General features: G+C 42.9%; 10 protein-coding genes and 1 long non-coding RNA gene across 16 annotated transcripts; 3 read left to right on the forward strand and 8 right to left on the reverse strand.

Moving 5' to 3' along the window:
• Positions 1 to 2133: 2133 nt before the first annotated feature.
• Positions 2134 to 37508, reverse strand: LOC132971985 (hemicentin-1-like). The gene is made up of 12 exons (XM_061034815.1): positions 37268 to 37508; positions 18817 to 18887; positions 16464 to 16622; positions 16247 to 16369; positions 14998 to 15169; positions 14145 to 14259; positions 9840 to 9952; positions 9440 to 9703; positions 9186 to 9330; positions 7848 to 7969; positions 6437 to 6706; positions 2134 to 2321 (listed from the first exon to the last, which is right to left on the reverse strand). The coding sequence occupies exons 1-12, from the start codon at positions 37506 to 37508 to the stop codon at positions 2134 to 2136; spliced, it is 1983 nt and encodes a 660-aa protein (XP_060890798.1).
• A 1958-nt stretch (positions 37509 to 39466) lies between these two features.
• Positions 39467 to 42459, reverse strand: LOC132968315 (proproteinase E-like). The gene is made up of 8 exons (XM_061034195.1): positions 42309 to 42459; positions 41515 to 41603; positions 41270 to 41367; positions 41053 to 41178; positions 40443 to 40579; positions 40007 to 40149; positions 39760 to 39912; positions 39467 to 39522 (listed from the first exon to the last, which is right to left on the reverse strand). Exons 1-8 carry the CDS (start codon positions 42343 to 42345, stop codon positions 39505 to 39507), a joined length of 801 nt encoding a protein of 266 aa, XP_060890178.1. The 5' UTR covers positions 42346 to 42459; the 3' UTR covers positions 39467 to 39504.
• Positions 42460 to 43207: 748 nt separating this feature from the next.
• LOC132972124 (uncharacterized) lies at positions 43208 to 43880 on the reverse strand. Its single transcript, XR_009672872.1, has 2 exons — positions 43740 to 43880; positions 43208 to 43469 (listed from the first exon to the last, which is right to left on the reverse strand). It is a non-coding gene; the product is annotated as an uncharacterized LOC132972124 (long non-coding RNA).
• Positions 43881 to 49057: 5177 nt separating this feature from the next.
• Positions 49058 to 79947, reverse strand: LOC132968389 (1-phosphatidylinositol 4,5-bisphosphate phosphodiesterase gamma-1-like). Of its 4 annotated transcripts, none has more exons than XM_061034204.1 (32): positions 79238 to 79947; positions 68145 to 68294; positions 67850 to 67943; positions 64989 to 65036; positions 62642 to 62726; positions 62465 to 62545; positions 61891 to 61925; positions 61586 to 61658; positions 61404 to 61499; positions 61206 to 61324; positions 60861 to 60946; positions 60168 to 60288; positions 59897 to 60065; positions 58856 to 58975; positions 58667 to 58774; positions 58383 to 58567; positions 56198 to 56398; positions 55990 to 56109; positions 55698 to 55881; positions 54739 to 54816; positions 54438 to 54541; positions 53439 to 53535; positions 53264 to 53330; positions 52677 to 52843; positions 52428 to 52524; positions 52125 to 52349; positions 51871 to 52016; positions 51678 to 51792; positions 51425 to 51586; positions 50467 to 50555; positions 50074 to 50258; positions 49058 to 49930 (listed from the first exon to the last, which is right to left on the reverse strand). In XM_061034204.1, the coding sequence occupies exons 1-32, from the start codon at positions 79506 to 79508 to the stop codon at positions 49870 to 49872; spliced, it is 3939 nt and encodes a 1312-aa protein (XP_060890187.1). In that variant the 5' UTR covers positions 79509 to 79947; the 3' UTR covers positions 49058 to 49869. The 4 variants fall into 4 exon arrangements, with proteins under 4 accessions (XP_060890187.1, XP_060890184.1, XP_060890186.1 ...); XM_061034201.1 differs by having other exon boundaries at positions 53264 to 53336; positions 53436 to 53535; XM_061034203.1 differs by having other exon boundaries at positions 58383 to 58570.
• A 1861-nt stretch (positions 79948 to 81808) lies between these two features.
• naprt (nicotinate phosphoribosyltransferase) lies at positions 81809 to 91739 on the reverse strand. Of its 2 annotated transcripts, none has more exons than XM_061034206.1 (13): positions 91360 to 91739; positions 89094 to 89221; positions 88919 to 89001; positions 88060 to 88190; positions 87801 to 87916; positions 87259 to 87455; positions 86266 to 86403; positions 86044 to 86128; positions 85717 to 85797; positions 85525 to 85627; positions 84617 to 84774; positions 83362 to 83469; positions 81809 to 83219 (listed from the first exon to the last, which is right to left on the reverse strand). In XM_061034206.1, exons 1-13 carry the CDS (start codon positions 91604 to 91606, stop codon positions 83133 to 83135), a joined length of 1662 nt encoding a protein of 553 aa, XP_060890189.1. In that variant the 5' UTR covers positions 91607 to 91739; the 3' UTR covers positions 81809 to 83132. The 2 variants fall into 2 exon arrangements, with proteins under 2 accessions (XP_060890189.1, XP_060890188.1); XM_061034205.1 differs by having other exon boundaries at positions 86266 to 86406; positions 91360 to 91737.
• A 373-nt stretch (positions 91740 to 92112) lies between these two features.
• c3h8orf82 (chromosome 3 C8orf82 homolog) lies at positions 92113 to 95710 on the reverse strand. The gene is made up of 4 exons (XM_061034209.1): positions 95384 to 95710; positions 94896 to 94944; positions 93505 to 93986; positions 92113 to 92855 (listed from the first exon to the last, which is right to left on the reverse strand). The coding sequence occupies exons 1-3, from the start codon at positions 95546 to 95548 to the stop codon at positions 93523 to 93525; spliced, it is 678 nt and encodes a 225-aa protein (XP_060890192.1). The 5' UTR covers positions 95549 to 95710; the 3' UTR covers positions 92113 to 92855; positions 93505 to 93522.
• Positions 95711 to 97853: 2143 nt separating this feature from the next.
• si:ch211-191a24.4 (uncharacterized protein LOC100150331 homolog) lies at positions 97854 to 103297 on the forward strand. The gene is made up of 5 exons (XM_061034197.1): positions 97854 to 98058; positions 98541 to 98685; positions 99168 to 99297; positions 99865 to 99986; positions 100684 to 103297. The coding sequence occupies exons 3-5, from the start codon at positions 99197 to 99199 to the stop codon at positions 101340 to 101342; spliced, it is 882 nt and encodes a 293-aa protein (XP_060890180.1). The 5' UTR covers positions 97854 to 98058; positions 98541 to 98685; positions 99168 to 99196; the 3' UTR covers positions 101343 to 103297.
• A 1626-nt stretch (positions 103298 to 104923) lies between these two features.
• LOC132968331 (PH domain leucine-rich repeat protein phosphatase 1-like) lies at positions 104924 to 129304 on the reverse strand. The gene is made up of 17 exons (XM_061034196.1): positions 127369 to 129304; positions 121648 to 121844; positions 121161 to 121286; positions 120884 to 121032; positions 115767 to 115913; positions 115018 to 115245; positions 114582 to 114784; positions 114437 to 114497; positions 114256 to 114351; positions 112875 to 113030; positions 112537 to 112737; positions 111035 to 111197; positions 109436 to 109566; positions 109215 to 109331; positions 108752 to 108946; positions 108315 to 108552; positions 104924 to 107763 (listed from the first exon to the last, which is right to left on the reverse strand). The coding sequence occupies exons 1-17, from the start codon at positions 128981 to 128983 to the stop codon at positions 106591 to 106593; spliced, it is 5196 nt and encodes a 1731-aa protein (XP_060890179.1). The 5' UTR covers positions 128984 to 129304; the 3' UTR covers positions 104924 to 106590.
• A 7001-nt stretch (positions 129305 to 136305) lies between these two features.
• Positions 136306 to 183588, forward strand: tns3.2 (tensin 3, tandem duplicate 2). Of its 2 annotated transcripts, XM_061034198.1 has the most exons (26): positions 136306 to 136483; positions 137558 to 137608; positions 137693 to 137815; positions 137912 to 137976; positions 139744 to 139827; positions 140067 to 140179; positions 140807 to 140867; positions 140957 to 141032; positions 141758 to 141887; positions 142137 to 142202; positions 143690 to 143797; positions 149230 to 150117; positions 157090 to 157247; positions 158853 to 158961; positions 159071 to 159139; positions 176055 to 176211; positions 177465 to 177922; positions 178139 to 178222; positions 178352 to 178483; positions 178722 to 178817; positions 179996 to 180073; positions 181158 to 181235; positions 181468 to 181636; positions 181860 to 181928; positions 182060 to 182089; positions 182774 to 183588. In XM_061034198.1, the coding sequence occupies exons 1-26, from the start codon at positions 136334 to 136336 to the stop codon at positions 182913 to 182915; spliced, it is 3744 nt and encodes a 1247-aa protein (XP_060890181.1). In that variant the 5' UTR covers positions 136306 to 136333; the 3' UTR covers positions 182916 to 183588. The 2 variants fall into 2 exon arrangements, with proteins under 2 accessions (XP_060890181.1, XP_060890182.1); XM_061034199.1 differs by lacking the exon at positions 136306 to 136483 and having other exon boundaries at positions 139749 to 139827.
• A 46596-nt stretch (positions 183589 to 230184) lies between these two features.
• On the forward strand, positions 230185 to 252624 carry igfbp3 (insulin-like growth factor binding protein 3). The gene is made up of 4 exons (XM_061034207.1): positions 230185 to 230723; positions 235447 to 235697; positions 238657 to 238776; positions 248583 to 252624. Exons 1-4 carry the CDS (start codon positions 230360 to 230362, stop codon positions 248706 to 248708), a joined length of 861 nt encoding a protein of 286 aa, XP_060890190.1. The 5' UTR covers positions 230185 to 230359; the 3' UTR covers positions 248709 to 252624.
• Positions 252625 to 253153: 529 nt separating this feature from the next.
• igfbp1a (insulin-like growth factor binding protein 1a) lies at positions 253154 to 255850 on the reverse strand. The gene is made up of 4 exons (XM_061034208.1): positions 255292 to 255850; positions 254956 to 255131; positions 254589 to 254717; positions 253154 to 254320 (listed from the first exon to the last, which is right to left on the reverse strand). The coding sequence occupies exons 1-4, from the start codon at positions 255674 to 255676 to the stop codon at positions 254210 to 254212; spliced, it is 801 nt and encodes a 266-aa protein (XP_060890191.1). The 5' UTR covers positions 255677 to 255850; the 3' UTR covers positions 253154 to 254209.
• Positions 255851 to 268702: the final 12852 nt, after the last annotated feature.

Raw genomic sequence — 268702 nt, forward strand, 5'->3', positions numbered from 1 at the left:
TTGTGCATGCTGTGCTATTGCTGATGTTGTGTGTATATTTTGTGCTCAGTTAAACAGATATATATTCACACACCCAAGTAGTATGCCTTTTGGCAAAGGCATATTTAATTAACCGCACCAAAGAAGTATTTGTGTCATTAACCAGTATGAAGTAGGTTTTACAACAATGTTGACTTTTGTGTTTTTTGTCTTTTTTTATTCTGAGTTCATTATACTGTACTGGGATGCCTCTTTTCAAAGTTAAATGTACCCTTTTACTCTCACCTCCTACATCCAAAGTGATCTTTCCTGATGAGGTGCCAGCAGCATTGACAGCTACACAGGTGTAATCTCCAGCGTCAGCATCCTGAGTCTCCTTGATTATCAGTGTACCTCCTAACATATCAACAGCCAAGAGGGATGATGAATGCAGTCGGACGTCCCCTAAAAAATGACAAATAATGCAGCTGTTGAGTGTTGTCAACTTGGTTTAGAAATTTATTTTGGTCCCCATGAACACATATTGGTTAAATGTAAAAACTGCTCAATCCTTTGACGAGAAAAAACATGTTTTCATCAAGAATATGAAAACATGTTTTTTTGGTTGTACTTTGTGTTGCGTCTTAGTTGTTACCTTTGTACCACCAGATCTCCGGTTGTGGGATTCCAGACGCAGAACAGGCCATCACTGTGGTTTCACCAACACTAATGAGAATATCGCTCAAAGCAACTGTCACCACAGGGGATTCTAGAAAAAGGAATATTGTTGAACAATAGACGGAATATCACTATTATATAGACAGCAAACTTAAGTGCAATACATACTTTTTCATTTAGATGGATGTAGTCTCAGTGACATCACCCATTGTTTTTCAAAAAGCTTATTGAAGCCCAAAAATGGCTTTCCCCACGTTAGGAATGCTACCTCAACCTAACGTTTGATCAATTTCAACAGGCAAAGATGTGGAGCGGAGGCGGGCCTTAAGCGTAATGGCAAAAAGCTATAATGTGCCTATTTGTCAGTCAGATAACCTAAGCCGATAATTTAACAGGTTTATGCATAACTCTTTCCATATAATAAGAGGGTTAATTCTTTGTTTTTTTAGGTGAAGCTAATGGGGAAGGTACCTCAGAACTGCATTTGTTTAAATTGCCACCCAGTGGCGACTCCACTGGTTACGAAAATAAGTCCTATCTTATTAAACCAGTTTGTAAAGTGAACTTTCCTTTGAGTCTATTTGTGACCTCTGTTAAAATTTCCTGTGAGATTTTATTTTCAATAATCATTTTGAAGTCTGTTTCAATAAAAGAGGATTAACAGTCCCATTGGGAGCAGAAATGTCAATAGAAGAGGATATGCTTAAGGGTATTGCTTACTGGGATTTGCCAGTCACTACCATCCAACAAAGGTACAAATCAAAACATATTAACCTTGGCTTCAAAATGTGGTCATATCTGGCTTTGAATAAAAAGTGTGTAAGGTCAAACCTGCCGCCATTTCTTGGGACAGTCAGAAGTGACCTTATATCTGTTACAGCAAATTATGAACTTGAGGCTTTAAAGGTGTGCAATAAAACGAATGGATGACATCACAGTGGCAACATCAATATAGTCTATGGTTTACTCCAGCTGCTGGCCTTTTTGCAGATGTTCCAGTTTTCTCCCACAGTTTAAGGAGTAGGTTAAGTAATCTGCAACTCTAACTCTAACTCATATGTGTAAATGTACATCTGAAAAGTTTCTGTTGTTATGTGTGTTCCTGGTGATGACAGGTGACCTGTCATGGGTATAACCAAGCTACCCCAAATGTTTGCCAAGATTTGCTTGTGGCCTGCTCTTCTCTAAATGATAACCATGAAGCCAAAGGATGGCTGCATGTGTATCGAGCACTCACCAGTGTAACTGAGGATTGAAGTCATGGTGTCTGTCCCAGCCTGGTTACTGGCAATGCAGCCATACACTCCTCCATCCTTTTTCTCCATGTTTCTTATAACCAGTGTGCCATCAGGAGTCATTCTATGTCTAAGTACAGAAAATATACAATTCAGTATTTTTTATGGAGAGCTGTTACTGTTATAGTTAGTCAAAAAATACAAATCAAGTTAAACACATGTAGCTTTATTTCCAGCGTTGGAAACCGTATTTCAGAAAAAATTAGAAGAGTCCCCCAAACTGTTTACGTATAAGGAGATTAATTGACCTTTTGGATGCCATGATGAAGATGTCATTGTGAGTCCAAACCAGACGTGGTGGAGGATAGCCACTGGCCGAACATCTGATCCTCACTTCATCTCCTGTTGTAAAGGTTTGGTTTCGTGGCTCTACTGAAACCTTGGGCACCTCTAGAGGAAAAGAGAAGCCATGAAAAAATCAGTTAATATTCAAATAGAGGCACTTGGTTCCCATATTAGAATGATAGCATAGGTTAAATGTATTCAGTCAGCACATTTTGAGTCAAGCTTGAGTCAAGTTTGTGAAAGTTAAAATCAAAGCAACAGTAAAATAAAATAAAATTGTTCCAACAGGAGAGCAGAAACTTTTAGTGTCACTGCGGACTGGAGGAGTGAGAGAAGTTACTAAAACTAATTCTGTTTCACAGCATTTCATTCACCATCATTTCCTCTTTATTGGTAAAACAATGGGGGTTATTGAACCCAGGCGCAGAGAAGTTATGAAACCTTTTTTTATTCAATGGATTCATGATGTGTAACTGAATCCTTCAAGCACGTGTTTTCTCTTTTCTCTTTCCACTGCTTGAACTATCTCCAGTGTCTTAGACCTTGCCAATGTGCAGAAAACAGAGTGTGGGAACTTCTGAATAAAGAGATGGAACACTTTTTCTGTCTTTTTTAGACGACATAGAGGGATTCATTTAGAGGTGTATATATTTTATTGTATGACAAGAAGTCATACTTAAATTATTAGTGTAAAAACTACTGAGAATAATACACTGATTTTGCCATTATTGTAGGCATGACTTATAGTTTTTATTTTCTGTAGTTTTTACAGCTGTCAGTTATGTCTCACTGTCAGTATGTTGTTTTTTTGTCTCTTTGTTTGTCTCTATTCGTCTCACTCTGTCTGCCCCTCTATCCCACTTTCTGAGCCCATCAAGTTGAAGCAGATGGCTGCCCACCAATCAGTCTGGTTTTGCTCGAGGTGTCTCTCTGTAAAAAGAAAGATTTCTCCTTGTACCAAGTGCTACCTCATTAGTGGATTAATTTACAGTCTCAGAGCCTGATTCACTAAGAATGGATTAAAGCCACTAATAGATTAAAAAAGGGCACCATTTGCTCTAGCTATCTGCTCCCCATCAAGCTCTAATTCAGGAATCATGTAGCGCTAAAGATATTGAGGCTTGCCCCATGTAGTTTGCTGTTGTTGGGTCTGATGGGGGGGGAAGAGCTAGGAGGGAAGACGAACTTTGTCAGGAGTTATTTTGATGCCAGAATAGAAACATTTTAAATGACTTAAAACAAATCTTCCTCTCTGAATGGAGAAAGCAAGCGCAACTCAGAAAGCTCAAGACAGTTTTGAGTAGCTGACAGCCCCATACTGATGAAATCCCTGATTCTATCAATGATAGTAGTGTCAAAGTAATATTTATATACTTTGTAAACAGATTATTAATTCTTAAGTCAGCAGCAACAGGTGTGGTCTAAACCTGATCTATATGTAAAGAGTCATACTAAACTTTTGTTGTAATTTGAAGCCATAGAAATTAAAGTTGTCATTCCTTGCGACCTTAAACATCCAAAACAGACAGTGTCTTTTGGATGTTTGATGGAAGCCTGAAGTCACAAGTTCAAAGGTTCACACGCCAGTACAGTAGGTGTGAAGGAATGTATTGACTTATGACTCATTCTTCCACTTCAATCATCAGTGATGCCACGTTTTGAAGGAAATACAGCTCATTTACCAGACACTTATAATTTACAGGCAATAATTTTGATGTATTACAACCCTGACTTGAACAAATTGAAATTCCACCAACTTTCCACCTCGATCCTCACCTTAGTGGCGCCTAAGGCCACACTGTGCTGAATGTATGACCCGGATAGGTCATGTAGGGCCCCTTGCTGTGTTTATAGCCAAGCCAGGTTCTCTCTAATCGTGCTTCTTCCAGGTTGCAAGGTTACCCTACTCTGAGGGGGGCAGGGACACTCCGGATTTAAGTAACAAAGAGTTCTATAGAGGGTAGACACATTCCTCTCCCTGGACTCAACAGTAGCCGACACGTGTCAGGAAAAAGTTTGTCTTCAGTCATCCCTTCATCACCTGCTCGGCATTCACTCCCAATCATTATGCATCCTGCTTCTAAATTCAACTTCTTCTTCTGTGTCTCTTTTTTCCAGAGTCTCTCTACATTCATCTCTAAATCAGATTACATCCACATAATGACTGCTGATTTTACGTGTGCATTTAGTATTTTTACACATGCAATGCATTCTGCATTAAAACTGTAGGGTTGGTTGGGTAACAACAAAAGGACTGCAGAGTCATTGCCGGTAATGCCTCTGTTCTCTACCGTCTGACTCTCAAACAAACAAACTCAGGATTTGAATTTTTCTATTTTTTGTATTCTGTTCTCACAATAATTAAAAAGTAAAAAATTAGATTTAATTTCTGTTACAGATTCATAACCACAAGGGCTTCTGTGCTGATACCTCATTGGTTTGACTCTCTTAAAGCTTCTGTGAGGAACTTCCATTTGACAGTAGCACCTCTCTTACTGATCTTTTCCTGTTTATCTGTAAGAAAGTTTTTTCTGATCTTCCTTTTTTTGGGGGGGGGGGGGGGGGGGGGGGGGGCTTCTTGCCTTTATTCGATAAGACAATTGATAGAGTTGGTAACCAGGAAGAGAGAGAGTGGGGTATGTATCATGCATTTAGAAATATTGTCCTCAGAACTCTCTGTTGCACGGTCTCATTGGTCAAAAGGAAAGACATTAAGTTCTTGGTCTGAATGTCTCTCAGTTGTAGAATCTGTAGCCAGCAGAAGGGAAGGTTAATTGGGGGTGGAGTGGGGGTATGGTCTGCCACCATGGAGGTAAACGAGGGCTTGGCATTTAGTTGTGTATACTGTATGTTTGTTTGTTTTGTTTGTATACAAACAAACAACTCACACACATGCAAAAAGTTAAGTTGTGTATTTATTTTGACTCGGTTGATAGTTGATACTAGGATTATGATCAACACTCTTCAGAATGTTTATGTATGTAAACACGCTGTCAACTCAATAAAAAGTTGTTCATAAAAAAAGAAGAAATAATAATACTTTATGCAAATGACAATGTTAGCTTTTGAAGGTCGTATAAAGGCCTCACTATTAATTTCAGTCTGCTTTATAACACTCAAATCTCCTCACAGGAGATTCACAAATGCCAAGTTGTAAAAACACGTGCATGTACTGTGCAGTATATTGACTTTTAAAATGTGATTATAGTTGATTTTATATCGAGAAATGGTCAGAAAATATCTGTTTTCTAATGTTGTTCACTTGACCCACTTCAAAGTGAGACTAATAACTAGGATGACCACGGGGGTGTTTAGGAAACCCCTCAGGGCTTGCTGACAGCTGTTTTTTACACAGAGATTTAGCAGTTCTGAAGCACAAAAAAAGAAAAGCAGTCAGACATTTGTTCAAGGAAAGAAGAAGATAAAAAGAAACATGTGAAAAGATGATGTGAAAAAGGACACGCAGGTGAAGGAAATGTAAAAAGAGAAAAATACCCAGTGAGAAAAGGAAAAAGTTGAAGGAACAACTGTGTAACTAATCACTCAGTGAGACGAGCCAAATGACAGAGCTGCCCTCCAAACCTGTCTGCAGCTTTTCAAGCTGTCACTGGGGTTTACCTTGCAGACACCACTCCAAGTTAAATTCACAGCAAGCTTTGCAGTGATTCAAATTTAGGTCAAGTTAAACAGTCAGCTTAATGTGACGTGGAACGATTTGTTTTTTGCTTTAAAAAAAGAAAAAACCTGGCAGGAATCGAGGAATTTAGTCTTTAGAATTTAGAGGAAAGTACGTAGCATATGGCCTTTGAATTAACTTCTTCAGGGACGGTTTGTTGGATTACAAAGTAAACACTGGATATTCATTTGGACCGATTGAATTATGTCAGAAATGTCCTCGCTGCTCTCACTTCATTCATCCCAGTTCTACTTTGCTGAAATCTTCACTTAAACCAGGTTTTAGCAGCTGTATTACATTGCCATTTCCTGGCCTGGTGCAGTCCAAAGTTCAGTGGTTTCATACAGATAGCCAGTGATACTCCATCTTTACAACAAAGTGTTCCTGATTCAGTGTCAATTAAGTGTTAGGAACAAGACTATGAGAGCTGTCCACGGATGGAAAACTCTGTGTAGTTCAGCCTGAGTAATTCAACCAAGTTGCTTCAGATTTTTTGCTTAAGTGTATTTCAACATGAGCAACGATATAAAAACACACTCATCACCTTGCACTGTCAGGTAGATCCGCTCTGCCATCACCCCTCCTTCGTTTATAGCGATGCACTCGTACCAACCCGCGTGATCTGGGCTCACCGAGGACACTTGAAGGGAGAGGTTCGTCAACACGTTCACCCGTGGATCCAGACGGGCATCGTGACCTCCTCTCAGCCAGGTGAGGTTAAAGCTGACGGTGCTGACTACGCGGCAGGTGAGGACGGCGCGGGAGCCAGGAGACGCAGTTACATTCCCCTCCACTGTGATGGCTGGAGGTGGCTCTGCAGGAGGAGGGAAAAACGATGTTAGCAGCTGGATTAACAGAAAGAAAGCTCAAAAGTTTAAAACAAGTCGGTGCTGTCTAGCTGCAGATGATGTAGAGACTTGTATTCCAGTCAGGAGTAACAATGTTCCTAAGAATACTAATTATTTTTACTCAAATGTATTTAAAGCTCCTGTGAGGTCTTTTTAGCTAGTCATGAAACACACGGAAATGAATACTGAATAATTGAAAAAGGTGCACTCTTGACAATTTGGGATTTTTTTTTTTTATAGGGCCAATAGTGAGACTAGGTATAAAACATTGTACTTACACACAGATTTCATCTGGTTCAACTATAACATCCTTAAGGTAAAAAAAGAATCATCACCAAATTACTGATTACCTCTAGTATGAATATCTGTGAGATGTTTTGTAACATTTATTATTTGTGGGACCAGACTTGATTTCAAGAATGTTTTTTTGTAACTGTGTACCTATAGTATATCACAGTATAGGCACCTTACTAGTCACTCTAACTTTCTTGGTGCACAGCAAGATACTTATTTATGACCTTCCATGTATTCTCATCTTACATCATAGTTACGGTACGTTGCTTGTCAAACCAAGCACACAGCCCATAGAGCGTAAACCTCATGACATGATGGCTGTGAGGCATGGATTACAATCTCCTGTTAGGCTCAAATTTTCCATAAAGCCCCATGTACTCTGTCATAATGCAGGCTCTCTGCATGGCATCTCCAGTCGTACTCCTTGGATCCTATAAAATAGAACCCATAGTAAATGGCCCTTGGATTCCAACTGTATGCCCATAAGTAGTGTAAGCGTGAGCATTGGTGTGTGAGGGGGTGTGTACATGAAATGCCTTTAAGCTTTATCCCTCTGACCTGTCCTGGCTCCTTACACAAAGTGATAGGGGGAGGTTACCAACAGACCTTTAGCATTTCTGTAAATATACAGCATTGTATTGAGTCTATGTAGCGAGTCTGGCTTCCTTTTGCTTCAGGTAATATTTTTAACCAAATCCATTCATGATTTGTGATGACAGAAGATCTATTAATGGACCATTTAGTGTATCTGCTTGTTATTATGATTATGATCACCCTATGTCAGAGTGAATGAGTGTTGGTATATGTGCTTACCTGATACATCCAGGAAGGTGCGAGTCCTTCCTGTCCCAGCACTGCTGATAGCAATACACTCGTAGTAGCCCTCGTCCTTAAGAGTGACCTGGGGTATTTCCCATGTGGCATTGTCAGACTCACTAGAATCAAAAAAGAGGAACATGTAACACCGTTATCTTCAATATCTGTTGTGAATAATGGTGAATCCACTTCCACTTCCACTTTACACAACCCTTTAAGAGCTGTATATCCTGTTTGTGTTTGTCCATCAGCAGAGAGAAAAGAGGCCAAACCATTCATTGTCTCACAATTAAACAATCTAGGTCATCTGAGCTCAGTTTCAGTTTCAACATGATGGATTATTTTCCCCAAACCCTGGTAAGGTAAGAGAAGGTCAACCAACAAATCTGCTGACCAAAACCAATTCTGACTAAATACATGTTGCTGAAATAACCTTCTGGCATGATTAAAAAGGTATCTCAGACTTTGATGTAACAATCTGGGTAAAGTCATAAAAATGTGCTGATATTTTATCTTTTGACAGGTTGGAGATGGAAAACAGATTAAACGACTTTTTGCAGAATAATATGCCAAAAATATATGTATATTGGCAGTTACTACATTTTGGGAGCGGTAAACACTTTACTTCATGTCCTCTTGATATCTGACCTCAGTCCCATTTTTACCAAAGTGGTAAGTCCATGGAGGTACTTTTTAAAGGATTTAAAGGTTATCCAGCTCAATGGTCTTTCTTTACACCAAGGTCCAAAGGTCTGTTAAAATCAGGACAATTAGACTGCTGTTGTTTGTTGCAGGGACCTTTTTGGGGGGGGTTCAATATTTTCCCTGGGAATTTATTTAGACCCGGTTCCTGCAGTGGAAACTAGGGATATTTCTAGGAGACTAATTTCCTAATTGGTTAAACTGAATTTTTAATTCTGACTAACCGATTTTACTAGAGCAAGTACAATACTGCCAGACATGCTGCTCCTACGAGATGCTATCTGTTCACTGTGCTTGTTTAGCAGGCCCATTAGGTGGAGATGCAGCCACTCAGTGTCTACAGCCAGGGCTAGTGGTGGGTGCTGTTGCAGTTTCAGCCAAACATTTGACCGGCATCGGAGTGTTAACATATAGAAATATTAATAGTTTGTTTAACTGACTAGTAATTCTGGTGCCGACTGGTGAGGATGATGATGTTTAACCATCACTTAACGTAGACATCCCTAGTGGAAACATTTCTCTGTTCTGAAAGAGTTTTCCTTCTGTGGATTAACGCTTTATGAAAAAGAAGCTGTTGTACATTTGACTGAAGTTGTCCCTGAATAAAGACATGTTCTCCACTGCCTTATTTACCTGAAGAGTTGGTCCACCCCAAGCCTCCCCCCATCCCTGCTGAAGCGCAAAGTAAAAGGGATCAGGCTCTCTATCTGGCAAATGACAGCCCCTCTTTGGAGGTAGTATCCATGAGTTGTGGCTGGCATCTGCACCTTAGGGGCATCTGAAAGACAGATAAAGGAAAACAGAGAACAAAGTTAACACTTAAGATGTTAATCAATCCAAAAAAAACAAGCAATATAGATAAATATTGATTAAAAAGCATCACTGACCAGGTTTAATGCTGGAGAAGGAGACACTGGAGACTCTCTGGAACATGAAACCATCCAGGTCGTATCCTGTCACCCTCAGGAAGAAGGCCTCATTGGGTGGGATGAACTCTGTGATGTTCCAGAGGCCGTAAGGCTGTCGATCAGGGTAGTAGCGAATTGGCAAAGTTTTGATCACTACACCTGTGATTGACATGAGGTCTAGCCTGTCAGCTCGAGCAGGAGGTTTAAGCCCAGTGGTGTTCAGCAGAATGTGGGTGGGAATGCCTGGAAAGTTGTCACACCATATATTTTATACTTCTCTTCTCAAAAGCTAAAGATGTAAGTGAACACAACAGGTGAAAGGAAAACACAGACAACAGCTGTGGTGTTTTTACAACCGGGTAAGGTTGTCCTCACTGACCTTGAACTGGTCGGCTGGAGGTCTTTTTGAAGTCCAGAGTGGGTTTTCTGGAAAACCCGGCTCGGAAGTCAATGGTGCTGAGGCCTGAGATACGAACTGAGTGTCTTCCTTCACTAGAGGTCTGCATGACAGAAAGGGGACACGTAGATTTACAGATGTTTGTCTACAAGTAATGGTTAGTGCATGTGTGCTTCTTCTTTTATCGCCATGTGAAGACTTTGTCTTGAAATACTGTGCAATATTAATTATTCATATGAAACAAGCACTTTTCACAGTCACATCTTTATTATTTGAATTGTTTTGTCAATTTCCTCTGTTGACACTCAATGGTGTCTGATTGTATAAACTCAAGGAAACAAAGAGCGGTCCCATCAAAGGCAGTGCTAAGTGGACTAAATGACAGACACAGCACTGGGACTGTTGTGTAACAGCCCTTTGTGTGCCAGCCACCCCGTGCGTGTAAAGACAAGTCACTTGAAGTAAGTCAAGGCTGAATATCTTACACTCCACAATCCAGAGATGACCAATTCAGTCTGACATTCAAACTTTAATCAAAAAAAGACAACCACTATAATCCAAAAGTGGCTAATTGCTCATTTTGTCTTCACCACCAGGAGGTCTTTTGAAGCTGTGACAGATGCACAGACGGAGTAATTACAATGAAATATAGGTTGTTGAGAAGTGGAAACTCCTCACCTTAGGTTAGACACCTTGGATGTGTTGCAGACATTGACTCATGAGGCAGAGTGAGGCATGCAAACCTAAACTGTCATTTGCGATTGCCTGAAATGAAAGAGCGTGTGTGGGTTTACTGCCTTCCAAAATTACTGAGTTGTACCTGATATTGACTTCAATTCACTGTGAACAGAACAGCAAACCAAACAGGAGCCAGCAGACAAAAAATAGAGCTAAAAACAAAGAGGTAGCAGCATGACAAAGGAGATCTGGCACAACCTTAAATGCTAATGCTTACCATCATAAAAAAAAAACAATACATGCCTTGGTCATCAAGCCCTGCCCTAACAGCAGCCATGGAAATATCCTGGGTCTTTAGTGTGGTTGCAAATGAGGCCATAATAATGGGAGAGGTCCTTTAAAGGTCATGCTATTACCAAAGACAAGAGCAGTCCCTGTCATTAGAGCGTCACATTTCCCATTTTAACACCCCGCTGCACAGATTGACCAGCACAGGGTCTCAGACACACCCACACCCTAACCCTAACCCTCACACACCAGGAATCAGCTCTTTTGACTGTGTAGAATAATGAAGGGACAGAGGTTTGGCTCTAAACAGTTCTGCCCTTAAAACAGAGATTGTACAAAGGTTAATTGTTTTGTTGGAATAATTGCTGTATTTTTAAGTTCTATTAGAGACCTAAACAAATGTACCTACAGGCAAAAGTGTATTTGATTGTATTATATCACATCGCGTGGCGTCATCTTGTGCTCTACAGTATCTCATTGTATAATAGTATAGTATTGTATCATATCATTGTAGTTTCTTTGTTCATTGTTTATGCAAGACAGAATAATAACATAAAATCAATCAATAATCATGTACTGTATTTTCTATTGTGTCTTGTGTCTTGCACTAATTTATGACATCTAAAACTGTGGGTGAAACTTTGGAAGTTGAGGTGATGGTGTGATGTACCCACCTTGTAGACTCCACTGCCAAATCCAATTAAAGGAAGATTTAAAAGGATCAAATTCCTCTTCACACACAGTCTATTGCCTGGGCCTAACACTCGGGTTTCACAGGCCATTACCATTTCTGAAAACCAGCATGGAAGAACAGTGAAATCCCCGCTAAACTATTTCCCCACATTTCTGCAGATTGTCCTGGGAAACACAGCTACAGATGATAGGGAGGTATTTTTAGTCTGATAAAGTACTGTGTGGGAGACTGAGGTTGGAAAAGTTGATGTCCAAGAAGAGAAATGGGAAAAACGAGATGTATTGGGACCAGGAGAGAGAACAGAAAAACAGAATATGCTCTTTCTGGGAGAGATAATGTTAGTTAATATATCAAGAGAATAATGCATTAGGTAACAGAAAAGAAGATATGTGAAGTGAAGAAAAGAGATTAATGAAGAAAGATGAGACAGGAGGCGGAAACAAGGCAAACAGGATGGAATTACGGTGAGGGGATACAGTTTTTTATCTGTTTTAAATCCTTCATCACTTCAATGAGCACTGTCCATGGAGGAGGTCACTATATTAGCTGTATGTGGATTAAGATGTAAAAAAGTTGAAATTTAACAGAAAAAACAAGTGTTGCTGATCTATTCATCTTTGGGCAGCTTCTTATCCTGAAGTTTCGTGTATAAAGTGATCCCAATAAATTAACCAAAAGCTGTAACACATCATTCTAGTGTTTTATTGTTTCCCTTATACACAACAAAAGAAAGCCAGCAATCCAACGGACAGAAATGTTGGTAAATTGCTACTTTTTTTTGTGTAAACGGGGAAAAGGATCCTTACACTTGAGTTTAGTGACAGACCACAGCATGAGATTAACCTGTGGGTTAAGTGCAGTCACAGCTGGAGAGACCTTCTTTCGTCTTGTACAATAAGTCAATACCAATTCAAAAAAAACAAAAATTAAGTACTTGAATATAACGTCCAAGTCCTGATTTATTTTTTGCATCGGTCTCTTGAAAAATAAAAATAGGCCAAAGAAATTGTTCATACAGTGATCTATGGATCTCATCATACATACTGAGAAGGCATTCGAAGACATGAAAAACACATTTTTAATCACTATCTCATGAAGCAGGAGGTATAACTCTAGCCTTGTGAAGAGAGAATTTCCGCACACTGCTCTTGCTCAGTTTCACCATTTATTAGTAAATGACACAATGTTTTGGCCTTAAGGACCTTTGTTAAGTGTGCTCTGACAAAGGTCCAGTGAGAGCACACATGAAAAAGGTCCAGAGGGATTGAAATGTTGGGTAATTTCCCTAATAAATGGTGATCCTGAGCAAGAGCAGTGTGCATCATTTTCCCTACTCAACATGCAAAAATGAAAGAAGAAAAGGCACAACCATGAATCAGTTTTAACATTCTGCATGGTGACATGGTACGGATTACTCAGCATCAAAAACCGCCACAAAAGGCAGAGCATTGTTAAACTGTGTGTCAGAATCACAGGATCGTCCCTTTCTGACCTTTCTTATTTATATAAAACAAAGTGTCTTAAGAAAGCACAGTCAACCTTGGCAGATCAAAGTCATCCTTTGTCCAAGGATTTTAAGTTGCTGCCGTCAGGCCGCAGATTCAGCCTGCCAGCATGCAGGACAAAGAGGTTGAGAAACTCATTTGTTCCTGCTGCCATCACCTTTTTAAACCACTAACTGTGTTGCGTCTGTTTCTTAACTATTGTATTTATTTACTGTCCTTTCTATGTTGTTTGCTCATTTCGGGCTGTATGTATGTGTGTGTTTTACTGCTGACTGCAAAACAAATTGCCCTCTCGCAGGGATAATAAAGACAACCTTGAACCTTGAACCTTGAACCTTGAACCCTCCAATTTTGCCAGAGCAACTAATGGAAAATCTCTAAGGCAAATATGCAAACAACTCAGCATATATGTATCCCCATCTGTAAGTGCAATTTCGGGGAAGGAAACACACAGATGACACAGTTTTCCATCCAATCTCTTCTCCTGGAAATCAAACGGGCGCTAACACATAACACAGCTATGCAGAGAAGAGGGAAAGTGTCCCAGCAGGAGCCTTCACTGAACACAGAGGCCATCGAGGCCCCTTTAACAAATCACTCAGGTAAAAATGCTTGTCATTTCCCAGCATCTGGCATTGACAGTGCACGCAGTCAAATGTGTGACCTCTTTTGAATAACCTCGACAACAGGGTTCCAACAGTTTCCACCCTGCAAGGGGAACAAAACAGCACAGGGGTGCCCCCTGTACTTTTTGTGTTGACAGCAGTGGCCTTGAACATACTTCATCTTCATTTACCAGGACTGTCTAAAAAAATCATCTTAATGCTCAAATGTGTCTTTTTGATCATGCTTTTGTTCCCTTTAAGATGCTTCCACCAGACGCCATGCATGTTAAACTGATTAGACATCACTGTTAAGTCAACATGCTGATATATTACTGCAGTAATTCATCTTAAAGACCATACTCAAGGACACAACTCCCTCCTGGTGTGTTAGTTGTGACCTAATTCCAAGGTTGTACGACTGAACTACACGCCGTAAGTCTTTTAAAAAGACAGCTCTGCTCTGACAATTGTGTGGAGAAGCCTGTAATTTTACTCACATTCCCAATTAAAGTATGACTTGTTTACCTTGATAGACCACATCCCAGGCTGTGGATCCTTGATGTTGACAACCTTGGCAGAGTTGGGAATGTGTAGGAGCTCAGTCAGGCCATCACTCTTCCCCACCACTTTCCCTGTAGGCCAAACATGAACACAGAGACAATTACTCAACTTTTCTGCAGCTTTGACTTGTTCTGTATTATTGCGGAGTCTTGAGTTAAAAATCTTAGTTTTTTGTGTTTAGGTACCTGATGTTACCATCATGTCTTAAGATAATGCTTTAATAACCTCTAAAGACACAGAGGCTCCTCTGCAGGTGTCTTTTCACTATTATCATTACAAAGAAATAACCATTATCTTCTTCCTTTACTCTCAATTTTCTTTCCTGTGACAAATGGCCAAAAACACAACTCCCTGATATTCAATCATAATTATTAACATTTAAAAAAAAACAATTTTCAGGATATAAGTATCATTAATACATGTTTGGTTTGTTTATCAGTGAATCAACATAAATGATGCAAAAGCAGCTACACTAGCAGAGCAGTTTCTCCTGTCACAACAGGGGTGAGGGCTTTTTTTTTTTTTTTTTTTTACAGAGTTCAAATTCTTCCAAAGATGCTCAGATGGGTTGAGGCTTTGTGTCTTTGTCAACCACCACATATGATTCAAATGATTTCCTCTTATCAAACTTATCAAAAATGCATGTGCATCTGTTGTTTCTCCTTTCTATGTTTTCCTTTTTTTTTTTATAGATTCTTTTTCACATTTCACAGTTCATACATGTGCTAAAACCATATCAGATTAGAAAATAAAAAAATCCTGGAATCCTGTCGACAATCCGGTTTATTGTGTGCGAACACTTTTCATACCCTGGGGGTTTTTTATCTCGATGTTAGGCGCCAGGCCACTGAGCGCCACGGTGACTTCTTTCAGGCTGGGGTCAAAGGGCATCTGCCAGGTGTTGCTGACCCCAGCGAAGTGATCCGTGGACAGCAGGTGGACCTTGGACGATTGCACCGCCTCCTCCACCCATTTCAGGACCTACAGCGATTGGAGGGAGATTTGAAGGATGCAGGTCATGATTTTTTGCATATACTGTATTTTTTTTAAATATATATATTTTTAATTAAAAATAATCTTGTTATGTAAATCCAATAATTTTGGAACTTTATTAAACTATAAACAAAAATTACACAAATACGGACACACACACGCTTTCAACCCCGCTCACAAGGTCAACCGCACTACATGTTCAAAGCTTTAACCTGGAAGTTTCTTACATGTTCCAGTGTACCGCCCCCCTTCTTTCCCCTTTATCCAGAGAAAAACTTAACAGCTACTGTTTGAGACCCAGACCATGGGGCAATTTTACTCTGTCTTATCAAAGAAGCAGGCATTTACTATGTAAAGAAATATGATTCAATATGTCTGGGAGTAAAGCGGGTTTAAAAGACAGTTAGAAATCATAAGATTCATGCCAAAAAAAGTAACATTTCATGATTTGTCTTTCATCTGTCTGTTCCTTAAAGCCACAACATCAGTGACTTTGTCAATTTGAACAGATTCTTTCAAAGTAAGCTCTGAAACAGGATAGACCACACGCACGAAGAGAAAATTATGTTCCAGAATTATTCAGGTTTTTTTTTTCATAATCTAGAATTCCCTGCTCTACAAGAAATAACTGTTACCCACAACTTTCAGGTTGAGAGATGACCTACTGTACCACTAAAACACAGCCGCCTCAGCATGCTATTCAAACTTCAGGCTTTGACTTAAGTTCTAGTCCAGCTCTGCTGATTTACTTCTTGGAAAGGTTAAAAAGAGTTTAGGTATGCACAATCAATTAAATGTTTCCTGTAAATCTAATCCGGAGTCCAGACGTATGCATGGGCACAGCAAAAGACAAGAGAGGCTGTAAAACCTTCTTCTGTTATTTAATTTACACAGTGTAGAGGCAGAATTTGGCCAAGATGAAATGGTTTTGAATACGGTATGACCAAATGATGTTTTTTTCAAAGGAGAACCTTTTTCTTTTAACTATGAAACCTTAAAACTTCATCCAAAAAAGCAAACAGCTCTAAAGACCGGATCCAAATTTCCAGTTACAGATTCTCTTACCTCGTTGACCTGTTTCTTGTCTAGATGGAAGACCTGCCCAGAGCTGGTGGAAGCGATCTCCTCATAAGCCTTGTAGCCAATATGAGTCCGGTCATCACAGTCCCCAGTCAGCACAAACACCACCTACACACAAACACACACATAGATAAATACAACTGTGATCACTTTACCTTTAAGCCAGTACACAGTATGCTGTATGTTGTAGTAATGTCCAAACCTGTGACTGCTTCTGCTGAATGAGCTGCAGGACTTCATTGGTCAGCTTATAATCTTTGGATCGGGCATCTGTGAAGACATATATAAAGGAACCCGGCAGGGAAATCTCCAAGGCAATCTTGATGGCACCAATGCTCATCTCTGGACAGTCCCCACCTCCCTGACAAATAGGAGGATATCATCAGCATACAGTGTTAATATATGTATTGTTGTGGGGCATTGTGGAGAAAAGCAAACAAGATATGCACACCAAGAAGCTCCTGTTTCAAAGATTTATTGATAAGTAATTGTGTGGCATTATGAGCCTCCAACACAGTTCTTTAATTTCTCCAACTATTATACTTGTTTTAGTATGCAGTCATATGTAATATATAGTCATTCATTATATCAAGCATTGAAGTCTAATGCTTTTCTTTGAAGAGCTCTTGATATTCCCATTTTTTCAGACGTTGGAAATTAGTGCATTCAATCGTTTATTGTTGAGGTCTTAAGTGGTGAAATCATCATAAAATCACCATTTTCACCTCTTTGTGAAAACATATAATCAAATAAATGTCTTAATGACAGTGTAAACTAAAATTTTATTATATATAGATTTTAGAGATGTACCTATCAAGTTGCCACTAAGTTTAGGTAATACATAACGGATAGACATGGATAAATTAGAAATTTAAACTAGAAGGCATTTTTGTAAAGCTCCCAACAATACATATAATTGGTAAAAAAAAAAAAACATCATATATCTCTTATTTATTCAATTTGTCAATCAATTTGCTCACTTTCATTATGGCCATAATGACAGCCTTTCCAAACGGCAGTACATAAATCACACCGCCAAGAGGTTTATCAGTGGTATCTAATGAACTATGTTTATTTAATGATTTGCGTTGATAAAGCCCATCCAAGAGCAACAAACAGAGTTGCATGGCAGTATTTGTTGTTATGTTCAATCTGTCTTATTCTGTTCTTATTTGTGTTACACAATTATCTCTGTCTCTCTGTCTTCTTGGAGGGGTCAAAGAGGAGTGTATTCTGGAGCAGTGGTTCTCAACTGTTCTCAAAAATCCCTTTTAAAAGATGTTTGTTTTGTTTCATCTCTTTGTTCTGTCATACTGTATGTGCTTTACCGTCTGAGGTCCAAACGACACCATTTTTCATAAAACAAATCTCTGAAGTGTGGGTCGCAATTTCTTATTAAGGAGTTGGTGGTGGGTCCTGAGGATAGACCAGTTGAGATCCCCTGCTCTTAAACATTCCCACAGTAACATTTTGGCTGTCTGCAGGGTTCAATATTATGCAAGGATGCATCGCCCCTTGATTAACATCTGGAATGGAATGACCTATGATTTTATGCCAGGGGGTGCGGAAGGTGAACAGACAGGAATCATCTGTCTTTCATGAGCCCCAGAGTCTAACCTATGGCCAAAAAATATACTCCCCCGTGCATGAGATTGACCCTAAAAAATGAGCCTGATAAACCCTTTGTGCACTTTCATTACTGAGGCTTAAACAGACGAAGTGTTCCGAACATCCTGACCATTAAAAACATCTTCTCTCATGTCAAAAGAATTTCAATTTCAAGAAATATAAATTGCAAAGAGCATCTCTTCCATTCTTTCATGCCAAAACCTCTTAAGAGGTTGTTGCAGGTGAAGCAGTGAACGGAGGAAAAACAGACTCAGGAATGACGCAGTGAGTGAGAAGAAAGTGGATCTCTCCGTTTCTACACACCACCAGCTTGCACATCAGATTAACATTGGCACATGTCAAAGATGCAAAAATCTTTTTTCTCTAAAAGAACTCTGAATGCCTTGTCTCTATCTGTGTCTTTGCCATCATTTGACATGAGGAGAAGAAGCAGTTTTTGCTCAAGAATTACATACCAGGATTTCTGCACAACTTCCTTTCTCTTTCCAAGCAATTACACAAACATCTGAACTTGGCAGGACTGTGTTTAGCTTTCTAGCCATAGTATGTTATTGTTTATACATTTGTGTTTAATGGAGCAGGAAGGAAAATAAACATGGGATGAGTAAGAGGTTTTAGTTTTGATAAAGCAAGATCAACATATGTCCAATGTCTGGAGTTTTAAGTGTGCTGGTTACTTATGGAAGTTGATTATCCAATAAAATGAGAACAGTATTCCCAACTGTATCGTAAAAATACAGAAAATAAATTATAGTTTGAAAAGTTTTTTCATCATCCAACCATGACAGACCAAACAGGCTAACAAGATGTCTGTAGGTACCAGTCTGCTTTTATCAAGGCCAGATGCCCTTATGCTGACTGCTAAAGCATCCACGCTGCTGCTGCTGCTGTTTCCATGGTTTGATTAATGTGATCTCTGAACTCACCTGGACATAGAGCTCTCTCAGCTCATACTGGAACTTCTTGGGGTCTGTTGTGATTGTTATGGGCCCAATCTCTGTGAAGAAACAACAGAAAGAGGCTCAGTGATTAAAAAGGCCAAAGGCTGAATTAGTATCAAATAAAAAACTTCAAGCATTTTTGTTTCCCAAAGTCTTCTCTTTAGGCAAAATATTAGTATTGGCAGATATGTACGGATGTCCTGATTAAAATGTCATATTATGACACTGCAGTGCAAAAAAACATTTCAGTAAAGGAGAAACATCTAACTAAAAGAAGAAGAAATGGAAGGAGGACAGCTGCACATACTGATTGATGACAAAAGGAAAACATAAAAGGAATGGCAAATGAGATTTGAATTATTGCCATAAGATGTTGTTATAAGGACAGATTACTGTAGATATGATGAGGTTGCAAATTCAGACCTTTCTGAACCAAATAATAAACCAAAATACAGCCGGACTGTGCAAGACCTTGTTTAGATGAGACAAGGAAAAGCATAACATTCTCACATTTAAGAAGAAGCTTGAAGTTTAAGAAGTTTTTATTGATAATTGTAAGAAGATTCAAAAAAAGTTTCTGGCTATTACCGGTAGTTTGTTGAGAAATTAAGTTCTAGTCACTGACAGTTGCCGGTAACTTTGCTATGGTATTAATAAGAGATATCATGAACACTTCCAGTGTTCAAGACAACAATTTTGCCTCTGTATAACCTAGAACTAGATTATCTGTGAAATAAGTCTGTAAATCTGACTATGATAAAAACTATCTTTAATGTCAACGGGTTAAATCAATCCGGGAATTTCAGCTGCCCTTCCTTCACTTCCCTGCTAGCTCACCACCTTTATGTGGACACAATTGAGCTTCATCAGGGAGGGAGTGCAGCTCTGTGCAGAGATAGCTTCTCTCCACCTTCAGATTCAAAACAAGAGCAGACTGCATGGAGCAGGACACCCTTTTTTTTGGAGTGTTTATGCCTCAATATCATAAGCGCTGTGTGCTTTGTGATTTAGACCTTGAGACAGAGGACTCCCCATTAGAGCCCATATTAAAATGTCAGTTTGTATTCATTTAAATAAACATGCTTATAACATGGCACTATTAATCAAATAAATCGTGTTGCTAACCTTAAATAGTTGACTTTTTCTACTTGTTCTCATCATTTAGAATAGAATAGGAAACATAGATAAAGATCAAGACAAGCAAGATGGTATGGAGAGGCTTCATAACTCCTCTTCAAAACCAATGGTTGATATCCCTGAGAGTACATCCATGTTTTATACAGTTTATGGCTTTGGCCTAAGTGAAACCACATTTTGTCGCACCATAGAAGAAGACGTCCACTGCTGCACAGTGACAACATGCACTGTATTCTGTACCTCCAGCAGTGTTGGTAGTCAGTTACTGCGGTTTCTTAGCTCACTTTGTTCTATCCCTTAATGAGCTGCTAAGCCCCTTTTTGAGACAAATTGTGTGACTTTAGCCACTGCAGCTGTGCTGTGGAATGAGACGGATGAGGGGGCTGCAAAAAGCACACACACATATACACACATATGCAGACACTGCAGATCTGCACATGCAAGCAGATTGAAAAACAAGGTTTGCCTTGTTGAAGAGAGTGCAATTTCAAAGGATCCCTGACTTTTGAAAAAGGATACACATTGAACTGTTTGACAGGGGTCTTTCACTTTGTCTAGATGCCAGAGCAAAATGAAACATTTGGTTTAGTGGCCTGCTGAGATCACTCAAACATACTTCTGTCTTCTGTCTCAAGTGCTTTCTTATATTTAAACATTTAAGAATGATAAAAAAGACAACTTTACAGTGCATGCCATGAATAATCATACGTTTTTTTTTCCTTTCTTATATTTTATTTCAAAAGCACTCCACTGGCACGATCAATTTCTATAAGAACATGTGCAAAGAGGCAAGGAGTCTTTTTCCAAATGACCCAGATTTTGGCACCCTTCTAAATCTTCAAGGTGGAGCGCAGGAACATATTCTGCGATCTGAAACACTTTTGAAAACGAACATGGAAATGTATCTGGCCGCTTTGAACGGAACATGGATCTCAAGCCAGAGTTTTCAAAGATGGAAAAGATGACCTCTCTTCTTCTGGGAGAAGTTCCCAATGCTGTTGTTAGTATTCTTTAGACACTTTTTGCGACGGTTCATCCAACCACAACAACCGTCTTTGCCACAGCACTTTAGAAAACACTCAAGAAACCAGTTCTTAACTTGTGTAATGATCTTTGACATCGACATATCAAGATACAGAGAGTACTGACGGTCATTTTTATTTTTAGAAACCAGAGTATGAGTGCTGCTTTTAAGAATACAGTCTTAGACTCACAAACATTAATGCCGGATGCGTACCTGCAGTCCATATAACTGCTGGGGGTCGAGTGCCTTGCACAAGAGCATCTCATGATTTGTGTTCTTGAGCATTCCATTTTTGATTTACAAAAACAACTTTGCCCTGCAGGAATGGAGAGCCAAAACAAGTCCTAACCGAGTCCTTACACAAAATTCTAATACTTTTTTGAGGAAATTATAGGTTCTATAATTTTAAAAAAATGTAAGAGAGGAAAACAATAATGCCGTCTTCCTCATTTGTTCTTGCTGCCACACAGGAAATAGTTGTAATGCTTTCTCTGTGATGAAAAGGGCCATGTAAGTGGCATGAACACGGCCAAGTGAGTGAACTCAGAGTGAAAGAATGCTCTAAAGTCTGACAAGAAGCAACAACAAAGGGGAGAAAATGCCCAAAACAAACACAATCAAAATGACGATCTGCATCTTATCCTGTCTTTGAATCAGTTGTTTAAGTTGTTGGCACAATCAAGACAAATGATTCCAGCTTGCAGCTTCATATTCTTACCGCATTCATCCGTAATGCCGCCTGTTAAAGTATGCATCTGCAAATCACGTGCAAGCTTAAGCAGTCGCAGAAGGTCTAATCGGATGGAACAGACTGGGCAACTGTCCAATGGCCAACTCTGGTTCACCTCCACTGACATTAGGGCTTAAAGCAATTTGCTGGGAATCGCTTGTGTATGTGGAGTGAGCTTCTCTTTCCTCACAACATCAGCACCAAGGAATTTCAAGGCAAATGCATGGAAAGGTCACAGACGTCCATGTCTTCAAACCAAATAACACTCTCACACAATTTTGGCAGCAGTACTTCGAACAAAAGCAATTCATCTGCATGAAAGACAAGTGTAAGACACAGTGTCCTTCAATGACGATATTTTCCTGACCATGATATTCTGTGGCAGTTTGGGAAAGTTTGGTCTTTACATGTTTCCGTTTGATGCCTTAATGACCTTCTGCCACAGTGGGGAGAGTTTATCACTTTAGCCATTTAAGACACTTGTTTTCAATGTTTCATACCTGAAGGCAAAGACCAGGATGTTCCTAACTCACAATTACTCATCTGGCTTATAAAAGCCTAATCACAAAGCTCCAGAAAATGAGTGCTGTGACAAAACAAAGCAAGAGCGACCGGAAGGACCCCGATAACTTGAACCTGCTGTTCATCAGTGCCAGCAGCAGAGCAGTCACAAATGGAGATGTTCTTTTCCTTTTTGCAGGCACAAGTTCATTCATGGTTCAACATTTATGAGTTAATGTCCCCACAAGTTTTTCAAACTCTAATATAAGAAGCTACAATAGCTGCATGCCACCAAGTACTTTGGAATAGTACCCTGGAAAGCCATACCATACCTGTACCTGCAGTATTAACCTATAGGTTTAGAGAGATGTTTCCACTGCAAACAGTACTCTCAAATGTAAACAGAGTTGTTCCAGAATTACAGCTAGGGATGGGAATTGAAGTGTAACTCGTGTTAAAATTCATGATGCATGGCCTACAGTAAAGAAAATATCACGATAAACCAATTTTGTGAAAGCTGATATGTAATAAGTAAGACAATCATATAATGATCAACAATCATGATTTCTGATTAACTGAAGGAATGCCCCTCAAAACCTCAAGTGCAGGATTAATGTTTTTATTCACTATAATCTGAGGCAGTTTCATCCTTTAACTCTTTTTCACAGCTGTCTGACATTAACCCACTGTCAACTTCTTCTTTGGGCAGTTCACTTTCACTCATGTTACCATCATTCATGTCAAAAGCTGCAATGTGAGAAGTTACGTCAAACTTCACCTTCAAATAACTTTAATTATTCGTTAGGAACTTCAATTGTGTAAAAGCATGAAGTGATGATGTTGTAAGTCAAATTTCCTAATCTGTTTATACATTTTTTTTACATTAAAAATATGGATCTTTGGCACCAGCCTTATTCCATAATTACATCACACTAGTCGGGACAACATTATATTGCCTTATTGATATTTTGTCCCATTCACCACCTTACTAACATGGCTTCAAATCTCACACAGCACAGTACACAACAGAACATCTGGACCTTTTTTGATCGTCTACAGAGAAACATTTTCAAATAAGAATTTGCCTCGAGTGTTAAGATTCTTTTCTTTTTTTTAAAGATATTTATTTTGGGGCTTTTTAGATTCGTAAATCAGGGAGACGGAGAGTGGGGAATGACATGCAGGAAAGCAGCCACAGGACCTCGAACCTTGGCCACCTGCTTGGAAGACTACAGCCTTCATACATGGGCCGCACACACTAACCACTGCGCCACCAGCACCCCGAGTGTAAAGATTCTTTATCTCACTATTTTATAATGGCAGTCTTGTACATTGCATGAAATGTCACTTTTTTGGAGTGCAGGGTTTCTATATCCTAATGCTGGGTACCTCAGCAGAGTGGTTTTTTCTTACAAAACAAGCTGGGAACCCGTCAAGTATCACTGACCAATGTATACCCTCTTGTATTTATGGCTCATTTTGGGGCTTCTGTTTTAGCAAATGGTTTCTGAAAAAAAAGTCTTGTTTTTCCATTCAAAGTTGAAGTAGGGATCAATAAAGAATTAAAGCGTTGTCTGATGAAGGATTATGGGTTAGTAACTTTGATTAAAGCTGATGCATTGCTCTCCTTATCCAACAAAACCCAACAGGTTACACAGCATATGCTGTAGCTGTTACTGCACTTAAGCAACAGAGGCTGTAAACACACACTGCTTTCTGTCATTCTGCTGACTCAGGGTAAAAAATCTGCCAGAAGGAGTGTGGCTGTCATCCTGACCCATAATTCATTTAATCACCCCCACTGAGCAAACACATGTAAATCAGCACACAGTGCAATTAGTGAGCCTTGGAGAGGGAAGTGTCCAACACGTAACATACTGAGTGAGAAAGAGCAGACATGGTTCTGTTGAAGTTGTTGCACTGTAATGCATACAGCATCGAAAGCAAACAAATGTAAACAACTAAAGGGTCTGTAATTACCTTGGTATGAGAGTGCACATAAAAACACAATGCCCTCTACTTAATTATTACACATCTTTCTTTCAATCTTGCCTATTTGTCCTTTTCTTTAATTACTTGTGAACTCTTTACACGATCCTTAATTGTTGTGTTTTCGTCCTATTTTTCTCTTGTCTTTAAATTCATATTTTTAGCCCCATAACAAATCCTTATTTAAAGATCCATCTCTTCTTTTTTTCAGAGTTCACATGTGTGTATTAAGAATGGGTGGAGTGGGGAGGAAGTGGTCAGAAGCTCTCATGGGATAATAATCTCCACTTTTGCCTCTTTAACTGTCAACATAAAAAGATAATTCTCTGGTTGATGAAAACTGACTCTATTCCAAATCATTTATTTCGCCTTTTCCCTTGAATTGGATTTTATGCTTGTCAATCACCCTGCTACTAAAGCTATGCCCATTCTCACCTCTCTTTTCCTGCCCTTCATATGCCCCTCTGTTTCTTAACATTTTCTTTCTGTCCTATATAACAGTGCCTCCTCTTTTCTTCCCTTCCCTGCTCTTTTAAACTTCTTTTAAACCATCTTTCACCCTGTCTGAATCCCCAGCTGCCATCCGATGACTGAGGTTTAGCCCCGAGCGACGGAGCTGACGACAGGCTTGATTTGAAACCACCACAAACTGAACTTGTGATGGAAACTTCTCCACACCACCAACAAAGAGAGAGAAAGAGAGGGAGCAGGACCACCAAGCAGCTAAACCCTGCTACCCGCCACAATTGGAAGTGTCTCAGGATCTCCATTAATGTTGCTCATGAATTCAAACGAAAACGTGAATAACTATAGTGTGACCAAAGTGATGCACACACCACACACAGGCATGTAATCCCTCCCAGATGCACGGCCTGATGGAAAGCATGTTCCAGATACTGACGACAGCCCCCAGTCATCCATGTGATGTGATAACTGGTGCTGGAGGCAGGACCCAGAAGAGAAGGCAACCCCAGGGTTTGTCTGAATTAAGTGGTAAAGGGAAAAAGGACTTGGACTTGTCTAGCATCTTTCTACTCTTCTGACCGCTCAAAGCTCCTTCACACTACATGTCACATCCACCCATTCACATGGTATTCACACACTGATGGAAGAGGCTGCTACGTATAGTGCCAAACTGTCCAACAGTACCGTTCTGTTCACACCCTGTTGGCTACGCAGCGGGTTCAGTGTCCTAAATGATTAAGTATGTGCAGTGCATACGAGAACGAGTGTGTGCTAGTTTATAACTGTCATTTATGAGAATGTGTGGTTCTGTGGTGCGGTCATTTATGCAATGAAAGCAACATGGTCTCCTTGCAATGGAAATAGAAATCTCCTGCCTGGGTTTGTATGTTTCATTATGGACTATAGCATTAAAGTAATTATGTAATTCTTTGTTCTTCGTTTTATTTGGTAATAATTGAATAATAGTAAGGGAAATATAGGATGTGGATTAATGTCCTTTATTCCACTGGAAGTTCAAACTACATGTTATATTGTATGAAATGATATTCCACTGAAACTGGATAGTTCTGTCCTTTGCTCAATCAAACATCCCTTTGAATCTCCTCAGCAGCAGTTAGCAACGACAATGATCTGAGGAAAAAACTGTTGTGGTCAATCAAAGATTCCTAAAGATGCAAAAAATCTGTCATCACGGGCCGTCTGTTTGCTGTTATCACTCGTGGTTTTCATAAATCATATCTAGAAGTCATAAATGCACAATAGGCAGTAAAAGTAAAGGAATTGACGGATGTTTTCCACTTGTTACCACAGATGTTCCATCTGTTCGTGGATCGAGGAAGGGGGATCAGGGGAAGTGATCATTGCGGACCAGACGCAAACGTCTTTTATGATGATCAAAACATTATCACATGTCTGCAGTTAAAAACTTTTAATCCAATTATCACCACATTCTCTATTTATGACCGAATATGTTGTATGCCATTGGGGATTTCTACTCAGAAAAAACATAAAAGAAAGAGTTCAATGTAATATATCTGTGTGGTTAGGTGACCGCATTGACTTGAGGACAAGAGGAATGCAGACAAATATGAAAGGAGAGGATGGTCATATAAACTGCATTATTTTTGGTTCTAAACACGGTACTATTTGATTTGTGTTCTTCATGTGTTCATGAAGAACACAAATCAATCGTTTCTGCCTCATGCCTGCAGGCAACAAGAGAGATGTTTAGGAATATTTTTGCATGCTTTTGCAAAAAAAGCAAGTGTTGTAATACAGTATTTATCCAGGCCATGTACTAAAGCTTGCACTGAGCAAGAAAACATTGCTTAAATATAACTTTAGATTGTGTACATGATCTAGACAGGGTTAACAATACATACATCCATTTAAGTTAGTTTACCTTAAATTTGGCCAAATTCTTAATTGTTGATAGCTTTATAGCTTATGGTTAAGTTTTGGCTACCAGTACATCACATACACATCAAAAATTGACTCGTTATTGCCTCTCTAAAGGTTACTACTCTACTGTCATACAAGGTTTATCGAAGTAAAAAACACTTTAATCCTGTTGATGGTTTTAAAACATGGTAAACCAAGTCTAGTTGGTTGCGAATCATTCAAATATTTAAATACTTAAATGTCTGAAATCATGATGTACTTGGAATTGAATTTTTCCCCTACTGCCAGAATCTGGTTTGTTTTAAGAGTTGTGGCCATAGTTCACAGAAATAGTTACAGTATCAGCTGTGTAATCGCCAAACTTTCTAAATAGTTGCTAAGGGCACTACTTTTTATCGACTCCTAAACTTTTTTTGTTTTCTATCATTATTGACAGACAGCCGGGCTTCTGGGTCGGGCTGGATGAAACTGAAAAGCAAACAGCTTGTGGTCATAAATGGTGTCGACACCTTTGCATGGTTCCAATAATTGATTTAAAGAAAAAGGACCCCAACACAGATTATGTTATGGTGTGCATCTCTCTCACCCATAATGCATCACAGCAAAGCGCTAAGACTGATGCTTACTTTATTACCATGACAACATATACAACATGAGAGGGAGGTCTGGAGAAGTGGATGAAAAAGACAAAGCTGTGGATTAAAGAGGCATCAGGTATCGTTGTCTCTCTTAAGTTTCTAAACACCTCCCTTTAAAAGGGCAGAAACTGGAACCACTGAAAGAAAACAGAGGATGTTGTGGCGTTTCTACATATGGTAACCATTGTTGAAATAAAGGCCAAAGCCTGAGACTTGATTGAGGTTGCTTCTCTGATTAATGTCAGAAATAAAAGTGAACTTTACAATTGAATGTGGCTTTATAATTGCATATATTTGTCTCACAACAATTAAGTACAGGCCTTGAGAATAAATGGTTCCAACCTCAATATTTCAACCACAGCGCAAGTTCAGGACTAAGTATTTTACAAGTGATGGGGTAGTCCAAGAGTGCTCAAAAGTGCCTCGGTGGTGCTTTCTGCTAAGAGTGCCTCTTTTGTTTTATTGGGGAAATTCTAAGTGTGCCTGCTGAAGCAGACAGATTATATCAGATGCAGCAGATCTGCACAACCGACCACACACAGATACACACTCACATGTACGAGACAGTGATTTTAAACCAGCAGGTCGCAGCACACAAACGATTCATCAGAACTGCCTATGTGTGTTGTTTAAATTTAAGATCTTGATTGATTGAGTTGGAATATTTGTGTGGTCAGCCTATTTGGACATAAAGTATTTAACCTTTTGAGATTTCAATACAGTTAGCCACAAGCTTAACATGTGTTTATCATGGGTTTGAAAAAAAAAAACCCAGCTTGATGGAAACAAGCACAGGTGTTAATGGATGAAATGTGTTGGGGTGAATCCAGTTAAACACAATGTTTATTGTTTAATGGTGAGCCCCAGGATTTCCAGAACATAGAATGTGTGCTATGGCAAAGAATATGTTGACAAACTCCGGTCTTTGGTGGTCTTCAAGATAAATTACTTCCCCCAAAACATAACCCACAGAGGCAGGGGGAAGAGGGCACTGACAGCCTGACCTTGAGCCTTGCAGCCTGTAATTAAGATTCTCAAAACACTTGTCTGGTTCAGACACATTTAAAAACCACATAGGCCTCCATGCCAAACAAAATTCCTCGATTTTTAGTTGTTTAACCCTCCTATTACCATTTGCTTCTTACTTTATGCCCTTTCTTCTACTGCAGACACATGGATATGTCAACAGTCGTTCAGACTTTCAGCAAATACTTAAGCTCTACATAAGGAGAAGAGAGAAAGAAGAATCAGTGTGGAAAGACAGACACAATATTTCCTTGCTTACCCATATAGCAATTTTGTTCAGAGCAGCTATGCTCAATGACGAGACTGCCAAAAAGCCAAATAGTGTACATTAAATTCAATCTTTAAGTATCCAACAGAACAACCAAACGGTTGGGATTAACTTTTTCCACAGCAACCCATGAGCTCATCTGTTTTTTTGAAAACAGGCTGTCACTGGAAAACTTGCAGCTCTTGCATAGCTGTAAACCTGTGGCCCTGAGATGAAAACATCATTAAAATTTTACAAGGAAGTAATGCCTTTCCCAACCAGGAAGACAGAATTAAAATAAGTCAACAGTAATTGACCTTTTGGCAACAATGCTGTCATATTATCACCTTACAAAGTAAAGTAGCTTTGGTTAAAGTGTTAGCGCACAGATGCCATAGCAGCAGTTACTAAACAACATCAGTATTCATTTCAAAATGGCTATTTTCACTCTCCTTTTACCTAACTACTGAGATAAAGAAAAATGTGCCTCTTTAGCACCAAAATATTTCAGATTTTGGCTTAGGTCGCACTCACATTAGGCAATCCATACCGCGCCCAAGCATGTTTGACCGCCAAAGTCCAGTTTATTAAACTACTCGGCCCTGGCTGGCACGGTTGGACGAGGTGTGCTTACGTTACAATGTTACAATTCACTTAGCAGACGCTTTTATCCAAAGCGACGTACATCACCATTCATACACAGTAGCAGCTGGAGCAATGCAGGGTTAAGTGTCTTGCCCAAGGTCACATCGGACATGTTGCTCAGCTGGGGATCAAACCCTCAACCTTTCGGTAGATAGGCGACGACTCTACCAACTGAGCCCCAGCCGCCCCAGCTGCCCCAGTGCTTAGTCACGGTAAGGTTGCTAATGCAAGAGCACAAGCACTAGCATGGTTACGCAATGTGGACATGACGTATAGCCTAGTCGATGCGACCATTCCTCTCAACAATCATTTTAAACAATAGCGACAAAGGGTTTACATTGGTGCAATGCAGAGGTTTGGTCGGCATGTGCATTTGTCCCAAACTGTCACGGTAAGAACGTAACAGTTCGGTGCTACGGTAATGCGACGAATAGGTTTGAGTGACTGAAAGAAAAAAAGGTGGTTACAGATGGCAGTATCCACTCCAATCTAGGTGGTGGTAATGCATTCAAAACGCCTTGCCACCTGCCTTTAAAGAACACTCAAAGAAGACGACACACCTAAAATAAACGCAAGTGAAAGAAGGGTGAATGGAAAGTGCAGACGACACAGAGGAGCTTGAAGACCCGCCAGCTACATTTAATTCTGCTGAGTGGGAAGATATTGGGTTCCCTGTGGACTACAACAGTGATGGAGTAGAGATTGGTCTTGACAGTTGTGGGGTATGTGTGTGGAAAAACGTTGAACATGCTACTGCATATAAGACAGCAATCACCCAGATGTGCCAAATCACCAGAGCGAGGCAAAAGGGAATCGTCCAACAACTTATCCCCGCCCTTTGTAAAAAACCTCTAGATGTGAAAGCAGAGAGGGACAAAGAATTTACTGAAGATATTAGAAAATACATTTCAACAGCTATGCGCCCATTTGCAGTAGTAGAGGATCCAACTTCAAGTATTTATTGAAAGTGCTTGAGCCTCAGTAATGTCCCCTCCAATGCACACATAAGCCAGTAGGTGGTCCCTACCCTTTACAAGATAACTATCTCAGGTAGGTCTTAATAACGTTGGATGGAATAAATTGTAATTTGCACTACTTTTAAAACTACAACTACTTTGAAATAATGTTAAAATAAATGAAAAGAAACATAGCACAATGCATTTGAGACTTTTTGTTGCTTTATTCTTGACGTACCGCACTCGTATCAAACCGTGACTCCAAAAGCGAGGTATGTACCCATCCATGACTCCTGTGTACAGTTGCACCCCTACTATCCAGTATTACAACTTGATGACTAATGTACCGGAGGTAACCGTGCTCAGGCCTGGCTGGGCCTGGAGCAATGTAAATTAAGACTTAAAGGTAGCCAACTAACAGTAAACTAAAAAGACATTTTTCCAGAAAAACGTCTTGTATTGGTCAGTAGTTGAAGGATTTAAAAAAAGGTGTCCAAAAAAGGGACAATAAAAATGAGCACAAAAATAAGAGAAAGGCTTTACCCCTGCTTTGCTTCTGTACAGCACAACCAACCCTGTGCTTCATATCGTGATGATGACCTAACTCAAAAGATGAGTCCTCTATCTATTTCTATGGGTAGAAGCCCGTCACCTCTGAACTGGTGGTTTATGAACAAATATCAACCTTTACACACAAAACAAGCAGCTAAGCTTCTGAAAACCCAACATGTGTTTCAACTAAAATATCCATCAACATCTTAAACTGCACCTCACATATTTGGATGTAGATGTAATGTGTTCGAATTTAGTCTTCCAGCTGCCAAAAGTATGATTTTAAACAATTAAATCTAATGAATCTTTGATTCTAAAAAAGTATTCTAGTAAAAAAACATTTCCTCATTAATGTCTAGACGTCAATCTGTTAAGTCTAAATTGACTTTAAAATGAGGAAAGCCTTCCTAAAGGTGCTACAGTTAAAGTCCTGAAGTTTGGCTTATTATTATGAGTAATAAAGCAACAAAATTGCTGACTGGCAAATACTAACATACAACATAGTGTATGTCTGACGTTGGTATAGTTGGCAATGAACAGCTGGAAACAATCCACTCCAATTCCAGGGCAGTGAGTTTGAAAGAGCAGTTTGGGAGCCAAACTTTTCTTGTAAGGGTATAAAAATGGGTCAGTATGTTACTCGCAACTATATCTAAGATTTCTGTCTGTGGCTGTGAGTTTTTGTCAAAATGCTATGTTGCTCAAGCAGTATCGAGCCATAACACTGTAGCCACAGCTACCACAACAAACTGGGATAACACGATTCGCTGTGAACACAGTGAGCTGCTCCTCACCAACAAAAAGAGGCAGCTGTTATCAAGATCACCTGACTCGCCTCGGGGGCTCAGTTCTGCTCGATAAATTAACATGGAGTAACTAGCTGCTTATGCTGTGGACACATGGTAAAAGTTAAGGTAAACATATCTGCCTCAAAAGAGGTAAAACACATCTTAGCAAACACAGGACAAGTTCTTTAAACATACTAAGCCAAAATGTATTGGTTAAGTGAAGACAGTTTCTTTTTACTTGCCAAGCCTAAAATAACACGTAAATGACTCAAATAGTGCAGATATAATAAATGTGAACTGAACTGTAGGGCTTACACTATTACTACCAATTAGCCTTATTTAAAATGAATCCTCGAGGCATATTCAAGTCTCGTATCGTAAAAAGAGCTGGTCACATAATCAGCTTCTTCGGACTAGGGACATAAAAGGATAAAGTTGGGATGTGCGCGATAAGTATATATAAGTCATTATTAACATTTTTCATCAATTCAGGCCTGCAATCCTGGTCAAATGTTGTATCTAAGCAGCCAACCACCACTAGCTTGGGCTGTAGCTCCTGTTAATGGCCACTGCCATAATGCTCTACTGCCTGGATGTACACCAGCCCAGCGTATGGATGCTACCTTGGAAGTATTTTGATGTAGAAAATGGAAATAGAATTGTTTGTAGGCTGTGTCAGGTTAAACTGGCATAACCACTTGATCAGAGCAATGCGTAACCAGCACAAATGAACATGAGCTACACTCTACAAACCAATTTGACATTGTTTTCCAGCAGATGCTGTGATCCTGTGTTTAACATGGTTGAATAAATTGTCCCCAATTTTGTCTGTTTTCTGAGTGTTGTCTTAACTTTCGTCTTGTGTTTCATCGACAGTGAAAATGAGTCACTAGGAACATCCCGAGTTTGTTGCATTAACTCTTCCTTTCTTTGCTTTTAAGACTCTACTTACTTACTTACTTACTTACATGAATATGAATGTCTTTACCCTAAAGCTATGTGTCATCTAAGTTTCCCAAAAAATTTTTTTTACTGGTCCACTGCAGCAATGTTAATGTGTCCCCTCAGTTACCTTAAAGGTGGAGAGGCACGCAAACAAGCCCCCAAAAGGTCAAGGGGATATTGTTGAGCGCCCAGACAGTGATGTCAAAGAGCCCCTGGGGCCACAACCACGGCATTGGAGCACTGAGGGCCCCAGGATGAGGCTTGGAATTCAAAAGAGGCTGGAAAACAAATCCAAAGCCCAGAGGGAAACAAACCTAACAAGGTAGAGAGTACACAGTTCCGTTTGACAAATGCCCTTTGGATGGATCATCTGTGTCAAATAGATTAATGTCAACCACTGCATCCACAGGTCAACTACCAGCAACCTTTCTAAACATCAGCAACATCCTTCAGGTATGTGCTGCCTTCCAAGATGAGAGGGATAACCTCTGAGCACCAATTTCAAAGCTAAATGAACTTGAAACTATTGCAACCTCAGGGCACTTCAGAAGGTCCGTGTACAGTTCCAAAAATTAAAGGCTGTTTTAATATTCCAGGGCAGGTCAATGAGAACATGAAACACAAAGAAACTCAGTGTAGTCTGCCACACTCCTCTCTCCTCCTCTAATTCTCCCAAAAAAAACTCCACCTCTCTCTTTTGGCATTCCTGCTTAATAGCATCATTATTGACTCCGTCCAGCTAAACGCAGGCTCCTTGTAATCTCACACGGGTGGGGCGGTTCAGACAAAAAAAAACTGCTGCTCTGCAAAGAAGGACACAAAGGGAGTAAAGGGGTAGGTGGAAAAGGACGCCGAACACCAACAAAGGGATTTCCAAGATGAGTGCCTTTGATCATACAGAGGAGGTAGAAGCTATCCCGTCATCTTCTCTTATCACTCCACGCCCACACCTTTGCTCCATCTCCTTCTAACTAAAGTTGACTCAGAAAGGGTAGTAATGCAGGCCATCAACCGAGCGTAACCAATCTACAGAGCACATAGCCGGAACAAACCGCTACTTACCAATTAAAAAGAAGCAGAAGAAATCAGGAATCATTTTGGAATGTCTGAATCTGAGTTAGGACTTCTTTAGTCAGAAGCAAAGTCTTACTGTTTGACTTGGACCATCGCTTGTTCCTTTCCTGAACACATCATCCAGTGTGGTCAGAAAGAAATATAAAGAAGATCTAGGTTTTTGTGCTTCAGCTTTGTTCTCCAGGACTCTGATTTTATATTACTTTTGCTGACTTTAAAATGTTCAGTGTGTTTCGATAAAATACCCTTTCATAATATAAAACAGCGTCTGAAACCTCAAACTCCTTTCAATAGCGCTATTGGGTGGCTCCATCTGAGAATATTATTAACCAAACCCCAAACGAAAATCCAGAAGGGCACATACAATTCATGCAGGGATTGAAGTATAACAGATTTGAACTCTAAAAGCTCTCTTTTAACTGTTATCATGACCACCTTCGTGACTTCTTGCATTGGCAAAGGTTGCAACACTGAGAAGGCCTTTATGGATGTAGAGCACCAAAGTGTGTGCCATTATTTTACCCTTGGATATTTCATGCCTGCGCCGTCTCTACGACGGCATTTTCAAACCACTTTGGGATTACAGTCTCAACAGACAACACGATCAACCAGCTGGCAGCTCGTCCAATATCAATGTTACAGTAACACAGTCCTACACCTTCAAATCTAATGACTTGATTGACTTAGATTTGAAGGTGAACGACTGTGTTAACATTGATATTGGAAGAACTGTCTTGGACTTGTGCCCTTGAATGATCAACCACATTAAGCCATTTCAAAGGAACACCAAGATAGCCATGCATGAAAAAGAATCTGGATGGATGGATGGATGGATGGATGGATGGATAGATAGATAAATAGATAGATAGATAGATAGATAAATAGATAGATAGATAGATAGATAGATAGATAGATAGATAGATAGAGCTACAGTACTAGGGGCCCCCACTAACCCGAGGCCCTGGGCTCTGACCCACCTCATCCTCAGCTAATTAAACACTCAAACAAGCATGTATAAGAGGACAGACACACACACACACACATCCTCTCACAGCAAGGTATTATTTACAAGGACACGTCTGTGTGTGTTTGGACGTCAGTACAGCCATGACCAACGTAGACTTGTAGACTTCACTGGACACAAGTTTGTAGACACGTCTGCACGGATCTTCTTCATGTTACTTGTCTGTACATTTTAATAGAGCCTTTATTTCACATATTGCAGATTTGTTTAATTGTTGTTAATTTAAAAGCTCCCCAATGTGACACTAATGATGTGGTAAATGCGAGAAAAAAAAATGTTGGCCTACAGTAGGACTTGTGGGAGAGCACTGTGAAACAACCTTTATTTGGCTGTAAAATCTCAAATAAATGTTCCAAGAAGTGAGTGTGCTTACAATACACCCTTGATTTCTCAGCGTAAGACAGGATTCTTTAATGAAAGATAAGTCATCTTTCACTGGATTTTTGCAACAGAAGAAACAATCATTTCAACAGTTCTTGGTGTTGCTTTACGGTGGGCTCTCTCATTAAGCGACAAAAGTAACCTGGGTATGAAGTGATAACTAAACAAGCCAGACAAAATTCAGCCGTTCCACTGATTCATTGGAGTGTTTTCAGGTGGTAGGACTAAACACACAACCCGAGCCGCAGTAAAATGACTTGTGAAGTATCCTCTTGCTTTCTCTCTTTCTTTCGCTCCCTGCAGGATGGAGGAAAGAGGGGAGGGGGGGGGGGGGCTTCCTGACTGATCTTCCCACACAAGCCTGACCCCAATATCCAGGCATCCTCACTGACACTCTTGCTTCTCACACACACACACAAACACAGGCCTGGAGAAACACAGATACACAAACACACTCACTCTCTAATGTTTACCGTGTCAGATTGCCGTGTAAATAAAGGGGGGAAGCTCCGGAGTCTGATTTAAAGGGAGCCAAATCAAACAGGAGGGACTGCGTTATCGCACTGGGTAGGATGTAAAGCGGCGAAAGTGGATCCGTGTCTGAATGAAACAAACCCGTTGAAAAAAAGTTGTTATAAAAACAAAGCTGGTTCTCTCTGAGGATCTGGGATATTGTTGGAAAAGGGGGGAAAAAAGTGAGACAACAGAGACAGCAGCAGAAAAAGCGTTTAGGGGAAATGTTCGGCAACCCCTGCTTGCAGTGTGCTTTGCTAATCATTCCTCTATGTCCCTGAGGGTTTGGGAGAACACATTCTGACATCCTCGTAAACATTTCAAGAAGAAAACCAACGTCATTCGGTGGTGAGGGACAAACACAAAGACAGCCCGCAGAGAGAATTCAAAACAGAATTTATGAACTGAGTTGTTGCACCTTCAGTGTAAGAGGAGAATGGTATGACTTCCTATAAAACGTCAGTAACATTGCTGTTAAAGTAAGGCACATACTGAAATATCATTATTCTTTTACCAATGATGTTTTGTCCGAGATTCAAGCTTGTACCATCTGCTAATGATTTAACAGTAATGGGTTCATTGTTGTGTATTTTGGGCATATTTTTTCAGTGACTGTAATTATTATTCTAGGCACAAAGCTGCAGCTTGAATCTACGATGGAGGAACTGGGCTTCATAAGAATGTGTGATATGCTGAAGTTCAGCAGAGGAGGACAAACATCTGGAATAGGAATCTGGCTCTTCACCACACAGATCACCTCTGATCATTCATCTCCTCCTTTCTCTCGCTCAGATCTCTTGGATCAGTTTGTTTGTGCAGTTGCTAAGTGTATTCAACTCAAAGTGGGCAAGTTTGAAACATATGTATTTGCGATGAGGGCGCATATAAAAATAAATAAATAAAATTATGAAAGGATACATTGAAAATACTAAAACTGGGAGTCTATGGTGAAAAAAAAAAAGCTTTATCCTCGAATGCCTAAATTTGGTGGATCCGACACTTTTCTCTGTCCACTAAATGTCAAGCACCATCTGGGATGTCACCTTCTTTTTTTGGTTGATGGGGCTCTTTTTTCCATAAGTCCCACTTTAAAATCAGCAAACAAACTCCGCTGGCATGACATGACAGCAGACTTTGATTGGGTTTTTTTTTTGTAAGCAGATAAGTGACCTCCCCTCCCTTTTTAAAAACAGTAATTAGAGGAACTTTAAAACTCTTTCACGACGTTTTTTCCATTGCCGAAACTTTCAGACTTTAAATGCCATCTCCAATGAAGCTGTTGTTATGATGGTTAACATGAATTTTACAGCACGTGATATAACACATTGAATGCATCATCCCTATTGTTTGGGTTTGAATTCTCATACTGCCATTGTATTGCCAGGAACAAGTTTAACTAAATGCATATAACCCTGATTATTTAACATAGATTCTGTGTTACACGTCTGTGTGCCTGCACCTCTGACCTAAAAGCCAAGGTTACTGTTACATGGCCCAATGATTGACGAGGCATTAGCAGGTCAGAATGAGAGAGCACCTAGGGGTGATGATAATCATCAAGCTGCATTGCAAACCTAAAGCCCCACACTAACCGTGGCGGAATGCTAATGATAGTGACCGCCAGGCTGAACATCTGTGTGCGGAGTCAGAAACCCCCAGAGTCCCCTCCTCTGGAGGTGTGAGGAACATTAGGCATTCAAAGGGCGGACTGTGAGCAAACTATCACATTTCTCACTTTTCTGTTTGCCTTTGTTGTCGCAACAGAGAGTAAACAGCAAATAATCTTGAGAGTAGTGCATCAGAAAAACAAGAAAAGGTGACCTGTCAAGAGTTAAAAAAATAAAATAAAATAAAAAATTACGAAAGCAAACTGAAACTGTCATGTTGAAATGGCATTACCTGGGTCATGGAAGGGGACCAGAGCAAAGTTATACAAAGTTTTCTTCGGTCTGTTCAAGGATGTTTCCAGAATCTTGGACGCGCCCTCGATGACCTGCACGAGGTCGTCGTACATGGAGCCGGTCACATCAAAGACGAATGCCAGGGTAGAAGCGCCCTCCGGGATGTCCTCCTGTGTGGCCCCGGTCCCCGTGACCTGACCGGCTGTGTACGCCACTGACAGCGCGAGGGACAGCCACATCAATCTGCTGCCCATTTCAGAGCCAAGACTCTTCTCAAACAAAAGTTCTTGGCTGTTTGGTTCTCTCCAGTTGCAACCTCAGGCTGAATCTCGAGTTAAAGGTAGAGTCATCTGGCTCTTAAAAATTAACTGGGAACAATTCACAAAGAGTAAAACATCAGGGAAATGAAGGTCAATAAAGAAAACCTCTCGTTTTCGTGCAAGTCTTTGGGTTCCTCGCAGCCTCTCACTTCTCTGTGAACGCAAACTCTGCGGTCTCAGCAGCTGCAGCAGCGCCTGTTGTCTGCAGAGTCAGGAGTCCTTGTTCAGCTCTGTCATACAAAGACCACCTCTCAGCTGGGCAGAGAGTGTCCTGGGCGCAAACTACCCCATGCAGGTTAGCAGCGCTGTGATTGGACGGAATGTTTTGGGTGAGGGACCATGGGTTGCGTACATTAGGCTATTATCGCTTACTCATCTTGCACAACGGCGATACACAAAGAGCTCCAGGGTGGTCATGTTTCCCATAATTAAAAATCTACGTTGAAGAATCCACAGGCTTACTGGCTATGAATTGATTGGCATGCACGTAGGCCTAACGCAATCTCGCTGCTCCAATTCATTACCAAATGAGTCCAAACAGATCATGTTTACATTTATAGGAGAGTAAGTAATATCAAACTACTCTGAACAAGTATATGCAGAAACAGAAACGAAGACGATATATTAATAGTTGAACTTAGCCTATATGAAACAAGCTGATGTGAGACCAGGACAGTGAGGTCTTCAATGATTCTGAGCTCTCTGTTGCCACCTAGCGGTCGAAGTGTGATTCCACATTCAACTGAATTTAAATGTATTGGCGAAACAAATGAAAACACAGCAAAGCACCATCACAGTAAATAAACTATGATAAAGAGAAAAGGGACATATCAGGAGGTTAAAATGCCTTTGGGGCTCAGAAGTTTATCAGTTTGTAGATAGGCCTGCATATACTTTTTAAAACATTAACAATTTAGTCAAATTATTATGCAATCCATACATTTAGTTTTATACCAGTTCAAAATAACTAGTAAATTTAGATAGTTTTCTCGAGATCTTGGGTTATTTATTTCTCTCTCGTGTTAAAAACGCTGGTATTCAAGTGGTAACGAGTTATCACAAGGTATTACCTCTGTATCGTGGGAAAACCAGCTCCAAATGCTGCTTTTATTTACTCAATTATTTCACACAATCAAGGGATATATTTCACATGTGTGTATCTCTGTGTTTGTGTGCGTTTGTGTATCACTTTGTGCTCATGATGTGTTGCCATATTACAGTAATGCAACACCTGGAGGATGAGGATGAGTTTAATTGGTTCAGTTTTCCCGGCCTTTCTGTCCATGCCGAGCTGCGTGCTGGAGAATAAACCATCACATGCAGCCACATTTGACTAATTATACGTCTCTCACTCTTTATCTTTATGATATATATAGGTCACTATGAATGTTACCTCCTCCTCCTCCTCCTCCTCCGTCCCTTCAGTCACGTCTGCTCATCGACTGCAGGAGCTAACACTGACCTCTGGTGGTCACACAGCACTGGAAAAAAGATACAGCGGACCTCCACAAATTTTATATAGTGCAAAAGATATTGCTACGTTGATTATTGGATTACTGTCTAAAGCCTAGAGTTTGAACTTTTTTTTAGACCTCACCAAGAGCCAGGAGGGGGGGGGGTCTCAATCACAAAGTAGCTACACCTTCAACCATCTCAGAGTTTATGGTCTATTGTCTCTGAATCATGATATAAAGGAAGAGACTAAGTCAGTCATTAAGACCACTAGTAAAGTGTTTAGTGAGGTAAGAAGTCATTGGGCTTAGAGACTTTTATATAAACAGATTTGCAAACAGTGGAGGCGCCACCGGAAGAACAGTTTTGGTCGGTGTTGTTTGCAAAATATAAATCTGTAACTGAGAGACGACTGAGACAATCTACAGCTGATTAGATGACTTTATTGGCATTAAATATGTCTTCAGTACTGCATCAAAGTCTGAAAGAAAAACATTTGAGATAGTGAGATACTCCCAGTAATCGTGTTTGCAGGAGATAAATATACACACAAACACACAGCACACAGTCCTGTGCAAATAAAAAGTAGACATGTAAATGTTGACTTGCTGATTAATTATGTGATTAGAGTTAAGAAGGGAACATAATTAGTTGTTTCCAACCTTTCTCAGACATGTAACTTGTTTTTTGTTTTTTTTTCTCTCTGACAGAAACTCACGTCACTGATCCATTGGGTGAAGGAGGAGGTGCGAGTGAACACAGTGGGCTTCTGCAGGGTGTTGCATCCCATGGAGGAGACGAAGCTGGTCACCCCCTGCACGTACCACCTGCCGTCACCCCCCCTGCAGTTCAGAGGGCCTCCTGAATCCCCCTGCAGAGACACACAGGAGAGGGAGAGGCACTGATGCAGTGATTCAGTTTTTCATCACGTTGTGTTGATCAGGTTCAGGACAGTTGGTTCATACGTGGCAGCCTGAGCGGATGTCTCCACCAGCACAGATCATGGTGGGTTTCACGTAGCTCCCCCACCAGCCACCGCTGCTGCAGACGCTGTGACCCACCACGGGGAGGATAGCCTGCTGGAGCTTAGAGGCGATGGGACCCCCACCTGCAAGAAGGGTAGAAATCAAAAACCTGGGTCATGTCTACCAATGTCTGAAAGGGACTAATTAGTTTACATAAAATTATATATTTAAGAGACCTTCACCTGGTTGCATGCTGCCTGTGTCCCTGAATCAGAATCCTGTACTTACCTGTCTGCCTAATACACCTGTCTGTAAGCCTTCTATCTCCTATATAACTGAGATTGACATACTTACACTGCACTGATCATGTATTTATACAGTCACATTTTAGTGTTTTTTTTTAATTGTAATGTGTTGTCACATTAAAAGCACTCACTGTAGAGTCTTCCCCAGCCGGTGATGTAGCAGGGGTCGTTGTGAGGAGCGACCTCTCCGCTCTCTGGCACACAGGACGGCTGCACCTTGTCGTTCAGAACGACAGGCGAGGACAGTTTGATCATCGCGATGTCATTACTGTAACATGGAAAATGATGCCAAAGCTTAGAGGAGCGTTGCATGCAAAGGCAGAACTCAGTTTTGTTTCAGAACATTTTGGTATTGGGTTCACAGAGAATGCTTCCATGTGTTGGGGGCCATCAGTTGTGTCACTGGGGCATTTTATCTTTCACAGAAAAGATAAAACGGTTTGGTAACATTGACTGACAACAACGTGTGTCCCTCCTTCTACTAATGTGAAGCCAAAATAACCCCCGCAACGAGCCCTGGCATATTGCACTGTAGCAAAAACGAGTGCAGATTGGAGCTGGCTGGTGGAACTGAAGCCGCACGCCCTCCATTAACTGAAGAATACATTAAACTTAAGATTCAAAGATCTCTCAGCTGGGTGCATTCCACAGATCTTATAACAAACTCAATAACTTTCTTTGGGAAAGCCCACCGTCCAAATATCCTTCCAGTGCACATCTTTGAAGATTGAAACTCCTTACCCACAGGACAGGCAGTTATCATTCCATTTGGGGTGAACCACGATCTTCTCCACACTCCTGATCTGCTCGTAGCTCTCCTCCCTGGTGAGGTCGAACTCGCCCAGCACCACACGATAAGTACGGGGTCTGAAATACACACAGACACACACACACAGAGTTTAGATCAAACCTTTGAATAAAACCATACCAGAATGAGAGTAAAATATCTGTGACAAACCCGATGCAGTGGCCGGCAGTCATGACCCAGTTGGGGGCGAGCAGAGTTCCTCCACAGGTGTGACGGTAGGTGGAGCCGCTCAGATACTGCAGAGAGATCTGAGATGGACAGACAGGCAGGAAGACAGACAGACAGACAGACAGACAGGCAGAGTGTAGATTTATAAATGTTGTTACTATGTTAAAACTGCATCGTCTCCATCATCTGAAATAAATTCAGTTCAACCCTGGTGATTGTTGACTCACCTGCCAGGGCCAGCTGTAGGGTCGAGCATCCTCGCCGTTCACAACGCGGCTCACAGACGGCTCGTAGGTGGGTGTGCCGCACCCGTGAGCTGGGACACACAAAGAACTGCAGGTTACAAAGACTGATACTGAAAGACGTCTACAGGGCCATCAATCAGAATCAGAAATACTGAAATAAATCAATAACATTTACATTGTTCATAATCTGTCACTCACTTTTTTTGTTTAATGACAGAGGTGATAAAGTGTCGGGTTCAAACTTTCTATTCAAACAGCAAAACCACTCATTCTGTGTTTGAATAAATTCACGTACTCATTTGTAGAGACCAATTCACTGACATAAGATCACTTGTTTTAGAAAGAAAAAGCTAGGGTTGGAGATGGAGGTGAGATTTATTTTTGAGCTTTATTTTTCTCAGGATGAGATAATACACATTATTTGTTACGACCTTGGCGGCAACCTCAGCTTTCCCTGGCCTTGATTTATAAATATTTATGGTCTTGGTCTGGTCTCGGTCTCGCCCTGCCTTGGTCTTGGTCTTGGACTTGACTCGATCTCAGAGCACTCTGGTCTCAGTTATGTCTTGGTCGCACTTTGAGTGATCTTGACTACAACACTACTTGTCTGTAGGTTGATTTTTGAGTTTAGGTCTAAAACATCCTGAACAGCTGCTTACAGTTGACACACTTTGTCTTTCATGAGATGCAGGTTTAAGAAGAACACAGACTAACTCCGGACAAACAGAGACAGAGAGGCCTCCCTTTTTTGAATAAATCAGGTAGATGAGACTCACCGTAGGCAACGAACAGCAGGACAAGAGCCACTTTCATGATGTTTGATCAGAGTACACAGTCTGAGTGTGTGTCTGGTGGGTTTTATATCTCAGACTCCTGAGCAGTATTCAGATACAAACACACACAGTCCAGTGTGTGACCTGAGAATCTGCTCTCACTCTACATCTGCTTCACTTTGTCCTCACACGACCTCCAGAGCCCGGACAAATCAGGAAACACTCAGAAGAACAACAACACTGCTCTCTCTTCATACATACTTCAATCTTCTATACCAGAGGTTCTCAAACTTTTCACAGAGAAAACGAAAACATTTGGCTCTCCAAGTACCACCGTTACTGCCTATTTAATTACATATACAGTTTACACAGGCAGCCATTTTATTCCTGATATGCATATTATTTATTATTGACCGCACACCACACACTGCGGCCTGGGCTCATCCTCTGTGCCACTCCAAAAACAATCCAAACTGGATGTGACTCGAGTCGTATTTCTGTACTGTTCTGCGTTGTGCTTTCTGCTAACGTCGCCTCTCGCACTTATGCTGGATTCACAGTTTTCAGACTTCAGTTCCTGCTGTGCTGCTCAATGCATCCGCCGCACTTTTTTCAATATTTCCCCGTTTGGAGCCGCATGAATGTAAACCGTCATATTCGCTTCCCCCGCTTGCAATCACAGCTTCGATTGTCAAAAAAGTCAGAGACCCCAGGAGTACCACAAGAGGGATCCTGTGTACCACCAGTGGTCCTCGTACCTCAGTTTGATAATGAACGTTCTGTACTATATGAGTGTGTGCATCACTTTGTTTTCATTTTAACTGCTTTGATAGATATATCAGACTACTGACATTCATTTCTTGACGTTGAGGTTTATGACACTGGAGAAACACGACCACACATCAGGAATAATTGCTTTATTTTTGAACAGTCAGAAGAATACCTAAAGTTGAAAATCGCCTCTTGTGATGTCTAATAAGTGATTAGATGTGATTTTAAATACTTTTAGACGGTGTCAGAGTTAAAGTATGGTCTGGTATTTTTCCCAGGAGTCTGTGCCCTTGACATTTCTGTCAGGGAAATCTGCTCAGCAGGTGCAGGTGGAAAGAACGGAGGCGTGCCAAGACCTGGTCCAGGGTGTCAGGAGGAGCCAAAACACAGAGCCTGCGAGGAGGAAACAGGATTAATGTACAGTAGATGTGCGGATACACATGTGCTTAAAGCATCTAACTGTTCTTCTTCAGATGTTGAAATCAGTAGGTTGAAACCTTCAGAAATCCTTCAGGGTGAACTCATACTGTACCACCTGTGTTCCCTCAAGGGACACTCACAACTAACACACTCGTCAAAAACATGGGGACTATATTCAATAGCACAGCGCATGCTCAGACCTAACACTATCTCCTAACGCAGCTTCCCCCCCCCCTTCCTTACCTGATGTGATAGTTCTGATCCTCTCGTCCATTCTCACAGCCCGCTCCCAAACACACACCTTCTTCTTCCAGTAACCTCTGACAGTAGAGAACATCTGCCTTCACGCCCAACATCTAAAAAATTATATCAAAACACCTTTTAAAGAACTGGTTCCCAACCTTTGTCCTTTGCCCTAACCCTTAAAACCTGAAGAAGAAGTGTGTGTGATGAAGCAGCCTGATGTTTTTAGGTGAGGAAACATGTATTTTATTACACAGTTAAATCTGCAGACCTTTGTATGAACTATCTGAATGGGTCATTATTTAAGTCAATATGTCCAAATCTGACAATTACAACTTTAGAGCAGACAAAGCCTCGCGCCCCCCTGAGATGTTTGGCGCCCCCCTGAGATGTTTAGGTCGCCCAAACGTCAGGATGGGAACCAACTGTTAATAATGTAAATGTACAGTACTGTGCAAAAGTTTTAGGCAGGTATGAAAAAATGCTGTAAACTAAGAATGCTTTCAAAAATGGAAGTGTTAATAGTTTATTTTCATCAATTAACAAAATGCAGTCAATGAACAGAAGAGAAATATAAATCAAATCAATATTTGGTGTGACCACCCTTTGCCTTCAAGACAGCATCAATTCTTCTAGGTACACTTGCACACAGTTTTTGAAGGAACTCGGCTGGTAGGTTGTTCCAAACATCTTGGAGAACTAACCACAGACCTTCTGTGGATGTAAGCTTCCTCAAATCCTTCTGTCTCTTCATGTAATCCCAGACACACTCGATGATGTTGAGATCAGGGCTCTGTGGGGGCCTGCCATCACTTCCAGGACTTCTTGTTCTTCTTTACGCTGAAGATAGTTCTTAATGACCTTGGCTGTATGTTTGGGGTCGTTGTCCTGCTGCAGAATAAATTTGGGGCCAATTATACGCCTCCCTGATGGTATTGCATGATGGGTAAGTATCTGCCTGTATTTCTCAGCATTGAGGATACCATTAATCTAATCTGCCCTACAAAGGCAAAAGACCTTAACTCATAGAACTGAGAAAAATTACTTTAAAGTCTTTTTGTTGTCCAGCCAAATGAGTTGCAGGCAGAATATTGGAAATGTGGCAATTCTTTGTCTTTTTAATGAGGTTATTAATGTTCCTAAAATTTTTTAGCTCAAACATGACCTTTGACCCTAATTTGGAAGTTAAGGTACTCTGCCTTTGCATTGCCTGTACAATAATAACGGGGTCATGCCAAGGAAAAAGGCAGTAACTTCCATTTGATACTGTATTTCACTTGGTTGCATGGTTAAAATAACACAACCAACACTATTTCTTTGCTACACTTTAGTCAAGCTACTATGTGTGTCAGAAGTGCTTGATGACAGACATTAAAATAACACCTTATCTCCACTGCAGTAAAACAGTAACTTCACTTTGATCCGCAGCAAAACAAAGGCTGAACTCAGTTTGAGCATTCCGGAATGCTGCAGTACAAATGCAAAGACCCTTTTGAGTGAAGTTACTGGACTCTGCCTCGGTTTCTCGAGGGCTTTTGGAAGTTAAGGCAAATACAACCTACTATTTTCTAAAAAAAAAAAACCCCACAATTGACACAAGATATCTGTCCACATAATAAAGCACATCTGTAATGTTCCAAAAATGACAAAAATTGAAGTTACTGCCTTTTGCCTTTGTAGGGCAGAAGTCACCTCTCGACATAATCATGAAGGAGCTTCTGGATTGATTTCAGTTACAAATGAATACACCTCACAGTAGAGCCATGTGCGGCAGTTAAATTAAGGCCGCACTCACTAATAAACACATTTATATAATTGCTGCAGATATGTCCCTGCACAGCTGAATCTGTCCTCCTGCTCATTATTTGTTAACAGAGATCTCTGAAAACTTCTGAGACACACTTTTGCCCTTGAAGATCACACGCTGCTTGTTTTAATGACACCAAAGAAAACAAAATCTGCCACATGTTCCTCAGTTTTCTTCCTTACATAGCAATCGAAGTAAGCTATAATTGAAATACTGCTCGGATTAGTCCAGGTGTATTTGTCTGCACCTGTGACTCACCTGTCTGATCTCCTGTGTGACGCACGCAGCCAGACTCTGAAGCTTTGAGGGCTCCCTGATCCCGAGCACCCTAGGGTTCACCTGCTGCATAGAAGTCTCAGCCGCTCTCCTGTCTGACCTGATGAGCTCTGACTGACAGGATCAACACACACACACACACACACACACACACACACACACACATACGCCTACACACAGCTTCATGTTGTTATAAAACCTGAATGATGAGTTCAGAAGTCTGCAGGTGGGAAGTGCGACAGCAGGGGGGAGATGCAGACAAAGTGACTACAAGAATTAAACAGAAAATGTGCTGTGAAGAGACATTAGAAAAAAAGGAATAGACTTACTCTACATAATAAAACACCACCAATATCAAAAAAAGTCTTGCATTTAATTTTCATTTTAAAAAGTAAAGAGGAGCAAACACTTACATCTGTGGGTGACCCCGGAGTTTAATATTTGACAATTTGTTTAATAAAGTCTCATTTCACTGCAGGGGCTTTTTCAGACTTAGTTAACTGGGGTGGCCCATCTGGGACACTGATTTATGCAGGGGTTGACCTCCACAATGTTTCGAATTTGGACTGCAGTACCCATTTTAAACACTAGGTGTCAGAGTTACATATTGCTCCTTTTAAAGCTTTTTATTCACAGGATTCAAATCAACATCACAGGCAGAAAAAGATGAAAGAGCTTTTATTCAATGTAAACTTGAGCAGTATTTGTAATGCAGAATAATAATACTGGACAGTAAGCATAGATACAGAAAGAAATAAAAACATGAGTCAAATTTCTAATAACACACAAACAATGGCTTTAAGCCAAAACGTTGCATAGAAAGACGTCCCTGCTGTAGCGTAGGGAGAGAGAGGTCTGTGTCTCTGGGGACTTTTGAAGGAACACAAAATACATTTCTCTCTTCAAACAGAGTCCAGAATCATACCTCTTGTGATTTGTTTTCAGCTATGGACCATGTTAGATAAATAAAAAGTTATATACAATGAGAACTCAGAGAGGAGCATTGATAGGACGGTGAAGTAGCCACAGGGTTTTATCAGACACAAAGACATGCATTGGGGTCGGATCGATGCTGCTAAACCAGCTCAGCCCAAATCTGTTTATTAGCTCCAGATGATGGGCTCTGATCCGGGTTGTTGGGTTCAGATGAGAGGCTGAGAGCTCCGAGCGGGAGTGTAAAAAAATAGTATTTTACTAGTGCTCAGTGATAGCCCTTGTATGTAGTGTGCGGCTGCGTTTCATTACTCGTTCAACCTTCTCTCGTTGTCTTTCCTTCGGTACTGATATGATAAAAAGCGCGTTTGGATTTGTCTGAAACACTGAAGTGAACTTGAGGAGATCCACTCTCAAAGGAGCAGAGAAGAGCATTCTGACAAACAGAAAACATAATGGTAGCGGTCGCATGCAGACAGTCTTTGCACCGTGCAGCAGTCACAGGATACAAAAACGTCACTCCCCCCTCCTATTGGCTTGAGCTGAATTCTCCTGATAATATCCTGCTGCGTTCTCGCGTCAGCTTATCCGGACTTGCTGCAGGAGAAACTCAGCATAAAGTCTGAGTGAATAATTCGGCTGTTTGCGTTCACACATACAGCTCCTCCTGGAAATATCAGGAGATTTCTGCAAGTGTGAAATCATTATCAAAGGGCAATAAGTCAATAACAAAAGGGTCTCCTGATGTCAATGTTACCTAAAAAGCTTTGCTGATAATCCTTTGGCGCAATAACATACACCCATGGTTTGCCAAGGGATAATAATGCAGGAATGTATGCTTCAGCAGAGCTCTTAGATGTCTTACTGTGCACACCTTAAAGACCATTATCAGGCTTACAATGTCCCAACAGATGACGTCATCACAGGAAGACCAGCGTTGTTAACTTCTGCCTACGTTGAGGTTTTGGTTTAGAGGAAACTTTGAATCTTTGTTTGTTTTCACTGTGCTTTGCAGTCAGGAGAGCAGACAGACCTGTCACATGTTCACATCTCTTTAGGTTCATTCTCCGTAAGCAGATAGATTCCTCTTGTTTTTTTTTTTAAAACTAATTTTACACCCACAAAGAATGTGCAAACATGTCAAATTCATCTCAAATATAATCAATTCATTAAAAAATAAACATTTATGTAAATATCTGCAGAGGAGGCCTTCCAGGTGGGCTGCAGTTATTTCAGATGATTTGAAAAAAGCAGCAGTTTGGGCTGAAGGCTGACAAAGGTAAGTGTGTGCCGTATCAGTGACCCTCCTGTCCTCTCTAAGTGTCGTCTGTGTAACCTTGACTGTTACCTCACACCAAAGGCTAAGAGGAAGAGAATGAGGTGAAGAAGAACTCCTAATGAAACGCAGCACACATGTTCTTCGAGTGTGACAAACACACCTGAGCCCTGAGAGGAATGTGTTGTTCTTCTTCCCCTCTCCCCTGCTCGATCCCTTTGTGTCTCTTTTGAAGGTAGTACAGAAATATTTAGAGCCCTTTTTCTGAAGTATTAATCGATTTCTCTGTGCAGTTTGCTAAGGAAACGTTAGATGCAGTTCATCCAGTTTGTGCTCTCCCAGAAAGAAGAGGAGCCCATGACATGAAGTTCAGCTCCCCAAAAGTCTTTGTCTTGATTAATTAGGAAAAACAGACATCAGTTTTTTTAGGATCCATTTCAAACCCATTTCATGAGTAGTGGTCCGAGCTAAACGAGTGACTTCCTCCTCCTGTAGTTTGTGAGTAGTTCTCCCTTTAAGGTCCACAGTTCCAGTTGTAGAGAAAGCAGTCTCTAATCATTGGAGTAATTATACTCCACAAAGACATCATCAAAGGCACACACATGATTTGTATTTTTGCTACATGTGCCCGCTGCTCCCTTTTTCAAAAGATTTTAATTCCTCCACGAGTTTAACCTGAGTTTTCCTCTCCCTTATATCCTTTTTAAAACTAAAAACCAAAACACAGGAAGAGTGAACCTGATGAGCTTCAAACGTAATTTCAAAACACATCTGTTGTTTTCAGATCAGTTTTTGAATATCATACTTTAACGTCTTTGCTTAAGACGTTGGCGTTCCCAACGGTATCAAGAAGCAAGCCGATAACATCGGCTGATATTAGCATATCCAGTGACTTCGGGTGACATTTAAGTATCATTGTATCACACTAGCAGTTCTCTTTCTGGCTGTCACCAGCAGAGGGCGCTACATGGATTACAACAATCATCATCACTCTCCAGAGTGTCAATTGGTGATGCACGTACATGCTAAGTTACTTTCCAGTTGAGTGAGCGTCTTGTCTTTATTATAAATCTTTTCCAAAAGTGTTTGATAACTGCATTTGAGGGATTAACGTAATTAAATGAGTACATCTATTTCTATCTATCTCTACGGATCGAACATAAATCTAAGAAAGATATCGGCTGATATATATAAATATCAATATCGGTATCGGCCCGTAAAAATCCCATATCGGTCTGACTCTAGTAAATATCTTACTAAAATCAGGAGACAAAAAGTTGTGGACAGATGTCATCGTCTATCTGATAATACCAGATTCAGATATCTTTATACTTTGATTTTTTGTTGTGGTTATGGTTAACCGCCAACACACCTATGCTAACTAGCAGACTACAGAGAGGGGTTCATTTATTTAATCAATAATCACAAATAACTTTTTGTTTGTAGGACTGAGATTGTAAAATCAGACACGTTTAATCACACAACAGAAAGAAAAGCTGCTAATCCTTTTTTACAACTTTTAACTCTCCTGTCTGCAATTGTGTTAGTGAAGCTCGTCTCCGGTTTACTCTTCATGTGTTTCAGCCTTCAGTTTATGATTGTTTTATAGCTTAGTTTTGCGAGGTTTTATTTTAAGTCCATGAGATGATTTTTTTTTTTGCTCTACTGTTTCTCCAATGCCTTTGAATCTCACATTTTTAGCACATGCTTTTTCTTCCAGTTATAAATGGATGGCACCTCGCTGCTGTAGGGAGCCTGACATGTTCACAGGCTGTTGTGCTGCACAGCTCCAGGCACCATTTGTGTTGCAGTTTAGCGCCCTCTTGTGGACGTGAGGATTAGCTGCGCTTTGCTGCCACCTGCTGCCTCAGCTTCTCCCTCCTCTTCTTCTCCACCAACCTGGAAAAAAGTAAAAATATGTTAGTGTGTGAAGGATTGAGTGAATGTGTTTTTTAAAATGTATTTTATATTTTATATTTAAAACTTTAGGTTATTTGGTATTTTATTAATTTCCTGAGTGTGTGTGCTGTAAAGTCTGTCACCTGCGGTTTCGAGCCTCCACCAGCTCACTCAGCTGATCCTGAGCCGCTCTGAGCTCCTCCAGACTCTGCTGGTAGCTCAGATCTCCTGAGCCTGACCTCTCCAGGAGGGACACCTGGTTCGACAGCTCGCTGGTCCGATCCCGCAGCCGCTGGATGGACATGTACAGATTCTCATCGTCCTCCTCCTGCAGCCAGAGTGAGGGTCACACAACAGCCAGGCAAGAGTTTGTCAATTAAAACAAAAAGAGTTACAGTGATGTGCAAAAACTCTTAAAGCCACCATTACTATACAATATTGTATTAACTAAATAATACAGTAATATCACAATAATGAAAAGGGATTGATCGGATCCATGATACTCGGCTGTATGTAAGAGAAAGAGAGAAGGACACCTTTGCATTCACAATCTCGATATGGACCAGGAGTGAGGCTAACTCCAGCTCTTCACTGTAGCTGTTTTTCAGAGGGATGCTCCGATAGCCTGGCAACAAGACAAAAAACATAAAAACATCAACAAACAGAACATACGAAATAAAAAAAGCTGCATGCATTTAGAAAGGAAGGCAAGTTCATTCATAAAGCACATATCAGCAACAAGGTGATTCAAAAAGCTTCACACAAGACATCAAAAATAATAACTCTTTTGAAAGCTTTTAATCTGTAGTTTCAGAATGTGTGATCCAAAATGTATTATTTACGTGTCAAAACCTCATTAGCTACAAGAAACATGAGTCATCAGCACAGTTATGAGAAATTGGCTGGATGTATAGACTTGTTGATGTACAATATAAAAAGCATGGGCCCAACACTGTACCTAGGGGAACCCCACATTTGACCTTCAGCAGTTTTGAATGATCTGAACATGTTGATACCTATTGTTGTAGTAACTGATAATCCCAGTGAGTGCTCTTACTCTTATGTCTTATGTTTTATTATCAACAGTTCAGGGTCTATTGTGTCAAAGGTTTTATTGTAGCTCAACAAGAACTCCCACAGCATATTCTTTTTGTTGCTTTGGGATCTCTTCTACAAATTGCAGTTGAAGTAGTCCTGGTTTTCCTGAATCCATATTTTTGGTCATACAGTATATCTTGTAATTTGTTACTCTTTAAGTGAGGTCACTTAGTTTAATGGTTTACCCCATGGACAGCAGAACCGGTGTGGCCAGAAGGGTCTCGGACATGTTTACACAATTAATAGAGCACTGCTGCCTTATGAGAACGGTTTTCTAAATGAATGTAAACAGAGCTTTCTCACATGTCTAGCTATCACTCACAGAAAAATTGAGACATCCGAATAGTGCTACACACATTAAGCCTTTATCGACTGATTCTGTAATTCCATATTCACCTGTTCGCAGCAGGCGGACCGGGTAGGTGGCCTGTGCTAAGAAGTTTGGATCACTGAACATGTCCTCCTCGTAGACGGTGAAGCGCAGGAAGGAGAAGGTGGGGTTGTGGATGTCGAACACAAACTGCCTCTGCACCCACACAGGATTCAGACCGTTATCAGCTGAGAGGAAGAGGAGGGAGAGAGACAGTTAGTGCACAGACAGGATGGATGTGAATCAAGGAGTTTCTGTTTCACTGCTTTGCCTTCTTACCTACAACGTCTGTCTTACACTTGCAGCTGTCGTTGTCAGCTCCACAGATCTCCACCTCCACGAAGGGACAGACGATGCTGCGTCCATTTTTAGGCAGATGTCGAGCTCCCAGCACCTTAGAGAGAAAGTCTGAATTTAATACGACTCTCTGAGGGCTGTTTCTTTTTTTTGTTCTCGGTGTGATTATCCTGACCTGTAACTGGATGGTGATCGGCTCCACGTGTAAGGTGTCCTTGTCGAACGGGTCAAAGGCGTCGTCCCTCATGAGGTCAGGCTGGGGAACATAGCCGCTGCTGCCTCCGAGCATGAACAAGGCCTGGTTCAGCTGCATGGGTTTATCTGGACACCACACACAGTCGCACAGTTTTTTTTCATTCTTTCACTTTGATTAATTTGGATCTTTATCAGCGCTTCAACTGCAGGTACTTTCCCGACGCCAACACTGACCAGGGGTCTGGAAGTTGAGTGCGACCAGCTGGGAGCCACACAGCCACATGGGCAGCGGGTCGTAGTTGGACGAGTCCAGTCTCTGTCCTCGGGGATAAACTCTGGAGAGCTGCCGCCGGTTGTACTGCAGGAAGCGTTTCCCTCTGCTGCGCGTCGCAAACTTCTCCGCCTTTGTCTCTGGGAAAGAGGACATGTCCCGATAACACGCCCTCTCTGTCCCGATCTCTGGAACAGCAGAAAAATCAAAATATTACACTCATTGATTTACTCAGGAAGCGAAGAAGAGAGCTTTTGAATCATTACTGTCTTCATTGAAGGGGACTGGTCTGCAGTAGACCACCAGCTCAGACAGCTCCACCGCGATCTTCTTCCTCCTCTCCATTTGCTTCTCCTCCTGCATCTGTTGGCATGAAGAAAAGACAAAAATACTGTTAGAATAAGGAATGTCACAACAGCAGAATTTCACATTTCAAACCACTGGCTATTCTGTGGTGATGTCATCAGGCAAATGATCTCACTATATTCAGTTTTCATGAGGTTTCTTGTACTGACCCGAGCATCAGCGTTCTGTGTCGCCTCTCTGATCTTGCTAACCCACATGGTTAAGTCCTCCTGACTGTCGGCCGCCACGTCCAGCGTCTGGACCGGGTGAGAGGACGGCTGCTGGGAGTGAATCGTGAACACGTAGGGCCGTGAATTCTTCCCATCTTTGTGCACCACTGGATGATGAAGATAGAGGAAGAAGGAGATGAAAAGCAACCCAAAGGTTTATGTGAGAGAGCATTAAAGGTCATATATTCTCCTCCTTTTCAACAAGTACAAATAAGTCTCAGAGCTCCCAAAAAACATGTCTGTGTATTTGATCATGCCTATAAACCCCTCTATTTCTGATTGTTTTATACATGAGTTCCTCTATGCTATGGTTATCCTTCAGCTTCTGTATTTCTATATCAGCAGCTTTTCGATAATATGTACAGTAAATATATAGTAAAATAATATTGAACCTTAAATCCTCAGGCTCCAGATTTCCATGCTGAACAAGGTTAAAAACATAATAATTTGGTAATAAAATCTGATACAACTACGTGTGACTCATCACCTCTGATTGGCGCAGGAACCAGTTTGTTTATGGGACTTACCTACATGACAGGTGGGCACATCGATGAAGCCCTTTAGAAATGTCCCAAGAGGACTATTCTCTGTGGACTGACACGCCAGCATGATGGAAAAAAAAGACAAAAAAGATTAACTAAGATTGGAAAAGCAAGTTGACTGTTGGACATTGTGCTCCAAACATGAATCAGAAGAACTCACTACTTCGTCCAGTTCTTTGGTGGGAGAACTGGGAACCTCCTCCACGTAGTTTGCAGGAAACCACAGCTGCTTCTTTCCGCCATAATCTCCTCTCCACCTAAAGGCAACACACCAATTTATATCTCACATAATGCTAGTTGTTCAAGTATGGTGTCCCTCAAGGCAGCGTCTTAGGGCCACTCATTTTTATATATTTATTAATTACATGACGGTTTTGTAACACAAAGCCAATGACTCCACTGTATGTTTATTCAGACACAGTCTGTATTTTTAAGAATAGACTTAAAACTTTCCTTTTTTAAAAATCTTATAGTTAGGTGGTAGCTTATAGCTGGTGTAGACCAGCTCCTAGTTATGCTGCTATAGGCTTAGACTACCGGGGGAACTGGCACCTTGAGCCTCTCTCTCTCTCTCTCTCTCTCTGTCCTCTCTCTCTCTCTCTCTCTCTCTCTCTCTCTCACTGTGCATATACAGTACATCATATTACTGCATGTATCTATCTGTAAATCTCAGTCACTAACCACCTATTTTCCTGGGAGCTCCCCCATCTCTCCCCCTATCCCTTTCCAAGCCCGGCGCAGTCTAGGCCTGTGAAGGCTGTTTTGAAGATTTCTGCCTTTTAATAAGGCAGTTTTTTCTTACCACTGTAACTTTTGCTGCTTTGCTGAAGTGCTCATGGTGGATAGGCTGGGTCTTTGTAATATAGCAATAAGTAAGGTCTTTTACCTGCTTTTTGTAACATAACAATGAGTATGATCTTTTTACCTGCTCTTTTGTAATGTTAAAAGACAAAGAGTAAGGTCTTTTACCTGCTTTTTGTAAAGTGTCTCGAGATAACACTTGTTATGAGTTGACGCTATACAAATAAAAATTGATTGATGGATTGATTGATTCTTTTACTGTAAATTCTTGGTTCATTGGATGTACTGTTGCTTTATTACAATGTAAACTACATACATAGACACATAGAAAGTCATGTGCACTCTGAGATCGACTCACCAGCCGCCCTCCTGCTTGTCCACGTTGAGGATGAGCGCCTGTTTGGGGAAACAGAGCTCGTCTTCCCTCTGAGCTCGATAGTCATACAGAGCTTTGACCGTACACTGAAACACAGAGTGGCAAGGAAAACTATCAGACTTTTTGTTATTGCAATGATGTTTTTAGATACAACCACTGAGAAGAGCCAAAGTCACTGGAGACGTGCCTCTATCCATATTAGCTCTAAAATTTGTAATTGGATATGGAAATCATTACTGAATATTTTGAGAATGATAACCTAAAAAAGTGTAGACTCACTCACCCGTGCTGATGGCATCTTATTTGCCTCCACATAGAAATGAGGCGTGCGGACCTCGTACAGCGCCCCATAGTCGAGCTCCTGACAACAGATCATCACATTACTGACTGCTGTGTTTATTTGTGTGAGTTAACTCCTGAGTTTTACGTTAAGCATGTAAATGTGAGATACTTTATGAAGATGGGTGACTCTTTAGGTGATACAACAGTCTTAAACAAAACCAAAAGTGTGGTTAGTAATAACTTTTAAAAATAATTCTCTACCTGCTGCATGAATAGACCGACTGTTTATTTTACTGATAAATAAATTCCCTCAAATGTATCAACATCAAGTTTAAAAATTGATGATGACCTACATGCATCATTATGGACATTTTATCCATTTGGGCAAATGTTTCCTCTTTAACTGGCCATCGTTTTTGTAATAAAGTCTCTCTCTTGAAAAATTTTGGTATGGGTTAACCTTTTAATAAATCAATAGAACACTGTGAACATTTTTATCAAATATTGAATAATTATCAGGAATGTAACCCTTTAAATGCCAGTTTGATTACATGATTCTGGCATTTAAAGGTTTAAAATCCTGACAATTGTTCAATATTTGATAGTTTTGAGCAGGGCTGAAGTTGTTTAAGAGATGTATGCAGAAAAAAGTAGAAAAAAAAATCTGTTCTATTTTTATAGCAGTTTTTGGAAATGGAAATGTTTGTCCTTAATGACTTAAGAGTGTAGTAAATTAAACAGATGCCTGAGGAGAAGTTTCCTTTGCCATTGGAGCATCAGGATAGACAGTTTTTATATTCTATGGGCCAGACGGTTAATCAAAAAAACATCAATAATAGTTGAACCTTGAACCAAAAGAAGGAGCAGAAATTGAGTCTGCAACCAATGACTGGATCATCAGATGAATCTGAGCCGACTCAGGTGAACTCAAAACATTTGATGCTCTTTATAACTTCTTACCGCAGTGCCCATCCGGTCCAGCGTGTCCTCGTTGATGGGGTAGCGGAGCCTCATCTTGCGGTACAGCGGGTGTTTCTCATAGTAGTTCACGAGGTCGACCAGACTCTCAAACTCCGCTGAACTTCCCAGCATGAAGAGACGGCCCTCCAGCTGAATCCGACAGTGTTTGATTTTACCCTCCGCCCTGCACAAAGTCAAAGGGGGAGGAAGAATTAGCCCCAGAGAACTGAGGGGGTGGTAGATGTAGTTGTTGGGCTTGTCCCTTTGTGTATGAAGATGGTTTTTGTTTTACCTGAAGGAGATGGCGTAGGAGTTGTGTTCGCTGCGTTTTCGCACCAGGAAAGCTCCGTCTCTGGGAACACGCATCAGCATGTGTTCAGCCTGAACCCGGGACAGACTGGAGTGGAACCACCTGGAATTTATCACATTTGACATTAAATTGTTGTTTTTTTAGCCATTCTCTTTCACACCATTCATTTCCGTGGTCAGGGATCACTCACTCTCTGCTCTCGTGTGCGTTGGGCTGAGGCACAGGGCTGACCAGCCTCATCTCAAACTCGTTGCAGCGCAGAGGCGTGTCTCTGTAGTGGCAGATGAGGCGGTAGAGGCTTTCAAACACCAGGTTGTCTGTCAGGTAGAAGCGGGTGGAGCCAGACTCCTGGCGTGAGTGGATCCTGCAGTGCTGGACTCGACCGGAGCGCCTGGAGGACGAGGAGGAGGAGGAGAAACAGGAGTGAGTTAGTGATTTAGAAAAAGTATCTTATCAAAAGCTTCCAGATTAGGGATGGGGTCATCTTAATGCTTGAGTACTTGTGTTACCTTTTGGAAAAAGTCGGATACAGACCTCCCTGTGGTACGCTGTGTCTGTAGGACAGCGGGCTTTAAATTTCAGTTCTGAATGAAATCACAAGTGACGCTAACATCTGACTGCTTCGTCAGAGCTGTCTACAAGTCTGTTGTCAGAGACACTTTCCTGTTCTGCACAATTCTGATGCATCAGTCGTAGCTGTTGTTAGCCGTCTCCTTCTACAAAACTTAATGGGATCAGATCTCCAGTCATTTTATTATTAGCTTAGGTTAGGGCTAGGGTTAGGGGTTATCTGGTCATAAGGCTAATCTTCTCTTCTCTGATATCATCACAACAACGTGTGCTAACAGGGTTAGCAAAGATGTGATTGTGACTGGCTGTTGTCTGTCTCTGCTGGTTTCTCCTCGTGCTTTAACCTCATGTGGTTAAACACTGAACTCCTCTCCCCCTCTGATGCCTGTTCCTGGGAGCTCCTCCTGCTTTTTTTTACCAGCTAATTAGAAGCGGGTCTGTGACTTTTGATCTGTTTTAACGTTTAACTTTTAAAAACACAGAGACAATTTGACGTGCTTTTACCACGCTTCGATTACTTTAACAGCCTCTTGACCTCCCTGATCCATTAATCTGCAGATCGATTCCAGATGGTAGAGAACTCAGCTGCCAGGCTTTTTTTATAACCAGGACCAGAAGGCACGACCACATCACACCTGTTTCAGCGTCTCTGCATGTTTAAGAATCGATTTGAAGATTTTACTGATTACTTTTAAAGCTCTCCATGGCCTTTCTCCCAAACTAAGAGGGACAGGGCATTTTCTATGAGGGCTCCTAAACTGTGGAACGATTTACCCCAAGGATATCGGGTCAGCTGAGTCAGTCATCTGGTTTAAATCTCTTCTTAAGACACACTTTTACCAGCGACCCTTTCCTGATTTTACGATCATTTTCATTTTGACTTGTACGTTTTAAAACTCCTTGAAATAATTTCATCTTTTACATTTCTTTCCAATTAATCTTATGCCTTCAAATGTTTATTTCTTCATTTTTGTTTTATTAAGGGCATCCTTGTAAAGCACTTTGTAACTATGACTTTGAAAAGTGCTCTTTATATAAAGGTTATTATTATATTATTTGTTAGGTAAAACCTTTTGTATGTAACCTGTTGGCGAGTTCGTCTGTTTGCTGTCCTGTGAGGTGTCCCATTACACATAAAATGTGTTGGTAACACTAAAAATTAGGTCACAATATTCATTAACTGGCTGCTTATTAGCATGCTAACTAGTAGCATGCTGTCTGCTTCTTAGTCATTATTAAATGCTTATGGGAACCTTATTCTACATGACCATAGTCTATACCTAACAGGTCATTAATTAAGAGTTTACCCTCATAATTCCTGCTTATTGATAGTAAGTTAGGAAGTTGTTGAACATGATTTATTAACATCAGTATGGCCATGGTTCTGCAGTGGTGCAGTGGTTAGCGCTGTTGCCACACAGTGAGAATCCTCGCTGGAAAGGTGCCTGTGTGGAGTTTGCATGTTCTCCCGGTGCATGCGTGGGTCACTCCCACAGTCCAAAGACATTAAGTTAATTGGTGACTCTCCATTGCATGGAATTGCACTTAATAATGACTAATAAGCAGACAGTATGTTACTAGTTAGCATGCTAACAAACATCAAGTTAATGGTGAATATTGTGACCTACATTTAAAGTGTTAACAATTTGTTAAATGTTTTGTGAGCACGTGCTTTAGGACCACAGATGAAGTTTAGCTATCAAGCTAACTCAGGCATGTGTACATTAGTGGTTTCTGCTGACATGTCGATAAATGTGCACTGTCCTGATTCCATAAATAAGGATCTCTCCCGTGGTGTTACCAACCAGAACGAGAGGGTGTAGTCTCCAACAAACGTCTCGCTCTCCCTGACCAGGAAGGTGCCGTCTTTGGCTCCGCCCTCGCAGTACTCCTGCAGGAGCTTCTCAGCCACCTGCCGACCATCACGGCCTCCGCCCAGCTTCCCGTGGAACCAGCGCTCTGCACAGTGCTGCTCGTTGTTGTTGCACTCCTGCTGAATAACCGAGAGGAAAACCGCTTCAGCATCTTAACTTGATATATACCTTCCTTCTTTTTTTCAATTTTTTTAAACTTAAAATCCACGCTCTACCTCTTTGCCTTCATCGTCCTCCTCTTCGTCGGCCGTCTGGTAGTGAGACGTCTCCTCTGAATAGTAAATCTTATTACTGGTCAGGACAAAATAGTGAGGGGTCCATGTCTGGAAAGGGCACAAACACACTATTTAGACTACATGTTACATCTACAAATACCTCACAAAAAGTACTTCAGAGTCACACACGTGGTCGATGGGGTCCTCGAGGTAAAGGATGCTGTTCTTCAGGGAGTTGCTGATGTCGTTTTCGGAGTAGCTGGCTGATGTCACCTCTTCGTAAAGCGTGCCTTCCACCAGCTTCTTGTGCTGTGACACAAAGGTAAAAGATGAAACTGAAAGATCCCTAAAGCCTGGCTCACACTGCAGGATAATCGGGCCGATTTGAGCTCCGATTCTTCCTTCCCGACAATCGCAGGGTCGCTCCCGACTCAAGGCTGCTCGGACCCGATTATCTGCTCAGATTATCTTGTAGTGTGGGGGGTACAAAGATCCAATCTTAACGTCCCCGATCTGCCCGGCGATCGTCGGGGACGCCTCGATTTACTTCAAACATGTTTGATATTTAGAATTTAAAATCTTGACGATTACGTCATGAAAGAGTCCGGCAGAAGTTGTGTGTGACTACAATATAACAACGAGAGTCAAGGGAGGACTGTTGTCATGGTGACCAGTGGCTGGACGCAACCCAGTGTTTTTTTTTTAGGTTTCAGTACAGATCATCAGTGCAGCACTTTTCTGAAACTTGTATCCATATATCTACGATTGTTTTAAATTTCCTATTTCTTACAACAACTTCCACTCCCTTCCTCTTTCACCAACAGCCGTCCGTTGGAGTTTTCAAATGAAACTTTATTAACAATTGTCAACGCTCCGTCCCGATTTCAATCATACAGTGTGAGCTCTCCGGCCGTGCCCGATAATCGGGTCGTACAGTGTGAGCACATAAATCCCAAGGTCTGGTAGAGCGTCGTAAACGATTCAGTCGTTCAGTGTGAGCTGACATGCCACCCCGACTTTTATACAATCGGGGAAAAATCGCACAGTGTGAGCCAGGCTTTAGATCTACACTCATGAAAGTTTGATATTTTTACTTTTATTTTCACTCCTCACTCCCCCCAGAGACACAGGCAGAGGTGGGAGTAACACAGGCCAATCACTCTTTTATGACAGACTCAGTCTGCTAACTTTCAGTCACTTACTTCCTCCATAACTTCCAGTAGATCCTACCTTGATGAGGATCTTCCTGCGGAGCTGGTAGGGTGACGGCAGCTCCTCTGCGTTGTTATCGACGGGCTTGGTGAGCAGCAGATCGCCGAACACTTTCTTAAAGTGCGTGGCCATGTTCCTCTGCTGGACCACACTGCAGTGGTCCTCGATGGACAGGATCACAGGGTATCTGCAGGAACAGGAGGCAGGTGAAGGTCTTCCTTAAAACTGCGATCTTATTACATTTTTAACGTATGAAAAGTGTCAGCGACGTCGATCTTAACCCACTTACTCGGACGTGACGAAGGCGTGTTCTTTGATGGTGTGCAGAACATCCAGGAATTTAATCTTTGATGTTAACGTGTGGCCATGGTAGATGATCGGCAGGTCGTCAGGTCCGTCCCAGCAGTCCACTAAAATCAGAAACAAATAAATTAGGTCTTCTGTTTTGGATTTTGGAGATGAAGTAGAAATGCTAGTATTTCATGAAAAAAGGCATTTATTTCTATGAAGCTTAAATTTTTTCATGTCAGTTTGAATCATCACAAAAAGTTCCCTGTTTTCGACTAGTAAACCTTCTAATAGTTTAGGGCGCTACCCACACGTTTAGCTGTGTTGCACATTCCACGAATTCACGAACCTTACAAGTTATACCTTGTTGTAAAGGTGACTAATCAGGCTTTCCAACGATATAAAATACAACACCAATTAGTATTATTAAAGGGGTGAAATAAGTGACCGAAATAACATTTCCAAACTTTTTTTGAGGAGTTTATATGTATATGAAGTTCATGAAAGGTATTTCTGAATTTTGCATAAAATGGCTGATTAAAAAATAGCAAAGTCTGAGCTGGCCTGTGCTTAAAGCAGTCCAATCACCTTCAGGACATAAAGTGTTTCAGTGAGTTTGTAATTGAATGCCCCATGATACACACAGTCCAGTATATGAAGTCTTTAAGCAGAGGATATAGGGTTTGATAGTTACGCTCGATGCAGCGGCAGCCCATCCTCAGGCAGCGGGCGTACGCTTCCAGAGACGACTCGCTGGAAAACTGGTCACCTGTCAGGTAGCTGAGACAACAAGGACATGGAAGTAAGTAAAAAACGTGATAAGAGGATGAGTGTGATCAAATCAACCACAGAGGAATTTTGATTGATTACAGCGCACTTAGAAGAAGAAGGGAAACATGGGTCTGTAGAGAGGTGTTTACAATGTCGACAATGTTTGCTATGAGGCGACTCAGCATTAACCTGTGCTTACGATAGAAGCTCTGTAATGAAGGAAATAAGAATCATTTAAAATCAATGAAGAGTGTTGCTTTAGACCTACGTATTGTGTGAGGAGGAGATCCAGTACTGAGAAAGCGGTCTCTTCATGTCATCGGCAACAACAGGAGAGAGTCGAGGATCACACACAGAATTCTCTTTAGAGAACAGGAACGTCAGGAACTAGAAATAGAAAGCAACATGGTTAGGCTGTGAGGTGGGGAAACATCTCCAGTTTTAGTGTTTCTCTGAAATATTTCACCTCGTCGAGTTGCAGCGTGGGCTCAGGCTGCGGGCCGCCCCTCATGTACCCCATGAGGAACTCTCTGACACGACCGAGGTCACATGCCCAGGAGTCCTGAGGAGAGACGGGGTGAAAGAAAAAGTGAGCACAAAACAGATTCATGGAGCAGTTTTCACACCCTGGACGTGTTCAGTGGATACCTTCTGGTCCATCTGTAGAAACTTCTGGAAGTCGTAGAGGGAGATCTGACAGAGCTCTGGTCGGTCAACATTCCTACAAACACGACAGATTTCAAGATGTTAGACAGCGGGAGAGAAAGTGGAAGGAATATGTCCAAATTAAAGACACACAGATGTCAGAAACAATCAGCATATCTGTAAGATCCATCGTAGGGACAGTATGTTGTTAAAGGGAGGTGCAGAGGAGGAGGGATGAGAGTGTGGGGACGTGAGGAATCTGGAGAGGACACTGAGGAAGAGGAGGAGGTGAAGGTGGAGGGACTCACCGAAGAGGGAAGGAGAGCTCCAGCTGTTCAATAATCTGAGGACAAAAGGGGGAGGAGCCAGGCGACAGCCAGGTGGGAGGAGCCATGTGAAGCATTAACAGTAAAGGACAAAGTGAACGTGGGGTCTGAGTGCAAAAGTGCTCAATTTTGTTGTGTGTTACTTTGATTTGTTCTCTTAGCTACATTTAAGAGGACTTTGACAATGGCACTGACTTCACAGCGTACACAAAAATTAAAAAAGTAACTTAAAACTGTTGGCAAAAAAACATAACAAGGTAAGACAAAACACATAAAGAAAAGACAGGAAATGATACACCTAGACGAATCAAGACAAGATGCAACAAAACAGGACACTACCATTAAGACACAATACAACAAGACATAAGACATGACATGAGAAGACAAAACTAGTTATATTTCATTTGTTTCTATTCAAATATTGATATTTGGCACTAGAGATTTGTTACCTCAGGATATATTGCCTTATTAATATTTAAATGTAAAGTGTGTTGTAACACTTGTACTGGTGTGTGATCTGTGTGTGTGTGTTTGAGGAGCCAAAACTGACACTCACACTCTTCTGTGCGTCAAACATCAGAGTTCTGTAGAGCTGTGCAAAGTTGGGGTATGACAGATCGCTCCTGGCCTCCACCTCCTGTTTGAAGACGGAGATGATGTGAGTCAGTGTGATACAAAAAAAACAAAACGTATCACATGAGAACAACATATCAGACTTATAATCAGCTCTGACCTGCAGCTTGTCTTTGAGAAAGCGCATGTTGGGGACTCTGTAGTTGATCTGAGGCAGCAACGTTTTCACATCCTTCACTGTGATGCTGAAAAAGAAACACAAGAGGGCAACATTTTTTTCACCAGGAGATGGCGCCGTATGGTTTAAAGAGCTAAATGTGAATGCAACAGGATTCTATATCACCAGGCAGAAAGTGAGCGGTCCTGTGAAGATTTTGTTATTACTGTTAAAGATCAGAAGCGATGGCAAGAAGGAGACATGGGGTTTAAGATTTAAACACCTTAAACTCTACTCATTCATCCATTTTTAGCAGGTTCTAAGGTGAAGAGTAAGAAATCTGCCTGCCCCATTTTTCAGAAAATGTGTGCTCAAACATGCCATTTGGAGAGTTTCCCTTCATGACCTCACAAAGGGCAGTAGCCCCTCCCCCTTAAACTATACAACATGGAGCAAGAAAGACCAAGCCCCCGCTGACTAAGCAGCAGGAGAAGCTTTGAGTTTAGCGTCTTGCTCAAGAATACATCTGACATGTGGCTGCAGAAGCTGGGGATTGAACCCCCGACGTTTTGGTTGAGAGATAACCAACCATACCACTGAGCCACAGCATCCTCTTGCTCATTTAGTCAGGATCAGGTAATCTGGGTCACTTCAGTCCAAGTTTTTCAAAGAAACTGGATAGAATGAACTTTATCCAGATATAGACTTTGGATAAGCAGTGATCTAAATGGGAGTTGGTTATGCTTACTTTGTCCACAGGGGGCGCCAAAATAAACAAAACGAAACGGCTCTAATAGCTTTTTCCACAGCCTTAATGTCCACCTCTTCTTCTATGTCAATGTAGTGATTCAGAAAGTTGTGAGTACAACATTTTTTTTTTAAATGTCCAAAAACTCAACATCAGTTCAAAAATGTTCAGTTTGACCGGCTTAAAAGTTCGATTAATTTTTGCTCCTGTAATCGACTGAATGCAGCCACCGTCTGGGATCACAATAATCCTGATACTTATTCTCAAATTTATCCTGATCCTACTCAAAAGTTCTGAACAGTACAAACTATTTTAAAGAGGACATATTATCCCCCTTCTCCACCTTTTCAAACAGTCCCCTGTGGTCTAAATTAAACATCTGTGCTGTGCTTTGGTCAAAATATAACATGAATCAAGCACCAGAGGAGGTTTGTGACCCTGTATAAACCAGCTCTCTCAGAACGCTCAGAACGTGTGTGTGTCTCTTTAAATGCAATGAGCCCCCGCTGAGTTTTCCCAGTAGACATCACTCCTCTGTAGCAAGAATTGAAACGGTGGACGTGCGCAAAAGTTTTGCTCTAGGCTGTGGGTGGAGATACCAGAGGGGGAGGGGAGTTGTTTTTTTTTTTTACCAGAATCCCACTGTGACATCACAAGGAGAGCGCATTTGAAACGGAGCATTTTTCTCTGTGTTGTAAGACTTATGCAGACCACAAACAAAGGACTGGATGGGTTTATTTCACATTTTGTGGGTCAGTAGACACTCAGGTTACCCAAATATATGTTCAAAAACACTGTACAAGTGGATTTTTCATAATATGTCCCCTTTAATGTTTAATCTGCATGATTGCTGACATTGGATTAGCTGATTTAAACTGTTTCTTGATCCTCTTTGTTGATTTTCTTTAAAACTTTAAAACAAATCTGCGGAGGTTTAATCATTGAAACAGCATATCTGCACACCAGTTTATCATGTCTTCACTTGTGTATCTTTTCCTTTCTTCCAGGAAAAACAGCACATGGACAATCACTTTCACTGAGTAACAAAACACATGCACGCAAACATCATCCGTCAGTGAGAGGACGAGGAAGGAAGCGAGGAAAGCAGGTAGAAAGAGAAAAGAAATCGAGGCCGGTGCTTTGATTTAAAGTGAATCTTTCGGGGTCAGTGACCGACGTTAGTGCCCGCTCTGATCGTCTCTCCGCCCACTTCCCTCTGTCTGGCTACTGTAACTGTTACTATTTTCACAGGAGACAGGAAGCTGCCCTCTCCCAGCCCAACGCATCACTTCCTGCCGCTTATCAGGCGATGGCAGGCTGTTTGTCCTGGAGCGGCTTCCACCCAAACAGAAGCCTGGACGTATTAATGCCTGCACGGCAGCGAGGAGACAGAGAGTGTGTGTGTGATACGTGGAGTCAGGCTGTGGAGGTTAAGGTCAGGCCAGATCCCTGAAGGAGCTGTGACAACGCTCTTTGATGACATCTGGGTCTGGTTTCACCTCAACGCTCCACCTGATGTGACCGACTGGCCAATAAGCATCCGTCGCAGGCTGCAGTAAAAGCTACGATTGGGTGTTGACGTGTTTGTTGCGATTGACCCACCTGCCCTCGTGGCTCCTGTCCATAACTTCAAACTGTTTCCTCAGCCACCTACATAGAGACACAAAACAGGAAAACAAGAACACAAGAACATCTCATTCACACAGTCCATTTAAAATTGTTCAAAAATATCGTGATTAACAAATATAAACTAATCTTTGTCGTCATTGTATCTCTTATTTTTACCTTGTTTCTAATCCAAACCTCAAAAGACAAAGTCAACTTTATTTCCAATTTTGCCGTAAGTACTGGACATCATACAATATTTTTTTTTTTAAGTTGGGAGAAATGTTGGAGACACACACACTTAACAAACAAGTATATATATGTTAGTGAAACACGAACCTATAAATAGTAGAAACAGAGTTCAACATATTTTTGCAGTGGTCTCTTAATTTTTTCCAAAGATGAATGTCTTAAAGATTAGGTATAAGAAGCTTAAAGGTCCAATCAGTAAAATGTGTAGTGACTGAAATGATAAAGTGACCTTACTATATGATCAGACATTAAGGAAACATGCTATGTTGAAGTGCTGGCTTCTCTGACAACAATGCAGCAGCCAGTATGTCCTCCTTCTAACTTTAGATTCTGGTCCTGAATGAAAGGTAGGCGGTTTTAAGGCACCCCCGAACGGCCGTTTTGGACGCCCCTCGGTTTGCCAGATATGAGACCAGTTATCAGGTCAAACCAACAGGTGTTGCAGCGATGGAAGCGGGCAAGAGAACTGGTTCAGACAGAAGTGATTGTACCGACCTAAAAAGCCTCTGCATGTTTCTAATAAGCTCCACGAGCAGAAACGTGCTCAAACAAGGTTCAATATTAGAGATGCTTTAGAAAAATGGAGAGAGGTTAGAATGCAGAAAGGTTTACAGACCGATGCAGAGCTGGATAAACACTGAAGCTTCAGTGTCCACCACATGGCAACCTGCGTGAGCATGGGCTCTCTCCAATGTTTTGAATTTGGACTGCAGTACCCATTTTTTTAGGTGTCAGAGTTACATATTGCTCCTTTAAGTTTCAGCCTACACATTTTAGTATCTGTTTTTATTTCTTGTGTTATTCAATCCCTAAATGTTATATATTTGTAATGTAAAATAGTATTTTAGCCAGTAATTTGTAAATACAGACGTGAAAAAACGACTTCTTCTCTGAGTGACTCGCCCACTGACAGCTGAGATTCACTGCAGGAAACTCTGGACAACTTTCCGAGTTTAATAAAAACCTAAACGCTTAGTAGAGTAAACAAAGGGCTTTAATAACTAACAGGTCATAAAGCTATTGAAGCTAATGCTCTGTGGACTCTAACAACGCCTTGTACCAACATGAATACAGCTATGGCCTTTAACAGTCAGAAGCTCAGCACCAGATGTAACAGGATGTCAGATATCTACCGTCAGGGTTAACCGCCACGGATAGAAAACGTTATCAAATGTAAAAACTAAAATGCAGAATGGCTGCAGTGCTTCATGTTTACTTCCTGTAGTAACTGTGGGCGAGTCTATACTAACAGTTTGAACTGGGGCCTTTCTGTATTCCTCAGAAATGGTGAAAAAAAAATCCCGTTCATCTGATGAATCTACTCTTTAAACAGTTTACACGACGGTCATAAACAGACAAAATTAGCTTTTTCATTTCCTCTGACCATTCCCAAACATCGAGCGCTCACATTATGTCAACAACAAAACCTCCTCTACACATCCTCACAGCCTCGCTGTGTTCGCCTGCTCACACCACGCACGCCACAGCGGCGCTCACACTTTTCATCTGGAGTAAACATTTCCAACCCAAAACAAATATTTGTCTTTCCTCCGTCCAGAAGCTAACCCTTTAGCGTCCAGGTTTATTCTTACAGTGAAGCCACCAGACATCATCACTGTAGTCAATACAAGAGGTGCAGTTTTTTATAAACGCACAATAAGATGAAAACTCAAACATGTCGACTCCAACCAAACTGATCATTTCAGTGATGACTCCTGACCTCGTGGGGGTTATTGTTGTATTGATTGAGAGCCCCCTGGTGGCAGAATCTACATACTGTATCTTTAATTTCGGTTCATCAAGAACTAAAGTAATTGTTTGAGTATGGTTCCAGGAGATTTTTTTTTAATTTTCTTCAGAGCCTATTTGATTATAAGCCATGATGTCATAACCATCCACTGTAGCCTGACCAGGAGCTACCTGTGTGAAACGATTGTTTATGCTCCTGTAGGAGACACAAGTTTGTATGATATCAACCTCGTTTATAAAAAAAACACATTACACATTATATCGGGGGAAAGAACTACACTACCCATGACCATAGAGTGTCACAGTTAAGTGACCGTGGCAATGTTTCCCGCCCCCACGGCACCGAGTGTGGACGGATAGTTTAGCTAGCAGGCTAGCTAGTGAATGAGCCACACAAAATGTACTAATAACCTAGTTATGCCGCAGTATAAACACGATAACAACAACTACAGTTACATTTAAGAAGAAGAGGTATCATTCGCAATGGATTGTGGGATGTGTAGTTCCTTGAGTCCGGACGGAAGTTATGTACACAGACTTGTACTCTTTGTCTTTTTCACAGTTTTTTATTGCCTTTTTGGAGCCGAATCAAATGTCAGTACAGTCATGAGTATTGGTGTAGCTGGTTGCCATGGTTACAGGCGTCAATCTCTTGATGTAAGGATTTTGTGAAATGTCAATGGAGGATTTGAACGGGGAAATTTGTAACCAGAGCTGCTGAAAAGTGGGCGGTCACTGTTGAGCTCTATTCAAGCTCTCATGGGAAGTTGTTGTTGTTATTTTTGACTGATTTGATTCACTAAACTCATGCATGGATCATTGGACCGTCACACACACACACACTGCAGCACGCACACCTGTCAGTCTGTTGAGGAGCGGGCGCTCGCTGAGTGTCGATCATGAGCCAGTTAAGACCAGAGATCCACATGTTGACCTCCTCCTCACTGAAGGCTGCACACACAGAGACAGGAGACATGAGGAAGAGGAAGGAGAACACATGTTTGACTTTGGCGACTCCCAATCCTGCAAGCTTTTGAAAGCGAGAAAGGAGATCTGATAAAGCAAGGACACATCACTGTAAAGAGTCATACAGGGCCGAGCAGACACAGTGCTGCGATGTGATGTGATCACATCGAGTAAGCACACACTGACCAGCCACACTGAGCGTCCTGAGGCGAAACTCCACACCGTACAGCACGATGAAGCAGTGGGCGGAGTCCAGTTTACGGGCCTCCTCAGGGTAGCGCTCGAAATCCCTGGAGCCCTTCCCCAACCGCAGCTCCCGGATCTCTCGTATGTCGACTAAGAGGGGGAGGAGGGAGGGAGGGAGACAAGGAGAGAGAGGGAGGAAGGAAGGATAATGTTGCATGAACACAAATATGCACGACCATAAATCACAGTTTGGCACGTTGTACGTTTCCCTGCCAATTACACAGAAATCTGCTGCCGGAAAGCTCGACAAATGTTCTGTGTGTGTGTGTGTGTGTGTGTGTGTGTGTGTGTGTGTGTGTGTGTGTGTGTGTGTTTGGTGTGTGGGTGTGTGTGTGTGTTTTCAGAGAGCCCAAAAACAGACACACAAACATTTCAGCTGTCGGTGGCAGGATGCTTGAAAAGCCTGCAGAGGTTTTTCTGGAAGCAGCAGTCGAGTAGACAGTCTCTCTTTCTAACATTTGCTTCACATTAAAGAGAAAGATTTCCTACATGGTAAATGGACTTCAGCTTGTTTAGCACTTTCTAGTTTTCTGACTACTCAAAGTGCTTTTACACTGCAGGTCACACCTACACATTCACACACTGATGACAAAGGATGCTGAGTAAAGAGTCCATTCACACACATTCATACGCTGCTGATAAAGCAGTGGGAGCAACTCGGGGTTAAGTGTCTTGCTCAACGACACATTGGACATGTAGCTGCAGGAGCTGGGGATCAAACCCAAGACCTCCCGGTTGAGAGACGACCGACTCTACCAACTGAGCCACACACTCTCTCCACTGTCCTATCTCTACATTAAAGGCAAAACAAGCCAAAAAATAAAACTCTAAAACCTGCACTTCTTTTGTCCACATATTTCTCACTTTTAAAAAGTGATCCGTGTACAGATTCACAGATTCACAGTTGTTGCAGCAGTAGGGTTAACAGTGTGGCTGAGAGCGGGCCGGCAGACCACAGAGGATGATGTAAACTCTGGACTCTGCCTCCACACTTGCAGCAGTTGACACACCCACAGAGAAAAGCCCGGCTTATTGACATAGCAGATGTCTTGTGCAAACACACATAAATATACCTCATGGATGCCAAACACAGGTCTTCTATAAGACACACACACACACACACACACACACACACACACACACACACACACACACACACACACACACACTTACATGAAAGTCACTCTCACTACATTCAACCACAGAGAAACTTTGGTCATATTAAAACACAGATACAGTAGGCTAAAGAGAGAGACTATCAGGACTGTTATCTGCCCAACAGGTGGACAACAGAGGACGCAGAATAAAGTTCGCTCCAGACTCATTCCTGTCTTTATCGGGCCAAAGCAAACCTCAGCAGGTTATATATAAACCTGAATCAAACCGCCCAGGAGATCCAGAAATGTGGTTTTTATCTGAGCGTCCTGCGTGAGGAGATGACAGGGAGCACGTTTGGCATGAGATTAATGGAGAGGTCGATTATGCTCAGATGGAAATGTGTCCATACTGTGCTTGGGGGGGGGGGCTGGAACGAGCTAGAGCAGAAGAATTCTTACCCACAGATGACCTCAGTTTTCAGTTTGAAAAGGAAACTCTCTGCAGACACAGCACGATAACTTCTGTCCTCAGTGAAGACAGCCTCGAGTATCCATGTTTTAATTTATCTTTAAGTGGGACCATTGGTACTAAAACAAACATCACGCTTTGATGAAGACGACCTGAAACCAATCATCGAGACCTATCAGGCAAAGGTCTGCAAAGATAATCAAACGTTACAAGTAGCTCCATTAGCAACTTGTCAACAAAGAGAGAAAGACACATCGCTACTCTCTCCCAAATATGGTCCTCCTCATTATGCACATCTCTGCACAACCCTTAGCCATAGTGATCTCAATCTGAGTCTGGACCCTCAGAATGGATTTCAAAGCGTTGGAAGGTGACATAAAACAAAAACTTCACATCCGGGGCGACTCAGGTGCATATCAGTCATAATAACAGTGATTATGATTTTTGCCGTAATCGAGCAGCCCTACAGCGACGTAAAAAAAAGAAGCTTTGTGTCTGAATATCTCATTTTCTTTTTTTTGGTAACTCATCCGTTTTGATTACCTTTAAACACTTTAAACACTTAAACATGCAGTAAGTGAAAAATAAATAAGTGAAATACATCCATCCATTATCTATAATGCTTTTTCCATCGCAGGGGGTGCAAGACAATCCCAGCTGTCATTGGACAAGAGGACTGGCCAATCACAGGGCTGTCATATAGAGACAGACAACCAGCCACACTCACGTTCGCACCTACGGGTGATTTTAGAGTCACCAGTTAGCCTAACGAGGATGAGTAAAATATATATTAATATATAAATATAATATATATTTTAAACCGTCTGTGTTTTTCAGGTAGTGGTGATGAACCATCTGCAGAGTCCCTTTGCACCTTTAAGAAAAAGCTAAAGACCCAGCTCTATACATATGACCTTAATGATGATGATGATGATGATGATGATGATGATGATGGTTTTGTTTGAAGATGATTATATTGAGGATGGTTTTGATGCTGATTAGAGCTCTCAAGAACAGCTGTCATTGTTGCCTTTGCCTGGTCACTTCCTGTCAGCACCTGTGTGTCTGATCAGACTTAAAGCTGTTTGTTTGGACTTCCTGACGTTGTCTCCTCCTCTCTAGATCTTTGCTTGTGTTGTTCTTACTCTCTGATGTACGTCGCTTTGGATAAAATAATCTGATAAATGAATTGTAGATTTCTAGATTTCTTGTGGCCAAATTTAACAACGAACACTATGAAACATTTATCACACATGACAAAACCTGTGATGAAAACGAGCGTAACATAGCAGCACAGGGATCGTTTGATCTTGATCATCTTGTTTTTCATGATCGCTAGAAGACAAAATTCTACTTTAAACTAAAACGTGATTGATTGCTCAGCCCTACCTGACTGCTCACATGCGTATTTCCGCCGTAAACTACCTCCAATAAAGATTTTTGCTTCTGTTGGTACAGAGTCATTTACAGTAGGAGTTGACTCATTTTCCTCCCATACTATTCATAAAAATATGGCAGAAGCTGGTATTTGTTTTCCTCTGCTCTTTCCCTTTATTACTTCCTGCCATTTAGTCTGGACGTTGGACAATGAGGCAAACACATGCTCAGCTCTGCTCGCTTAACGTCACACTCCGCTCACTGGGACTGCGTTAACACACACACACACTATTCTGGTTCACTCAACACACACAGTGATAGATAAGGAGAGAACACACACACACACAAATCCACAGCACCAGCCCTCCCACTGCGGCCTCAGATCCTTGTCCAGGCTGTAAACAGGATTTTGATAAAGACGAACACACACTTTTCTTTGAAAACTACACTGATGTAAACGTTGATGAAAGTAGCAGGACAGAGAGTGGAGAAGAAAAGTACAGTGTGCCAACTGGAGATACATCAGAGTGTCCGATACTTTCAGCAGTCTAATAGAAATAAAGCAGAAAAATAAAACACACTTTGAAGTGTTCATTAAAGGACGGTGCATCATAAGAGAAGCTGTTCCCAGTGCTGGACGGGCATTGCTCAGGCTGGTTTCAGAGTTCCTGAACGCACCGCGAGCTGTGTGCACTGCTGACCTGAAACCACCAGCCGTTGATAATTGCAGTGCAGTTCCAGTGAAACAAACTGTTCCTGGTACAGCTGCTGGTGACATCACTCCCTATACCAGATGGCAGAAGTCTACATGGTGATTATAAAACTCAAGGGAGCAAACAACGAAAGACAGGAGCGAATAATCAACCAGAATGCACGTCATATATTTCATGAATCTAAAGAAAGATGGGATGCTGATGATAAAGTTGCTTTTAAGTCGATCCAGAGTCTGATGGACGGTACCATGAACGAGGATTAGGGCTTTACATGAATTAGAGGCGGTTTAACTTTAAGGACCTGTACAGGTTTACATTTATAGTCTGTAGGAGTATTCAAAGTAAAGTATAGTAAAGTATAAAGTTTTATACCTTAAGGTCAGGACAGTGGTTGCTCTTAAAATGAATCAGCGATACCATGTGATGCATTTGTAATCAAAGTGAAGAGCTAAAAGTGGAGAAGGAATTTAGCAAACGATTGCTGATTTAATTATTACAACATAAGAGCAACATTGGATGGAGAAAGGGATGGATGGAGGAATGGGTGGAGGATTGAATGGGTGGATAGAGGAATGGATGGCTGGATGGCTGGATGAACTTTCTTGGCAGCAATCTCATACAGCAGCATTTCTATTATCTGCTCACATATTATTAAAATATTTCCGTAGCTATGTGCCTACAAAAATATATCTGTGCTAAATGAAAAGACTAGAAAAGTAGCTAAAAGATAGGGGGTAGATGTAAATAAAAATTGTTGGTCAGTAAATGAATAAAAGACAGTTTAAGTGTGATGACTGAATAATTAAATAATTAATCTACAGTGACTGAATACTTCACTACATGGGGTTAAACATGGAGTTAAAATCCTGCCATGCACAACTTGCTCAAACGTTTGCAACACGAGTTATTCTAAAATTAGATGTTTTCTTTCTTACAGCCAAGTTACACCACACTGTGGTTTACTCAAATGCTCCTTATTGGAGCGAACCACCCTTAATGTCTCAGGCATGTCACGTCTCATTTGGGGTCCATGTTTTGAGCTTCCTGCAGAAGATGCTGGAGTTTTTGTTTTCCTGCAACCAGCCAGTCCTTCAATCAGAGACAGGAAGGGAGACACTCCCTGATAACCCCGCACTTCCTGTGCCTCAGGGTTTAATACCTACACTGTTTTCCAAAGCACTCATCTCAAAGACAAACACTGAGTCCAAGTGTGTGTGTGTGTGTGTGTGTGTGTGTGTGTGTGGGTGTGTGTGTGTGTGTGTGTGTGTGTGTGTTAGGGGAGAAACTTAATTTCAAAACAAACATTAGAAAAAAAAGGTATCATGCAACCAAAACAAAGGAAGGAAAGGCAGGAGAGACGGGGGAGGTGAGGGGAGGCAGAGTGAAGGGGTCATTTAGATAAATAGGAGCTAAATTTCTGAGAACAAAAAGCATCAGATGGATGACCTCGAAACCCAAAAAGAAAGTGAAAGAAAACAGACGGAGAAAGTGAAGCTGGGGGGGTCAGGGAAAAAGTGAAAAAGGAGAAGCATGTGAAGATGGGTGCGTGGGGTGGGGGGGGTGGGGGGGGGGGGGGGGGAGGAGATCGGGAAAGGACAGCTGGAGGAGGGAAAAGGAGACGAGAGGCAGGAGGAGGAGGAGGAGGAGGAGGAGGGAAAAGGAGGAGGAGGAGGAGGAGGGAAAAGGAGACGAGAGGCAGGAGGAGGAGGGAAAAGAGCGGGTAGCTGAGAGATAGAGCGGTGGGAGATAAAGTGAAGGGGAGACCCGCTGAGTTCCTGGAATGTGCGGGTTGGTTTGTCCAGTGGGAGGTTGTTTGTAGAGGGCCGTTTGTGGCTTATGAAAGCGTATGTGTTTGTGTGAAAGGAGAGGTTTTCATCAGTGTGTGGGATTCTGGAGATCTGGTCTGATTGAGCGGTGTAGGAGTTCTCCGTGGTTTTCCGTGCACGCTCAGACTCAGCTTGGATTAGCACATGCGGTTTATGATTATGGATAAATAATTGACAAGGCACCCTGAGCAAGAAACAACTCCTACATGTGTGCAGCGGCCATTAGTCACTCAGCCGTCGTAGAATGACTGGGGGGGGGGGGGTGGGGGGGGGAGAGGAGACTGTACTGGGGCTAGAGCTTCAACCTTAAAGAAATATGTCTATGAAAGGACACAAGGAAATGAAGAAAACATCTGCACATGTCTTTAACAACTGCTAAAGTGTGCTGCAAATATAGAAACACTTAAACAATTCAGAACTTAATCCACAGACAGAAAACCAGGTAAAAAATCAAGGAGCTTCCTGCAAACACGAAAACAGCTTGCACATGTGCAAATAAAAAGCACTGGAATAACAGATACAGGCTGCTACTACAAAAGTCGCACTGCGAGGCATTGCAGTTCAACAGAGCGGCTACCGGGACAAGGGTAGTATATAAGGGTAGTAAATAATAAATAAAGTGTCAGGTGTTTACTATCTTTTGCGGAACAGAAACTTTAAGGACTATAACCACGAGAAAGGTTCTGATGCTAACGAGAAGATATTGCATGCACAGAAATTACGCACGAGAAAGTTTCTTGTGATCACTAGAAAGTATTGCATGCACCAGAGTTTGTCCCACTGAGTGTTTCTTCCATCCTGTTTCATCGGATGAACTACTGGTAAAGTTGTCTTTTGTTCTTTTCAGTGAGCTGGATATACTTTATTATGAGATCAGACATTTCTGCATGAGAATGGCTTAGTTTCTCGTGCGCATCAAAGAGTTTTTTTTTTTCATTCTTTGTCCACAATAAAAACAACAAACCTTCTAAAAACCTTTTTTTTTTTTTTCCTTTCTGTATAACTATCACAACTTATTTATGAATTTATTTTCCTCTTACCATCAAATTTAATCTTTTTTTTATTACTATTATTATTATTGTCTTTAGCCACCATTTCATTATGACCTATTTATTGATTTATTTCCTCTCCCCCCCTTATATTCATATCATATTCATCATCATAAATTCTCATCACAGCCACTCTCATTTTTCATGCATTTCTTTTTATTTTATTTATTTATTTTCTCTTTCTCTTTCCCCAATCCAGATGATTGTCGTCTCCCCTGTCTCCTACATACTTTTGTTCTTGTCATATCCCTCACTTGTCTTGTATTGTTCTGCATCACCTAATAAAAAAGGAAAATTAATTAATTAATTAAAAAAATAAAAAATAAATAATAAAAAAAATAAAAACGTGCAGCAAAGTTAAAAAAACGCTACAGGTACAGAAATGCAAAATCGCCATTCAAACACAAGAATTGTCTGCAGCTACTTCAACTCTGAAAAAACAGATTGAAGCCTTGTTCACGCTTAAAGGGAACTCCTGAGATTTTCAATTTAAGCTGCATGTGTGAAAGCAAACAGCTGGATTTTTCACTCTGACTTTATCCGGAGATTCTCCTGCCGGCCCTCCTAGTATATTTTCCACATGAAGTCCGAATGAGCAGATGAGAGAACACAGCAGGTTATAATCAGGAGAATTCACCTGGAGCACGTGGGAGGGGGTGGTGACGTTTATTCCCTGTGATCGCTGCATGACCGTTGTGATCCAAGCAGGTGATTAAACTGCTGCATTTTGAATGGATATGATGAATGCATTTCTCAACTACATGGTTTTAGGTGTTGTCCAGTGGTTCTCTGTCTTTCCTTTTTGCATATATGTTTTTTGAGATACAGCAAAGAGAATCAACTTCAGCCACCAGACTCCTCAGTAAACCTATTTCCATCTCTTTGTGGAGGAGATTTTCCTTTTTTCTTTTTTTTTACTGCAAGCTACCATAAAGCCGGAGAGTTAGAATAACACATGGCAGACAGAAGGAAACCCTATCGTGCCAGTTGTGAATGCCATAAGTTCTCCTGGTGCTAACAGACACTGTAACAAATCCTCCCCCAGGCCACAAAATCCAGGACGCAGACAATAACCTCCACACCCAGACAGGCTGAGCTGTGCTCCAACAGGCCGCTGCTTCAGGTGAAACACTTTGACTCACCTATCTATACAAAAGCCAGTCAGCCAGTCAGTCAGTCAGTCAGTCAGTCAGTCAGTCAGTCAGACAGACAGAGAGCCAGTCAGCCAGTCAGTCAGTCAGTCAGGCAGGCAGTCAGTCAGCCAGCCAGTCAGTCAGTCAGTCAGTCAGTCAGTCAGTCAGTCAAACAGTCAGCCAGCCAGCCAGCCAGCCAGTCAGTCAGTCAGTCAATCAGTCAGTCGGCCAGTCAGTCAGTCAGTCAGTCAGTCAGTCAGTCAGTCAGTCAGTCAGTCAGCTAGCCAGTCAGTCAGTCAGTCAGTCAGTCAGTCAGTCAGTCAGTCAGCTAGCCAGTCAGTCAGTCAGTCAGTCGGCCAGTCAGTCAGTCAGTCAGTCAGCCAGCCAGCCAGTCAGACAGACAGTCAGTCAGTCAGACAGACAGTCAGTCAGTCAGTCAGTCAGACAGACAGTCAGTCAGTCAGTCAGACAGTCAGTCAGTCAGTCAGTCAGTCGTTCAGCCCTTCAGTGATGTACACCATGCAGTGACTCTCTTTCTTACACCTCTAGTTGAAAGAGGGATAAAAGCCCTTGTTCACCTTCATGGTGAGACGAGACCCCTCAGTCATCACCCACTGTGGGTTCAATTCCACAATGACAACCTGCTATGTGCCTGTATCAGTCAGTCAGTCAGTCAGTCAGTCAGTCAGTCAGTCAGTCAGTCATCACCCACTGTGGGCTCCATTCCACAATGACAACCTGCTATGTATCAAAGTGTTTATAGTGGATGTTACTTTGCAACACTCGTCCCTAGAAGCGCTTTGTGTAAATAAAAGATTCAAACAGTTCAAACAGAATGTGTAAACTCGGCACAGAAAAACACAATGAGACATTTAGCTGTGATAGAGCTACAAACAATTCAACATGAGTGCAGACTGTTGCTGAAGTAACCAGGTGTTGAAGCTCATGTTTACTCATATTCATTTTCATGTTTATATATTTTGCATTCTTTGGTTATGAATCCCAATTATATAGGTGCGTATGAAATTGTTTATTATTCTCTGCCGACTGACATGATTGTCTGACATCTGAATGAGTAATCTGAAGGTGTGGCAGAGCCCTTTAATTTAGCTCAGGTGTGGAGACTGGATGTGATTTTTCAACCGCACCGCACCGCTATAAACTTTACGCACAGTTTCGGAGACCTTTTGTTTGAAGTTAGAGTTAAGGAATGTATGTGCTGCTCTAAATAAATGGCTCATCGTGATCAAAATCAGAGTGCGCGTTGTCTTACTGACCGCTCTTAACACCGGGGTTTGGTGGCTCTTTTAAAAGTGGTGATGTTTGCAGTAAGCTTCAGGTGATCAGGTAGAAAATCTCCTTTCACAGAGAAATCTGTTTGAGCAAAATGAAACTTGAAGCTGCTCTGCTGCAGCCCTGTCCTCTCTTAATACACAGGTGTGTTTGTATTTGGTTCTCGTTGGTCTATCACATCGGAGTTTTACTTCCTCTCTGGAGCAGACGGTTGGACGCAGCTCTGATCACAGAATCAAACCGTACTGATGGTCTGCTGAGCTGTGACGCTCTGCTACACGTGCTGCACAGTGTGAGAGCAACATAATCACTGAAGCCACAGCCTACTCTACTGGAAGAACTAAATCTAAATCAGCCCACGCATTTTTTTCCGCATTCTGTGACCTGAAGAGGTTAAAAAAACGCTCATACAGATTTATCAGTAATAGGTTTATGTTGGCCAACAGATTTACTGATCGTGTTCTCGTTGAAGTTGGAGAATTCAGTAGAAAGTTATTTTAGAGCTATTTTTAACACAAACATTTCTAAACTTGGGTCACCAGATATTTCTTTAACATCTCCGTGTGGTTACACGACTTAACCATACAGCAGACGATCTAATGATGATAACACAGTTACTGAGATGGACACACACACACACACACACACACACACACACACACACACACACACACACACACACACACACACACACAGAAGAAGAAAAAGAAAGTGTCCCTGGTGTTGACTTTCTGTATTTGTCAGCATGTTGTCAGAAACTTCAGACTCAGCTGTCATTTCAGAATCTTCTGACACAGAATATCTGACCCGCACTCAATCTGAGTTTATTTTTCCTCACTTTCTCTTTTGTCTGAAGTATCCTGAGATCAGTAACAGCCTGTTTGTGTCTCTGTTTCTTTGCAGTCAATCGATGTATTTGTGTTCCTTGTGTAACCTTGTAGTACATTCCTGCTCTTTATTGCACTGCTTTTAACTTGTTTTGCATCGTATTGTATTGGGTTTTTTTTTGCACTCTTTTTTTGTCTGTGGTTGTTGCTGCGTCTTTTAGATTCCTTAGTGTGTCTGCAGCAGTCCCTTTATATCCGTGCGCAGTGATTTTGTGTCTCTGATGTTGACTTGTATTAGCGGTTGCTGTTTTGCATCCCTGTGTAGTAGTTGTGTCACATCCAGGTTTGTTAATGTCTCTTTTTTGGGGGGGAATCTTTCGGTTTCTCACGATTCGATTCGATTTCGATTCTTGGGATAACAATTCGATTCAAAAACGATTCTTGATTCACGATTCATGAGTCTATTTGTGAATTAGTAAATACTTACAGCATCTACTCCAGTCATCTGTGAGACTGGCTGAATTTCTTGCTGTGCTCCATTTGAAATTCTACTGAGCTAAAGACCTTTCCTTAGCTCTTAGCAGGGAGTGACTGATTAGCCAAAAAAAAATATTTTTGGAAGTTGTGAATCTATTTAAAATCTCAGAAGATAAGAATCTCGATTTTTACATAAATCAATTTCTTTCCCCCGCCTCTACTTTTTGAGGTTGCTTTTGTCAGTCTGCTGAGGGTCAATCCGGGTCTTCCAGAAGTTTCTTTTTGGTCATTGGATTTTCTTTTAATGATTGTCTTGGGTCTTCTCGTGGCACTTTTACAACTACTTCTAGTCATTTTGCCATAAAGCAGAATTGTCAAGTTCAAAAGGGTAACCTAGGTACTTATTTCACTTTGCAAATTAAAGAGACAGTCAAAAGTTTCTGTCAAATGCTTCCTGCCACCACAGATCCACTGTCAATCCTCTGCACAGACAGTAATGAAATACTTAGAAACATACCATGCAAACACAAATTATACAAAGCTATATTACGCAACTGACATATGCTGCTGTTCTGATTGAAAACGTTGTATTAAAGTTGGTGTATTTCAGTATGTTGTAGCCTCAGTTTGATATGCAGCTGTTGCAGATTTTAGTTGGTTCGCTGACCCTCAGATTCAAAGATCAGGATTTCCCTATCTCTAAATAGAAATGTGATCTGTGTGTTTAGAGCACTGTGCATGTATGCCCACTCAGATATCGGTCTGAACTCACCCTCTCCTTCTATCTTGTCCGGGTTTCGGCTCCACACTATCTGTCGCATGTCCTGCCTGATCTGGAAGGTTCTCCTCTCGGGCTTCTGAGACTTCTTCTGATAGAAGACGGTCATCACCGTCCCCATCTCCAGGCTGTGGAGGATGCGGGGACCGGCCTCTGTCCAGTCCAGCAACCTGGAGGCTGTGACAGGACCAGCAGCCCCCAAGGCACCACCAGTGGCGTCTTCGGCACAGCCATTGATGCAGCCACTGAACCTGGCTGCACACATCTTCACTGCATAGCTACGAGGAGGACGCCGTGAGGGAATCTGTCCTGCTTTCTGGGTTTGTCTGCTTGTCGTGTTGTCACTTACTGAACGCGCCAGTAATCCAGCCTGTCCAAAGTTGAGGAAATCCTAAACCGTGCCACTCTTGGCAAGTTAAGGTTTTAAGTGCCAGTATGATCAAACCGAATCCACATCAAAACACGAGCTAGAAGACACCTCTCAGAGCTGAAACACCGAAAGATCTGAGATGTGGATTATCCTCTGGTCCTCCGGAGGGGGAGTGGATCCCTGTGTTATCCTTTCCAGATGCTTCTGGCAGCACACCATGCGAAATCCACCCGGAGTGAGCTCTCATCACCGCTGGACTCAGGTTTCCACCCTCCTGCTAGTCCACGACAGCAAAGGCAACCCGGCTCGGACGACTCCGCGAGCTTTTTGGAGAAGTGTGAAAACGGCTAAAGACGCCGGGTTATGTAATGACAAGTCGGGACTAATAGTACCCGGAGGTGGGCGCAGCAGGGTGGCGGAGAAGAGGGCAGGTAGTCTGTGGCGGATTCACGGAGACGGTGGAGCACGGAGAACCGGCGAGAACTGTGTGCGCTCCCATCCGCCGAAAGCGTTCTGCTCTCCGGTCACACACTCCTCCTCCCTCTCCTCCTCCTCCTCCTCCTCCCCGAGCACATTACACCACTAACAGGATACATTATAATCCGTACAGAGGCGTGCGGGGTTGTGGTGGAGACTGCCCCAGTTTCTCCTCACAGCTCCTCGCCCCGGATCTCCCCGGTCTCCCTCCCTCTCTCTCCCTCTCTCTCTCTCTCTCTCTCTCTCTCTCTCTGTGCCTGCGCGTCACCCCTCAGCTCCAACGCCAGAGGTCTTGAGAGGAAATTAAGGCTAGCAGACCGGAAAAGCTTGATAAGATTTTTTTTTCTTCCTCTCTGACTTGAAGTATCTGAGGGAGGATGAGGAGGGTGGAGAGAGAGAGAGAGAGAGAGAGAGAGAGAGAGAGAGAGGTAGCAGCAGAGGAGAGAGGCAGACAAGGAGAGGAGGCGGAGAGCAGAGCGACCTCCGCGGGTCTCCAGGAGAGCTGCAGCTGACGAGAGGAGGTGAGATTTGTTTTTTTCCTCTTTCTCCAAAGCAGAAACAGAAACTGACCTTTAACTCTGCGGGTGATGATTCGGGTCCAGAGGTCAAGTGGGGTTCAGGTAGCAGAGGTCACTGGCATGTCACCTGCAGCAGTAAATCCTTCATTCAAAGCAGCAGGGATTTACTGCTGCTTTGTTTCTTCCTCTCCTGGAAGGATTTGTTTTTTGTTAGTTTCTTGACAAAAAACAAAACTTTTAAAGTTATGTGAGTGAGTGAGTATTCTTTATTCAGCCATCAAAGCCTATAATACAATCAATAAACATTTTAAACAATATAGACTATAGGGCCCGACTGATATGAGATTTTTGGGGCCGATATTGAAATTTGAGAGAGAAAAAAATCCAAAACCGATACATCTGCGGATATCTTTCTTATATCTATCTTCAGTCTGTAGAGAGAGATATAGGCTAGATAACACATTTATTGCGTTAATGCTCAATGCTTGTTTTGTGCACAAGCAGAACTTCACGTCTGCTCGGAGGCTATGAAATGGAAAACACATCAGCTGAAGGCTCAGAGTGTGAGATTCACCTCCAGGGCCGACCGCCTCAGAGAGATACCGATGACATCACAGCCCCTCCGCGTCTAATCGGCTCCATATGTGCGCCTTACTACAACCACCACCGCTACCACTGGTCAGCAGGCAGCCAATCAGACGCAGAGGAAGCACTTCACACATGTCCTGCAGCAGGAAAGTAGAGGCAAGGGGAGAGAGGAGAAATATACTTTCTCATGTCACTGTTTAGTCTAAATATAAAATATCACACACAGGAGAACTTTGCACTGCCAGGTAGGCGTTTGTAATATGAAATATGTCCCGTGAAGGAGCCCTTTAATTACACTAAATGAACCTGGAACAGCAATAAACTAGTAATACAGCACATCATGTGACACCAGTGTGGGAGTTGGGGATAGACGTATTCAAAGACACTGATATTTATTTGTGGAAAAGAAGGTCACACCTGGTGAATGAATAGTGGCAGCAATGATTCATATTACTGATCAATTATTACTCAAAGGTCTACTTAGTAATAAGCAAGTAATAATTTAGCATTTGTCAAAGGGAGTGCTTTCCATTTGCTCGTGACGTCTGTCAGACGTTATAAAGACACAAAAAAGCCAAAAAATAAACCTTTAAAAGAAAAAAACACTAACAGTCTAATTAACATGTTTATTAAATTTTATTTGGAAAAAATCGCTCTCCAATTTCAAGAGTCACCTTTTCCTGTCAACAGTGGTGTTAACCTTTTGTTTACAGCATTTACAATCATGACGTTCTTATGGTTAGATTGTTGTTAGTATACATTAGAGTATTAAAGGTCACATAACCTCCTCCTCTTCAACCAGTGTAAATACATCTCAGAGCTCCCTAAAACATGTGTGAAGTGTCTTGTTCTAAATCCACTTTGATCCTGTATTTGATCACGCCTATAAACTCCTCTATTTCAGCCCTGCTCAGAACAGGCTGTTTCTGTGTCTGTACCTTTAAATGTAAATGAGCTGTGTCTGACCACGCCCCCTCTCTGGAAGGCCTTGGGTGTACTCGGTCTTTCTCGCTCCATGTCCTATTGTTTACGGTGAGACGGCAGACACAGAGGGCAGAACAAACACCTAGCTGTGGGAGTGTCACCCACCTGGGGGAGGGGCTACTGCCCTTTGTGATGTCATGAAGGGAAAATCTCCAAACGGCCTGTTTGAGCACACATTTTCTGAAAAGTGGGGCAGGCAAAAGACGGAGAGGATGGACTTTTCTCATCATTGGGGGGTTTGTAGACTGACTAGGGACACATGTTAGTGTTAGAGGAACATGGTGAAGTGTATTCTGCACAATATGTGACCCTTAAAACTACAGTTACAGATAATTAGCGGTTTAAAATTCTGTTGTGTTTTCAGCCAATCTTGTTTTTTCTCAATCACTCAAAACAAACAAAAGTAGAGAAAACAAATAAGGTTGGTTCCATTTAATAACTTCTTTAGATTTCCACATCGTTGATATAGCGAGCGTGACTGACTGTTCATCAGTTTAAAATGTTGGGCAGTGTCTTTTGTCGAGCCATCAAAAACCAGAGTTTCCAGCAGAATGAAGTCCATGATGATGAGGTTAGGAAAAGGTGTTTTCTCTTGAGTGACCCCACTGGGTTCCTTGTAGATTTCTGTGTTTTTAAACCCTCTTCATGTATGGACATTAGCTCTGAACACAAGATACAGGATGGTGGGACGGACACTGTTAACACTGTTATCACATTTCATTTCTTTATTGTATGCTGTTTTTTTTTTTTTTTTTTTTTTTTAATCCATCGCTGTTTTTAAAATGTTGATTGTTGTACAGTGTCCTTGCGTGTCTTGAAAGGCGCTTATAAATAAAATGTATTATTATTATTATTATTATTATTATCACTACAAACTACAAACAGACTTTGTGTTTGAGGCACTTTGGAAAAGGTTCAAGTTAAAAAGAGAAACAGCTTTGTAGAATGATGTTTAGTTGGCTAAGAGAAAGTTGCTGTTGTTGGTACTTCCTCTTCGAATCTCTGTGACCAGGTTGTGTAGCTGCTTTGATAGCGCCACCTGTTGGGAAAGAAGAGACAAATAAAATCTCACATAACGTTACAAAAGTGCAGCTGCTGTAATGAAGCTGTATGGAGTTCGGGTTTTTTGTTTTTTTGTTTTTTTAGGATGCAGGTTTTGTGCTTGTGTGAGTGAAACTCACTGTGTAAGAGTCGGGCTTCTGCAGCTTCTTGTGTCGAGGGTGCAGAGTCTGGAGGGAGCTCTGGACCTTTGCTCTAGTTTCTGCAGCACTGCACGGAGGGTGTGTGACCTAGAAAGGGAGGGAGCCACATTAGGAAATGTTAAACTCCCACAATATTGTCTTGATTTGAAGAGTGCAATGCCTTAAAGTGAACCCTTTTCACACATACGGAAATCTCCTGAAAAACTCCCGAGATTTGGCTACCCGGAGGGGCTTTAGGCTATGTGTGAACGCAAACAGCCGCATTTTTCGCGCAGACATTACCCGGAGTTTCTTCGGCCAGACCTCAAGTATTTTATCCGCAGAAAGTCAGAGTGAGCTGATGTGAGAACGCAGCAGCATATACTCCGGAGATTTAAATTCGAGCCAATGGGACCCGAGTGACGTTTATATACAGTGACTGCCTAAAGTGTCTGCACGTGACCACTACGATCTCCGTGCACGTAATTAAACGGCTGCATTATGTTTTCTGTTCGTCAGTATGTTGTTCTCCTCTCTTTTGTGGACGTTGTCATTCCATTGGATTACACATAGCATTGATATGAAGGCAAATATTCTCATTATAACGTCGTGTAGTGGACTCTGTTGCTTCGGCAGTCTCATCAAGTGTTATTCTTAATGATTTGTTAGGCTCCATGAAAGGTTTGTTTTGGCTAAAATTCAAATAAAAGTTGTCATTAAGTACTTTAGATCATGCTCACTGGATACACTTCGCTTACAAATGCAATCCAGTGCCTTCGAGATGCCCTCTTATACCCTCCAAAAAGCAAAGAAACCCTGTCACATTATATCTCTCAACAAGATGCAGCTCTTCAAATGTGCATATTTACTACATTACTACACAATACCATCAAAACACTCCCACAAAAAACCCTTGAAGCTGCTGTTTTCAGATGTTGTTATAGGTATAAAACTAGAGAAAGAGAGACTCTGAATACAAATGAAGACTTAATGCACATGTTCTCCCCATGAAAACCAAATGACTCCTCAAGTGTCTCATTTATCAGGTCCAGAAGATGTACACTTTATCAAGACTTGACGTCTATTTCTAGACTTTCTCTAGATCGCTCTCTCTAGACTTTTTAGACTCTGTTTGGATGTTAAACCACATTTATGGTTGTGATGGATCAAGAAGGCATATATAATGGATGGATGATGCCAAGGAAAAGGTGTCAAAATGAGTCTTTATGTTTGAATAGTCATGATCCATCCTCACCTGTCCCTTTGAGTACGCCTCCTGACGCAGACACGTGACCTGAGCTGGAGTGACTGAGACGGAGGACTTATCACAGGCCAGAGGGTAACAGCTCAGAGGAACTCCAGCCTCTGGAGGAGACTCCACAGCCAGACTCACCAGGTCCAGGAACGGATGGCCTGTAGGGAAGAAAAGAAAAACATGTTTTACATTCCTTAACTTTTTCTCTCAAAAGCCTCCTGTGGACAAGTGTTGAGAATTAGCAAGTGTGCTAAAACACTTGAACAACACATCCGCTTCGTCCAATGTGATTGTGATCCAGCCATCCATTTTCCTCGTATATCCGAGGTTGGGTCGCTGTGACAGCAGGTGCAGTAAGTCAACCCGGACTTTCCTCTCCCCAGCAAATTTTTTCCAGCTCCTCCTTGGGGATCCCAAGTGTTCCCAGGCCAGACGGGATATAAAATCCCTCCAGCATATTCTGGGTCTGCACCGGGGTCGCCTCCCAATTTGGCATGCCTGGAAAACCTCCAAAGGGAGGCGTCCAGGAGGCATCCTTAACAGATGCCCAAACCACCTCAACTGGCTCCTTTCAATGTGAAGGAGCAGCGGCTCTACTCCGAGCTCCTCACCCTCTCTCTCAGGCTGAGCCCAGACACCCTCTGGAGGAAACTCATTTCGGCCTCTTGTATCCGCGATCTTATTCTTGTGATTGTGACGTCCATGGCGAATGAAAAAAAAAAATCTATCTATCTCCCTTTGTTTGGCATGTCGCTAGCACAACAACCTGCAAGGATAGTGACAACATTGCATCTCCTCCTTTTGATCCAGCCCAAGTCACTTCTGGTTCCAAAAAAAAAAACACAGCAAAGCAAGAACAATTTGTGCGTTGACCTGGTTTGCAGCAGGGGATAAAGATGGATTCTCACCCTCAGCGTCTATGAGCCTGTAGACAGATTTCCTCCCTGGGACGGTGCTTTTCTCTGGGTCCTCGCTGATCTTCATCCTGGGATTCCCCCTCACCTCCACCAGCTGTGTCACAGAGACAAATGTTCTCCATGAAAATGTTGAAAAATAACTGGTAGAAGACATAAGTTTGAGATCTGCATTGAACACTTCACCTTATACACACATCCCAGTGAGGGCTGTTTGGTGCAGGTGACTAAATGTGTTCCAACACCGACCACGCTGATCTCATTCTCCTGAAATGATCACATACAGAATATTCAGAGGTAAACGCTTTGAGGGCACACAACATCGACCAAGAGTAGAGCTGTCTATTGAAAGAGTCTTAAATTTAGATTTGATACAAGTCAAGATCAAACTAGATCCATACCTGTTTAAATTAGTCATTTTTTAAAAACCGTGGGTACATCTTGATACTATCGTTCATTAAATTGGTTGCCGCTTGGTTTATCCAAACTATTGGTCATGTTCAGTGAATTCACCTTCTTATTGAGCTCAGCCATGCTTTCCTCTGAGATGTTATTGGTCCCAACGATGGTGAGTGAATCAAAGGCGGGGATTGAGAAACTGCAAAGATGAAGAAAAAAAAGATTCAGAGTGAACAAATATACAATCAGTCGTCATGAGGAGTATGATATATTCTCATTGTACAGTTTTAATGTCAAAGTGATGCACACACACACACAGCATGGCACCTCACTCACTGCTCGCTGCAGAGTCTGAAGACACGACGGACATCCACCGACTGCCTGCAGAGGTCGCCGCTGTCCAGACGAACGCCGACAGGCTGGTAGCCCAGCTCACACAGAGCCAAGGCCACGGCACAGAAGTTCAACAGACCACTGCTGAGATGAGACACAGACACCGGGATGAGTCAGTAGATCACCTACTAAATGATGATTCTCAAGTATTTTACAAATGATTCTAAACAGATGAATTATTGAAAACATTTTAGACAACAAAGTACTTTGTTTTTCTCTGTAACAAAACATTGCAGAGAGCTGTCTCCCCCCGCCCCCTCCTCTAGAGTTGATGCTCACGCAGGTCACCATGTGGTGGACACTGAAGCTTCAGTGTTTAGCCAGCTCTGCATCGGTCTGTAAACCTTTCTGGGTTCTAACCTCTCTCCATTTTTCAAAAAGCATCTCCAATATTGATCCTAGTTTGAGCACGTTTCTGCTCATGGAGCTTATTAGAAACATGCAGAGGCTTTTTAGGTCGGTACAATCACTTCTATCTGAACCAGTTCTCTTGCCCGCTTCCATTGCTGCAACACCTGTTGGTTTGACCTGATAACTGCTCTCATATCTGGAAAACCGAGGGGCGTCCAAAACGGCCGTGTTGGGGGTGATTTTAAACTGCCTACCTTCTCTGGTCCAAACAAATCCAGAGCATTCAGGACCAGAATCTAAAGTTAGAAGGAGGACATACTGGCTGCTGCATTGTTGTCAGAGAAGCCAGCACTTCAACATAGCATGTTTCCTTAATGTCTGATCATATAGTAAGCTCACTTTATCATTTCAGTCACTAAATATCTTACAGATTGGACCTTTAAATGACCTATAATACAACCAATGCAGAAAAAGGATTCTACAGAAATTCAACCTTTTTATTGTGATATTTTCTAGAAGACCTCATCCTTTTTCTTGGTTTAGCTCTACCTTAAAGCAGCCACGTGTCATCACATCAATATTTACCAGCCGACACTGTAGCTGTCGATCACAGGGAGGAAGTTCTGAGGGTAGGCGATGGCGTAGGACAAAAACGCAGCCAACTCGCCCTCACGGATCTTCCCAGGCTGCGCTTCCAGAAGCTCGCACACACGACTCAACCAGCCCTTCGTCAGTGAGATGATGTCCACCGGATCGGGATCCCCGTTCACTGCCACAAGAGTCTGAGCAGAAACATACAGACATGTGACTGTGATTTCATCTCAGTTTTTTCAGTATAAAAGATCTGATCAGAGGAGACAGGAACAGGAACTCTTTCAAAATGACAGTAAAGTTTTCTATCACTGTGGTCCTTCGCGCTGTCAAATCCACTGTTAACAACAAGCCTCCTGACTTTTCTCTCAAGTCTGTCCCAAACTTTGGTACACTTGGCACCCCAACCAGAAGGGTAGCAAAAAGCAGGACGGTCCGGATCAGTTATTTTGGTTCCTTCCCAACTTTTGACGGTGAAAACGTCTGTGTACAGAACAGATCCGGACCGCTTGGTGGAAACGGGGTTGTTTACTCACTTGTGGCCAGACCTCCTCCAGGGAGGTGAAAGAGGTGACATATGAGTGCGCCATGGTCCCTGCAACAGGGATCCCAAACAGGAAACCAGCCTGAACGTTACTGGTTAGATCAAACCCTGCAGGACAGATGATCAGAGTCAGTCTTTTTGTCGACATTATTAGATCAGCTGGTTTCATTATTTATAAATGTGCAAAAAAAACCTGAAAGGAATGAAGTGAAAAGCTCAACAGGAATATTTGAGGGACAGACAGAATTCACCTCCGATGTATGTGTACCGTGAGGCGGTCAGACCTCCATCTGGTCCCTGAGCCCTCCTGAGGCCCATCTCAAGCAGCTTCCTCTCGGGGCCGGCTGCCAGGCGGAAGCGGGCTGCGTTACTGCACACCAGACTGAAGAGAGAGAGAGAGAGATAGAGAGATAGAGAGAAGAAGGCAGGACAAGAAACAGACAGCTGTATGTCTTTTTTACCAGAACCAAACTTTTATACAGGGTTATAAATGCAAAGCTCCGGCTGGCTGAGTTTGACACCAATGTGAAATAGAACTTTTACATGGCTGCACCAGTTTCTCCTCAATTTTACAAAACTTTGATGACCTTGAAAGTAGCTGGAGAGCTGCATGTGTTGATCTCTTCTACTGAAAAAGTTTACAACCATTGTACCTAAAAGTTAAAATGACACACTCGTCCCTGCAATGGAGACACAGAGATCTTCTAAAGGTTCATTAATCCTGCTGATTTACTGCTCTGGTGTTGAAAGATGTACAGTATGGTGGAGACTCCCTCTGCTGGGGTGGACTAGTACCTACTTTGGACAAGTATAAATTAGTCCCACCTGTGTATGTTTTGAGCGTCTGCTCGAAACTATTTTGGAGGGCTGTTCTTATTTTTGTTCTTCTTCTAAATGTTCCTCATCCTTGGGGAAACATTCTTGCAGTGTTAAAGTGGCTACAGTGAAGACCATCAACCAATTTTTATTTGCATAGCGCCAAATCTTATCTCAAGACATTTTTCTCAAAGAGCAGGTCTAGACTGTATTGTTGACAAAGACCCAGCAGAAACCTCGAGCAGAACCAGACTCATGTTTTTTTTGCCTACATGTGTTTGTGTGGGTCGTTACCTGGCGTAGTTCACCAGACACAGTAAACTGGTCTCCAGCAGCTGAACCACAGCCAGCGGTCCCGACACCTCCATCAGAGGCACCTGCAGACATATGACACATGTAGCACAGGTTAGTCCTCCTGACCCCTCGGGTATGTGACCTTTGACCTCCACCCTGACGCCCCTCTGCTCACCCTGGCGAACACCACAGTGCCCTCCGGGACAGAGCGGAGAGTGACAGCCGAGCAGTCCAGCTCCCGCAGGAACTTGAAGAATGCGGGGTCTGTCACCGGGGGCAGCACGGAGCGCAGGAACTCAACATCTGGATTGGGGGGGGGGAACAAAATAAAACAACAGCTGAAACAATGTCAGCGAGAGCAACGGCAGAGGGCATCCTTCATGCTACACACACATGTGGTCTTACACAAGCAGCACATGTCCATGTGTCCCCTCCCCTCACATGTTCTGTCACCACACACACACACACACACGCTTACTAAATGAGACAGAGCTAAATCTAATAAACCCCATGTGCTGCTCATCTGATGCAGTGGCTACAAACAGACTTCAGAGATGTGAAATGTAGACTTTTAGTTTGTGACTCTCTGATCGCAGCGTCGCACAGAAACTCAACATTTTGCTGTTTAGACTTTAAACTACTTTTAAACTTTGCCCTACTGATGGTAGCCTATTTAGATATTACAGACAAGGAAAACGTGCTGATTCATCCATCCATTATCTGTACCGCTTTTCCCAATCAGGGTTGCTGGACCGATCCCAGCTGTAATTGGGCGAGAGGCGGGGTACACCCTGGACTGTTCATCAGTCAATCAAAGGGCAGACACATAGAGACAGACAACCAGCCAAACTCACAGTCACACCGGGCACTTGCATGCATGTCTTTGGACTTTGGGAGGAAGCCAGAGTACCCGGAGAGAATGCACATGGGAGAACATGCAAACTCCACACAGAGAGGCTCCTGTCCAACTGGGATTTGAACCAGGAACCTCCTCACTGTGAGGCTACAGGTTTCCGTTAAGTGCTTTTCTTTCTATGTCGTTTAAAAGATAAAAATCAAAGTTATGTTCCTCAGTGATATACTCCCAAGACTTTACATGCAGGTAATACGAGCAGTAACTGAAACATGAATCATTGTACTGTACCGCATGTAAAGCTGTTAAAATTAGCTCCCGCTCCACCAGTCAGCCAATCACTTCATACATTCAACCGTCGTATAATATCGGAGACGCTGCCATGTCTTTACAAGTTACTCAGATGTGAAGCACAGTATTATAACAGTTCTATTTCACAGAAAACAATGCATCAATGGCACCTGATTCTACATTAATGAATCGGTCATAACATGAGATTAGAATGACGTTTACTAGACAGCAGGGCTTCTACTTGCAGAGGTGTGTCCAGCGGGGTGGAATGGGGCCCCCCTTTAAAATCGTATTGGCCACCCCAGGTGTCACCCCAAAAAATGCCCAAACCACGATCAGCTGTTTGCCGTGTCAGAGGCGGGACTTGTGTTAAAATGAACTATTCAGGTTGTGTTACTAACATGTCAGCGTAGCACGTTTCCTTTTGTGAGTACCTTCAATTCAGGGACGCTGGAAGTCGATGTTTCAGTTGGGGGTGCTTAGAGAAGTGTTACAGTTATTCTCTCTGCTGCACAAATGTTGTGAGTTTACGTCTTTAAACGCACAGTATGTAAATTCCTCCACCAGGGCGTTCTCAATCAAAACAATAACAAAAGATGATGTGGAGGCTGAAAGGGAAATATGGGAGGTGTCTATTATACACCCCTGCTGATATGGTATGTTGCCATCTCTTGTGTTATTTTCTTTTTTAAATGCCACCCCTGCATAAGTCAGTGCCCCAGATGGGCCACCCCAGTAGAAAAAAGTATGGACACGCCCCTTTCTCCTTGTAACGTGCCCCTGTAATATCTTTTTCAAACATGTGTAAAAAGCTTCTTGTTTATAGCTCCCATAGGTCATGTTTTTTAAAAACCACTCGGTAAAGTAAAACATCTGATGTTGTTTCTTTAGATACATTTTGGTGTGACTCTGTATTACCTGCGTCACACTGAATGAGCGCCTGCAGCTATTTGCACTCAAAAAAAGTTTTAATTAACTTTCTTGACAGGCATGTGCGCCATGTTTCCAAATGTCCTGTTCCTGACTACACACAAGAGATTACAGATCACTCTTGTGTGCTAAAGTTCACAGCTAAACGTCAGGCTTCACTGAAATACTTTCTCTCATTGAGACCCTCACACGGTCACGAATTGCGCAACCACACTGGTATGCGTAAAAGGAGTTGGGAGGGGAAGGGACGCAAAGTCATGCTGACCTGATAATAATAATAAAACACAGTCATTCATTAAATCTGTTGACATGCTGATTTGTAAATAATAATAAAAAAGACGCATAAAGTTTGTGATTCCTTCCTCACCTTCGTCTGTGAATCTGAAGCTGCGCAGGAACAGCATGCAGTCGTGCAGCCCGGCGAACAGCGAGAAGCCGCCGCCGAACGGGTTGTCCCTGAAGAAAAGCTCGAACACGGCGGGCTCCTGGTGCCGGCCGGCCCGCCAGTACGCGTACGCCATGGTGAACTGGTACAGGTCCGTGAGCAGCGGAGGGACCCGCTCCCGGACAGACCGCTCCATAGCCCCGCATGTGTTGCTGCTCGGCGCTGCCATGTTATTCAAGCGCTGGTTCCAGGTTCACTGATGCCGAGATCTCTGGGACTTGCAGTTCTCTGAAGTCCCCGCTGGCTCCTTCACCTACAGAAGGCAACAACAACAGAGCAGGGGGACTCTACGAATACGCTACGCAGACAGGCAGGCAGGCAGGGCAAGACACGACGAGCTGAAAACATCCTGCACTTCCAGTTTCAGAGGGCACGATCAAATAGTTTATCAGGTGACATTTAAATTAATTTAGAGCTACAATAATTTTCAGATACTGTTACCTTCTCCAGAGGAAGTCGCCCTGTGATGTCCTGAAAGAGGATCAATGGTACAGAAGTGTTCAAAACGTAACTGTGTGAAAGGCACAGATAAAGCATGTCACTTTAAATCACAGCAACCAGTCGAATCGTTTCCAGAAGTTTATCACTCAACCTTTTCTGCAAGATGACCACAACACCATGCAAATGATGGGACAAGAAATTATACACAGCTTCAAATATAAATACTTAAAGGGGAATATTAAATGCACTTTTTATTTGCATATCAGCACATGACATGGACATGGGTAACACCTGCAGGAGGTCAAGTTTAACCATTTCTTGTCCAAAACTCCAGCACAAACAAGAGAAAGATAATCATCTACAATGTCCAGTTTTATTCAATGAGGCTCTCACTGTGAACAATAAGTCGTAGCTTCTCAGATATTTCTCATGAGTTTGTTTTGTTTCAATAAAACACATTTAAACTGCAAAGAAACTCTTCTTGTGTTGTTAGGTTCAAATATTTTTTCTCTAAATATTATTCCATGAACTTATTTAAGTGTGTAGTTCCAATGTGAGCACACCAGTATACATATTCTCCATATTTAGTTATGATAGGGGCGGCTGTAGCTCAGTGGGTCTTCAAAGCGTGTCCACCCTGTCACCCAAATATGGTCACTTCCTCTTCAAAAAAAAAAAGGATGCAGAACTCAGGGGTTGAGAAGGTAGGTTCAAAAAGCAATTGGTAACATCACGGTGGCTACAGGAAGGCTGTGGCTCAGTAGTAGAGTCGGTCGTCTCTTAACTGGAAGGTCGGGGGTTCGATCCCCAGTTCCTGCAGCTACATGTCCGATGTATCCTTTGGCAAGACACTTAACCCCAAGTTTCTCCCGTTGCTTCATCAGTGGCGTATGAATGTGTGTGAATGGATGAGTTACTTCTGATGGACACTTTACAAAGCAGCCTCTACCATCAGTGTGTGGATGCGTTGGTGTGACCTGCGGCGTAAAAGCACTTTGAGTATTCAGAAGACTAGAAAAGAAAGCTCAAGTCCATTTAGCATTCAAGTAGCACAGCTCAAAAAAATTAGCAAAAAGAGACATGATTTAAAAATATATTAGTATTTATATATTAAGTTTGTATGACTCAACGTGCCAACTTATCACTCGCCGCTTTTTTCTGCTAAAGCTGCCATCGTTACCTTCATATGTTCAGGATGAGGATGTTAAGATTCAGCATGCATGTGATCTTAAACATGAACACACAGCGCCTCAGAGTCTGAACACCTGCAGGCTCGCCAGCATTGAGGTCATGCTGATGAATATAAAAAGGTATAGATTTGATTCAATGGAAAGAAAAGAAACCCATCTACAGCATGTTTATCTTTTAGACTTGTGTCCTTATCTTTGCTTTCTTCTGCCGACCTCTCCGAGACCAAAATTAAAATGACAATCCAGAGAATCTAAAGAGAAATGATGAGGATCACATGTAGATGTTGCTTTGTTGTTTAAAGTGTCTTAAAGAAGATTGGAAACATCTACAGTAGCCAGTGAAACTGAACACCCTGGACCTTTGGGACAGGCTTTAAACAGCAACAATCATGATGTCACTGTTGAGTCTTCATCTTTTCCTCAGTTCTAAATTCACCTCAGAGCAGGTCTGTCATTATCCCAGCTCTCCTTGTTCTCCATCTGCAGTGGGGAGACTTGCTGCGAGCTCATTGCTCAGCTCGTGCTTCTGTCCTCCCCACAGGAAGTGAGTGGGCTGTTCTGATTGGCCCTGCTTTGAGTCATAAACAAAAAACGGGCTGAGCTCAATGGCCAGCGCCGACCTGACCAGACCGACGCCCCCTCCACGCTCCAAACAGGGGTGGTAAAGTCGCCCGCTCGCAGGATGCATGTAAAGAGCTTCAGGGCGGAACGGCGCGGTCAGCTTCTCCGCCCCGCCGCAGTACGAGAGCAGCTCCTGGTCGGGACTCTGCAGGAGGTGTGTGAAAACCACGGGACGGTCGTCACAGCGCAAGAAGTTCCTCTCCCTGCCGCACAGGGACAGGAAGGGAAAGTCCTCCTCGTAACGACCGCTCCCATTGGAACGCAGCCGACTGAAGAAGAATACCAGGAACTTTTTATCTGGTGAGAATAAGAAGGGATGATAAAATGTTAAAACACATTTATCATGTTGTGGAAAACGTGCACGATCACTAGTCAGAACCTACTTTGGGAAACATTACCACAATATCGTATGATCGGGGGAAAAAAAAAAACCTTTGTCCCCTTGGCTTCTGAAGCTCTCACCAAACTCGCACGTTGACTTTTATTTTGGTTGCTATGGTTACTGTTTATGTCTTCCTCCTTGTATTTACATGTATCCAAAGGCCAACTGTGCAAAGCTGTGACGACAAATTACCCCCTGGGGGACAATAAAGAATTGTATTATTATATTGTATTATTTATCCTGAGAATCTGTCTCTTCTCTGTTTATTTCTCATCATCAACAAATTCCCAACAAAAAAAAGTCCAGTCTTTACGATGTCGTGATTATTTGTAGGATATCCCAAGAAATTCACAAATTAATTTATATTTTATCGTAATAAAACAAAGCTGACTTGATGTTTTGAAATATTAAATTAATAAACATACGCAATGAAATGGGACTAAAGGTCAATGTTAGAACCAACATGGCGGTTTATATTTTGCCATTATATTTTCCTGTCTGTGTGTGTGTTTGTGTGTGTTTAAAGCCAATATTCCAGGTGATAACAGACAGTTGACTGAAAGAGAGCAAACAGTTTTTCAGCCTGTTGGAGTTAAAGTGATCTTGTGTTTATTATTTTGTTTGTGGACGCACTGGGATGTTGTTTTTGCTGTTAAATGAACAGATTGTCTCTTCTGGCTCTTTCATGAGCTGGAGGTTATTTTAGTTCCAGGTAAAGATTCTTGATCCGGGCAGAGTTAAGAGTTGTTACATGCTTACATTTCTAGTGTTCAATAATCACGTCGTGTTGCGTTGTGTGTTTGTGTGTTGTGTTGTGTTTTTACCTTTGAAGCAGGTGACAAAGTTCTTCACTTTAGTGTCATCGAGGAAAAGCTGAAAGTGAGGCGCACACCAACATGTCATGTCAGGAGGGTATTTGAATTCTTATCCAAATATGAAACAAATAACAAAGGTGAACATGAAAAACAGGCAGAAAATAAATATTTATAACTAAGAGTGGAAAGAAGTAACCTGCAGAAGAAAATGTCAGACACTAAGTGATTTAATAAACATGTCTGAAAAGGAGTGTGAAGAAGTGAAAACGTATTAAAGCCCACCCACTCTCCATTAAAGATCGATTCAGCTTGCTTTCTTTTAAAAAATATAATTATTAATTAAGATTATTATATCATGTGAAAATAAAAGTTTATATATTTAGCTTAATAAAAATTTATGTTACAATACAATTTATGTTATAAAATATGATTTTTAAAATATGAATGTATGAAAATATAACTTTAGATTACACACATTTCAGATGAAATGCCCTCACCTGTCCCTGGTGGTCGATGTAGTAGAAGTATTCCCGGATCCGTGGCTCTGGGCTCTGGCCCTGGATGTATGAAGCGGTGGTTCTGGACGCGGTGTAGCCGGAGGGCAGGCAGCGCAGAGCGGTCACAGCTCTGCAGCTGAGAGCCGCGGTCCGGAGAAACAACATGGCCGAGCAGCGGCACGGAGAACAATGTTCCTGAATAAAGACTGGAACAGAAGGACAGACTAGTGTGTAGCGGGGAGCCTCTACCGTAATACAAAACTACTAACCGGACAGTAACTTTGGGCTCATGTTATTTGTTTACATCAGGGAAGGAACCGGAAGAAGTTGACAGTTGCAGCGCCGTCGGGTTTAAGTGCTGCCGCCTGGTGGACACTGACGGTATGATTCACAACACTGACATTACAAAAACATGACAGTAGGCCTACAACAATTCAATAAACTGCATAAAAGGTCTGAGTGTTCCTCTGTTTGCATTCCAGAAAATCATCACCATTAATGAGGAAGTTTCAATATATACTGAAATTTATTTTGGGGAGATTTTGAAATACTCTATTAATCCCTGAAGGAAATTCTGTTTTACACTCTGTTATGGAGAGACATGCTTCTCACACACATGCACAAACAGGACCTGTGGACATGCATTAATGGAGAGATGTCAGAGTGGGGATGCTACACAGGGAGCGGACCATAGCAGTTGTGGGTTCGGTGCCATAGTTTCAATACAGAACATGAAACTGATGTGCTGCACAGAGATGTTAATTTCATGTCCATGCACATTTGTTGGTGCTGTTGTTTTTTAATGCACATCTTTTGCACATTAATTTGTAATTTTGTGTGTCTGTTATTTTATCCTTAAATTTGGTATTTTTGTATTATATTTTTTAAAATCTTATTATACTTTGCTTGCACCATGGTTCAGAGAAAAAGGTTGGAAAAAAATTGACAATAAAGATGACTTTGATGGCAAAAGTATAACATCTCAATCTGGACTTGCTGTTGGCCGACTTGTTCCAGGTAGTAGCTGGTTGCCTAGAAGGTCATAGACCTTAGGGCTTGGCAATTGAACGAGTTATAATTTAGATTTTGGGTTCCCACGATCAAGAAAACAAGAGAATCTAAATTAAACGATTACTGTGCTGCATGTCGTGTTGTTCAAAGTGTTTGTTGTTATATTTTGGCCACAGGATTACATCAAGACTGACAGATTACATCAAGGCTGACAGACAGACAGACAGGCTAACAGACAGACAGACAGACAGGCTGACTGACAGACAGCCTGTGCTGCATGTGGTGTTGTGCATGTTTTGTCCTTATAAGGTTGTGTCATGTGTGTTAAATGTTTCAAAGTGTTCGTTGTTATATTTTGGCCACAGGATTACATCAAGACTACCCCAAAAACATAGTACATTTATTTGTTATTATTATATATTATTGTTGTAAATAATATCAATCAAAAATAATTGTAACTAGGATTCTGGATAATTGAGCAGCCCTAACAGACCTTCAGCTTATCTTAATGTATTGCTGTAAAGAATTTGAGCAGCCTACATATTGTATGAAAACGAGGAATGTGTGACAGTGAATCCCAAACAGTGTTGAGGGAACACAACGAGGCTTTTCAGTGAGCTGCATGTTAATATCTTGGCTGATAATAGAGGCACATAAACATCTACATTCCTCTGCTATAACACAGCAACAGACAGACAGACAGACAGACAGGCTGACAGACAGACAGACAGGCTGACAGACAGACAGACAGACAGACAGACAGGCTGACAGACAGACAGACAGACAGACAGGCTGACAGACAGGCTGACAGACAGACAGGCTGACAGACAGACAGACAGGCTGACAGACAGACAGACAGACAGGCTGATAGACAGCCAGCCAGACAGACAGACAGGCTGACAGATAGGCAGGCGGACAGACAGCCAGACAGACAGGAAGGCTGACAGACAGACAGGCTGACTGACAGACAGACAGGCTGACAGACAGACAGACGGGCTGACAGACAGACAGGCTCACAGACTGACAGACAGACAGGCTGACAGACAGACAGACAGGCTGACAGACAGACAGACGGGCTGGCTGACAGACAGACTGACAGACAGGCTCACAGACAGACAGACAGGCTGACAGACAGAAAGACAGACAGGCTGACAGACAGACAGACAGACAGGCTGACAGACAGACAGACCGACAGACAGGCTGACAGACAGACAGACAGACAGACAAACAGGCTGACAGACAGACAGACAGACAGACAGTCCTCTGGGTCTGCTCGTCTTGAAAGGTCAACACCCCCTTAAACAACAAGAGTATAAAGAGGCTTCTTTGGCCTCACAGATGAGAATAACATGTAGTTATCCGGGTCCGGATCCGGGAATACTTCTACTACAACAAGAATAACAACACACAAAGCGTCTGATTCAGACGAGCTGGTAATGACTTGAACTTCATCCAGAAACATAAAAACTCTTTAGGAAACACCTGAAGCTCCAGCTGTGACCCACATCCACCTGAACGCGTCTCTTCCGCCTTCCTCCTCCTTCAGGTAGGGTGGAGCTGTTTGCACCTGGACTCTGCAACACAACAAAGTGGAGAGCGATTCGAGGATTCAATAATGGCCTTATAGACAAACTTTGGTAGTTTTCATCGATTTTATATTCACGGTAAGCTCATCTTTGACTCTTTACGGTCGAAACGACACTGCGCATGTCATAAAAACGATAGCAAGACAAACGTTTTTGGCTAAAGTTAGCTTCTTTCACCTGCTTGTAAACCTATGGCTACTCTTTTTGACTCTTACAAGCTGTTTAAAAACTGCTCCAAGCTTTCGTGACACAACGTTTAGAAAGCATATTTGTTGAAAAAAAGGCCCTTTTAGTTTGATTTTCATCATAAAATACTCTAAGAAGTTTGATATTTGAACTCAATTCTACTTTTAACGTTTTGACGTTCTGACGTAATCTTACGTCAACGGCAGGTATTCACCTCTAGGAAGCCCAGTTTGTCTCTCTGTTATTTAAACATTAATGTTAAAATTAAATTAGATAATGTGCGTTATTTTAAGATTCTGTATCAAATTATAGTTTCTAGATTGATTGGGACAATTTTTATATTTCGTTCAAAGGACGTTTTTTTGTGTGTCTAGGGTGACGTAAAGTGACGTAAGGTGACGTTATGAGCCAGCCGCCCCGTTCAAACCGGGGTTTGAACGGGGCGGGGGATTCGATTCGAGGATTCAATAATGGCCTTATAGACAAACTTTGGTAGTTTTCATCGATTTTATATTCACGGTAAGCTCATCTTTGACTCTTTACGGTCGAAACGACACTGCGCATGTCATAAAAACGATAGCAAGACAAACGTTTTTGGCTAAAGTTAGCTTCTTTCACCTGCTTGTAAACCTATGGCTACTCTTTTTGACTCTTACAAGCTGTTTAAAAACTGCTCCAAGCTTTCGTGACACAACGTTTAGAAAGCATATTTGTTGAAAAAAAGGCCCTTTTAGTTTGATTTTCATCATAAAATACTCTAAGAAGTTTGATATTTGAACTCAATTCTACTTTTAACGTTTTGACGTTCTGACGTAATCTTACGTCAACGGCAGGTATTCACCTCTAGGAAGCCCAGTTTGTCTCTCTGTTATTTAAACATTAATGTTAAAATTAAATTAGATAATGTGCGTTATTTTAAGATTCTGTATCAAATTATAGTTTCTAGATTGATTGGGACAATTTTTATATTTCGTTCAAAGGACGTTTTTTTGTGTGTCTAGGGTGACGTAAAGTGACGTAAGGTGACGTTATGAGCCAGCCGCCCCGTTCAAACCGGGTACACCGGGAGAGAAACGGAGACCACCGAAACTACCGGGACTCACACGGTGACAGACCTTCATCATCCGACAGGTTTGTAGTTAATGTAGGCTCTTAATACTGGAATTTTTATTTTATTTTATTTTTTAATGAGTTTAGTCAACTGGTGGTTGTTTGGAATAATAATAATAAAAACAGGACCACTAATGTACAGTGTATTATTTTAATTTTAACAGCCTGACACAGTCCTTAGGGGTTTATGTGAAGGACAAAGTAACTCTAAGTCAATGTTTGTGATTAACCATCTTAATTGTTTATGTCTCTGTTTATTTTTCACCCTTCTATCCCTCTCCTTCAAGGGACTCTTTTGTCATCGATTTTTCTTTTTGAACTGCTTCAATATTTATGCATCAGATTAAACAATGGCATGGGGGTTTCACCATTTTTTTTTTAGCAATGTAATACCCCCCCATAACAAACAAACAAACACCAGAATAACCAATAACTATTCCTATATGCTGATGTGCATGAAATAAAACAACATTTGAAACGATTACTTGCGACAGTAGCTCCATACATGCTTTTAAACAGCCCAAAATAAGATTTAACTGTTTTTATTTAACTTCCCACGTGTCATGCATTATGTTTTTTGTGTTCCAGGTCTTCCTCTCGACCCCCGTACTACCCAAGAGAAGCTGACTCCCCTCCAAAGCATCATGGTCGGGACGTCCCTCGAGTGGAGCACCATGACTCCCAATGCACAAACATTTGCTCCCGGAGAGGTGAGTCCTGATCGGAGTAAAATAATCAAACGACATCTCTTCCTGTATGAGCAGCTGAGTCACAGTTTCAGTCTCACTGCAGCTTAGTTCTTCCTTCTGTGAATACTGGACGGACCGGTTCTCTGGGGGCTACACGCCTCCTTTCTCACAGTCTGGCAGGGCAACACGGCCTTTTGATAAATGAGCCATGTTGAGGTTTAATCTAATGTACCTATAGCTGTAAAATGGGTCATACTCTAAACGTTAATAACATGGCATGATGTGTAGAGCTCAACGTGTTGGTCAGAACACAAAAAAAACAACACTTTTCATGTTCAGGTAATCATTTGAGTAATTTATCGAGCATAAGAGCCTGTGCATGTTTTATTTTCAGCCTCAGATCTCAGGATTTCTTGTTTTTTTTTCAGTTTCATCGCATTTCTTATGTAATATATTTGGGTTTTGTTGTGAGGTTAGACAAAACACAACATTAAGAAACACGACCATGGGCTCTGGTAACTTGTGATAAACATCCTAGCTGTTGTTTAACATTTTGTGACTCTAAATTAATATATTTAAGGCAGGGCGGTCAAAGGATTACATCGTCAATCGTGCGATTACATTTGGATTCAGGTCAAAGATTCAGTCATGCTTCCTCAGACTTTCATCCTGTTTAACATTGTTTTTCCAAACTTGCTTCACGTGTCGACCCCCGTAGGCATAGTGCTGATCTGTGCTGTTCTGACCAACGCCCTGGTGCTGATCTGCGTGGTTGCGGCTCAGATGGTGACATCAGGCTTGTCCGCCATGGGCGGGCTCGGTGGCTTCGACATCAACTCCAACTTCAACCTGCAGGGCACGGAGCTGCAGAAGGCACGAGATCTGGACATGCAGTACAGCCAGATGAGGGCGCCGGGCATCTACGGCGGCATTGCCTTCAGCCTGACGTTTGGCGTCCTCTCCTTGCTGTTTGTGGTCGCCGGGAACAAACCGGCCCATGTGATGTCCAAAAAGCTTCTGTATGGATCTCTGGTGTTTCAGGCGGTGGGTGCGGTGATGTATGTGGTGGCTGTGGGGCTCTACCTGCACTTCATCATCAGGGTAAACTCTACAGACGTTTGTCAGCAGCGCGAGAGGCTGTACTCACGCAGCGGCTACACCTGGATGAACTGTGATGTAAGCGGGGCGGACGCAGCCGTGGCGCTGTTCGGACTCATCACCGCCATCCTGTACACCGCCGGCACGGTGTTCACCGTCCAGACGATCAGAGGAGTGAAGCGTTATCTGCAGGAGCGGAAACGCAGAGAGGCGGAGAAGCAGCAAGCCAGAGCCAACCCTCAGAGAGCGCCACTGAGGGCGGAAACCACCGCCGTGTGAGGGGCCTTAAAGCGCACAACCAGAGAGCCTGTATGACAAAAAACACGAGAGTGTTCACCAGCTGTCTCTGGACCTGACGGATGTCGTCTGGTATCATGAAGCCAGCTCATTTGAAACGATTACGCACGGCTAACCTGCTCGGATTCTGTTCAGAGCATCGTGAGCAGAAGTTTACAACAATGTGAATATAAAGTAATCAAGTGAAGTTTTACATTACTTTAATCTCTAACTCTAATCCATAAGAGAAGCCTTTGTTTTTACTGTAGCATAGAGGGTAGGTGCATTTAGATATATGATTTATTTGTTAAAGTCACTCAGGATGGAACGCATCCTAATCAGGTGCCTTTTATTTTAAAGCAGCTGGGACAAAATTCTACCTGTCCGTTGGACGTCTGAAACAGGCAGATCATCAAGCTTTTATATATAGTATATGCAATCCTGAAAATTTCAGGACAGTCTGCCCCGTGAAATCTTCCTGACTTGCTTGGAGGAGGAAGGACATGCCATGACACAGAAAGGGTGGACGAAGAAACGGCACCCAAAGCTATAATTAAAGATTTTACCTTGATATCAGTCCTGAATGTAATTGGACGTATTCACAGTACCAACAAATCTGGGGTTAAGGACATTCATGAGAGCAGAACAGAGTATGAAGTCGTGTGATGTAAACTTCATCACAGGGAATTTCCTGAACACTTCCTGCTACATTCCCACATGGACTCACCCTGACTTCATGCAGACCTCTTACTGGGGGTGTGCAGGTCAGACAAACTGCAGGTAAAGTCTGGGTGAAACAATCAACTGTTTGAGTTCACATGTACGAGTGCAAAAAACAAAACTGATAGGAGACCCTGAGATTGAACCAGAACCCTCTGGAGGGGTTAAATGTCTCATCCTGCCAGTGTACACTTTATTATATACCAGATGTCTCAACCTCATAAAATTCTAACAGGATTCTTTGATTGCATTTCCACCCATTTTTTGTTTTCCTGCATGCAGTCAAAGCGTGCTCGAGTGTGATCGTTTGATATCACTTGAACTAAAAACAGACCAAACACACTTCCAGTATCAACAGATTCTCTAACAGGCAGAATCTGTTTAAAGACACAAGGACACTGTAGAGGCAATCTAATAACCACAAAGGGCCACTGGAGGAAACTTGAAAGAATTTCCCAAAAAAATAATGTCAGTTGTAGAATACGTTTTAGAGATGCACCAATCCACTTTTTCAGTTCCTATCCGATTCCGATACTGATTCCGATATTTTTATTATCATAACTAATAGTTTTATGTGTGAGGCTGGCTTCACATACTAACAGGAAGCAGCAACAACTGTCAGGTTTTTCAAATTCAACCTTTTAAACTGAAGTATAAGAATTTGACTTTTTTAACATACAGAAGGAGCGTTTCAATCTGGTCTGATCGTCGTCATGGAGATGATTATGTGGACACTTCTTTACAGTTCAGTCTGAACGTCTTCAGAGTGAGACTGTGCGAGCTGAGGATGTTTAAAGAGCCCAACCATTGATTTTGATCTGTGACGTTGAGTTAGGGTTCCTGATTCCCTGTTCACCTATGACTCCTTTACTCGCTGCCTGTGGCTGTGGTTACCGTCTATGCTCGGGTGTGCAGGTGACGTAGCAGCGGAACGGAAGCAATGTTTACCTGACGTACCACACACAATTACACGTAAGAATCTCTCTGTGGAGTTTCAGGAGCTCTGTGATATGTCCCGATTGAATGTAAAAGAAACATTTTTTAACAACCGTGTCTCCAGGCACTCCGACACTAACACGCCAATAAATGATCCTTCCTCAACTCGGGGTCATCAGTACCCAGCGGATCAAAGGAAGCCAGGTTAAGATGTAACTGGCTCTGTGATTCAGACCTTTATTTTATTGTAAGTGAATGTTTGTGTGTTCAGAGATGTTTTTCTGAATGTGTGTGATTAATGTGTTTTTATATCAACATGTGTCTTTATAATGAAAAATATTTTGATAATCAAAGTGTTCATGATTTTATCTGTTCAAATTAAACCTCATGATGATTCTACTCGAGCCCTCTCTGTTTTTGATTGGAGAACAAATACAGCCTGTAGGGGGCAGCAGAGCTCCGTCCTGCTGTTTGTGTCCGCTCTCTGTCCCCACCACTGACCGGAGGCTTCCTGCCAGCTATGACATCACTCCTCTGTGTCCCCTCTCTGTGCTGTCACACAAAGGGCCCCTCACACACAAAGCACACAGCAGTGATGTAACTGTGGGACCCTTCAGTCAAGACTTAATTACCAACAAAAGAAATCCTCCGCAGTGGGGTAATTACCCGAGTTCTAATTTTACCTTTTTCTGGGACAACACAAGGCCGTGATTGTATCGCTGCTGCACAAACAAGACGATGTGACAGCGACCATGAGAAATGCAACGTTCATACTGTGCTCTTCTACACTCCCGAGTTTAAGTTCTTAAAGAGACAGTACGTCCTAAATAAAAAGACGGATATAGTCCAAAGCACCATCCTGATACAGAGTTAGGTTCCTAGAAGAGAACTGCAGCTAACTTAATATTACCAAGGAAACCAGTTTCATACAAAATAAAATCATCCAAACTTTGCTTTTTTATTTGTTGATGAAATGGAGTTCAGAGGGTTTGCAGCGATGGTCGGACACAAAGCGATTTCAATGCATCAATTTGAGCTTCAAGAAACAACAACTTCATTTTAAATGAGAGGATGCATCGGTTCAACATCAGTTCAACATCAGTTATCAGATGCTAGCTGTGACACGAGCTGATGTCAGTAGCCGAGGGCTATTTTTGTGGCTTTTTGTGCCTTTAATGAGGGATAGGACAGTGGATAGAGCTGGAAATCAGGGAGACAGAGAGTGGTGAATGACATGCGGGAAAGGAGCCACAGGCTGGATTCGAACCTGGGCCGCCCGTGTTGAGGACTACACCCTCCATACATGGGGCGTGCGCACTAATGACTGTGCCACCAGCGCCCCTACTGAGAAGGTTTTTTATCGGGCTGATGATGAAGTCCCCTGTTGAACAAACTCTGACTTGTTTTTATTATCAAACATGAGAGAAAATGTCGGCACTGTGGGAGTCTTACACCATAAGAAGTCTTGAAACAAACATCAGAATTGGCAATCGGCTTCCAAACATTGGTTTCTATCAGTGCTTCTCTATTTGGAACATTTTACAGCAGTTACACATTTTAGAAAATGATCAGCAGAGAAATCAGGAAAAGTTATTTTCTACCACAGATTATAGAGAAACATTAATGGTATGTTTTTGTATGATGCAGGGACGATTATTTATTGTGAGGCTATCGGTTGCCTAGTGGTTAGTGTGTGCGTCCTATGTACCCAGGCTACTGTCCTCCAAGCAGGCGGCCCGGGTTCAAGTCCGACTTGTGGCTTCTTCCCTGCATGTCACTCCCCATTCCCCCCCTCTCTCTCTCTCCCTGATTTCTGACTCTATCATCTGTCTTGTCTCTAAATAATAAAGGCAGAAAATGCCCAAAAAACATATTTTTTTCTTTTTCTCAAATGATGAGGTCACATTGTTTTTCTGTGTGCTGACAAGTCATCCTGTAGTTTCTCTAATCAGCGTTCAGAACTATGAGGAGGTAATTTAACTGTGCATTGCATAAAACAACATCACGAACATGTTACCTACTCCACATAGACCATCAGTCTCTAAGAAAGAAGTCAAATCTGTCGAGTATGTAATGAAGATTCTGAAAAACACTCACATGTCACAAATTTCACTGAAAATAAAAAAACAAGGGTGGGTTATAAGAGCAGGCCCAAAAGGCAGAATAAACCAACTGGAGCATGATGTCCACTAACCTGGACATCACAGGGTTAATAGAGCAGGAGTGTGCGGGAGCCTGTCTCATTGTCTTTCAGTTTTACCCTCCTCTGACGCACCTGTCATACACTCAGGTGTGCAGAGATTCTTTTTAACATTTGAATCACAAAAAAGATCTTTTTAGATCTCTGGTTTGCAGAAAATTAAAAATTCAATATTTACTTCTTGTTGACATTCTCTCCTCTTCCTTCTTCTGCCACTTTGAACTGAGGATGTAAATCCTCAAACGAGAGAGATGCTCACTGAATAATCGAATGTGAAGAGTCCAGACTTTAGCTTTTTAGGAATTAGAATTATATGGTAAACACTTCTGATTGGTTTCCAAATATCTGTGACATTATGCATGAAATGGTTAAAGAGAATGTGAGTTATTGGACTTGAGCAGTTTCAATAGATTAAAAAAGTTAATGGCGTCCTTGTAAAAAAAGAAAAACCAGCCAGTTTGCTCTGGTCCCTCGATCTTAATGCTGCCGTTTGTCAAATGTTTCAAATGTCTTGAGACACACAGACTGAAGTCCACTGACCTCCAACATGTTTGTAGAAGTTTTAGCAGCACATATCTTTAACTCTGAAACATTAAACTAAACAACATCAATGATGAAACATCACTTTTGTAGGCTGTAAGCTGAGACGTATCCCCCCCCCTAACCAAAGAACAAACAGTCGACATGTTGTGCTTATCTGGAAACTTTCATTTATTATATAGCAAAAGTAGTTCTCTTGTGCGAATCTGTAACACTGATCTGAGAACATTCATTGAGCTGGTAACAAGTGTACGACCTCCCCAACCGTTCAGCATCATCTCACCACTGCAGCACCACTCTGAACTCTGCACAACCCCGGAAAACACAAATCTGGAATATCAGCCTTGTGAAATAATCGTCTTTTCTCTCAGAGAACATTAGTACGTTTCAGTGACTAGGTCACTTTAAAGTATTAAACTCCTAGGAGTTAGTGTAACAGTCTTAACTAACTCAGACAACTGTAAGGCTGTCAGCCGCGACAAACTTCTGCTACAACACAAAAACAGAATATCTTAAAGTACCTTTTAACATAAAATTAATCTCATACGTCTAATAAAAAGCATTCAAAGTGCTTTGCAAAAATTAAAGATATGGTAAAAATCTGAAACGTGATGATTTGATCAACATAAAGGGTAATAAAAAATTGCATTGCGTTTCAAGGGGCATAGAGTGAACAGTAGAAAATAAAGGAAATAACAAAACAGTCTCTGGTCCAGAAGCATGTTCAGAATACTCTGAGGTTATTTGGAGGAAGCAGTCTAAACAGTCTTATTCCACAGTCGTCCCACCCTGAAAATCAGTGAAATCTGATCCCTGGATGAGCAGCTGTGGTGGTAAAGGAGGCGGGGGCAGACTTTAGAGCGGTGTGATGAAGTAGTCTGCAGGTTTCTGGTAGCCGTGTGCTTGCTGGTTGTGTGTTTGAATCTGTTCCTGCTGCTGCTGCTGCTGCTGCTGCTGGATGATCTGCCGGACTTCCTCCTCCAGCTCTGGCGGGATGATGAGCTGGTCGTCGGGGTCCGGCTGAGCAGGAGCGTTAAAGTAGCCCCCCTGTTTTCTGACAGGGGCATCGCCCGCCTCCTCTATGAGGTCCTGATTTCTTGCTTGGCAGGCGACGGAGCCGTTAGCTCGAGCGCGGCGGCCCAGAGTCCCTGACAGAACCTCCCTGCCCAGGCATGGCGAGGAAGGGGGGACTGGGGAGGGGGACGGGGACTGGGAGGGGAAGGGAAGAGGTGAGGGCTCATGATGCATGGCAGCAGCTGGTGGGATGTGTGTGCAGGGTTGAGTGTGCGTTTGGGGTGCTGGGGTGTCTTGGCGGCGCAGACAGTGGACGTCAGCTTCCACCTCTACACGGCTGCCATTAGAGAAAACGCCGGCAATTGGCTCCTCGTCCTCGCTGTCAACGCCATTGTCAGAAAGAGCCCCAGAGAACTGTCTCTGGAAGTTTCCTCCTCCACAGGTTGGCCTTCGCACACCCGCTCGCCCCCCTGGCAGGTTCAAGTGAGATGTCAGGGGCTCGGTCTGAGGCGGTGGCTCCTCTGAAGACGCCGTGGATCCCACCTCGCTGCTCATCTCGGACGTGCTGAACTCGCTGCTTAGCTCACTCACTGTTCCGGAGGAGGCGGGAGGCAGCGGTATGCCTCCATCACTACCCCCAGAGTATGGATGTGTGCTGGTGTGCGCGCCCAGGCCGGGGCTGGGGGGCGGAGGAGGGGGCTCGCAGAAACAGCAGCAGTCCTCTGTGATGCTGAGCTGGACGACCACAGCGCTGAGGCTGTCGGAGCAGCCGTAACTCTGAGCCAGAGTCACCAGCTTCTTAGCAGCAGCCAGAGCGTCCGGAACATTCCTGACCGCCTCCACCGCCTCACTGGGAGACAACATCTCCCATAATCCTCGGCTTCCCAGGAGAAAGAACTCGTCCTGTGGCGTTAGGGTTACCGTGGAGACATGGGGTCTGGGTGTCACAGACGGGCACAGGAAGGAGAAACCCATGATCCTGGTGGAGTCGGTCACACCGCTGACTTTGTTGTCCTGCAGAGGAAGAAAACATTGTATCGTTTTTTTAGGAAAAACTATAAACATACATATCAAGGCTGCAACTAGACAAGTGACAGAACATCCAAGGAAATCTTAAATGTCCACTGGTTTGTGGTAACCGACATAGACTGTGTATGAAAAGCGGACAGAGCCTCTTATTTTCAAATATGAAGCCAATGCAGGGGTGTCATAAACTTCTAATATTTCTAACGTCCAGCAGGGGGCGACAGCAACGGCTCCAGAAAGAGTTTAGATTGTATTTGTGTCTTGTGACAATCTGCTTACTTCAAGGTTGATTTTTTTTTTTTTTTACATTTTACAAACAACTTTATTGTCTCAATCATTATTTTGAAGTATTCCTTAAAACAGAAAGACGCTCATGAGGAAGATTTTGGTTCCATTTGAGTGAAATAAAGCAAGATATGCTTCAGGGTTGGCTGCCTGACTTCTTTACTTTCTTTTGATCAACTAACTTCTGCTTCAGTGCTCACAAAAACTACCTCCGAACTTCACATGAATAACGAGTGAGAAAGCTCTCCATTTACCTCGGTGATGATGGCGTTGTGCTGTCGGACCCTCTGATACTCCGGCTCCTCTTTCACAGTGTGTGTGGTGGAGAGTTCAACCGCTTTGCCATCGCGGCACAAAACCGCCTGGCACCTGCCGACATTAGCAGCTTTCAGGGTGAAGCAGCCGCCGTGCTCGCCGGGAGCCACCGGGTCGTGTCTGATGTGACACAAAGCAGCAGAGCCGCCCATCCGCTGGCCTGCTGTGCCGAGCTTTCTGCAGGAGACACACAGAGACACTGGCTTAAAGAAGGTCTGATCTCAGTCTGGAGAGCTGAGCTGTGATGTATTCACTTCTTAGAGACTCACATAACGTGAAGGTGTGTGTGTGTGTGTGTGTGTGTGTGTGTGTGTGTGTGTGTGTGTGTGTGTGTGTGTGTGTGTGTGTGTGTGTGTGTGTGTGTGTGTGTTTTTACCTTTGCATGGTGAGAAAAGTGTTGGTCATGTAGTCTTCCTGTCTCTGGCCCCTGTGGAGCTCCTCAGCTAGCACATCTCCCATGGTGCACTGCAGCAGGTAAGGCACCTCTACGTTCCTGTCTCCGTCAAAAACTCCGTACAGAGCCTCACGAATGCCACAGAAGCTGTCCAGTGCCAGAGCAGCCACACACAGCCTGAGAACAACAACAACAAGGACAGGTTAGAGATGTATTATTATTCTGTCCAGAGATATGTAGGAACATCCCTGATTCTTCAGCTCTGAGCGGGCAGCCCTGTAGTTTAGTGTTTATTCTGAGAGCACTTTGAACTCATGGTTCTGAGAGGAACTAAAGAACCAGCTCGGTCTTTTCAATGTGTTCTTAAAGACTTTAAAACTACAATAAAATAACGTAGTCAGGTGAATAGAGGAGTAGAAACAGGCAGTGTGTGGTGAGGACTGACTTGTTTTTGACTCCAGAGGCCTCGGTGTAGCCGTGGCTCCAGACTGCAGGGGCCCCGTGGCTCTCACTCACACACGGAGCTGAGGGTGACGGATCCACCCTGAAACATCTGATATTACTGCAGAGAGAAGAAAAATATAAATAGGTCAGACGGTTGGTTTTGTAGGTCAAACACATCCCCAGTTAGATCATCACTATTGCAGCATCTTTCAGGAGTCGTACTTGAGGAGCTCCAGGCTCTTGTGGTCCAGGTTCAGGCGAGGGTTTCCTGTGAGGTCCAGCTCCTGAAGCTTGGGAGGAAGAGTCTCAGGCAGAGTGACCTCGGTCAGCTCGTTGCAGCTCAGGTCGACACACTGAGGAAGCGAAAGATTAAGAAAAACACAGACGGAGACAGAGGTCAGTTCACATGAGACAAATTCTCTGTGTGCTTTTCAGCCTGATTTCTTTATAAGCGCACTGCTACAAAGACAACTCTAGCCTTCATACAATTTAAACGGCATAATAATGAATATGAATAATGAACATTTTTGATAAATTTACCCTCCACCAACAGATTATTTCAACTGAAAATGTTGCACTTCAAAATGAGCTTCACCATTTAAAGGAACAATGTGCGACTTGTTGATCTCCTCCAGAGACACACCTCCAACCACTCTCTGCTGCACCATTAAGTGCAAGTAGCAGACAAGATTGCCCTTAGCTCGAGCAGTCTTGAGATTCAAGACTATGAAATGTGACATACTGTGTCCTGCATTGTTGTGTTAGCATGCTAGTGTTAGCGCTCTTTCGTTAGCACGTAGCTTCATATTGCACATACATTGACACAGAATGACCGAGATCTAAAGACACTTACATGACATCCAAATAATCAGTGAGTATGTTCTTATTCTTTTCTCTAGTCCTCGACTAAAACAGCTTTTAAACACAAGGGGAGGAGCCGGCCGTCCCGTCCATGTAAACATTGTAGACAGTCATGACTCAGAGAGACATTTACACAGGATAGACTGGATTTCTGATATATTTATGTGTAAAATGTTGCACATTCTGCCTTTAATGACCTGTGTATGAAATGTGTCAGTAAAACTAGTGCAGGGAGCAGGTTTATCAACAACATGCTTATTCTTTCAGAAATATTGCACGTGATATCTTAATGTTACAATTTGCATGACCCTGATGAAGGCCAGAACCTGAAATGTGCCGGACTAATTATTAATAAAGTTGATCTTGATACTTGCTGGAGCTTTTTGACCTCTTCAAGCACCTTGGTAGTTGGTGAAGTTGTGCCAGAGAACCCTACTCTGCTTCTTCATATCTTAATGTTACGACAGTGACAGCTCTTACTTCATTTAATAGCTGACTGAAATATTTGATCCTTAACTTTCTAATTCTCTTTTTAGACACTGTTTAAAAAAAGGATTTACATCCAAAAAAGGGTTTTGGTCATCAAACAAGAAACATTTCAAACTTCAGAATCATTCAGGGAATAATGTATTCATTTTTCAAACAGACTAAAAATCGACAGGACTGAGGGACCGTCATTTGTGTTCAGAGAGGAGCAGAGATTAGGGAGCTACGAGGAGATTACAAAGGATTTCCTACTCTGGCCCAGCCCAATAAAGATGAACACTGAGGTACAGGGATAGACAGACAGAGAGATAAAAAAAAGGGGCAGGAGGGTGCACGTTTTTTTTCCATTCAGAGTAGAATGACATGATGCAGATTTTCACCCTTAAAATAATTTAACTCTGACTAGAGCCGATACTGATGTGCGTGATGAGGAACACTACGGCTGTAATAGGGACCTGCATACGTCAGACTAACCTTGATCTCAGGCAGCTGGAGAACCTCGGGGAAGGCGTTGATGCAGTTGGAGTGGGCAGAAAGCGTGTGCATGCGCTGGCAGCTGAGGATGGTGGTAGGCACGGCTCTCAGTCTGTTGCCGCTCAGATCCAGCTCCTCCAGCTGCTCTAGTCGTGCCAGTTTACTGCAGGAGAAGGAGGAGGTACGCTTAGAGCAGAGCAGTGGGCATACAAGCTCTATTTTTGGGAACCACATTCATCAAACTCATCTCTCTTGTGACCATAACCTGATTCTGAAGCGAGACTTGAGATTCAAGACTGCTGAAATGTGACATATTTTAAGTAAGAACGACTCAGGCAAAGAAAGCAAAGGAATGAGAGAGAACTCAATCTTTAGTGTGCCTACAAAACTACAGGGACTCGCACACAGTTTGGAGATGCTGAAGCTTCAGATGTCAACCTCGGTGTGTTTTAGGAGACTACATTTTTAATAATTCATCTGAAAAACCTCCAAGAGCCTTTACCGTACATATCAGCTTCCTGTTTTTAATGTTTTTTTCCTTCAATCCAGCATATTTTAAAGTATCATAGCTTATAAATAAAAGTCTGTCCTGATTATAAATGTAATTATGAAGAAAGGCAGGCTACACTGAAAGTCTGAGGCACTCTGGTGCAGTATAAAAATCCTTTATTAACAAGGACAGGCCTGTTCTGAGCAGGATCTTTACACTGTATCAGAGTGCCTCACTTTCAGTTTAGACCGCCTTTTCTTCACAATGAACGTTGTTTGTAATCAGGACAGTCGTTTACTTATAAGCTATGTGACTTCTGTCCACTGTTCTTGAAGAGCACCTGATTCCTCTACATTTTTTTTTTACCAGGTGCAGCACTCGCTTCAACCTTTTTTCTACATTTCAAAGTATACTGAAAATAGTACAGATAGACATCCAAGAGGTCCAATGACTTGCAGGCAGCATATGTTTTGGAACTGCTCCATTTTCAGCCAGCTGTACTTTGATAAGATAAGAGTCTCAGCAGATTTAACCTGGCTCTCTTTAAAGCCACTAGACTCCATTGTTGGAGTAACTTAAAAAATAAATAATAATAAAGGCACTGTTGGACCAGGGACTCCTGCGTTAAACTGTAAAATAACTACTTTTGTCAATGAAGTCTGTTGGAGAGAGAGATTGTAACAGCTGTTCCTGGTTTGCTTTACTCTCGTCTCTCTGCAGGGATCCGTTCTGTAATGTTTTCAGACACTCAGACTAACAATCTGAGCCTGTCAAAAAAACAAGAACACATACAACGGATGTTATCTGATGAACCGCGTTCACCCATAGGCATCTTCATACAGCTGTTATTTAGTGAGACATGGGAGCATTTACACTTTTTAGTACCGTAACTCAATAAGACCCCATTTTTGTAGAAATAGGGTCCAGGTTTAGGAATACCATGATGCATACTTTATTTCAAACACTGATGTCTTCCTTTGTAAGCTCATTAAAGTGCAGAACTGTATGTTACCTGGCAGTGAAGGTCTGAAGCTGGTTGTAGGAGAGGTGGAGCACCCTGAGGTGTCCGTGTCCGGTCAGCAGAGGGACACATTTGTCCGTCAGGCTGTTGTTGGTTACATAGAGCTCCTCCAGGCTGCTGGAGCTGTCCTCTGATAGGCTGGCTGCAGGGAGGTTCTCCAGCTTATTGGCCGACACATTTAGGTACCGCAGGCTGCCAGGAAACCCCAACAGAGGATACAAACTTAGTCTTTGAAATAAGTAAGAGAAAATAACTCTGACAGAAAAGAAGGGAAGAAAGAACAAATATGGAGAGAAAGGAAAGGATGGATGTTGTGTTTTTGTGTGCACCTCTGTGCTTTGATGAAAAGGTTGTGTGGGAGTTCGGTCAGGTGGTTGTGTTGGAGGTCCAGGACTTCGAGCTGAGATCTCTCCATCCTCTCAGCCAGCCGACACACTTCGTTCCAGCCCGACAGGAGTTTTCTGAGGCTCCCGCTGGACAGCAGCCTGAAACACACAAACACCAGAGCCAGCTCAGTCTCCGTCTGTGTTTACTGTAACTCTGTTTTACCCTGATGAGAACACAGAGCAGTACTTTGTGTACACTTATATTACAGCGACGTCCTTTTTCCACAGAGGTTCAACAGGTCCACCTTGTGTTGAATAAACTCTAAAGCCATGACTGCTAAGAACTAGATGACCTCACAAATCTAACTGGATGTTCGGACACAGTGCATGTTTTCATCATTGCTGTAAAAATCTGTGTCAGTGCATGAGTGTGGGCGTGTTGCTAAAGGTACCCATGAAAGCTTATGCAATATGAATAATAATACATCTGAGTTGATACAGTTATCAGCACTTCGACCCTCCTGTGTACCTGTGCACTGTGTTTGCAGAGAACTATAAACAACAGACATTCAAATATGAAACCTCCAGAAACTATGTGAGAGTAATAACCTTCACAATGATTTCTAATAAACTTTTATTCAACCTATCTTCTTTTTTCATCTGTCCTATTTTCACGGACTATCAATAACTAAGGAACTCTGATTTGGAACAACTGCTTGGTTTATTGTGTTTTTCAGATACTTTCCCCTCTTTTTCTCAGTTAACCATTTGGACTGCTGTGGAGCATGAGGAGCATCTGATTGCCGGCTTTGTGTTTGCATGTTATTGCATAGTTTAGTTCGTATTTTCTGCCAGATCGATAGGATTTCAGCGACAGTCCTCCTGAAATACTCTAGAAATTTGCAGGAGTGCCTAAGTGGATACAGCTATAGCTTGTTGATGTCACTAAATAGCTCAGGATCATGGTGGTTGCTGTTCCCATGATAAACAACAACCACTGCCGGTGGACATGGTAATGTCATTTTTTAAATTCCTGTTAGTTTAGCAGCATTGATTCACAATAGTGATGATTTCTCTACTCATCATGGCTAATGAAAACTGTTCACTGACATCCTTCCTCACTCTCTGACATGGCATCTGAAGTTTCCCTGGAAAAGTGTTCAATTTAAAAAACAAACAAACCTTTATCTTGAATAAACCTGTTTTTCTTTGGGTTTGAGCAATAACTGTTGGTACATAAAAGAACACAAAAATACCAATACCTGTACCTCATACAGAACACTAGCTGTATCAAAAGCATCTGCTAAGTGAATTGTAGAATCATTTTCACAGATTGTTGGTGAAATGTTTCTATGCGGCAGGTGTTTGTCTGTGTTATGCTTACTGAACAGGGAGATCTGTGACAGAATTATGGTTGATGTCCAACACTTCCAGTCTGCTGCTCTCACACACCCAGTCAGGGACACATCCCAGCTTGTTCCTTCAGTAAAGGAAAGACAGCCATGTTAGATCAGGCACATTTCCTTCTTTTCCAGACAATAAGCAGGAGAGGTGAGTATTCATACCAGGACAAATCCAGAACAGTCAGATTCTCCGGCACTGGCTGCGCCTCCAACAGCGTCAGCTCTGCAAACACATCATGCAAGATTCTGTTATCGTCTTTGGAGCTTCAGATATTATCGGTTTAACTTGTTTTATAAGTGTCTGTACCGTTGTGTGCAGCGTGTAGGCTCTTGAGGGCGTGGCCGCTGACTCTGAGGAGAGAGATGTTGTTTCTGTCACAGCGGAGGAGCTCCAGCCTGCAGAGAGACCGGACATCCAGCTCCTGCAGACCGGTGTCCCTCAGGTCCAGATGCACGATGTGGAGCAGCTGCTCCGAGTCTCCCACTGTCAGCTTTTGAAGCCGATTCAGCCTGAACAAAAAGAAACATGCTCATTAGGTCAGGGGTTAGAAAGAGGATGAAATAGCTTATGATTAGAGTTTAAATAGAAGTCAAAATATCTAGCAGTGGACGTAAAGGCCACACCAGCGGGGAAATATGGAGCACAGTAAAGCTGCAGCATCTTAAAAAAGTAAGAATTTTAGATGATCTTTGTTCCAGTATTTTGTCTAAAATATGTGGTAGACCGTTGTGGATACATTTACCTGAGATCTATGTGACGAGCAGGCAGCCACTGCAGTCCGGCTACATCCAGGACAGAGAGCTGGTTTCCTGCCAGACAGAGTCTCTCCATGCTTTTAAGCTTCTCCAGGACGGGGGGGACGCAGTAGAAACAGTTGAAGGACAAGCCGAGGTAGGTCAGGCCATCCAGAGAGCCCAGCTCGATGGGCAGAGAACTCAGAAAGTTCCCGTCCAGGAGGAGAGTCTGCAGGCTGATACAACAACACATGGAGGGAATTTAACCTCAGACAGAATCCGGAATTATTTTTTAAATATTTTTCAAATATCCAACATTTGAGTTGAACAGAGATTCCTGAAGTACCACAGCTTAGTTTAACCATTGACATTTTTATTCTCAAAAACAGTTTTCATACATACGACTACATGCAAGAGCTAGTGTGCTGGCACACTCGTGCTGGTGGATACAATAGAGCACAGCGCTTGTCCCCAAACTCCCTTTCATGCAGAGGCAGCAGCATGACTCTGCACTCTTATCACCTGAACAAACCATCTGCACTGTCAGGAGCAGAGTCTGGTGCACAGCCAGTTGTCCACTTAATACAGAGAGGAATTAATCTGCACTGATGGAACCACAATGACAACAAGTGCAAGAGGTCACAGAGGAGACATTCTTCTCCCAGGCAGATACCAGGTGAATTAAAATCACCGCTATCATTAATGTCTGCAGCCCTGAGAGGTAGGTGCCTCTCTTATTTTCTGGCAGACCACTTACTTGTGCATGGATCCGACGTCTGCGGGGAGAGACGAGAGTCGGTTTCCAGACAGGTTAAGCTCCGTTAGTGAGGAGATGTCGCACAAGGCCAGAGGAAACTCTGACAGGGTGTTATTTGACAGACTGAGGCTTCTCAGTTTACAAAACCTAGAGAGAGGAAGAAACAGGGAAACATCCGGGGGGGAGAGAGAGGGGAAAAAGGCAGACAAGAGGGACAAAGATATTAATCTTTCAGACACATATCCAGTCAGACTATTCCGATCAATTGAACTGAGGCTTCACTTCCTGGCTGTATGCCTCATTATTAGTCAAGAAGGAATTTCAATTAATCAGTGTTTCCTATAGAATGACAGTGTAACTATGGCTGAATGGGGATTATATTAAACATGTTATAAAGTATAAATAACTGCAAAAACATGCAGCCACATGGCACAAAACCCAACACAGCTACTCTGCCGAGCATGTGATTGTGATAAGATCAAATCAAGATCAAGATCAGTAAAGTTAAAGTGAGTAAAAAGTGAGTGTACCCTTCATCAAGGGATGGCACTCTGTTGATTTAACTAAGGCATTTGATTGTGTGAATCATTCCCTGCTCCTGCAAAGGCTGTGTAATTTTGGTTTCAGTGAAAATGCATGTAATTGGTTCAGGAATTATCTCTGATAGACAACAATCTGTAAAACTAGGAAGCTACTGTTCCGATCTTTTAACAGTAACAAAAGGTGTTCCATAAGGTTCAATTTTAGGCCCAGTTTTATTTACTATGTGCATAAACAATATTGTCTCATCTCTATCAAACTGTGATGCCCATCTTTATGCTGATGACACAGTTCTATATTGTGCGGCTGACTCGGTACATCTTGCAGCCACAAATTTGCAGCAGTCTTTTAATGTACTGCAGGATACCCTAAATGACCTGCGATTAGTCCTCAATGCTGACAAAACTAAATGTATGCTTTTCTCGAGAGCTACAGAAACTAACGAAAACAATATCAAGATAGTTGCCAGAAATGGGCTAATGATTGAGAGAGTCACAGAATATAAATATTTGGGCATGTGGATTGATGAAAGACTGACAATATAACTTCCACATTAATAATCTTATAGGAAGATTAGTTATTTCTACAGAAATAAAATTGTTTTTCCAATGTTCTGTAGGAAGAGGGTTGTGGAGTCTGTTTTAATGTCAGTCTTGGACTATGGTGATATTATTTATAGGCATACACCTGCCACAACGCTTAAAGTCTCGACTCTGTCTACCACTCTGTATTAAGATTTATTACAGGTGACTCCAATGATACACATCATTGTATCTTGTACAACAAGGTTGGATGGTCATCTCTAACAGAATGTCATGATATGCACTGGCATCTTTTTATTTATAAAGCTCTCACAGAAAAATTACCCTCATACCTGACAGAACTTATCCATCTTTCGACTGGGCATTACCAGACACGTTCCTCAAAGCGATTACTGTTGAATGTTCCTCGAGTCAGATCGGAACTGGGAAAATCTGCTTTTTCTTATTCATCACCGGACCCTTGGAACAACATACAGCATCTTCTTGAGGGAAATTTACTTTTACCTTTTGGGCATTTTAGAAACCTGATTTTAAGCCTCCCAACCTCTGTTTGTAACTGTTTTCCATAAGTGTGTTTATTTATTTCAGTTTTGTACTCGCTTAATTATCGTAGTACATTTGAGACTTTTGTAGACTGATTTTAGCAGTCTTGTATTATCTGTCCCCTGTTTTTCTTTTTGATTTAATGTCTGTTTTCTAATTATTTCTGTAATGACTCTATGTCATTGTAAATGAGGGTTGCCCCTCAATGATCTTTTGAGTATTAATAAAGGTTGAATAAACCAACAGCAGAATGAACAGGTTGGTGAGATGTCCATTCATCAATCACAGAAGACGTTCATATTGGACCTATAACAAACCACATCTTCTAACAGTCCCTGGATGTTGCCGAATAGTGATCACCGTGACCTTTACATTTTAACCACCAAATCCAATCAGTCCATCCTGGAGTCCAAGTTACAGTTTGTTCAAAATCTAAAGATTTTTCTTGCAAGCGTTTGTGAAACACTACACAAGATTGCGAGGGAGAGTAAACTTTTTACCTTTTGAGTAATAAATGCTTTTGATAAATACCAGTAAGCTTCAACCTTGACCAGCATAATCAAGTAAGTTCTTCCAGTAATCCCAGCAGATCTTTGTGCAAAGTTCAAAACTATTGCCTCCAGACTTTCCTGAGACATCACGTTGATAAGAACGGGCTGGAAGACGTACTGACAGAGGAATCTTTGCTCTTTGCTGCTGTAACAATGTAAATTTCCCCATTGTGGGATAAATAAAGGATTATCTTATCTTAAATGGATAATATTAAAATTCAACAACAAGGTCTGAAGGACACATGGCCAGAACACTTTGAGTACACATGCTATTTAAAGCTAAATGTTTACACAACTAAACGTTTTACAATAACAAAAGAGCATGTGGACCAGGTATGAGCTTGTGTGTGTGTTTTTCTCTTGTTGTGTGTTTGTATGTGTGTGCCCTGCCTTCGCTTTTCCTAACATAATCCAGTTCACTGAGGGTTCAGCATGAAAGGCCAAGCCGGACCAGCGTCCTTCCGAAGGAAAGTCACAGGGACAAGGAGGGGAAAACACATTCCTCAAAGCACCAGCAGGGAAGTGAGTGTTTACAGAGGAACAATGGCTGTGTATGGAATTGTATGAATGAGTTTATTCCATCAAGTTATAGTTGGACTGTAACATTATGTTCTCTGGACATGAAGCGGTGTCGAAGGAGCCAACATGGAGAGGGACAATTTTGTTATGAATTTTACATACTTTAGAGAGACATGCTTCTTACACACATAGGCCCGACTCACACAGATGCACAAACAGGACCTGTGGACATGCTTTAGTGGAGAGATGTCAGAGTGGGGCTGCTACACACTACTACAAAAGGGAGCGCACCAGAACGGTTGGGGGTTCGGTGCCTTGCTCAAGGGCACCTCTCCAGCTACCAGACCAATTTCCATATTTTGGTCCGCATTGGGACTTGAACCAGCGACCCTCCGGTTCCCAACCCAAGTCTCTACGGACTGAGATACTGCCACCCCAAATATTGATGTAAGGTAAAGGTTTTTGAGTCTAATCATGATGTCTTCTCCAAACTGTTCCCAATGTGATGACATCAACAAAGGGGGGACATTTCTACATATCCTTTGGTGAGAAGTTTCTGGATTCAAACTGAAGAAGGTCTATCTAATACATTTGGTTTGAAGATTAACTGCTCCCCACAATTTATTTTGTTGAATGATGATCCAGGGCAGAAACTCATTCCCACTCAAAGACTGCTGTGGTTATTGGCATGCATTGGCACTAAAAACAGTTGGCGGTCAGGTGGCAGCCACATCATATTCTTTGTATACAGTACACCAGTGGAGCCGCATCGTAGCTGTTTTCAAAAGGCGTAAAGGCCCGCCTTAGCTCCAGCTATTTGCCTGTTGTTAGGCTGACTGAAAGTTTGATAAGAGTTTCCAATATGGCAACTGCATTGAATAAGCTTCCAAAACAGCCCTTCAGAAACCAATGGGTGACGTCACTTCGTCCGTGTTTATACAGTCTGAGTCTATGGTGTTAACAAGAATTTAAGTTGTATAAAAGTCTATGCAATAAGTCTGATAGCAGGAAAATCAGATGAGCACATCACCCTACTCTAAGTTTATTTATAACCTCAGTTAACATTAAACTGAGACTGGTTCAGTTAGTTTGCATGATCCTGGGACAATATCGGCTTATTACTGATTTCTGGTTTATGATCCAGTTGATGATAATTTAGGGTAGGCTTTAGGGCGAGGCTACCTGATTGCTGACAAGTCGCTACAAGTCACAGCAGCCTATGAACAAGATATTTACGCAATTGTGTGTTTCAGACCGGTTGTGTATGGTACTTGAAATGGCCTTGTTGCTCCTTCTTATACAGCCTTTGGGAAAAAGTGCACTAGTTCTACTTTCCAAAAACTTAGAGGAAGCGCTGATAACCTAGCAGTTATGTCAGAAGCCCCGTGCACAGAGGCCATAGTCCTTGTCGCAGTGGCCTTGGATTTAAATTTGACCTCAGCCCTTTCCTGCATGTCATCCCCTACTCTCTTATACCAGCATTTCCTGTCTCTCTTCAGTTCTCCTATCCAATAAAGACAAAAAGGAACTAAAAATGCAAAAAAAACACCCTAAGGTACCTACATCTAAGATGTGCACTTTACACTTAAATATCCTTTACAACTTTATATATATATATATATATATATTGCCTTGCAGTCCTTACATTTCACCACACATCTGTATGAGCATGTGACAAATAAAAACCTTTATATCTTATCTCTGATGAATTCCTTCATACTCTCAGTGGCACTCAGTGAATTCCTCCTTACGCAGGAAGTTGTCATTCAAACAACAGCATGGCATGTTACTACAGTCATAAAATGGGCCTGTACTCTCGGGGTGGTAAGAAGATACATTATTAGGGAAGCTGCCTTAAATACGCTTCACACACATGTTAAAGGTCAGTGCACATTTTTTGAACAGATGGCCACCCTTCTGATGCTGGAAATGAGAATCATGTCGAAAATTGCCAGCCTTATGTTTGTGTGATTGAAGCAATGTGTCGTTTGAGATGTTACCCTTGTAGTAAACATTATGATGGGGCAAATGGAAGTGACTGACACACAATGACATTGCTACATAAGGCTTTGACGTCAGAACAAGCTGATCTGGGTAATAAGAACAAACCTTTCTGTCCCAGAAGTCGGGCAGCAGCATGTCAAATCTGTCATCACCAGTGTAGCTCTCTTTTAATTATCAAAACCACGGGGCTGTCCACACACACGTCATCTGCAATTTGATCTAAGCTGCTTCCGCTTTACACCATATGGTAGCTCCCCAAGACAGTAAAAACTACCGAGGGGGATGTTCCACATCCAAAATAGAGAGGATAACAAAGAGAAAAATAGAACCTCTCATCTGTCAGCTCCTCATGTGGCCTTGTTTAAACACACTGGATGGCAGTACACTCTGCATGATTGTAGTTGGTGCAGGAACTCACCTGGTGAGTGCTGGAACACCTTTGTGCAGGGAGATGAAGTTGTTTTTGAGATTGAGGTGTGTGAGGTCCTGGCTGTAAAAGAGCTGAGTGGGCAGCTCCTCCAGGCTGCAGAACGACAGGTCGACTGAGTTCACCCTCTGGGATGCAATCTGAGAAGGAGACAGGGGGCGGTCAGGACATCACAGTGAGCAGTCAAAAAGGCAGTAAAGATGTGTTAAAGTAGTAGTTGGTGAAGCAAAGAGAGTTAATGTGGACACACATAGAACCCTTTAAATACCTTTGAGGCGGTCCGGTGCCAGCGCAGGTGCTCTGTGTACGAGTCGTAGCTGATGTAGTAGGTCTGACTCTGAGGACCAGCCGAGCTGAGAGCCAGACAGTGGCTGTGTCTCTTTACTTCCTCCACCTGCACCAAAGAACATCTTTAGTCTTAAACATATATCAGGCCTACTCATTGGCTAAGGCTTCAAAAAGATGTCATCCGTCACCTGTCACCTTTGAGTGTGTCATAAAGCATGTCTTTTTTTAAAGTTAGGCGCGTGGGTGAAATTCCAGGATGTTTGTCTTCAACCTGAGGCTACATCTACACGGGTAAATATCTTTTAAAAAACACATAACCTTTGCTCGATTTATGCCGAGTGTTCACAATATTACCAATATTGTGGGATCGCAAAGGAGGCTTAAAGAAGCCGTGAACTTCACTTCAAATCAGAAATGTTTTGTACCAATAGTGGAAACCATGAGGAGGAATACTAAGCCGGGAATACCTTTCCTCCGATGAGAGGGAGGATGTGCATCTTGCCGGTGTGGGCGTGTTTCACCGATGAGACAATGAGGCAGGTTCCACTCAGAGTGACCTGACGCTTCGACCAGCGGTTCACCGGCAGCGCCAGCTTCCCTTTCCGCACGTTGAACACCCCAGAGAGCTGCACACGCTCAGAACCGCCCACACTCCGAGGCTTACCTGGAGAGAAATAAAAGAAGCGTGTTATATGAGCCAGCTGACGATCATTATGCACAAGGTTTTATTTTTCCTTTTATTTTTCATTATGGCGCATGTTTTTTTTGCACAATGGAGCGAGTTATTTTTAGCTGTCTGGGACTTTTTTTGAATCAGCTCTTTCATGCTGGGTTTCTCTTTCAGACAGTGAGAGTGACAGAGAGCGGTACGGTTATATAAGTGAATTGAAGCTAATAACCCGTGGGCTGAGAGAGTGAGCAGTCACTCAGCTGTGATTTGTTACATTAACCCCTTGCTGACACAAAAAGCAGCCACGGTTCAGTTACAGCCACAGGGCCGAGTAGCGGAAGGGCCAGACACAGCAGGGGTGGAGTTCCCCTGCATAACACTGTGTGTTTCAACCCTGATTAATCAGCTTTAACCTGATGTTTATATCATTATTCCCTCAATAAAACTGTATTTACCAGTCTGTGTGTTTTGTTGTCTGCTCTAGGGAGAAAACACGCACACACACGCACACACACCAGAGACCCAAGAGCGCGGCACACAGATGAAGAGTCTGAGCCACAGAGAGGCCTGAAATCAGATTAGCTTGTTATGTAATGTCTTTAAACACCAGCACCTTGATCCTCTCTGCCGCCTCCTTCAGTGACTCACACACAACTTCACTTAGACATTACATTTCACTGGGACTAAGGTGCTCCTGAACAAAGCTGGATACTGAAGCTCAACAGGTGTCTGAACTATTTTAGTTTGAACTAAAATCTGTCTGCAGCGCTGAATATTTAGTTATTTAGAAAGAAAAAGCTTGCTTGAATGCAAATTTAAAGTCTTTGAAAGCTTTCATTTGTTCAAATAGTTCCACATTTAAAAAAAAATATATATATATATTGGCGCTACAAGTTTCCTTTAAGCACAGCTGCCATGTAGCTGTCTGTGTGAGTTTATGATTCTTCCATTTTAAGAGGAAGAATTTTGGGTAAAACAAAATACAGAAGCTGTATCCAAATATCAAAATTTGGTGTTTGGCATTTGGATCTTTTTTTCAGTTCTGGGCATCACTAAACTCCTGTGTCAGCCTAAATGAGTCTTATGTTTTACCTATAATGTGTGCAAAGATCATCAGTGGGTTACTATAGCTGTTTTCACATAGGCACACAGAGGACTGCCCCTGAAATCCTCCTCATCTGGTTGTTCACACATGCACCTTACAGCAGGAGACTATCCATGTTGGACGGGAGAGGTTGGAGAGAGCAATAAACAATGGAAGTAGCGGACGAAGCAACAGAGTCTGCTATACAATCCCATTATCAAAATATTTGCCTTTATATCAATTCTATGTGTAGTTCAACAGAATCACAATATCAACAAAAGAGTGGAGAAGAACATACAGGAGAACAGTCAATATGCAGCAGTTTAATTCTGTGCAGAGATTGTAGCGGTTATGCACCGATCACAGGGAATTAACGTCACCACCCCCTCCCACTCACTTGAGGTGAGTTCTCCTGATAATATCCTGCTGAGTTCTCACATCAACTCAATCTGACTTTCTTCAAAAATACCAGGAGGCCGGCAGGAGAAACTCTGGATAAAGTTTGAGTGAAAAAGTCACCTTTTTTGCATTCACACCATAGACTGTAAACATAGACTGTGTTCACACATACAGCTCAACTCGAGTTTTTCAGGAGCTCTGTGCGACAGTGAAAACACTATTTGACATCTCAAACAAACTACAGTCCAATCATCATGATTTATAATTAGAGAATTATTCAAAATGGTGGTTGGAAATTAGCATTGGATGTCTTGGGTTGTAAAAAAACTTGTGAAATCTTTGTTACCTGGTTTAATAAGCAGGTCAGTTTGTTTTGGAGAGAAGGAGAACTTCATAAATTGGCTCATAAAACGTGGTTCACAAAAAACAGAATGAATCCCAAAAACAGGCGGAACTAATACGAGAGGCCACTCAGTTTGTGCAGAAGTTTATAGCCTTTCACAAAGCTGCTCCTGCATTGCTCTGTGTACAATAATGCAGCTAAAGAATGTGCAGCGAATGATTCAAAAGCATGCACTTTTTGAGGGATGCTAACATCAATCAACTAAAGGTTTTCAAGAAATGTAACCAAAATTCAGGTTCTGAATCTTCAGTAGTGTCACAAAAAAGTCGACTGAAGTCATGTAGAATTGAAGGAAGTCCTTTAACGATACAGTCAAATGTGTTACAAACATAAACCCTGGTTTAAGATTTATTTTTTTTAACTCATAAAAAGAGAAAAATCTTTAAAGGAAGACATCTCAATACAGTTTCCTGAACATATATTCATGAGCGCACTTTGGGTGACTGCCATTCATAATTTCAGAGCATTTCTGTGGCTGAAAAGTCTTCCCACATAATGTTTCCTCTCTAAAGTTTTGTACTCTCCGTTCAAACAGGAACAAGGAGTCCTCAGAGTGCAGACACTGATGATGTAAGTAAACACAAATATAGATATGACTGGAGCCACTGAAGGGGAACAATTCATGCTTAACTTAGAGCTTGTGGTTATCTGCACGATCATGTGTCATCATGATCTAAACTAAGTCAATACGTGAAGTTTTTACATGTGACGGAAACTTATCGTACGAGTGATGTTTTCAAACACACTCACATTTAAACTGAACAATAATGTGGAATGTGTGTATTGTGAAGGTCCACCCTTCCCTGGGCGTTGCAGGCGAGATCTAGCGCGTTAATATATACACGACACACGCATGCCCTTTCCTTCCGTCTGTTTCTCTGAATGGGACACATCCTGTCTCTCATCAAGCGACCACTAGCCGTTTCCTGTTCGTGCAATGACTTTACTTTTCTGGTGCATCTTGAAGCCCCGTGTGCACAGACTCTCTGGCATCCAGTTTTCCATCTCTCTTTTATTAGTTGCTTCAGGCTGTATTTTGGATTTCAGCTAAATCTAAGGCAGCAATAATACGCTTGGCAAAATAACACAGCCTGCAGATATTTATGCAGGTATCCATGAAGGTATTTATGCAAGTATTTAGTGATTGTTGGCAACGGGTATCAGATGCATTTCATGACAGAGTATTTAACCTTGTGAGGGGAAGCAGTGACCTCTGGGTACTGCGGTTCTGCGTCTGTCTCGAGCAGATCCAAAACACTGAGGAGGTGAAATCTGAGTTCCACTAAGGTCACTTTCTCTTACTGTCAGCACAGAGAGAGAGAGAGATAGATAGAGAGTGTGTGTGTGTGTGTGTGTGTGTGTGTGTGTGTGTGTGTGTGTGTGTGTGTGTGTGTGTGTGTGTGTGTGTGTGTGTGTGTGTGTGTGTGTGTGTGTGTGTGTGTGTGTGTGTGTGTGTGTGTGTGTGTGTGTGTGTGTGTGTGAGAGTAAAAAGACAAAAGGAGAACACTTGGCCATGTAGGGAATAAATAAAAGGTTTTCCTTTGTCAGGTGAATAATTCCTTCTGTGATGAGTTGTAAGTTAACTTACACACAAGTAAGCTTGGCCAACTAACGCTAATATTAGCTTAGCTTCTTTTTCTCTTGATTTGCTGATGTCCAATCGTCAATCTTTAATCTTTCAGACTTAATGCGTTCCGGTAAGTGACACTGATATGACTGCATTTTTGGTGACATCAGGCAAGCCCTGTGTCCTTCCGAGACTAAATATCCAACCAGGTCTAAGTTTCTGGAATTTCTGTGTGAGAAGAATGTTACTGACACCCAGTGATCATCAAGTGATGTTCAACACTTGGCACTTGCAGCTGTGGGAAGCTTGCAGCCAGTGAGGCCCCTCGATGTATCCCTATGACCCTATCTCATGTTGCTGCCAGACCCTATCATAAAAACGAATCGGGGGGATTCTTCTGATCATGAATTTCTAAAGTCATATCATAACTTCATCACATCAAGTGCTCTTGATAATTGTCCCTGTCATGCCAGCAGTACTTCCACTCTCCTGTCACACCAGCCTCTTGCGGCTTGTTTCATGGTCATGTGTGTTTGTCGGCAGTAGCTGGAAGGGCCCCTGCCTTCAGCGGCCGAACTCTACATCACCCTTTGTTTATCTGTTATGTCACTGTCGGAGCCAAGAGTGGAAGGGATAGGGACTGGGAGTGGGGGGATTTTTACTGAATGCTCTGTGTAACATTTCAGAGTAGAGGATACGTATGAAGTGTCTCTCTATGAATGGTATGTGGAGTAAAAGTATGTTTTAAACTTTATTTTTGGTTGGAACTAAAGAAGAGCTGCAACAATAAATTGAATTGTTGTCAGCTACAAAAATAATTGTTAACTATTTTGAAAATCTATAAGTTATTTTTTTAAAGAAAAATAAGTCATAATTGTGATTTTAGCTTCTTAATGTGAATATTTTCTGGTGTCTTTACTCCTCTATGACAGTACAGTTAAGTCACTGAGGTTGTAGACAAAAGAAGACATTTCATTAAAACATCAGAGGTTTTGGGATACGCTCATCAATCATTTTCTACATTTACTAATATTCAATTGACCAAACAGCTTAAAGACTGTCAACCAAAGTAATACACAGAATAATCAACAAAACAAATGCATGAAGGATTCAGATAAGTAATGCAAATAACTTAGTAACAGCCGTATAACAGAGAGACCCTAAACCAGAGGTAAATCAAAAAATATATATATTTTAGTAAAGCTGTTTTCTGTTTATTCCTCTGTTATCACACCAGGACTATTTATCCCAGCCGCCTATGAAGATGGTGTTAAAAACAAGGTCAATAACAATATCCAGTTGTGTTAATCCCATAAGAGATCATGGCTGGTTAGCCATCCTCTTACCCTGCATGTCATGCCACACAGGATATTTATCAATAACAACAACAACAACAACAACAACAACAACAACAACAACAACAAGAGCAGAGGAAGAAAAAACAGAATCCATCATTTTGTGGGAGCGGTGTGCCGAAAGATCACACGTGTTACCTCCAGATGTGTCTCCCTACAGGCCTGCACACAGAGGGGCTGGGTGTGTTTACAGGCCGGGTATTGTCCCACCAGGACAACTGAACACGCTCGTTCAACAGTCCGACTGAACAAACACAATGACAGCACTCACGGTACACTGAGAATGGATGAACAATGAGTGAGTAAAACTAAGAGGCATGAGGTAACTAGCAGCTGGTGGCTCTCTGAAAGCTAAGGTGAGGTTCAACTGGGGTGGGCAAATGAGTAAGCAGTTTAATCTAACTGAGGAGTAAAGATATCCAAAGTCGAACATCATTATCATAACTTTTTCTATCGATCCCCTATCAAATAGTTCCATCACTCTGCATTCCATAGTCATAGTGTTGTGAAATCTACACTCAAAAGGTCTAATTTCAATCACTGCAGCTCAAAACTTCAATGTACCATACATCAGCAAGTTGTTAATGTTTCCCTCTGAAATCAATATCTACTTTAAAAATTCCCATTTTGGATTGGCTCTGAAATAAATGATCATTCACCTGCAAAAAAATGATTTAATGAATATATGTTTTAACAATTTAAACACTCACCAAAGTAGAAGCGTATGAGGCAGCCGATTTCAGGATTCATCCCCTCCGCCTGCACCCTCCATTGGTCTTCAAACCCCAGGTTAGTGAGGTACTCGTTTAATATCTGCAGAGGCCTCTCATCATCCCCCAGCCGCCTCACTGCTCCACCGTGCAGCTGGACGTAGAGAGCCGGGGTAGGACTGGTATTGATGGGCTCGGGCCATCCTCTGCTCACCCCAGGGATCTCCGGGTCAGGCTGGACAGATGCTTGGCTGGTCAGGGGCCGAGTCTGAGAGCTGCTGGCGCATTTAGAGGGAGGTTTGATTAATTTAGGGGTGTCTGTGCAATCACCAGCTCCTGCAGCTTCGGGGTCATCCAGTGTAGTTGGGACTTGACTGGAAGCACTGCTGGGGTCTGTGGAGGACAGGTCTGGTTGCTTGTCTGCAGCAGAGTTCTCAGCTGAATGTGTTGGAGAAGAGGTGAGCTCCACCTCATCTGAGGAGCTCTCAAACGGGTCAGGTCCCTCTGTGGCACTGTCACAGTTTGGGCTCAATGCGGAGGAGTCTGTACCCTGACCCAGCCCTTCACTGAGCGAGTCCCGGAGCTCTGTGCTTCTGGGGCCACCTGGGCTGAAGTCCTCGCAGGTGCTGCTCTCCATGTCTGAACCAGAGTAGACTCCATAGCAATCTGCCACACTCAGGCTCAAATCCATCTCGATGTCATTCAGGTAGATTTCAGAAGAAGAGTTACTGGCGGTTTTATCGTCCAACAAGTTAGAGGACAATTTAGCATCAGGAAAATACTGCTTTGCGTCATCATTCTCGTCAGATTTGGAGGTTTTGATATCCACGCTGTCACTGAGACTTTCACTCTCATCCGTCTGTCCATTACTATCTTTACAATTATCATTTAAGTCCAATAAAGCAGCAGTTTTGTAGTAAATTCTTAACACAGCCCCAGCTTTGCTCCCCTCCAGCTTACTGGCCACATCTTGAGCAGTGGTGTCCACCGTGCAAAGCACCGGCCGCGGGTAAGAGGGCGTGAGCCAGTCGTGTACATGAATGCAGCCCCGCCGCAGGTCCGATCTCACCCATGTCTTATCGGAGGCCTGAAGCTGCTTGGACTGCTTCTGCCGTAGAAAAGTCCTCCTGTCCAGGCTAAGTGTGCTCAGAGGCGAGGCTGAGGGAGCAGGGCTGGCTGCCTCTGCGGGGGACACGCCGGTTAAACTGCTGGTCGGCGGAGCCCCGAGAGAGAGATTCCTCTTGTGTCTGTGCCGCCTCTTGCTAAGCAAAGAGTTGACAGAAGTGTTGCTGTTGACGGATGTCAGGCTGTAAATGTTGGCTGTCTTCACGGAGGGCATGTTCATATTTTTGGCCGCCCCACCGATAGCGTTGGCAACTTGGTTTTGATAGATCCCGTTCCTGATAGCGATCTGGAGTAGGGAGGTGGCTGCCAGTCCCTTCCCGAAGAGTTTCGCCTCGGCTCCCCCGCCGTCATCCTCCCCGATTGAGGGTCTTTTCCCCGCAGACTGAGGCGTTAATCCTCCTGGCTTCATACACACACTGTCACCGCCGGAATCAAGTGGCGTTGATGAAGTTGAAACCCCCCCAGACCCGTTTTCCTTCACACTTTCCATCCTGTTAGCTAGCTATTTAGTTAGCAAAAACAGCCTGCAGGTGAACGCTAGCCTGCGCTAGCTCGTTTAGCTCGCTCTAGTTACAGGCTGGGTTCTCTTCAGCGGCTCCACGTAAGCTTAGCATTCTCAATGTACTGTGTGTTTCGTCCGAAGAGTTATCCCGCTACATTATCCCGTTTCGTAATATGCCCATTAGCTCGCTTACGTGAGCTAACCGGCTGGTTGACATGAGAAAATGCTCTTTTAGTTGGTCGCCATGGAAGCTAGCGCGAGTAGGCGCGACCGCTGCCAGTGTAGACAGATGAGAGTGACGGTCAGCAGTACACGGTGGCCAGGGCGGGGTCTCATTGGATATGAATTATGACGCCTTCAAGCACTACCAAAAGCTCGGAACTTGGAGTACACATTGTAATTGTGAAGAGTAAGAGTTTCATCAGTTTGATTTGGGAAGTAAGAGAGATGGCGATAAACTCTTTATATTCATACATATAGATAAGTGAGTGTTTGAGAGTTTTCTTTGTAGACAAAATAGGTCGATTTTACATCTGTTGTGATCAGTCGGTCTGTAGATTGGATAAAACCTGTTTTATCTGCTGACTGTAAAACATCTGAATGGATCAAGTCAAACGAGATGTTTTGACTATTTTGTGACTCCCAAATCTAAGAGACAGTACAAATATAATTACGGAAGGAAGGGGAATTTCTGTTTATAATGTTACTGAAAAAAGTAAGGCAACCGTTTCGTTTATTATAATTTTAACATCATTTTCTTGGCTATTGCAATTCCCTTTTGTTTTTTACTCGCTTTCTATTATTTTTCTATTAGTATTTATTGTTATGCGCCATAAGTTCGTTTAAGAAAATAGGATTCTGAATGCGCGGTAACTTTCTTTTTTTCACGACCACAGAAGCCTAGAAGTACGAGCTTAAATGAGTCCGTGAATGCAACATAAACTGCAGTTACACTTTGTTTACTTTGTCTTTAACGTACACACAGCTCATGATCTTTCTTTTAAACTAAAAATATATTTGATAATTTTTTGATAATATAGTATCCTGTAAATGTAAACAATGAAAGTTGTCCACCAATCATTGTGTAACTTTGCTTTTTGACCGTAAGAAAGGTCATCGTAGCTGTAACTCGTCTTCTAATGCCATCTAGTGGGACTGAGGCCGTATCACTATGGAGGTATGATATGGGATTCACATATTTACTTTCTCACTACATAGTTTATCAGTTTGTTGTTTTAATTGTTCGTAGACATATTGCTTCCACCCTTTTTTTTTTGCCCCATGTTCGCATTGTGGTATTCTGTTAACATGGCTATATCTTCATCATCATATTTACCACCAGAATAGTTACCTGGATTCAGAAACAGTCAGACACAGGCCAAACTTAGCTTTGAATTCATGTAATAGGCCTACCCTACCTGAATACTTAAAGAATTGAAAACAAATACAAAGAAAACAAATCTGATATGATATAGGCCTATAAAACAGCAGAGATATGATTTAACTGGATAGGCCTATATGTTTGTATTATTTTAGAAACAGTGGGTTAAAATGCTGTATTCTCATTCTTACAATTGCCCCCGTTCATTAAATTGACTGAAAAAGTTATAGAAACATAGAAATGGCTTTTAATAATTAGTGCACATAACCTATGAGGGGTGCTGATGGCCTAGCGGTTAGGTCACACCAGCTGCAGTCCTCTAAGCGTTTGGGTTTAGGTCCAAGCTGTAGCTCCTTTCCCGCATGTCATTCCCAACTCTCTCTCTCTCTCTCCTGATTTCCTATCCACTGTCCTATCTAATAAAATGCCCCCCATCCCCACACATAACACATTAAAAAAAAATAAGATCAGAAGTGTATTTCAAATTATCTGTGAGTTATGGAGGATAATGTGAAAAAGTGTTAAGATTCCCCCCGGTCTACCCTATAAGTTTTTATTAAAGTTTTATATAGTACGACTATAAAGTAGCAGAAAAGGGGACTCATCGAGCTCCTCTGATGTCATCATCATCATCATCCTCATCTTTATTGAAAGACTCAGGAGTCCATTAGAAAACAGATAAAAACAAACAAGATAAAAACACAATGTCAAAAACAAACAGACAAAACACCTCCACTAATAATAATGCTGTACAGCACACAGCAGCAAGTAAGTGCGGTTATGTAATGAATCATTTTTATGACTCTGTTTATTGACTCTCCTTCTGATAAGAGTCTGTGTCATAAAACACACAAATGTTCTGTTTCTTTGATGTTTCAGTTGTTCACAGCTTTATTTCCACTTCCTCGGAGACAGAGTAGAAGCCAAAATATTTGGTCAGCCATAGACCCAACATAGGTCAAAGAAGTACTTATAGTTTGTGGTTGTCTTAGTCACTTTCATGTGCACAGGAGGGAGGCCTGCTGTCACACCGCAGTCCAACAGAGGGCAAAGTGCAAGTATCATGCTCACTCTCTTTCTCTTTCTCCCTCCCCTCTGTCAAGTCTCCACCTCGTTTTCTACAACAGTCACCACCAGACGTTCACTCATCAGGCTTCTTTTATACTGGCTTCTCTTTACCTGCAACATCTGTAAAGGTAAGAGGCTTTTATTTTGATAAATAAATATGTTTGATACCTCTTCGTCTTCAGGGTTTACTCTGCGGTAATGTGTATCTATCCCATGACTCACAGCCAGTTCAACGTTCATTCATGTGGGACTATAATGTTTCCTTGATAGTTTACAGCCTTTATTTTTCTGGTACAAAATTTAGACTGCCACTTTTAGTAAATAAAAGAGAATGTGATGGATGGTGGATCTCGAGGGGATTAATAAGGGAAGGAGTCCCCCTGCAGATGCTCTGAGAGGGGGGAGATTAGCCCACTGACAGATTAAGATGCTGAACCCCAGGAGTCGTGTTTCCCCTCGGATTCAGTCCACTTCAAGAGCTGATTTAATCTTGCATTAAGTCTTAAAATCCTCTTTTTTCTCAAGACAAGTGAAAAACAAAGCCAGTGGGGTTGTGGTAATCACACTTATTACCAATGCAAATTAACTTCATGCAAAAAGCAAGTGACATGAATTTGATACTGATTAAATAGAGAGAAAAGCAATTGAGACATCCTTGCAAGAAAATGAAATAACCTCACCCTGCTGGTGGACTAATTTAATGGATTTGTGGAAAAAAACCCAACAGGTTCTGTAACCCAATAAGGAGTCTATGTGGAGTCCAGATGGACCACAAACAGATTGGTTTACTCTTGTATAAAACACTCTCAGGGAAAAACAGAGAGGAGAGTGAAGTATTTTCACTTGGGATAAAAAGTGAAACAAAATTGAAGTGCTGCTGTCAATTTCAGTTCTGGTATTCTGCTCAAACACTTTCAATTCAAACACCAGTATAAAGTTATATTACTGATCAGTTAAAGACTATTCCTCTCGTATTTAAGAAAATGGAGGATGTTTTTTAATGCCAACTTCAAATTCTGAAATGGCAAATCCATTTCAGAATTCCTCCTTTTAAAATCGGAAATAGAGACTATAATTACATGTGGCTAGTTGGAGCTCAAGGCCTCCGCTAGGCAACTCTCTATAGTAACATGTGTTCATATATGTGTGTGTGTGTGTGTGGTTAGGGAACACACTTCCGTTTGTTTTGCTTCTTCAAGCCAAGCACTGACAAATTTAGGTTGCAGTGGGCTAAAAATGTTTTTAAAAACACGACAGAAATACATAATTGGAGAGTAGTAGCTGATTAAAATTGGTTTTCCCATCCTTGTCAACGGTTTCATCGAGAACGTGTCACATTTTCTCAACCAGACGATGATGTTAGGGTTGGAAAGTACATTTTTCACACATGTACCCAAACAGTTCTGGGGCCCAGATGTGTGCCATGTGGAACACCATACATGCACATGGTAATTACTTCTTGTTAATTGCACAAGTTTGTACCAAATTAGGCTCAACTACAGGCACCTCAGTTCCTGTGAGGGCAGCGGGCAGATTCCTGAGTTCAGTCCTCGGCTCTATTCTTCTAGCTCGGTCCCAAACACTTTGATTATAATGAGTCCTCTCGATTGGTTTTTCATCCCCAACTGAAAGAAAGTACAAGATAAAAATTAGATAAGATATAACCTTTAGCTGTACTTTTATAAAACAAGAAGAGGTTTGACATAAAAGCCCCAAAATCAAGTATATCTGGTGCAAATATCTCTCTGAGTCATGACAATGAGTGAGGCATGCAAGTCCCTCTGGCTGTGTTGTTGTCTACACTGTATTTACCGTATCGTATTTACATGGACGGGACGTCCGGCCGGCTCATCTCCTTGCTTATGAAAGCTGTTTAAGAGAAGGACTAGACAAAAGAAGAATACCATAACTGTACTCACTACTTATTATGTCACGTAAGCGTTTGTAGATCACGGTCATTCGGTTTCAATTTACATGCAATGTGAAGATACGAGCTAACTAAAGAGCACTAACATTAGCATGCTAACACAACAATTCAGATCGACAGTTTAAGACTCTTTGTTGGACAGAATATTTTAAGTTTTCAATTTGGTCTTTGAGAAATTGTAACTTTAAAACATTTATGGATATGGATTTATGGACATTTTTTAAATTTCTTTTCTTTCTTTTTTAAATCTGAAGTAACCAGGAAATTCATGAAAAATAATCAACATTTTTAGCGCTAGCCCTCACACACATTTTCAGGCTTTTATTTGATAGGAAATTGGATAGAGTAAGAAACAGGGGAGAGAGAGAGTGGGGGATGACGTGCAGGAAAGGAGCCACAGGTCAGACTTGAACCCGGCCGCCTGCTTTGAGGACTACAGCCTCTGTGCATGGGGCACAACATAACCGCTAAGCCATCTTTGCTCCATAGTCAGTTCTTGTTGATAGCCACTAATTTGATGTTGGGATAACTTTCTCTGTTGATAAATCATGTTTTTAAAATCATTATAGTGAAAAACAGAAAATGCAAACCTGTGACATCAGAGATGTTGTTTGTCAGTAGGCAACTGCTTGGGGCCCCAGGCCACTGGGGCCCCAAGGGCTGACAAACTTTAAACCACAGCAGTGGCTCAAAATGTGCACATTTTGCAATGACAGTAGGATACCTCCCTAAGGGGGCCCCCATCTGACAGTACTCCCTCCTGTTGCCCTGCTAAGCGTGGCATGCATTTTTACCCACCTACTCTGAGAACCAACATTTGTCAATGAGGGTGACCTGAGGGGCCCCCAATGATTTTTTGCCTAGGGCCCCAACAGACTCGAGAATTGCCACTGTGTGACAGATTGAAACCTGAAGTTCAGTCATGTGTCTTTTGCTCTGGTGATTCCCAGTAGGTTATTCTTACACGCTGCTCTGGTGAAAATGGTTTTATCACTGTTTACTCTGCTGTGGTCACATGGTCATGGGTGAAGGCGAGGTTAACCACAACTCTATCTCTCTCTCTTCTCTGCTTCACTCTCACTCTCTCTCTGTTGATCTGGCTCCTACACATGAACTAACTGCCCTGTTACAAATGCAGACACAGAGCCCAGATACCACAGAATTACCTCACTCCATTTATAGTTGAACCAATTAAGAATGTGGAAGGATGTCAAGTTTTTCAAGGTTTAAGACATGGAAGTCAAAATAAGAATGACCTAAGGCTCTGTTTCATTCACATCGCATCACGTGTGGTTGGCTTTTTACAACACAAATGATCATTTCATTACTTCTCTGGCCTTTTACTCTTTTACTCTGCAACAAACTTTACTGCAAGTTAGTTGAGAGGGTCGATACCATTCTCAGGTCTGCCTATAAATGTAATTTAAACCTGCAGTGAGCAGCTGGTTAACTTCTGAAATCAGAGGAATACAGCTACAATATGATACACTTTGTTGTCCCCCTTAGGAAAATAATGATTGGACTCCAGTTCTGCAAACATTTAGCTTTCTCCATAGTAGAATAATTAATAGAACCAAACAAGAATCTGGATGTAAACAGAGCAGCACATACCAATTAAAACAACAAACAACGTATTTTCCTTCTTTTGTTTCATTTACTCACAAAAACCTATGATGTTAAATCAAAGGGAGTATTCTTGACCCGTTGTATGTTTAGGGCACAGATATTCGAGAAAAAATCTCATTGTACTTTCTGCCAGAGAAAGGAAATAGGTCAAACGTTTCCTGTAATATTTTGACCTTAAATTTCCAATATGTCAAATTTTATTAAAATGTTTTGATGAAAATATCTAAATCAAGAAAAAAATGACTAAACCTATGTTACATATTTTTGTTGAGTACTTACATTACCTCAAATCTTTCCGACAGTTATCAAAGCCAGAGAAATTCATGACAGACAGTATGTTTATCGTTATCGCTGCATAAGGAAGCGTGAGCTGCCACTGAAAGCTGCCATGATGTTGCTGTTTGTGCTGATGTGATAAAAACGTCATGTAAATTATAATCGGATACATTAGCTCGTTTGTAAACATATTCTCTTCCTCAGGTCGGTTTCGCCTGGTCGTCTTGACTACGGTCACCGGGGAGTTTCTTTTCATTGGATTCCCAGCCAGTCTCGACCTCATCTTTTGATGTTGTTTTGATTGAGAGCCCCCTGGTGGCTGAATCTACATACTGTGCCTTTAATTTATGTCAAATCTTATAAACCCACTTCACATTAAATCAGAGCAGCTATAAGCTTGTTTTTTTCCGACAACTTCAAGCTTGATTTTAAACAACGACAAACTTGTTTACTCCTTGTATCAGCGTCATCAACAATGCTTTTGATAAAACCTTCTAACATAATCAATAACATAATCATGAGACGTCTGGTTAAAACAAACCAAGATGGGGAAAGCCATAAGCGGTAGAAATCATTTTTATTCACCCTGACATGCAGTCTGTGAGAGAAGTGAATCAGAGAATCTAACTTTTCCTTTTCTCATATGACAGGTCATGTGATTAACTATTTTTGAAACTGAAAAGTCAGACACAGACTCTTTTTTCTGTCCTTGTCAGACTTTTTGGTTCCGTTTTTTTTGGGTATTCGTTGATGAGTAACCGGTTTAAAATCTGCAGTTTGGGCAGCATTTCTCCTCTGTGACTCATCCTCACCTCTCCTCCGGTCACACGCTCAGTGAGAGCCTCCAGTGACTCAGCTTTTGGTTCACTACATCATTATTTCTCAATGACCTCTCTTTGTTTTAGCATCACGTCCAGTAAAAGGATTTAAAGATTGTTCAGGATGACCTGATTTGAACTTGAGCAGATAAAAACTCTCACTTCTCCAAATGTTCCATGACTTTCATTTTCTCACCCTGTGTTTCAATTCCTGTAAGACGTTCATGTGACCGAACCTCGCCATGGAGGAACAGCAGAGAATCGATCTGACCTACGTCACTGAACGCATCATCACCATATCCTGTCCGCCTGAATGTCCAGAGGAGATCTACCTGCAAAATCTGCAGGAGATTATTGCCATGCTGCAGTCAAAGCACGGACACAACTACATGGTGAGATTTTGGAAGGAGTACATCAAATATATTCTCACAAGTTAAAGCTACTGCAGGGAACTCCCACTGTGTGTCAAGCTTGTCAACCACTGTGGACAAAGCAGTACCCCTCATCTCTTTTCTGATCCTGCCTTGTGCTTGTGTAATTGTTTTCAGGTGAAAAAAAACTTCCTCCTGCTTTATTCTTATCGTGTAATTTGTAACTTACTGTAAATCTTTGCCTTATCAAGTGTTAAAAAAAGTCTCTTCCAGGAGTAGTGTTGATAACCTCGTCTGAGAACGACCCGTGGCAGGTGAAACAGGAATTTAAAAACAAATTAAAAGATCCTTTATTCTTCTCATTTTCACCTTTCATGTTATCAGTCTGTGAAACCCTAAGAGCAGCTTTGCATGATTAACGGCTAAAAAACTCCTTATTTATCTGATACTGCCGTCAGTAAAATCCTCTGCTTGAATCGGTTTTGTTTCAGCTACTGTCTCTTTAAGGCCCCCCATCCCCCACATGCCCACTTTCTTCTGATTGGCCAGTTCTCATGAAGCCTTTAAGGGGGGCAGAATGCTGCAGGGCTGCCAGGGGAGGGCTGCTCTCAGAGCTGGGAGAAGAGAGCCTAAAAGGTTAAACATCTTACATCAGGCTTGAATCCACCTTGTGATATTCACTGATTCACTGATTCACTGACAACGCTCAGGGTTTTCTATCTGGTGTGAAAGTAGGCGAAGACACGTACCAAATAGATTCAGAAGGTCATGGGTGAGACTAACCAGGCACAGGGGAAAACAAAACAGGAACAAAACATTAACAAATGACAAATAGTGTGGGAGGAAGACAGAGTGTTAGGTGCTTTTTTAAAGGCGACTGGAGTGTTTACACAACGTTTAGTGGAAAATAACTGAATAGTGAAACCTGAAGGTGGCAGTAATGCAACACATGGATGCAGACTGCAGCAATATTCCACCGAAGAAGAAGGAATAGAAAGTCAAATACATGAAATACACAACCTAACAGGTTGAATGTTTTACTTATATAATTAGGCGATGGAAAATGTTTCTTTTTGTTTGTCGTTTCTTCTTCAGCTCATCAACCTCTCACAGAAGAATGACACTCTGAGCCAAATGAATCACAAGGTAAAAATGACACTTAAATCTCTGAGTGGTTAAATAAAAACTGAGCTATATAATTTAAAGTGTGTTTGTTGGTTTGTCCCTGAGGTTCTGGACACAGGTTGGGTGGATCTCTTGGCTCCCTGCTTGGATCAGCTCTTCACCGTTTGCACGGCGATGGAGAACTGGCTGCAGACACATCCGAAGCATGTCCTGGTGTTACACTGCAGGGTAAACTTCCTGGAGTCCTCCACAAACACACTTAAATGTTCTGTAAATGTGTCTGTGTGCTGCGGGTTTATCCTCATTCTGTGTCCGTTTCCACAGGGAGGTAAAGGCCGGCTCGGAGTCCTGGTGTCCTCTTACATCTTCTTCAGCAACATGTCATCCAGGTAAAACTGAAACATGTACACCTGTTAAACAGACACTCACCTTCAACGAGAGTCTCATTTTCAAACTGGTTGCACCTGGGTTGCAGCTCAGTTAGGCTGTGCAGAAATCTTTTGAGCTAAGACTAGTGTTAACATGTGAACATGCGACTGGGAGGCGGTGGTGACGTTTACTCCCTGCGATCGCTACACAAACATAGACTGTCTGCATGCGAACGCTGCGATCTCCGCACTCTAATGAAACTGCTGCATTATGTTTCCTGTTCTCCAGTATGTTCTTCTCCACTCTTTAGTTCAGATTGTGATTCTGTCAAACAACACGTATCATTGATAGAAAGACAGATATTATCATTACAGGGTACTGGACTGTGTCGCTTTGCGACCTCTTCTGCATATTTTTTTTATGTCATGTTTTGCCTCAGAAGACCCAGACGGCTTATTGAGGAGACTTTGAACTCGACCGTTGTTTGATTTTGAGGCGGAGATCTTGTTACCGTTGCACACCAGATCATTAATCCCTCTTAATGTACATGTTTGGAGCTTACATTTTTAAAGGCATTTAATAACAAAACTCAAAGCTTTGTAGTTTAGGTAACTTCATATTTGAACCATCAAGATCTGAGCTATTAGAAGCACGTATTTAAACGTGTTTCATAATGGAAAAAAGGAGAGGTCAGTTTGGGTCACTTCAGTGTTCACTGGAAATCACTGGAAGAGTCAGATAAATCAGATTTCTTCACTCTCGGTGAGCACGTGTGTGCTGTTCTGGCTGAACAGAACAACGGACTAATGGTTGAGAAATATCTGACTGTGACCATTGTCCCTCAGTTTGTTTGAGCGAGTGCAGGTATGCAAAGGTTTGTGAATGTCAAGGTCTTAAAGGAGCAGATCACACAAGGCCAAAGTTGTTGTTGTTGTTTTGGACTAGCCTTTCTCTTAGATCGCTGCTGTCATCCCAAACACTGTCAGTAAATGTTATTTTGATAGCTATGCATTTAAAAATGACTCTACAGATGTAAAAACCATCGGCATATTTTTATCGAAACCATCAGTATATTTTTCAGGAAACAAATGACCTAAGTATTCTTAACTAATTCAACAGAACACACTCTCAACTGTTTGACTATTTATGTAAAAGAAAGATTGATTGAGCTTTGATCCACATTTCTCTGTCCTGAAATGCAAAAATATCTCGTTCACTGTTTGTACCTTTTACGTATTAAAAAATGTATGCACCAATATGGATACTTAACTTCAGATAGGGCCCATAGGGCAGTGAGGGGATGGTAGAAAGGCTGATATAGTCTATATGGGGTGGACAAAAAAACTCCAGACTTATATGTAGGGTAAGGAGGCTTATTGCATTCACATGAGAAAATAAAAATCTCTGTTTTTCTTGGAATTACAAACACTCAATTTTGGATAATCTCTTGTTTTTGATTACCAAAATGCAGGCCAACTTCTGCACGCTGTCTAAATTGCACAAATCCTCAAATTCAGTGCCAAAGCTTTTGTTCAATTTAGTGCTCTCTCTCTCTCTCTTAGCTCTCTGCAGCTTTTGTTTAAACATATGACGGAAGATCTGAGTATTTTATTTTATTTCAGTACCTTTTCATGTTATCGATCATGATAATAATGGAGATTGTTTTATCTTTAAAGAACGTGTTATCAAAGTATCAACATCATGACATCCTCACTTTGATAATCTGTCAGGGACACGCTGTCATTTAGTGTGAAATGCATCGTGATTAATGTTTTTCTGTCTCTCAGTGCAGACCTTTCTCTCGACCACTTTGCCATGAGGAGGTTCTACAACGACAAACTGTCCGCTCTGATGACCCCCTCCCAAAAAAGGTGAGAAGAACAGGGCAGATTAGACGGGATCAGCGACGGTCAAAAGTCAAACCTGGTTCAGTTTTTTAGCCTCTGATCTTTGACGTAGAGAATCTCTGAGACCCTGCAGGGTCACTAATCCCCTGATGTAGTTAACATGACGAGGTAGAAACAAGAAGGCAGATGCAGTGAAACCACTTTCATCCAGTGAGTAAAGTGATTACTTGTATTGATCTGCAGCATTTCTGTTTGGTCTGCAGGTACGTGTGGATGCTGGGGTCGATCTTAAGGCGAGGGCTGAGGATGTCTCCTTCTCCGACGTTCCTCCTCTGTGTTGTTCTTCACAGTGTTCCCAGATTAAGTCCAGACGGAGGTGAGGAGCTGTAGCTGGAATCTCTGATACAATATCATGCTTCTTAAAGAGGACATATTATCCCCCTTTTCCACCTTTTCAAACAGTCCCCTGTGGTCTAAATGAAACATCTGTGCTGTGCTTTGGTCAAAATATAACATGAATCAAGCACCAGAGGAGGTTTGTGACCCTGTATAAAACAGTTCTCTCAGAACGCTCTGTCTTGGTGTGTGTGTCTCTTTAAATGAGCTCGTCCTCACCCCACCCCTATCTTCCGCGGGTTGTGCAGACGAGTTCAGCTTTGAGCTTCCATGGCAACTCGTTAGCATGCCCCCTGGGAAAAACATGGCCGCCAGAGACAACACAGTATTTTTTTTTTTTTTTTTACCAGAATCCCACTGTGATGTCACAAGGAGAGCAAATTAGATATGGAGCACTTTTCTCTGTGTTGTAAGACTTATGCAGACCACAAACTAAGGGCTGGATGGGTTTATTTCACATTTTGTTGGTCAGTAGACACTCAGGTAACCCAAATATATGTTCAAAAACAAGTGGATTTTTCATAATATGTCCCCTTTAAAGGAAAATAATGACATATGCTCTAACTTAAACGCTCCACTTTAAAAAGACACTTCTTCCTTTCTCCAGGTTGTTGTCTCTTCCTGAGAGTCTACCAGAGTCTACAAGCTATTTGCACGTCAGCAGTGTAGTAAGACATCATTTATTCAATCACATTATAATGTCAAACATGGTGGGATGTTTCAGTAAAAAAGACAATGTTTTATTCATCCACCTCAGCCATGTTAATGCCGCTCAGACAGACCAGCTCTACTTTGTGCTGCAGCCAGCTCAGCTCCTCAATGGGGACATCATGGTGAGTAAGAGTTCAGCTGTCCTTAAAGTTCTTAACATTATGAGAGAAATGCTACCAAATTATACCTAAACTTTTTATTCTACTGTTACATGGGAAATATATGAATATACTGAATGAGAAAACACGCTCAACTTCCCTTCAACATAAAACAACTAGGCGCTGAATCCCGAGAAATGTTCAAACAGGAAAAATGATTAGGACAGCACTCCAAAATTTGCAAGAAAAGAAGAACGTCTGCTCGAAATATCTGAATAATTTAAAATATATGAATACTAAAAATACTGAATTAAAAATCAAATGTGAGATCTTCTTGAAATATGGTTTTCTTGCAGATTCTTTGCTTTGCTTATTAATTTAAATGGTAAATGGACTTGAGCTTGTATATTTATTTTCTTGTCTTCTGATTACTCAAAGTGCTACACATTCACACACTGATGGTAGAGGCTGCTGTGTAAAGAGTCCATCAGAAGTTACTAATCCCATTCATACACATTCACTCGCTGCAGACAAAGCAATTCAGGGTGAAGTGTCTTGCCCAAGGACACATCGGACATGTTGCTGCAGGAGCTGGGGTTTGAACCCTTGACCTTCCGGTTGAGAGACGATGACTCTACCACTGAGCCACAGCCTTTGCATCAGAGGCTCATTCATCTCTATCAGTCTGATTCACTCTGATGGATTTCAGCCGCTCAGTCAGGACACGTGCTCTTTTGTTTAAATTTCAGGTGGTGTGTTATGATAAGCAACGCCGCTCCTCCAGCCGCCAGGTCGTCTTTCGCCTCCAGTTCCATACGGGCCTCGTACACGGACACACCCTCACTTTCTCCAAGGCGGAGCTGGACGTAGCCAGTGGAGGTATTATCACCCAGCAGCCTCTTCTATCACTGACTACTCTGCTGCACTGTAAATCTTAATCTGTTACTGATAAATCATTCCGCCTCTCTGCTCTCCTATGTAAATATCACACGCCTCAACTGACCTTGGACCTCTTATCGGCCGCGCTGCTGCGGCGCAGGTGTGAAGTACAAACGGAAACACGTCCAGTGAGCCCAGATAAACCCTCCAGCTGTCTGATTTTCCTTTTTCTGTTTGTTAATATTCCAGATCCTCGGTTCCCAGAAGATGGCAAAGTGGAGCTGTTCGTCTCTGACAGCCCAGAAAAGATCACAGGTAGACTCATCCAAGAAAGATGGTTTTGAAAAGATGGATGATGTAACAGGCGATAAATATGCAGGTGAAAATATGTCTCAGATGTTTGGCCAAGCTTTGATCCTGGAGCACTTAGTACAGAAACGCTCACACTGAGGCTGTCAAAAACAGATCTACTTTTTTTATAATATCAATACTATTTTAACGATATGACCTCTGCTATTTTAAAGTCCCTGTAAGGTCATAAAAAACATGTATTTTAAGTTTGTTATACAACAGAGGAATGTGTTATTAACCACCTGGACAAATTGTAATAATGAACAATTAACAATTAATATAAAAGTTATGAAATGAAGCTTCAAAATCATGAAAAATGAAGCTCTGGTCGTTTCCGTTGAATGCGCCGAAACCACGCCCTCTCGCAGGAAAGACGCGCCTCTCAACTGTGAAAAATGTAAACGACCTGACAATGGAGTTCTTCATCTGACTGCTCTATTGAACCTATCCAGCCCTTTGATTGATGTTACTGAATGTTCAGATCTTCGGTCATATCTTTATGAAACCTCATCTTTGACCATTTGACCTGCCACTTATCAGATGAAAACATCAGACCAAGATGCAAATCTATGAGCTGGCAAGGACCACATCTGTTTGTGTTTGTTGTGAAGACATCAACGTGTGCAGTGAATTACAAGAAAAAATAGTTAAAAAAAGAAATGAAAAGCAATGAGAAACAAACTTTTTTTTTCAACATCTTCCTCGCACACAGACGCATTATTTTGTCTCCAGACGACACCGAGCTTCATTGTGTCTCCTAACTGAAGCAGAAGAGACGGAGATGACTCAGTCTGAAGCATCACAAACACACACGTACACACACACTCGTACACACACACCCACACCACACACTGTTCTCATGAATGAAAACATATTCATCAAGTTCATCAAACAGTCACCAGGTGGGGGCAGTATTGGGTGTAACGTACATACTGGCCCTCTCTGCACGCACAATCACACTCCTCGCCTCTCAACAGGAAGCAATATGAGGGGTTATCACACACACACATCTGACAGGAATTCAGATGGCAGATACTGTACACACAGGGGAAAACACACAGGCGGGGAAAACCAGAGCAAAGACACACACACACACACACACACACACACACACGCACGCACACACACACACACACACACACACACACACACACACACACGCACAGTCACACACAAAAAATTAAATCTTGTTATTTCATAGATTTAATTTGCAATCAGATCTGGAATCAGCTTGTGTTATTACGCACACATCCGGAGCTCAGTGTGTGTGTGTGTGTGTGTGTGTGTGTGTGTGTGTGTGTGTGTTTGTGTGTGTGTGTGTGTGTGTGTGTGTGTGTGCGTGTGTGTTACTGTGTGTGTGTGTGTGTGTGTGTTTGTGTGGTGTTGTTGTTTAACTGACTCCTGACCAGCTCTCTGCCTCTCTGTCCTCTGTCGGTTGTTTCCGTGTGCAGGCAGAGAGCTGTGGCACAACGGACGCTGCGTGACAGTGGACTATGACACCTTGGACCCTCTGGTCAGACGAGATTCATATCAGGACGCGTCGTCTCCGGAGACGGGAGGTGAGCTGCATTTACACGTTGGAAATGAAGAATTCTGACTTTTTGGAGTCCTTTCAGTTTCTTCTCCTGGTGTTTTGAAATCCTCTGGTGTCTCTGGATTACTTACGAGACTGGATCTAACAGGTTCACCAGAGATTTAAAGACAGGATACAAAACTAAATCAACTCATCTGCTGGGCTCTTACTGTAAAGGCGATAATTATCCTGGCTGTGTCCATGACTTTTTAAACAACTGATCTGATATAAAGGCTGCTAATAATGTGAACGTTACATTACTTTTTATGACTTATACCGCCTCCAAAACAACATTTCCCCCCTTCATTCATTTTTGCACAAAATGTAATTCAGTGTGGACTTCATAAACATTAATAATAATAATAATAATGATAGTATTCATAATAAACTGTATCTATAGATAGCAGGGCTGCACTGAGGAGGTTCCTGGTTCGAATCCATGTCTGGCAGGAGACTCTCTGTGTGGAGTTTGCATGTTCTCCCCGTGCATGTGTGTGTTCTCTCTCTCCCACAGTCCAAAGACATGCCCGTTAGGTTAATTGTTGACTCTAAAATTGCCCGTTGGTGTGAATGTGAGTGTGGCTGGTTGTCTGTCTCTATATGTCAGCCCTGTGATTGGCTGGCGACTAGTCCAGGGTGTAACCCCACCTCTTGCCCAATAACTGAGATCGGCTCCATGCAGCCCCTTAAGACCCCGAACGGGAAAAAGCGATATTGATAATTGGTCGATGGATTTATAAGTAGCACTTTTCAAAACAGGGTCACAAAGTGTTTTACAAATGAAACTAAAAGAGAAACGTGAGGAAGAGATTAAACGATAGAAAGGTTAAAAATCAATTTGTTTTAATTAGAGATCAAGAGGCACGAAAAGAAAAGAAAAAAAACAGAAAAACACCAAGACCACCAAATATAAACGGGAATAAAACAATGTAAAAACATAAAGACCATAAAAGACCATAAAAGATGAAGAAGAATAAACCCCCAAGAGAGAAGAGATTCAAACAGTCAAAGGAACCAGTTTTCTGTTCCACCCCATTCTCCGCTTGTTTATGTACTACGGAACCATGGCGACTGAAACCCAGCGTATTATGTTTGAGTTGGAGCTCATAAATATTGAGCAGTAGTTGATTATATTGGCTTGTAGCGTTTTTTCTTCTGCAGAATATTGAAAATGGCAGTGATGCCAGAAATGAATATATTAAAACAACAAGCAGAGAAGAGACAAATATTTGTCTCAGGAGTTGGTAGGGACCAAAATGGAGCCAAAAGGAAATTTGAGTGTGGGATTATCATTGGTCAAATAGACGGAAACATCATCCCAAATAAAGGTCATGTTGCTCTGAGTCCAGGAGATTAAACTTTAGAGGATGATACGGCGAAGTTGTGTCTTTTTTTTTTTTTAAAGCTCGTTGTGGATTTTTTCTGCCCCCAAGTGGCCAAGTGGCTCGCTTCTGTTAAGAAGTTGTATCCGTCTGTGGGTTCAGATTTAATCTCCCAGAAAATCTGTTTGGACTTGAGCCTTGGCTGTGGTCAGTGCTGTGGGTAACTGTCTGGTCATCAGAGTGACAGCTTACAACTGTTGTGGCCATTTCTTCTCATTTCTGGGAATGGGTGCAACAACAACCATCCAGACCAAACCAGACCAGACCCGAGTATTTGGAGTTTCCGTCTAGTAAGAAAAACAGAAAAACACAAACAGAGAAACATACATCCAGACGTCTGAAACAATCACACGTTCCAGCTGTTTTATGCCCTTGGTTGCTAAATCTGCTCTGCCTGCCGTGTAATTTAGACGGGCCGATCGTTGGGGCAGAAATGCAGAAAAGTGGCATGTTAACGCACACATACACATACACACACCACAAGCACACACATGGCCATTAGGTTTAACCGCCTGCACACACGCATGCACATGAGCATAATGAGGGTGCCAGCCAGTTAGCAACGTAGCCAGGAGCAAGAATGTTGTTTTCAACCACAGGTGGTTCTACTTTACCCTCCTCTACAGTCTGCCCCTTCTATCGCTCCATCTCTCCTCATTTTCTTCTCCTATCTTGTCTCCGTTTGTCTAGCTGGTGCGTGTTGCTTTCAGGTTCAAGTTGCAGGTTGCAATTTGTCCAACGTGTCCCCATCCCCCTTCTGCACACAAGTCTCTCCAGAGCCCGCCCCCATGTTTACATTCCCCTCACCATATTTGGCAGACTCAAGGTCCTTGTGCTTCTTTTTCCTCTTTCTTTAAAGTGCATTCAGTGTGTTGCACAAACTCTTCCACCTGTGTGTGTGTGTGTGTGTGTGTGTGTGTGTGTTTCCTCACATGCAGTTTAGTGAATGATCCACCCTTGAGCTTCCTTTAACTGCGGACATAAAAATGCACAAGCGCACACACTCTCTCTTCTACCTGTGTGAGCGTGGTCACAGGATGCAGGGGGGGGGGGGGGGGGGGGGGGGGGGGAGGGATGGCTAGTTTTGTAGTGACGGTGGAGGCGGGGATTCAGAGTGCAGGGTCGGAGCAGGCGAGGAAGGAGTGACATGAGAGAGGGGAATGAGAGAGTAGGAGGAGGTGGTGGTGGTGGGGGGATACGGGGGGGGGGGGCTGTTAGCACCTTAAAAGAAAGAATGTTCTCTGCTTGTCTTCCTGTGGCAGCCTGAGAGACAGAGGGGGACGACAGACGAGGAGGAAAACTCAACTAAACTTGAGTCTTTTTATCCTTTTTCTTTCATTCTGCCCCCGTCCTGAGCTCCCTTTCCTTTTCAGCGTGTCATCTGTTTCTCTTTTCCTCTCTCTCTCTCTCTCTCTCTCTCTCTCTCTCTCTCTCTCTCTCTCTCTCTGTGTGTGTGCACCGACAGCTTCAGCACTTCCATCCTGTTTCTGGTCCGCAGCGGGAGCAGTGAAAGTAAGCTGCTTTTCTCTGTAGTCTGTGTCTTTTTTTTTTTACTCTTTTACAGAATTGTGAAAGTTTTTTATGCTGTGTGTTTATCAATGTGTGAATGTGATACCACTCTGTGCATCTGTGTGTGTGAGACCCAGTGGACCAGCTGTGAGGGTTTACCATGCATGTCTGGTATTTGAGTTTTATTGCCTCTCTGGACTTAAGAGGCTGCTCTGGTATGCACTGTATGTATTGTTGCGGTCACTGTGCACGGCTACTTTATCTTATCTTAAAGCAGCACGCTTTATCAGAAGAGACCTCACTGTTTTTGTTATGACACCAAATAGTTGCTTCAGGTGTGATGATTATTGGGTGAACAACACGACTAAAATCTAACCAAACATTCTGCCTATGAGTCCAGTACTGAAAGAGATTTTGTTTACAGCCACATGTGACAAGAAAAGCAGAAAAACATCAACATTATGAAGCTTGAAGAGGCTCATGCGTTGTGTTTCTTCTTAAGATGGACTAACTTAAATGACTCAGTATTCAGTTGAATTGTTTTGTTGGTAAAATATGAGAATATCAAAATGTGAACATGTTTTTCTTTCCAGAGCACGGCCCTCAAAGAAATTCAGTCGACTGTCAGATTTGAAAAACAAACAGAAAAATCTCCTAAAATTAACCAAGAAAGTGGTGAATTTACTTGAAAAAACTCAAATGATTCATTATGATGAACTCCAACGCACTTTAGAAATAACACAGGATAAGATAAGATATGATACAGTACGATACAGTATGGTAGGGTACGGGACGTTACTGTTGGGTATGATACAGGACGGTACTGTTCGGTATGATACGGGACGGTACTGTTGGGTTGGGTAAGGTACAAAAAGATACAATATGATAGTATACTTCAACCTTATTTGAGCCATGGCACATTTTCTACATACAGAAAATCCCGCAGCACACCACCAACCAAAAATGTTACAAAACAGCACAGCAGGCTGTTAAAGGACATTTTAGGACATTTTCACCTCCATTATTTAATTCAATGTTGACTTTATCTGCCACGTCAGTGCAAGCACAGACGCCCAGCAAGGGATGAATTAAATTAATTCTTTGCAGCAGCGGACCAATTTAGTGAAATCAGATATTTTCAAATTTGAACATTTTTCTGTTATGTTAGTCTTTTTTTTAGTCATTGTGAATGAGGGCTTCACTCTCTGACTTTCAAATTTGTATAAATACAATAATAATAATGATAATAATCAACATAGCTGGTGAATTATTCTCTTATGATTTTACATAAAAATGTCTTATAATAAAATTTCACTTTCAGTTAAGTGTTGTAAAAGTACAAGCGACGTGACAAATACTCGACGTAAATGTCTGAAAAAAGCACCAAGATCTTATTTCTTCAAGGACAAAACTCACGGATATTTAGTTTAAACAGCACTCAAACTGTCACTGAAGTTAAGTTCCCGATCCCAAGGTATTAAAACCATTAGAGAAAATCCATGTCAGCGTTGATCAAGAAAAGAGGGAATATTTAGCTTTTTTGCAGCCATCATTTAAGTCAGTAGTTCACAACTGGTGGGTCGGGACCCAAAAGTAGGTCGCAGACCAGCTTTCTGTGGGTCGCGAAGGTTTGCCTGTCAAAAAATAGTGTCAAAAAGTCCATGAGGGTTTTTTAAAATATGTTTGTTTTGTTCAGTTCCCTTGTTCTGTCTCATGTTCTCTACCATCTGAGGTCCAAACTGCAATATTTTCCATTAGATAAATCTGATTGGTTGATAAATATCGGATAATTGGGTCCTGAGGCTCAACCAGTTGAGAACCACTGATTTAAGTTGCTCTCTGATTTAACGTTGTTTGACTTATTCAGCTCTTATTGTGTTTCTTTGTTGCTGAAAACTCAGAAATCTGCTCTCTTGTTGCTGCAGACAGTTCATGTACAACAAGATTAATGCCCGTGAGTGAGTGTGTGTGGGTGTGTGTGGGTGTGCAATCAGACCATCTGACCTCAGGTATACTGGTTCTGTGACACATGTCCTTTTGCGTGACACACACACACACACACACAAACACACAAACACATACTGTACATAAGTTACACACGTATGCATCAGTCAGCTCACACAAAGGAGCTCTGTGTTATCTCCATGGAGTGTGTCTGCTGTGATGGCTGCAGTCCAACAGGTGGTGTGTGTATTTGTGTGTGTGTGTGTGTGTGTGTGTGTGTGTGTGTGTGTGTGTGTGTGTGTGTGTGTATGTGTGTCATAATGATTCATGATATACAGTAGTGATGCAGGTAAGAAGTCATACTGTATCTACAAAGAAAATCTCTAATTAAGTTAGAGCTTGTAGTTCATATTTGAAAGTTTAACGTTTTTTTTTTTTCTCACTGAAACCTGATAAAAAAGAAGTTCTGCTCTTTCAGTCTCCTTTGATTTTTATCACCAGGTCAGAGCAGTAAGCTTTGTGATTCAGGTTTTGCCTTTAAGGCTGCACATGTTTGATAACAGTGTTTTTTTTGTCTCCACAGCTCCACTTCATGTTTTGGACCCTGGACATGGATGTTTATACTCCAGAGTGAGGAAGAAGAGCAGAGAGGAAGGAGCGTCGTTCAGCCCGAGCTGCAGTGAGCGCGCTCCGTCCGCCAGCAGCGACTCGGGCCTGTCAGTCGCCTCGCAGGGCCGCACCGGGGCTCCACAGAGGAGAGGGGCTGCGGGGGAGAAGAGCACCCAGGCGGGGAAGCTATTCCCTGGGCTGGACTTTGAGATCGCTCAGCCTCTTCTGGAGGTCATGACAGAGCTGGCTGCGGTCGGGGCAGGAGGGGAGTGGCAGATGGCTGGAGATGAGTCTGGATTGGGACACACCCTAAACGGAGGGGCTTCATCCAGCGAGAGGGAGACGGATATTTTAGATGATGAAGATGAAGTGGACAGTGTGGCAGCTCCACCTTTAGAGATGCCGAGCTCCAGCAGCATGTGTTCTCTCTCCTCTGAGGTCCTACATGAGACTCACAGCGAGTACTCCACACACTCCTGGGTCCGCACGCAGCAGGTGGTCGACGTCAATGCTGACTCCTATCTTAAAGTCGACGGAGAGGAGAGGTTAAACGGTGTGAGGAAACAGGGACCTCCACCTTTGGTTGCTCCTCACACTCCACCTCGCGGAATCAGCAGCAGGGCGGCGCTGCAGAGAGGACCGGTGGACGAGGCCACAGATGTTACTCACACGTCTTCTTCTCAAGAGGACGACTTGGCGTCTTTAACGATAGACGTTGACGAGTCCATAGAGCAGCTGAACCAGCTCATTTTGGATTTGGACCCGACCTTTGTTCCTGTTCCGACCCACTGTTCCCCCCTGTCCCGCTCCGCCTCTCTACAAACCAACGGCCTCAGCTACACAGGAAATACTCACCTGTCAGGTAAGACCAAACAACATCACATCTGGAGAATCAAAAAGAAGTCAAATAGTGGAAATTAAAAGGCACTTTGCAGTTTAAGCAAAGCTGCTAGCGTGGGGGGAACATTGTTTGGTTGGTCAACACTTAAATATCTGAAGTCATTCATAAAGTTTTGAACAGACATTTATCTAACTCAAAGGATGAAGAACTTTTATTATTCTGCTGAATGTAGTATCCTGCAGTGGTTTGGAGCGTTGGTTGTGCATGTCCTCAGAGTTGTATGTTGATAAGATTGTAAATGACAACATCTGGGAGACACCAGAGAGTCACTACAACAATGGCGGAACGTTTCAAAGAAAAATTAACACATTGAGTCCACGACTACCCGCACTATGATGTGTCATTGCCGTTGCATTGCATCCTAAAGTGCGTGCTGAAATAGCTGGCGACAGATCATCTCTACTTCAGTGTTTTATGTGATCTTTGAGCCCTTACAAGGGGCAGAACGCTGCAGGGCTGCCAAGGGAGGGCTGCTCTCCAGTGCTGGGAGAAGAGAGCCTATATGTAAGAGGTTTCACCGGCTTAAGTGGAAGCAGACTATTGAAATTCTTGGTTCCATATCGGGGAACTATCACATGATTTGCAGAACAAGCCGTTCAGCGCCCTCTGCAGACTCATCCTGGGATTATTACACCAACATACCAACTCCAACTAATTCTAGCAGCTCACAGAGCCTATTCATAAATCTACCTGCACAGAGACATAAAAGGCTCCACAGTGAAATCATGACTGGAAGAAATGCCACTCTAAAGAAAATACAGGTGTACCAACACTCTGGTGTGAAGAAGCCTGGAGCTCGATCTCGTTTTATTGACGAGCTGCAGCTCAGCCTGCGCACACAGAGAAGCTTTCATAACCCACACTGCAGGAGTGAAGTGCGGCCTGATTGTGGAAATCTCCACCTGAGAGACGGAAACATCTGGGTTTTTTACAGAAGGTGTGTTTGTCAGCGTGCCCTGTGTTTGCTGAAGGGGTGGAAGCTTTTGGTTAAACAGGCAGAGGATTTTCCTGCCATGTAAGCAGTGTAAAACCAGAGCGTACACAATGATGTGTTTACCTTCCAATCGCTCTTATTTAGAATGGAAATATACCCAGCTGAAGGGAAGGGTTATACATAAATGAAGACAGAGCTCTCGTCGCTGTGAAACTCAACATGAAGTAATGCCATCGAAATTAAATCCACTGATGTAATTACACAACATTCAGCTTTAGAAGCAGTTTAATGGGATATAATGAGTGACTTCCTTATCAACCCAGATTCAGTCAGGGATTTTTACAGCTCTTAGAGGAGATATGTGGAGTAAGCCTTCCCCAAGAGCAGATTTACATCTTGAAACCATGTCTGATTAAACAACACAAAGTCTCAATCCTGCAGAAGAAAAGTCTTAAGTCTGTGAAAGAGGCAAATCTGTAGCTCATGTTTTAATTCCTCTGTCAGATGAATCTAATCCCCCTACACTTCAGACAGATTTCCATCAAGCTTCACTGAAGTTGGGCCGGCCGATCACAGGCGTGTAGTTAATTTGGGGCAGGTTTATATGTCATGGAGCTTTTTGTATACAAACCAGGACAGCTTCTGCTGAAGATGAAAGCTTTGAATCGGCTCTCACATCAGCAAACTGGATGGTCGTTCACTGTACATAAAAATAGTAAGTGTAGGATACCAAACCATGTCACGTAAATGACCATTTATTATGACTATCTAACCTAACTTATTCTAGCCAACCATTATGTCACATATTTTCATAATTTGTTGTTGTTGCAGTCTGTAAGCATATCACTCTGGATCTCTTGTTTTGACACACGCTAAAAATTCCTGAAAAAAGTTTTCAGGGTGAGCTGCATGTACGAACGCAAACAGACAGATTTATCACTCAGACTTTATCCAGAGTTTCTCCTGCCAGCGTTCTAGTATTTTTTTTTTCACAGAACGTCAGAGTGAGCTGATGTGCGAACGCAGCAAGCAGGATATAATCAGGAGAATTCACCTGGAGCGAGTGGGAGGGGGTGGTGACGTTTATTCCCTGCATATTATGAGTCTGTAAAACTACACATGGCATTGATATAAAGGCAAATACCCTCACTGAAGCGTTATATGGCAGACTATTTTTATTCATCCCCCATTTCTGCGTCATTCTTTTTACACCTCGTCTTACCTGAGAAGACCCCCACCTTCAAGTGACATGATTAGTCTCTCACTGTGAGGAGCATGTGTGAACAACCAGATCAGGAGGATTTCAGAAGCAGTCCTCCAGAAATCACCTAGATATTTTCAGGAGTGCATATGGGAAAACTTCTTAAGTAACACTTGTTGGTCTTCAGGTCTTGTCGTCTAAGAGCGTCTCTGAGATGTTCCAGGCTGATGATGACAAACTTCAGAGTTTTGAAAGAGATATTGAACGAGTCTAAACTCTGCTTTAAGGCTTCATGAATCTTAGACACGAGAGCTATCTGTGCCCTGCTGCAGGTTACACAGAGGAAAGCAATGCATGTGCAGGGGGAAAAGTTGTATAGATCCTGCTTCAAGAATATTCAATTTAACTTTATTTATATAGCACCGTTCACACATTAGATCATGCAGCCCAAAGTTCTGCACAGGCATTAGTCACAAAAGATGGGAAATAAAATCAGAATTGAATGCAATATGTAAAAGGATAGAAGACTAAAACAAGAAAGAAAACTTTAAATAAATAACATTTTGAAAATTCAAGTTTAATTGTGCAACTTCAGTGTCCTGTTTCTGATGATGCTGGATGGGAAAATGTCTCGATTTGATCCAAAATGTTGAAGTGTAGTGATTACTTGTTTGCTATATCTCAGTATATTTGGTATCTGCATTAACAGCAACACTTGCATGGAAGGAAATCAACCTGATGACCTGGTTAAAGCAGACCTGAACACATGCACATCACATATAACCCAAAAAGAACCCTGAAGACTTCTAGATCACAAAACCAGAATAAAATAATATCTTGACTGATGTCAAAGTTCAGGTGTGATAAAGGTTAAAGTCTCTCAGAAGTCCCGCCCACATTTGATAGTTTAATGTTACACAAGAATTGATCTTCTTAACACGACTGCGCCCTCTTTAATCGCCCTCGACGCGCCTGGTTATGTAACTCAGGCATCCTGTGGTGTGTTTAAGACACTCATGCAGGATGCAATATAACTCTAAAGGGATTCATTTATTATTATTATTTTGAATGATGTAACAGAAGTCTTCAGTTGAAGTATCAGTAGCTGCAACATTTGATGTCACTGCATGAACTTCATAACGAATCTGATCTCGGGCAGTGGCGATTCTAGTCTACTGAGGCCCCATGCAAGAAATAATTGGGGGCTCTACAATTTATCACCCGTATTTATCACCATCAAGTCTGCCATCGTCCCAAATTTTACTCTGTTTCTGATTTCTCTCCGATAGATGAAGGATTTCTCTTTATTTATCTTGGTTGACTTTCAATGACAAACTTTGGTTTTCACAGCAATAAGGCCCGCAACGCTGAGCAACAAGGGTGAGTGCTGTCTGTCAAATGGGGCCCCCTTGTCTGCAAATACGATTTAGACTACTCATTTCAAGACCATCAAGTCAATTTGACTTGCTGCATTGTCACATTTAACTCATTACAATCAATTCAGGCCTTATTTGCTTTTTACACCTTTAAAATAAGATGTTTATCTGGACTATTCAGGTGAAAGTGGCTTATAACAAGTGTAATGAGACATTATGACTAGAAATATGACAAACACACCTGCTAAGATTTGAGATTTGACTTAACCCGACGCAGAGTCAGTCAGTGTCTGTGAGAAGGAGAGGGCGGTGTTTGGCTATGCAATATGTTTTTGGGAATCACAAAGTTGAGGATTGATACCTGAACAGTCACTTTCTCTTTAAACACTTTGACTAGTTAAGTGTTTTTCTGACCCGGGTGTCTCCATGCTGCCTCTCCTTCCTCTCCTGATGACAGATTTACTCCCTGTCTTGTACACTGGGACTCACCCAGAAGAGAGAGGCACATTTCTGCTGCGACCTCTGTCTCTGATTCATTCTCCGGCAGGTCACAGGTGTGACAGTGATGTCATCGCTCCCCGGCTCTGTGCACATGGAGCAGCTGTTCCTTCAAAGGGAGCGTCGGAGCGGCCTGATGGTTCACATGGGAGCTCCTGACAGTCAAAAGCTGACGAGGAAAGGGCCGTGACAGCCCTGAAACTTGTCTTTCAGGCTCTCTGCTGTGATTATTGTTGACCTTGCTGCCCTGTGCCACACAGGGTTACATTACTGGGACATTTAACCTTTGACCTTTCTTTCTAACGCCGTCAGGTCACCGAGGGGTCCCGTGTTCCTTCTCCTGATCAAGGAATTTGAGCACAGGAAATGGAGCGTGTGTGTTTTTATGTTTGCATGTGGGTCGGCGAGTTTGTCATGCGGGCTGACATTACCTTAGGGTATATTTGCAGCACTAACACTAATATTTCACTGCGTAGTTACTCCGGCGGTGTGAGTGCGTCTGCGCCTAACGTGTGTTTTTAAAGGCGATGTTTTGAGGCAGGACGTTGTAAGCGATCAGGAATGCTTTTGAAGTCGGACACAGCACTTTGTTCTGCACTGTGTTTGGATCATGTCCTCCTTCTGTCTCTCGTAGTCTTTGAGGTGCAGTGTTGAAAAGAGAATAGCTCCCCTCACAGATACAGTAGGTATCAAGTGATACTCGACGCTGCCCCCCCTTAGCAGGCCCTGTGGTGCGGTGGAGTAGCTGGATTAGTTTCAGTCAGTATGGCTCGGCCTTTGCTGTGATTTTTGAGATGATGGATGCTCCCAGTGAAAGCGGAGCTCACAATGTTCCACAGTAATGTTTAGGGTGGGTACGCACAATTGAGTGTGGTCCCTTATAAGGTGAATCTCTATCCCATCACACTCTGGTCTCTGTACTGTGATGATGATTAGAGTAAAAGCTGCAAATAATTGGAATAAGACATTAAACATATGGTTCTGTATGACCAGAGGACAAAACTTTTCTCCAATGTTGAAAATAAAACCAGAACTTAAAGGCAGGGTTGGTCATTTTGCAAAACTAGCATGATTTTGAAAGTAGCATTCCCTCAGTGCTCATTATACACCCACCCCCTCCCCTCTGTGCTCCCTCAAAGGCCACGCCCCCTCACTTACATGCACGAGCGCCGTTGGTCCAGAAGCGGACCTCAGCTTCAACCAACATCTTAAAAAGTCTATCTGGAAAAAGTGAACCAACCCTGCCTTTAAGTGCAAAACGGGCTGTTGGTGATGTGTTTTCATTGGTTGACAAATACCTCAAAAACACTCGAGCAACGATGTTTACGAGTTCTGTGGATCAGTCGGTCACCTCTCAACAGGAAGGTCGAGGGTTCAATCCCCAGCTCCTGCACCCACATTTCGATGTGTCCTTGGGCAAGACACTTAACCCAAAGTTGCTCCTGCTGCTTCGTTGGCGGTGTATGAATGTGTATGAATGGAAACTTTACCCAGCAGCCTCTACCATCAGGGTGTGAATGTGTAAGTGTGACCTGTGGTGTAAAAGCACTTTGAGTAGTCAGAGGACTAGAAAGGCGCTATACAAGCTAAAGTCCATTTACAATAGTTTTTCTGTAAACCCCCTTTTGCACCTTGGAAATGCTTCCTTCACATATTTCAGAACAGTCTGTTCTATGACTGATAAAGCTCCATTTTAAGTGAAGATAACGTGAATCTCTGCCTTCACCGACAGCCAAGATAAATATTCAGAGCTTTACGTGCTTCAACTGGAAGCTCACATGAAGTGATGGAGGCAGTTAAACGATTGAAGAGGGGATTTACCCCGACACCTCCACGCTGATGGATGTGTTCACATGTTTTAGAGAGCTGGTTTTTGTAAAAGAGATCATGAACCCAACACTTGACAGACACAGAGCACAAGTGTAAGTTACGACATTAGTTCTTACATGGTTGCCCTTGGTAACAAGCAAAGACCTGCAAGAGCAACTAACTATTTGTACTTGGAACGGCTTCAATGTGTTGAAGGTTTTATTGAAGTGATTAAGCAACATTATAACAGACAAATGTGTAAATCAATCTTTGGAAAGCATGTGAGTGTGGCAGCTATGAGACAGAAAAATCAGCTAGCAGCAGAAGAAGAAATCCCGTTTCTCAAAGCAGAAAAAAACCCACATAAAAAGCAAATATTTTGGACCTTTGTGTTCCAATAACTTTATCGTTTCAGTGCTTGTAGTTCATCTGGAGGTTTAGTTTCAAACTGTGTAGAACCAGGCAGATCCTTTATCTCTAAAGCCCTGAGTACACCTAGCGGTTTTTTTTTTTTTCAAAAAAAGAAACCGAGAGAAACCACAGCGCCCAGCGTATTATCTTCCAACACTCTGCCATCTTATTGGGGACGCTCCCAGCACTCAAGTTGGAAATCTTTAAACTTTTCAAAAAGGTGCTGTTGAAGTCACCTGAAATAAATTGCTAGAGCAGAAATACTCTGGCAATCAATTTTTTTTACATCAGTTGGATAAACAAAAAACGAAGTAAGCTAGCAAGTATCAAAAGACAAAGACTGATTGTGGTGACAGATGTTTTCTGTTCTTCATGATGTGTACCATCTGCTCCTGTAACGTCTAGCTCACTCACAGAGTGTCTGTTTGATGAGAGGAGCTTCACGGTGCAGATAAAGGACACCTTTGTTACACACAAACAGAACAAGCATGAAGCACTGTCATCACTTTTTATTGCTGCAGTGAGCATCTGGTCACAATAATGAGTCAGAACCATATCGTGTTTTTGTTAAGAATAGACATAACATTTTGTGATATTTGATTTGATTCTAGTTTGTTTTTTGCTCAATGACAATCTGTCTGACTGTCTCTTTTCTGCTTCCCACTCCCTCACCCTCCTGTTATCTCTCTCTCTCTCCTGATCAGGCTGGAGGCAGAAGAAGCAGGTCAGTGATCTGGTCGACTACGCTGGATTAAATAGTCCAGAATGGAAAGGAGGAGGAGGAGGAGGAGGAGGAGGAGGAGGAGGTGGTCAGAGCTTCAGAGGATCCCCGGTCTACAGTTCTACCTCCTCACCTTCTCAGGTACACTCTGCTTTACCTTATCTGACGAACACTTTAAGTGCTTTCACACATGCACAAAACTCCTGCAGTTCCCCACTTTTTGTGGTGAGATGCATGTTGAACAAGAGCGAGCATGAGGGGGTGATGACGTTTATATCCTTCGACCGGTTTTGATCTCCATGCATGTAATGAAGCTGCTCCTCAATGTTTGTTCTTCTCTGCTCTTTTGGTGATATTGTGAATGTCAAAGCATCAGACTGTGTTACTATCCTTCAGATCCACATATTTCCTTTGTCATGTCTCCCCTCCTGAAACCTTCCCACCTCCCGTCTAACCGGGATAGTCTCCCGCTGTGAGGTGCATGTGTGAACAACCAACTCAGGAATGTTTAAGTGGGCAACCTGTCTGACATTTTTTAAAGAAACATTCAAGAGTGCACACAAATAAGGGCAGGCAGGCTGATGCAGCAAAGAAAATATGTTTAATGTCTGAATCCTGGAATGGCAGACAGGCAGGCAAAAAATCCAGAAAAGATCCAGATACCAAAAACAAACAAAAGGAATGAACCTACTGCAAAAACATCATACATTGAACTGTCAAGTGATGCCGATGAAGATATCTAGGATGGTTTTCATGATGTTTAGAACAGCTGTCGATGTTGTTGATGATGATATGAATTTAGATTAGATGTTTATTGCCATTTGCACAGATACAGGACAGTACAGGTACATTGGAATGTGTGTGCATGTCTCCCTGAATCAGCTCTGCAAAAAAGTTATAAAGTTATAAAAAGTATATATATAAAAAAAATTGAATAGCAATATGAAAATTAGAGTAGAAAAAAATAAATAAGTTGTAGTAACAAGTAATAAAAAATACAATAAACTGTACAGAAACTATACACTCTTTTGAAGCAAAGATAATACATCAATTACAAAGGGAAACACTGTACAATGAAATAAAAATAAATAGTTATATGATATACTGTATATATTAAAAAACGGGTTTGCTTAAGCACAGTACAGGACAGGATGAATTTGCCTCTTGTGAGTGCGCCCTAAAGCTGTTTGTTTGCACTTCCTGACGTTGTTTCCTCCTCTCTAGCTCATTGCTTGTGCTCTCTGATGTCCGTCGCTTTCGATAAAAGCGTTACCACTTTCTCTTAGTCTGAATTTAACTTGGTCTCTAAATCCAACTCAACACACACACAAAGTGGTCCAACAGGATTTATCAGCGAAATCACTGTTTGACTGAACGACTCTACAGGAGAAGTGAACGCAGTGTTATCGTGTTACCCCTCTGAGGATGATGTAACTCTGTTTACGTCTTTCCTCTCCTCTTTCCTCTCCTCTTTCCTCTCCTGCTCTCTGTCTCCAATTTTATTTCTCTTTTTTCAAGCTCTCTGCTCTCGGCTGGGTGGCATGAATGGCCCGACTGTTTACCCCAAAACACAGACCGCAGCCACACACAGATCACAAGACTGATGTCTGCTGGTGTGTGTGTGTGTGTGTGTGTGTGTGTGTGTGTGTGTGTGTGTGTGTGTGTGTTACCCCGCAGTATAAAAGAAACAACATGTTGACTGCATTTATTTTCTTACTTTTATTATTCTGTTCCTCTTTATCAAAGCATGGCCTCCCCTACAAAACCAACAGCGTGGACTATCGGGGGCACACAGACAGCTCTGACATCGTCCCCTCGACCCCGTCCTTCCCCGTGTCTCCTCCGACGCCGTACGGTGAGACAGATAACGTCTGCTGAACGGACTCTCCTTGATGTGGCCGTGTTTGCATTTTAAAAATCTTATCAGCGTCTTCCTCCCTCTCCCTCTCTCTCTCTCTCCCCAGTGAAACATTTCTCAGAGTTTTCCCAGATTCGCACCGGAGGGCAGTGGGAACAACACAACTGGACACAAGGTACACTCAACCCAAATGTGTGTGTGTGAGCGTGTAAATGTGTGTGTGTGTGTGTGTGTGTGTGTGTGTGTGTGTGTGTGTGTGAGCGTGTAAATGTATGTGTGTGTGTGTGTGTGTGTGTGTGTGTGTGTGTGTGACTGGCGAGAGTGCTGGAGTTTGAATCCAAACACTTGAATCCTGATTGCTGTCGGACAAGGTTGAAGAGCAGGTTGGAATGTCCTCCTGGCACAATACACCTCAAACACACACACAAACACACACATGCACAGACACACACACACCTGGCCTGTGCTCTGTTTCTATTGGCTGGTTGCGAGGGCATGTCTCTGTTTTTGGTAACAGATGGCTGGTTTCTGGACGTGTATTATTTTAAGGTTTGAGGTAAAAAAGCGGTCAGGGCGAGTTGATTAAATGGATTTGGAAATGCTGGACAGCTGATAGCGGCTAATAATAGCCGGCGATAACAGAGGAAGAGGCCGCCGCTGACAGGATGTCCACTCACGTCCTGTTCTGGGAGGGGACAGGAGGAGAGGGGAGGGACATCCTGCCTGGACAGATATGTAACACACAGCTGCAGGGGGAATTTACTGTAGTGTCAAAAACACACTCACACACAAGCGTCCCTCTTTGCTTCTGTCTCATATTCATCTCTAAGTGGGTGGCGTTCATGATCCCATGATTTGCCAATCTCAAGATGGCCACGCCCCCAAAACATACCCTGCTCTGTCGTCGGTTTTATTCTAAATGTGATGAAAATCTACAAAATAAAACATCACGCTGTAATGAAGGAGACTTGAAACTAGAGTCTGAGGCTTTCCAATAGACGTGTACAATCCTACTTCTTTTGCATATTGAGTCGCCCCCTGCTGGCCTCTAGAGAGAATGCAGGTTTAAGTCAATTGCACATTATAGGGGACATATTATGAAAAATCCACTTTGACAGTGTTTCTGAACATATATTTGGGTAACCTGAGTGTCTACTGACCCACAAAGTGTTAAATAAATCCATCCAGTGCTTTGTTTGTGGTCTGCATAAGTCTTACAACACAGAGAAAAATGCTCCGTTTCTAATTTGCTCTCCTTGTGATGTCACAATGGGAGTCTGGTAAAAAAAAAAAATCCCCTCCGCTCCCCTGGTATCTCCACCCATGGACTCCACCCCCAGCCTAGAACAAAACTTTTGAGTAGGTCCGCCATTTTTATTCTCGCTATCGAAGGAGTGATGTCTACCGGGAAAACTCAGGGTGGGCTCATTGCATTTAAAGAGACACACACACCAAAATGGAGCGTTCTGAGAGAGCTGGTTTATACAGGGTCACAAACCTCCTCTGGTTCTTGATTCATGTTATATTTTGACCAAAGCACAGCACAGATGTTTCATTTAGACCACAGGGGACTGTTTTAAAATGTGGAGAAGGGGGATAATATGTCCTCTTTAATAAAAAAGGAGTTCAGAGAGTTCATACGAACCTTGAGTCAAATCTTGAATTTTACTCTTGGACGTGTATGCCTCTGCATCAAAGTTTCTTTTTAATTTCAGGTAAATTCATTTGAAATTTTAAAGGCAAAAACGTCAAATCTTGTAACTGTTAGTTGACATTTGTGGGCTTAAATTGTGTAGCCTCAGCATGTTTTCATCGCTCTTCTGATAACCAAAGCAAAGTGATATTTATGACGACATTTAGTTCTGTATTGCAGACGGATCAGCTCATTGTTTTAAAGGGCATGCCCGCCTGTTTATTGTAAACATGTTTGTCAGAACACAGCGTTGGTGGTGGCGGCGGCGGCAGGATGGAGAAGGAGCTGATGAAAGAATGATTCTGAGTTGTTTTTAGAGAAACACCTGATTCTGTGTGTGTCTGTCAGCTGGATGGACAGAAGAATGAACAAAGAGTGTCTGCAGCTCAGTCCTGTTTTAGAGGCACACAAGAGCACTTCCTGTTTCCCACGTCGAAGGAAAGCGATAGTCTGAGAAACAATTCCCCACGTTTGGACACAGCAGTCAGAATTCAATTATTTTTATTTAATGTTCAGAGTCGTTACTGTGAGCAAAGTTTGACCTGAAGCTGCAGTGATTTTAAGAGTGATTACCTTCAGCTCCAGAACAACGCAGCGCTCAGTCAGCGATAGTCCCCACTGTGCTCGCCATCAGAATAGTCACTCTCTACATCCAGGAAGCCTGTGTGTTGTGTGTTTGGGTTGACACATTGACCTTTGTTACCGTTCCTTTGACCTGCTTGATTTTAGTTTGGGATCCCTATCCACTTCCTGTTTCTGCAGTTAATGTCCTAACCTTCCATCGACCAGAAGGTCCTTACTTTATTTCAAAATAAAAGCACACGGCAAGTGAAGTACTCTCATCTTAAAACAAAATAAAAGCCTAACATTTTGTATTTGTAAATGTGAAAAAAAGAGGAATTTCAAACATGTGATTTAAAATGTGATTAAGCGCTCGTTTGACAGCTTAGATGCGATCAGGTGTTTAGCTTTGAGTCATTTTGTGTGCCCTGATTGTTTGATTTGCAAAGTCATCGTCATATTTCAACCCAGGATGAACTCCTCTGCCGTCTCTGGACTTCTGTTCTTTAATTTCCTCGTGGCGGAGAAGCACAGCCCTAAATGTTACTTAAGCCCGTTTTCCTTTGTGTACTCGCACATCACATCAAAACAAACAAAAGTAATATATATACAGAAGCCGTCCCCAAGAGGAAGCAGCTTTCAGCCAGAGGAATGTGGATGTTGTTATGAGCCGAGGCTCAGCAGAGACAGATGCTCCCTTCAGACAGACACTCGACCGTCTGAACATCAGGGGTCAAAGGTCAGGAGAGAGTGAGGGGAGAGGGCACAGAGGGCAGGGGAACCTCTCCTCATTCACATGACTGAATCTGGAAATGGTGAAGCCTTAAATGATGAAGTTTTCAAGTGCTGGTGGTGATCATGAGAAGGTTTTAATACTTCACAGTCTAGAAACAGTCGACCTTATTCTTCGGTCAGCACTGAAAGACAAATCTGTAAAGCGCATTTTGTGACCCTCAAACAGAGTGAGGCTACCGGCTTCCTTCTGTATTCAGTTTTATGTTAGGTTAAGCTAGCTAACATGCTACTATCACCAGTTTAAAGATCCCATATTCTCCTCATTTTCACCTTTCATGTTGTAAGTCTGTGAAACCTTTAGAGTAGCTTTACAGGATTAGCAGCTCAAAAAACTCCTGATTTATCTGATACTGGTGTCAGTAAAAACCCAGCCTCTGCCTGAAACGGTTAATTTCAGCTGCTGTCTCTTTAAGGCGCCCCACATGCCCACTTTCTTTTAATTGGCCAGCTCTCTGGAAGCCTTCCAGGGGGGCTGAACGCTGCAGGGCTGCCAGGGGAGGGCCTAATAAGAGGCTTCAACCATATGTGAGCTTTACAAGAACTACGACAAAGATGGTAGCCGTTATTGTAAAATATGTGCATCCTTTAATTTTTTAACAATAAGCTAAAGCTAGAAATTGGCTAGCTTAGCATATAAAGCTTGGAACCAGAGGGGATCAGCTAGCTCGGCTAAGCGTGACAAAATCAAGCCACCAGTTGCATATGCCTTGGTTTTACATCAAACACACAAGGTACTGTTCAAATATGGATTGGGAAGCTTTAGTGTTGCAGGAAGACAGATTTTGTTTTGCTGTTATATCTGTTTCTGTCTGTTTTCTGAGCAATGCCAGCTAGCTCCAAGCTTCAGCTTGGAAAGCTAGTGGCTCACTGGGGATCTAAGGCGACTGACCAGCATCTGTAAGTCACTATTTTGCTTTGATGCTGTTGAAACATGCACATACACATCCATGGTAATCTTCTGTTACAGTTTCATAAGTGCACACTGGGGTCTTTAAACTGATAAACGAGAATCACAGATGGACCGTGCTGATGTTCATTCCAGCTCATTTCCTGTGTCACTGAGGTTAAAATAAAGTCCTGCAGCACATGTCTCCGCTGAAACAAAAGTAAACTCGACACAATTCAATCAACAGCTTTATGGTGTAATTTATGAAGTGCTAAGATCAGACACATGGCAGGAGACACGGACAGTGTGTGTCTGCATGCCTTTGTGTCTCTGTGTGTTTGTGGCGAGCAGATGGTGGGAGTGGACACACATGCCCTGACAGAGAGGCTATAGAAACCCTCAGACCCCCCTCTCCTTCTACTCCCTTCTGACCACCACACCACCTCCTCTCTGTGCTCCGTAAAAGGCCACATATGATCTCTGACCTCGCTGGAATCCACTCTGATTGGGGGAAAGTGCTCGCAGTAACCCGGCAGGAACAATGCTCAGTGGTCAGTGAGAGGAAGAGGAGGGAGGGAGGGAGGAAGGGAGGGAGGAATTCTCCACCTCTGGTCCCTCCCTCCATACAAACCCAGAAGTCGAGCGGTGTCACAACAAGCCAGGAACAAACGGGGAGCTTATTTTTCCATCTGGGGGACGAAAGGAATTGGGCATGGCGGTGAAACGATCCAGCCCCTGAACAAAAAAAAAAAAAAGAAAAGCCTCGGCGAGTCGAGCTCAGATTGCTTGGAGAAGTGATAGAGAGAGGAGGAGACTCTAGTAGAGGGGAGAGTTTCATTCAAGGAGGCAGAACCGACAGATTTAAGAGCAGGAAAGTGAAGGAGTTAATTCAAAGTTTGTTGAAGATAACGGGATACTTCAGAGTGTCACACATCATGACTGCGTCTCTCGGTATGTACACACATGCACACACGTGTCACACTTTCACATCTTTTTTTTGTGCTCTTGCATTCTTTCTCCTCCTCTCAGAAATTGTTTTTCTTGTGTTTTTCTGCTCGTTCTCTGTTGTTTATACAACGTTATCTCTGCCTCCGTCCCTCCTGGGAATGCACACATGCTCAGAAACACTTCCCCTCTCTCCTCCAGGCTGCTGCTATTTGCAAACATCTCCTGGAATTTCAGATGCTTTCACTCTCTTCCAAACACTCTGCACCTTTGAAACATCATCTCTGTCTTTTTTGTTGTGCATTTGAAAGTTCCCTTTTTGGTTGTTGACAGCAGCATCTGCAGCCCCTCTGACTCCTCACTTGGTGGGACGATGAGATGGTTTGTTCCACTGCTGCTGCTGCGCTCATGATCTCATCCAGTTAAAGGCTATCCTGGCTCTCCATCGTGCAGTCATGGAGGGCTGATGTATTGGTGGTTAACCGAGGGAGGCAGTTTCCCCCTTTTTCTGCTCCACTGACCCGAGCTGAACCAGAAAAAAGTCTTTGAAGATTTGCTTTTCTGTCGGGGTGTCTGTAGCCCCCAGAGACGTTAGTCACAACATCCCTCTGGACCACAGGTTAACTGGTTTCAAACTTTTACAGTAGATTGAAACAAAAGGAGCTTTGGGAGAACAGCTCATATTTTCCGAGTCAGAATCAGTCAGAATCGGTTTTTTTTTGCCAAGTAAATTTACACATACAAGGAATTTGTCTTGGTGTATTGGTGCAAAAACAGTTAACAAAGGAAATGACAGCAATGATCAAACCACATTTTCGGATAATAAATAGATGATTGAAGTCAATTCAGAAATTCTCCAGATGGAGATTCTCAACGGTGATGATTGCTAGTATTCAATTTTTGTGAGGCAAAAGCATCACTTGGACTCAATCAAACTGGATAACAATTGATAACCCTTTTCAAAAGAATTTCAGCCCATTGAGTTCAAGTGTGAACAGTTAACCCTTTAGTCCCCACACAGGAAGTCTTCATGCAAAGTATTTTAAGATTTTAAGATTAATAAGAACCATGCTACAAAGTAAACCCTGAACCCTAAATCTTTCCCTCAAACTTCCCTGGAATTTATTGATAAATCATAAAGGGATTGCACACCCATAAAAGGATCATTACCTAACTGCTCACAGGTGAGAAATGAAAGTGAATCCTGAACCCCTTCAGTTTGTAGATGGGGGTTAGTTTTTGCTGTAAAAGTCTGTATCTCGCTCACATTGATTATTGAGCACATCTGGTTTGAGAATGCCAAGGTATCAACCAGGAAGAGCAGGAAAATGTTGCTTGTAAAAGATGGACGTCTTCACTGGCATTGAAGCCATGAATCTGTTTTATTTGTTGTTGTCTTTGTTTCTCTGTTTGGCTCGTTCCATTTCCTTCTGTGAGCCCGACACAGTCTCAGGAAAGCTTTTACAGAAATGCTGACTCAGGGAAAGTTTGGCGTCGTAAAGTCCGTCCTCATGCACTTGACCATTTGACATTAGGAGGCCCTAAAGGCTCACACACTTACCTGAAACACACTTCAGAGTCTGTGAGTCTGAGAGGGAGGAGATTTGGAATCTGAATGTCTCAATAAACTGGAGAGCCAGGTGTTGATTTGGAGGTTTTAGTTCTCGATCTGGCACTGCGGCTAAAGTGAGTCTGAACTCTCTTGCTAGCTGGTTTGCGATCTGTTTGCTGTGCCAGTACAGTGGTCTTACTGTAATTAAAAATAAGAACCCTGTGTCCGCCTAGCGTTTTTTCCAGGCAGAAAAGCGCTGGCTCTACGCTTGGGAGTGTTTGCATTAAGCGCTTGTGCTTTGAGAAGTAAAGCGCTGCACATCCGATGGTGATGTCAACAGTGCCTTTCTGAAAAGTTGAAAGAATTTCAACCGCACAAAAACAGCAGAGCTCTTGTCCTTTGTTTTGCTCCAGACAACCTGCTTTCTACTCATTGAAAACAAAAAATAAAAAGATGCTGGTGCTCAGAAAAAAAAATGCTAGGTGGGCATAGGGCTTAAGGCTTTTTTTTTATTGTTGCAGGCCTGTTATAATAGATCTAAACGCTTTACAAATGCAGCAGAGATTGGAAGCTTCTTGGACTCTAGGACCGAGTATAACAGATTCATACTTGACATCAGCTCTGATTTGAACCCAGACAACCCGCTTGGAGGACTATAGCCTCAACACATGGGGCTCGCGCACTCACCACTGTGGCTTCCGGCGCCCCCACAGATCTCTTTCAAACCCTCATGTGCTACCACTGTTATGGAAGGTTTTTCCAAATATGTTGTGCATACAGTTCACGGAAAAACACAGTAGTCCTAAAACACGATGATCATCAGATTAAGTTAGAACCTGCAGCAAGTCACAGGATCCCAAAAGCACAAAGCAAAGAGTCGACTCTTTATGGTCTCAAAAATAAAAAAACTGGGCTACATAGATACTGAGTACAAGTAAAAGGTTCAAAGGCATTCCAGTGACTGAATCATTTGCTAACTCATGTTGAAATGAAGTTATTGAAATGCTGCTGAATGTCTGAAATCATTCCCTTTAACCCGGTTTCTTTCCACTTATGACTGAGCTCAGTAGACTTTGGCAGTCTCGTACCAGGGTCATAAAACAGTCCTGAAAACAAATCCAAAGTCTGTGGTCAAACATCAGCTACAATGAGTCTGAGCTTTAAGTGTAAAGATCTTTCCATGACAACAAACTTCATGCGACTCAGTGTTATGTTAAAACCACCGACATGTTGAGCAGCCATCAGGAGAACTACTTCTGATCCGTGATCGCTTCCCCAGAAGTCTGAAGAATTTCACTTTAGCTTCAAAACATGATCAAATATCTGCAGTTTAGACGTCCTCAAACATGAGAAAAGTTTGATATATTTGTAATGCTTGAGGATACATTTGAAGGTGCGTGATGAATCTTCCTGACCGCAGTTTATAAAGTCTTCAACTCATTACCAGAATACTTCAGACCCCCATAAACACCTCCACCCTGACTCTCATAACCTTTTCTTTTACCGTCACCCTCCGCCCTGCTCTCCCCTCCGCTTGTTTGCAGCATTGTTATTCTTCGCTCCCTCCTCAGCTCGCTCGTATATTAACCTCTCCTCCTCCTTCTCATCGAGTCGATAAAGCTGTCCGTCCAAACACCCAGAAAGAGCCGAGGAATCTGATTTACAGACCACCGCCTACATGTTTGTCCTCCTCTAAAGAGAGACACTCAGACCCCGCAGATCCCATTCAGAAGGTCTGATGGTGATTGATTTTTACTGAGAGAGGGAGGGATGGCTCACATTCTGATGCAGGGACAAGTTATATCCAGGAGACAGATGTATGTCCTCTAGGAGAAAGGTCTGTAATGTCTGTCTAATTTTGAATACCAAAGGGTTACAAACTACCAGCAAGGTGAAGGATATATCAGACCAACAGAAGGTTATCACAAACTCTGCAGCTCCACTGAGTCTTTAAGGTGCTCATCAAGCTCGGTACACTTCCTTGGCCCTGGCACACTTTGAAGAGGAGTGCTTCAGCACGGTTCAGGTCATGTACGAGCACAAGCACGGGTACACAACGTGGACAGCTTTCATTATGAAGAAATCTCAGAGTGTTCTGTCTATATCTGACTAACATGACTCACAATAACACTGAGTCAGTAAAGTATCTGTCATGTTCTCTGTGTTGATCGCCGATGTGCGGACTGGACTGCCTTTTCTTTTTTCGAGTCCGACTGTCTTGTAACTAAGCATTCTTCATAATTACGTAAAACAATTCATGTGTTGTATTACGACCACGACTTTATGTACAAGAGGTAACCGTGCTCAGGCCCCGTTAATCCTGGAACAGTGTGAGAGCACCCTAAAGCTCAGCTGTATCTACTGTGAACACCTGCAGACTTTTACCTGTCTTAAAGCCGAGCATGCTTTTCTTTTCATTCCATTTTTATAACATTTGAGGCTCTTTATGGATCCTGTATTCCACACATGCATGTTTCCTGATCCACTCTTTTTCAGTCATTGGTTATAAGTAGGGCTGCCGGGGATAATCGCCATAATCAAGATGAGATTAAGATCTGAAATGTAATTCATTCATATTTCTTAATCGCATTGATCACAAGTTATTTTGGCCCCTTAAGGTACACCAGCTGAGCCACAGCACTGACTGCAGAGTCTCCCTGTAGGCAGTGATGGAAAATAATGACACCTCTGCTCCTTTGGATGTCTCATTTCACTTTAAAAAAAAACTCCTGAGGGCTCAGCTGACGAGTCAAAGTAACATCCACCTCTTAACATGAACTGTTTAATGTTTAAAGTCCTCTGTAGCTGTTTTCATTTACTTTTTGATCCATTACAAGTTTTTTTTTCAGTTTAGGTTAATGTTGTAACCGTCAGTGAACCACAAGTTCCTTATTTTATTTCAAAATAAAAGCAGGTTTGCATCCAAACAGAAAGTGAAGTCCCCTCAGCTGAAGACAGAACAAAAAAACAAAATGAAAGCACAAAAACTTTTTTGAAATGCAAAGTAATGGAATTTCAAACGTGATTAAAAATGCGATGAATCGGAATAAACTATTGAATTTCAGCTTTAATCGCAATTTTAAAAAATTATCTCGTTTGACAACCTTAGTTATAATGCACCATTTCGTCGGTCAACATTGGTTTAAATCTTGGGGCACCAGATTAGTGCGTTGCCCCATGAACGGAGTGGGCGGCCTGGGTTGGAATCCGACCTGTGGCTCCTTTTCCCAATCTCTCTCTCTCCCTGATTTCTGACTCTAGCCACTCTCCTATCTCTAAAATAACAGCACAACCCCCCAAAATTCTTAAAAAAACAAAAATCAAACAAACAAACAAACATTAATATAAATCTTAAAGAACGTCAATCCATCCATCCGTCCATATCCATCTGAATTCACTTGTGTGGACTGTAGCCAGTCTTCTGTCAGAATTTGATGATTCAGTACATTACCTCATCCCATTGGGGACGTTCGATCTTTGCTGTGTTGAGCAGGAAGACCATATACTGTATCATGCTCACAGTCTCAGTGACATCACCTACTGGTTTCTGAAGAGACATTTGAAGCCCCTCGATGGCGGTCACCATATTGGAAAAAGCTGCCTCACACTAACTTTCAATCAGTATAGGATGAAGGAAAAGAGGTGGAGCTGAGGACGGCCTTGAGCCCCCTCTTTTTTGTAGACTTTCTGTCCAAAGTTGAACCAAACAAGTAAGTTCAACGTGTAACCTCTCTCCTCATGACATGTCATATTGTGTATCTGTAAATCATGGCAGCCCAGGATTGGGAATCTGAACAGCCAAGTGGACAATCATTTTATCTGAACTGAGAGCTTTGGAAGGCATTAGTAAGGACTGTTTCTTACCCTGTACCATGTTGAAAAATCTGATCATTATACCTCAGACGTTTCAGCGGGCCTCAGAATCACAGCAGGTGTCTTCCTCCTCATTGTGTTTCTGCTCTTTCACTCCCTTTTCCCTTCATCCCCCTGAGACGCTGCAGCCTGTGATCGCTGTGAACAGCTGTAACGTGCCAGAGACCTTCAGACCTGTCACAGTGTGAGTGTGTGTGTGTGTATACTGTGTGTGTGTGTCTGTGTGTGTGTGTGTGTGTGTGTGTGTGTGCATACAAAGCGCTTGCACTCACATTCCTGTGGTCAGTAGGGAGCCTGCACACCCACTGCTGTGCTGCATAACTCCCCGTGCATCGTTGTGTTTCTATGTGTGAGCGTGCGTCCCTTCTGCTCAGCGAGTAAATGTTTGAATGCGTGAGCGGCAGAAATAAAAAGAGAGAGAGACGAGGAGAAGTGTTTCTTTGTCACAACAAACTACAGAAGTTCTTTATGTGGCGGCCATATGCCTTTCATTTTTCTGCATTTCTTCAGTCTCTCCTCTGCGGTGCGCGATGTACCCCTCCTCTTATTCATGAGGCAGCGCGGCCTGGAGGTGGGAAACACGAGCAGAAATATTAGCTGTCTGTTACCCCGCTCTGCTTTTATTGATTAATAGGATTACCCTCGCACAAAGCATGAAGGTATGCACACGTTTTCAATCCGAGCCATGAAACTGTCACTCCCTCTGATCAGGAAAGTGTGTGTGTGCGCACTAGTGTGTATCTGTGTGTGTTATTGTGAGGCTATTGGCTGGTGGAGGTTGGCAGTCGTGCCCACATGGGTCCGTGCCATCTGGATTGGGTTATGCACGGTCCGACTCAAACTGAAGAGGCTTTGTGAGCACTATGAGCTGCATAAACAATGGACAGAAAAACACTGTGGAGGGAAATCATCTGAATTCTTTATGCAAATAAGGAAACGTTGTTTTTCAGGAGTTTCAATGTTTTCACGAACTGGCGTACATTTTTGTTTTTCTTTAAATTTAGTGAATACCATTGACTGTATATAAATATGGACAGCATGTATCTGTCTCCTTCTGCTGTACTGAATTGAAGCCAGTACAATCCTGTGACAGGCACTGATATATTGCGCTGGTGACCTCATTTGGAGCTATGTCATACACTGAAGGGAGCTGGCTGGTGGAATATCAGAATGGGCGCCACTCCTCTTCTGCAAACAGCAGCACACTTTTAACTTACTGATAAAATATCAAACATCCCTCGGGTGGGTACAGTCCACAGCCGAACAGATACTGGTGTCAGATTGAAGCAGACGCTCACAGTAATAGAAAGTTTAATGACGTTACATCTTCTGTTTATGCTGCGAATAACCAGAGGTGCGCACAGTTAATCAAAAATCTAACTTTTAATAATGGCTGTTCATCCTCTGCTGGACTGAATGAAAACATTCAGAGAAAGATTCAGAGTATACCCACTTCTTCAAGCACAGTATGAAACCTCCTTCTTCAGCCCAAGGCGCTCTGGAGGTTCATGTAGGTCAATATTTAACCAGCTCTCTAAAGTTCAGGAGGCAGTTTGCTCTCGCTCGGGTTGTTAGAAATCAATCTCACAAAGAAAGAGCGAAATTTGATATTAACGGAATCCGAATCGGACTGAAGTTGAATGTTTCAATAATTGTATTTCAAATTAACGCCCATGTTTAAAAATACATTTAAAAAATGTATAAATCAGCATGATAGTAACTAACCATCACAACCAAATCCAGGTTTGTTAAAAATGTAATTGACGTCTATTTGAACTTCATAATTTGACCCATGTCATGTCTTGTAACACAGAGGAGGCGGGCTTTATGGGTTATTCTGAAGCCAGCCAGAAGGGGGAGCTCTAAATATTTCAGCTTCACTTTCAGACGGCTGTTTCTCCATCCATCTTAATATAAAGTCTATGATCAATACACACACACAAAATGTTTGAATGGATCGAGAACGTTTGGTATTTAATAAAATGTAATAAAGTTAATATAAATGATTAATGCAGCCAAAGAAAGATTCAAAATGAGGTGTAAAATAAAGCTTGGTAGTTAGATGATTTTTGATGTCAGCTCTCAGTACTTTGCAGTTTTTTGGTATTCAATATGCACATCACACTCCTTTTGTTTTGGCACATTAACAGTCATGCCAGGGGGAAATTTACGAGACTTTGGAACCGGGGTGAGAAGCCAGAATATTTCGGTGCATATTGGAGGAAAGTTGCACGGCCCATTTCTTTTTATTTTGGACGAGGGGTGAAAGGAATCTGCTTCTGTCTGTCTTCTGTTTCACGCTGGGCACAGACTGTTCTGTCTCTCTGCAGGTTTCTTCATTAACACATGTCCATCTGACAGTCGGTCGCTATGGAAATGGTGCAGTGTGGATACACAGGGTGAGAGCTGCGTTAGGTCGTAATAACGTCTGGAGGAGCCGTCCTCTGAGTTCAGCGGTCAGCGTGAGGTCAGCTGGTGTTGCCGCAGGTCGGGTCGTTCTGTAATTACCTGGATGATCTGAGCTGCAGCAGATGTGACAAACCACAGAGAGGGAGACGATCCGTGGGAAAAAGAGAGGAAGACGATGCTCAGCTGCTTTCTGTGGATCGTCCCCAGAGAGAAGAAGTGACAGAGACTGTGGGAATGTTTCCTGCTGCCTTCAGTGCATTCTCCTCAGTTTGTGTTTGTTTCCCCCGAACAACGACAACTTTTATATCCGATAATTTCCATATCCTGAGCCTTTAACCCCTAAAGTTCAAGTTGAGTGTTGCTTTTGTGTGGCTAAGAACAACTATAGTGGGATGTTACCTTATTATTAATCATAATCAAACTTTCACATCAGTATCATGAGACTCGTCATAGACTGGTATTACTTGCAGAAAGTGGTCTAACATAAGATTATTGCACTATAAATTAATATAATGAGTTGTTGTGGACACTAAGAATTGTACTGCAATTCAATATGTTTGTTTGAAATATCCATAGCAGCATATCAGGCATTCTGCTGATATTGTTGTGTAGCGTTGTAGTACTCGAAACCGAGACCCCTTTATGACCCTATGTCTCGGTCTTGTCTCAGTCTCAGACTGCTGGGCAGACGCCAAGATTGTGACTTTGACTGTGATTAGAAGGAAAAGCCCCTTTGTACAACAACGAGAAACTTCATTTAATTGATAATTGGATTTTGATCCCCCAGTACGTCTGCAACCTTCCCGTTATGTATAACTTCCTGTTGTGGTCAAAGTAAGTGACACACAAGATGTTTTTTGGCCTTGGTCTTGACTCAGTCTTGCCCTGCCTTGGTTCTTGTCTTTGTCTCGGCGCACTCTGGTCTCGGGTATGTCTTGGTCTCGGTTAGTCTGGTCTTGACTAACACTAGGTGAGAGACAATAAAAAGTAAAATTGTGCAAGACATACCATAGCATTAGCCATTTTCAAATATGTACTAATTTCAGGAGCACTGCACCTGAAATCCTCCTGATCTGGTTGTTCACACATGAACCTCGCAGCGGGAGACTTACCATGTCGGAGTGGGGGGGGGGGTCTCCTGAGAGAAGGCAAGACCTAAAAAGAACAACGTGGATGTGGCGGACGAAGCAACAGAGTATGCAATTCGGTATTCAGTATTTGCCTTTATATCAATGCTATGTGTAGTTCAGCAGAATCACAGAACTAAATATTTGAGAAGAACATACTGGAGAAGCGGTCGCCTGAAGACAGTCTATAGTTGTGCACCGATCGAAGGGAATAAACATCACCACCCCCTCCCATTGGCTCGAGGTCATTTATATCCTCCTGCATTCTCACATCAGGTCACTCTGACTTTCTGCGGAAAAATACTAGAGGGCTGGAGGAGAAACTCAGGATAAAGTGAAAAATTCTGCTGTTTTGGGGTTCACACATGCATCACCCCAGAAACTTCAGGAGTTTTGTGCATGTGTGAAAGCACTACTTGACTGTTCATTATGCGTCTCAGCAGCTGCCAGTAACTTCTCAATGATAGAAATCTGATCCAGCATACAAAATGTTGGCATCATAGAAATGTGTGGGAAACATTGTGAGCGTGGGAACATCATGGTGAAGTCCTAAACCCTGGACCTGTTGTGAAGGAATTATTTAATTAATCATTAAAAGCATTTAAAAAAAGACAGAAATGTAAATAGACTCTGTATTAGAAATAACTCAAAGGGCACACAATGAGCAAATACTTCAGGAAATTGACATTAAGTGGATCAGTGCATCAACAAATGAGCAATTTATTAGCCTGGGAATTTAGGAACCTCAAAGCGTTTATTTGGTAATTGCAAAATACTTTAAATTTAAAAATTGTAATCACAGTCAGTGTGCTCCAAAGTTCAGGAAGGACACTCCTGCTTGTTATAAGAATATGTATTTTAACAAAAAGTAAATGGGTGACCCCCCCCAACTATACAGATGTATAATATGCATGAACATGTTACAGCATTCACTCATAGTCAGGCAATAAATTTATGCCGTTAATTGGTGGTTGGCATATCTTTGATAATATGTCAAATCCATAAATACAAACTTACATTTAAAAGTATCACAAGTTTCTAATAATGTAGTAAATAATCATTTTCCCCCTGAAATGAGAGTAGAGTACGAGCATAAAGTGTCATCAAGTAGGAAAACTAGAGTACAAATGAAGATACTTAAAACTTGAATGAATGGAATTTACCTGGAATACAAACTTTGAGAGGGTTAAATATTATCCTGTATTTACTTTATTCCACTATATGTTAGTGTGTGTGCAGTGTGTGTGTGTGTGTGTGTGTGTGTGTGTGTGTGTGTTGCATTATGCCTCAAACATTCTTTAAATTCATGAGCAGCACGCGGGTGATTATATAATCCTCTGGGGATGATGCTGTCCAAAACAATCTTAAACAGAGCTGCTGGTGGAGTCAAAATTCCTCCATCAACGAGAGTCTGAATGGAGAGAAGGAGCGGAAGAGAGGGGGGGTATGATGGCTGGATGGGGGGCGGCCAGCCTGAACAAGGAGCTCTTTCTAATGATTGACTCTTTACACGGTGACTCATGGTACTTCACAGGCCCGAGGCGGCCTGCCCTCATGTTTGCTGAATGACACAGTGTGTGCTGTCAGAGTGTCAGGATGTCGTGCTGCCCTCCCTCCAACACCACAACATGCTGCATGAAGTATTCACATTTGTTGACATGAATAAAAGTACCACACCATACGGCATGATAAGAAATACTGCAAGGAAAACAGCTGCTTAGACATCTTAAAGTACACTCAGGCAAATGTTGCTGATGCTGGAGCCAGGAGGAGGTTAGCTTAGCTTAGCTTAGCATAAGGATAAGAAGGAAGGAGAGAAAACTAGCTCGTCTCTGTCCAAACATTTAAAAAACACCTCGTAAAGCAGTGGTTCTCAACTGGTGGGTCGGGGCCCAAAAGTGGGTCATGGAGGCGGATATTGTCTTTATAGTGTAGTATAGCAGACTATGTCTTGTCTCACCCCCAATTTCCACATACTCTGAATGTCTTTCAGAGCCACGCACTACGCCGCCGTTCACTGCCACTCTAGTCAATCATTGTGTTTCCGTAGCGACTGCACTGTCTGTTTAAAAAACGCTGCAAGTCTATTTTCAACGGAGTACGCTGCAGGCACGCGTCAAGCTGGAAAGAATATGACAACCTGGACAGGAAGTCAGTCAAGGAAATGAACAGAGCGTCCGGTCAATTTCAAAATAAAGCATAATATTTTCTGTCACTTTATGAACATTATGTCAAAACAGGCACCAAAACGAACAACAGATCAACCTCAAGACAAAGTAACATGTTGTTTGCAAGTTCTTCTCTTTATTCCTGTGCACGAAGTATGAGGGAATTTGGGGTCGGGACACTCCCTGCCGCTCCCCCACCCTGTCTGACGGGGATAGTCTCCCACTGTGAGGTGCATGTGTTAACAACCAGAGCGCGAGGACTTCAGGAGCAGTCCCGCCTTCATTTCTCTCGACATTTTTCAGGAGTGCATATTTGAGAATGGCGACTGAAGCCAGTAACTACAACAGATAAGATTATCCTCCTTTCCCCGACTGTCATTCCCTACTCTCTCTCCCTGATTTCTGACTCTAGTCACCGTCCTTTCTCTCCATTAAAAGCACAAAGAGCCCAAAAATGGATCTTTAAAAAAAAAAAAAACCTAAGATTATCCTCATGTGATGACTCACATTTAGAGGTGTGATCTGACTCAAGTAGTGTGATGGGAAATACCTTTGGGATGACACTTTACTACGACGTATCATTAAGATGCGAATGACTCAGACTGATGGGAGTGTGAGATGAGGATTAGGATTTCTTTCTTGCTGAAATAAAAACCTTACAAGATGCGCTATTAGGACTGGGCCACGTCTATGGGGAAGAAAACTGAGATTTTCTTGGGAAAATTGTGGCTATTTTATGAGGAAGAAACCCCGAAGAAACACATGTTGAGTAAACAGATTAAAAACCATGCTGAAGTCGTAGGGACAAAACAGTAGATGGTGACATGAGATCAGGGTGTGGATTAGGGTGTAATCAAAGTAAACTGTCTGCCTTGTAAAAGTGAAGTGGGTTTTTTGACTCTGCTGGAACGCCGTTATGTTTCTGTAATCCAAACAAAGAAGCGGCTCGACGTCGGCAAACATCACAGAGTAGTAAAATGACGGCCGTTATTACAGTTCATTCATCTTTATGGTACCTCTGGTTATTCTTTGACAAACTGTGCCGGCAAAAGAGGATTCAACTTGTGTTTGTCTTTGTCAGATTCCCGGAGCTTCCTGGACAGTATGAACCACGCCGGCGGCCCCGCAGAGGGAGAGCGGTTCAGATCAGACGTGTCGGTCACGCCCGCTTCCTGTCAGAGGATCTTTGGCTCCATGTGCTCCGTGTCATCAGACAGCCCCCTCCCACACACAGACAGGTAGGCACAACATTCACGGGTGTGTCTCTGAGTGGTCTGTTTGTCAGAGTTTGGACACTTTTAAGACCGATATAAGAATTTGCAGAAGTAGCATTCTTTATTTCGGTTTCACTACAGCGGTTACAAAATGGGCCAGAATCTATAAAACAGGTGAAAAATGGCCGTTCTTCTCAGATGTGTTTATTATATCCTTAGTTAGCATTTCCCTATTGGTCGCATTATCTCAATCATAACTTTCTAGTCCTCTTTAATACAGCACGATGTTCAGTCTGTTAATGATGTTCTTATTAAGAGTAAAACTGACAATATGGACTACTTCAGGGCGGGGCTACGTCTGATTCACAAATCGTTACCACAGGTCGCCTTTCAGTCAGGATGGAGGGTAACAAAGCGTGTCCACCCTGTCATCCAAATATGGTCACTTCCTCTTCCAAAAAAAAACAAGATGCAGACAGACAAAATGCTGAGCTCAGAAGGTTGAGAAGATCGGTTCACAAAACAATGGGTTAACATCACAATGGCTACAGGAAGGCTGTGGCTCAGTGGTAGAGGCGGTCGTCTCTCAACCTGAAGGTCGGGGGTTTGATCCCCAGTTCCTGCCGCAATGGCCGATGTGTCCTTGGGCAAGACTCTTAACCCTAAGTTGATCTACAGACTATAGTCTGAGGTTTCAAAGTGTTTTTCCAGTGGCTCTAAATGGAGGCACACTTTGTCCGTCTTGTGTAATTTAAGAAACAACACTTCTCTTTAAATTAGAGGGACAGCCGAGTGACAAGTGTTCAATGTGACAATGACAAGAACGTCTGACTCCAGCAGACAAACTGAGGACGTGTTCTAACTTGTTAAAGTGACTTTTTACGGCAAGAATCTGACTGGTTTCTTATAGATACCCAAACAAACAGAAGCATTAATCATGCTACCTTTTTTAAATTCATTTCCCAGTCGGCTTACTTCCCACATAAACTGCATTCTTTCAAACATTCTTCTTCTTAATCGAAACAGAAATCCAAAAGTCTGAGAGCCTCTTTGACTTCAGCGTCCGGGACACATGCCCAGAAAGTTAACAAGTTGTAAAAAAAAAAAAAAAACAGGAAATTGCTTTATTGCACAAAACAGGAATCCTTCGTCCTCTGTTTTTAGATCAACTTACTCATAAACTGTATCACTAAATATTCAATCATTTCCTTAAAAAAAGAAGAAGCTTTTTCCTGGTGTTGACTCCTCTTCTTATCCTCCCTCTTCCTCTCCTTCAGCTCCACTCCTCCTCCCGTGTGGCACGACCGGACTCCAAACTCGCTTAACTCCCCGTTCCCCCCCCAGCCCTCCCCTCCTCTCTCCCTCAGTACTCCCAATGCCCACAGCTCTCCCCGGGGGGCTCTGAGGGGTCTGGATGGAGATCCTGGGGTCGCCAGGGAAACCGACAGCATGGACTTGTCCTCGTTGTTGTTGTTTGGGAACGGCGGCCTGGAGCACAGCCTGCTGGAGGCCGTGGAGGGCCTCGGGGGCCTGAACCTCATGGGGGATGGGGGCCTCCCTCCCCTGCTGCCTGAGAAGAGGAGAGTGGGTGATGTGGGCGAGCTCGGCTCCCGCTCCCCGACTCTGAGCGGGTTTTCCAGCCCTCACAGCAGCAGCAGCCTCAGCATCCCGTTCTCCTCCCCCATGACTCCCGACCCCCTCAGAGGACTGAGCGGGGCCCCGTCACCTGGAGCAGGTACACTGACCAAGATTATTCTGTTTGAAGCATGACTTTGATATTTTTTAAAAATGGTCAGATGACCCCCAAAACAGAAATGTGTCAGAAGGTCCAAGCAGAAAAGTGAAGTCATCCTTTAAGAGTCTCTCTCGCTACATTTGGTGCGTGCTGTGATTTCATATTTGGCCCTAAAAGCCTGAAAGCTAACACAGAGTCTTAATCTGTGTCTTGCAGACTTTGGCAGTAAGCAGGACACTGTGAAGTTTGTTCAGGACACTTCCAAGTTCTGGTACAAGCCCGACATCTCCAGAGAGCAGGGTAAATATTGGTGTTGGAGCGCAGAGCCTAACGGCCACTTCTGAGCAGATGATAACAAACGTTTGCTCCTCACACAGCATGAACATGACGATTTTAATTTTCTCTCTCTGTGTTTCGTTTTCTCCGCAGCCATCGCGGTGCTGAAAGACAAAGAGCCGGGCTCGTTCATCGTCAGAGACAGTCACTCGTTCAGGGGGGCGTATGGACTGGCAATGAAGGTGGCCACACCGCCGCCCTCTGTGCTACAACAGAGTAAGAAAGGTAGGCAAGATACTAGATGTGTTTGCATTTGTAGTTCGTTTTTTAATGCTTAAGGATGCTTATATACATACATGCATGGAAACACAGCGAGGGATACTTCATGTTTTTAAATAATTTATTGGATTTCCAAAGAGATAAGTATTTGATTTATTCACAGATTTATTAGCATGCTTGAGTTATCTAAAATGTGCTGTCACTTGTGAGTAAATAGACTAAAACATACTGTGTGTGTGTGCAGTAGGAGATCTGTCCACCGAGCTGGTGAGACACTTCCTGATCGAGTGCACGCAGAAAGGAGTTCGTCTGAAGGGATGCCCCAACGAGCCATACTTTGGTGAGAATACTGACATTTTTACAGAGATCAATTCTCATGTTAGATACTTGAGTTTCTAATATCTCATCATAAAAGTTAGAGTGGGTGAGGTGGGTCAGATCTAGCTCCACAGCATGGCAAGTTAAATATCATTCAGAACATTTCCTGAGGATTCACTTTGTCTGGAAGCTGCTTCTACTACAAAGAGTAACTGGTTGACAGTTTTTCAGTCGGGCTGATCAAGCAAATTGAATCAATGACATATTAAGATGATCCATCACTTGATGCAAGAAATCTGGTTACCCTGTAATTACCCTGTTATAAGTTGCATAGCAAAGACACAGACTTGGTTATATGTGATTTGTAGCAGCTTTTCAGAGCGAATATTCACAACAAGAGCTCTGGGACATAGTGAAACAAGTGGAAACGACACAGACTGAACAGATTCAACATTCCTCAATGACATCAAGATATCAAACTTGTTGTTTTAGTTCTCTGTGTAAGCAGTGTTTTAATGCTGCTCGAGACGTTATACATGCAAACTGCGTCATTGCACAATATTTAGGAGACTCTAAGTTTGATCCAAAGGTAACTGGACTTGGTTGAAGATCGTTAAGATGTTACACCTCTCCTTCTGAAAGGCTTCTTCAGAGAGGAGGAGAGGTGACATGTCTCTAAAATATTCAACCAAGTACCAAGACCTGGATGTCTGAGAACCTACGCGGACAACCTTTTGGAGCTAAAGTTATTTAAATAATAAAATCGTACCTGCACAATGTCGGGTAACTGGAGCTTTGTAATATGGTTCTTATCTTTAAGGAGGTTATTGACCTTTAAATAAGGCCATACTGATAAATACTGATAAATACTGATAAATACTGGAGGGTATAAAGAACATTATCCAGCTCTGATGTTGTTGTGGAAGAAAAGCAGAACATATCCTTAAACAGTGAATCTTCTGGTGACAATAATGTTCTCCATCAGCACGAGGCCAGAACACATGGAAACTACATTTAAAGTGCTGTTAGTGTGAGTCAGTCCACTGAGCAGTTTGTATCCATTGCAGGACACAATGTCTTCCCTCTGCTGCCCCCTGCTGCTCAGTACGATGAGGTGCAGCCCGCTCTGTTAGCTCAGTCAGTGAGGCTGTTTTTAAAATAAATGTTCATAATGAATGTTGTTTTTTATTCTGCAAACAGGAAGTCTCACTGCTCTGGTGTGTCAACACTCCATCACCCCGCTGGCTCTGCCCTGTAAACTCATACTGCCTGACAGAGGTACACTGACCGTGTGTGTGTGTGTTTGTGTGTGTTTGTGTGTGTCTGATATGGAGAAGCACCAAATATCCTTTTGCAGGCTTCAGAGCATCAAAAATCTAAAGCTTCCTCTTTTCCCTGATTATCCCTTCAAATTCAATCAAACGATTTGTCTCAAAACATATTCAATTTAAAGGCAGGGTTGGTCATTTCCTGCAGATCCACTTTTTAAGATGTTGGTTGAAATTGTCTTAAGGTCCTGACATAAATTAAAAACTCCTGTGCTCTGAAAAAGGAACAAATAAAATCTGTCATCTGTAGCAGTTGTAAGCCTGTAAAAACTTCAACCAATGTTGAACCAATCACACGCCTCCCTGTCTCCCTGCTCGCTCTCTACCTCTAGCGTGCACGAGCCCACACTCAAAGTGGGTGATGAGCTGATGAGCAGAGGGGAGGGGGTGGGTGTAGACGGAGCATTGAGGGAATACTACTTTCAAAATCATGCTAGTTTTCTAAATGACCAACCCTGCCTTTAAATTGCACTCCGCCCATAGAGTCCATACACATAAAACTTTGCATCAACAAACCTCCATAGTTACTTATAAATATGTATTAATACTATACTTGAGAAATATCTAAAAAATAGCAGAGTATTTTGAAGTATAACTTTGTGTTCAGTGCACAAACAGCCATATTATTCAATTTTCCAAGACAGTATGTTTACAAAATGTTGGATTTCAATCATCACAACCCAAAAGATTTCTAGTAAACATAGATTTCCTGCACATGAAGAGACACTTCTCAGTATTATTTTGATTTGGATTTACACAATCCAAAACCTGTTCTGAACGTTGTTACAATTAACCCTGACACCGAAAGTGTTTTCAGTCTGTTGCCACTTTAATGTCGTTCATATACAGAACAATAGATTATTTAAAAATCTAATTAGCTCTGTCAGTCATCAAACTCTCTGCAAAAAAAAAACGTCCAGTGTTTGTGTGTGCAAACTTACTTCGTCCCGGGCACAAAGGACTGTTTGCATGCAGAGTGTGCACCTGCAGTTTAGGTTTCGTTCTTTCATCTTTGTGTTTTTTTGTGTTTGCAGACCCTGTGGAGGAGCTGACTGACACGTCTGCACAAACATCAACAAACTCAGCAGCTGAGCTCCTCAAACAGGGTGCAGGTACACAACGAACACCGCACACACACACACACACACACACACACAATAACCTGTCTGTGTGTGTTATTTAGCATCAACAGCATCAGCATTAGTTAAAACTTGTGAATCTGCTACAAAATATACAAAAAAAACCCCATCCTTTTAAGGTGAATTAAATCCATATATGATAACTTGCATTGTGTGCAGAGCGGTTTCCTTCATGTTGTGCGTCTGTTTGTGTGTTGCTGTGCAGCGTGTAACGTGTGGTACCTGGGCTCTGTGGCTCTGGAGTCTCTGACCGGACACCAGGCGGTGCAGAAGGCGACCACGATGACGCTCTCCATGGACCCGCCACCCGCCTCCACCGTGGTCCACTTCAAAGTGTCGGCTCAGGGCATCACACTGACCGACAACCAGAGGAAGTGAGTGTTCAAACCTGTTCACACAAACACACAGAAACAGATGTGTTAACTCAATTACTGCTTTGTAGTAAAGTTTGTTCTAATCACACTTTTCCCCCACATCTTGTTTATTTAGTTTAGCTTAGAAAACTTTGAGTTAGGTAGGATTTGAATTCAAATGGTTTTATATTAATTAACTGCTTTAAACTTGTGTTAAAGAGGTTCTCTCTGTTGGTTCCTTCAGGCTGTTCTTCAGGAGACACTACGCTGTCAACACGGTCATCTTCTGCTCTCTGGACCCTCAGGGCAGGAAGTGAGTACATTCATTACATCACACTCATGCCAACAAAGTGCTTTGAACTGAACTGAAGTTAGGATGGATTAATGTTTACATTTGATGTCTGATAAAAGTTTGATGACTTTCTGTCCTTTGTTTCCTCACAGGTGGACAAGAGACAGCGGCTCCACTGCAAAGTAAGTCCCTTTTTATTTACTGTGGCTGTGTGCCAAATCACACACAAGTGAGGCGTCGCCTGAGAGCTCGTTCAGGCAGTCGACTCGAGCTGCACTGATGTCACACCTGACATGCTTCAATATCCACAATCACCTGACAACACCTCCTTCTGATTAGCGCTCTGTTTAAGCTCCCTCTCCTCTGTAACTGCCAGCTCTAACCTGCACCAGTACAGCACTGTCGCTCAGCTCCACCACCACCCCAGCGTCCACCCGTAGGCTCTGACTGGAGGGTTTAAGATATCATCCTATCACTCCTTAAATGTCTGCATGTAAATGAAAACTGTGAGGAGTGATGAGGTCTGAGCCAAGACACCAAACACAAACTAAATTCTGTTGAAAAAAAAAAGCCACCTTTTGTCTTGTTAAGGTGTCCATCAACTTATTTCACATCCAAAATCCAAGTTTAACACTGAACTCGTCAGGCAGGTGGAAATGTAGCTAAAAAACCACAAATGCAATTTAACGGGGATTTCAAACTTTGAGCAGCCGTAGTTCAACCAAACAGTTTGAATAGCTGCATTAGGTCGTACTCTACACGAGACACTGAACTTCTAAATGACTCTGTTGTAACTTGAAATCTGCAAAGTCTACCTATATTGAGTCAGGGCTCTCTCTCTCTCTCTCTCTGTTTTCTTCTGTTAGGATCTTTGGATTCGTAGCCAGGAAATCCCAGAGTGAGACTGACAATATGTGCCATCTGTTTGCCGAGCACGACCCCGAGCAGCCGGCGAGCGCCATCGTCAACTTCGTCTCAAAAGTCATGATCGGATCGCACAAGAAGTGAAGAGAACTGAAAAGAAAAAACTCACTTCAAAGTAAAAGATTCACCTGGACTGAGACTGAGAAACTACAAACCAACACACTCCAGAACCCGGTCTTTTAGGGGCTCCATCCTGCAGAATAAACTTGTGTATTTTGTACTGACTGCACTGCAAGATGCCGCCACTAGAGGGAGCCGAGACTGTCATGTATAAAGTTGAACTCATTTTCCCTGAGGCTCTACTTGAAGAGACATCCATGGAAATGTTTGTAAAAAGTGTATAAAGTCACACACGTCCTGTCCCTGAGGATCTGGTGTCAAAACTACATTTTGTCACATTATCAGAGTTTTATCTCTACATGTTGAACATCACACTGTCCTTGGCTGTCAGACTTGGCGAGTATAAAACATTTACTTCTGATTAAACCTGCAGAGAATCAAATATTTTGATGAAAAACAGATATATTTATGTATAAATGTGGTTCTGAAGCCTTTCCTTTTAATCAACAATTTTTGTGCAAACCAGTACAGAGCGATCAATACTGTTGTGGTGGCGTCGTGCTTCAGATGGATTTATCGTGTTGTGTTTATAGTATTTATCCCTTTCTACAGATGTGTAAAAGTCTTTCTTCATTGTCATATATTTTTGTATATTAACACATACTGTACATTAAGATTAAAGGCGGTGTACCTCTGAGCTGACTCGTCTGTTTGACTTATTGTTGCTACACTGAAGATACTACAGTGCGTACAGAACGCTGCCTGCGTGGACCAAGCAGCAACCTCCGGTATTGAAAAATGAAGCCAATGTGGAAGTGCCAAATCCTGCAGTTCGTCGAGTGTCCACTAGGGGCTGGCTGCAGGAACACAGGAAGTCACATACACAAAAGCTGTTTTTACAGCATAAATTAATTTACAGCCTGGTACAAAAAACTAAATAGGTTTTGATTAGTTATTATCATCACTGGCACACACTGTACAGGTCAATAACCTCCTCTGCAGATTAATAATGCTGATATGAAACCACAGCAACTGTAGTATAGATCATTTGAGCATTGATGCACAGAGATCTCATACAGTGGAGATTCTAGAGTCTGTTGGGGCCCTCGTTAAAAACCATTTGGGGGGCCCTCCAACCAGCTTTGCAGCAATCATGCATGTAGCGCTCAGCAGGGCAACAAATGTAAGTGCTGTCAGATGGTGCCCCCTAGGGAGGTTTTCCTTCTGTCGTTGCATCCATACATGCCCTATATATTTCACCATAGACATGCATGTGTTTTACTCATTTTCTCATGATAACTAGTACATTTTGTATGTTTTCTCAGGATCATGACTTATTAATTTTGTTATCTTGGGATTTTTTTATCATGGTGTTCCCATGGCAACGAGTTAAATTCAGTCATTTAAATTGTTATCACAGGAAAACCAGCTTTGTTATCTTGAGATAACGCCATGAATAAGTCAAGATCTCGAGAAAAACAACCAGAAATGACTCGTTATCACGGTGAAATATAATGCATGGATGCACGTCCTCTGAGGCCAGTGGTTCTCAACTGGTGGGGCGGGACCCAAAAGTGGTTTGCGAGACTGTTATCAGTGGGTCGTGAGCATGTGCCTGGAAACAACCTGGTGTCAAACAGTCTGTCAAGCGCTGAGGCCTCTTCAGGACCAGAGGAATCAAACGCTCATGTATGCTGTAAAAATACGTTTTGAGGCGGGACTTAAAGGAGTGTAAAGTGTGAACTAGAAGTGAGTGCAAATGTTACATCTACTTAAAACAATATTTGTTTTTTATTTCATCTCAATGAATGTAAAGTTTCCAACTTATAAGGAGTCAATAGAAAGTATGAACGTGAGTCAAAAGGATATCTTATTGTAAAATAAATCCAAATATGAATAAATTATCAAGATGACTTTGAATGAGGAGGCTGCAGAGGGCTGTGAGCCGTGGTCTCTGCTGTCTCTTCACAGCATTTCTCATCCTGGTTGGACCATGAATGAAGGCTTGTTGTTTTCAATCATCTTAAATATGATAACTTTTTTAAGTTTGAGCCACTATGTCTTTAACATAGTATGTCTTTAACATACAAACATGTCACACGTTTGGATTAAATGTCATATATTGATTTTGGGGTGGAATGACCCTTTAAAATCTGTAGTTGCAGCTACCCGCTTCACCAATAGATGGCAGTAATGAGCCACCAAACGTAAACTTAAAGAGTTGCACCCTGTATAAATGAGTTGTTCGCTTCATAGAATGCAAAGAACTTAAAGGTGTTTCACAAATATTCAGTTTGTTCACGTTCAGGTTTTGATTTTTAGCATCTTTCGTCCTTCTTGGGCTCATAAGAACTCTTATCTGATGCAGAGTAACAGTTGCAGATGCAGCGACGCAGCTCCACACACGTAAAGAAGAACCAACACATTGAATAAACTTGGCAACGTCAAAGTGTGTCCAAGCTTGTGTGTGTGTGTGTGTGTGTGTGTTTGAGAGCATCTGAGTGTGTTCACATGACGGTAGAAAGGTGCCTCAAAGATGTGCTGATGTGTCTGTCTCCAGTCGTGGTGTGCTGCTCCAGACTTTTTAGAGGCCAGGTCATCAGATACCGGTTTTGAATGAGGCTCTATTCAGGCCCGGGGTCTCTGCGGAGGGAGCCGAGGAACTGGAAGTGGGACAGAGACGTGGGGACACATCGCAGTCCTGCAGTCCTGGAGAAAAGAGGGACAGCATGAAGAGTGGGGGGTGTGTAGTGATGGGGTGTGTATGTGTGGGGGGTGGGGGTGATGGTGAGGAGGGGAGGGGGGGGGGGGGTTGTCGGTGGTGGATGACCTCACCATTACGGGAAACTTTCCCACAGCCTGCACACAAAGAAGGCCGTCAAAAGGTAAAAAGGATGAGAAAGAATAGAAATTTAACACAGTGTGTAAAAAAGGAGGCAGAAGAGCAGTTTGTGGATGAGAAAGAGGCTCTGTCGGAGGGGGGAGTCGTCTTCCCTTTTCACTGATTCACTTGATTTTCAGGGTTGATAGCAGCTCTGCTCCTGCTCAGTAAAGGCCTGAGAGAGAGAGAGAGAGAGAGAGAGAGGCTGCTCAAAGTAGCAACCTCCACTTTTGGCTCCTGTCCCCTCTCTGCTGAGTCACCTGCCGCCATTTTGTTCCCCAGCTGGACCCCTGCTCAGGCACCTGGTGGCCCGGCGGTTTTCACAGCCGCTGCCTTCCTTGCTGCTGCTGCTGCTGCTGCTGCTGGACGACATCACATTCCTGACATTGCTCACTCCAACTGCTGTTTGGAAATCCAAAGGCCAGCTTCCGTTCGGGAATGCCTCCCTCACAGAGTCCCTCTCAGCCTCTGATCCCCGGCCTCCTCTCACTTTATTTGAGTTAGCTATTTAAAGCCGTGCTAAGTGCGCTGCTGCTGCTGCAAACACACACTCCATCTCACACACTAAAACCACACCAGCCCCGCAAATAATCCCTCTCCTATTTTTAATTTCATGGGCTTAAGGGACACGGCCTGCAGGACGGACTGTGACCAGGCGCATACACTCTTTATATTTTTATTTACTGCTTTGTCATTGCACCAAATATGGTTTGACTTGATCTAGCTTTCCAGAACTATTTAGAGGTGCGAAATTCCACTTGTGTGACAAGTCACAAGATAATCCACTCTTAGTCTGTAATAAATTAAAAAGCATGGCAAACTCATGGCCTGTAACGTGGGTGTTTAAGAGATCAGACATAAATGAGGATTGATTAAAAACACACAAATCTTAAAAATATTTAAAATGCTGAAAGGTCTCACTATTCTTCGTATCTAAAATTGTTTATGCATCAAGTTAACCAGCAGCGGAGTTAATCTTTGGCCTGTCATAATAGTCATGATCTCCAGAGGTCAAATATCTCAACTTGAGACCGCTGCTGCACGTCGCAGAAAATGGGTAACCATACAAAAAGCTTTCCAAACAGACGTGAACATTTCTCAACAAAAAAATGACACTCGTTGGAGCAGGAAGTCTGAGTTACTCAGCATCACAGAGAAACAACTGTGGAGCATGATCACAGCTCAGAAATATGCTTCTTATGAGGAGGATGACAGTTCTGGCACACTTTATAAAGCACGCACACAGATATGTCTCAACCTATTTCTTTAATCTGCAAACACACACACACACACACACACACGCACACACGCACACGCACACACACACACACACACACACACACACACACACACACACACACACACACACACACACACACACACACACAATTAGATTCCAATCAAGATTTCTGGCCTACGTGCTCTCAGGCACTTGCTGAGAAAGCAGTGCCTTTATGGCCAGCCTCTTCATTGCATTGTCTCCAGTATAACCGATCGAAACACACACACACACACACACACACACACACACACACACACACACACACAAAAGCCCTGGGTACTTGGGTATCAGCGTCAGTCTTAATGAACCTGTCTCCGGGGGGCGGGGCCGGGGTAATGTCCCACACAAAGAGCTCCCGCTGGGCCACCGAGCCAACCAGAGGCCAACAGATTAACTTGCATTACATCAGCATCCCCACAATACACCTAATGAGGGAGGGATTATGTGTGTGTGTGTGTGTGTGTGTGTGTGTGTGTGTTGGCTCTCATGCCATTGCATCACTAATTAAATGCAATGACTCACTTTTGCTGATTCAGTGTATGTTCAGCTGGGTCTTTCAGACGTGTGTATGGACAGAGGCATCTTAACACACATTCAGCCTCCTTATAACTGCTCTAGTTCAAAGTTTCATATCAACAGTTTCATTTCTAATAAAGCTGCTTCACACTACACCGGCTCAGCACCACAGAGACGGCGCACACAGATAGAGGACTCAGTGGTGACCAAAAACACAGTTTCAACATCGAAAGTTGTCACAAACATGTCATTAAATCAGAGTTAATGTCGCATCATGTCTTGTTACAAAACAAAGATGAGATTTAGCAAGGAAGCAACTTTTTCCTTTTCAGCATCATCATGGATAAATACATAAATACAAAAAATCGATTCATGGAACGCCCTCCAGCAAACTCTGAGGATCGGAGTTCCTCCCTCTCTTCCAGGGTTAAGGAATTTGATTTCTAGCCACTTTGTTTCAAATTGTAACTGCTTTCAATGGATCTCAATGGTTTTTGACCCTGATTCTGAGTGATACTGTGCTCGTAATCTCAACGGCGCTGGTAATGACGGAAACCTCAGTGTCCTTTCAAGAATAAATAAAGATTTGAAATGAAAATTAAATGAAATTATCTGATCACATCTGATTTCAGCGTTCAAGATCCCGGTTATGGTTGCTGAGGAGGACTGGAAAGTTAAGGGTGGTTGAACCACAAAATGACACTCTAATCAAAGTGTCTTACTGCTAACCTATGCATGACATCTGGAACTTTATTATTATTATATTATTCTCTGCATTATGCAAATATCTGAGTAAAGAGATGATTGTTAGGATTGCTTTGCAACAAATGTCTTCTACCTCCATACATCTAATGCCTGCTGAAGCCGGCTGCTCATGTCTCGCTCTGTCTCAGTAATGTCAGTGTTTTGAGGTTGGCGAGTGTACTTATTATCATTAACATGAAACTGTGATTTTCCTCTGCGCAATAACAGCATTTACATGTCATGTCGATTTGCATGCTGTGTGAGTGTTGTTTTGTGACACTGGAATGGTGTTTTTGTGCGTCTCTTTGTGCTGTTTCCTGCCTCTCTGCAGTGTTTTATTAGACTGCACATACCTCTGGTTCACGTTTCAACTCTGTTATTTTCCATCTTCAGTTTCAGCCTCATTCTTCATCCCTTTCTCTTTTATTTCCCGTCTTTTATTCGGCCTCTTCAGTGCACTTAAAAACTTTTACAGAAATGTGGGAACAAAGTGGTGAGTGGACGTGTGTCTCCCGTGGAGAGAGACACATGCTGCCTGTCCTGTTTGGCTCTCTGCATCCCTCCTTCCTTCTCTATTTTTGCACCATCAGTTTTCTCATTCAGCTTTTCTACCTCATGAGTTTTTGGATGCTCTGACCCAGATTTTTTTTCAAGTGAGGAAATCACCCGATAAAAGGGGGGCTGCTTATATTAATAAATTAAAGGACAAAAGAGCAAGAAGAGGAGGGAGAAATTAAAGAATAAACTCTGAGTGAAGGGACAGAGTCAGTGAGTGGGAGATAAAATGAGAAGGGCAGACAGAAATAGAACAGGGTCGTTTGGGATGGCTACACAATGGACACCAGTGTGGACAGTTTCCAGTATCTGCACTCAATGCCCCACATCCACTCCTGTCACACCCCTTGAATTAAACCAGGGGGTGCGCGGGTAACAGGAGGGGGGGGGTTGAAGGGCCCAAAGTCATCTGACAGCCCCCAGAAGCGCACAATATCTGACCGCCTCGCTCTAACATCCAGGAACATTATATCCTGGCTGCAGCTTAGACTGTATAACAAGAGGAGTTACCCCCTGTGTCATAGTGAAGCCAATATGGAAGTGCCTTCAAGCTGCATTCTTTCTAAAAGGCCAGCGGGGTCGACTTAACTGGTAGCAGAAAGTAGTCTGATGGTTCAGAGGTTTATGAAAAAATTATGCCAAGACATTCATATTGTTTCGCAACGGCGTGGTATTGGTGACCCAGTCGGTGTGAATTCACATGGCCTTACTTTGTAGCAGAAGCACGAGAGAACAAGGCACAGCAGGAGCTCCACATACACACACTCTCAGACATGCACACACACACACACACACACACACACACACAGCGCTGCACTCCCCTGTTGGCTCTGTCGATTGCGTCCTGTCCCTGTATTGCCTCTGTTACTACCTCTGAAAACGGTACAGAGTGTGGATCACTTAATCCCCCCATTACGCCTCTTCAACATTCAAATCCAGGGATGACAATACAAGCCTCGGAATGGCAGTCTGAATAAGGCTCATGAACAAATGTACCATAATTAAAGCTTAGTGCAGCATGATCTGTTAATTCCTTTGAATTCCCCGCTCAAATCCTGACAAGTTATCAAACGTTGATGATAACTGGCTACAAAATATCCTCCTAAAAGACAATACAGTGATTGATTTGCTTCTCCGTCCAAACTTGATTGTAAAAAGGCAGAGTAAACTGTAGTTTGTATCCTAAATTTTAAGTGATTAATTACTAAAAAAAAATGAAGGAAGACGACTTTAAGCAGGACAAAATTATCAGCAATTATCAGCAACCCAGGAAACCTCAAAGAACTCTAAATAGGGGCGCTGGTGGCGCAGTGGTTTGTGCGCGCGCCCCATGTATGGAGGCTGTAGTCTTCCAAGCGGGCGGCCCAGCTTCAAATCCAGCCTGTGGCTCCTTTCCCGCATGTCATTCCCAACTCTCTCTCTCCCTAATTTCCGACTCTATCCACTGTCCTATCTCTCAATTAAAGGCACAAAAGCCCAAAAATTAATCTTTTAAAAAATTCAAAAAAATAAAGTCTCCTGACGTAAAAATAGCTCCTCTAGTTTTCACTCAAGTTTAATTTATAATCCTGTACTGTTAAATGGGACTGATTCAGATCAAAGAAAACAAACTACAGGGTGTTCATACTGCTCTGGATGAGTTTAACAACGATTTTTTCCTGAAATTGATTTGTCTCAAAGTTTTCTACTGGAATGAAGCTCATCCCTCTGAGAATCTACCTGCCATTTTTTTTAAAACCTGGCTAATAGTTTATTGTGTCGGACAGGACTGATGATATCTGGTGCTTATCTTACTTTTCTCATTACTGAACAGAGCGAGTATTCAGGTTGAGTCCAGCCAGTGTCATCTGTCAGCGGCTCTGTCTCCACGCTGCTGGCCTGGCTCTCCTCCTCCAGACTCCCTGACTGTGTGCTATGATGTCATGCTGCAGCGGGGGTGTGTTCGGGGGTGTGTTTGGGGTGTTGGTGGTGAAAATCGCGGGGGCAGGATAACAATGATGGCTGAACCCTTGACCTACTGGTCGTGACCTTCTAGCACAGAGTCACCAGCCGGGTGAAACCTCTATGCTGCATCGAGGACAGACCCCTCACGTGGCGACTAGCCTGCTGTTAGCATTAGCATGGGCTATTGACCCGGGGTCCCGACCTCGAGGGCTGGAGGTCAGGTGAGGACCCTGAGCTGACACCTCTTTTTCTGAGCGCTCACACACCTGCATACAAGGAGCAATCAAGTAGATTTCTACACAAAAAAAGAAGCAGAGCAGAAAAAACAGGTAACCTGATGCACATTCACACACTTCAGCTCATCCGCGCATTCAAACACATACAGGAATGCATGCATGCACACACAATCCCATACAGGTAGGGTTACCTCTAACATAAACATCTACACCATAAGAAAGCAGCACACCCTCTCTGGGACACATTCCTGTATCCTGAGCCCGGCTGCCGATAAGAGTCTTGTGTGAGCAGGACACATGGGCCAAGTTTGGGCTAATTCAGCACCTGGGAACCCCTCGGCTCTCGTCCTCCAACCCTGTCTAACTCCCTCTTTGGGAACAAACCCAGCCTTGTGCAACTCCCAACAATGTCAGTGACACTCTACACTGCCCCATTGCCACTAATTGTTAGCTCACAATGCTTCCTGGTATTGTGTTCAACAATGCCCACTCTGAATAGAGAGTCTAACCTACTTGTATTGTCGCTAATTGGTTTCTTGAGAGGAGTAGAAAATGGGGAGAGGAGATGTTGGTAATGGACTGCAGTTTCATTGGAGTCGTCAGTAAATAGAGTTCACAAAGGGCTTTGTGGGGTCGAGGGCCGAGGGTCGGAGGTGAAGAAGAAGAGGTGCACCTGCACTCTCCACAGGCTGACAATGAGCTTATTCAGCTGCTCGGCCGGCAGAGCGATAGAGGACAGAGGCTGAGGCTGTCCCACAGCCCGAAGAGACACCCAGACACAAACATACACACACACACACACACACTAGGAAAAAAAGCCATGCAGGCAGTTAAACACTGAGAGGGAGGAATAAAAGACATACAGCAGATGGAAAAGGATCTATCTGGTCTATCTTTAAATCTAAACGACATGTAATACTGATCTGTGGAGTATAGAATTATTTCTAGTGTCAACAGTCTTATTCTAACAGTATCAGTCACAGAGATGAGAAAAGATGGTACAAGGAAGTAAGAAACTGTAAAAAAAAGTATTACAATTAATATTTATTATTAAATCTGGTAGGAACACAAAAATGTAAAAAGGATTGGTGCACAAAAGTAAAAGAACAAAGTACAACAAGGGACACAAATGACGAGAAGAGAAGATGGAGAGAATTAAATCAACATATTGTCAGAGATTAGGGATGACCCGATACCGATACCAGTATTCGCCTTTGGTCCGATGCCGCCATTACTCATACTCGTAAAACTACGCGGATACAACGGCACCGATACCACTTTACGGCGGGCGTGCGCCTCTTTTCAGTTGAGCGGGTTGGTGGGGAGAAGCGAGATGTCAGCGGTGTGGAGATATTTCAGCGTAAACGATGACGACAAAAGAAGAGCAGACTGCAAACTTTGCACTCCAAGCATTCCGTGCGTGGCTCACACGCTACAGCTAGCTGTTAACGAAGGACTTTTGGCTCAGAGGAGTGTAGCTGACGCGGTGTCAGTCGGACGTAAAATTGTTGGACATTTTAAGCATTCGACATTAGCCTACTCCTGCCTGGAAGACATTCAGCTGCAGCTCAACCAGCCCCTAAGAAGACTCCAGCAAGATGTGCAGACGCGCTGGAATAGCACGTACTACATGCTACAGTCTCTCACCGAGCAGAAGCGGGCTCTGGGACTATTTGGCTCCGAATATGAACTCCCCGACAATCTTACAGCGCACCAGTGGACACTTCTGGAAAAAACTTTGTCTGTTTTGGCTCCGTTTGAGGAGTTAACCCGAAAAGTGAGCTCGTCCGATGCTTTAGCATCAGATGTAATTCCTGCTGTGACCGTGCTTCAGAGACTTTTGACCAAAGAAACAGACGCGGATCAGGGCATTAAGTTCTCGTAACGGTACTCGGTGTGAAAAAGGCGCCCTCTGGTGGACGTCTTTGCCAGTGTTTTTCCTCTTTAGCTTTCACTTTCACTTTTGCCCTGACTGTGGCCAGACACTCAACACGTCTCAACACGTTGTGAAGTTCTCCTGGATGTTAATCCTTCCCAATTGTCATCTGATGTGAAGTGTGTCTAGCGCAAGTGAGTTAAAGGGTTGAGAATACATGTTTTATCTTTTGCTAGATTATTTGTCAATACTTTATATATATTTTGCCTGTTAAGCTAATGGAGCACAGGTTTGTTTTGGCTCACTGGTTATATATTAGCAGCTAACTGTATAATCTTCGTCAAAGATGAAAATACATGTGTTCTGTGTGACTGTGGCAATATACTGTAGTTCAGTTATTGATTATTAGGTGATGTTTTTGATAAGGAGATATGCTGAATGGCGGCATTGTAGCCATATCTGTTCGTTAATTAGCAGGGCATGCACATGGCAAGATAGGTAGTCACTGTGAATTATGACCAGTAGAGGGCAGTGCTGCCTTACTGATATAAATGAATAAGCTGTTTTGATATGCTCAGAAGCCTGTCATACAATGTCTTTGCTGTGAACTGTATCTGTTAGTGAAGAAGTCTGTTTATACTTACCTGTTTTGTGTATACTTTATGCAGAACCACTGATTCATCAGAGAACAGAATTTATGCGGCTGTGGTGGTGGTGGTAACGAATAAACAAAGTGGAATTAAAGACGTGTGGTTCTTACCGATCACCTGCAGCGAGTTCTACACAATAGGATCCAGCATAGTTAAGCAGGAAAGCTACAGCTTTCTCACGAGTGGTCCTTCGAGCCGGATCCTGGAGCCCACTGCAGAAAAAATGTCTACCCATGCAGATAAGGAACATGACACACGTGTCAGGAGGCAGACTTCCCTCCCTGTGTATCTCAATGATTACATCCTATCTGATGTTCCATGCAGATCGTTGTTACCACCCACAATACCACCTGTTTCATCTACACCAGTACTAGAGGAAGAGGAGCTAGACAGTATAGCTGTCTCACGCTCTGCATCCCCAGTCAGTCAGGAGCGCCACAGCCCCCCGCTGTGGACGATAACTGAGAAATGGGATTCTTCAGGTGCAACGTGGGAGAAAGAGTGTCAGAGGCTTCAAAGGGAACAAGAGAGTCTTCTAGTATCCATGCAGCAGCTCAGACTACAGAATGAGCAGCTCAGAGCCCAGAGTGGGCACAGTGATTCCAGGTTGGAGCAGCGCCAGCAACGGAACACTGCTGAAGCAGTGCAACCTCAAATAGAGGTCCAGCACTTAGGTGGCCCCAAGCCACCACTCCAACGACCTACCTTCCATCAGGAACGTGACAGCCTCCAGATAGACATCGCCACCATTCATTTGGAGACGACCACTCAATCCGTCATCCACCTCATTCCAGAAGAGGTGAACGTGGTTATAGTCCAGAGCTAAGCAGGAGTCGGACAGAGCGTCGTCATTCTCCAAGGCGCCATGTCAGTTCCAGAGAGCGCTATTCTTCAGAATGGCCTCAACCCCCTCACAAGAGCAGACACGTTTCACGTCATCTGGATTATCCTACCGAAAGGGATTATTCTCCTGAGAGGTATAGGTACTCACCTGAGCGTCATCACTCCAGACACAGAGCATTGAGTCCACCTGTGGGTCAGGAACGGACGTATCGGGGTCCCACGCCTACAATCCCGGACTTCATCCACCCTAACCCAAGAGAGTTTGCCAGACTGCGACTTGCTCTAGATAACATCCTGCCTCGAGACGCGACAGAACGCTTCAAATTCCAGATACTAGTGGATCATCTGCAACTGGAAGAAGCACTGCTCATTGCTGACTCCTATAGCAATTCTCATTACCCCTTCACAGACACCATGGCAGCCTTGAACCAGCAATATGGGCAACCCCATCAACTGGCTCTTCAGCGCATTGCCGAGCTCATGGATGGCTCCAACATCACAAGTGGTGACATCCAGTCATTCAGGATGTTTGCACTGCACGTCAGATCTCTGGTAAGCATGTTAGAACAGCTGGGTAGGAAAGGAAGAGTGGAACTGGACTGCAGGTCGCATGTGTCTCGTCTACTAGGGAAGCTACCACATGACTTAAGATCAAGTTTTCGACGATTCATCCACCCACTTAGGATACCAATCCCCACTCTCCTGGATTTAGCGGACTGGTTAGAATATGAACTCCAGGTACAAGAAGATATGTCACAGTACAGCAGCAGCTCAAGGAAGGATACCAATCCAAAATGCAAGGATATGAAATGGAGTCCAGATCTGCAAAGGCTTCAGTTCTTCTGCTTGGTATAGAAACCAAATCCTTTGGAGAACCAGCCAAAGTAGCAGTTACCAGTCAAGTCACCAAGATGTTTTGCTACGACAAGCACTCAGTGAATAACTGTGCCAATTTCAAACTGCTCAACAGCACCCAGAAACGTACGTGGGTCCAAACCAACGACTGCTGTTGGCGTTGTGGTAGAAACCATCGAGCAGCTGAGTGTGATGTGTGAAGATGTGTTGCAAAACCTGTAACAATCGACACCTTCTCGCTCTGCACGAGATCAGTGTGATGAATCCTAGGAAAGCTGATAGCAGCGACAAATCTCTGCCAGCTATATCAGGCCCAGTCAAGCCCACTTCCCCAAGCGAAGTAGAGGAGGTCTTGTACATTGGTAAACCTCTTCAGGGACACCACGTCCTCCTCAAGGTTAGTAAGGTGGTGCTTAGGAACGGAGACCAAACCCTAGAGACATACGCCATACTGGATGATGGTTCAGAGCGCACCCTGCTGCTACACTCGGCAGCTAAGCAGCTGGGTCTTCATGGTCAACCTGAGAATCTGCCTCTTCGGACAGTGAGACAGGAGCTTCAGACTCTTCATGGGGCGGCTGTCTCCTTCACCATCTCACCATCAAGTAACAGGAGCCTTCACTGCACCAAAACTTGGTTTAGGAGAGCACACCTACCCGGTTAAAACACTTCGGAGGAAATTTAGGCACCTGAGGGACCTGCCCATTCAACAGTTTGAGAGCATTCATCCTCTCTTGCTCATAGGTTCGGACAATCCCCACCTACTAACACCTGTGGAGCCAGTGCGTGGTGGGCCACATGGGGCACCAGTGGCAGTCAGAACCTGCCTTGGATGGACCCTTCAGGGCCCAACCCATGGGCTCAAATAATACCTCACAGAGCAACAATGCCTATTTACATCCTATGGGTCCCCAACTGCAGATCTTTATCAACAAGTGGGGAAGTTGTGGCAGATGGACGTACTTCCCTGGTGGAGTGAAAAGGCTTGTACAAGGTCACGCCAGGACCAAGAAGCCATTAACTGCTTGGATGCAAAGACCCAGCGTGTGGCAGTAGAAGGGACCTTCCGCTATGCTACTCCTCTTCTCCGGGTACAGAACTTCCCCCAACTATGTGCACCCAAGGAGGCTGTGCTCCCACAGCTCAGAAGCACAGAGAGGAGGCTTTCTAAAAACCCAGAGGCCACCACAGCCTATGTCAAGGAGATGACGAGGCTGGAACAAGCTGGCTACATCGTTAAAATGGATCCTGCAGCAGAAGACTCGCCTACCAGTTGGTACATTCCCCATCACATTGTGGTACACAATGGTAAGCACCGTGTAGTTTTCAATTGCTCCTTTCCGTTCCAAGGTGTCAACCTGAATAATCTCTTGCTCCCTGGGCCAATGCTGGGACCCTCTCTGCTCACTGTCCTCTTGCGCTTCAGGGAACATGCGGTTGCTGTGACCAGCGATATACGTGGTATGTTCCACCAGGTTAGGCTCCTCCCAGACGATCAAGCACTCCTCCGCTTCCTTTGGCGAGACCTCAAGCATGACAAACAGCCCACAGTCTACGAATGGAGAGTGCTCCCCTTCGGCACCACCTGCAGCCCCTGCTGCGCAACATATGCACTCCAAAAGCATGTTTTGGACCACACTCAGCCTGGTGATGCTGTCAGGGAGTCAGTCTTAAAGTACTTCTATGTAGATAACTGTCTACAGAGTGTTTCTTCCGAAAAGGATGCCACAGCCCTGGTGGACCGGTTACAGTCACTCTTGGCCCAAGGAGGCTTTGAGCTGCGACAGTGGGCCAGCAACCGAACGGACACAATCCGCCACCTCCCTGCAGAAATATGATCAGAAAGTGCTGATAAATGGATTTCTCAGGGCCAACCTGACCAGCAGGAATCAGCCCTAGGCCTCCAGTGGCATTGCCAAATGGACACCCTGTCTTACAAGTCCAGAACTGTTGGAGGAGATAAGACCACGATGTGATCAATCTATAAGGTGCTCGCCAGTCAGTACGACCCCCTCTGGTTTCTCATACCGTACACCACAAGAGCCAAAATCGTTGTCCAACACCTGTGGGATACGAAAAGAGATTGGGATGACCCAGCCTTACCGGAGCCCTTGCTGCGCGCCTGGAAGGAGTGGGAGGATGAGCTATCTTATCTTCCAAGCATAACTCTGCTGAGATGCTATACCACCCCTGAGCTTGACTCCACCACCAGTCGGCGTGAGGTACACGTGTTTTGCGATGCCTCAGAACAGGCATACGGCTCTGTGGCATATCTGAGAACTGAAAGTCCAAGGGGTGAGATCGAAATAGGATTCCTCACTGCAAGGTCAAGAGTGGCTCCTAAAAAGAAGCAATCCATTCCACGTCTGGAGCTATGCACTGCCTTGACAGGAGCTCAGGTAGCAAAGCTGCTCAGGACTGAGCTGACACTCCCTATTCAGCAGGTTGTATTGTGGACTGACTCTACAACCGTACTCACCTGGCTGACATCGGACTCATGCCGATTTAAAGTTTTTGTGGGCACCCGAGTGTCAGAGATCCAGGACCTTACTGCTGGTGACACCTGGCGTTATGTAGATTCTGCCACTAACCCTGCAGATGACATCACAAGAGGGAAGCCACTCTCTGAGCTAACAACTGACACCCGCTGGAGCCGTGGACCACCGTTTCTACTCTACTGCCCAGATCAGTGGCCAGAGACGTCACAGCTTCAAACCTCTTCAGTTCCCGCTGAGGATCTGAAAAAGCCCATCTTCTGTGGACTCACCTCTAAACCACCTGCATCCCCGATACCTGATGCCACGCAGTTCATTACCTTCAGTGACCTCATAACTGCTATAGCACACTCCCTACAACGGCCAAAGATGAACTCACAGCTGAAGATTGCTCTCCTTCAACGAGTGCAATTAGACTGCTTCCCCACAGACTTTGCCCAGTTGAAGTCAAGCAAGCCTGTGCTTAGGAGCAGCCACCTCCTCACTCTAGCTCCAGAATTTGATGGACAAGATGAGCTCATCCGAGTAGGCGGCTGCCTACGGCACAGCAGCCAGATTGATCCAGAAACAATCCATCCAGTCGTGCTTGACGCCAAACACCCAGTCACACCGCTGATTATTAAAGACTTTGATGAGAAGCTACATCACCCAGGTCCTGAAAGAGTCTTTGCCGAGATTCGACGCAAATACTGGATTCTGCGTGGGCGAGAGGCTGCTCGTCGTCATCAGCGAAGCTGTACTGAGTGTCAGAGATGGTGCAGCAAACCTAACGTCCCTAAGATGACTGATCTGCCTCCTGCGAGGTTACGCCTTTATAAGCCAGTCTTCTTCTCCACAGGTGTGGACTGCTTTGGTCCCTACTCCATCAAGATTCGGCGAAGAAGTGAAAAGCGTTGGGGGATAATATTCAAATGCATGACCAATCGAGCTGTACATCTTGATATCCTCTTAAGTCTTGATACCGACGCTTTTCTCATGGCTTTACGGCGAGTCATAGCCAGGAGGGGAAAGCCATTTGAATTGCTCTCAGATCAGGGTACCAATTTTAAAGGAGGTGATCGGGAACTGCGGGAAGCATTTGCAGCCCTTCAACCAGACGTTCAAGATCAGCTCACACCCCAGCAGATCCAGTGGAGATTCAACCCGCCTAATGCTCCTCATTTTGGCGGCTGTTGGGAGCGTGAAATTCGATCATTAAAGCAAGCCTTGCAGGTCACACTCGGAGCCCAGCATGTGACAGAGGAGGTGCTGAGGACACTCCTCATTGAAGTTGAAGGGATCCTCAACTCCAAATCCTTGGGTTACACATCGTCAGACATTGCCGATCCTGATCCCGTTACCCCAAACTCATTGCTGATTGGACGGCCAGATGCATCTCTCCCACAGGTTGTATAGCCTGAATCAGAGCTTCTGGGCAGGAGATGCTGGCGTCATAGTCAGGTCCTCGCTGACCATTTTTGGAGGAATTTTATTAAATTCTACCTTCCTAATCTCGAGGCACGGCATATTGGCAAAGCTGTGATCATCATGGATCCACAGTCCCCTCGCTCACTGTGGCCAGTAGGAAAGATCACCAACATCTTCCCCGGACTTGATGGTCGAGTGAGGTCTGCTGACGTGACGGTGGGCAACAGAATCTACACGCGCCCAGTGGCTCGGATTATTCAGCTCCCAGCCCTGCCGGTTTAATCGTCAGAATCCTGGATTTATGGTTGCCTTGGTCTGTTAGCTGCCATCGATTTCAATAGTTTAGTTCCTAAGAAACAGTGATAGCAAGATAGACAACAACCCTAACCCTAACCCTTGAGGCAATGGAGGAAAATACACATTATTAATATATAGAGAAAAGTGTCTCCAGTTGCTTCCATTCCTTTACGCGATCTACATCAAACAATACAAACACACACACAGTTTCACACTCAGCATCTGAGTCATAATATTCTGCAATTGAATGCAGCTGGTGGTCTAAACCTTCCACTCTTTGGTCTTCATATCAGTCTTTCACACGCAGACAACATGCACACAACTCCTTGACTTTATTTAATCAATATTTCTGTGCAAAGTGAGACAGGCAGTTTGTTGTGATAAACCCACAAGATATTTATCACAATCATTTGCTCCTCTTTTGTCTCCTTTTGGTCCTTAAGAAAGATTTAGGGCATGATTACTGTCTTAACTCACTCTCACTGTTCTCATTCTCATCAATCTAATTTAGTTTCCAGCAGCAAATAGCTCCAAAACCCACTGAACACTGATCAGCACCGAACAGCAAACTGACAGAAAATTGAGAATATAGTCAATGTATCAACATGGCAGGAAAAGAGCATTTTACTCAGACATAACTGCATGATGCATTTCCATTCATCAAGTTTACACTGCAGTGGGATTGAAGGTTGCTTTAAATATGCTGCACAATACACAAATGCCATGATAGCAACCAGGAACTAAATTAAAAAAAAAACATGATAGATTTATTATAGTAAATCAACGGCTGGGGGGAGGGGCTAGCTTGAGGGGTGGTACTTCCTCTTGAAAAGGTTAAACCCTGCATCCTAAATGTATGAACACTTCAATGGCAAAAAAACTATATTTTACTGAGACACATATTTGGCCCATGAATGAATCATAAATATAATATTGATAATTGTTGTAATAGGAATGAGTCCTAAAACTTGGAAGTAAGTTAACATTTTAGGGCCATGGGGTCTATCCTCTCAAACTGACGTCAAAATCATCTGACCGTGGTGTAGTTTGCTATAGCATTACGTTAGCTTTTTACTTCTGTCGGCTGCATTAACGCTTCAAACATCATAAAAATGGTTTTCAATTGTGAAGATTATCCTGCTGAACAAAATGCATATGCATCAGAAACGTGTGTTTGCCACAGAGCTTATTTTATGCAATGATCCAAAATCCAATGCAAAAATCCCATAGGAGAATTTACACACGTCATTTGGTTTGTTCTCTATGACGTAACGATGCCTGTGATGTCGCCTGTTCACCTGTGCTGTTTTCGTCCATTGAATGTGTAGGACAACATAAACAAGTTTTCCTCTTGCAGTTTGTACTGTAAGGGTCTGTTAAATCTTATCAATGCAATACGTTTACTGCATTCATTACCTTTTACCTTTATTTGGGAGTTTTTCAGAAACTTGCCACAGAGCAAAACGGCCTTAAATTACACGAAACAAACCTTAGCTGTTTGGAGCAAAAACAGACGTGACAGTTGAATAACAGAAAAGAGTAGGCCTACACAACAAGGTTCACTGCTGATATTAAAACCAGCATTACAATCAGCTTGCACACATATGCAACTTTACTGCTGTGATGATGAAACAGGAGAGAGAGTCGATTATCTGTATGTCGGGTCGAGGCCCGGGCTGCTAATTCCAGCAATCAGACTGCTTACAAAGTGGGGATATTGTGTCGCCACAGACGAGGACGATGAGGAGGATGAGGATGAAGATGAAGAGGACTACCAGATGAGGCTAAAGTATCTCTGTAAGTAGCCTAACTTGCGTGAGCTAAAAGTAAGCTACCTCCGTCTTTAGCTGTGTGACTCTGGATAACGTTAGCAACGGTTAGCAGCCTATTGCTAGCGCGTGCGGTTTCCATGGTTACTTGAGATGACTCGGCTTTACTGTATTCATTTTTATCTAAATCTAAAGTTGTAGGCCTATTATCTCGCAATAACATACTTTAAACAAAGAAAAGCAGTTTTTTTAAAGTTTTTATTTTTTGTTGTTTCCATTGTCTTAACGATTTTCAATCATAGTTGATATTACGGAAGAGGATTAGGGTCAGACATTAACAAATAATAAAAGGAGGAAGATTTGTTTCCCAATAGGCATAATGCAATCTGATATAAAAAGTAGAAATGTTGAGAATTAAGTTGAAATACAATTAGGCCTAAGTGAAAATTAGACTTTAGTCTTGTATCACCATATGGCTACATGTATTCTTGTATTCTATTTAAACTTTTTTCTGGACATTTAAACTTTTTTCTCTCGATATTTCGACTTTATTCTCGAAATTTATTCATAATTTATTTCTCATGCCTGGCCCGAATCCTTTACTGTTAAATGTTAATTTTATGCAAGACGGGTTTTTTTTTTTGTGGTAACCATGTCTGCTGCTTGGTATCTGAATTCTGCTCGCACTGACAGAGACTTTCTTTCCATGGACCATGTGGGGAGTGCATGTCATCTTTTAAGTCAGAAGACTCATGGTGTCCATTGATTTTGTGATTTATTCAGCATGTTTTTAATGACTGAGTTAAGTCTGTGGTCATTAAATCTGCGACTTGCAAATCTTTTTTTTTGCCAGTAGCCAAACCTCAATCAGATAAAGCTCACCACACCCCTGCAGAATCCCACACAGTCCTGTTTGGACCTTATAAGGACACATGTAGAGCTCACCACCCTCCGTTTTCAATTCATTAAGGAAGGTGGGGAGAGAGAAGTGAATGAGACCCTATTAGTAAACCTTGTTTGGATCTTAAACCTTATTTTGTAACCCAGGGGAACAAAAGCAGGACAATATCTCTTAATGTGTATTCTGCACTTATTCCCTGCTGGTTTATGTTACTAATCTGTACCTCTGCTCCTCATTTTCTCTCTTGTTTTCTCAGTCCATTTTTGGTATCTACTCAGATTCCCCTGTCTAGTTTTTGTACGTATAACTCAGAGGAATCTGTACTTCTTTTTTAGAAATAACAGATAACTCCTCTTTTTCCTGTTCCTGAAAGTTTCACACAGCCAGACGCACCTTTAAGCGTGCATTCAGAGAAGGCGGTAAACACACGCCGTCACACACTCACTGAGACACAGTGTGCTGTTATATATTCCCATGAAGTCCCAAGGCCATGTTTTTGTTTCCGTTGTAAATGTAACAGGGTAAATACAGCCGCTGCTGACAGAGGATTCAAGGTGTTGGAGACAGATTGTAAAGCCTGCAGTGTTGTACTGTTACACTCAGTGTTTGGAACATGTTGTATCGATGGCTTTGTGTTTTTTTAGTTTGTGTGTGTGCATGCATACACGTGTGCAGTGATCTCTGCAACATACCAGTCAGCATCAGTAAAGACCACATGAACTATTTACAACTATTTTGTGACTGTGTTTAGTTTCCAGTATCTAATCTACTTGGGTTAGAGCTTTCCTTCACCACAATAAGTAACTAGAAGTCTCTCTGCTCTTTGAATTTTAAATTCATTTGAAAATTATTATCAATGATTTCATTAAACATAATTTAGAAAGTTAGGTGGATAGATACTTTTCCAGAGAGAAATTCACATGTATTCAATTATTTGCATTTCAAAACAGTTTTTGGTATGCTTTTATTTTGAAAGAAAATAAGGAACTAATTCCGAAAGATACGACATTACTTTAACCACATAAAAGAAACTGGCTACAGGTTGAAAATGAAGTGAAAACAGTTAAAGGGAACAGTCAAAAAGTGAAAAGATTGATTGCACAAGATGAATATCAGGGCGCACTCACACTAGCAAAGTTGTCCTTGGCAAGCGGCACGATTGCCTCAGATGGTCCAAATTTCCGTCTTGAGAAGTCGTTCTTTCCACTTCAGTGTGTTCGTATGCTATCACTTTGGAAAGTCAGAATGTTGTAACAACTACAACAAACAACGTGGATGCTGCGAAGATGTGTGAATGTCTTTGTTACAAGTATGAGCAGAAAGTTTATGCGCATTATGTGAGCAACGAAACAAATTTTGCCCCCCATGTGATGACGATTATGACATCAAGTCAGACACCTAATCATTTCCCGAGTTTCCAAGTTGTTGTTCCGACCTGAGCAGGCGTTCATGTGCATTTTACAACTCGGGAACTCGTTTTTCCTATGTGTCCGACACCACATGAATGCACCACTGGAAAGAGAACAGAGAAGGCTGTACGTTCTGCGTCCTTTTTCTGTACTGTAAACAAGACACAAACATCAATTCAGCATAAAAGTGGTGGCAGTGGTACAGCTCATAGGGAGCAGCACTTCACAGATATAGGGCGCGGCCTGGCCATTTAAGACTTTAAGAACAAGCAAAACAATCTTAAAATCGATTCTAAAACTCACAGGTAGCCAGTGAAGGGAAGCAAGGACAGGTGTGATGTTGTCACTTCACTTGGTACAGCAGCATTTTGAATTAATTGCATTCTTTGCATGTTACACTTTCTAATGCAGAAATAAGGAGCATTGCAATAGTAGAGTCTGTAAGAGATAAACCCCTGGATGACTTTTTCTAGGTCACCAGAAGAAAGGAATGATCTGATTTTGGTTAATTGTATCAAGAAGATGCTGTGAAACAGGAACACGGGACTTAGTAGAGGGGATGAATGCAGCGATAGATTGAGAGGCTGGAGGGAGCAGGAAAAAAAGACGGAGATTGAAGAGAAGGGGGATGGGAGTGCTGAGAGAAATACAGGGAAATGGGTGAGGGGTAGGTAATGTTGTGGTACAGAAGCCTGTGCATGACATAGTGAAAAGGTGAGTGAGTGGAAAAGACTGAGAGAGAGGGAGAAAGAGAGAGAGAGGTGTTGGTGCTTTTTAAATAGCCTACGTGGAACACCAAATCCCCTCAGCAGCACAAATCAGCTGACTGACTGCCACTTGCCAAGGAGTGGGTGGGGGTGGTGGGGCGAGCAGAGCTTATAACTCTCTGCACTGACACATTCACCGTGCAGAGACGAAACAGGGCTTTACCCATGTTGGCCCTTGAGAACTCTATCCTGTCTAAACATAGACCTCCTGGTGCACTGGGGGAAGACGAAGGAAACTGGCACGGGAAGAAAGAAAGAGGAGAGATCAGCTGTTTTTTTTTCTTATTTCCTACCACTCATTTCACAGCTTTATTCCACTAGCATTACCTGATTTATAATAAACCTTCCCTACTCTGATTTTTTACAAAGGTCTTCCCATGCACTGAGAAATCCCATCCTATAAAGTAACTTTCTAACCAGGGTTGCAATCTACGATATTAAAGTTGGATACTGTCTTTTGCTGACCAACCAAAATGGTAACTGAGCTTGTTATTCACAGATATGAGACCTTTTTGCAGTAGTCAATGGTGTTATGATCTGGGTGTTGATTAGATTTTATCTGGAAAAATCACAAGCAGTCAGTCATCCAGCAGTGTCTTACTGGACGATTCCACAGGATCTGTGTGCAGCGCGTTCCGTCAACACAGCGCACTCTTTCCGTCCATCTCTGGTGCGTTCCAGCAGCGCCTCTGCTCTGTTACAAATAAGTGCTGAGTCCATTTTCGACGGAGCCCACTGCAAGCACGCATCAAGCTGAACAGAGCAAATTGACCCAGACAGGAAGTCAGACAAGAGAATGCATAGAGTGTCTAGAGTCCCTATCGTATATCCCATCACTTTATAAACTCTATGTGAAAACATTGACTGAATGAACAGCAAATCTACCTCGGGAAGGGTACTTGTTGTTTGCAAGTTGTTCTCTTTGTTCCTGCGTGATCTTGTGTACCTGCTAGTCCAGCTGCTCATGGCTGCGCTTGGGTTCAGAAATGGTCCCAGTGGGGTAGTTTGCTTCCCGTTGGGCAGGGCATAACCTGGGCTCAGATGGGACACTGCGCACACGGATCCTGTGAAATCCACCAATTAGTCCACCAGAGAAAAATACTGAAGGGGTTCACAACTTTTTCCATTCTCTGCTTAGTTGCAAGTACAAGGTCACCATACTCCAACAAACTAGGATAGATCAATGAAATATGACAATAAACTTGACAATGAACCTTCAAGATCTTCAACTATGCGGTTGCCTTTGGATCAAACTTCTAAACTCAAAAGCAAGCACAAACTCAAAGAAAAAAGTCATATTCAACGCTCAGTTTAAGACAAACTTGAAACAAACATCAGTGAAGACACTGCTTGGATCTCATTTAGAGTGAGGTCTAAATACATGCCTGCAACAAAAATAACCATCCCCATTGATGCTTACAGTAAAGAATAAACTGTGACATAAGTAGGGCTTGAACTTATCAAACTGTGCACCATTTTACCAAATTCAAACAAGTGGCAAATGAAAGCAAGAACCATAATAAATAAGTTGTTTCTTTCAAGATGACAATGCCGTCACTCATAGTGCACATGTTGTTTCATAAGTGAAATGAAAGGGTGTACTTTATTTGCTAAGGTCTTTGCAGTCACAAGGAATGAACTTAATTCAGCTTGTCTGAATTGTTGGACAACAGCGCTAGCCAACACCACTGTCAAAAAACCAAATGATTATCCTTCAGAAAACCATAGTCCATCCCTCCAAGAAACAATTCCAAGTCCAATTTAAAGTGTTTTGGCAGCATTTGTTAACCTTACTAAACTACTTTATGTTGGTTGTTCTTCAGTTTGTCACCCATGGAGAGTTCAAGCACTGAAACGATGTCCAGGCAAAGATTTAAGAAAACAAGGATTTTAGGGCTCAACTCTCAACTCTAGACGTGAATTGCTTGATAAGATGGTTTTGTTTGCATTGGGGTTTGGTTAATTGGATAAAGTCCTACATTGCAAAAAGGGTAGTTCCTTCCATAGATTCTCTATTGGGCACTTTTCCAGTGTCTTGGTTTTTGGTGGAAGCCAGTTTAAGTCCAGGGTATACTAAAAAGATTGGTTGTCCAACCACGTCTGAAGGCAAACATGTTTATAGCTGCTCTGAACGGCCACACTTGAAGGTGGGGTGAAAAGTCTGCCATCGTAGAGAGGGTAATTGTTTAAAGGTGGAGAGAACAGTGCACATTTTCAGACAGACTCTCCTGGAGGGTATTTTTTTCTGCCCTCATTTGCACACAGTAAGTGCCAGGAATAGATAATTTTCTCACCTCCTCACACCCGGCCAATCACCGCATGAAGTGGGCACCATTGTCGGTTGCTTGTTACCTAAGTTAGAGAAATTAGAGGGTAGAGAGTTTCTGGCACTGGTCCATCGTACCACATGCTATTGTTGGGCTACACTGATAACTATGAGTAGATATACTCGGTCAATCTCAATAGACACATCTTCAGTATCATCTTGGGGAACCCCTAGATGTTTCAGATACTTCAAGCAATATCCATTCTTTTGGTCTGTCCTTGGAAGGCAATTCAAGCTAAGAGCTTTTCTTGGAATGTCCCGATGGCCTTCCAAGATTTCCATCCTTAAGGCCAAGTGTTACATAAGTTCATCTGATCAAGACACAGAAAATGTCATAACCTGCTGCAAGAATCAAGGGGAAGGGGTCTAAGATGCTGTTTGACAGCCTGAGCAGTGGTATTTTAAAAACATGCCTATATAAAATGAAAACACAAACTGCCTCAGCTATCTCTCAAGATGTAGGAGAGTAGTTTCTATGGCTGACACTGAGTTTCTATTCTTCCAACTAATTTTCTACTTGGTTTAACACCAATTAAAAATCTGTTTAACCGACCTGTCTTAAGGTAAGAAAACACTCAGAACACAGTCCAACTCGAACACAATTTATTCGAAAATTGCCTGCGGGGGCTGAGTGTGGCTAACTTTAGCAGTGCGAGCACCGCAAGCCTTCGGTCCTCCTCGCAGCTTAACATCCACAAACCCATGCTATATTTAGTAACACATTGTCGATATGCAAGTTATCTCTATTTTCTAGATCAAATGCTGCCAAACTGTGCTGCTCAAGATGCTGTCTGTTCACTGTGCTTGTTTACATCCGGGTAGAAGAGGATGGTACTACAGACAGTCTATGGTTACAACCCTGGCTAGTGGTGAGTGTTGCAGTTTGAGCATAACATTCTCCATCGAAGGCCAAAATATTAATATTTAGTCAAACTGACTAGAATTTTTGTTACTGACTTGCGAGAGAGTTGACATTTAACCGTTTCGCACATCCCTAATTTCAAGTACTCATACAATTCAAGTCCTATAAAAATATATTCATTGTTATCATATTTCAGACGGTGTTTCTATTAACCATGTATGGCCCCAATATTACAACTTTAATAGCCTTGCTAACTCTTTTAGCAACCGTAATATGGGGATTTACCAATGCAGCATATTGCTGAATTGATGACTGGTTTTGCCAGCTATTGCTATTCCTTTATACTTCTCCAACCTTTGATTAGTTGGTGGCTGTGGCTCAGTTGGTAGAGTTGGTCATCTCTCAACTGGAAGGTCGGGGGTTTGATCCCCAGCTCCTGCAACAACATGTCCGAAGTGTCCTTGGGCAAGACACCTAACCCGGAATTGCTCTCGCTGCTTTATCAGCGGATTGGTTACTTCTGATGGTTATTTTACATATCAACTCACATAAACTCACATAGCAATTACATTAACCATTTAATTTCTGCCATCCTTGTATGATAGATTATTTGAAGTCACAGTGAACAATTGTTGCCACACCAATACCCACTGTTCTGCCATCATTGGTGACAGAACAGTTCCACTTATAGCTATTTTTTGAGGGTATTGTATCTATGCATGGACTGGTATACTGGTCATACCTGATTTGACATTTTTGGATTTAGCAGAGGCATTTAAAATGGAACAAATCTGGCTGCAACTGCAATCACAGGCAGTGTCTATTCTCTGATGTCACAAATCTCGGCTGCAGGTTAAGAAGATAAATTATGGTGAAATACTGTACTTCAAATGCGTTGAAGGAAAGGGAACCCTGGATGGAGAATAAAGTGCTTTATGTATTTGTTTTTATTTTTCTCTCAGCTTGATGGGAAATAAACACCCACTCCTTCTCTGTCTCCCTCTGTCCTGAAGTCCAGCCGGTTTCCTGCTTTCCCAGAATAATGCACAGTTTATGAGGCAGGCAGAGGGCCATGCTTTATATATGGCACCGTCCAAACCCCCATTTGCTCTCTCTCGCTCTCTTTCTCTCTCTGTCACCCTCCTCCACTCGGTGACTGCTCGCGGCATCTGTGGAAGGGTAGTGTATGTGCATGCCTGAAATGTTCTGTCGATGGTAGAGATAGGGAGGTGTTGTGTCAAAGAGGCATAGGCATTCAGTCAAAGTGTACCTTTCAAATATTTGGGCTTTTTTTTATTTCTACCATATTAGCCTCCCCCTTTTCCTCGTATAGAGCTGTCATCCTCACCCTCCTCGGCTTGCCCTACAAGGTGACCAGCAAATTGTCACCCTTACTCCTGAAGTGTTTCCTTCAGAGACACTTCTCCGAATGCGAAGGATATTTTTCGAAGGAGTTGGTATCTTATGGCGACCTCTGTCTCATTGCCTCTGCTCTCAATCTCTCCCTTCCTTTCTCGAAACTGTTTTGTCTTTGTTGGCTGACTAACATCTTGGAGGATGAGGGTGGAAAAAATGCTTAACCATCCTTAATGAGAATCAGAGATGGGTGTGTCACAAGTATGTGATTCATATCCTCTGTTATCTCAAAGGCTCTATTCAACATTACTCAAATCCCAAAACATGATGGAGATAAATGGAAGAAGGATGGTCCGAGGTTTGGCCAAGACCTTTGCCTTCAGTTGGATAACAGTATGTGAATGAGTAATTCATTTCATCTGTGCAAATCAGAAACATGTCATACTAAAATGCACATCCTTAAGTTCTAACGATGCTTCTAGGTGTTGTGTCCCAACGCATGTGGACTATACATAACACCATCACAGCTAATTAGTCAGGCCAAGAATCATTTTACTATTTTTTGAAGTTGTTTTCCCACCATGCTGGGAAGCTATTGGTTTCCATTCTTCTTGAAACCCATCAGCGATGGTCTGATAATGATTTAGCCTCTCAGAGCGATGGCCAACATATGGGACTTCCAGATTTTCCAGCAGTTAAATATAGACACAATACTGCAGGGCCAAGACTTTCCTTATACCATGCAGGGTATGGATAACGGCCCAAATAACAACTTGATCAGTGTAAAAGGAGTTGGTGTTTAAAAATGAGACCACAGAATAGATTATAAGATAAACTTAAAGACAGATATCTGTTTATAGACATCGCTTAAAGCTTAATAGTCACCAGATGATAGCAGATGGATTGCTGAAATGTCTACTTGGACTACAGTGGGCTAAAGGACATCAGATTCTGATACTTAAATCTAGTCCCGCACCAACAGATACCTTAGAGATCAGATTCCTATTAAGGCCTTTTAAAATTACTTTTGGTTTTACAGTATGTTACATCCCATTAAACATCAAGTTCAAAACTTTAAATATCACCCACTGCTTAAACTTGATAACCATGACGAGAATCCTCTCAGACATTTTTTAAACATCTCTGAAATCTAAGTGTCAAATGTGGTGGTATTTCTAGCCTTTTCAACATATGGCTTCTAGTTTCTTGAGTTTTCTAGAATAAACCCTCATTGTTCTACAAAGAAATGCAGTGACCGGCCATATCCTCTCTTCATTTAAGATGCTGACACTCAGTACTACAAAAGTATGCAAGGTGTTTGTCCAAAGTGGGGAGCCTTCTGTCCCATTCAGGCTAGCCACTTTTTTAAAGGTAAGTTTTGGGGCTTTTTTATACCTTTATTTAGAGATAGGACAGTGGATAGAGTCAGAAATTGGGGGTGGGAGAGAGAGAATGGGAAATGACATGCAGGAAAAGAGCCACAGGTCGGACCACATGGAGGACTATAGCCTCCATACATGGGATGCACTAACCACTAGGCGACCGACCCCCCCACCACTGTTCTTATAGTTTGTGAACTCCAGGTTATTTCTTTCATTATGTTGTCCAATTAGCAGAGTCAAGCAGACATTAAACAAAAATTTGATCCACCATGCCTTCACTCTTTAAGAAGAAGTTTGAACAACATAATGAGGGTTTTTTTAATCTCAGTTTTCTAATAGTTTTGGACATTTCTTCCCCCTCAGAGTTTAATGGATTCCCAATGAGACACAATATCATTTTTTCAAGCCATACATCCAAAGGTATTAACTTTGGACTAACCATCTGTTGGACCACTCACAGAAGAATTTTCTGGATTTGCAACAACACAAACATCAAATTGATTCTGAAAAAGGATCCATAAATTTCACTTCAACTTTAATTCTTCATATTCTCCCTATGTTTGCTGACATTGTCGTTCAAACATCCTTAAAAGGTCCTGGAGGTATGACAAATACTGCACACATCAGTCCAGTCGAACCATCTCTCACCAAAAACATTCAAAATCATGCAGGCATGCAGAACACTCATGCAACGAATGACAGGAATGTACGCTCACTCATCATGACACACACACACAGACGCAAAAATCAAAGCCAGCGTCCATCAAACATACAGTGAGTGAGAAGAATGACGTGTGCGGTGAGGGCCGCAGTGTCCCGTGGGCTTGCTGTGAAACATAATAAAATGCACTTTGATTACATTCCTCTGTGATCGGTCGTATCCCACTTTCCATTCTCCTCGTCGCCTGTTTTATGCACAGCCGTTCTGTTTTCATGATGCGGGGCAGCGATCTGGAGCCGGTGGGGGTGACTCACTCATGATGCATCCTTTTGATGTCCTGAGCTCGAGACCTCCCAACATTTTATGTCCCACCTGCCACTTAGGTTAGAGGTGGGGGTGGTGGAGCACAGAGCAAAGACAAGGGGAGGGTATTAAAATAAAGACATGTAAGGAACATGAAGGCTGCAGGATCACTGAGGACGTGGAGTATAATGCACGTGTGGCTAACATGTGTTTAATGATCTGTGCAATACTGCATGCATATTAATATATATGTTCATGCTAGGAGGGGTTAACCCTTTGATGGCTGCAGCCCAGGTAGTGGGTGATGTAAGAGCAGAGAGGAGTTGCATCATCTTATCAAAGCTGTCCTTTCACTGGGAGAACTGGAGTCACAAACTGGGAGATGCACGGAGAGTCATTCCCTGTGCAAAGCCGGCGTAACGAGACTATGTTTAAAATGAATTTAGCTCTCTTTCCAACCACCCAAGTTGGATTTATGGTGGCATAAACCAAAGGCTACTGTGTTTTAGAAACGTAAAACTTATTTCCAATGTTTGCAGACAGCCATTGGCTTCCATTCATTCAATTAAACCCCAGATTTCTTCCTCTAATTCTCCTTTATTTTAGTTTCGTCTTTTGATCTGAATTGATTCATGAAACATAATCACGCTGGGCAGTACACTCAGGAATGAATGCTATGTTTTGGAAATCTGAAACTCATTTTTCTACACTTACAGGCAGCCGTTGGCGTCCATTTATGTAGTATGACTTCCACCATTTCTTGCTTGGAAGGAATGCCTCAAAAAGCGATTCACATCTTAAGAAAACAGAGGCTGTAAAGTTTAGATTATGGTTAAAACATAAAATAACTTGTGCATTTTACAATCTAAGAAGGCAACTTCCCAAGCATACCCCGCAGTTGTACATATTTAATCAACTTTTTGATAACAGAGAATTAATTTCTCTTTCTTTCCTTGCTCAATTCATGGTTGAATGACTGTTAATGATTTCCATTGTTTTACTTTCTTGACCTTTTCTCTTATTTTGCATCCTCTCCTTTTTCGTCTCAGTATAATTTCATGTTTCTTTTTAAGATTTGGATCTCAGATATTTAAATCGACCTTTCCTTGTGATTCCAGAATTGGATTGCATTACATGACTCTGGCAATAAGATCAAATATAGAAGATAAGATGATGAATTAATACCCAACATTAAACTCTATGATATGCACGGTAAGATGAAACATCAGTCCTCAGTGTTTCTGGAGACAGAACAGAGGAGTACAACAAGCCTGTCTGTTCTCTGTTGCTTTTGATCAAGCTTCCAGATGACTTGACCATAGTCTATTTCTTTTTAACCCTTTGACTGCACAGCTCAGGAGGCAGGGCTTCAGCCCAGCTGCACAGTGAGCCATTGGTTGTGGTGAGATGATTGACAGGCTGCACGGCCGTGCTGTAATTGGTTGCTGAAAACCTCCTGATCTGTCTCCACCAGTCCTCGCCGGTCAGGTGACTGTGACACGCTGCAAAAATCAATGTTATCAATCTGTCCTGGCTATCAGCAGGCCCTCTGCTAATGGGGAGTTGAAATGTATTAATGCAATAAATAGTCCTTTTTTCTCTCCTTTAGGGAAACACGGCCTAATTACAGCCCCTCTAGCTTGTTTGTGCTTTATTGCAGATCATGTTCAGTATGAGGCAGCTTGTGGATCGAAGAGTTACAAGCTGTTACTAACTGTTTATGTTTCCTTTTAACTCTTGGCCTCATAAACACTGGATCTTTGTGACCATTGTTGGATAGAAATGATCATTTTACAGCCCTGCTGAAACATAAACTACAGACCTGTGACTCTTCTGGTTTTCAGCCCAGCTCACAAACATCAAGATGTGACGTTCTTTGTCCTCTTTTTGTTATTTCCATCAGCACAATTAAGCCAATTAAGAAAAAAGTACCCTGTAAATAATCCTTTGATGCAGCTTGATGGGAAATGAACACGATGCCTCCTCCACCTGTTTGGGGGTGTATACATGAATCTGCGTCTGTGTGTGTCAGATTGATTTAAAACATCTTTAATCATCTTGCTTCGGTGTAGTTTTGTGGTTACTTGCACAACATCTACAGTGTTTTGTCAGATTACATCTGTGTTAGTCAGGCTTGATATTTGGTTTAGCCGCCTCTGCACTTCCACAGACGCAGAGCAACCTGTTACCCTTAGGTCTAAAACAACAGGATCAAATTGAAACACCATATACTTCATGCAGCACTACTGACAATGACTCACATTTAAAGTTAGGTTTCTTGATTTACATCCCCTTCAAGGATTGACTTCGGTGTAGTCTAATATGACTCACCAGATTTATTGTTATTGTATTTATAACGATAGGATTCAGCATTTATAAACAGGTTAAGCTTGAGCGACAACAGCTGGTGTTGAAAAATAAAGTTCCTCGAGTGACCACTTGAGTCTGGCTCCAAAATCCCCAAAAGTCACACAAGCCGTTTTCACATATGCAGTCCCTCTGAACATTTCTAGAGGATTTCAGGAGGAAGTTCAGGAGCATACAACGTCGTTATGAAAATATTTTCCTTTATATCCATCCTTTTTGTATTTCTACAGAATCACAATATCAACAAAAAGTAAGTGCAGGTAGAGTGCAACAGTTGTGCTCATAAAGTTTTTGGTCATACCCCGATCGCAGGGAATAAACATTATCACCCCATCCTGCTGCTCGTGCCAAATTCTCCTGATTATATCCTGCTGTGTTCTCACATCAGCCCACTTGGCAGGAGAGAAAAATGTGGGTGTTTGCGTTCACACATGCAGCTCACCCCGACAAATTCTGAATTTTTCCGGGAGTTTTGTGCGAGTGTAAACAAGTTAAAAAATGCACACTTTTACAGCAGAAATTAAAGGAAAGGTTGGTATTTTTTTAAATCTAGCATGATTTTTAAAGTAACATTCCCTCAGTGCTCCGTCTGCACCCACCCCCTCCCCTCTGTGCTCCCTCAAAAGCCACGCCCCCTCACTTACATGCACGAGCGCCGTTGCCTCAGAAGCGGACCTCAGCTCATCTCTTGCATTGTGTAGAGACTACGTCGTCTCATGTCTCATTCAGCGGTGAGTAAACTCACAGTATAAACTCCGTCATCGGTGACGCGCTTTGAGTGCTAAGGGGTAGTGAGCGAGCAGGGAGACAGGGAGGCGTGATTGGTTCATCAGATTGGTGCCTCGTGGCAGACATTGTTTGAAGTTTTTACAGGCTTACAACTGCTACAGATGATGGATTTTCTTTGTTCCTCTTTCAGAGAACATGAATAATTCATTTCTGTCAGGACCTAAAGACAATTTCAACCAAAATCTTAAAAAGTGGATCTGGAGAAAATGACCAACCCTGCACTTAAGATATGTTGGATTTTTTTGAGTCTATAACATCTTTACCATTAGTTTGAGCATCTTATCAGTTTGCTTCTTACAAAGACAAATTCAAGCTTAGCAAAATCTGCAAATTAGTAGCATCAACTTCTTATATGTTGTAAGTTTTAAAGTGCAGCATTGAGTGAAGGTCACCCATACTATGCAGCAATCACATACCAACAATTATTGTATATATGCAGGTAAAATGGAAGATAATGTGAACAAAACTGTAAAATTCTCCTGAAAAGTCCCCTGTGTAAAAATCCCTTTTGAGTCTTGTTGACAAGTTGTTTGGATTTAAGAAGTTGTGATTAGCGACGTCTTTGCCAGCATCTGCATCTTGTGATTTCCCAAAAACGCTTGTCTGCTTTGACTCTTTAATGTGTTTATATGAAGCCTTGTTTTGCCAGACTGAGTCACTAATGTGAAGTAATCTGGAAACTCTCTGTTCATTTTCTACTTCCAAGGGCCGTGTAAACAGGCGCCGACCACAGTCTGAAACATCCACGACTTATAGAAATGACAGCCCTCAGATCAAACTGGAAGTCTTTAGGTTACTGCATCTCAGAAATGCAAATGATAGACAAATGTTTGGGATGACCAACACTTACAATTTGTACTCTTAAGAATCTAAAATACTTTATTCATCTTGGGGGATTTGGCTGATGCACTAATAGATACACTAAAAGAAAGGTTCAGTGGTGATCACCCTTGTTGTTGACGTAAAGGTCTCACATTAAACTCCTTGTCAACAAGTTTAAATAATAAGTATAGCATACTTTGCGTCGTTCTTTATACGTCATGTGCACAGACTGTAAATATTAATGGACGTAGCCTGAGTGGCGTCGCCCATCTGTTCCTGCAGGGGGCTCTGGAGGCTCATCAGCAGCAGCCGCCATGTTGGAAATCCTGTCTCAGTCTAACTTTCAGTCAACCTAACGACAGGCTGAGAGCTGGAGCTGAGGCGGGTTTTAAGCCTCTTGACAAACCGCTACATCACGCCCACCTGTCAATCATGTCAGCTACACGCCTAACTATGGATAACACGTATCGTTCCTAAAATCAAAACAGATTCATTATAAAAAAATTCACCCCCCGTACAGTTTGTGCCAGTGATGACAATAACTAATCAGACCTATTTAGTTTTTTGTACCAGGCTGTAAAAATGTTAATTTATGCTGTAAAAACAGCTTTTTTGCCTGTCATGTGTATGTGACTTCCGATGTTTCTGGAGCCAGCCTCTAGTGGACACTCGACGAACTGCAGGATTTTGCACTTCAGCATTGGCTTCATTTTTCAAGACCTGAGGTTGCTGCTTGGTCATGCCTTGCCTCCTGGGACACCCCCACCCCTCTTGACGGACAGGGATAGTCTCCCACTGTGAGGGAAAAGTGTGAACAACCAACTCTGGAGGATTTCAGGGACAGTCCTCCAGAAAATTTATAGAATCTTCAAGAGAGCATATGTGGGCCTAGTAGTTGGTTTGCACGCCCCATGTACAGAGGCTAGGGTCCTCAAAGCAGAGGGCTCCTTTGCGGCATGTCATTCCCAACTCTCTCTCTCTCCCTGATTTCTGACTCTATCCACCGTGCTATCTCTGTAATAGAGGCATACAAGCCCCTCTTAAAAGAGAGCATATGTGAAACACAAACAAAAGGTGACATTTTCCTTTAAAATGGCAATTATTGGATCCCTGTTAGGGTTGTTGTTTAACTTAAGTAACTGACGAAAGTTAAAGTCAGAGTAGATTTGTCATGCCTTCTGTTTAAACCCTGCCCTTGTAAACTCTGCACAGACTGACTGCTAATCGCTGGTCTGTGCTTGTCTTTGTAAAATAAAGAAAGAACTCTTCAAAGCTTCTGGGAGCTGATTCAAGACTTTGTTTTAAATATCTGCACGCGATGCTGGAAAAACTGCACTTTGTTTGGTATCTGTTGTGCTTCTGATCTTTTATTGTATAGTCTTATGTTGCCGACGTAGAAATCTTAAGTTTTTCAAACTCCAGCAACATCAACCAAAACATCCAAAGTTGTTAGACTTTTAAGTGACGGTCAACGGCCATTGACGTTAAACAGCTGCTGAAGTGCTGCACGTGACTGTTTCTGTGGTACACTGGATGCTGAACAAATCGAATAAAGTTGCTTTGACCGGCGAGCCAAAGTCTGCAAAGTGTTTGAGCTCTTAAATGCAGCCTGTAAACAAACGTCAAAGTAAAGTGAAATGACCTCTCAGTTGATTTCCCTGTTTGCTCGACACTCACACACACTTTCATCTCCTGTGTTTTGCATGTGTGTGAAGTTGGCGTTGCGGCTCTGCCGGCCTCTCGGTGTGAACGGCCCCGGCTCCAGAGCACCATGTACTTTTGCGGCACGGAGCGGCACTTTCAACTAAACGAGGCCATGTACTGCCTGATTCATTTACTCTGAAATACATGTTGTGGGGACAAGCAGCGTGTCATTAGAAATCACTTGACTGGGACCCGAAACAGAAACAGTCACAGCTCTTCTTACTCTCTTTCACAGGGAGGGAGAGCACAGGAAGAAAGAGAAGAGACGAGGAGGAGTGAGAGGGGGTGAGGGGCGTCAAAAAGAGTGTGAACTCCTGCTCCTTTGTGACCTGTTAAAATCACTCTGTGAGCATTCAGGGTCAGCGAGGACGAAGGAGGGAGGGGAATCCGTTCTTTCTCCGCTCGGCAGGGAACAGCTCATGCTTGACTAACTCTTTGGATCCCTGCTGAGCCAATCTATATGCTCTTTCTTCTCCCCTTGTATCTGATTCTGAAAGTGTGTCAAAGCCAATCATTATGTTTGTTTCAGATATCATTGACCTTTGTGTGCGTGCACGTCTCCGTGCATGTGTTTGGAAGGGGAAACCTCCAGGCGTTTCTCTCATGCACCGACTGTGTAGCATTAAAACGCAAACCGCACGGCAGAGGCTCTCTGGGAAGCGCAGCGTTTCTGTCCAATGTGTTTTGCGCTGCATGCAGCTCCAGAGGTCTAATTATGCTCGGTTTGAAAGCACAGACACCCCCATGTCAAAGACAGACTCTATAAATCTCACACAGTCATTAGTGGGAAAATATGCTTTTTTTTCTATTCGTTGAGGTCTTGGCAATACAACATAAAGCCATGACAAATAAAAGCAATAAAGTATTTATTGTCTCGGGGTAGAAATGGTTACATCTCCACACAGACAGGAATGGCATTTACGCATTGGCTGTAAACGCTTTTTATTTGAAAACCAGGATATAATTAGAAACTTGTGGCTTTCCAAGAAAGGGGATGTATGTGCATGTGTGTGTGTGTGTGTGTGTGTGTAATGTGTATGAATGGCTTGATGAGCCCATTTGCGTGCTTGACGGCATGTTTTTTTTCACTCCCTCACTCACTTTCTCTTCTTCATTATGTGGAGTAGCTCCCAAATATTTTGTGTGAGAAATAAAGTTCACATGAGGAATTTCACAGGTGGTCGTGGCAAAAATACATTAGACTATATGGTCAGGAAATATGAATCTGACATGTACAAATTGTTCAGAAAGAAACAGAAGCAGGCAGATTTTTCAGACTGCAGAGTACTCATCACCACGGCGCCCAGTTTTAGTTAACATATTTAATGTGAAATCTGCATCAGCCGGATGGAGTCCACAGTTTGAGGGTCGTTTGTTTTGTTTTCTCTGATCCATTCAGTACACCCGTGCACATTCTGCATGTAAAGCACTTTGTGTAGTGACCATTAGATACGCAGTCCATGGTTTTTAGCTGTAATGTTGAAATGAAGCGGTGATATCAAAGAAACAATGTCTGCACAGAGTGTCTTTAGTAGAAGAAGAAAGCCTTTCCTTTTGTCAGGGCTGCTCCAGATTCACTGCAGACTACAGATCTGGATTGGACTGTTTGTTTCCCTCCAGACCAAAGTTTTTTATAAACCTACAAGAGTCCTGGGGGGTCACAAGATGCCTCCAAAATCTTTTTTTTTTTTTTTTTTTTAAATCTCGGGCACTACATGACCGATACATATGTTTCTTTATATCTATCGATCCTAAAAAAAAAAAAAATTGAAATAATTTAAGATCCAACATTTTCTCCATTATTGTAAAGTATTTAAAAAAAGGTTTTCAGATAAAACCATATTATCAAGTAAAATTAAATTAACATGCATAAATAATGTAAATGGTAAATGCTTGTATATTTCTTTTCTAATCTTCTGACTACTCAAAGTGCTTTCACACTGCAGGTCACATCTACACATTCACACACTGATGGTAGAGGCTGCTGTGTAAAGTGACCATCAGAAGTAACTCATGCCGTTCATACGCCGCTGACAAAGCAGCGGGAGCAACTTGTGGTTAAGAGTCTTGCACAAGGGCACATCGGACATGTAGCTGGACATGTACCCTCGACCTTCCAGTTGAGAGATAACGACTCTACCAACTGAACCACAGCCGCTGCCAACTCCCAAATATGAGTTTGCACATGGCAACAACAATGTCGGTGTCTACCTCCTCCACACTTAAAGAAAACATAAAGTTAACACTTAAGGATGTCCACATGTTTGTGTCTACTAAGTTTTGTTTTTCCACTCAGTGCTATAAGTCTAAGTATTCTGCTTCAAATCTTTCTTACAATAAGTAACCATATACACATATATATATATATATACACACATATATATATATATATATATATATATATATATAAATATATATATATATACACATTTCTGGGAAGTTTATTATTATATGCTTTAACCACAGAGGGGGTCTGCACCCTTCTTTTAGGGGTAGCGAGCTGAAAAGTTTGGGAACCCCTCTGCTAGACGACCTGACACCAAACTCTTTTTTTCAATATCCCACTTGGCTCGGGGCTCAGTTGTGTTTATGTTCGCTGCCATGTTTGTGAGCTGCAAAAGAACGCAACGCGTGGTTGGTGACGTTTCCTGGCCTGCTCTATCTCATTGGCTATTGCAGGTATTCCGTCGAGGGCGGCCCGATCTGGAACAATAAATACTAAACATGTTGATATTTATGATTCCAGATCGTGGAGGCTCCGACTCGGTCTGGAGCAGCAAAATAAAACTTGAGGATTATTTGGACAAATATCCAATTAGCCTCAAATCGGGCCACGCCCCAAGCGGTTGTTGGTGGGAAGCGTTCTAAAAACCTTTTAGTGTGTAGCCAGTTTACGTCCAGTAATTGCATAAATATATTCCTTCTGCTCACTGGAATATAATTTGAAGTGGTAGTTAGTTCACTAATCTCTCTGAGTTGATATCTCTATCAGAAATCAGCTCAGTTTTTCCTTCAATTCAAGGTTTGCAGGACATGGAAGGAGACTGTTTGGTGAAGACTACAGTCTCCTTCCATGTCGGCCTCTCTGCTACTTTATAATGCAGAGCAGGTGCCGTGGAAACTCGACCTATGGGAAGCCGCTCTTCACAGAGATGTTGGCCCAGACGGCGATATTGCTTTCACTCCCGGCATCTTTATTATTGCTCTCTCCCCCCACACTCCCCACAAATCAGATGATATGAGCCCTTCCTCCCGTCACTCCCTGTCACCCACTCTGTCGCCGACTCCCACACAGGCTTCCCAGCACCGAGAGAGTAACGGGATGTGACCGTGCATGAGTTACACGAGATTAATCTGCCGTTTGATGGGAAATGTGTCGTTCTCAAGGTCTCCCGGGGACATAATTACAAGCTGGAGTGCGCTTACATTTTCATTCTTCTCTCTTTTCTTTCCAGTGCTGACAGAAGAAAACGGTGTATTTACTTTAGCAACCTACTTTACTGCACTCCCCCCACCCACCAGCAGCTTGTCTGCTGAGCGATAAGCAGGGGGGACCATTAATTTCTCCCCCCACACACTCTCTCTCTCTCTCTCTCTTCACTTAAACAACACGCAGACCTGAACGTGCCCTTTATAGAACCACTGATGCGAGGAGTACATGTGTGTGAGTGTGCACATACTGTGGCTGGTTGTAAATGACAGCTCAGTTTACTCGTAATTAAATAGAGGCTGAACTTTAAGAGCTCTGTTAAACCCTTAATACACATTCAATTGATAACATTTGGCATTTTACACTAAAATAAAGCTCATTTAACAGAGATACAGTCTAATGCTTACCTATAAAATTATTTTGAGGGGCGCTGGTAGTGAAGTCACCCCATGAACGGATGCTATGGTCCTCCAGGCGGGCAACCCAGGTATAAATCCAAGATGTGTCTCCTTTCCCGCATGGCCATCAGACATGCTTCATTTTTCCGGCCTGGAGGCTACATCCACATTTCCTCAGTGCCTCTTTCATTCCCACTCTGCATCCCAGTAGCCCGTTCTTGCCACTGTGTAACTTAAGTTGAGTTGGTTTGGATCTGGTGTTCCGACCAACTAGCTAGCTCAGACTAGCTTTGAGTCATTGTCAAGAGGGTAAATCATCCTCTTCCTGCCCAGGGACCACAGATGTAAATTAGCTTCATAGCTAACTCTGGCCCAACGGTTGTGTTTTGTGAAGCCCCTAACTTAAACTATAGGTGGGGCAAATCACAACGGATACTGATCCTTGGATATTGTTGCGTAAACCCCAAACATCATCAATAAATCAAACAATAACAATTTAAGCTGCAGCTATGTTCATGCCTTTCTCATCAGATTGGAGAAGTAGCTCTGTGCATGTTGAACATCGTGGGTTCCCCTAAATTTTTTTTTTTTTATATACAGCCCGTCATCCCTGTCGCATGTCCAACAGAGAAGCTGTCCATTAGTCCACAGCTAGGTGCAGCGCGGAGCAGCTGTTAGCCGCCTGAGTGCAGCAGCTTGGACATGTTGTGGTAAAAGGTCCTCACATCACGACCTAATCAGTCATCCACAATCCAAACACCACGTCAGGTTTAGCAGGCGGTGGGGTTCAGCCAGAGCCACTCTGCAGCTGGTGAGGGGGACATGATGCAGCCTTTTAGCCCACTCTGGCACACACCTGCTCAGTGTCAGGTCAGGCTCCAACATGTGTCAAAATATACAGGGCTTACATTCAGACATGATGGGCTGCTCTCTGGCCCTTTTTGGCAGCACTCTCTACAGCGCTAACACCTGTGTCTTTATCAGGGAGCAAGGCTGATGTGTTCAGCTTCATCCTTTGATTTTAAAATTATAACATCCAACAGCTTTTTTATAGCAACCAAGCCCTTGTTGGACAGGTCAAAGTCAAGTCTTCTGTTGCCAATCAGATCTGTCCTAAGGCAAGCCTTGTCATTTAATATTCAAAGTGTGCAGGAATGCTCGGCCTGGTTGTTGCTGTCTGTCTGAAGTGTGAAGTTACAGGTAAATGTCAAAGTTGTTGCTTTTATTTCTCTAAGCTTTGTCTTTGTAAGAATTCCTCTCCCGATTAGCTGGTGATCGTTTACAGTCCGACTTTCAACCTGAGATGCTAGAGTTGAGTTTGATGGTTCCCTAAACTCTGCTGTCATTACGCCTTAGGATATTCATATTTTTTCCGCAAAGTGTAAATTGTATGTAAATTGACTTTGCGTCACAGGAAGCGCGAGAGAGCACAGCACAGCTCCACAAACACAGTCAGACATGCACGCACACACACACACACAGCGCTGTTCTCCCCCGCTGGCTCCACTGATCCTGTAGAGCCCCTGTAACGCGTCTGTTACTACTTTCATATTGAAGGTGAACTGTCACAGGGAGGTAAATATTGTGCCTTCAAACAACAGTCTGAAAAGTGCTTTAGATCACTTGTTGGTTATTAAATGTGTCTATTTGCAATTTGATACTGAACCGGTTGCATAAAAGTTCAATTTTCAGGCACCCAAAACGCCGTTGTCATGTAAACAAATAGCTAAAACTTAACAAACAGTCACCATCTTTGGCCTGCTCCGGCCTCCACCTCAGCGGCAAGGAAGTGTGGACAACAGGAACATGAGGAAGACAAAGGAGTAATCCTCCCTTATACACCGTTCTTATGATATTATGAAAAGTGACAACTTTTATAATAGAACACAGACTGATGACTCGGCCTCTGTTTAGCTTCTGTTTAATGTACCATTTTGTTTGTTTCTAGGCACCAGTTTGTTTATGTTTTAAGCAACCTTCTAGTATCTGTTTCAAGGTACCCTGAAGTGTCTGTTAGTGGCTGTTTCAAGGTATCCATAATGTACATTTTAAGGTACCCGTAAGTGTCTGTTTCAAAAGAGACACGCAGTGTACAGTGTGTGATTTTTTTAAAAAAGGTGTTAGCCTAAGGCCGTGTTCACACTGGACTTCTTTTTTCAGAAAAAAACGCTGCTTTCAGCACCTTTTGAGTGCTTATGCCTACGGTGCAACCGTGCCAGAGCCGGCCGGAGCACGACGCATCAATTTAGCAGAAAAGAACAAACGGGATGGAAAGTCAGACAACATTAAAACATCCGGTTTATTTTCAGAATAAAACTCTCCGGTTCAGAAAAACGACCGTTTGTGTGTTTGTTTACGTGTTTATAAGGTTTGTATTGAGTTTTATACCACGAACATCGTATTATCTCGTGCTGTCGCGAGTGAATCTGTAACATTACCGCGGAAATTCCTTTGTCTCCGTACTCCAGCTGTCCGGCTGTGCTCTCCACGCTGTAGACTGAGAACGCAGCCGGTGGGTGTTGACGGATGAAGGTGCACGGACCCGTAACGGACCGGAGCGGACACGCAATGCACACATATGTGGTGGAAGTTCGCCGTTTTTGGGTGCATGACATCTATTTGGGCAACGGTAACTAGGGACGTAGGTTACTACTCGTCCTGATTGGTCAGCTCGCAGAAAGGCGCTCGACGTCACCCAGCGCTTTTCTGAAAAGTTGAAATATTCAACTGAAAAAGGCGTCGGGCGCAGCGCTTTTTGAAAAGGCGTCCGCTTTTTAAAAAGGCATCACCCTTTTTCCTTTTTCCATAGGCTTGTATGTAAAAAAGGCGCAGGCAGTTGAAAAAAGAAGTCAAGTGTGAACACGGCCTAAGAGGGAATTGAGAAAATTCATCATCCATTCACAGATTCCTTGAGATTCTGTTAGAGGATGTACTGACTTGAAACACATGCCCAAATCTCCGGAGATGACATCACTACATGTGACTACCTCTCTACAAGCCTGGCCACTCTAAGATCTAAGATTAGACACCTCTCTGTGTGTGTATCCCCCCCACTGTGTTGCGCTTTTCTTCTCTCTGCTCTTCTTCCGATAATCTTTCTGATTTCAGTCCTGGTGCATTCCCTCAAAACTCAATTCAGTGATTGTCTATTCTACACAGTTTGAACCTGTATGACCTGCTCTGTTGACATTCGCTAACAGCTAACTGCAGTTACAGTTAGCCTTGGAGTTCGGTTTAAGATCTCAATCCTCTTAGTGAGGACTTTGCAGTGAAACACTCTGTGATCCCGTCCATGCTGCAGGGCCGTGTGGCTTTTAGAAAGCTTGGACGGGTGACTGAAGCGGCTGTACCTGGTGAGCAGAAAGCAGAGTGCCCGAAGACCTCTTGAGTAGAGCTAGATGGGTATGTGTGTCAGGACAGGAGGGGGAAACTGATCCTCTTAGCAGGCTGAAATTGGCCCACTCTCAGGAAAGTGTCACTTGAGTTGCTCAACCTGAGCGTGCCAGGCGAGATTGTCTATCCTTGTATCTCCTCCTCCTCCTCCTCCTTTTCTGCCCGGGCCAGCCGTGTGAGGATTGCTGACCTAAAGACAGTCGGTGAATGTGCGCACATGACTCTGATCTTTCCTCAGTGTGCTGCTAAGTATGCCGTACCTGCCCTCCAGGCATGAGTTCAATCCAAGGTGCCACACTGCTTGTTTGACCAATTAGAGTGAGCCTCTGCTGGGCAGGACTCAGACCTCCTGCTGAGAGCTGCCAGGCATATCTCAGTGCAGCCCAAACAAACGGCACAGGCTTCACCACAAACACATCATAACACATGCTCGAACCCTAACCTCTTTGCTTCCCTTTGCTCCCACATGCAGCTGCCTTGATTAAAAACCTACAGCTAGTTAACTTTTTTTTGGGGTTTCTCTTTTCACCTTTCCAGCCCTCTGCATTCCTCTTTTTGTCTTCCTCCTCTTGCCTCCAGATGTTTCTCTAACCATGTCACGCAGACAGTGACAGAGAGGCGCTCGGTTCGTTTTCATTCCACCAATTTATTGAAAACAGATATAACAGGAAGAGCTCATTCCTGTCGAGCAGTCCCCATTACAGCAATCAATAAAGACATGAAAATGTAATTGTATTGACACAGTTATTTAGAGAAAACTCTGAAAGGAATTATGAATGTTTCAGATACAGTTTCAAGTACAGGCCTTGAACTTTCTGGAAAACGATTCAACTGTCAAGCTAACCTCAAAACTGCCAAATTAATAGGGTCTGAGGATGGCGGTTAACAGAGGCAGATGTCTACCACCCAAGTTGGCACCAAACATACCCATCTTCTTTGCTCTGCTAAAGTGAAAAAGCAGTGGAAAGGATTAGCTGGTAATGCTGGATGTCATTTCTGATTATGATGGGGCGAACAGATCTCCAACATCCATCTACTAACGCTTCTATCTTTCAACTGAAAGTTTACTAGATTTTGCTACAAGCTTGTACGCTCTCATTTTAGGGCTCCAAAACATTCCAGCTGCAAATTTTCAAGCGGCAGAAATGAATGCCGCTTCATTAGTCGATCGTCATGTTCCCCCCATGACGGACGAGGCCTGTCCTCGCTGTCAGCACCCCGGCTGAGTTAAGGAGCTCCAAATGATTTTCCTCAACACGATACTGGCAGCGCACATTATTTATGTATTTAACTCGTGAGCCACAGTCAACATCATTCAACAAAATTACATTTTAATCATTCTCTTGATAGGGAAGCAACCCAACTGTGTGTAGAAAAAAAAGCTGTGCTGGCTGAGCTGTTTAATGAAAGCAATGCAAGACAAAGCTGACTACTTAGAAAACATTTGGACTGTGTTAACAGGACGATTATTGAGCAAAAACTGGTGATTTTGATGAGAAATGTCTGTGTTCGGCCACTTAAAAGGTTTCTTTCTAAAACTCTGAGCCATTTGGGAGCATTCTGGATCCAGTTAGAAACGTTTAAAAACAGCACTTGCTATTTTAGGAGCGATTACAAAGAAGTGTTTCAGATTTTAATCCATTGTCCTACATGGTACATGGCCTCATAACTTTTTGGGAGCTTGACACTTTTTATGATCACGTCGGCCAATTACAACTTGGATCTAGTTTGTATTGCTGTGAAAATCAATTGCATCGGTTACGGGGGGGGGGTTAGGGTTAATGGGGAGAATATTGTTCTGGTCCTCAAAAATTAACGGGACCCGAGATGCAGTATACACATGAACGCTAGGGGCAGCATCGAGGCAGAGTGGATGTGACAGAGTCAACACAGCAGCAGGGACGACATTGGTGGAAAGTTTTATGAGACAAACTGATAAACTAAGTCCACAATTATCCACATCTGCACGATGTGTCAGTGACAAACTAGCTGACGAGAGATCAGTTCTGTTTTTAGAAGACGACGTTGAAACCTGTAAAACTAAAGGACGCAAGATGTGGTGTTTCGGTTTGAGTGACCCTGTAAACTGGGGGACTTACATCTGAGTTTGTCTGTGGCTGCATTTGTATTATTTCAGTTTTTCATTAAATACTTATAACTTTAGTATATTTAGAAATTACAATGACTAACTGGACAAAGACGAATGCCCGAGGACCCTTTCTGTTTTCTAAAGCGGCTGTTACGACAACTTCTACGGATACATTTTGCTTAAAGTCCCCAGTTAACATGGTCACTCATATAACCGATACACCGGGCCAGGAAAATGTTAATGAAACAGGATGCTGACTTTACTGATGGTGTTGGATGTTCACCAGTCATCAGTCGCCTCAGCTGATCTGATGTAACTATTGATTATTGATGTTTATTATGTGCGTTCAGAACTTAAAAATGAACATAGCTACTCAAGTGTTGCCATGTTTGTAGTTAACATCCCTTACATCAGGTAGGCGTGAGCTCTCTGTATTGCCCTCTGGAGGTATTCTCTTGTAAACCATACACAAACACAAACCCAAGTCTAATCAGCAAGCACTGTTTGTATCCTGCAGGGTGAGGGTCATTTATGGTCCTCACAAGATCTGTAATTGTCTCTAAAATTCTACTCCACTAAATGTTCAGCATGTCATTTAGTTTAGTTTGATTCAATGCAGTCTTTGTACCGGATCCTAAAATACATTTTATCTGCAGACTCAGCAGATTTGGCTTGCTCACTTTAGGTGTAATCTGACCCTTAAATGCACGAGTATCAGTTGTTATCACTAACATTAGAAAGATTCAGACCGGGCCGAATGCATTAACCAGAAGGGAAGAAGATACACGGCAAGTCAACATTGACAGCTGGAAGCTTACCAGACCCTTGTTGTCATGGTGTGTTGGAGTTACCTGGCTTTTATGGAGGAGGCAGCCTGTTGGAATCCACCAAACGCTCCAACATCATGTAAGTTCTCTTTTAGGAATCAATGTTGATGCAATCAATGTGTCAATGTAAATGTCTGAGAAAACACATTCCTTGCTGAGAATTGCATCATCCTTGGTACAAAGAAATGTTAAGAAATGAAGCTTGAGAAGAGGTGAAACTGACACCAAATCGCATTTAATATTCTTCAGTTAATCAGATATGGAGATGTGTCGTTTATTGATTGTTTTGCAAAACAGCAATTGTGGTAGAATCGCTGCATTGTGATATTGTTTTCGTTGGCCACGTATCCATTTCAAAGTGCAATTCTGCAACAACACCCTAACGAAGCTTTGCAGTCATTATGCCTAAATGCATTCATCATCCACCTCTTCTTTTCTTTTTCCACTTAAAGACCAAGGACTGACAACGCCAGCGCCATTTTCAACTTTTTATCAGACATTATTCTCCATTAGTAGGCTACCTATAATATGAGTGTTGACCCACAGCGGTGTGAAAATGGTCTTTTCGTATCATAACAGCGGACTACTGCTGCCTGCTGACATGGAGAGTTATTTTCTCTAACGCATGAGCAGAACGTACGTGGTTTGGCAAAGACAAGAGGCCTTCATCGCCACTAGTTCTTTGCCGTCTGCTTGGTGTGTCAGGGCCTTTACGACCCAAAAGGTGGCAGGGGTGATCACTGCGTCTCGCCATTACGCCTCTGCAACATTCATATTGAAGGCGGAACATCACAGGGGCGCAAATATAATGCCATGAAACTGCAGTCTGAATAGGGCTTCTGATTGATCCCTAACATACGGTAACTGCACTACTTGGTTAGGTTATGAAAAATGTTGACGATTTCAGATAAACTAGGGTTCTTCATGGGAATTGTAAAAAATAAAATGAAGTCTGTTTTGTTGTAATTTTATGTAAGTTCACCAATCTACATGTTTTAGTCAGTGTGATCATATCAATGTAAGCACACTGTGACCAGCTGCAGAGCTTTGTGTCATCCAATGGAAGAACACAAAACACAAGGGCCGTCAACACGATCAAGGCATGAAGCATGTAAAGTATCACTTTTAAGTATGAAGTCATATGTGGGTCATGACATGGTCAGCTAGTGCGTCGCGTGCCAATGGTGGAGCTCACATGTGAAGGCGGCGTATGTTGACAGCAGGAAAATGTGCTGCTCGAATCACATGGCGGAAGGAAACAAATAAATCTGTCCAGATCCTTTCAGTCCCACAAAACCACAAATTATAAAGTGCATTGTGCCAGTGTTACTGAGGGCCGTCATCGACTTTTGGTTTCCAATCAGTGATTTACGGCCTGAAGTTTTGCTGCATTGTGGGAATGCAAGGCAGAGGAATGTTGCCTGCGATGCTGTAAAGAAGGACGGATTAATAACCAGAGAGTTTCAGTTTGTGTGACGCCTGCGGATGATTTGCAAGATGAAGACAAGATCGTCGAGGAAGAAAAATTTTATCTCTTATTAGAGTTTGCTGAGGCTGCAACAGATGCGTTGAACATAGGGTTTAGGGAATGAGATTTGCAGGTTTTTGCCAGAAGTTGTGTGATTCTATCGTTGTTATCTGCTTCCATCATATCCAAACGGTCCCCAGACAAATTGCAACACACACTGTTCTCACTCTTCAAGCTTGACATCTGGAGGATCCAGATGTACATGCAGGACAAGATGAGATGCCCTGATTGGCTGATCGTCTCCTCATGCTATCTCTTCTGCATTGCATCTTGTCTGAGCCGTACAAATATCATCAACCTGAAGGCTGTCATTTAGGCTGATTTTACATTTTCTAAAGACTGCAATAGCAGCACATCAGGATGAACAATCCTGCCTTTACTATACTGTATTCACACAAAGGGGGCACAGTTTCCCAAGAGTCTTTTTGCTGAATTGGTTTAAACAGTAAGGGCGCTTTAGGTAAATCAGACCACGCACGGACGGGCAGATAATAAACAAGCCAAAGGTCAGGAGCAGAATATTACAGCCCAAGAGTAAAGTAATAAGAAAACTAATCTTGGCCGTAGATGTTTTCTTGCTACTCCGAGGGTGTTTCCTTACTCTCTGCTTGTTTTTCATAATGCAGTCTCAACACTTTTTCTGCTTCTGTGGTGGAAATCACACAATGGCCGATACTGATTGCTTTATTTTCTCAGTGTGTACCCCCCTCTCGCGTTTGTTATTGCAGAACAGGAGGATATGCCGGACAGGGGGGCGATGCTGAGCCCGCAGAATCTGAACATTTTCGTTCTAATAATTGTGAGATCCTGTGGGGTCGAGTGCGGACGGATGCAGGACGGAAGGTGCAGGGGGTCTGGATGCTTGCCGCTGATCGGGGTATAGGGGAGGGCACCGTGTCTGCATCGCCTACATGAAAGGTGAGCACCGCTTCTGAAGCTATTTGGGCAAAAGGGTCAGGTATGCAGTCTGGTCAGCACGTGCCTGGTAGCTGTGGCTGAGGTTCTGACTGACATCCAAACTGCAGCTTCTGCAACCCAGAAAGGCAATAACCCCCAGAACTCAGCATGTGGTCCCACATACACTCAGGTTATATGCAAAGAAATTATTATTGTAATGGGTTATTATAGAGGCCACCTACGCACCTGACCAAAGGAATGCTTTATCAGTACTGCATGTGGGGGGTAACACCAATGGCATTCACTCACATACCACTGATGGCAGCAGGGGATGTGGCCAGTGGTGTGGAAACCTCCAGAGGTTTAAAAAACAGTCAACACAGAAGAAATACACCCTGGTTACTCAAATGCACCATTCCCTCTGATATAGGAATCGACATGTGCATCGTATCTGTGTAATCAAATAGGATTCATGTGACAGAAAGTGAACAGAAAGGTAATCAACACTTTAAAGCTGCATGCCATCTGCAGCCCCTGTCCACTATGTTTTGACTGGAGGCCACATTTCAGGATGGAGACAAACACCTTTGTGTGTTTTCTCAGAACACAAAGAGAGCATGAACAAGCCCTCACTGAATTATTATAACGGATTAAAGTAGCTGAATGTGAGAGCAGCTCTCTCCTCAGGCTGCAGGTAGTGGTCCTCATATCGGGGCTCTCGGCTTACATTATTCATACGGAGGAGGGTGTGACTTGTTGGCTCTTTTTTCCGCCTGTATAAAACGAGAAGTTCGCGTAAAAGAAAATACAGATGGAGAAGGCTAGCCGGCTCGCTGTGTCAGAGAGTCCCCTTAAGCCTACGTGACAACTCACATACTGTCCCTTTGTGACCAGCTCAATCGGCAGAATGCCCGGTCTCTGTGTGCTTTGTCTGGCCGCCGCGCTGGCTGCGTTCACCCGGCTCGCCGGCACCGTGAGTCCGGTGGTCCGATGCGAGCCGTGCGATGCCGGGGCGCTCCTCCAGTGCAAGCCTCTGCCCAAGGACTGCGCGGAGCGAGTGAGGGAGCCGGGCTGCGGCTGCTGCATGACGTGCGCCCTCGGTGAGGGACAGGCGTGTGGAGTGTACACTGCGCGCTGTGGGTCCGGCTTGACCTGCCAGCACCAGCCGGGGGAGAGCCGACCCCTGCAAGCTCTGCTGGAAGGACGGGGACTGTGCTCCAGCGCAGCGTCCAAAAAGCTGAATAGCATTCTCATTCCCGCACAAAAACAAGGTGAGAAGCGTTTTTTAATTGCGCTTTCGTGTTCTATCATACATTGTTGTTATTTTTCTCGTGAGTGTTGTTGTGACAGGCGCTCTCCCCATGAGGTTTTGCTTTTTAGTGACCAGCTCTGGGGAGCTTTCTGCTCATGGAAACACCGATCAAGTGCGTTTGTATAGATGAGATTAAGATGCTTGGAATAACCTACTGAACATACACGGCACACAGAAACATGCGCAGTATTTATTCTTGGGGTTTCCCCCCCCACTGTGGCCACCACTCCTCGCCCCAGGGTATTCGAGGAGAGGTTTGACATTGCACAGGGATGTGTTCGCGTTGGCGGAACAAATCCCATAGGCTCCTGAAAGTTTAAATGGATAACACCAGCTATAGGCTGGACCTTTACGCAGCAATTAATCGTTGCTTTCCCACCAGGCAGCTACTTTTTCCATGTGCGCACAGCTTTGGAACGTCATGCGTAAAGTGCAAATTAAATTTAAGAAATTAAAAGAATGTCGTCTGGGGTTTGGAGATTGGTTGTTTTCAAAAAAAAAAGTACAACACTGCTCCATCTCCTTCTCTCCCCAACACACACACACACACACACACACACACACACACACACACACACACACACACACACACGCACGCACGCACACACACACACACACACACACACACACACACACACACACGCCTGGCTCCCTGAAACCAATAGTTAAGGAATGCCACATACATACTGTAAGTATACAGTATTTAGCTGAGGCTGAGCGCAGACCATGTCCTTGTCTTGTCCTCATTTTCCTTCAAGTAAAGCTCAGGGATTTTTGTACACAGCACGAAAATATGTGCTGCTGCTTCCCTCATCCAGGATGTGGGCCAAAACATCTCAAGTGTGTGACAGGGAGGTGGGGGGGGGGGGGGGGGGGGGGGGGGGGGGGGCATCATTTCTCTGAGTTCTCTACAAGCACCCAACACAATCACAAGTCTTTATCAGTAAACCCAAATCTTAATGTCATGCTGTAATCCCTGCTCACACTGAGGCCTGATATCTGCATGCAGTTTTGTGTGAATGGATGCATACTGCTCACACTAATGAAACAGCACACATGCCACCTACATGTGAATACACACTGTTGTGTGCTTATAGGCACCGCTGACGTCAGGCCTCCAGGAGCCTCTGTGTGTGTTTTCTTCTTCCAGGATATTTGGTTTGGCCACAGTGATGTGTGTGTGTGGTGTGCATGCACTAAGCAGTCATATTGTCACAGAAACACACACAAACTCACACATGCTTATGCATTTACTAACAGACACTTGCTGAAACTACTCATCTTACTTTCTTCTGTTCCCCTAACTTTACTTGTGTTTTTCTCTCTCTTTGCCTTTCCTGACCTTTTATGTTTTATGTTTTTTTTTTTTTACAATTTGAAGAATCTGATTTGAGACATTATTTTAATGAGACTAGTGTGAATGCATGCTTCTTTGCAGTACCTCCACTAAAAGGAGATGGAGAATAAAAAGGTGGGAAATGATCAACAGCACCCCTGCTGGTCACAGTGTGTAAGTGCAGCCAAAACAGCAGCCTCTCCTCCCAGACATTAACAAGCTCCCCTCAACCGCAGTTTGTGCTGTTTACCCATGTGCCATTATACAAACAAATTGCGTAATGTGTTGATCTCAAACGCCCCAGACTTCCTTGAAAGGTTATATAAAAGTTTATATTGACAATAAAAATGAATGCTTGCAGGAAATCTTAAAAAGGGCTCCGCATATTTGTCCCTGGTTATTGACATTTATGGATATTTTTTTTCCTGCAGAGTTCGGTTACAGCGTGAGAAAGCTGCGTCAGGTTAAAGAGCATGTGTTGCCTCCCGACTCCGTCTCTTCCCATGTTGATGCTGTTGTTGACGTTGTTTGTTGTTATTGTAAGTTTGTGGAGAGACTGTGGATCCCCACCACGTCACTAATTGATTACGGAGAAAGGGGTGGGCTGCCAGCCTGCCTGCCCACACGAGATACACCCGTGCATGCTCGCCCGCCGCCTTCACCGCAGCTCTCCAATCTGCTTCCAGTTAACAGTTTAAAACTGTTTGGGTGTGTGTGTGTGTGTGTGTGTTCCCATCATCGTCCCTCTGCTCCTCCAGGACATCTCAGACTGTGGCCTTGTGGCAGTGTGGCTCACCGGGTGGCACATGACGGGTGGTTTAATCCTCTCCCATATCAGGGTGGAGTGTTTGCTGCCCCCTCCTCTCTTCCTCTCAGTCAGATGGTCTGTCTTTAACGATTTGACAGGAATCTTTGCCAGCACTGAGGGCTATTAATATTCTTGCTCCTTCATCTCCCACTTTACCTCTCTCTGCCCTCACCTCCTCCTTGATTTGTCCCAATCCCCAATACAGACAACTACAAAACATGTTCTTCTTCACGGTGTCCTTAAAAAGTCTTGTTTACACTCAGTTCCTCTATGTGGCTCTATCTTCTTGGTCTGCATGCTGTGGAAATTTGTGGATATGAGGTCTTCATGTTTCTGTTTATTACTTGGCTCGGTCTCTGGCTCCAAACAGCCCACAAGGCAATGAGAGTACGTTATTTTGTCTCTTTTAAAACAGGCCACTCTTCAGATGGTGGAGAATTTTTGTAATGCAGGCATTCATCATCCTGCATTACAATGTTTTGATCAGACTTGTAAACCTAAACAACTCTGGGATTCTGATACTTAGCCTCAGGGCAGAGTTAATGGAAAAATAAATGATGATATTTAGGAGCAGATTGCCTGTTTTGTATCACACACAGTTCTGGAAAAAAAAGGACTCAACTCAGCTGAAAATAATCACAAGATATGATTCAGTCCCTTCAAAGCCTGTTTGGACACAATGTCAAGAGTTGTGGAACATTTTTGTCTACTTCTGAAAAAAATAAAAGAGGGCAAATGTTCTTCATCTTCTGTATGTAGACCATGTGAGACCTTATCTAATTGAATAAACACTGAGCATGGTCAGATTCTTTTGCAGACTTCAGAGAAAGTTTGACACATTTCAGGATATCGTTCCTTTTCTATTTGTGGAAACAGAAACATGCTGCTGTGACGTAAGGCCTCATCAAGTGTTCATGTAAACCTTTATTTAAACTCAAGACATCATTGAGGGGCGACCCTCATTTACAGTGATTTGGATTCATTTACAGAGTTCATTAAAAGACAAACCGAGGGGTTTCTAAAAAGTTAGGACTTTAAAATTCCATCCTTCATGCAGTCCAGATTTAACAGATGTGAGTAGATATGGAGAGCTGGTTTGGAGGTAGACTCGATGTGGAGAGCTGGTTATTGAAATAAAGGTTTTATTAGTCTGTAACTTGGATTTAAAGAGTCTCCAGGTCTTAAAGAGGTCATATATTTAATCTATGTACCTACTAAAGTATGTTCACAATAGCTAAAGTTCGAAAAAAGTGTCTGTTTTCATGTACTGCCGCTCCATGCACCGGCTCGCTTCTGACTCTCTCTCTAAGACTCTGAAGTGCCCACGTTCAGAGTCCCCACGTGTGCCAAGTCTGATCTGATTGCTCTGCCGTAATTGGTCAGTCGCTCAGCACTGTTCTCGGAAATGTCACGCCCCTTTTACCATATTGGGAATGCAGCCACTTTGGCTCCGAGGGGAGCAAGAACATTAGCACCTTAGCACTACTGTGCTACCGCAAGCTACGGCATATCGTGGGCGTGCTACAGAAGTTAATGGGCGTGCAACATGAGCTGCTGCTCACCACAATGAGCCAATGGGCTTAGATCAGTCACAAGACGTCACACTGGCAAAACTTTTTCGAGGGGGGCTAGAACCGAGCGTTACATGCAGCTAATGCTGCAGCTAACAGGAGAACGTAGGAGAAGCTGTGTTTCTGCGTACTTTGAATTTTTGCACATAGATGTGCCTAAACATGCACAGGACACTTGGAAAACACACTAAAGAGCATATAAAACCAGAAAAAGCATAATATGGGACCAATATTAAATAATATTTAACCAATCTGGCCTTACTGCCACTTTCCACATGCTCTGTGCATACCCAGGTCCGTCACCTTTAATTCGGGGGCCCTCCCACCAGAGTTCAGCAGGGCAATGATAGTGAATACTGTCAGATGGGGCCCCTTTAGGGAGGATTCCTACTGTCATAGCAAAACTTTTGGGTTGCTGATTTGGTTCAAAGTTTGTCAGACCTCTTGGGCCCCCATTGGTCTGGGGCCCCAAGCAGTTGCCTGCCTTGCCTGTTGACAAGCAGCGCGCCTGTCTGTTTCAAATACGCGCTAGAATCTATTTAGACAAAGCCTGCTGCAAGCATGCGTAAAGCTGAGCAGAGCAGATTGACCCAGACAGGAAGTCAGACACTGTAACGCACAGAGCATCTAGTCAGTTTCAGAGTCCCGATCGCAAATTCCATCACTTCAAGATTATATCAATACAGGCATCGAATGAAGAACGGATCAACCATGCAAAGACAAAGCAACATGTTGTTTGCACGTCGTTCTCTTTATTCCCATGTGATCTTGTATTTTTCCTGTGAGTCCAGCTGCTAATGGACCCCTGAGCTGACGCTCCAAAAACGGTCCCGGGAGGGTTGGGGCGTGCGCCGTCAGACGTAACAAAACAGTGGTGAATGGACTATGTGGAAAGAAGCATTGAATCTCTTAATCAGGAGAAACACACTGAATGCTACCATCTGATAATTTGCATTTCCCTTTGCAGAGAATACCAGAAATCAGGTAGAAGAAGGCTGCGCCAATGGAACGACGAAGGTGACTGTACTTCCCGGTGTGGGGACGGTGAAGGGCGGGAACAGTCGAGGGTCGGTGGACACCAGGCCGCAGCTGCACAACAAACTGATCCAGAAAGATCAGAACAGGAAGACTCAGAGCTACAAGGTGGAGTCAGTGTCAGGAGGAGCCAATATGGACATGCACAACTTCTCCCTGGAGAGCAAGAGGGAGACTGAGTATGTAAGTCACATGAGACGCAGTTACATGTCTGTTGAAAGTGTTGATGGGTTCTTATTTGGAGGAAAAACAGTCATGGTATGGGTTCATCCAAATAGTTGACACAGTCATGACTCTATAAAAACGATCTTCCTGCTGATCAAGTTACAACAAAGACAGTTGGCGACTCATTCAAGTCTGTAAACTACGCCCACAGTGGACTGAAAAATCTAAGCCAAAAAATAAAGCCGAAACAATATGACTTAAACTAGCCCAAAGCTTAGAGATCGCAATAAATAACATTGTTGAAATGTCATTATTTTGCATTTAAAAATAAAAATTGTGAGGCTTTTATTTTAAAATTTTGTACTGTCTTAAGCTAAGAGCACTTTACTTGCTTTTTGAATTCAACCATGCTTTTATTTTGAAATAAACAAAGGACCCTCTGGTAGAGTGAAGGTTAGGACATGAAGTTAAGCCCAGAAACAGGAAGTGGTTAGGGATCACAAACTGACGTCAAACAGCTCGAAGGAACGGTAACAAAGGTCAATGTGTGATGTCATAAGGTGGATATGACTTTGGACTCGTCAGCTGAGCCGTCTGAGAGTTTGTTGAAGTGAAATGAGACATTCAAAGATGCAGCGCTGTCCTTCTTTTACATCACTGTGACTACAGGGAGACACTGAGGACGACTATCTACGGTGAGCCTAAAGGGACAAAATTGCATACGATTAATCACCATTAAAATTAATTTAATTCCTTAATTAATCACGATTAACTAGTTCATGCCGACGGCCCTTGTTAAAATTTAACTGAAGTTGAAATTGACGTTAACATTAACCTCTAAGAGGGGGAGGCGTAACAGCTTCATGTGTTTTACGACAGTGCAGTTGCACGCAGATACCTTTAGGGGGCGCCAAATCGCACCAACCCAAATTCCTGCATATTGTTCCTTTAATTGACAGGTGCACGGTTTCCAGAGGCTTTCTTAAAAAGATATCACGTGCCTGTATGAAGATTTAAAAGCAAACTCAAAATCTATAAAACGTACTTTATTTTCTCTGTTGTTCACCACCAAACTCTGTTGATAGAAATAATCACCACATGCACCTATGAACTACCTGCAGTATGCACTTTTTATTAGTGATGATAAGAGATCAATTAAACCAGGTGAGAGAGAGAGAGAGAGGGGCAACACCTGAACTCCTGGGACACCAGAGTAAATCAGTACGCTTCCTTTTTTTTTCTATTTCAATCCAAGACTCCACCCACTGATTCACACTCAAGAGCAATAACTCATCGTTGATTTCACCTGCGAAGTGAACTTGTTGAAGTCAAGCCCTGCAGACTTGTGACTCTGCATGGTACTGCATGAACGTCCTGACCCGGCCTGTGCAGTCATGCCGGAGTTCATAGGGCTGTCAACCTGTGGTGGGTGGGATGAATGAGCCTCATGCACATGCAGGAAAAACACCAGATACAAACAGGACGCTGATTGTCTCATCAAAACATCGATCCACAGAATCATTTGTGGGGAAAACAAACCACAGGGTGTCTTTAAAATATCTGTTATCACTTTACCAACATGGTTTTTGATTACATGCAGCGAGCCTGCGTTGTGTAAGAGAAGAAGGTACTAATTACAACAAAGCTGACGTCTACCTTCAGATCAACCTTTTTAATCTGCAGCGGGATCAAGATTCAGACAAACATTTAGATTCTGTAAAACATCTCAAAGGTTTCTACATCAGTTTTATTGCACGCATTTTTGAAAACCATTGTGATTTTGCAGCTGTGAAAATAACAGCCGCGCTCGCTTTTATCATCTCTTAATGGACTAATCATTAACGAGCCGAGCTATCACGATCACCACTGAGTTAATGATGGAGTCTCCTTCAACATCTATGACCACAACAAGAACAGGAAAGATGTTTCATGGATCATTTCTGATTCAACCGTGCTTTTATTTTGAAATGCAGTAAGGATCTTCTGGTAGATTGAAACAACATTAACTAATGCTGCATTTATGTGGTGTCGGACACATCGGAAAAAACGAGTTTCCCGAATTGTAAAATGCACATGAACGCCTGCTCAAGTCGGAACAACAACTCGGAAACTTGGAAAATAATTAGGTGCACGACTTCCCGACTTGACGTCAGAATCGTCATCAAATGGGGGCTAAATATATTTAGTTAATGTTAATGATCTAAAACCAGGAAAATATTTCATCCAAACACATTACATCTTTAAAAATCTACTGATTGCTTCAAGATGTCCTAGCTGTTCCCAATTTTTAGGTAGCAGTTCATGTAGTCGACTTTTTGATTGACACCTAATTTTCCCAATCAGGGACTTCTATTTGCTGTTCCTTAGCTACCAGTTAGCCAATGAGAGCCTGAGTAGAAACGGGGCTCTCTTTCTCTCCCCCTCCATGCTTTTTTCCAAAACAAAAGCAGGGTTCACTTCAGAAATTATCCAGAAAACATGAGCCTCCATTTCTGAGTGATTTGATAAAGAATAGGAACACTGACAGCCAATAAGAATCCACTTGGTGTTTCAGGGTGTCATACTGAGCAGATGTTAATTCATATTAAAAAGTGCCATTGAATTGGTAACATGATGCCAAAGTGTCGATGCCCTAAAAGGCTCTCTGACGTTTGTTTTGTCCTCTTTGATGATCATTAGGAAACCATTATTATGTCAACAGCTCCAGCATGACGAGCGTACAGAACTATTAATGCCCACTTACCTTGGGACGTCCCGCCTTCAAAAGATGTGTTTGACAAAACAGACTCCAGAAAGAAGTTATCAAAAGACTTTTAAATGTCACTTTCAGGGTTCAGGAAGTTAACTTCAACACCCTCTGATGATCATCATAAACGTATAATTGCATGACCACTCCTCGTGTTCCTCTTGTCTGTGACTCTGTAAGGATGAGTGTGTAATATTTGTGTCGTCGGGTGTGTGTTTGCCGTGTTGCTAGGGGCCGTGTCGGCGGGAGATGGAGAGCATCCTGAGCAGCCTGAAAATCAGCAACGTGCTCAACCCGAGAGGCTTCCGCATACCCAACTGTGACAGAAAGGGCTTCTACAAGAAAAAACAGGTGAATGGCTCCCCTTGCTGTTTCCCTCTCTCTTTTCTCTCTCTCTCTCTCACACACACACACACCCACACACGCGCACACACACACACCTGTGGACATGCAAATAGACCCACCACATGCCTGAACACTTCCAAGGAATCCTCGGCGACTCATCCCACCCACCCACACAAGCACAATTCCCCTTTTTTGTGCAGCTCAGGTTGCCTTGACAGCCACATCAACACTATATTATCAGAATGGCTAATAAGCATGTATAACTCCGGTAAACGCTCTGCAGCCGGCTGACTCATGCCTCACAGGAAATGAAGTCGGTCAGGTGTGTTTGTGGGTGTGCGGTGTGGGAGAGTGTGGGGGGTAGGGAGGTAAGAATGTGGTCTGGGAGTGTGTGTGGCACGGTAGATGTGGCGGCAGGGGAGTGTATGTATGGCGCTTGTTTGATGGCGGTAGTTTTGGTGAGGGTGTGTAGGTGTGGGGCGCTGTTGGTGAGGTAAAAAAAACAAACAGGCTGTCACTGGTTTAGTTTTTCTCGTCCGTGGTACAGCAGACTGGGGCCACCCATACATAGCCAGCTCATTTGCGAGACGGGGAAGCTAAAATTCAACGGAGAAGTTTGAACCTGAGGGGAGGAGGGGAGAGACCGGAAAGGTGGCGGCGGATGGATGGGAGGGAAGGTGGCGCTTTACCGAAGCATTGAGCGTGTCGAATAAACACCAGTGGCTAATTTCCCAAGAATGGTTGTCTTATCGGTGGGAATCCGCGGAGCTCAAGCCGTTCTGAGAAACGCATGAGTCACCGAAAACCCCCCACAAGTGCCATGAGTCAGAGACCAACTCAAACCATAACACACACACACACACACACACACACAAAACAATACAATCACCCTCTCAGATTTTTTCCTCACTCTTTCCCCAAATATCCAGTGTGCCGTTTTATTGTTCCTTCTATTAGATTAAGTCTCCTCTTCTCGTTTTCTGGATTTCATCAACAAATATTGACCAGAAAAGTGTTGGATCTGGTCTACATGTGTGTAAATGTGTGTGTGTGTGTGTGTGTGTGTGCAGCAGCGTGCCAGCCCTTGTCGCCCTTTTCTCAGCGGGCCGGTGGGGTGCAGGGTGTTGTGTGTTAAATCCATCCGAGGGGATGTGCCTTCACGGTGTGTTGCAGAGATTTATGACCGGAAGCGCAGCGAAGAGGAGACCGTGTGAACCGTCTAGGGTGACAATACTGTGAAAAGAAGGGAGCAAGGGAATGGGGGGGAGGTGGGAGAGAAGGAGGGAGGGGGGGGGGGGGGGGGGGGTGAGGGTTGAAGGACTGAGCAGAGGGGGGGACAAAACCATGCACATGATACCCAAGCTGTCCCAGTGTCGTAAAATGAAACCCCAACCGAGATCTTTTCATATCAAATGGTCACGGACTGTTGAAAGGTGGCAGGTGAAAGCTGGAAGTTTCATCTTTCGAACAGGAAATAAACGAGGAACTAAAAAGGCTTCTCGACCTTGTTCTTCCAGGAATGACGGATCAGCAGGAACTTAGAAACCAAATGAAGAAGTGCATTCCTGTTTGTAGTTCCAAAACTCAGATAAGGGAGATTGGAAACATGGCTTAGGTTAGGTTCATGCGAGGTGCATACAGTCATTTTTTCATGCAACTGATTGTGCTCTGATACAGAACTAGCATGCTGCAAATCAAAGGTAGACACTCAATTCAAGTGCACAAAGAAGACCCACGTTTCTAGAAAGCTTTCTGTCTTCTTCAAGTGATCAAATGGGAATTGGGTGTCGGGATATTAGTATCTTTTATGCATGGTTATGGTGTTGGCTTCAGTGACTTTGCATATTTGTGAAGCTTTTCCACATTGAAGCAAACGTCCTGTTATCTTGAGATTCTGCTGCTGTGATGTAACAAAGCGCTACCGTCACTCTGCCTTTCTGCTTTTATTTTGAACCCTGCAACTATACGTAATTATGGACTTGGTAAATGGTAAATGGACTTGAGCTTATATAGCGCTTTCTACTCAAAACGCTTTCACACCGCAAGTCACACCCACACATTCACACACTGATGGTAGAGGCTGCAGTGTAAAGTGACCATCAGAAGTAACTAATACCATTCATGCACATTCACACGCTGCAGACAAAGCAGCGGGAGCTATTAAGTGTCTTGCCCAAGGACACATCTGACATGGTTGCAGGAGCTGGGGATCGAACCCCCGACCTTCCGGTTGAGAGACGACTGACTACCATGGATCCACAGCCGCCATACTTATACTGTAAACTTATAGTTCAGGGGTCAAACACACACACTCAGACACACACGCACAGTGACACCGTTTTTGCTTCTGTTGTTCAGCAGCAGAACAACTTCACCCCACTGTTATGCGTCTGGGACTTTTACATTGTCTCGATGGTTTAGAAAAATCTGAACAAATGCACCGTCAAGTAACCGTGCAGAGGTCCCTCCTCGTTGCACAGGACAAACCCGGCAGCAACGAAGGCAGGTACTCGTTCTTTTGTGAGTGTTTTCTCATTGGCTGCTCTTATGCACCTGAGTCGCCCCGGATGTGAAGTTTTTGTTTTATGTCACCTTCCAACGCTTTGAAATCCATTCTGAGGGTCCAGACTCAGATGAACCAGTAGGAATCATAGTATATTCAAACCATGTAGTTCTGTTTAGTTCTGTTTACCGTGTTGTCAATTGTTTACTGTTCTATTATTATTGGTGGCGGGTGTGTTCCCTGGAGGTTTGGTGGTAAAGGTAGGGATATTATGCGTCAAACACACCTGTTCACTTTAGCTTTTATCTTTGATGGTGCGGGGTTGAGCCCAGGAGTTGATTGATTTAGTTGACTTCAGTGCAACACATCGCAAAGAAAAGCAATGTGAAGCAACCAAATTACAAAGCTTGATCAAAGGCAACTGGACTGGTTGAAGTTCTTGAACCAGTCCAGTTGCCTTTGGATCAAGCTTGGAATTTACCATGATCTGAATGACTGAGAACCTACACAGACAAGGCAACAAAATGCAACACCTTCAATCTGATTTGATTGTACAAGTGGTAATATTCAAAGTTTTTGGAAAGTGTAAATAGTTGAATGCATGTCTCTGCTTTGGAAGTAGATTTTTTTTTAGTGTTTAATCCCCGCGTTCTTGCCGCAGCCTTTTTTTTTTTTTTGACGGCTTGCACAGGCCAATTAGTCGCAATATGGTGCCTTCAACTTTCAACTTTAAGTTTATCTTGGAGGCTTGGATTTAGCAGTTTTTGCTGTTCAGACTTTCTCAAATTAACCTGGATACTGTCTGAACGTAACAAAGAAAAGAAAGAAGAAGAATGAGGCGGGCGTGCACAAGAAATGGAGATGAAAAAAAAGTTTAAATCCTGCATGCAGCCTTATCTCTAAGTTAATGACTTTTAGGTGGTACCAACCATGAACAACCCCCTGAGTTTTAGTTCTATAGATTGATCTGGGGTGAAATGTTTTTAAGGGGCCATTGCTTTGAGTGATTGGTCACAAGCATGTGTTGTTTGCTGTGTATGTGTTGCTGGTAAATTGAGAGCCCGAGCACTGTGGGAGCAGTCTGAGCGCTGTTGTACTTCTGCTGCACAGAAACCTATTTTTAGCAGCAGTTATATGAATTGGCCCAGTATCCCAGTTCAGGTCATGCATACCCAACACTGACCCTCTCATTACACCCCTCACAGTCTCTCGCTCTCTCGGGGCTCTCTCTCTCTCTCCCTCACTATCACTCTCAGGCTCTCTCTCTCTCTCTCTCTCTCTTATTCATCATTTCACCTACCCATCATTACCCCCATTGTGCCCTGCCTACAGTCATCCACCCGCCTTTTGTTCTGCCTGCCCGCTCCATCATTCTGTCCATCCTGCCCTTCCGCCCACCTGGCTTTAACTTCCTTGTTTGGCCAGGAATCACCCCGCAGAGGGCTTGTGAATGGGACGACAGTGTCTGTGTCTCCTCTCTGTGTACTCTTTCAGAGTTTAGTGTGTGTTGAGAGTAGGAGGAGGAGGAAGAGGCAGTGGGTTAAGGATGTGAGCCAGGTGCCTGCGTACCCTTATCCCTCCTCCCTCCCTCCCTCCCTCCCCGGGTCCTGACAGTGCCAGGGCCCATAAGGGCTGACTTATTGAGCGTGACTCAGAAGGATCTGTGGAAACGTACACACCAACCACAATGGCTTTATAATAACTGGCCAACCTTCAGGGACCCAGACAGCTATTTTCACTCTGTCTCCCTCGTTCTCTTCTCTCCCTGGATTTCTAATCCTCCTTGCCTTCCTTCTCTCTCTCTGGGGGAAATGGAGTAATTTTATTTACAATTTCTTTTGCACAATGTTTAGGTGCAGGGTCAACTTTTACTTGCAACCTGAGTTTCTATACTGATAATGAAACCACAGATACCATAGACTGTATAAAACACGGATGCTGTCTCAGTCAGGTCATCCATTTGTTTTAGATGATGCATTGTGAGGCCCAACAATGGGGGCCGTCATATTGAAAAAGCTTTCTCAGCCTAACTTCTGATCAACCAAGAAACAGGCAAAGAGGTCGAGATGAGGCGGGCCTTAGGCCTCCTGGCTTATAGCGACAACCACCTGTTAGTCAACTCAGCTATGCCACAAATTATGTTAATTTATGCAGAACTCTTAGCCTTGATTTAATCAAAAATATATAAACACTCATTCGGACTTGATGCAGAAAAAATATTTGGGGGTCTGGCAGGAGAAACTCCGGGTGAAGTCCGAGTGAAAGATTCGGCTGTTTGCGTTCACACATGAAGCTCCTCCTGGAAATATCAGGAGTTTTCTGCGAGTGTGAAAGGCCTAATAGAGATTTAAAGTAAATCTGGATGGTTTACAAAAAAAAAAGGTTGAGTTTTTACCCATGAAAAAAGGAGGTTAAGTTCATCACAAGGCAAGAGGTCAAAGTTAGTTTCCATTGGCTTTGAAGTTATGTCACGATTGTAATGTGACTTCTGTCTTTTGTAGGTTTTATAACAGTATAGTTCCAGAAGTTAACCAAACCAAGTAGTATTAATGGCTTGACCTCATCAAATTAAAACCATTTTACATGAGGAGAAGGCGGCTGAGGCTCAGTTGGTAGAGTCGGTCTTCTCTCAACCGGAAGGTCGGGGGTTCAATACCCAGCTCCTGCAGCTACATGTCAGATGTGTCCTTGGGCAAGACACTAAACCCCAATTTGTCTAGCTGCTTCGGCGGCTGATGGCCTCCTTACACAGCAGCCTCTCAGTGTGTGAATGTGTAGGTGTGACCTGCGGTGTAAAAATGCTTTGAGTAGTCAGAAGACTAGAAAAGAAATAAACAAGCTCAAATCCATTTTCCATTTACTTGGTTGGTTTACAGCAAAATGATTGTGGATAGATTTCAATAAGATCATGATTTGGGCTTTAATGATACCTCAGCACTGATTTGGGTTTTATGTGGGACATGAACAGCGAGAGGGTGAACACACACTTGTATGTTAGTCCATTCACTATAAAGAGGTGTGTGTGTGTGTGTGTGTGTGCGTGTGTGTGCGTCCGTCTTATTGAGCAAGCCCTCTTAAGGAAACGCTTAATCATACACGTTTAAATTTAGGTTGATGAAATACTCAGCTGGCTGGTTTTCTATAAATAGATCTGTACCCTGTTGAGAAGTATCCTCCTGTTCCCTCCATGTCCCCCTGCCTCCACTCATGACTTATATTGATTATTTAGGCTCCCATTTTAGAGCTTGTGTGGCCCCATTCTTCTTAGACAAACACAGTTTTTTTTCTTTTCGGGAGTTAAATTCACTGAGACTCTCATTAACAAACTTTTTTTTTTTTTTCAGTTTTTTTAGAAAAAGCAATATCCTGCAGCTACTCCCAACACTGAAGCACACTAACAAACACATGCACAGATGCACCCTCTTTCACACAAATACATACAAGCGCCCCTATACACACACACACACACATTGCATTTTACGAGCTTATGTTTATCCTGTGGTCATACCAGGCTCTTTTTAATGTCCGTGAAGCCCAGCGGCGCTGCTATTAGCTATAAAGACCTGCATCACAAGAGCGCACATTCATACGCACAACACACCCCCATAAAGGTAGCATTATGAAAGTACGGGGGGGATGAAATGTGCTTTTTTAGAGACCGCGCAGGGCCAGTGTAAGGCTGAGAATACGGGGCACGAGGTCCGAGGTGACCTCTGAGCTGAGGTTTAGTCTCTGTGGTTCATGGTGCTCGGATTAGTAAAGGAATACACCGCCATGAAAAACATGTTTTGATTATTAACTTCTCACCTCACTGTGCTTGAAGGCGCTCTGCATGGAAAGATGGAATTAAGCTTCTTCATTCAGCAGCTACTGTCAGGTCAGATTCTTGATTAGCCTCGTTTCTACCAAGCGGTCCGGTTTGGTTCAGTCCAGTTCGGTAGGGTAAACCCTGAACTTGCTTGCTTATTTGGTAAGCGGAGTGTAAGCCAGATGGAGCTAGTCGAGTCAGCTATGTAATAGTGTGACATCATAGCAGCCCAACACAGTGTAGCCCGCTATTAACTAAGTTAAACGTTCAAGAAGAACAGGACAAAGTAAAGAAAATGGACCATTTAGGGTCGGATTGGAATCCTTGGCACCCCAACAGAAGGTTACCAATTGAGTACCATTCCCAACTTTTGACGGTGGAAACGCTGATGAATGGGTACCGTACAGAACTGAACTGAACTGGACCGCTTGGTGGAAACAGGACTGTTGATCCAGCTTATTGAAAACACAAATCAGTTTTTAAAACAAGAAAATGTCTTAACTCTTTGGGATGCGTTTCAAACGAGGGGCGACCGCTGGTCACTTGTTGTATTTAATTGAGCGCCACAAGATTTATTTACGTAACAATATAGTACCACCGTTTTCTTTAAATTCATGATTACGAGCCAATCAGGGAGAAAAGATGTCAAAGAGTGGCGCCCCCAGCCTTGTTCGTCCAGCATGTTTTTATCAGAGAAGCTTGAGAGAATTTTCAATTACATCAGATGGTGCAATGTGTAATGACGGTGCATGCCTCTGCACAGGTATAAAGGATGCAGCCAAAGTGCACCTTATACACCAGATTTTACGCTGTATTACAACATTTTCTCTTATGCCACAAACATTTTGAGGAATTTCCACATACGCAGCTTTCATCTGTAACTCGAGCTGGATTTTTAGCCACTTTTTCTCTAAAAAATGAATGTTTTGACCACAGAAAATTCACTTTTAGTAAAGTAAATGTCGCCTGAATTGTTTGAAAGTTTTTATTCGATACTGTTTTTTTCAGTTTTTTCTTTCTTCAAAAAGATTTTAACTGCCATTAAACGAAGCAATATAAGAAGTGAACAGAGCGACCCTTTAAGCCTCCTGCTCAATGTGGTACCAAGACGTTAAGACTTTTGGTGGATAATTCCTTTAAGTTTCAGGTTTTTTTTTGTGTCAGTTTAAAGAGAAGAAAGCAGTGCAGAATTAAAACAAAGTAAGCTGCCTTAAACATCCAAGAACTTCCAATCTGTCTTAGATATGTGTTAAGTGACATTCAGCCCTCAGCAGACATGTGGCATTCTTTGGCATTCTCCGAAAGTGTGTGTGTGTGTCTTTGTGTGTGGGTGTGTGTGTGTGTGTGTGTGTGTGTGTGTGTGTGTGTGTGTGTGTGTGTGTGTGTGTGTGTGTGTGTGTGTGTGTGTGTGTGTGCATGCAGATTGAAGCAGTAAAGAAAGGATGGCTTGAGATGACTGCTAATAGTTCACAGATGAAAGAGACAGAGCGGAAATTCAAAGGTAGCCAAGCAACAGGGGAATGCACACATGCACATTTTGCCCTCTTCCTCTTCCTCTCCTTTCCGCCTCTCCTTTGGCTTTTCGACCCTCCCATACACACACACACACACACACCCACACACACACACACACACACACACACACACACACACACACACACACACACACACACACACACACACACACACACACACACACACACACACACACCCGGCACATACAGGACTCCATCATCATTAACCAGAGCAGAGGAACACAATGTTAAGCTCCTCTCCGCGGTCTCGTCCACTGGGTCAGGGCTAAAATAGAAACCTGGCCGCAGACTCAGACGATGGCACCGAGAAAAGGAATGAAGGGAGGAGAGGAGAGAGAGACAGAAAACAGACTGAGGAGGAGGAGGAGGAGGAGGAGGAGGAGGAGGAAGAGAGGTAGGTAGTTTGGAGGAAATCTGTGTTCCTCAAAAAGAATCCTTGCATGATGTTGGAGTGTGAGAATGGGGCGTGTTGGGCCGCGTACTTGCCCCCAGACTGCTGCAGAAGTTGTTGGTATTTTAATGGGCCTCTGTCTCTATAAAGCTGCCTTTGATCATGCTCTCAGGCTGCACGTGGAGGTCGACTACACCGGAAACAGACACCTGGCCACACTCTAGTCTAAAGCATGTCTGTCTTGTCTGTCTGCTTGGTGTCTATGGCTGCACAGCACAATGCAAGTCCATAAGGACGATTTTTTGTTTTGGGATCAGCACTCTTCGGCTTTGGAATTTAAATCCGAGCCCAAATGTCTGTATATATAACACTTATGTTGGGCTGCAGAGACAGACAGACGTGTCTCAGCGCTGACTGGTCACTTGACGCTCCGTCACCTCACCCCTCGGGGGGGGGTTGGAGCAGAATTATTCGGAGCCAGAGTTTGGCCTGGCCCGGCTGATTGTGCCATTTCATGTGAACTCATAAAGTTGCCACTCTACAAGGCGTGGCCCCCTGTGGGACATCTGATATTACTGCATACATGTGTGTGAGAACTAGTGTGCGAGCAGGTGGGGGGTATGTATACATACAGTACACCCGACTCCTGTTTGTGTGCGCCTACATGTTTGCTGATGTGTGTTTATGCGTGCACATGCACGTGCTCCCGTGCACGCTCGGGCCATAATCAGCTCCAGATGATTTTGAGTGTCTGCCAGCTTCCCAGAATAGCTGCGCTGGTCTCCTTGCAGCCCTCCAACTGGCCTTGGCAAATATTTTAGCAACTCCTTGTTTACCTTCACACTCCTCCACTCTCACTCAGTCAGAGCGTCCCTCGTTCCCTGCCCCTCTCCATCCAAAAGAATCTGCTTTTTCATCGTTTACCCCGGCTGGTCAGGAGCACATAAGCCTGATAAATAAAGCTCATAGATGGCACAAAGTCAGCAGAGTACTGGTTGCACGTGGATGCCTGAGTGAAGCTCCCCTGCTCTGATCTTTATACATTAATAATCGTCTTTCACAAGGCCAGCAGCTGCATCATTTGAAGTGTTTATCTCTGATAGATTCGGCTCATAAAATCTCCGTGACAGTTCCAGACAGCAGGGCATTCCTCTCCATGATCGATGAGATGTTTGTCTTATTAGAGTTCTGCTGAGGCACGACTTGGCCTCCTGACAAGCATCCAAACTCTGAACGCCAACAGAGAGACACTCTTATTATAATACACACATGCACGTAGAAGGTGGTGTTGATAAAGCTGTGTCAGGGTAATTCCTCACCTTGGAAACTCTAATCTGTTTTCACAATGTGTCTCAAAGTGATAAGTCCTCGGCTGCGTTCTAGCCTTTTCCTCCTGCGGTCTCGAAAACTAAAGATGGAAGTCGGGGCTGGCTGAGTGATGTTCATATGTGCACCCGCTGGTGCCACCTGCAATCCCTCTCCCTGAAGGCTGCGCCCGTTAATCTGCACATAGCGTTTAGCAAAAGCAAGTAAGCAGCATAACTCATTTCACTTTCTCTGCCTTCTGTTTTGCAGTGCCGTCCATCCAAAGGAAGGAGGCGGGGCTACTGCTGGTGCGTGGACAAATACGGCCAACCTCTCCCCGGGTACGACGGCAGGGAGCGAGGCGAGACGCATTGCTACAACCTGGAGAGCAAATGAGAGGACAGAGGGACGACTCGGAGGAGGGTGGGGGAGGCAGAGAGAGAAAGAAAGAGAGCCTACTTTGCTCTTGCATGTAGTTTTGTGTTAACATTTGAAGGGGCTCTGGACCTTTGATTTCAGGTCCCATTTCTGTCAGAAAGTACGAGAGAGAACAAGGGGGAGGGGAAGGGAGGGAGTGGAGGAAGGCCTCGTCGACAGGCCGAGCCTCCTGTCCATCACAGTTATCTGTCCCGTGCTTTGGGAACCTCTATCCTTTCTTTAAAAAAAACAAAACAAATAAGCTGAGAGAGAAGGGGAAGAAAGAGAGAAACCAACCATCTGCACTATTCTTTTAGAGAGAGGAAGGAGGGACTTTTCCACTCACTTTAAAGAGGACTTGTTTGTGACTGTGACCCGAAGAAAAAAAAAAAAAGCGCACCACCACCGTTTCTTTTGTGTGTGTCTGTCTGTGAGTCAGTGTGTGTGTGTGTGTGTGTGTGTGTGTGTGTGTGTGTGTCTTAATGTGCGAGCACCTGCATAACATACGTGTGCACAGCTGCATGTCTGTGCGAGATGGCATGCAAGATGGTGTGCGCTTTCCCAAAAGTGTTTATTTGTGTAAATACTGTTTGTCATTAAGCTCAGTGTAGAGACGTCCGATTGCCCCTCCCCAGCCCTGCTCCATTAAACAATGCAGAAAAATAAACACTCTACGGCTCAGGGTCCATTTTGAAGTGAAGGATTATGGGATAGCAGGGACTTTGACTTCTTATCCAGGGCCATTTGTGCTGCCTCCCTCGCCCTGCTCTTGGGGAGGGAGTGGAGGCAAACCGTGCAGTTACAGTGCCTTAGAAACAGACCTGTCCACGCCTCCCCTCCACCTTTTCATCATCCTGAACATCCACCCTTTTCCCATGTGAAATACTCATCCCCAGCGGGCTTCAATGGTGGCTCTAGCTGACACTTTCTTTGAAGAAATCAGCTGCAGTTAGCTTGGGCAGTAGATTTGAAGGGTGTCCCCTTCAGAACAACAACTTCTTAAACCACTGTTTCAGCACCTGCGTCAGCTGAATACTTCAAGGTGTGCAAGAGTGTGAAGTGGAAGGCATGAATTTGATTATCTTGACAACACCATAATAGAATTTGAAGTCGGTTAGGATAAGAAATGTGCCAAAATATTAGCTTGCCTCCAAAACTCTGATGTTTTGCACAGTTCAAAAGTCTTCTTTCAAGCTCATTGAGGGTCATGCTTCTGTGTAAGACCCAGACGAATTAAAACCAGTTAAGAAGAGTTTGATGCAGCTTCACAGCTTGCATCTTTATGAGTAACACCGTGTCCTAACAGCACAAGAGCGATATATATATCGCAGCGCATTGTGCATGATCGCACGCTTGCTGTCCACACTGCATCTGTTAAACATTGAATTCTCTGCTCTGTGAATTTCAGTATCCTCCCTTGCAAAGAGAATGACATCTAGTGCTTTTGTAAGCTAGTGAAGGTGAACGAACTAAAGTGTGTTGCTTTGTATTTACGAGCTTTTGACTCAAATCACAACACAAAGGCTCGTCAATAAACGACAGCGTTGCAGGCTGCTTCGCTGGGTAGTGAAACATCAAAAATAAGTCTTTACTTTCAGTGTAATAAACAGACTTTGGCATCAGATTCAAAACTTCAAAACGTCCTCTTTGTATCATACTGACGTGATTTAGATGATCCACATTAGCAGCGGCCATATCAGTCTGTTATGGAAATGCCTCCAATGGGCTGAAGCCCTCCTTAAGTTGGAAAAAAAGTTGACATTTAGTCTAATCGGAAAGATGCCTGATGGAAATCTGTCCGAAGAAGAGGAAGAGAACCAGACCAGAATGTTTCAAACACTCAAACAGTGGAGAGGTGGAGTATGCTGCAGCAGTGGTTTAAGAAGTTCACATGGATATTTCAATCCTTTTTTCAACAATTATTGGTTGCCAATTTAGTTTTGCTTTTGTTTAATTGACATGGAACTGAACGTGTTGGACTTTGAAAAATGGTGCTAATTTACATCCACAGTCCAGTGAATCAACTCTGATCTGCTGTCTGAGCTAACTTCAGCTGCTGGTCTCAATGAAAGAGGAGGTTACAAGCTTTTCTAGGCCAGTTTGGCGCTAACGACGGCGAGTATTTAATACACGATAGTTAGATCTTCTGGACAGTAGTGTTTTGAGATGCTCACATGCTATCTTAAATGTTCGGTTTAGTTAGATCAGCTGCCTTCGGCCCCCGTCCCTCTGAAGCTCTAACTTGCTCTCCTGTCCTTGCCCTCTATTTGTCCTTCAGCCTTTCTGTTGAGTTCCTCCTCCTCTCCTACACGTCCTTATCGTCCGTCTAACACTTTGTCCATGTCTGCGTGCCTGATCCCGTCCACGTCTCCAACCTCACTAACCCTCTCTTGTTAATCCTCGCTCCAGCACCCGGTCCTCTTCCTGTCAGGGGTGCGACCTGGTGTAGGCTTGTTTGAACGGGGCGGTACAGCCCGGTGTGACCGGCCCCGCCCTGCCGCAGGTGCCAGCTGCCCCTTATTGCTTCAAGCACTTAAAGCACTTTAGCTGCGCCGCCACTCGTCAATGCATGCAGTTAAAGACAATTGGACCTATCTGCATCTGCATACCTTTCCTCGGAGGTAACGCCAGATGAATCAGTGTGATACTGTAAGAAAACAATAATAAACTAGTGAGGAGAGAGAGAGAGAGAGAGAGAGAAAAGAAAGCTACACCAGGACTTCTGACAGCAAAGTGAGCGAACACCCCTCAGAAATTTTCCATTCAATGCAACTATTTTCTTTTTTTTTTTTTTGTTGTTGTTTTTGTTTCTTTGAAATATGCTTGTATGATCGTATGCCAACAAAATCTCCACGAGGTGGACACAGCACCAAATATGCATTCACACAAGTGGTAGGGGGTCCGAGGGAGGAGGCAGCTTCCTGCCCCGATGCTCTCCAACATCCTGTGTAAAGACTTGAACAGTGGAGAGAGTGCCGACTAAGAATGCTTGCCCAGTAGCTCGGTAGCATGAAATCGGCTGTACACTTCCTTTGATAGACAGCAGCAACTTACAACCAGCCTGTTGGTGCTACATCCCACCTACTCAAAGACTTGATGTAAAGGGAGGAACATACACACAAATATGTTTAAGCTATTCCCTCCTGAATATTTGTAAGTGTGTCTTTTTATATATATATATATATTATTGTTATTATTTCCTGGCCAGCTATGTGTCTGACTAGACATCATGTACAGTACTTAAAAAATGAAAATTATTTATCTAAGAAAGAATTATAAGCTGATCCAAACTAGGTTTTCTTATGAACAATTCAGTGACTCACCGATTGCACAGCAAAGTCTCTATGATTCAGTGTATTTTGGGGAATATAATCACTAATGAATGTTTGATTTTTTTTAAATGAATCTGTTCCTTCTGTTGCTCAGCAGTGTCCGTTTTAAAGCTCAGCGCCCTGCACGCCAGTTTCAGCCTCAGGGGGCAAAAAAAAAAAATACAATCTGTGTCAGTCAGTCACTCAGGTCTCTGGTCATCTTAGTTCACTGCTCCGTAAGGCCGGTGAACCTCTCAGTCGGTCACTTCTCCCCCATGCACACCGCGCCATCCCGCATCAGTCTATCAGTGCACAGTCACACTTCTCTAATGTCACTTTTTTTTAAATTTTGGATTATCCCCTGCTGGTCACGATAAGATTCTCTCTGTTCACGGGTAAAATGTATTTTCGTTTTTTCTTCTCAAGTTATCCTTCAAAGAGTTTTTTTTTTGATTCATGATACTAAACTAGAAATCACACAGCTATTATTTTCTCTGCGGAAGGAAGTGATTTTGATTCAAAGTATAATTTGTATTTAATGTCTTTTTTTTTTTTTTAAATAAAAGTGAACACATTTTAAAGACTTCAGTCTCATGTGCTTTTTTCATTGTTTTGTCAGCAGCAGCTCATGCAGCGATTTATCCGCTCACTGTCATTTCTGCAGCCAATCAGGACACAGATTTGCTCCTGTTGAAGGCCTTGAATGCAATCAGGCTCCCCTCAGTCTTGGAATGTGTCAATAAGGATAAAGCAAAGGTTCAATTTGTGAAAAGAATAAAAATAAATCTGGTGGTGCCAGGCAGGCTGGCAGTGGGCACGAGAAGTTGAGGCGAATTCCTGAGCCCCGACCAAGGCAAACAGAGAGCGGGTCAAAAGGCAGCGCAGAGCTCTGGTCCTAAAGTTAGACCAGGACCTCCACTTTAGATCACCGTGATAACACTGCTCACAAACACGCCCAATATAGCACAATGTGGTCCAGGAGTGCATCTACACACACACTTTCATAATCCCGTCCTGATGAAGCTGTTATGATCTATATGTTTCACCACCTATGGATGTTTGTTCACCGATTAAACACGCCTTGAGGTGACAGAGAGGCCACGAGTGCATAGCTGAGGTTAATGTTTTTATTAAATATATCACCTTTTTTTTCTTACATTACATCTCAATTACAAAAGTGTACATACACACGAGTGAGCAGTTAGTCACTTTGGAATAGACTCACATAATAAACAACATTTTCTCTCCAACAGCAGCATGTGGATGGAGGCGAGCTGCAGGGTTCACTGCGGGACTCGCTCGTTGTGGTCATGTGTTCTTGGTCAGAGAGAAGTAAAACAGCGAGTCTTTTTTTCGACACATACACGACTGACAACATAAATATCGGAGGTAGGTTAATGTAGAAATACCCGTCTGAAAGGCGGCGCCAGAGCAATGCACCGGCCTGTCGTTCTATCTGCAACCCCATGGAATCATGGGAAATGTTTTCTGAGACTGTTTGAGGGATCCCCGACTGAGAGTTTTGCATTCTGAACATGTGTCACATCAGTATAAAAAAAAGACAATAACAAAAAAAAAAATAGACATAAAAATGGCAGCAATGTGAAAATAAATCATAAAAAAACAACATTTAGAAATCATTCTAAATGACATTTGGTCACTCAGTGCTTTTTGTTCTTGCTTGGTTTCGTCACAAACCAAACATCCAGACAACTCCTTTAAGGGTAGAGCGAGCTCAACTCAGCGGCGGAGTTACTCAGGGCCAAGATACATATATATACACTTTATACAGCCATAAAAATATTAATAATATAATAACAATAAGGCAAAAAAAAAGATATAAATACTCATGAAATAATTAAAAAATAAAAAATAAAATGGAAATAAATAAGGCTGAAGAGTAGAAGTAAATGCATCAATATCAAAAAATCTCCTTTCAGAAAACAAAAATAGACTTTTTTTTTAATCTCTTTGGGACGGGTGTTTGAAGAGGAGGGACGTGGGTTCAGGGTGGTCAGGACCTTCAGTCCCTTAATGACAGTGTACCTGAATTAAACACCACCGTGGAAGAGATCAATAAATAAAAAAAGGTAAATCAGTGGCTTGCTTGTTCTTCTTCTTCTTCTTCTTCTTCTTGGTGTGAGATCTGCATCAGTGGTTGATCTCTTCTTAAGGACACTCGGCGTCTGCAGGCAGGTCGGTCGAACCTAAAATCTTCTTTCCGTTCCAGGAGTTCACACACCAACATCGACCCCTTTGTCCATCCAGAGAGGATTCACACTGCAGAGGAACACACACACACGTACACATTAATCATTTAACTGCTTTCATTGTCATTTACTGTGTCACACGTGCACGGTCTTGCAAATGGGTGACATCACACCAGAAACAAAAACACACTCCTTGCCTCATTTTAAAGCTATGGTTGACACAATCTTGGCTAAAACGTCTCACACACACACAAAGGTGAGATTCCTTTATGCCGAGTGGAATCCACCCCAAACACACACACACACACACTCATCAACATTTAGCTGGAGACACCCACCTGTTTGGGTTTATAGAGCCCGTGTTTGTCACAGTTGGGGAGGTAGAATCTGGTTAATCTGTCTCCTAATTTCTGCTGGGATTTGGCAATTTTAGCCAACGCCGTCTGTAGCTCAATGTGACAAGGCCCCTGTGAAAAAAAAAGAGGAGAGGTTAATTAATGATCAGCAAGCATGAATAGAACTGCAAATAAAACTCGTATAACAAGCATCCCCATCCTTTCTTTTCTCTCTACATTATCTCTTCAAACAGCACACGAGCGCCCCCTTGCGGCGAACCCTCTCTCGAAACCTCCCCAAAAACTTTTAGTAACATAGCACACACTAGAGGATCTCTCAGCAAATACAAAGACTGCTCTTGTTTCTCACCTGCTCGATCAGCTTCTTGCGGTTGGCGGTTTGTTTGGCTTTCATGCTGTCCTGAGCGTCCGCAGCAGCCCGAGGGTCGTAGGGCTTACTGTGGCCGGGCAGGTAGTGGCTGGAGCCGAGGTCCGAGATGATGGCTGCGTTCTCCATCTCCGGCTCTGGCTCTGGCTCTCCCTGATCTGGAGGAGGAAAATGAATGAATGTGAAGCAGGACTGACTTAATGTAACAGTGAAATGCCTCACAAAAGACCATTTAAGTAGTTTGTTGGGGGGATGCAATGAAGAAGATTTGCTGGATGTAGAAGAAAGATGTATAAAATGTGGAGGTTATAGGCCTACCTTGCGTCTGGGGCTCGGGGGTTGCCTCGGGCTCTGCGCTTTCCGTGCACACGGCTTGTCCCCGGGTGAGGGAGTGCAGCGGCCGGGGGTCGCCGGGTCTCGGGGTGCACCTCAGTCCGGAGCCGCATGGCGCCGTGTAGATCCCGCAAAGCTCCCCAGCAGTCAGAGCGCAGGCGAGGCAGCATCCACAGCCGGGCTCCCGCAGCTCCTCGGCGCATCCGGGCGCCACCGCTGGACACTGGCTCAGCTTCTCCGGAGTACACGGGGCACATCGGATCGGCTCTGGCCCCACCACCGGGGACCCTGACGTGCCGGTGGCCAGCAAGGAGCACAACGTTGCTGCCACCACGACGTGCTGCAAATATAATCCACCCATGGCCAACATTGCGAGCTAGATACTAAAGAGAGAGAATATAAAATGTGGAGCAAGGTAGAGATAAGAGTCAAAGGTAAACGCCAGATTCCGGTTCTTGCTCAGTTGTCTCTCAGTTGTCTCTTTCGTTTGATTTGGGAAAAATGTCTAACTGTGCGCTGCGCGCAGCCGTATTTATAGCCGGCTCCTCTGTGAGTGTTTGACGCATCGGCGTTATGAATGATTTCTGAAAAGAAGGTGTGATGATACGATGGGCTGTGATTGGTCCGCCTATGCCCGGTCAGGCAGCTCATTTGAATTCAACAATCACGTCCATATTTATTTTGGAACAGGCAGTGCCTGCACGTATCGCGGACCAGTGACGACACTGGTGTTTGATGTTGCAATCAAGGACATCCCCCCTCCCCTTTCTCACCCTCGTGCTACACTAAACTACTTTAGCGCACATTGCCGGCTTACAGTAACAACACGGAGGCTGAGTTTGATTCTCTGTGATTGTTTTCAGAACTTGTAATTAGAAGAAGTTCACACAGCGGCCCTCTGGAGCTCATTTATTCGATTTCACAACCGAATCTCTTCCTTGTTTTCGAGTCCGGCTCAAATGAGCAGCTCTATTTTGGGACAGTGTTTGCCATTCATGAGTGCTTTCTATTAATTGTCCTCTCCAAACTTCTTACACAACTTTCTGAAACTCTCCCATAATGAGCGCACAATTACGCACGCCCACGCTGCGCGCACAGAGCGTGGGCGCGCTAAGAGAAAAACCAGAAGCTCTGACATGACACGAGAAAGCATTCGTGCGTCGCAGAGGGATAATAAACCCGAGTTTCAGAAATAGCTGCGCAAATGAGGGTCACCGTCTACGCCTGTGTGAGTCAGGGGGCTCGGGACGCTGTGGTATGTGATCCCTCTGTGTCCCAAAGCGCGCGCACTGAAGCCGGCTTTGGGCTCAGTCCAGGAGATGTCCCGTCCACGTTTCCTGGGACAATCATAGAACACAGCTTTGAACAGGGGCTGCGCTGACATGGCCACAGACACGTCCCGAGTCACACAATTCTCGTTGCACACATGAACACACAACAATGAAAACAACTGCATGAAACGAGACTCGTGGTTCCCTCAGAAAGTTTAAAGCTGGATAAATGGTGTATGCCAGAGTCTTGAGGCACACCAGGGTCCTTCTGGCAGAACACTATAGTGGAGGTATTGATGCTCTCTCAATACACAACACCATTGTATATGTAACATGTATGTGTGTGTTGCAAAAGCATTTGGTGTCCTGCAATGCTGAGCCACACTTGCACGTGGTAAAATCCTTTCTTTTGAAAAACTAGAGAGCTATCTTGACATCTTATTACGAGACAATAAACAATAACAGTAATGTTGCAACCAGCACAGTCTAATGAATTATCTTTTATTTCTCATTTAACTCGTTTCGTCCCCCCCCCCACTGTGAGTTCTTTTTTCATGGTAATCAACAAATGAATTGTCTCATCTTAACAACTTTTTCTGATGCAATTGGCTGCATTGTGTGACCGGGTGGGTCGATGCAATTGCTTTATGGGATTGCATCATCTGTCAACCATGGTGTTAACAGATTTGTATTCCTCAAAGCTGCAGGCTAAATAAAGCTTTTAGTGTAATCTGATGTGGTGTGTTTCCTAGACCCACTGACCTCCACATGGTTTGTTGACATCTTCATCTGTGTGAGAATTCAGTCAAACTACACACTCATAGTGCAGGTGATGAAGGTTATGCCTTTACTCACGTACTCCATGTGAGGTCCATGTAGTTGTTCATTTCTGCCACTTTATTCTTACAATTCACTGGAGCTCAGATTCAGATTCTTTATTGTCCCACAAGGGGAAATTTGCGTTTCAGCAGGAGCACACAGAAGACAAGAAACACAAGGACAACATCATAAAATATAAACAAAAACAAATTAAAAAAATTCAGACAACACAACAAAATATAAAACCAAATAAAACGTTGCAATAAAATCAGACAAGAGCTCATACCAAAATGGGAATTCTTACCAACTCAATAAAGTGCAAAGAGGAGGTGTGCCAATGTGGTGCAATTCAAGTGCAAAAAAGAGCAACACATGGCTAATTGTCAGAGGGAAGAACTTGCTTTATGTTACATTTTTCTGACAGCCACATTTGCACACTTTTTTAGATTATGATTCAATACAGTTCAAAGATTTCATACGTCATTGAGGAACAGAACATGTAAAGCAGAGGAAGTTAAGAAGGCTAGTTCCAATGAGCTACCTGAACCAAACATTTAAATCTTGTGTATTACGATTTCATAGCAACAAAAAGAGGCACTCAACATTGGGAAACACAAGTCACAAAAATTGCAAGCGACCTCCTGCACAGTGTATACGTCGCACAAGTACATAGGTACTGAAACACTGACTATGCATCTGTGCAATTTAGACATTTTAGAGGAGGTGACATATTGAGTTTGTAATGACTGACCAATGACAGTGAATGAATGTGACAATGAGGTTTACGGGTTTACAGGGAAAGAGCTGCTATCAGTCCATACTATGAATAAATAATGTGATATCTGCACATGTGCAGCCAATACAGTTTGTCCTAACGGATATCCAAGTGTTTGTTTTTCCTTACTCTCACTGAGCAGCTTGTCCTTCAATACACAACTAAATGCATTAAACACAATCTGCTATTATTAAAGGATTATTTGGTCTTATCTCATTTCAGCTTATGACCCCCTACATATTAATGAAAACTCTGTTCCTTGGGGGGGGGGTGGGGGTGGGGGGGGGGTTAACATTTAAAGGCTCCATTAGAGATTAGAATGACCTCATTTACATAAGCATACTGTGGTTACCTTCTACTATTGTCTGCATGAACGGTAAGTACTGCAGAGGCTTCCAACCTTTTTGTCCTGAGGTACGGTCCCAAAGTCTTGCTAGGTCAACTCAAACACAGCTTCATTCATTCCCAACTATCAGGTAGGATACTTATTGCAAAGAATTACATCGTACAAAGAACGTTGCTGCTTTTCCAAAAAGATCCTGATGCTAAATGTTCCAAATAATTTTCTTATTTAACTTATTTCCCAGCTTACCTGTTCCTCCTTTAGCTACTTCAACTCTCTTTGGCTAGTGATTTCAGTTGCTTATTTTCAAAGCTACTTTACCTGCTCTACTTTAGTTCAGCTAACGATTTAAACTACGTAGCTCTAATCATTTCATCCTCATTATTCTTTATCTGAGCTGATATTTAATATGTAACTACATTTTAAGTTAGATTTTATACATATGTTTATCAATTACCGTTGACCTTTATTTCAATAGATAATGCATTACAACTATTTCTACCATTAAAGGAGCAATATGTAACTCTGACACCTAGTGTTAAAAATGGGTACTGCAGTCCAAATTTGAAACATTGGAGAGAGCCGTCTCCCCCCGGCCCCTCCTCTCTAGAGTCGATGCTCACGCAGGTTGCCATGTGGTGGACTCTGAAGCTTCAGTGTTTATCCAGCTCTGAATCGGTCTGTAAACCTTTCTACATTCTAGCCTCTCTCCATTTTTCAAAAGCATCTCCAATATTGATCCTAGTTTGAGCACGTTTCTGCTCGTGGAGCTTATTAGAAACATGCAGAGGCTTTTTAGGTCGGGTACAATCACTTCTATCTGAACCAGTTCTCTTGCCCGCTTCCATCACTGCAACACCTGTTGGTTTGACCTGATAACTGGTGTCATATCTGGCAAACTGAGGGGCGTCCAAAACGGCCGTGTGTGTGTGTGGGGGGGTCACCTTAAAACCGCCTACCTTCTCTGGTCCAAACAAATCCAGAGCATTCAGGACCAGAATCTAAAGTTAGAAGGAGGACATACTGGCTGCTGCATTTTTGTCAGAGAAGCCAGCACTTCAACAAAGCATGTTTCCTTAATGTCTGATCATATAGTAAGGTCACTTTATCATTTCACTCACCACACATTTTACTGATTGCTCCTTTAATTATTTCAGAGTGAACAGCTGTTTTATAACAGGAAACGAAACCTATTTAAAAAATGTTAAATCAAAGCCTCATCTTGTTCCAGCTTAGTATTTAGCTGGTAATGAAACCGACTGAAAATAAAACTAATGCCTCTTAATGAGCTACAAAAGAGAACATTGACTATTTCTCTTTCTAGTTATTAGCTCTAGTCATGGGCTAGGTGTCACACAAGGCGATTAACGTCACGTGTCAGAAACAGCTTTATAAAATGTCCTCACTGTAAAAGATTAAGCATGTTAGACGTTTAAAATAACGGAGGATAAGATATGTTGTCAGAAAATGCTAGTTACACATAAAGGAGGAGCTCAGCAAAGAGAGAAGCCGTCCTGCTTTGTCCACATGGGGCGCCACAATTGACACATCCAGAAAGTTCCTCATGAGCTTTAATGCACTGAGATGAAGGTCACACTCCATCCAAATGTAATTCTTTGTGCATCAGTTTGTAATCCTGCACATTGAGACCGTTTCAGTCTGAACATGTGACCAGAACAAGGGTCTGTTGGTTCAAACAAAGTTCGTCTGCACAGCATGAGTTTATAATGACTGACAATGAGGTGTGTGAGTTTGAAAGGAAAGAGCTGCATTAGGCCACGCTATTAATAAAACATGTGAAGCGTGCACATATGCAGCCAATACAGTTTGTCCTAACGGATATCCAAATGTTTGTTTCTTCATACTCGCACTGGACGGGAAGCCCGTCCTTTCATGCAAACTAAACGCATTAAACTCCACTCGTGGTTGTAGCGGTTTTAATTTTAAATTTGCACCTTACTTGGTATTTACGCAATAGTTACTCACAACCACTACACTTCTCTGCACTTCACCATTGTAGTGCATATTGTTTTTAATACTCGTCTACTTGTAAATTAAACCCAATATGATCCAACCTATAAAGGAGCATTTTTACAATTTATTTTGGTATTTTTTGTAAAGAAACGGTTTCTAAATAGCTTTGCATTTAGACGACAAAGTTTTGATTACATCCACCGTGCACATGGATCCACACTGGAGACTTAAAACACTGTAGTACACATGCCAGGCCAGTAGTTGGCAGTGTGACTTTGTAATTAAACAACACACACATGCACACATACTCCTTCTACAGAGTGGTGAAGTGTAAAAATACAGAAATGGCTAATCACCCTTTGGCTGCCCCTCACTGGACAATAGGTGGACTCTGTAGCCCTATTCAGGCTGCATGGGGGGACGGAGTAATCCCCCCTCTGTACTTTCTTCCGAGGTGTTACACAGGTGAGACAGGATCAGCTGAGCCAGCAGGGGAGCTCAGTGCTGTGTGTGCGTACATGTCTTCCTGGGAGCTCCTGACCTCTCAGGTCCTGTAGGTTCCTCGTGATTGTTGGTGTGGACGGCAGAAGCCCAGTAGGTCTTGTCCCAGCAGCAGAAACCTTCAGCGAGGTGATCTGGCACTACTACCACCCGACGTCCCTCACCGTCCTCATTCATGTACGGCCTGCTCCAACCTCCACCTCAGCGGTATGGCAGGAACCCGAGGAACACAAAGGAGAAATACTTCCTACTTATTATCCCATATGCTCTTTTGTAAAGCGTCTTGAGATAACACTTTTTATGAATTGGTGCTAAAAATAATGATTGATTGATAGATTGATGTCTGACTGTGTGAATGTGGCGCTCCAACAACGGCGAAACGCAAAGTGAATTCACAGACTGGGACACCAATATGACGCCTGAAAAAGGGCTAATATTCGATGCATGTTTGTAAAGCGTCTCTGCTGATCAGAGTAGCAGTGCAGTAAATCTACACTTTGCTGGAGAAGTGTTGTTAAATTCAACAGAGAGCGAAGCATAAAACAGGCCTCAGGAGTCCGCCATTGTTGTTGTTGTTCACCTACTCGTGCATGGCTTTTGACTTGAACCGAAGTGCATGGGTGAAAAGTCTGCTTTCAGAGGAACTGCATACTGACAGTTTTAAACAGTGCAGCTTTAATGACAGTGTGTAAGAAGTACTTCTAGAAAATAAATTTGCATACTTTGGGAAGGACGTTAAGACGTAATTGCCATAAAATTAAATATACCCTGTCAGGGGTAAATAGTCCCAAACCCTGCTCTTTATCTGCCAAAATAACAGACGTCATCGCAGTGTTAGAAGTTAAAAGTTTAAAACTGCAGAAACATGTTCCCTGGTGCACATGCAGTGAATTTGGCTCGGGGTGTCCTCAGCTGAACTGTAATTTGACGACGCCCGCAGTCTGTGTCCTTGTGAGGGAATAAGGAGTCCCTGGGATGCTGGGAGCGGAAACGTGGACTGGAAGCTGCATGTCAGGACATTTATTCTCCTTTCACCCGAATGTGCAGCTCGACTTTTTAGCCTGGGCCTCTCCCCACCTCCTGAAGTCTGTCTGTGAGATCTTATGATACGGCTTCATGTGGCTGACTAACTGCTGAGTAAAGGTATGTATGGAATGAGCAGGTTGATGCCGAGGCAAAGAGACGTGAGGGATTAAAACATGTGGATTTTTCTTGTGAAAGAGCCGTGTGTGTTCACTCCTCCAGCGTGTTGTGCTGTCAGATCAGAGCCCTGTGTTCAGACAGAACAGAGTTATCTCAGGTCAGGGACAGACCTACTTTTTCAAAAAACACATGTACACAGCGGGAACCATCAGAGCCCCCTAGACCCCGACTACTAAAACACCACAAAGCCCCTGTAAGGCTGCTGCGGGGTTTTGTGTTTGGGGGAGAGGGATTTTTTTCATCTCTTTCAGATGTCACATGATGCAGATCAAACGGCGCTTGGCATTGAACATCCCAAGACTGGAATGTTTACCTTTGACAAGAGCAGTGGGGAAAAACAGTCTTGTTGTCTCAGGAGCAGCTCACACCCACCCACACACACACGCACGCACACACACACACAAATACAAACACAACCTCCAAGTTCCATTTATGGTGATTTAAACCTTGCCCTTTGGAGGGCGTTGAGAGGGGGGTGTCTACGACAGATGAGCTCTGAAAAACACAGTTGTTTGAAATCACACCCACAGAAAGAATGCACACCTGCATGGATAATACACAGACTGAAAGCAGGAGGTTCCCTGAGGTTAACCTATAGATGCATATGAACCCTCTGTCACTCATAAGATCCGGTTCAATGGAGTCAGCTTAAACGTATGACTGGGATTTACAGTTTGTGGAACGACTTTTTAATATATTTCGAAGGAGGTGTATAAGGTGTGAATTGACAGTTTTTTAATAATTATTTTGAAACGACATCAAGGAACTCTCATCACAAAGTCATTCAGCTCAAACTTTCATACATGTTAAAGGTTTAGACACATGGCTGCTTCAAAAGAACTTCTAGACTATTTGGTTTGCCAGACAAAAGTTTAAGTGTGTCCCAAGTACATGACAGAAAGTTCTGCAACATCTGGACTCTTTTTGCAGTATGCAAGCGGACAAACTATTTTACTATTCTGATCTACATCACTTCAGATCATCCGCTAAATGGTAAATGGACTTGAGCTTTTATTGAGCTTTCTAGTCTTCTAAATCCTCAAAGCGGTTTACACCTAATGTCACACCTACACATTCATACCCTGATGGTAGAGGCTGCTATGTAAAGTGACCATCAGCCGTCACTAATCACATTCTTACACATTCATAGTCTGCCGAGGAAGCAGCGGCAGCAACTTGGGGTTAGGTGTGTTGCCCAAGGACACATCGACATGTGGCTGCAGGAGCTGGGGATCGAGCCCCCCGACCATCCGGCAAAGAGACGGCAGACTCGACCAACTGAGCCACAGCCGCCCACTTTTGCAACGTAGTCCAAACCACAAACAGAGATTAGAAGGTAAAGGGTGACTAGAGGTTTGTACCTCAAAGTCAAATATTTTGTCAGCAATCTCGATCAGAGTGAGCTGTCTGTTCCTGCTCTAGCTGCACCCGGGGTGAGCGCTGTGCACAGGGCACCCATCAGCCCGGAGAGAAACAGAGCACTCACTCTCCTGCAGCTCATTGAGTGTGGTGAGGGACTCAAGTCAGTGCAGCGTCAGGTGTGTGTGTCCAATTGTCCCCGATTGAGACCAGGTGTGTGAGGTCTTTAAATACCCCTGAGTTCCAGGTCTCTGTGCTCACCCACTATCTCACCAACAGGGGTGGAGAGCGTACAGCCAGCGCTTTTCTGCCCGGAAAAAAACACTAGGTGGACCACGGGGCCTTATAGAGTATTTAGGGAAGTGAGCTAGTTTTTTTCAGTATTTCCCCTTTCTCATATGATGCTCTGTGATTTGTGTGGTTATAACCCTCTTGGTTCCAATTTGTGTGTTATTGGTTTTAAGCTATTCTGCTGATTCTCAGTTTGTGGTCATAAACAAAAATGCTGCAGCAAAGGCGGTGTAGAAGTCTGCAAGCATTCATCATATTGAATGGGCACAAACACAACGAGACAGAGAAACAAGAAATGTAAACATTAGTTTGCGTGCATGCAAAATGGGCTGAAACTGTTTACAACACATTACTTTTTTATGTTACTCTTTAATGGAGTCAAAATTAACAGACATTAGTGCTAATGTTAGCATCAAAAGTTTGAGAAGCCACGAAGAAAATCTCTTGATTGGACAAGTTTTCAGGCCTACAGGAGGAAAAGCATTGATTGGATTTAGATGGGACAACATGTCTTAGATTGAATTGACGTCATAACACTGCTTGCCTACATCATCGTGCACAGATGATGTGAATTAGTGAGATGAGAATGTCAGGCTGGTGTTGTGGTGCAGATGGGAGCTCCGGTCTCCGCGCATGGAGCGGTCGTGCCTCTGGTCCCAGGAGGACTGGTCGTCGTCGGGTTAACCCGTGTCCTCTCCGAGGGCTGAGAATCAGCGGCCAAGAATGTGATGCGAGAGGGCACAATGACGCTAATCCCCAGAAAAGATGTTCTTTTTCTTCTCCTCTCCTTCTCACAAGATTTCCTTAACCGGATAATCCACGTCTTATGAAACAGCACATCACAGATCGAGTCTGAGAGAAAAACATTGAAACAGAGCCGGGGTCATTCATGGTGGAGGAGTCCCGGGACACTCTCTCAGTGTTGTGAATGAGGAAAAAGGGTTCGTTCGTCAGACCGCAGCGTCTTGGCATGTTGCATGATGGTTCACGTGTGTGTTTGTGTGTTTTGGTGTGTTCCTGAATAAGTGTATATGTTTGCAAGCTTGTGATTGTACACTTGTGTGTGGGAAACCCAGGAAATCCAGGCTCCCATGCGCCAGCATCCATTGTGTTTAGTTTCCTCCTCTCTCTGAGTGACTGTGTGTGTGTGTGTGTGTGTGTGTGTGTGTGTGTGTGTGTGTGTGTGTGTGTGTGTGTGTGTGTGTGTGTGTGTGTGTGTGTGTGTGTGTGTTAAGCTGCAGTGCTTCCCTCTCTCGTGGCTCTAATGAGACAGCGGAGGAAGCAGGAGGATTGCACTTGGCAAAGTTTAACTGGAGACGTTTTGATGAATGGGTCAGAGGAGCTGTGTTGTGTTGTGTTGGTAGGATTTACCTTCATGATGTCCCCGTGTAAAGGTTTAACATCCAAACTCACTCCTCCCCTTTCCTTCATCGGATCTGTGTCTGACGATCCTTTCTTCACTGACAACAGGACCGTTTGTTCAGAACTTTCACATCAAAGAACTCAGAGCAGTAAATAAAAAGAGTGAAGATCATAAAATGTGAGGAGGAGCTACAATCTGACAACCTCTCTTTGAAATGTTGGCTGCATTAACTCCCTGTGGCTTCACCTTACTCGTGAAGTAAGGTGAAACGTCACTGCATTCAAGAGGATCCTGAGTGCTGAAAACACTGATCTGCATTTGTTTTGCATTTGTTCTGAGTGAATGGAAGAAGGGGAATAAAGTTTCATTTTTGCTCCTCAGAACATTTAAAGGAGCAATATGTAACTCTGACATGTAGTGATTAAGTTTGGCACTGCAGACTAAATTCTAAACATTACAGAGAGCTGTCCCCCCCCCCCCCCCCCCCCCCTCTAGAGTCAGGTTGCCATGTGGTGGACACTGAAGCTTCAGTGTTTAGCCAGCTCTTCATCGGTCTGTAAACCTTTCTGCGTTCTAACATTTCTCACATTTTTCAAAAGCATCTCCAATATTGATCCTAGTTTGAGCACGTTTCTGCTCGTGGAGCTTATTAGAAACATGCAGAGGCTTTTTAGGTCGGTACAATCACTTCTGTCTGAACCAGTTCTCTTGCCCGCTTCCATCGCTGCAACACCTGTTGACCTGATAACTGCTCACATATCTGGCAAACCGAGGGGTGTCCAAAACGGCTGTGTGGGGGTGCCTTAAAACCGCCTACCTTATCTGTGGTGGAATTTCTGTATGTATTAAGATTTAAGTTTACAAACATCATTATGTTTATTCCATGTTCTCTGATGTCAGTCAGACCTGAGAGAGTTCAGCTGTGACTAGAAACCAAGGACAACTTAGTGTGTCAAGGGACTTCCCCTTTATATCTGCATGTTTGTAGACTTAGTGTCTGTTCCAAATTGACATCACAGATTAGTTTAGGTCAGTATGACTCTGACATCATACTGACATGTATTTTCTATATATTCAAAGCCTGTCGAAGAGTTTGGAAAATTGGCATAGCAGGGACATAGCATCAGATGTGTGCTTGCTACTCCATCTCTGCTCCGGAGTATTCTTGTATGTATAAGAGTAAGTAAGTAATTTCCTCAACACTCTGGTGCAAACAAATCCAGAGCATTCAGGACCAGAATCTAAAGTTAGAAGGAGGACATACTGGCTGCTGCATTGTTGTCAGAGAAGCCAGCACTTCAACATAACATGTTTCCTGAAAGTCTGATCATACAGTAAGCTCACTTTATCATTTCACTCAGTAGATATGTCACAGATTGCTCCTTTAACATTCCCCTGAACGTAACTCAAAACTGTTCATAAGTCTCTGGATAATCGTTTCCTGGAAGACCTGCTGGTTTTTCTTTTTCTTATGTGCTCAAAGCAGAAATCTTCGAGTCACAGTCGGGAAAAATAAAGCCATAACTCTCTGCATGCATGGTCTGATGCCAGCAGTGCTTTCGTAATCTTAACGATGGGATGTCCCATGTTTGTCTGCACATGCCAGTGTGTCGGTCAAAGTATTGTTATGCAGACCTGTTTTCCACAGCTTCATCACTTTACCTCAGGTCACCCCGAGCCGCTCTGTTTCAGAGGTTATTATGACATTTTCTGCCCGGTGTTAAGGTGTTTTCTCTCGGCTCGTCACATTCCATCTGCGTCGATGTTCAGAAGAGACCAAACATTCAGGAGCAGTAACACAAGGTTAGTAAGGGTCACTGCTGTTCTTACACAACGTGCAGTTCACTGACCCTGTGTGTATATGAGCAGGGAAAACACAACGTACGAGACGGAGAACAACACTGCTGCACTGGCGAAATCCTTGATGAGAAACAACCTCGTGGGAGGATGTTTTCTTCCCCACTAATCAGAGACAAGCAGTTTGTGTTTTTGGCTCTTGCTAGAGTCCTCGAGGAAACATTTTCGTACAAAACCTTGGAGACTCTCTGTTGTGGATCTGAAGTTCTTGGAAGAATATTTCCAGCTCTGTACACAGACAGTGCCCTGAGAGCTTTAATCCTTACAGCTGGGTTTGATCAAATCTGAAATTCAGAGAATCAGGTTGAAGCGTGCAAATTAAAATCTGAACCCCACTCTGCAGCTGACAGTGTAATGAGTTCTGAGAGAGCACAAGTGGAGACAATAGACAAGAGTTCTGTGAACGTGCTGCTTGTTGTGTCCTCCAATACATTCAAAAAAAGAAAGGAAAAATACCAGAAAAACAAATAGGCTTTTACTTTAACAACATATAAGTCGTAAATAAAGCCTTATGAGGGTTAAGAGGCTATAAAATCCAGAATATAAATCACACTAGAATTTAACTGTTTGTCTCAAGATGGTTTCCATTGTGTTGAGCAAAACCACTAATGTGCAGTTTATGTGTAGCTAGTTTTCATCGTGTGAAGTTTATAATCCTGCTAGCTACAGGTACAGTTGTTTGTTGAGCTCTCACCTTCATAGTTGTGAAGAACTGGTACACTGAATGGTAATTATATGCTGATGTATAGCGCTTTTCTCGTCTTCTAACTACTCAAAGCTCTTTTACACCGCAGGTCACACCTACACATTCACACACTGATGATAGAGGTTGCTGTGTAACGTGTCCACCAGAAGTAACTGATCCCATTCATACGCCACCGCCGACGAAGCAGCAGACTGGAATTGTCTTGCTCAAGGACACATTGGAGGTTGCTGCAGGAGCTGGGGATCGAACCCCCAACCGTCCGGTTAAGAGACGACCCACTCTACGAACTGAGCCACTGAGGATTATCACCATCCATATCATTTAACATCGTAGGTGTTCATAAAGAGCTGGGTCTTTAGCTTTTTCTTAAAGGTGCAAAGAGACTCAAATGGTAGTTGGTATCACCACCAGGGGGCGACAGAGGAGAAGAGTCTAGATAGAGACTAAGGGCGCTGTTACAAAGGATGCCCACAGGAAAGTGAGGAGGTGGTTTATATCTTTGAATACTTAACAAGCCTGGGATGCGCAGTGCTCTCAATAGTTTGCATAACTTTGCTGGATTTGCAGAGTTTGGCTTTTGCAGCATGTTTGATTTTAATGTGTTTTTTCTCTTTTGGCAACTTTTCGGCAAATTTCAGTGTTTTTGAAATTGCGTTTCTGGATTTGCAGCCGATTTCTCCGGATGTAAACCTCTTAGGCCGTTGCAGGTCGATTGCCTTTGTTGGCTACCATTTTAACGAGGCTACCGATGACCTTATTGTAATTTTGAGAGGCAGAAATGTCTGTTTCTTCTCTTTCCTTACAATAATAATAATCATACTCACTTTGAGACCCTGACACTTTGACCTTGACTGAAGCTTCAGGAATCAGGAGAGCGCTGGTTCTGTGTTGACTTGGAGTCCTTAGGTTTCTCAAGTACGTGTTGAAGACGTAA

The sequence above is a fragment of the Labrus mixtus genome, chromosome 3, assembly GCF_963584025.1.
Source record: "Labrus mixtus chromosome 3, fLabMix1.1, whole genome shotgun sequence".
Lineage (NCBI taxonomy): Eukaryota > Metazoa > Chordata > Actinopteri > Labriformes > Labridae > Labrus > Labrus mixtus.

What these genes read in the sequence shown, in the direction of transcription:
- LOC132971985 (XM_061034815.1), bottom strand. Translation starts at nt 37,508, where the DNA reads ATGTGGCTGTCCCTCGCGCTGTCAGTGGCGTACACAGCCGGTCAGGTC. An exon ending in GGTCCCCTTCCATGACCCAG is followed by an intron (nt 18,888 to 37,267) that starts GTAATGCCATTT and finishes GTTTCTTCACAG; the next exon opens with AGATTGGGCCCATAACAATC. An exon ending in CTCCAGCCGACCAGTTCAAG is followed by an intron (nt 9,704 to 9,839) that starts GTCAGTGAGGAC and finishes ACAACTTTCCAG; the next exon opens with GCATTCCCACCCACATTCTG.
- LOC132968315 (XM_061034195.1), bottom strand. Translation starts at nt 42,345, where the DNA reads ATGAAAGTGGCTCTTGTCCTGCTGTTCGTTGCCTACG. An exon ending in CCTGCTGTTCGTTGCCTACG is followed by an intron (nt 41,604 to 42,308) that starts GTGAGTCTCATC and finishes TGTGTGTCCCAG; the next exon opens with CTCACGGGTGCGGCACACCC. An exon ending in CCTACAGCTGGCCCTGGCAG is followed by an intron (nt 41,368 to 41,514) that starts GTGAGTCAACAA and finishes TGTCCATCTCAG; the next exon opens with ATCTCTCTGCAGTATCTGAG.
- LOC132968389 (XM_061034200.1), bottom strand. Translation starts at nt 79,508, where the DNA reads ATGTGTGCAGCCAGGTTCAGTGGCTGCATCAATGGCTGTGCCGAAGAC. An exon ending in GCTCCTCAACAGACTGACAG is followed by an intron (nt 65,037 to 67,849) that starts GTGTGCGTGCTG and finishes GTCTCTATGTAG; the next exon opens with GTGGCTGAGGAAACAGTTTG. An exon ending in TGGACCGGATGGGCACTGCG is followed by an intron (nt 54,817 to 55,697) that starts GTAAGAAGTTAT and finishes ATCTGTTGTCAG; the next exon opens with GAGCTCGACTATGGGGCGCT.
- naprt (XM_061034205.1), bottom strand. Translation starts at nt 91,606, where the DNA reads ATGGCAGCGCCGAGCAGCAACACATGCGGGGCTATGGAGCGGTCTGTC. An exon ending in CAGGCTCATAGACGCTGAGG is followed by an intron (nt 84,775 to 85,524) that starts GTGAGAATCCAT and finishes TCTTCCCTACAG; the next exon opens with GCCATCCGTTCCTGGACCTG. An exon ending in AGGCGTACTCAAAGGGACAG is followed by an intron (nt 83,470 to 84,616) that starts GTGAGGATGGAT and finishes CTCCCTTTCTAG; the next exon opens with GTCACACACCCTCCGTGCAG.
- c3h8orf82 (XM_061034209.1), bottom strand. Translation starts at nt 95,548, where the DNA reads ATGTTGTTTCTCCGGACCGCGGCTCTCAGCTGCAGAGCTGTGACCGCT. An exon ending in ACATCGACCACCAGGGACAG is followed by an intron (nt 94,945 to 95,383) that starts GTGAGGGCATTT and finishes CCTCACTTTCAG; the next exon opens with CTTTTCCTCGATGACACTAA. An exon ending in CTTTGTCACCTGCTTCAAAG is followed by an intron (nt 93,987 to 94,895) that starts GTAAAAACACAA and finishes TATTCTCACCAG; the next exon opens with ATAAAAAGTTCCTGGTATTC.
- si:ch211-191a24.4 (XM_061034197.1), top strand. Translation starts at nt 99,197, where the DNA reads ATGAGCCAGCCGCCCCGTTCAAACCGGGTACACCGGGAGAGAAACGGA. An exon ending in AGACCTTCATCATCCGACAG is followed by an intron (nt 99,298 to 99,864) that starts GTTTGTAGTTAA and finishes TTTGTGTTCCAG; the next exon opens with GTCTTCCTCTCGACCCCCGT. An exon ending in AAACATTTGCTCCCGGAGAG is followed by an intron (nt 99,987 to 100,683) that starts GTGAGTCCTGAT and finishes CGACCCCCGTAG; the next exon opens with GCATAGTGCTGATCTGTGCT.
- LOC132968331 (XM_061034196.1), bottom strand. Translation starts at nt 128,983, where the DNA reads ATGGAAAGTGTGAAGGAAAACGGGTCTGGGGGGGTTTCAACTTCATCA. An exon ending in GGCACCGGACCGCCTCAAAG is followed by an intron (nt 121,033 to 121,160) that starts GTATTTAAAGGG and finishes TCTCCTTCTCAG; the next exon opens with ATTGCATCCCAGAGGGTGAA. An exon ending in GCCTCTGGAGTCAAAAACAA is followed by an intron (nt 108,947 to 109,214) that starts GTCAGTCCTCAC and finishes TGTTGTTCTCAG; the next exon opens with GCTGTGTGTGGCTGCTCTGG.
- tns3.2 (XM_061034198.1), top strand. Translation starts at nt 136,334, where the DNA reads ATGGAGGAACAGCAGAGAATCGATCTGACCTACGTCACTGAACGCATC. An exon ending in GTCTCCTCCGACGCCGTACG is followed by an intron (nt 158,962 to 159,070) that starts GTGAGACAGATA and finishes CTCTCTCCCCAG; the next exon opens with TGAAACATTTCTCAGAGTTT. An exon ending in CGACATCTCCAGAGAGCAGG is followed by an intron (nt 178,223 to 178,351) that starts GTAAATATTGGT and finishes TTTTCTCCGCAG; the next exon opens with CCATCGCGGTGCTGAAAGAC.
- igfbp3 (XM_061034207.1), top strand. Translation starts at nt 230,360, where the DNA reads ATGCCCGGTCTCTGTGTGCTTTGTCTGGCCGCCGCGCTGGCTGCGTTC. An exon ending in CATTCCCGCACAAAAACAAG is followed by an intron (nt 230,724 to 235,446) that starts GTGAGAAGCGTT and finishes TTCCCTTTGCAG; the next exon opens with AGAATACCAGAAATCAGGTA. An exon ending in GCTTCTACAAGAAAAAACAG is followed by an intron (nt 238,777 to 248,582) that starts GTGAATGGCTCC and finishes TCTGTTTTGCAG; the next exon opens with TGCCGTCCATCCAAAGGAAG.
- igfbp1a (XM_061034208.1), bottom strand. Translation starts at nt 255,676, where the DNA reads ATGTTGGCCATGGGTGGATTATATTTGCAGCACGTCGTGGTGGCAGCA. An exon ending in GCAAGAAGCTGATCGAGCAG is followed by an intron (nt 254,718 to 254,955) that starts GTGAGAAACAAG and finishes TTTTTTTCACAG; the next exon opens with GGGCCTTGTCACATTGAGCT. An exon ending in GGCTCTATAAACCCAAACAG is followed by an intron (nt 254,321 to 254,588) that starts GTGGGTGTCTCC and finishes GTTCCTCTGCAG; the next exon opens with TGTGAATCCTCTCTGGATGG.